Source organism: Budorcas taxicolor, chromosome 5 (assembly GCF_023091745.1).
Source record: "Budorcas taxicolor isolate Tak-1 chromosome 5, Takin1.1, whole genome shotgun sequence".
NCBI lineage: Eukaryota > Metazoa > Chordata > Mammalia > Artiodactyla > Bovidae > Budorcas > Budorcas taxicolor.
In genome coordinates, this window is record NC_068914.1 from 131790781 (window position 1) to 132079138 (window position 288358).

Sequence of the window (288358 nt, forward strand, 5' to 3'; positions counted from 1 at the left end):
CATTGCCTAACTCAACTGATGATTGCTCATAACTTTATTCTTCTTTGTTTAAATATTGCATGTTTGACCCAAATGTACCAAAATATGTTGCTCGTAGGGAGAATCCGACCCATTTTAGCATCCAAACTTGCTTTTACTCTTCCCTTTCAGTGTGAGAAGCAATGATAATCAAGACAGAGGCTTAATTGGGTATTTCAGTTTATCATCTTATTCAAGAAGAGCTATGCTCCAGGCAGGATATCACTGGTTCGTGGTTCTCTCCTGTATCCTCTACTTAAACCCTCTTCACAAAACCTAAACTTTCCATTGATGGTTCCTGCATGTGAAGGATAAAGAGGGAACATTTTCAAGTTAAGATAGTGTAGTGATGTGGAAGCCTAAAACCTCACTCCCCTAATACCCACATGCGAGTAGGCAAAAATAAAAATGATAAGCAAAGCTAAGGATTCACCAGAAGAAACCAACTAAAGGACAAGATTGGGGCAAACATTTCCACCTTTCAAACAGTTTATTTTCTAATAAGAGAAGCCAAAGAATCTAAGGTGGCCAGGCTTCTTTCTGAGCAGCCTCAACCAAGAAGCAAAAGGGGAACCAACAAGATCCTGAGAAAAACCTCTTAGATTCTTCAACTTGGAAAGAGGTTGACTAAGGGGCTGAGAAGACAGTGCAAGGCAAGAACCCATGCACAGGTCAAGCGAAGTCTCTCAAGAGTAGTGACCTTGAATGCCATCAGAAGACCTCAGTATAAGCTCCACGTCACTGAGTTGAGCAGAGGAAATGAGTCACAGCCCAAAGGGATCACCTCCTGTGTGGACAGAGCAGTCTCTGATATAGAATAATTAAGGAGGATCTTAGAATATTAAACAGAATCCTTTCATTCAGTTCTTTCATTCAGTCTCAACTGGGTTTTGCCACTTCCTTCCTCCACACACCAAGACTATAGCCAGTGTATAGACTATTGAGCACTTTAAGTATAAAATATAAGGAGGTGGAGGGAATAGCCTGGAATAACTGGGAAGAATACTTTTCTATCCCTTTCTAGAAAAATTTCGAATTTATGAAAATGTCTTTCTAGTGCAGAAAGTTCTGGGATTGGCTTACAAGTTAGTTTCACGTGGACAAACAACCAACGGGAGAATTTTGATACTAGCTTTTTAAGTTTGGATGTTAATTCTCCAAGTAACTCATAGTTATTTTTTTTTTCTAACCCCAAAGTGTATTAACACGCTTTCCCACAGTCATTTTGACTTTTCTGACGTTTCCTTTTAATCAAATTGTCATTAACATCTGTTTCAGGCAGCAAGACTTTCCCACGGTAGCAAAGCTATGATGATTTTTTCATATGGAGAATGTAATGGAAATGCGTGAATTGAGGAAAACAAACTAACAACTGAAAAAATCATGGGATGAAGGAAAAAATTTGATTGAAATATAAGTTGAATATAAATTTTATTCTGTGGGGAAGATTATGAGAAGGATACATTACTCACAGTAGGTTTTTTTTTTTTTTCTTCTTAAAAGCTTGCAGAGGACCAATCAGTAGTAGCAGCATTTTGGTTTTCCTGGGACAAGACTCAACTAACTCTTCTCTCTTACTGCCCTTCCTGAGGACTTTCCCAAGATGAAAGAAGCCTTTCAAACTTAGTCTCTGTTGTCATTAGTGGGTCTTTATTGTCATGAGCAATGAGGCAAGTCGAAAACTTTTTCATTAATAGTACAAGGTAAACCAATGTGTCAAAAACTGTTGGATAAGGAAATTCCCTGGTGGTCCAGGGGTTAGGATTCCATGCTTTGAAGCTGGGGTATGATCCTTGGGCTGGGAACAGATCTTGCAGGACTTGCAGCATAGCCAGAAACAAAAACAAAACCATCAAATAACTAGTGGGGCACTTGTCTTTGTTATTATAGCCATTCAATGGCTAAAACTGTCTCTAACTCTCATCCCCACTGGCATAAACTTTTACCCATTTACCCATTTCCATCACCAAGAGAAGTACTGAAAGAGGGCAGGTATCCCAGAACTAACTTTGTTCATTTGTTCTTTTTAGAACAAGTTCTTGATTACTTTCCACGAACAACAGTCTTCTTAAGCTCATCAAAATTTACTGCAAGGCTCCTGGCTTGTTTTAAACACCATACTTGAGTATTGTATCCAAAACAAGTTTGCTTCAAAAAAGGCAAAGGAAGAATTGTTTAGCAAAAGCACTCTACATAAGTGCCCAGAGAGGTTGACTAAAATTCTAGAAAATTCTTTGTAGAATCAAAATTAAACAGATTAGAATCTTAGGGCTGGAAAAAATATCCGAGATATCTAGTTTCTCTCTCTCTCTAGTATACTCTTGTTTGGTATGTAATTTTTCTTAATAATCTTTCTTCATTTATCTGTTCTACAGGTATTTATTGGTGGTGGTGATTTAGTTGCTAGTTGGTGTCTGACTCATAGTGAAGTAGCCCCCCAGGCGCCTCTGTCCATGGGATTTCCCAGGCAAGAACACTGGAGTGGGTTGCCACTTCCTTCCCCAGGGGATCTTCCTGACCCAGGGGTTGGACCCGTGTCTCCTGCATTGCAGGTGGATTCTCTACCCCTGAGTCACCAGGGAAGGCATAGGTATTGATTAATCTTTGTCAAGCTCTGCTAGGTACTGGGTATAGAGGGCTGAGCCAAACATAGTCTCTGATCTTATGGAGTTTCAATTCTTCTGAGAAAGACAAAATCAAATCATTATGCAAATAACTCTATAATCCCAATTTGACAAGTTTTGGTTGCTCCAGCTGTACAGGATTTATTATTTTTATAGGTATCTGTTCTATTTACATAGTACTGACTGAGAAAGTTATTTTAAATATATTTCTATATCCTGTAACTCAGGCCATCATTTTTACATGCTTTGAGGAACCTGCGTAACATCATGTTTGCACCATCTTCTTCAGTCTTTGCCAGGGTTTTAAATCAGGAGGGTATTTCTTAGTTGAGTTCATGTCCTACCCTTGTTGACTGAGCACACTCAGAATCCAGCTCCAAATAGAAAACTTGGTCCGAAAGAATACGCACTCTCCAGTGTTCATTGCAGCACTGTTTACAATATGCAAGGCATGGAAGCAATCTAAATGTCCACTGACAGGGGAATGGATCAAGCAGATGTGGTACATATGGATGATGGAATATGATCCAGCCATTAAAAAGAATGAAATAATTCCATTTGTATTAACATGGATGGGCCTAGAGATTGCCATACTGAGTAAAGATACATCAGACAGAGAAGGAAAAATGTCATATGACTTCCCTTAAACTGGGAATCTAAAAAGAAATGGTATAAATGAAGTTATTTACAAAACAAAAACAGACTCACAGACTTAGAGAGCAAACTTAAGGTTGCCTGGGGGAAGGATGGGGAGAAGGGATAGTTAGGGAGTTTGGGACTGATATGTACAAGCTGCTATATTAAGAACAGATATGGGCTTCCTTGGTGGCTCAGTGGTAAATGTGGGAGACGTGGGTTTGGTCCCTGGTTCAAGAAGATCCCACATGCTGCTAAGAAACTAAGCCCATGCACCGCACCTGTTGAGCTTGTACTCTAGAGCCCAGGAACCACAGCTACTGAGCCGCTGCACCCCAGCTACTGAAGCCTACTCGCCCTAGAGCCTGTGCTCTGAAATAAGAGAAACCACCTCAGTGAGAAACCCGTGAACCGCAACTAGAGAGTAGTTCCTGCTCACCACAACTAGAGAAAAGTCTGTGCAGCAACAGAGACCCAGCACAGCCACAAATAAGCAAATAAATTAAAAAAAAAAAAAGAATGGATACTCAACAAGGTCCTACTGTATAGCCCAGGGAACTCTGCTCACTATTATGCGGCAGCCTGGAGGGAAGGGGAGTTTCAGGGAGAATGGAGACATGTATATGTATGGCTGAGTCACTCTGCTGTGCCCCTGAAACTACCACCACACTGGTAATCAGCTATTGTTGTTGTTCAACCGCTAGGTCATATCTGACTCTGCAACCCCACGGACTGCGGCATGCCAGACTTCTCTGTCCTCTGCTCTCTCCTGGAGTTTACTCATGTTCATGTCCATTGAGTCAGTGATGCTATCTAACCATCTCATCTGGCTGTATATAATCGGCTATCCCCCAATACAAAATAAAAAGTTAAAGGATCCAGCTCCCTGGGAATTCTCCCAACTTCTGCTAGTACATGTTGGCTGGATGCTACAGCTCTGTCAGAGTGGAGTCTCTTTTCTTCCTTATCAGGTCTAACACATTCCAGCTGGGTTATTGTTGTCTTTGTGGCCAGTGGGGGAAGTGGGGGCAGATCCTGACTATGATTTAGACTATTTCGCAGGAGGACTCCTGCAAAAGTAAAGGGGGAAGTTCAGTCCCTTAATGGGAAGGAGTAGGCCATTCTGGGCTCACAAGGCAGGGGAATCTAGAGATTCAAGAATTTCAGATGACCTCATCCATATGTCAGCATCTCATTCTTTGTCACATAAAGCCTGATCTTGGCCCAGCAGACTGAGAAGAATTTTGAGTTCTTCTCCTCTTAATCAGTGCTGGGCCTGGTCCTCTGCTTTCATTGCCCACTAGCTATAGAACATTATAATCTGTCATATGTTATTGATACAGAGGACGCCCTCAGGTTACACACTCAACTTTTCATTGCCAATTAATAGCTTTCTGCCTTTGATCTTTTCCAATTTGTCAATCAAGCTTAGTGCTCAACTTTTCCATCTTTATAGTTATGTTTACCTCTATTTCTCAAATGCCAGAAACATCACTCATGCATGTGAAGTTTCTTTCACCAGAATCCCATTTCAGGTCACCATCAGTGAAAGTTTTAGCCGTAGCCCAGTGAACTTCTGCAGGGACTGTGTTTCAACTTCTGTCAGTGCTAGAGTCCTCATTACCAGTTGGGTGGCACATAATCTAATCCCCAAATCCCATTTTAGTGTCTGCCTTCTTAGACTCTGTTTGGTACTGATTGTTGCACCATTGGGTTTCCCAGGTGGTGCCAGAGGTAAAGAATCTGCCTGCCTATGCAGGAGGCATGAGAGACATGGGTTCAATGCCTGGGTCAGGAAGATTTCCTGGAGGAAGGCATGGCAACCCACTTCAGTATTCTTGCCTGGAGAATCCCATGGACAGAGGAGCCTGGTGGGCTACAGTCCATGGGGGTGCAAAGAGCTGGACACGACTGAAGCAACTTAACGCACACACTGCAATATTAGTCCCCTAGGAAGCAGACTTCTAGACAGAAATGAGAGAGAGAGGAGTTTATTAAGGTGTGCTCTTAGTATGGTGACTGCAGCCATGAAATTAGAAGACACTTGCTCCTTGAAGGAAAGCTATGATGAACCTAGACAGCATATTAAAAATCAGAGACATTACTTTGCCAACAAAGGTCTGTCTAGTCAAAACTATGGTTTTTCCAGTAGTCATGTATGGATATAAGAGTTGGACTATAAAAAAGCTGAGTGCTGAAGAACTGATGCTTTTGGACTGTGGTGTTGGAGAAGACTCTTGAGAGTTCCGTGGACTGCAAGGAGATCCAACCAGTCCATCTTAAAGGAAATCAGTCCTGAGTATTCATTGGAAGGACTGATGCTGAAGCTGAAACTCCAGTACTTTGGCCACCTGATGCGAAGAATTGACTCACTAGACAAGACCCTGGTGCTGGGAAAGATTGAAGGCAGGAGGAGAGGGGGAGGACAGAAGATGAGATGGTTGAATGGCATCACTGACTCAATGGATGGGAGTTTGAGTAAACTCCTGGAGTTGGTGATGGACAGGGAAACCTCACATGCTGCCGTCCATGGGGTCGCAAAGAGTTGGACACGACTGAGTGACTGAATTGAACTGAATTTAGGATGTACTTATGTGAAACAGAAGAGGAAGAAGGGAGACGGGACTGCGCAAAGATATACTGGCCTTGCCATAGTCTCAACAAAGGCCTCAACTCATCCTGAGGGAAGTTCTGAAACGGGGATATTCTTTAGGGTTGTTCAAACTTGGGACAAGGTGGCTAGACTTTTATACTCCTAAGTCAACCCATCAGTAAATACAGACCACCCTAGGAAGGCACCATGACCTTCGGTGAGATGGTAGAAACACTCACCAAAGAGAGAGCTGAGGCTGTCTGCTGGGCATTCCTCCAGCAGCTTGAGAAATAAATCTTTCATTTGTGAAGGTGGTGCATCGTATCTATCTGGCTTCCCAGGTGGCACTAGTGGTAAAGAATCCACCTGCCAATGCAGGAGATGTGGGTTCGATTCCTGGGTCAGGAAGATCCCTTGGAGGAAGAAATGGCAACCCATTCCAGTATTCTTGCCTGGAGAATCCCACGGACAGAGGAGCTTGGCAGGCTACAGTCCATGGGGTCACAAAGAGTCAGACACAACTGAGCCACTGAAGAGGCATACATCATGTCTATTAAGGAGAAAATGAGAGAACTTCTGAATTTCAAAGTCAGTAAAGTGGCTGGGGCTCTCTCTAGTATTTTCTGTTTAAATATGCTTCACCCCCATTCTGGGCTTCCCTGCTGTCTCAGGTGGTAAAGAATCCGCCTGCAATGTGGGAGACCTGGGTTCTTTCCTTGGGTTGGGACGATCCCCTGGAGGGGGGCGTGGCAACCCACTCCTATATCGCTGCCTGAAGAATCCGCATGGAGAGAGAAGCCTAGTGGGCTACAGTTCATGGGATCACAAAAAGTCACGATTTAGCAACTAAACACAGCAGCACCCCCATTCTCCTCTGCACTAATTGACTCATGATACAAAAGTGCATCTGTATCCACGAAATAGTCTCTTTTCAAAATATCAAAGAGAACCTGTTTTATTTCTCTTATTAACCTATCTGAGCTTTATAGCATCTTAAGAAAACAGATTTTTTTTTAAGTACTGAGAAAGGGTGTAGGAATCTTTGAATCCGAATGTTTTCCCTTTCCCCACTCTGGTTTTTCTAGTTGATAGTATTCCTTATGCTGCATTCTCTAAATAATCTTTACTGTGAGTTATAGATATACTGTAAAAATCATTCCACTGTCTGTCAGCCAGACTTGCATTGTGATTTATAAATGCAGTTTTGGAAATCAGGAATTCCTTTTCTCTTTATCAATTCTGGCTTTCAAATTAAACTCTCTACAGAGTAGAAATTTAAAAATTAATTTGGGGGACTTCCCTGGCTGTCCAGTGACTAAGGCTCTGTACTTTCAATGCAGAGGTTGGAGTAGGAGCATGGGTTCAATTCCCGGCCAGGGAACTAAGATCCCATATGCCATGTGGCCAAAAAAAGAAAAGCAAAACAAGTAAACAAAATAAATTCCATGATGACCAAAGAAACTTCATAGCAGCTCTGAATGCAGATCTTCAGTCCTCTTCCATATAAGAAAAAAATAAATTTAAAAATAAATAAATAATAAAAATTTGTTTGGCAATAATAGTTGACTAGGGAATTTATGGTTCTCCTAAAGTCAATGTTTCAAAGGATGGAGAGTTTTAAAGAATCACTAATTGAAATGAATATAGCTGTGTTTAAAGTTTTCCCAAACTCTAGTTATTATACAGTAGTGTTCATACGCTACATATATATTGGCATAATACATTTAAAATGTAAACATTATTTGCATCTCATCCCTGTTTTTGTATTCATTGGTAAACTCCATTCAAGTGGTAGAAAGAACTTTCTATATGTACTTTCCTGAAGATTGGGCTGATACAACAAATAAACCAATTAAATGCTTAATAGGATTTGTAAATCTACAGCAGAAACAAATAATCTTGAAAACAAAGCTAAAATTGGCAACAGCAAGGCTCTATTGAAAAAAAAAAAAGGATAAGTGAATTTTGACTTCTCTGAGCCAGTATAACCTGGATAAGTGAATTCTGACTTCTCTGAGCCAGTATAACTTGAAGCAGATTCAAAGGATACAAGATGTGACCTGTGTGCTCAGTCATTCAGTTATGTCTGACTCTGAACTCCATGAACTGTAGCCTGTCACACTCCTCTAACCATGGGATTTTCCAGGTAAGAACACTGGAGTGGGTTATCTTGATTCAGTTCAGTTCAGTTCAGTTGCTCAGTCGTGTTTGACTCTTTGCAAACCCATGGACTGCAGCATGCCAGGCCTCCCTGTCCATCACCAACTCCCAGAGCTTACTCAAACTCATGTCCATTGAGTCACTGATGCCATCCAACCTTCTCATCTTCTGTCATCCCCTTCTCCTCCCGCCTTCAATCTTTCCCAGCATCAAAGTCTTTTCAAATGAGTCAGTTCTTAGCATCAGGTGGCCAAAGTATTGGAGTTTCAGCTTTAGCATCAGTCCTTCCAACGAATATTCGGGACTGATTTCCTTTAGAATGAACTGGTTGGATCTCCTTGCAGTCCAAGGACTCTCAAGAGTCTTCTACAACACCACAGTTCAAAAGCATCAATTCTTCAGCGCTCATCCTTCTTTATGGTCCAACTTTCACATCCATACATGACCACTGGAAAAACCATGGCTTTGACTAGATGGACCTTTGTTGGCAAAGTAATGTCTCTGCTTTTTAATATGCTGTCTAGGTTTGTCATAGATTTTCTTTCAAAGAGCAAGTGTCTTTTATTTTTATGGCTGCAGTCACCATCTGCAGTGATTTGGGAGTGAAAAAAAAAAATAGAGTCTGCCACTGTTTCCATTTTTCCCCCATCTATTTGCCATGAAGTGATGAGACCAGATGCCATGATCTTAGTTTTCTGAATGTTGAGCTTTAAGTCAGCTTTTTCATTCTCCTCTTTTACTTTCAGCAAGAGGCTCTTTAGTTCTTCGCTTTCTGCCATTTGGGTGCTGTCATCTGTGTATCTGAGGTTATTTATATTTCTCCCAGCAATCTTGATTCCAGCTTGTGCTTCATCCAGCCTGGCATTTCACATGATGTACACTGCATATAAGTTACATAAGCAGGGTGATAATATACAGCCTTGACATACTCCTTTCCCAATTTGTTGGAACCAGTCTGTTGTTTCATGTCCAGTTCCAACTGTTGCTTCCTGACCTGCATAGAGATTTCTCAAGAAGCAGGTCAGGTGGTCTGGTATTTACATCTCTTTCAGAATTTTCCACAGTTTCTTGTGATCCACACAGTCAAAGGCTTTGGCATAGTCAATAAAGCAGAAATAGATGTTTTTCTGGAACTCTCTTGCTTTTTCAATGATCCAACAGATGTTGGGTTATCTTGATACCAAAGTATAAATTAAACTACCCCCAGGAAAGATATAGGAACTTAATAAGATGAAAGAAGGAAATAGAGGTGATGCATTATTGACAAGAGCTTAGAAAAGTTGATTTTTAAGAAAAAGTTATTTCCTACCTGTTTTTTGTGTAGGAGAACTGAAATTCTAGGTGGGTTTAGAAGTATTGGGAAACATATAGTCACTATCTTCTGGACTCCTGAAAGTGACATATGAGACCACAAACTTCACAGAGAAGTTTCATGTGTAACTTTACTGTACCTTAGGGATAGATCAGCGGTGACTGAGGGGGATGACTAGGCTGATGGGCTTGGGGTGGTCTTAGAAAGCCACTTGTAGCTCAAGAAGCGGATATCATACTTTTATCCAATACCCTTTCTCCTTCTCTGTCTCCCTGCTTGCATGTGAAAGGAACGTTTCCCAGTCCTCTTGCAGTCAGATGGGACCATGATCTTAATTTGGCCAATAAAATGTAATTAGAAGTGATATGTCAAGTTACAAGCTGAGTTACTGAAAAATCCCAAGTTGATTCTCTAGTTCCTCTCTTACCTATCACAGTGACAGAGAATCATGTTGTCTAGATAATATGGCTACAACCTGGTTAGTGAAATCTTCAGCATGGTCTCTGAGAGACTCTATGGAGCAGAGTCCTCCAGAAAACCTCACCAGGCATGCAGCATTAGTTAGAAACAAACTCTTGCATGCTCAGTCACTGATATTTGGGATTAGTTTTCTTTCTTCCTCTCCTTCTTTCTTTTGTATCCTATCAATAGGTAAACAGATGAAAATTCCCAAAGTCCCAAATGGAGAGAATTCAGAGGGCCTTAACAACAAACTCAGGGCTTCCTTGGTGGCTCAGAGGTTAAAGCGTCTGCCTGGAATGCGGGAGACCTGGGTTTGATCCCTGGGTCAGGAAGATCCCTTGGAGAAGGAAATGGCAACCCACTCCAGTACTCTTGCCTGGAGGAACCCATGGAGGGAAGAGCCTGGTGGGCTACAGTCCATGGGGTCTCAAAGAGTCGGACACAACTGAGCAACAAACTACTACTACTAACAAACTCAAGGTTAGAATGTAGAGGATTAGCGTATGTGGATTTGGGCAGTAATTCCTGTCTTCAATGGCAACAAAAAGCCTACATGTGATATGCATAAGTGTTAAGTTACTTCAGTCGTGTCCGACTCTGTGCAACACTATAGACTGTATCCCACTGGTCTCCTCTGCCCATGGGGTTCTTCAGGCAGGGGTTGCCATGCCCTCCTCCAGGGGATCTTCCTGACCCACGGATCAAACCCACATCTTACGTTTCCTGCATTGGCAGGCAGGTTCTTTTACTCCTAGCACCACCTGGGATATGTGATATAGCCAAGCCCACAGACCCTATTCTTGTTGCAGAATAATGTGTAAGTATCATGTAAGTAATAATTATATAAGTAATATGTATGTAATACGTAAAGTGTTCTCTGGAAATATGTTTGCACTAAAGGAAAGGAAGAAGAAAAAAGGTCAGAGGGAAAATTTTGAGCAACTGATTTTAAATACTGAATGGTTCACTTTATAAAGCATATATAATTGCATTACTTTAAGTGCAGAATTAATTTTTTTCCTATCGTCCACAAAAAGTGAGAGTTCATAATGTATGTTGAGTAGACCAAGCAGAACCAAAGATAGCACCGAAAATCAATAAAAGGCAGAGCTGGCTCTATAGAAAACTGGGCCCGTGGAAAATACTTTAGAAACCTGAGAATGAGTGAGGCACAATAATTAAAAAGAAGAGACAACATTAATTTTTTTTCCAGGTGATGAAATGACTTTTTTAATATTTATTTTTAATTGGAGGATAATTGCTTTACAATGTTCTATTTGTTTCTGTCACACAACAACGTGAATCAGCCATAAGTACAAATAGGGAGTGTCCCTATTATAACTATGATTGAACCTCCTGTTGAACCTCCCTCCCACCCTCCAACCCATCCCACTCCTCGAGATTGTCACAGAGCCCTGGGTTGAGCTCCTAGTTTATACAACAATTTCCAGCTAGCTATTTTACGAGTGGTAATGTATGTGTCTCAATGTTACTCGTCCCACCCTCTCCTTCCCTCGCTGGGTCCATACATGTGTTCTTTATGTCTGTGTCTCTATTCCTGCCCTGCAAATATGTTCCTCGGAACCATTTTCCTAGATTCCATATATATGCGTCAATATACGATATTTGTTTTTCTCTTTCTGACTTACTTCACTCTGTATAACAGGCTCTAAGCTCATCCACCTCATTCATTCCTTTTTTACGACTGAGTAATATTTCATTTTATATATGTACCACAGCTTCTCTATCCATTTAGGTTGATGGATATCTAGGTTTTGTCTATGTCCTGGTGATCGCAAAGTGCCACAGGGCACACCTAGGTACATGTGTTTTCTTTTGAATTATGGCTTTCTCAGGGTATATGCCCAGAGGTGGGATTCCTGAGTCAGATGGCAGTTTTATTTTTAGTTTTCTAAGGAATAAGATGACTAACTTTAAAAAGTCCAATGATTCAGCAGCAAAACTATTAGAACAACAATAATCTCAGTAACTTACCAAGGTGTTCTCTTTTTTGTAATGCAATGGGGCCAGTATCATGGTCTGATTAGAATTAAGTCTCCAAATAATTATTAACTAAACTATTACTGTGTAATTATTATCTAAACTATGTTTAGTTAAAAATTACTGTGTAATTATTGACTAAACTATGTTTAGTTAAAAATTACTGTGTAATTCTGATTAGAATTAAGTTTCCAAATAATTATTTAACTAAACATAGTTTAGTTAAAAATTACTGTGTACCCTTTTAACAAGAAGAATAAAAGAAAAAAAACAAGAACTTTGGAAATTTTTTTTTCTTTTTGGACTCTGTACCATCAAGAAAATTTTAAGATATTAAAATATCAATAAAATATGTTTAAGTAAACAAAAAAAATTTCAATACAAATAAACATTGATTCAGTACAAATGAAGCCATCAATTTCCCAAATTTAAAAAGCAGAAGTTATAAAATACAATGTTAAGACATTCTAGTCATACCAATATATCAATTATGTATTTCTGTTGCATTTTGTTGCTAATTACAGAATGTGGTAAGATGTCTAGCATTTAAATAACTAAAATAATTTTTCTATATAAAAGAATCACAAGCTATAATACACAACTTTAAGAAATTCCATTTACAATAGTGTATCAGTTTATGAAATGCACTTTGCTGCTTGGGATGGGGACTGAAATATAAAAGCTGTGTAAACAAAATGGAAGTCCCTTTGCTTTTCATTAAAAAGTCTAGAGATAGATAGTCCAGGGCTAGCATGGCTCTAAAATTTCAGGCTTCTTATCTCTTTCTGTTTTGTCATCCTTGGAAAATGACTTTCTATCATTAAGTTTGCCCCATGTTTATAATGACTGCTGGAACTCCAGCCAGCATGTCCATAGTCCCAACAGCAGGAAGGTGAAGGTTAAATTGTACACTTACTCTAGTTGTCTGTTCTCATTTGAATAAATCTTTCTAGGAGTGTCATCTGAAAACATTCACTTATCTCCCATTGGCCAGAAATTAGCCACAGGCTAGGTATAAGGGAGAAAGTGAAAGTGAAAGTCACTCAGTTGTGTTGGACTCTTTGTGACCCCATGGACTATACAGTCCACGAAATTCTCCAGGCCAGAATACTGGAGTGGGTAGCCTTTCCCTTCTCCAGGTGATCTTCCCAACCCAGGGATAGAACCCAGGTCTACCCCATTGCAGGCAGATTCTTTACCAGGTAAGCCACAAATCCATAAGGGAGATGGGGGAATGTAATCTTTGTGAAAATTTTTTCAAGAGATGGGAATACCAGACCACCTTACCTGCCTCCTAATAACCCTATGTGCAAATCAAGAAGCAACAGTTAGAATTGGACATGAAACAACAGACTGATTCCAAATTGGGAAAGGAGTACGCCAAGGCTATATATTGTCACCCTGCTGATTTCACTTATATGCAGAGTACATCATGCGAAATGCCAGGCTGGATGAAGTACAAGCTGGAATCAAGATTGCCTGGAGAAATATCAATAACCTCAGATATGCAGACGACACCACCCTTATGGCAGAAAGCGAAGAAGAACTAAAGAGCCTCTTGAAGGTGAAAGAGGATAGTGAAAAAAGATGGCTTTAAATTCAACATTCAAAAAATGAAGATCATGGCATCTGGTCCCATCACTTCATGGTAAATGGAAGGGGAAACAATGGAAACAGTGACAGACTTTATTTTCTTGGGCTTCAAGATCACTGCAGATGATGACCGCAGCCATAAAATTAAAAGACACTTGCTCCTTGAAAGAAAATCTATGACAAACCTAGGCAGCATGTTAAAAAGCAGAGATGTTACTTTGCAAACCAAAACTATGTTTTTTCCAGTAGTCATGTATGGATGTGAAAGTTGGACCATAAAGGAGGATGAGTGCTGAAGAATTGACACTTTTAGACTGTGGTGTTGGAGAAGACTCTTAAGAGTCCCTTGGATTGCAAGGAGATCAAACCAGTCAATCCTAAAGGAAATCAATCCTGAATATTCATTAGAGGGATTGATGCTAAAGCTGAAGTCCAATACTTTGGCCACCTGTTGCTAAGAGCTGATTCATTAGAGAAGACCCTGATGCTGGGAAAGGTTGAAAACAGGAGGAGAATGGGAACAACAGAGGATGAGATGGTTGGATGGCGTCACTGACTCAGTGGACACAAATTTGAGCAAGCTCCAGGAGATAGTGAAGGACAGCGAAGCTTGGAATGCTGCAGTCCATGGGGTCACAAAGAGTTGGACAACACTGAGCTACTGAACAGTAACAATCTTTTAACTGAGCACTTTACCACTTCAAATCAAACCAAGATAATTCTATTAAAGGAGAAAAGGAAAATGGACATTAGTTTTGGCAAGTAGCCATCTCTGCCATAAGAACCATTTGAAAGTGCATAATGTTTAGAATTATGGAGGATCTGTTCTTGGGCATGTAAAATAAGATTTGAATAAACCAAATTTCAGCGAAGTTGAAAAATATCTGAGTGTAATTAGAAGTGCAAGGGCGGCTTTGGGTGGGAAAGACCTGAGGATGGAATGGCTTACTGTCAAGGTTCTAGCTTTTGTTCAGGGTGGCATTTGCAAGTGCTTATTTCATTATTAAAAATTACTGGGCTTCCCTGGCCATCGAGTGGTTAAGAATCCACCTGTCAATGCAGAGGACACAGTTTCAATCCCTGGTCGAGGAAGATTCCACATGCCCCGGGACAACTAAGCCCATGCCCCACAACTACCAAGCTCACATGCTGCAACTGCTGAGGCCCTGCGTGCCCTGGCGCCTGCGCTCCACCACGAGAGAAGCCCCTGTAATGAGAAACATGTGCACTGCAAGTGGGGAGCAGCCTCTGCTTGCCGCAACTAGAGAAAGCCCATACATAGCAATTAAGGCCCAGCGCAGCCAAAAGTAACAAAATAGATTAAAATAGAAAAATAAAGCCAGCTTTATTACCAAAAAAAAAAAAACCTAAGAAAAAAACTACTAGTAACAATAAATAGAAGCAGACCCCACATGAGTGAACAATAAGAGTGTGTCATGACCCAAGGTTTTTTATTCATACATTTCAAAAAAAGGTGCAATTTTCAAATTTGAATTTTTTTAATTTGAAAATAACTTTAGAGTACACATGGATGAGAAAGCCAAGAAAACAATGGGAAAAGAGAAGAAAGAAAAAAAAATGCGCACTGTCAAAATTTTAATACTCCAAGCACATTATTTTAGCTAAGCACTTTGCTTCTTGGAAGAAGGAACCAGATCCTAGTCATAGACCCACACTGTCATAAATTCATGGGTGACATCTTGTGTGTATTTTATTGGGAGTAATGGAAAGGAATTCATTGTTCATCTTTCTGCACCAAAGAAAGGTGCTCCTTGCTGTAGTCATTCTACTTCATTCTGCCATGACTCATCTAAGTATTTCAAGGTCTTTTTTGTTTTTTAAATGCTGTATCATGAACACCTTCTGCAAAGATTCTTAGTTACTTAACCCAAAATTCATCCTCTCTTTCTGCCTTGATCTTATTCAGAACCACCAGTGGTATGGAAGTGAAAGCATGTAGCTTCTAGGAAATTTTCTGAAAAACATGTTCTTTTTGGCTTTTCTGTTTCTTCTCTCCTCCTGCCTAAAATGCAGAAATGATGCATTTGTGAGCTCCATGCGTGACTGAAGCATGAAGTCTGTGATTCCACAGAACCCCTGTATCAGGCTCCAGCTGCACTCACTGAACTTCCTCCAACACCAGAGCAAAAAGTCATGCTTTTCAATTTCCTTAGTCGGATCTCTGTTATACGCAACTGAATCCAATCCTAACTGACACAGTTATCTTCTCTTGGTTATTTGCTTGCATGCTCAGTTGCTCAGTCATGTCAGACTCTTTGTGACCCTAGGGACTGTAGCCCACCAGGCTCCTCTGCCTATGGGATTCTCCAGGCAAGAATACTGGAGTGGGTTGCCATGCCCTCCTCCAGGGGATCTTCCCAACCCTCAGATCAAATCTGAGTTTCCTGTGGCTCCTGCATTGCAGGTGGATTCTTTACCCACTGAGCCACCTGGGAAACCCCTTTCTTGGTTACATGTCAAGCAATTTTAAGAATCACAGGAAGCCAGCAGTATAATGCTAAGCAGAATCTATATTGTGAAGCAGGATCTTAAAGACAGTGATCGAAAAGATTCTTTCTCCTGTGCATTGGAGAAGACATCCTCTAAGATACACATATATTATATTTTACTGTTCAGTTCAGTTCAGTTCAGTTACTCAGTCATATCCGACTCTTTGCGACCCCATGCACTGCAGCACACCAGGCTTCCCTGTCCATCACCAACTCCCAAAGCTTACTCAAACTCATGTCCATTGACTGGGCGATGCCATCCAACCATGTCATCTTCTGTCGTCCCCTTCTCCTCCCACCTTCAATCTTTCCCAGCCTTCAATCTTTCCCAGCATCAGGGTCTTTTCCAATGAGTCATTTCTTTGCATCAGGTGGCCAAAGTATTGGAGTTTCAGCTTCAGCATCAGTCCTTCCAATGAATATTCAGGACTGATTTCCTTTAGGATGGACTGGTTGGATCTCCTTGCTGTCCAAGGGACTCTCAAGAGTCCCACAGTTCAAAAGAATCAATTCTTCAGCACTCAGCTTCCTTTATAGTCCAACTCTCACATCCATATATGACTACTGGAAAAACCATAGCTTTGACTAGACAGGCCTTTGTTGGCGAAGTAATGTCTCTGCTTTTTAATATGCTGTCTAAGTCAGGCATAGCTTTCCTTCCAAGGAGCAAGTGTCTTTGAATTTCATGGCTGCAGTCACCATCTGCAATGATTTTGGAACCCAAAAAAATAAAGTCTGCCACTATTTCCATTGTTTCCCCATCTATTTGCCATGAAGTGATGAGACCAGATGCCATGATCTTTGTTTTCTGAATGTTGAGCTTTATGCCAATTTTTTCACACTCTTCTTTCACTTTCATCAAGAGGCTCTTTAGTTCCTCTTCAATTTCTGCCATAAGGGTGGTGTCATCTGCATATCTGAGGTTACTGATATTTCTCCCAGCAATCTTGATTCCAGCTTGTGCTTCATCCAGCCCAGCGTTTCACATGATGTACTCTGCATATAAGTTAATTAAGCAGGGTGACAATATACAGCCTTGAGATACTCCTCTCCCTATTTGGAGCCAGTCTGTTGTTCTACATCCAGTTCTAAATGTTGCTTCTTGACCTGCACACAGATTTCTCAGGAGGCAGGTAAGGTGGTCTGGTATTCACATCTCTTTCAGAATTTTCCACAGTTTGTTGTGATCCACACAGTCAATGGCTTTGGTACAGTCGATAAAGCAGAAGTAGATGTTTTTCTGAAACTCTCTTGCTTTTTCAATGATCCAAAAGGTATTGGCAATTTGATCTCTGGTTCCTCTGCCTTTTCTAAATCCAGCTTGAACATCTGGAATTTCATGGTTCATGTACTGTTGAAGCCTGGATTGGAGAATTTTGAGCATTACTTTGCTAGCGTGTGAGATGAGTGCAATTGTGCGGTAGTTTGAGCATTCTTTGGCATTGCCTTTTTTGAGATTGGAATTTTTACTGTTATAGTCTTACAAACAGGAAAATTACCTCTTCCAAAGCAGTCTCTTCCATCTTAAGAGCTCCTTATACTTTCAATGTGGAGACAAGATTTGTATTTACAAATATAAAATGGAATATTAGTAAACAAAAATTCTCTGGGATTAACTAATATTCATTAATCAAAATTAAATCTGCAGGCTAGAAAGCATGTTTGAGGAAGTGTAAATTATCTATATAATACTCAGTCCCAGGGAAGTATGCCATTCCTAAATGTCTGCACTTCAGCAATATTTTTAAATGTTTGCTGATTAACACAAGAAATAATCTTGTCCAACAACCAAAAAAAGAGAAATAGGCTTATCCAGTTCTTTTTGGTTGACTACTAATCTGAAAGGTAGAAACCTTCAGTATAGTGCCACCTTGCTTTTTTGTATACTCTTGTGACTAACCTGATATAATATTACCTGACTTGAAACCAGTAGGCCATGCAAGCCAGTTCTGCCAGAGCGGAGGCTTGCTGTCAAATGAGGGTTTGTAAATATTGAAGGGAAAGCTAAGAATTAGCTATTACTTCCATAGTTTAAAAGAGGCATTGAGAGTGACTTTAAACCATATGTAAACATTCAGAGAATGGGCCGAGTAGAAATTACCAGAGATATTTTGTTCCCTCAGGGTTGTAAGAGGCTAAAATATTTTTATACAATTTCTGTTCTCCAAACCTAATAAAAACATTGATGACATGAATTAAAACAATTTAAATACATGTATGTTCTTAACCTCTCTTTTACTTGTACCCACTTCAGTGGCACTAACTTCTTCTACCACATTGCCTGTCCTCCTCTATTTCTGAGGAAAGTTTTACCTTTCCTAGCTGGGTTACCCTCAGAAATAAGGAAGAAAATGATAGGCACAGGACAAATACTATGAAAGATTATAGAATTAAGCAAAGATGGAAAAAATAGAGGGGCCAGGTATACAGTGTTTACCTTATAGTGTTTGTGGAAAAAAAGCAAAAACATGGAGTTATTTTGAGATTACTATTTTTGTATATGGATTGTGTAATTTTGAACTATTGCTCTGAGACTTTTATAAGGTAATGGACTTTAAGTCCTAATCTAGAGCCATATTTGTCAACTGTTGAAAACCCATGCTTTTTTAGATACATGTGAAACTTACACTGCTACCTTACTGCAGGTATGCTGACATGACCCCCCTAAGGCATAGTTGAAAGTCACCAGGTATCTACCAAGGCAAACTTGTCAAGATTTATTTTCTGTAGATTGAATTATGAAAACAATAGATGCTTTCTAAAGAATATAAGTATCCTGTTAATATGTCAAGCGATGTATGACCTCTCATGCCAAAACTGGATATATCCCTTATGATCAAGACCATCCCCAAGAAAAAGAAATGTAAAAAGGCAAAATGGCTGTCTGAGGAGGCCTTATAAATAGCTGAGAAAAGAAGAGAAGCTAAAGGCAAAGGAGAAAAGGAAAGATAAACTCATTTGAATGCACAGTTCCAAAGAATAGCAAGGAGAGATAAGTGATCAGTGCAAAGAAGTAGTGGAAAACAATAGAAAGGTAAAATCTAGAGATCTCTTCAAGAAAATTAGAGATACCAAGGGAACATTTCATGCAAAGATGGCCTCAATAAAGGACAGAAATGGTATGGACCTAACAGAAGCAAGAGATATTAAGAAGAGGTGACAAGAATAAACAGAAGAATACACAAAAAAGATCTTGACCCAGATAACCACAATGGTGTGATCACTCATCTAGAAACAGACATCTTGGAAAGCAAAGTCAAGTGGGCCTTAGGAAGCATCATTATGAAAAAAGCTAGTGGAGGTGATGGAATTCCAGTTGAGCTGTTTCAAATCCTAAAAGATGATGCTGTGAAAGTGCTTCACTCAAGTGCCAGCAAATTTGGAAAACTCAACAGTGGCCACAGGACTAGAAAAGATCAGTTTTCATTTCACTCCCAAAGAAGGGCAACGCCAAAGAATGTTCAAACTACTGCACAATTGCACTCATCTCACACGCTAGCAAAGTAATGCTCAAAATTCTCCAAGGCAGGCTTCAACAGTATGTGAACTGTGAACTTCCTAATGTTCAAACTGGGTTTGAAAAAGGCAGAGGAACCAGAGATCAAATTGCCACTATCCATTGGATCATCAATAAAGCAAAGAGAGTTTCAGAAAAACATCTACTTCTGTTTTATTGTGTAAACCAAAGTCTTTGACTGTGTGGATCACAACAAACTGTGGAAAATTCTTCATGAGATGGGAATACCAAACCACCATACCTGCCTCCTGAGAAATCTGTATGCAGGTGAAGAAGCAACAGTTAGAACTGGACATTGAACAACAGACTGGTTCCAAATAGCGAAAGGAGTACGCAAGGCTGTATATTTTCACTCTGTTTATTTAACTTATATGCAGAGTACATTATGTGAAATGCCAGGCTGAGTGAAACACAAGCTGGAATCAAGATTGCCTGGGGAAATATCAATAATCTCAGACACACAGATGACATCACCCTTATGGCAGAAATTGAGAGGAACTAAAGAGCCTGTTGATGAAAGTGAGAGAGGAGAGTGAAAAAGCTGGCTTAAAACTTAACATTCAGAAAACTAAGATCATGGTATCCAATCCCATCACTTCATGGCAAATAGCTGGAGAAGGAATGGAAACAGTGACAGACTTTATTTTCTTCAGCTTCAAAATCACTGCAGATGGTGACTGCAGCCATGAAATTAAAAGACACTTGCTCCTTGGAAGGAAAGCTGTGACCAACCTAGACAACATATTAAAAAGCAGAGACATTACTTTGCCGACAAAGGTCCGTCTAGTCAAAGCTATGGTTTTTCCAGTAGTCACGTATGGATATGAGAGTTGGACTATAGAGAAAGCTGAGCACTGGAGTACTGATTCTTTTGAACCGTGGTGTTGTAGAAGACTCTTGAGAGCCCTTTGGACTGCAATGAGCTCCAACTAGTCCATTCCAATGGAGATCAGTCCTGAATATTCATTGGAAGGACTAATGCTGAATCTGAAACTCCAATACTTTGGCCATCTGATGCAAAGAACTGACTCACTGGAAAAGATCCTGATTGATGCTGGGAAAGATTGAAGGTAGGAGGAGAAGGGGATGACAGAGAATGAGATGGTTGGATGGCATCGCTGACTCGATGGACATGAGTTTGAGCAGACTCTGGGAGGTGGTATTGCACAAGGAGGCCTGGAGTGCTGCAGTCCATGGGGTCTCAAAGAGCCAGGCAGGACTGTGTGATTGAACTGAGCTTACTGTCGCCATTACTTCAATGGAAAGGACTTGCTCCCAGTCTGAAGTGAGAGATGCATGGATCCCAGCTAACAACCCAAAAGTCAAAGAGTGAAGTATGGTTGACTGGGGGATGGAGCTGCATAGATGTAGGAAAGCTAGGGAGGAGAGTGAAAAGTAAAGACTGGAAACATATGTACTGGAGTACAGAGTGCAGGAAAGCTCTTACAGGGCTTTGTTAGAAGCTACCCCCAGCTCTAAAGGACCATGTGATTCCTGACTATTCCATAGCTCTTAGCCTATTACAGGCGAACAGATTCCTCAGAAGTCTGGGGACTCCCTTGGCAGTACAGTGGTTAAGACTTCACTTCTAGCGCAAGAGAAAGGGGTTCCATCCCTGGTTGGGAAACTAGAATCACAGATATCTCTTGGCCAAAATAAAATAAAAAATCTGTGGGCACAATATCCAATGGTCAAAGTCACTTCGAGGTTGAAAACTGCTACGTTGCTTCTTTCCAAATGTATCTGAATCCTGTTTCTCATCCTTTGAAAATATAAAACAATTTTTAAAGAATTAATTATTCTTTTTTTCATAGCTAGTTAGATAATGTCATTTTATGATAAGATGTTTCTAAAAATGTGCCACCATAAAAGACATATCTTAAATTTAAGGTGAAAATAAAAATTTAAGATAGAGGCGGTCTTCATATTTTTCTATTTTGTGAATATGTTCTCTCTGGAGTTTGGTTCAAAGGCTACCTGTTCAAAGGCTATATTGTATTCATTGCTAGAGTTACAGTGATGAATAGGACCATACCCCTGCCTTGTAGAAATACTTTCAGTGTGTAAATACTATCATTCTTTCTGCAATTATCTTTTTTATTCATTACTGATGCTAAGCTGCTAAGTTGGGTCTGATTCTTATCAATCCCGTGAACTACAGCATGCCAGACTTCCCTATCCTTCACTATCTCCTTGAGTTTGCTCAAATTCATGTCTACTGAGTCAGCAATGCTATCTAACCAGCTCATTCTCTGTTGCTTCTGTCTCCTTTTGCCTTCAATCGTTCCTAGCATCAGGGTCTTTTCCAATGAGTTGGTTTTTTTGTATCAGGTGGTCAAAGATAGGAGCTTCAGCTTCAGCATCAGTCTTTCTAATGAATATTCAGGAGTGATTTCCTTTAGAATTGACTGGCTTGATCTCCTTGCAGTCCAAGGGACTCTCAAGAGTCTTCTCCAATACCACAGTTCAAAAGCATCAATTCTTCAACACTCAGCCTTCTTTATGGTCCAACTCTCATTTCGATTCTTTAAATAAGCAAAATGCTTACGTTGTCTCAGGAATACTCAGTCCTTTAACTCAGCACTAGAGGGAGCAACACTGCAGAAGAAAAACTACAAATCTTTGAGCTTTCTAATCCCAATTCTGCTGCTAAGTCGCTTCAGTCGTGTCTGACTCTGTGTGACCCCACAGACGGCAGCCCACCAGGCTCCCCCGTCCCTGGGATTCTCCAGGCAAGAACACTGGAGTGGGTTGCCATTTCCTTCTCCAATGCATGAACATGAAAAGTGAAAGTGAAGTCGCTCAGTCGTGTCCGACTGTTCACAACCTGGTGAACTGCAGCCTATGAGGCTCCTCCGTCCATGGGATTCTCCCGGCAAGAGTACTGGAGTGGGTTGCCATTGCCTTCTCCTTCCAATCACTACAGGACTACAAAAATTTACCAAGTTTCAGAAACAAATGGCTGAGAAGTGGTAGAAAGTCTAACAGTCTGTGTGGTGAGCAAATTCTGTAACCAGACAGGAAGGCACTTTCTAAGTGAAGTTAGGTAGTGAAAATTGGGGTTCCTGCTCTGGATATTTAAAATCTTTTTCAGGAAATTTTTTCCCAAAGACTGAGACTTTTCAAGTCCATACGTCAAATAGTATCCAGGAAACGAGGACACCACTCTTAAAGATTCTGCTGTCCAGTTTTGCTAGTTCACAGGGATAAGGCAAGAATAATTAGGTAGAAAAGTGTTTGGTTGAGAGCAATACAAATATATTGTTGTTGTCGTTGTTCAATTGCCCAGTTGTGTCTGACTCTTTGCAACCCCATGGACTACAGCATACCAGGCCTCCCTGTCCCTCACCATCTCCCGAAGTTTGCTTAAGTTCATATCCATTGCATCAGTGATGCCATCCAGCCATCTCATCCTCTGATCCTTCTTCTTCTGCCCTCAATCTTTCCCAGCAGTAGGGACTTTTTTTAATGAGTCGGCTGTTCGCATCAGATAATCAAAATACTGGAGCTTCAGCTTCAGCATCAGTCCTTCTAATGAGTATGCAGGATTGATTTTCCTTAAGACTGACTGGTTTGATCTCCTTGTTGTCCAAGGGACTTTCAGGAGTCTTCTCCAGCACTACATTTCAAAGCATCAAGTCTTCGGCATTTGCCTTCTTTATGGTCCAGCTCTCACAACTATAGATGACCACTGGGAAGACCATAGCTTTGACTATACGGATCTTTGCCCACAGGGTAATGTCTCTGCTTTTCAACACACTGTCTAGGTTTGTCATAGCTTTCCTGCCAAGTAGCAATCGTCTCCTGATTTCATGGCTGCTGTCACCATCTACAGTGATTTTAGAGCCCAAGAAGAGGAAATCTGTCACTACTTTCACCTGTTCCCCTTCTATTTGACATGAAGTAATGGGGCAGGATGCCATGATCTTATTTTTTTTTTTAATATTTAGTTTTAAGCTGGCTCTTTTACTCTCCACCCTCACCCTCATTAAGAGGCTCTTTCATTCCTCTTCACCTTCTGACATTAGAGTGGTATCATCCACATATCTGAGGTTGTTTATGTTTCTCCTGCCTGTCTTGATTCCTGCTTGTAACTCATCCAGCCCAGCATTTCTCATGATGTGCTCAGTGCACAGGTTAAACAAACAGGGTGACAGCAGACAGCCCTGTCGTACTCCTTTCTCAATCTTGAACAAATCAGTTGTTCCATACAGGCGTCTAACTGTTGCTTTTTGACCTGCAAAGTGGTTTCTCAGGATAGGTAAAATGGTCTGGTAGTCCCATCTCTTTAAGAACTTTCAACAGTTTGTTATGGTCCATACAGTCAAAGGCTTTAGTGCAGTCGATGAAACAGAGGTAGATGTTTTTCTGGAATTCCCTTGCTTTCTCTATGATTCAGAGAATCTTGGCAATTTGATCTCTGGTTCCTCTTCCTTTTCTAAACTGAGCTTGGACATCTAGATGTTCTTGGTTCACATAATGCTTAAGCTTAGCGTGCAAGATTTTAAATATGACTTTACTAGCATGGGAGATGAGTGTAATTGTCTGATGGTTAGCACATTCTTTAGTATTACCCTTCTTGGGAATTGGGATGAGGATTGACCTTTTCCAGTCCTGTGGCCACTACTGAGTCTTCTAGATTTGCTGACATATGGAATGCAACACCTGATGGCATCCTCCTTGAGGGTTTTGAATAGCTCTACTGGAAGTCCCATCGTATCCACTAGCTTTATTAGCAGCAGTAAGGCCCACTTGACTTCATACTCCAGAATGTCTGGCTCTGTGTGACTGACCACACCATCCTAGAGCGTGCGTGCATGCTAAGTCGCTTCAGTCATGTCTGACTGTGACCCTGTAGACTGTAGCCCACCAGGCTTCTCTGTCCATGGGATTCTCATGGCAAGGATTCTAGACTGGGCTTCCATTTCCTTCTCCAGGGGCTCTTTCTGACCTAGGACTCGAATCTGTGCCTCTTATGTCTCCTCCATTGGCGGGCGGGTTCTTTACCACTAATGCCACCTGGGATGCTCCGTCGTAGTAATCTGGTTCATTAATACAAATATGACTTGGTCATAATAAGTAGGCCCCTGAACGCTAAGAATTTTTAAAATGAGTGATAATTCTACTTATATTACACAGAAAACATACTATGTTGCTCTTGATTTACAACATTTTTTTAAAAAACTGAAAGTGTTTGAATCAAGGACAAAGAATTATGGGTAAAATATTGCAATATTGAAGACAAAATAGTAACTATCATGTCCTAAGTGTCTGTCTTGTGTTTTATATGTTATTCTTTAGGTTTCTCTATGATTCTAATGGGGGCTTCCCAGGGGGCTCAGTGGTAAAGAATCTGACTACGAAGCAGAAGACACTGGTTTGATCCCTGGGTCAGGAAGATTTGGGGAGGAAATGGCAATCCACTCCAGTATTCTTGCCTGGAGAATCCCATGGACAGAGAAGCCTCGGGGGCTACAGTCCATGGGTCATAAAGAGTTGGATGCAACACAGCATGCATGCACATGCGTGACCCTGATGAGACAGGCAGTGCCAACCATGTTTTTCAAATTAGAAAAATGCTAATTTGAAATGCTTTGTATAATGCTTCACACAAACCAAGCATTATGTTTATACTTAATTATGTGATCATCACACTATATTTACATAATAAATATGATCAGAATCGATATAAAACATGGTTAACTTTATTTTGAAATTCTGTAAAAACACTAAAACTGTATACTGTCTAAGAAAAGCTAATTGTTGGTGTTTGACATTTGGTAGAAAAATTAATCCTTCAAAAGTAAACTGTACAATTTATTACAAAAAGAAAAAGCTCAACTCATATTGTTCTTGACTTTTAAATGTGGTGGTTTTAATGCTAACTTATTTGATCTGAGCGTGTAATGGGATGTGTTTATAATCAGCAGTCACTAATACCCTGTAAAGTCTCTGTAATTCCTTATGACCATTCCAGTGGTGTTGATGTCACTTTCTTTTGGTGCTTTTGTATTATGAATGTGCTAACACGGACATGAGGATATGATGTACTAACTTAGATCCTTCCCAGTAATCCTGTGGCATTACTGACTGGTATGTGGGGCTTCCTAAACTCATAATGGAGATCAAAAGATATTATGAGCTCACATCTAGAGCACAAAGAATGTCCCCTACTCCATAATCCCATATTATTCTACCATTGGGTTTGCAAAGTGGTGGGTTCTCACAGAACCTTGGGTGAGGGGATAGAAAAGTGACCACCCTCCTGAAGAACATAGTTCCTGAAGCATAAAGCTAATCCCAATCCCCAAACTGGAAGAGGCACTAGACTTGCATATTCTGAAAGTTGAAAAAAGTGAAAGTGTCAGTTAGTTATGTCCAACTCGTTGTGCCCTCACGGGCTGTAGCCCGCCAGGTTCCTCTGTCCTTGGAATTCTCCAGGCCATAATACTGGAGTGGATTGTCATGCCCTTCTTCAGAGGATCTTCCTGACCCAGGGATCAAACCCAGGTCTCCTGCATTGCAGGTGGATTCTTTACCATCTGAGCCACCAGGGAAGGCCAAATGCCTCATTGCAGAGGAAACAGGTAGTACACATGGAGATGCCGAGGCCCGCATTACCAAACCCAACCTCAAGAACAGGCACGGACAGGGTTGAAACCCACAGTCGCTGGTTTACCGGACCAACGCTTTACCAACTGGCCACTGCACCTGGCAGCCAAAAGGTGAAGCACCCGGCAGTTAAAGCTGTATTTGGAGACTTCTAAAAACTGGGGGATGTTGTTCACTTTTCATCTGGAGATTTCTGAAGACAGGAAACACACTGATGAAGGGTTCACTGGAGTAGGAGGCTGGCAGGGCAGGAGAGTGTCGAGTGTCATAAGGTGCCATGAAAGGGAGGCGTGAGGGCCACCTTATCCCTGTGCCCAGACAGCATGGAAGCCAGTGCTCAGGGTTCCACCTGCAGGAGCCCAAACCTGAGCAGAGGGACAGGAGCCACTTAGACTGTGGTTCAGCAGAAGAGCTTGTGCACCACTGGTGAGGGCCTTGGAGAGATGCACATTGGCTAAGAAAATCCCAGATGCCACTTCTATGGAGGCCCCATATCAGTGGAGACAACTGACATCTGACCTAATCTGACTGACTGTCTCTGCTTCCTCTGAAATGACCTCACTGTGACTTTGTCTTTGCTCAGGAGCTCCAATTCCTGGGGCCAAACCAGAGTATGACATCAGCAGCCGAAGTCCAAGGAGAGAAACAGGATGGGAGATGGGGAGAGAAAATCAGGGAGGTAGAGAAGGCAGTCATGAGAAGGTGATGTATAGCCCTACGGGACACGTTTCCTAACATCGGAAGACGAAGCTCAGTGGGCAGAGCTGAATTCATCAGGAAGGACAGAGTCAGCATGGAGCAGTGGTTCATGGGCTTCAAACAAGTTCACACCCAGACACAAGTGGGCTCATGAAGTTGACCCCAGTCAGGAGAAAATAAATTCTAAGTTTGTACATAATTGAGTTATCAGTGCTTGATGTACACCTCTTTTAATGTTTATGTTTAAATAAAACATGCTTTAAAGTTGTTGCTAATAAAATGCTCTTTTAGCAATTATATAGTTATGCAGTCGTAAAACATTATGTTAATTAAAGTCTAGTTCATAAAAATAAATTGTAACCAAAGAGCTTGTTTGTTTAAACAAAAGAGAAACATTCTTTACTTTCTATAATCAAATCTCAAAGCATGGATTTAAAATTACCATCTTGTGTTGAAACAAATGGCCAATCACACACAAGATTTACAAGATGAAATGTTAATTCCTTTGTGTGGCACACAGACTAGCTCTGATCCCGGCCTGCCTGTCTAACCACTTATTCTTCTACCATAAAATCCATTCTCTTATCTTTATATGTTTTTTTTTTTTCCTGTTTACAGACACAAACACAGACAGATACACACACACACACACACCTTTGCTGTAGACAACTTCTTTTGTTCCTTCAAATATAACTGTAACCATCAATGAATTCATTTCTTCATCATTCATTTTTTACTGTGGGGTATAGTCACTTTACTATGTTGTGTCAGTTTCTCCTCTTTAGCCAAGTGAATCAGCTATACACATACATACATCGCCTGCCTCTTGGACTCCGCCCCACCCGACCCCCATCCCATCCATCCAGGTCACCCCAGGGCACCAAGCTGAGCTCGCTGTGCTACACAGCGGGCTCTCACCAGCCATCTGTTTTACACATGGCAGAGCATGAATGTGACTCCACTCTCCCAATTCATCCCACCCAACTGCTGTGTCCACGCATCCATTTTCATTCAACATTCATTTTCACTCTTTACATTCATTCTTTTAACAACTATTTCCTCAACACATAATTGCTTCAGGCAGCATTCTGCCCTTGAAGTAGAGTGATGAACAAGACAGACAAGGTCCCTCATCTCAAAAAGTGGCACATACGTGGGAAGAGACAATAAATAGGAAGACAAAACACTGAATAACATTGAACTTTAGATTGGCGATCAGAAGAGACTTCCTGAAAGATCAAAGATGCCAGCTGCTGGGACAAACACTCAGTGGCAGCAAAGACTTTTGCCTCCTCTGCCCACTGCTGTATCCCCAGTGCCTAGGACAGTTCCAGAAGCATAACTGAGTCTCAGTAAACATTTGTTTGATGCAAACATGTATGTAATGGACACTTTGGGGATGCAAGGGCAAAGTGTTCCAGACAGAGGAAAGAGGGAGTGCAAAAGTCCTCCAGGAAGAAGGAGCTTAGCATGTTTCAGGGAGACAAAGAAGCCCAGGGAGCCAGAGGAAGAACAGTAGGAAGTGGGGTCAGACAGGGAGACAAGGCTTTGGAGATCCTGGTCTGGAGTACACTTAGAAGAACTTGCAGTCGTTGGCTGAAATGTCTTTATTTTCTCCTTCTTTAGTGATAATTCAACTCGGTTTAGTTTAGTTTCCACTTTGAAGGCATTCTACTGCTGTCTTCTGGCCTCTCTCACAGCTGTGGATTATATGCTCTGGTGGTCTAATTATTGTTTATCTTTGGATAATCTGTCTTTCCCATCTGGTTACTTTTAAGATGTTCTCTCTGCTCTTGTGTTGTGAAATGTCTCTTTGAGGCCCATTGACTTTTTATTCATCCTACGGAAGAATTGGGTTGTTTCCGATCTCCCATGACTTCTGTAAGCCACTCTGAATATTTCTTTCAATAGATCCTGCCCCTCCACAGCCCTCTCTTCTTGTCTGAGGAGCTGCTACTATCCCTGTGGCAAACATTCTCATCATTCCTCTGTCTTTCTTAAACTCTGTCATCCTTTCCATTTTTAGTTCTCTCCATCTGTATCCTGGATAATTTATATAGTCTGTCAACTTGTTTTTCTGTTACACAAAGTCCTGAGTAGCACTAATACTTCTGTTATGTTTTTGCAGACTGTCTCAGAGTTTTTGCCTTGCATATTTTATCATTCTTTTTCTAGAGTGCTTGTCTTTAGAGGTGCTTGTTTGTTTTTTTGACAGAATTCCACGGGAGTCACATTCTCTCAAACCAGACACTTGAGATGAGAATCCAGTGGCCATGCTTATTAAGGAAGTGTTCCAGGGAAACTGGCAAGGGCATGCGGGGGAAAACAGGACAGAGAAGAGGAGGAATGGGAACAAGGGTGTGATCTCAGGATGATCCTGCAAGGGACTCTGGAGTTTAAAGCTTACACCACAGATTTGTACCAACTGAGGTGAGATACTGTGAAAAACATAGGGTGGGGATATGTATTGGAGGGCAGGTCTCTGAAAAAGGAAATCCAGAAGGGGCTGGATGGGAAAGCACACCAAAGAGGGAGTTCCCCACCCCAAGGAACAGTCAAAATTGGGTCTGGGGGATCTGGGTGAAGCACACACATTGACGTAGTCCACTGTGGTGTCTCCATGGGGTAATTTTGCATTAGATTCTGCCAGACACTTGAGAGCATGACTAGCTGAAGACCAATATTTATGTTCGCTTCTCAGCTTGGGGATACCATGTAGGTTTCTATTCTGAAAAGTGAAGGCTCAGGAAACTGAATTATCATTGAAGTCTTGTTTTCGCCCTGAGTACCAGCCAAGCTGAGTTTGCAAAGTCAGTTCCCTGGGCAGCTGAGCCATTTTTTCCTTCCTTCTTTACATTAAGGGCACATCTGCAGGAAAGGCTTTTAAGTAAGATTTCAGTTTCAAACCCTAATCTTCTACCCTCTGCAAGGATTACAATTCAATCCAGGTGTTAGCTGGTCTAACCACACTCTTTCCAACATTCCTCCCATATCACTCTTAGGTATAAACTCAATATAAACTGTCAACTCCTACACCACTTCTAACAAAATTACATCTGGACACCTGAATTACTGGTTTACATATTTATTTTTATTTATCTACTTGACTGTACCAGGTCTTAGTTGTGGCACACGGAATCTCTAATGGCGACATGCAAACTATTAGTTGTTGCAATGGGATCAGTCCCCTAACCAGGGATTGAACCTCCAAGAGCCCCACGTTGGCAGCATGGAGTCTTAGCCACTGGACCACCAGGGAAGTCTGTACACTTTCAAGTCTTTGATTCTGACATTCAGATACTTCCTTTTCTTTGGGGAGAGCTTAGCTATGCATCAATCTTTTAAGTCTAGAGTTTCTAGCAGACTGTGGTGTGGAATATTTTTCATGTAAGATTTGTCTACCACCTTATAGAACTGTGAAGTCTCCCTGCAACTTTTGCCTCTTATCATTATAAGAATAAAATGTAGGGAACTATACTCAATATTTTGTAATAATCTATAAGGGAAATAAAATACACACATATAAAGCTGAATCACTTTGCTGTACACTTGGAACTAACACAACACTGTAGATCAATTACATTTCAATTTAAATAAATAAATAAAAGAATATATTATACCCTCCTTGAGGGTCTATACTGCATTTTTTTATCTCTATAACCTGGGCCAATAAACAGTCTTTGATAAATATTTTCCCAAAAATGACTAAGTGGCTCAGAAAACATCTACTTTAAGGAAACAAACACTATTTGGTTAATAGTCCACATTTGAGGCCACAAGAAACATTTAAATATGTATCTGTGAAAGGATAGGGCTTCTCAGGTGGCTCATTGGTAAAAAATTTGCCTGCCAATGCAGGGGAAACAAATTTAATCCCTGGGTGGGGAAGATCCCTAGAGCAGAAAATGGCAACCCACTCCAGTATTCTTGCCTGAGAAATCCCATGGACACAGGAGCCTGGCAGGTTGTAGTCCATGGGGTCACAAAGAGCTGGACACAACTGAACGACTGAGCAGGCACGCACACACGTGAAAGGATAACACCAGGTATGTACTAGCAGTAAAGGCATAGATCCTTGCACAGAAAGAGAGCTCAGCGCTATTATTTTCCAGTCGCTAGGTTAAAAATGAGTTGAAGATAAAAGTGTCTCGGTACTTTCCTCTCTACATCTGTTACTAAATAGCTTCACTTTCTCATTAACTCAGAGTGATTGGATTCTTTGAAATACACATTGTTCTGTTAATAGCTCTATCTCAGAAATTTAGGTCTAAAACCTGAGACGGCTTTTACTTTTTTCTCACTTAGCTCCCAAGTATGTCAAGTCTACCCTTCTGAGTCCTTCCCTCTCAGCCCATCTTATTCTTATTTCTGGTCCATGAAAACCAAGCCAGTCTCACAGCTGATTGATGTCTCTGCCTCTAACAGGTATCTTTTCCATCGTCTAACATGCAGATCGGGGAAAGCAATGGCAACCAACTCCAGTACTATTGCCCAGAAAATCCCGTGAACGGAGAAGCCTGGTAGGCTGCAGTCCATGAGATCGCTGAGTCGGACAAAACTGAGCGACTTCACTTTGACTTTTCATTTTCATGCATTGGAGAAGGAAATGGCAACCCACTCCAGTGTTCTTGCCTGGAGAATCCCAGGGACGGGGGAGCCTGGTGGGCTGCCGTCTCTGGGGTCGCACAGAGTCGGACACGACTGAAGCGACTTAGCAGCAGCAGCAGCAACATGCTGATAGTATCTGTTTAATCTACCTAAAAAACCATTTTAATCATGTCTTTTAATTGTTTAAGAATCTCTTTTATCTAAAGAATACAGAAACATCACAGTCCCTAGAATGTAAGTCAGTATCATGATTTTTTTTATGAAACACTGACTCCTAAATAAAGAACATGATAAACTAAAAAAAAGAAAAAAAATCTCTAATCATTTCATGATGAAACAATGTATTTTCTAATCTGCCATTGAAAATTCTCCTGGATTTGGATCTAACTCATTTATTTTTCATCTTTTCTTCCTCTTTTCATTCCCCACACCATCCCCAACCTGCACTCTGATCAAACTGAATCTGTTACTGTTTTGATTACAGATCCTTTCTCTTTTCTGAGTTTAGTCCTTTTACTTGAATGTTCTTGGCTTAACCAAAAGTTTCAGTTATGCTCAGCTTTTTAATGAACACATACTTGTGGCATTAACTGTTCTTTGAATTAAGTGCCAAGTCCTGAACTGTGTATGATCCTTTGGCTAATTTGCCCTGTATTTAAATGATAGTGGATGTCACTGGAGCTCCAAGGGTTTTTTAATATTCATTTGGCTGGGAGTCACTGTAACCAAAGAACATTAAATGCCATTAGCACCATAGTAATGAGCTCCTGTTTTTCACTCTATGGAGTAAAGGAAATTGAGTGTCGATGGCCAAACATGTTTGCTCTGTAGTCTGGATAGAGACTTGGGGCTGTGTCCATGAAAGGGCTCTTTTCAGGTCTCCTTTGGTTTTTCAGCTTATTTAATCCTTCAATTTTGGATCTTCTGTCTCTTTTCTTTCAGACAAGTTTTATTTGGAAAGAACTTCAAATTCAAACTGGCAGTAAGATTCTTGCTCTGCTAGTCTCAGTATGGACGCTAGGAGTCCTGAACGAACCCTAAATGGGTCCTAACTGTTAAGTTCAGTGATGGAGAAAAGCTGGAGAGAGGAAATAGAGACCAAAGAGTTCCAGGAACTGAAATGTGGAAAAGTTGATATTCTTGAGAAGGATAAACAGGAAGGACACGTCACCGCTACAACCAGAAGGGGAGGTGAATGCATTTGTGTGCTCTATGGCCTATTTCTGTAGCATGAAAACAATTGGTTTTAAAAGTCTCTCTTTTATACTCTTTTTTCCTAAAAAATAATATGTTTCCAAGCTGGCTGGAGAAACAACTGAAATGCAGCTTTTCTTAACTTTCGTTTTATCTCAAAGAAACTGAAAACTCCCCATTTGTTGACTGTATGACAGGAAATGAGACTGAAGTCTTGAATTCTGATTTTTTTTCCTTTAGCACTTTCTTAAAAGTACTGACATAATATTATCTCTTCTAGTTTTGCCCCTCCTAACATTGTCTTATAAGGTAACAGTCCAGGGAAAGCTGTGTGAGAAGCGTTTAGGTTTCCAGAAAGAAAATATTTTAACAAATGATTCAAGTGCACCTGACCTCTTCAGCTATGGTTTCAAAGTATTAAGCATTATTTTGATTTCCTCAAATGCAAGTAGTTGGGCTGAAAACATTCCAGCTTGTATTAGTGTAACACATAGAAAAGTCAAATAGAAGCTTAAGACTATTTATGAGGAGGGTTACTCATGATTCTGCCCAGCTTGGCAAACAGACTTGTCACTATCCTGGCTGTATGGACCTACCATTCTGGCTGGAAGAGTTTTTTTGACTTTTTATAAAGACTGAAAAAGGATTTGTTGAGAGTAATTCTGTTTGCGCCATAGATGATAGTTGTCTTCAATTTCTTACAGCGATTGCATGCATGTTCTGCCCCGTCCAGCTCTTTTGCAACCCCATGGACTGTAGCCCGCCAGGCTCCTCTCTCCACGGGATTCTCCAGGCAAAATTACTGGCGTGGGTTGCCATGCCCTCCTCCAGGGGATCTTCCTGACCCGGGGACAAATCTGTGTCTCCTGGATTGCAGGCATATTCTTTACTGTCTGAACCACCAGGGAAACCCCCTTACAGAAATTCAGTTCAGTTCAGTCACACAGTTGTGTCTGACTCTTTGCAACCCCATGAACCACAGCACGCCAGGCCTCCCTGTCCATCACCAACTCCCAGAGTCCACCCAAACCTATGTCCATCGAGTCAGTGACGCCATCCAACCATCTCATCTTCTGTCGTTCCCTGCTCCTCCTGCCCTCAATCTTTCCCAACATCAGGGTCTTTTCAAATGAGTCAGGTCTTCGCATGAGGTGACCAAAGTATTGGAGTTTCAGCTTCAGCATCATTCCTTCCAAAGAACACCTCCTTTAGGATGGACTGGTTGGATCTCCTTGCAGTCCAAGGGACTCTCAAGAGTCTTCTCCAACACCACAGTTCAAAAGCATCAATTCTTGAGTGCTCAGCTTTCTTTATAGTCCAACTCTCATATCCATACATGACCACTGGAAAAACCATAGCCTTGACTAGACGGACCTTTGTTGGCAAAGTATGCTTTAGCAATTTTTCATTCTCTAATAACTAGAGAAAACTCTTAAGCAAATGCCCTGAGAATCTCAGCTTGCATCCTAATGTGTAAGAATAGCTGCATAAGGCTGGGAGATTAGGTGTGCACCGCATAACCAGGAGTTGTTTTTCGTACTAAGGAAAAAAAAAAAAAAACAAAACACAAAAACCTCCTAAGATAAGAGTGAAAATGAACACAGACTCTGGTCAAAATCTAATGTCACTATCAGAAGGGAGTGTGTTTGCATTTGGCACTTAGATGATCAATCAGCCCAGTCTTCCTCAGCCTCAGAGCAAGGGAGCTGCAATGAAAAAGGAAGCAAGGTCTCAAAAAGCTGTACTGAAAGTGGAGACGCTGGTGGCACCGTGATAGAATGTTAGCAGTGTTAGCAATGACTGCAGTGATGATATGGATGATGGTGAAGGGCTGGTTTTAGTGCCCTCTGTTCCTGCATATAGCTTCTGGTGACTCAGCATAAAGGACCTGCCTGCAATGCAGGAGCCGCAGGAGACACAGGTTTGATCCCTGGGTCAGGAAAATCCCCTGGAGGAGGGCATGGCAACCCACTCCAGTATTCTTGCTGGGAGAATCCCATGGACAGAGGAACCTGGTGGGCTACAGTCCATGGAGTTGCAAGAGTCAGACACGACTGAAGGAACTTAGCACGCACACACTCCTGCACATCAGACATCAGAATCCCTGGCTCGAGATCAGAATTTTTGGTCTTGGGCAACTTGGCATCATCAGGGGTACTTCCTGTGGAGCAGTATCTGGATAGTCATGCTGTCCATGGGTAAAAATGGCATAGCTGCCCTTCTTAACTTAGGTGTAATTAGACACATTCTCTTGGACCTGTACTGGGAGTTAAGAAAAACAGTAGGTTCCAGCATGGCAGTCAACAGAATGTCATTAGAATGACATCATGTCATCAGGTTCACTTTCATGCATTGGAGAAGGAAATGGCAACCCACTCCAGTGTTCTTGCCTGGAGAATCTCAGGGATGGGGGAGCCTGGTGGGCTGCCGTCTATGGGGTTACACAGAGTTGGACATGACTGAAGCGACTTAGCAGCAGCTTAGCACCAAGACACCACTGGATATTCTTAGATTTATTTAGGAAGATCTTCTGGAGAATGGATTTCTTAAAGGGTAGTAGGGTTACAGACGGGCTTCCCAGCTGGTGCTAGTGGTAAAGAACCCACCTGCCAATGCAGGAGATGTAAGAGATGAGGGTTCGATCCTTGTCTGGCGAAGACCCCCTGGAGGAGGAAATGGCCACCCACTCCAGTATTCTTGCCTGGAGAATCCCATGGACAGAGGAGCCTAACAGGGTACAGTCCATGGGGTCACAAAGAGTCGGACATGAGTGTCTGAGCGTCATCAATGCTGAGTAGGATTACAGACAGCTTTTTCTTTAAAAAGAAGTTTGCTTTTGTAATCTTGTTCTTGGATCCAGACTGCTGTGATTCAGGAAATACAGGTGATGATCTTAAGAATGATCTCTGCTTTCTCTTTGCTAGTCTTCCAAGCTCTGTTGCTCTTCTGTGTATCTGTGTAGACACTGAAGTGTGCTGCTCAAGTCTCCCTTCCGAATGGTCTGCTGCCTAGCCACAAGGAGTGTAGGAGCTGATGGTCTCCAGCAATTGGCTCCCTTGGGATGTACCTTAGTGTTTGAACAGAGGTCAGGTTCTCAGAGTGCCCCTCCAGCCAGTGATGGAGCAAAGTGATGCTACAAGGTGGTATAAGGGCTTAGCTTTGGACAGTCATTGCTCCAGAGAGCCTCAATGGTCGGGCAGAGTTTTGCCATATCTGCGACAGGACCTGACAGTACCCCAGGGCAAAATCCTACTTCCTTCTGTTTCCTTTTAAGGTATTATACTTGTTAATAAATCATTCACACACACAATTCATCTCAGTATCAGCTTTATAGAAAGCTGGAAGGGTAGCTCTCACTGTCCTCCTATCCTTTGACTAAGTTATTGTTTTGTTTTCCAATGTAGAGAGGAATTAGCTCTTAGTCTTCATAATTAATAGGCTGGATTTCAGATGTGAATTTTGCCCTTTGGGTTATTTATTGCATTTCAAAAGAAAGCTCTAACTCCACTTAGCTTCTTCTTTGTCTTTTAAAATAATTAATTGAAATATTTTCCCTGATGTTTTTCCATAGAAACAAAAAATTGAGAGAGAGATAGAGAGAGGAGAAATATGGGAAATGTTTCAAGTGAAGTTAGTTTTTCTTTTTTGCTTTTCACTTTCCTTACCAAGTTTAAAACCATGAAGTCTTGACTAGATACTAAATACAGAAAAGTCCCAAACAAACTGAACCTGGTTTAAGTATGTTTACGTATTCCTATATTATGTTTTGAGAAGGGATCTTTTCAATGTAATGAATATTTATAATAAATAAACACTAAATAATACTAACATGATTTTATGGTGTTTTACACTTTGCCAAGGACTTTTACTTTATCTTATTTTAATCTTGCGTAAAAATACCCCAAAAGGTTGAACTGTTCCTTCTAGACTTTCCAGTCTTCTTTATACAACACTAAGAAGACGGAAAATGTATAATAGAACATTAAAATGAAAGTCTTGCTTAAGATCTAAGTCCACTGAGCCTACAGACTCCAGACATACTTGGGACAGTTCTCCCCCAAAGATATATATATATATATATATATATATATATAACTTCCGTGATGGCTCAGTGGTAAAGAACGCACCTGCCAATGCAGGAGACATGAGTTCGATCTCTGAGAAAATACCCTGGAGAAGGAAATGGCAATTCACTCCAGTATTCTTGCCTGGAAAAGCCCATGGACAGAGGAGCCTCAGTTCAGTTCAGCCCAGTCGCTCAGTCGTGTCTGACTCTTTGCGACCCCATGAACTACAGCATGCCAGGTCTCCCTGTCCATCACCTACTCCTGGAGTCCACCCAAACCCATGTCCATTGAATTGGTGATGCCATCCAACCATTTCATCCTCTGTCGTCCGCTTCTCCTCCTGCCCTCAATCTTTCCCAGCATCAGGGTCTTTCCAAATGAGTCAGCTCTCCACATCAGGTGGCCAACGTATTGGAGTTTCAGCTTCAACATCAGTCCTTCCAATGAACACCCAGGACTGATCTCCTTTAGGATGGATTGGTTGGATCTCCTTGCAGTCCAAGGGACCATCGTGGACTACAATTCATGGAGTCACAAAGAGCTGGACATGACTAAACAACAACAACTACATATATATTAAATATATATGCTATATTAAATATATGAAAATATAGCATAAGAAATGAAGATATTTCTACCACTTAAATCAGTAAGCTTATTCTTAGTAATGTATAGAAAAAATAATTCAACACAAGAAAGTAGATGAGCACAAAAGATCTCTATATGGGTTTATATAAAAATAGGAAAAAAAAGAAGAAATCATTTAAATGTTCATCTGCTGGTTGATTTCCTACGGAGATTAGAATAAAATTCAAGATCTTTCTTATGACCTTCCCAGGCCTTGCCCTTCTGTCATCTCTGACCCTTCTTTGCCCTTACCACACTTTAGCCACTGGCCTTCTGTTAGTGCCTCAAAGGCATGCAGTCCCTTCCACCACAGGGACTTTGTACATATTCTCCAGGTTTGTTTTTGTTTTTTTTTTAATTATTTTATATTGGAGTATATTTGATTGACAATGTTGTGTTAGCTTCAGGTATACAACAAAGTGGTTCAACTATACATATACATCTATTCTGTTTTTAAATTCTTTCCCTGTTTAAGTTTTTACAGAATATTGAGCAGAATTCCCACTGCTATAAAGTAGGTCCTTGTTGGTTATCCATTTTAAATATAGCAGTTGCACATATTCTCCTGACTTACAACATGATTATCCTCCCTGACCTCTCTTCCTCTCTTACACTGTGCCTGACTTACTCCTTCTCATTTTCCACGCTACAGCTGAAATGTCGTTTCCATGGGAAAACTCCCCTGGCTAGGTCTGGTCTGGCAATAACAAGCTGTCATCATACTTTGTATGTTGCGTTTGCAGCACTTATGACAATTTTATCTTTAACAATGTTTCTTCTTATTTAATGGCTTTCTTCCTTGCTGCTGCTGCTGCTGCTGCTAAGTCTCTTCAGTCGTGTCCAACTCTGTGCGACCCCATAGATGGCAGCTCACCAGGCTCCCCCGTCCCTGGGATTCTTCAGGCAAGAACACTGGAGTGGGTTGCCATTTCCTTTTCCAATGCATGAAAGTGAAAAGTGAAAGTGAAATCGCTCAGTTGTGTCCGACTCTGAGCGACCCCATGGACTGCAGCCTACCAGGCTCTTCCATCCATGGGATTTTTCAGGCAAGAGTACTGAAGTGGGGTGCCATTGCCTTCTCCATTCTTCCTTGCTAGACTTAAACTTCCAGAAAGACAAAAGGCATGTCTATCTTATGTAGTGACATTTTCTCCTGCCACATGTGAGACACATAGTAGACCATCAGTAAATATTTATTGACAGAATAAATTAATCTAAGTCTTAATTCTCTTCATTCCAAGAAGTGAATGGTCTGAGTGCTGGTGGAACCAAGCACATCAACTGTGGATTTTCAGAACTTCATTTTCATCAAGCTCTAATGAATTGGACTGTTCTTTTGGCTTAAGACAGATATCTTTTTTGCTCCCCCTAAATGAATCATTTAAAAAGGGAAATGCACTCTCTAAATGATTCACGTTTGCAAAAGAATACAAAATCTTTATTACGTGACTGGGCCAACGTAATTTTAGTGCTTATCTGACTTTATTAAATGCCCTCAGGATCTGTTTCCCAGATTAGCCTCTGTGATCTGCTATTCCAGGAACAACATTTGATTTTTTTTTTTTTTTTTTTTTGGGCTCTAACCTTGTATCCTTTTATAGTATTTCCTAAGGAAGTTCATCTGTATTCGCATCCTCAGTAGGAGTTTGTGAATAGTCAGTATTACATGCACGCATCTGAGTCTGTATTTCCAGATTTGCAAGACACAGTTATGGAGATATAGGTCTTACTCATGCTTTTACTTTTGTATAAACGTTATGAATAGCCTTTATTCCTACAAACCATCTCTGGGAAGATGGTTCTCTGGTTTCTACTGCTCAACTCTTACAACTATAGCATGATTCAGAACAAAGCTCATCATTTTATAAACAACACACTGGGTTCAAAATTCTGTTGGGCTCTTACCTGCAAGAGTCCTCACTGATAACTCTCTGAGAACACAGCTCTTAACCTCTGTAATTCTTCCCTCTTAAATCTCTGCTCTCATTTTAAAAAGACTTTAGGACAAGAGAGTATCAAGCTGTCCATGAAGCTTGCTATGAGGTAGTGGGAGGAAAAAAAAAAAAAGGTACAAATTAACTTATTTACAAAACATAAATGGAGTCACAGACATAGAAAATAAGCTTATGGTTACCAAAGGAGAAAGGATAAATTAGGAGGTTGCAATTGACATGTACAAACTATCTATAAGACAGATAACCAACAAGGACCTGCTGTATAGTATAGGGAACTAGACTCATGGGGTCACAAAGAATCAGACACAACTGAGTGACTGAGCATAAATGCACATAAGGGAAAAGAATCTGAGAAAGTGTATATATATATATATATTCACACACATGCACACACACGTATACACACATACACATATGTATATACATATATGTATACACACATGTGTGTATACATGTGTATACACATATATATGTATACACAGACGATATACACTTGTTGATAGCACAACATTGTAAATAAACTATACTTCAAAAAAATTTTAAAGATACTTTATTGTTAAAAAATGCTAACCATCCAAATTAACACATTAAAAAGCTGACTTACTAGAATCTGAGGATTCTAGATTGAGACCCAAGTAAGAGCAATGTTTCCTTCTGTGAATCAGCACGTTCTTTTGTAAACAAAAGTTTGTTTCCCATTAAATTAATCATGTACAGTTGACTGCTTTTGGTACCTATAGATGTGATGGGAATAGGGAAAAATAAAATATGGATTAAAATGGGGGAAAAAAATGCTAACCATCATCCTACAGTGCAGGGTTGCCACAAACCGTCAATTCGTCAAAAAACATAACACCTGCGAAGTGCAATAAGGCAAAACACAATAAAACCAGGTGTGCCTATAAAAAACAAATGTTTGATTAGAGTCCATTGGCCTTTTCTCATTTGTCTTCTGGATCATTTACACTTTGCAATTGAAGGGAGAAGGGAAGTAGCAGGGAACACAAAGACTGCTGCCTTGAGGCCACCTTGATCTGGGGAGGAGTGATCTAACTGATAGCAGAGCCCGTGCTGTGTGTGTGTGGAGGGGGTTGGGGGGACACTGCAAAAGCCACATTGAAGTGGTGTCATGACTGCAGTTATAGAGAGAAAGGACTGTAGCAATCAATTTCACATCTACTATCTTCACGATCCAGATAATCACGATGGTGTGATGACTCACCTAGAGCCAGACATCCTGGAAAGTGAAGTCAAGTGGGCCTTAGAAAGCATCACTACGAACAAAGCTAGTGGAGGTGATGGAATTCCAGTGGAGCTGTTTCAAATCCTGAAAGATGATGCTGTGAAAGTGCTGCACTCAATATGCCAGCAAATTTGGAAAACTTAGCAGTGGCCACAGGACTGGAAAAGGTCAGTTTTCATTCCAATCCCTAAGAAAGGCAATGCCAAAGAATGCTCAAACTACCGCACAATTGCACTCATCTCACATGCTAGTAAAGCAATGCTCAAAATTCTCCATGCCAGGCTTCAGCAATACGTGAACCATGAACTTCCTGATGTTCAAGCTGGTTTTAGAAAAGGCAGAGGAACCAGAGATCAAATTGCCAACATTCGTTGGATCATGGAAAAAGCAAGAGAGTTCCAGAAAAACATCTATTTCTGCTTTATTGACTATCCAAAGCCTTTGACTGTGTGGATCACAAGAAACTGTGGAAAATTCTGAAAGAGATGGGAATACCAGACTACCCGACCTGACTCTTGAGAAATCTGTATGCAGGTCAGGAAGCGACAGTTAGAACTGGACATGGAACAACAGACTGGTTCCAAATAAGAAAAGGAGTACATCAAGGCTGTATACTGTCACCCTGCTTATTTAACTTCTATGCAGAGTTCCTCATGAGAAATGCTGGACTGGAAGAAACACAAGCTGGAACCAAGATTGCCGGGAGAAATATCAATCACCTCAGATATGCAGATGACACCACCCTTATGGCAGAAAGTGAAGAGGAACTAAAAAGCCTGTAGATGAAAGTGAAAGTGGAGAGTTTAAAAGTTGGCCTAAAGCTCAACATTCAGAAAACGAAGATCATGGCATCCAGTCCCATCACTTCATGGGAAATAGACAGGGAAACAGTGGAAATAGTGTCAGACTTTATTTTTTGGGGCTCCAAAATCACTGCAGAAGGTGACTGCAGCCATGAAATTAAAAGACGCTTACTCCTTGGAAGAGAAGTTATGACCAACCTAGATAGCATATTCAAAACCAGAGACATTACTTTGCCGACTAAGGTCCATTTAGTCAAGGCTATGGTTTTTCCTGTGGTCATATATGGATGTGAGAGTTGGACTGTGAAGAAGGCTGAGCACCGAAGAATTGATGCGTTTGAACTGTGGTGTTGGAGAAGACTCTTGAGAGTCCCTTGGACTGCAAGGTGATCCAACCAGTCCATTCTGAAGGAGATCATCCCTGGGTGTTCTTTGTAAGGAATGATGCTAAAGCTGAAACTCCAGTACTTTGGCCACCTCATGGGAAGAGTTGACTCATTGGAAAAGGCTTTGATGCTGGGAGGGATTGGGGGAAGGAGAAGAAAGGGACGACCGAGGATGAGATGGCTGGATGGCATCACTGACTCAATGGACATGAGTCTGAGTGAACTCCGGGAGTTGGTGATGGACAGGGAGGCCTGGCGTGCTGCGATTCATGGGGTCGCAAAGAGTCGGACATGACTGAGCAACTGAACTGAACTGAACTGATGCGGCAGTCACTGTGCTTGATCCACAGTGGAGTGATCCAAAATATAAAGGCGTTTGGAAAACAGGTTAGAATTCAAAGAGGGAAAAGGATCAAAGAGATCATCTGGCAGTTGGATAAGCAAAAGTAAGGGTATTGAGGTGGTCAGAGCAGGCGGTGTACTGGAGCTACGTGTAGTAGAGTTTGGTTGGAAAACAAGGGGTCAGGGAGGATGAGGCAAGCTTTGTAAGGACCTTAAATGACAGAGCGAGTCATGAGAGATTTGGGAGTGTGGTTATTCTATAATTGAAGATGCCCTGTAGGAAGATTAATATACAATGCATGTGTAAAATGCTTCAGGGTGAGAGAGACCATAATTAAATCTTAAGCCTTGAGTGGTTGATATAGTAACTAATGAAACTCTAAGATACAAAGGAGGCAGAAAGAAAGGGAAAAAGTCAGGAAAGTCATTGCTAAGCATAACTTAAGTGATTTAATAACTTTATGAGGATGCAAGATCCCACCAGTGCTTTAAATCTGAGTTATTGGAGGAATTTGAGAGAGAATTGGGAGGTGGGGCAAGTTTGGGGAAAGAGAAGGAATATACTACAGGAAGTTTACGTTTGATTGTGCCTACTGTGCTTAGTCACTCAGTCATGTCTGACTCTTTGCGACCTCATGGACTATAGGCCACCAGCCTCCTCTGTCCATGAGATTTTCCAGGCAAGAATCCTGGAGTGGGTTGCCATGCCCTCCTCCAAGGGATCTTCCCAACCCAGGGACTGAACCCAGGTCTCCCACATTGCAGGTGGATTCTTTCCTGCCTGAGCCACCAGAGTTCACATTTTGATTATGCCTGTAGTTGACTCTAATAGAAAAAAGTTTAGATTTTATCAAGTCCTAAAGATATGGAGACAAGTTTTCTGTCTAGTATCTTGGTTTCCCCTACAGCCCTCCAAAATTAAGTCTTACCCTTATGGAATTGTGACGTGAGCATGTTACATTTGCTTATTTACTTATTTCTACTCTGCAGTGTTCTCTGTGCTAGTCAAATCCTAGCTATATTCCTAGTACCAATAAGTTGCTGTGGGAGTGGCAAGAAATACATTTATTATCTTTTCATTCATTTCTTCAATAGAGAAGGGATTGTGAAATACTCAGCTGATACAATAGTAGTGAGGTTGCTTACTACTCAACCTCAAGCTAAGAATAAGATGCTTAGCATTTTGCCTGACACATAGCAATTGCTCAAATTACCTGTACTGTTGTTACTTCTCATGAATAAAGGAGTGAATTTTTGTGCCTTCCAAGGCAGCTCAGAGAGATTTTCTATTGTCCCCCTCAGGCTCCTTCTCTAGTCAAATTATCTGTATAATTTTATTATTTCCCAATACTTTCTACTCTTCTCTAAGTTATGAAGATGATTTTTTTCAGCTTTCTACTTCAAAAAGACTGGACAGGGAAAGCATTGACAATTGGCAGAAAAAAGAGAGGCACTAACAAACCACCTGGGCAATGGAAAGTGTGGATTTGACCATTTAAATAGTAATTTCATTATTCCCTGGTGAACTGAATAAGGAAATGAAAATGAAAGTTAAATTGTAATTACTATAGCCTAAAAGTGGTATTTTGGTACGATGACTCAGCATTGTTATGTTTTTAGAAGTATTTTCTGGGGACGTCCTGGGCGATCTACTGGTTAAAACTCTGAACTTCCCCTATAGGGCGCATGGGTTTCATCCCTGGTTGGGGGAGCTAATATCCTACATGCACCACGCAGCATGGCCAAAAAAAAAAATTACTAGAAATACTTTCTGGAAGTTATCCTGGTAAACAATTAGCTGTGAGGCCATTTTACCACCTTGTTTCTGAAATGGGGATGTGCGTGTTCAACACTTGACACCACAGAGGAAACATGGAACATATTCTTAAGGCATGGATTTTGCTTGAAGATACACTTACTCCCCCCTACCCACCACCCCGTTAACGTCAATTTGGATATATTACTTAGTCATTCAACAAGTATTTGCATTCAGGCAGATTGTTGTTTGCTGGGCAATACTGATTTAGAAAGCAGAGACATCAGCTTGTATACAAAGTTCTTTGGTTTTTCCAGTAGTCATGCACGGATGTGAGAGTTGGACCATAAAGAAGGCTGTGTCAAAGAACTGATGCCTTTGAATTGTGGTACTGGAGAAGACTCTTCAGAGTCCCTTGGACTACAAGGAAATCAAACCAGTCAATCCTAAAGGAAATCAGAATATTCTGAAGGACTAATCCTGAAGCTAAAGCTCCAGTAGTTTGGCCACCTGATGAGAAGAGCTGACTCTGGAAAAGACCCTGATGCTGGGAAAGACTGAAGGCAGGAGGAGAAGGGGGAGACAGAGGATTAGATGGTCGGATAGCATCATTGTCTCAATGGACATAAGTTTGAGCAAACTCTGGGAGATAGTGTAGGACAGAGGAGCCTGCTGTGCTGCACTCCATGGGACTGCAAAGAATTGGACAATGCTTTGTGACTGAACAATAACAACTGATTTAGAAAATGGATATGGCTTTTGGTGGTGGTGGGGATTACAGGATAAAATGCAAAATTTGTATACATTTTTAAGTTGCAATATAAGACGACAAGAAATTTTGACTTTGTGGGGGACCTCTTTGGATTAAACTGCCAGGTCTATGAAGGTATACATTCACTTCCCTTAAATTTTGAGGATGACTCTAAGGAAAAGCTTGGCGAGTAAGTATGGAAAGCTGGAAAAGCATAAGAAACAAGCCCTGGTAAGTGTTACTGAAGCAGACACAGCAGTATAAGTTCCCTACTGAGTTGTAGGCTTCCAAAACTGTGAGAGGCCAGCAGCCTTCTGAATATAATATTTTCGCTGAAACTAGTGATTAGTTTCTGACCCAAAGAATTCACTTTTCTTATGGCTTTTGATTTAGAAACCTAGACAGAGTATTAAAAAACAGAGACATCACTTTGGAGACAAAGGCCTGTATAGTCAAAGCTATGGGTTTTCCACTAGTCATGTATGGATGTGAGAGCTGGACCATAAAGAAGCCTGAGCACCAAAGAACTCATGCTTTTGACTTCTGGTGCAAGTCATTAGTGGACCACACTTTGAGAGATTGGGAAGGAAGGCCATGTTTAGACCTTTACAAAGATAAGTCTGGAAAATGTGGTAGAAAGGGGGAGGAGGACAGTTCAGCCACAGAACCACCAGTTTGCAGTATCAAAATAGTCTTAGAGAGACATGAAGATCATGAATTAAGGTGGCAGCAGCAGTGAGATGGGGAAGAGCTTCCCAGGTGGCACTCAGTTTAGTTCAGTTCAGTCGCTCAGTTGTGTCCGACTCTGCGACCCCATGAATCACAGCACACCAGGCCTTCCTGTCCATCACCAACTCCTGGAGTTCACTCACGCTCACATCCATTGAGCCGGTGATGCCATCTAGCCATCTCATCCTCTGTCGTCCACTTTTCCCCCTGTCCCCAATCCCTCCCAGCCTCAGAGTCTTTTCCAATGAGTCAACTCTTCTCATGAGGTGGCCAAAGTACTGGAGTTTCAGCTTTAGCATCATTCCTTCCAAAGAACACCCAGGGCTGATCTCTTTTAGAATGGACTGGTTGGATCTCCTTGCAGTCCAAGAGACTCTCAAGAGTCTTCTCCAACACCACAGTTCAAAAGCATCAATTCTTCGGTGCTCAGCCTTCTTCACAGTTCAGTAAAGAAAGAAAGAAAGTGAAGTCGCTTAGTCGTGTCCAACTCTTTGAGACCCCATGGATTGTAGCCTACCAGGCTCCTCTGTCCATGGGATTTTCCAGGCAAGAATACTGGAGTGGGTTGCTATTTCCTTCTCCAAAGAACTTACCTGCTAATACAGGAGACATAAGAGATGTGGGTTCGATCCCTGGGTGGGGAAAATCCCCTGAAGGAGGGCATGGCAACCCACTCCAATATTCTTACTGGGAGAATCCCATGGACAGAGGAACCTGGTGGTCTACAGCCCATGGAGTCCCAAAAGAGTTGGACATGACTGAAGTATCTTAGTGTTAGCATGCATATATATATATATATATATATATATATATATATATATATTTGTTGTTTAGTCCCTAAGTCGTGTCCGAAACTTTGCAATCCCACTGGACTACAGCACGCCAGACCTCCCTGTCCTTCACTAACTTCTGAAATTTGTCCATATTCATGTGCATTGAATCAGTAATGTTATCCAACAACTCATTCTCCATCTCCCTCTTCTTTGGCCTTCAATCTTTCCCAGCATCAGATCTTTTCTAATCGGTTGGCTCTTTGCTTCAAGTGGCCAAAGTACTGGAGCTTCAGCATCAGTCCCTTCAATGACTATTCAGGGTTGATTTCCTTTAGGATTGACTTGTTTGATCTCCTTGCTATCTCTCTCTCTATATATATAGTCAACTTGATTTTGTGTGGTCACACTCAGAGTCTGTCTCTTGGGACTATCTGCACCCCATCAATTCCAATTCGCTCTCCCTAGATGCGCTGGGAGCCTCTGGTTCCCCTACCGGCTTGTTCACCGGATCCCTGGGTTCCAGCCACACTCCCCGGATCCCATCCTGGAATCACGCTCTCTCCCTGCGCCTGCGTCTGGGCTAACAGCTTCAGGCTGTGCTAGCCGAGCTTTCAAAGTCCGCGGGCCCGGAGTCTCTGGAACCCTCCCGGGCGCGCCGCCCCTCGAGTCCTCGCAGACCCATAGCGGCCGCGGCTTCCAGATTCAATCTCTGGCGGAGGCCAGGCCTCACTAGGGGACGCAAGGACCTTCCGAGCGGGAGGCGCCCGGGGGGAAAGCCCGAGGCTGGCAGGAAAGAGGACGCTCTGCTCCTGAGTCGGAGCGGTCGCCAGGTTTTGGGGTTCGGGTCTGGGGACCAGCTCCGGCTGCCCGCAGCCCTGGAGCTGTGCCCCTCAGGGGTCGCGCACCAAGCCCTGGAGGCCTCAGCTCCCTCCTCCGCACCCGATCCCCCTTCCCCCGCCACCTCCCACCCCGGGCTGACCATCCTTTATCAGATCGAAACAGTTGACAGAAACAATGGTTATTTTAAGTTGATAGCGCGATGACCCCTGATAAGAGCAAGTGTTAATTACAACGGTTGCCTGGGAGGAAGTTTACCGCTTGCATCAAGAAGGGTGGGGGGGAGGTGTTAGATCTTGTGGGGTGAGTGTATTTTAAACACGTGATCGCCTTGAGACTTTGCAATCTCTCTGAGTGTGGGGGGGCGGCAAGAGTGAGAGTGACTGTTTGTAAAACAGTAGTAGGAAGAAAAAGCCCCAGTTTCGGGGGGCAAGTGTTAAGGGTTCCCTTTTGGGAGCGCGATGCCGGGCACAGAACACTGTTTGCCTAATTATTCAGCCGGAGCCCGCTTCGCAAGGTGAGACATTCGCACAGCACGAATCCAGCCTGGCAGCCGGCTGCTCCGGGTGAAGTGAGCCCTTCATTGTCCCGATCAGCTCAGGAGGCGAAATAGTGAAACCCCCAAATCCGCTTCCTTACGTGGTTGCTAAAAGGGCACAAGCAGAGCCTAGGGGGTGGGGAAATTACAAGTGCAAATGACTTTGGGTATACTAAGGTTAGTCATTCCCCCCACCCCCGTTATCTGGGGATAACGGAATCGTAGATTGTAAGTTTCGGTGTCTAATGAGTTGCAGAGGGGCGCACATCACTCTTAAAGTCCTTGTCAGGCGCGCCCCAAGTTTGTGGCTCGGGCGCGGACGGCTGGGCCGAGCGGGGGTGGGGAGGGTCTCCAGGCCCAGGCATTGCGCTCGGGGCTTCTGCTCAGTTTCCTGCCTCGGAGTGGCCGCGTCCGCCCCAGCCCAGAGCAGTGTGTGCAATCCAGAAACTCGATAGGAGGCAGCAGCTGATCACCCACCGCCCTAAAAATAATCTGCTCGGCGCCCGGCGCGCTTCGGCCAGGGGAAGGAAAGCGCTGGCTTCGGGGTGAGTGAGTCCGTGTCTTTTTCATAACTCTCATTTCAAGAGTTTCAAGGATAACCCTCAGTCGATTTTGATCTAACAGCAAGCGGAAGGCTCCCGCGCGCTCTCACAGCGCTTCGCCTTCTCTATTTCTAGATTGAAGGGACCCGGCCCCAGCCCTGGGGAAGAGAGGGCGTGGGGATCAGGTTTCCAGCTGTACTTTGAAAACTCTGGCCGGCTCCTGCTTAAACCAAGTGGATAAAGTGCAAAGAGTTAATACAATTGTGTTTTGTTTTGTTTTCCCTTTTAGATATTTCCCGTCTTGTTCACGAAGTAACTTTCTGCTTAATTTCTGTCCCTCTTTGCTTTGTAGGAGTTCTGCGTCCGGCTTTGAAATTTATACTTAAAGACAGAGTAGGAAGCTGGTATTTTGAAGGTAAAGCAAGTGCACCAGTGGGGGTTTGAAGCAGCGTCAAGCGATTACCCAAGGTATCTATTTGTTGCTTTATTTCTACAGATTGGGATTTTTTTTTTAATAAAGGCCACTGGAGTGTCTGTGTAAGGAATCTTATCTGCTTAAGTAGTTCCAACATTTCCTTTGCTGTGCAACAGAACTTTGATGGGTGCGTTGAGATCAGACACTAAATCAGATGTCTGTCCTTTTTTGCTGATGATTTCCTGCTTGGTTCTGTAGTTCATAGATAAATAGACCAGTATCTTTTAATTCATGTTTTATAAACCATGGACTGAATAACTTCAAATAACTTATTATTAAATACATTGGTTTTCCTGAGTGATCCGATCCTGAGCATACCCGAGATGATGATATAGCCCTGAATAAGTTCTTTAAAATATCGAGTTTCTGTCTCACAGTGTAATTTGGTTAATCTCTGAATAAGTAAAGGATGAGTTATTTTGTGTGAGAGAATGAAAGCTTTTATATTGCATTCAGTGTGCTTTCTTCAGGGGTCACTAGCTTGTTAAATTCTCTGTGATTACTCTTCCATCAGAGCTGATACTGTTTGCTGGGTGAACAGTGAAGAGTGCTAGTTTTCACTTTATTTTATACTCATCGACTGAATCCAAATGTTTTCAGTCCTGAGGGTGTGGAACTTTATAAGGTGCATTTCAAGGCACAAGAACCCTGAGGGTAGTCTCCATGAAATCATGAGTTTGGTCACCAAGATGTGTAGAAAGATCTGTTCTACAGACCATTCCTATAACCAGAGTTTCACTTTTGGTGTTTGTGTTTCAAGTTTGCTGGGTCAAATTCTCCAACCCTATCGACTGTCATAAACACTTGAACGTCTTTCTGTGGATTTATGTTTATGGGGAGAAAAATGGCCTGTCTTCTTCTCTGGCCTGCTTCCCTCTCTCTCCTCTTTGATGCTGGGGCCTGTCAGTGTTGGCTGAACTAGAAAGCTGGAAGGGGTGGGGCTGTAGAGTGTCACGTCAGGGCATTTATCTGGGGAGAGCAGCAATTTATACCTTCCCAAAGTATCCCCAACTTAACCTGGGTTCCAGGAGGGAAACCCTGAATGATAGTTTGAGATATAAAGATTAGTTTAAAAATCCTGATTTAATAAAATGCCTCAGGTGAACACAAATAACGTCAACAGGTCTACAATAAGTTTACTTTTCCCCTGTCTTTATTCATGTTGAGTTGTAAGAAGAGTTGTCTGTTAAAAGTGTGCCACATGCAGGCTAGGTGTCTGGAGGAGAGGACTAAGGGGCAAGGGGAAGAGGATGAAAGAAGAGGCAGAAGAAAAAGCAAAAGGAGAGATGCAGTGAGAGACAGTGAGCAGATTGGGAGCCCAGGGGAAATGTGAGGTTTAAGATTGTGGCAGAAGCAAAACAGCATTCTAAAGTTTTTACTCTACCCATATGCACTTTAGTGAGATTACGTCATTATGTATTTCCCAGTTTTTTTGAATCATAACTTTTACATTATACCAAGACCTTTTGGGTTTTGTCTAGTCTGATTTATACAGCCTAAGACCATAGGGACTGTTTCTGCCATGTGCACTGTTGAATTCCTGGTGCCCAAGTTGCATGGTCAGCATCAATAAATATTTTTATACTTAATTAATGCCTGAAGTCCCAGACATCAAGTGCATGGCTAAAAATGTTCTTGGACTTTTTCAGGTTATTGTGCTTCTCTGATATTTTCTTTCCACAGTTACACAGATTTATCCAAAGGTCACTTAATTGGTAGGTTTTGGGATTGATTAGATAACCGGCAGGCAGTACTTATAGCTAATTAAGTATATATATATGTATACATATATGTATGTTTTTTGCAAATTCAAATTATATTTTAGCAGCTGCCTTAATGATCATGATGAAATATCAGGTTTTAGCATTGAATATAGCACTGAAATGCTATAACTTTCAATAACATTTTAAAACTAGTTTAAGAAAACTGGGAAACCCCAATGGCTCAAGCGGTAAAGAATCCACTGGCAGTGCAGGAGATGCAGGAGATTCAGTTCTTGGGTTAGGAAGATACCCTGGAGAAGGAAATGGCAACCTATTCTGGTATTCTCGCCTGGGAAATCCCATGAATAGAGGAGCCTGGCGGGCTACAGTTCATGGGGCCACAAGAGTCAGACAAGACAGAGCACGCACATGCAATGAGAAAAAAATAAAAAGCAAGCAAAGAGAAAAAAGGCAAAAAGAATTTCCCAGTTAGTTCTAGGAAACAGTTTATGCGCGCCTTTCAATTAAGTGAGCTTAAAGTTTCCTTTTATCATTTCTATTAAGTAAAGGAAATAGTCTTAAAAATTCCATTACAAGCCATATTTTTTTCAGTTTCTGTTCCCTCTGTTTTTATCAGAAATATCTAACATATAATTATAAAACTCAGAATTTCCATTTTATTGATAGTTTAAAAAGCTCAAGTCCTTTTGATTCTCTTATTAAGCTTAGAATCTTAACAGTTGGTAAGGATTTGGCAAGTGTATAAGCTGATCTTGAGGTTTTTTTAAAATATAACATTTTTTTTTAAAAGATGATAAAAGGTCTTAACTAGAGAGCATATAAAAAAGTATTACCAGAAATAATGTATGAGAAGAATTCCATATGACCATTGACAGATTGTCAACACACAGACTTTCTAACTAGTCCTTCTATTCATATGTTTTATAAAAGTTTTGTTTAAAATTTGGTTTCTCCAGTAGTTTGCCTACTGCTGTCTATCTTTTCTGTATAACATACTTTGTTTCTTTCTGGGAAACTATATGACTCGTGACCATTGCTAAATCGATTATGAATGAAAGGGAAGAGAGAACGAGGTACCACTTTAGTTATCCAAATCGTTGCCAACCTTGAATAATCTAATTCAGAATCCAGGGTGACATAAATATGGAAGAGAAGCAAAGTCCAGGGGGGTTGAAATCATAAAATACTGCTTATTTTAATATGATAGATAAGAAATTTCTTTAAAAAATAAAAGTCGGGAGCTATATGATGAAGTGGAATGAACAGGGTTTATAGTCAGACCCATGTGGGTGTGGATTCCAGCTACTCTACTGGTTGGGAAGTTACTGAACCCATCTGAACACCCAGATCATCATCTGTAAAATTTGAAGAGCTCCACAGATATTGCTTCATTGTTCTGACAGCTTAAATGGTATATGCAAAGTTCGCAGAGTTTAGTAGGTGCTAAATAAATAGTGCTGAAGTCCATGAGGGGGACTGCTCAGTCCATGGTGTGCTGCAGTGCATGGGGTCGCAGAGTCAGAACTGACTGAGCGACTAAATGGTAGGCATTATAAAGTTTTCCGAACTCTAAAACTCTTGGTGGCATTTCACGGTAGTAAGAATTCATTTAAAATGTAAGTCAGAGCTTGTCACTCCTTTCATCTCCACCCTCTCAGTGGCTCCACTGCATTCAGAGTAGAAGCCAGAGCAGAAGCTCCGTCTCCCACAGTGGCTAAGAAGACCGTGTGTAATCTTGTCCTCTGTCTCTTCTCCCAGCTTGTCCATGTCTCCTCTGATAGAATGCAGCTCTCCAATAAAAAGGCATCCTTTGTTCCAAAACTCGAGTAGAGTGCATTTCATGTAAAAATATTGTCTGATTCTGGGACCTGTGTAATTTCATTATCTTGTCACTTGAATTATATTTAATTGGTCTTTAACACTTGATTTTACTGTTGTTCAGCGAAAGGCTGTATGCTGGTGGACTCCACATTGCTGTCTTGGTATTACTATTTCCTGCAGTGAATGAAATGCTACAGTAAATTGTGTTCAGCTGAAGTTGTTTGTGAAACCATTTTCAATGAATTACCACGGGAAAGGATTTGATATTACAGCATTTTGACTTTTCAGTCAGTTTCATCTTCCCCCTCCTTTTTCTGGATAAACAGCCATTTTTGGTTTTTGATAATTTATTTAGACAAACACTTCTTGAAGGTAGCGCTATTGGTAGATATCAATTATAATGTATTTTCCAAATTAAAATGGAATATTTTAATCAGGAAAAAACTACTGACAAGTGGACCTTATAGGATGTATAAGGCCTTTCTAAGTAACTCTCAAATAACTTTGACCATAAAGATTTCCTATTTCTTCAGCTACAAAGAGAGAGGGGGTTAATTTTATGAAATAATACCTCTTTAAGGCTATATCCCTCATAGCTCAGTTGGTAAAGAATCTGCCTGCAATGCAGGAGTCTGCCCGGGTTTGATTCCTGGATCCAGAAGATCCTCTGGAGAAGGAAATGGCAACCCATTTCAGTATTCTTGCCTGGAAAATCCCATGGACAGAGGAGTCTGGCGGGCCACAGTCCACGGCGTCATAAGAGTCTGACACGACTTAGCAACTAAACCACCACCACCAAGGCTATAATTTAATGAAGGAGAATTTTGTAGTAAGAGGCTTTTCTTCCTTTCTCTCCTTTTTAGAGTGAACTATATAAGAAGAAATGAGCCTTTCATTCTGCGGTAACAACATTTCTTCCTATAATATCTATGATGGTGTGTTACAAAATCCCTGCTTTGTGGATGCCCTTAACCTGGTTCCTCATGTCTTCCTGCTGTTTATCACTTTCCCAATATTGTTCATTGGTAAGTAACCTACTTCCCAAAGTAGAACATTCTTTTTTATTGTATTTCTATGGTTAATAATTCCTTTCTGACATCCAGTTAACTTATTGAGAGCAATTGTTATGGCAGTGTTGTTTGCATCTCTGCAATGGGACACAGAAGCTGGCAAAAGGGTATTTGAATCAAGTGGAATTGAAATTAACATTGTCAAAGAGAAATGGCTAACAATGCAGACTATTCATAATGTTGGCTATTTGGGTTAGTGAGAAATCACAAATAAATCTCAAAGAAGTATCAGGTATAAGGAAAATTATAGTGATGCAAAGAAAGCCAGAACCTGCCTGGAAGAGTTTAATAACATAAATTATAGTAGAATATGTTAAATGTAACGAATTTTCAAATAATGAAGTTCTTTTGGGAACAATTTAGAGATGAATCAGTATTCTTTTCAAAGAATGCTTCAGGGGTCTGTTTTGTCCAGAAACAGAAATTTCTTCCTTCAGTACTTTTAGCACTCATACCCCTCCCAACCCTGTTCATTCTTGAAGTTTATGGGACTTCTCTATAGTTGAAAAATTGAGAGGAAGAAAAAAAAAAAACAGCGGAGACAAGAGACAGAAGTAGGGTCTTAGCATGTCATGTATGAGTTGGCATTGCACTGTTTTTGAGGGGAAACCATCAAAATTTTCTAACATATAATCTGGTAACTTAATTTTTTTCTTCAATGAAGAGCTAAGAGTGAACCGGTAATGTTCTTGAGCCTCCTTAAAATCTCATCAATGAACAAAGCTTTAGCTTTCTTTCAGAAAATGTCAGTAGCATTATTGAATGGTGCTGGCTGAGTCATGGGTTATCATTTTTACTCCATGACATGCATGTGAGTAAGAGTTGACACAGCCAGTGAGCCCTGAATCTTGTCACCAAGTGTGGCCATTTAATTTTTTTGGTTAGGCCTCCCACAGATCCCATCTTTTCAAAGATTTGAGACTTTGAATTGCTTTTATTAACATCCTCATTAATTTATTTTTCTTTTGAATGAATGAGATCTGTCAGTAAGAACTGTGATAAGCATGAAATAACCAGGTTGTCACCCAGAGTTTGCTATTCCTGAGCTAGACAGCAAAGTTGATGTGTTAGCTTAGGCAAGCTTGGAAAAATCCTTTGAAATTATTCCTTTTTTTTAAAAAACATAATGAAAATAGAGAAAAATTTCTGTTGCTACTCTAGAAAGGAATAAGGTTTTAGGACCCCCTCTTCCCGATCTGCAAAGCATATCACAATGTAAATTATTTCCATGATTATAATTAATTCTTTATTTCTTTACCTTTTCCTCCTTTTTTCAGGGTGGGGGAGTCAAAGCTCGAAGGTACAAATTCATCACAACACATGGCTTCATTTTCCTGGACACAACCTGAGATGGATCCTGACATTTGCCCTCCTGTTTGTGCATGTTTGTGAAATAGCGGAAGGCATTGTTTCAGATTCGTAAGTGACTCCATTTAGTTAATGGGATTACGCTATCCTAGTGGACATGTTGATATGGATAGTAACTAAGAGCATACCAAGTCAGCCTTAACTTTTTGGTTATAACTTATCAGGCGCCACAGCAGTCACCCATTTTACAGGATAAACATGCATATTGTCCCGTGTTTTCTGTACTGTATTCTTTCTCTGCTAACACAAATTCAGATCTCTGGGGTTTGTGCTCATTGCTATGCTTTCTGTTTTTTATCTACATAGCGCTAGCAGAAAGTTTTCTCCATTTAAACACCTCAATGATAATCTTATTTTTCAAAACAAATATAAATGGTAAGAATGACTGTCTGTATACTGGCATATTTGTTGTTGATGTTCAGTCGCTAAGTTGTGTCCTACTCCTTGCGACCCCGTGGACTGCAGCATGCCAGGCTCCCCTGTCCTTCATTATCTGTCAGAATCATATCCAATGAGTTAGTGATGTTATCTAACCTTCTCATCCTCTGTTGCCCCTTTCTCCTCCTGCCCTTAATCTTTAAGAGCATCAGGGTCCTTTCCAATGAGTTGGCTCTTTGCATCAGGTGGCCAAAGTATTGGAGCTTCAGCTTCAGCATCAGTCCTTCCAATGAATGTTCAAGGTTGATTTTCTTTAGGACTGACTGTTTTGATCTCCTTGCCATCCAAGTCTAATGTATTTATGTATAAATATATAACCAGTTCTCAGATATTTCTGTTTATTTTGTAAAACTGCAGAGATAGATGAGGCAGGCATTAAAAGAATCTGAGAATCAATGAAGGTACAACTACAAATTGAGGCAGAGTACATAATTATTTCAAAATCATGATTTGTTATAAAACCCTTATTTTTAAAGGAATTTTGTGTTTTTTATAAAAGATGTTTATATCAAGCAGAATGTAATGAATTCTATTTATAAAGCTGAACATAATGCATGATAATATTTTTACTACATAATAATAGAAAATAAACTCAAGCAATAGGAAAACTTCAATTATGAAATTATGCTAAATGGTGTATATTTCATTGAAGAATTGACAGGAAAAGATCTCTAAAGTCTATGAAATGAAAGCTTCAAAACTCGTTTTCTTCTAATCTAATAAGAACCTCACCTGACATCTGTTTATGTTTTTCTGTTGCAATTAACAAGGGGTGAAACTTGGAGACTTTTGTCATGGAGCCATCTATTTTGTAATGTTTTATGACAGTTCTTTGCATTTATGTGCACATCTTGGTTTCTGATGAAAAGGAAAATTAAAGACCCTAAGTCTCCTCTCCAAGCATTTAGAAGCTTATCAGCCATTATTTTATTGAGAATTGCTTACAACTCTTTGGCATATTTATATTATGCTGTATTAGCATAGCCAATTTTAGTCTTCATTTTTTAATTCCCTTACCATATGGGCTGACTCTCCATGTGGTTATGTGTTTGTATAAAGTGGAAGATAGTAGAAGTCCCATGAGTCCTAAAAACTTGACATCAAGTAGGGAGAGATGGCTCCTCCTTTCCAGACTCATGGTTGATGTGTAGGTTCAGAGACTTTAGGACAGAGGCCGTGCTAATAATGAGGTTATGGGGGAAACCTGTTTCATAGTGGTAGTGATGCAAGAGACCCGTGCTTAAAACAAGTAGAAATACGCTCTTAATCTTGTGTACCCTCTCCCATTCTTTAGCTACAGACTCTTATCCTTGCCCTTTTCATCCAGAACTCCTAAAAAGACATCTTTCAGGGACTCCTCTGGCGGTCCAGTGGTTAAGACTTCACATTCCAATGCCGGGGGCATGGGTTCGATCCCTGGTCAGGGAACTAAGAACCCTGCAAGCTATAAGGCAAGACAAGGGGAAAAAAAAGACATCTTCCAGTATTTCTGAATAACTGGAAGATTTGGTTTGGTTTCTCTCTTACCTTGTCCTAAGTCTGGAAGCTTCTTCTGCAAAAATGCCAAAAAACATTAATGACACTTTCATGGGTATCTTTCCTCTTTAACACACTTATTATATTAAGACCCTGCTGATTATGCCTTCCTTCTTTCCTTCTTTCTTTTTTTTAAAACAAAACTTTATGAACTATTTTTTACTTAAAATACCACAGATGTTCACTGTAGTTTCACTATGAGTGAAATAATGCAAAGACTTTCCTAATTGAATATTGGATTTTTAAAATTAATAGTAATACAACTATTAAAGCTATTGATTTTTCTTTTGAAACATCCTGTTTTACACAGGTTTTCATAAGAAGTGTTCTCTTTTTTACTTCTGTCTAAATAATTTGTGATTCTGGTGGAGAAACCCTTCTAGGCCTAGGAATCATTTTTGGTTTGCTCTTCAGTATAATTTGATTAGTTTATAACTAAAGCATGTCATTCATTAAATGGATGCCTTTGGGAATTTATCAGCATTTTTCAAGATAGTCAAATATTTGGTTAATTAATATAATTAATAAGCATTAAGAATTTACTGATTGGATTACTCAAGTCCTTGTGTTGATTATTTTTTACTTTTCTTCAAATTATAAAAATGTGCATTAACATCACTATTACTGTGTTTTCATTTTGATTTTTATTTTCCATCATTTTCTCTTTTTTGAAATTGTTTGTTTTCTGTGATATATAGTTTTTGGTTTTCTCTTGAACTTTCCTGACTAAAGATTTTCTACCATAATGGGATGTATATGCTTCAATACTATGTATCTACCATTTGATTATATATACCAGAATAGTGAAGTCTGCAAATTATTCTCTAAAAATAGTAGTGTAGTGTAGCATTAGTCATTCAGTTGTGTCTGACCCTCTGCAACCCCAAAGACTGTGGCCCCCCAGACTCCTCTGTCCATGAGATTCTCCAAGCAAGAACACTGGACTGGATTGCCATTCCCTTCTCCAAAAAATAGTAGAAGTTAAAGGAAAGAATAGAGTTTGGGGCACCCTCAAAACCTATAGTATTTTGTAAGGAGAGCAGTAACACTATGAAAGGAATCTTAATAAAAGTACTAGTATGGTTAAAAATCACTAAAAAAGAAATACTATAAACATAAACCTTACTGTAGCTTCTGCTGTCTTTACTAATCCTTCATTACTGCCTTCCTTACTGATGATATTCTTTTTCAAGATAACTTGAATTGACCACTTAATTTATTTATTATAATAATTTCTTATTGAATTTGTTTAAGACTACAAACTTTCTTCTGGGTATGGTTTTAAACTGCATTATATAGGCCATCACAAGTAATATACTTATTTTAAAATTTTCTAAATATTATTTTTTTATTCTTTCTTTTCTTTAATAATTAAAGAGTATTAGAATCCCGGGGATGGGGGAGCCTGGTGGGCTGCCATCTATGGGGTCACACAGAGTCGGACATGACTAAAGCGACTTAGCAGCAGCAGCAGCAGCAGAAGCATTTAAAATTTTTTACTGATGAAATATTTATTTCCTATTTTTTCTCTTTGATTATTTGAACTACTTCTGGGAGGTGGTTGGTGTTTTGTAAGCCAACTCTTACATGATCATAATATTATCACATATTCATTATCCTCTCAGTATTCGTGACTTCAAATCTCTGCATACACTTGCCTGTTAGACAGCTTCTTTTGCAGATTTATTAGAAACCTTCACAATCCACACATTCCTGTTGAAACATATTAGTTTCCTCTCTCCATGGGCTTTTCCTCTCAAAATCTTATTTGGTCGTACCATCATCGACTCAAGCACCCTGGGGATTATTCTCCCCATTGCCATCACCATCACACGCATACTCCAACACTGTGAAAAGTACTATCCATGTTGACAGTCTTTTCTGAAGGTATTATTTCCTCCATGTTACTGCTGGCAAAGCTTAACTTGGGCTTTCATCATCTCTCATCAGGCCTCTCCCCATAGTTTCCTAACTACTTTCCTTCCTTTGTGTCTCTCCTGTCACCTCAGACACATGTTACCTGTCAACTCCGTTATCCGAACTACTACCAGATTGATCTGTTTCTAAAACCCTAATCTGATGGTACCACTTCCTTGTTAAAGTATTTGTGTTTTCTGCAAGATTAGATTTCAGCTCCTTACCATACCTTTCATAATATATCCAAACTCAGACTTTCTATTTAAGGGACATTAAACTGCTTGGAATTTTGCCCATTCTGTTCCCTGCTTATTAAGTGCTCTTCCACCAGTTTCCTGATGAGTGGCTCCCTTTTTATATTTCAGTTCCCATTGTCAGCTGTACCTCTTCTGATATGACCTTCCTAAATTGTTTCTCTTTCCCGCATTCTCAGACTACTTACTTGCTTCTTGATACCACTTGTGTACTAATACATTTAAATCATTTGAGAAAATGTAAATGTTTAGCTGTATGGCATTTTTAATACAAATGGAATTGAGGGCTATCTGCACATTGGCCTGGCATATTTCTGATCTAACTGAAGCTCTCTGTTGCCCTCAGAATGAAGTGGCATGTCCTTGCAGTCACACGGAATTGCTCCAAGTACCCTTGAATGTATGGGCTTCCCAGGTGGCTCAGTGGTGAAGAATCTGCCTACCAATGTAGGAGACGTGGGTTCAATCCCTGGGTCGGGAAGATCCAGTGGAGGAGGAAATGGCAACCCCACTCCTGTATTCTTGTCTGGAGAGTCCCATGGACAGAGGAGTCTGGTGGGCTACAGTCCCTGTGGCTGCAAAGGAGATGAACACAACTGAGCAACTAAACAACAGCGCCACAGCCCTTGAACATATCTAGACTCTCCACTTGGAGCAGTCTTCCCATCCTTCCTCTGAGTAGCAGTTCCTCATTCTTTAAGTCTCAGCATAGAAGTCACTTCTTTCAGGGCTTTCTCTGTCTCAGGCACTAGTTCTTCATGAATTCCCAGTCCCTTCACCTATGTTATAATTTCTTGTTTCTAGTTGTTCTTCTTAGAGCACTCTAGACTTTGTGACCCCAGACACTGTATCTTATCTTGTTCATTGTTGTATCCCACAATCTAATGCAGTGTCTGGACCAACAAACATATACATGTGTTGAATGCATTAGTGAACATGGAGACATCATTGAAGACCATGCAGGAGTGAGTGAGTGAGTGAAAGTCGGTCAGTCGTGTCCAACTCTTTGCGACCCCATGGACTAATACAGTCCTTAGAATTCTCCAGGCCAGAATATTGGAGTGGGTAGCCTTTCCCTTCTCCAGGGGTTCTTCCCAACCCAGGGATCAAACCCAGGTCTCCCACATTGCAGGCAGATTCTTTACCAGCTGAGCCATAAGGGAAACCCATTGAAGACCATAACATTTGGGAAAACTATCAAAAGAATAAATGTACTTTCACATACAGTAGAGTTCATATTCAGTTTATTGTTTTTACTCGCTTTAGGTTAAATTATTTCAGCAGTTCTGTCCTTCAATATAGGAATAGCTATCTATTCGCTTTTGTTGTAAGCATTGTAATGTTTTGTTTAGCTGTATTTATCTAACCCTCCATGATAGGATAAACCCTTTCAGCAGAATTATATTTCCTTGGGCTTCCCTGGTAGCTCATTGGTAAAAAGTCTGCCTTCCAATGCAGGAGGCATAGGTTCGATCCCTAAGTCAGGTAGATCCCTTGGAAATGGCAAACCATTTTCCAGTGCCTGGGAAATCCCACGGACAGAGGAGCCTGGCGGGCAACGGTCCATGGGGCCACAAAGAGTTAGATACAACTTAGTGACTGAGCATTCAAGGTAGTCTTCCTTATTTGTGCTCTTAGCATTCTGTATATAAAATACCTCATTCTGCATTTTAAATATTGGTAAGGGAGCATTTTAATGAAAAAACTGGAAGCAAAAATGAGAAACTGTCTGGAACCTTCAGCTGTAGACACTGACGCTGTACCACTCTCTGTAGACGGCGGGAGTCGAGGCATCTCCACCTCTTCATGCCTGCGGTGATGGGATTTGTTGCTACCACCACATCCATAGTATATTATCATAATATTGAAACATCAAATTTTCCTAAGTTACTTTTAGGTGAGTATGATCAAGTGCTGTTGTTGTTTTTTCCCAAACAACTATTTGGTTTTCTTTTTCCTTAGAGTAAATGCTCTCATCACCAGTTGGACTGGAAGGCATGGGAAAACCATAATAATAAATTCTCTTTGGTCTCCCATTCAATGTGGAGATGAAGTCAGTTGTTTATTGCTCTAGGCTGTGAAAACTCCATCCCCTCAGGACACCTAAAGAGCAAGTCACCTCGGCTATTTCTGCGTATTTCTGACTCTGGCTTGGGAGTCTTGAGGCATTTCCAAAGACCCAAATCTTTCATAATGGATACTGTGGGCATGTCACCCTCTTCTTGGGATTTCTGTCGAGACAGATATAGGGGCACAGGGGGAGGCTCTTTGCAGCAGAGCGTGCTCCATTGTATGCTAACAACAATACTGCCCTGAGCAACAGCTGCCCCCAGAGCACAGCCCCTCACCTTGGCATCCTGCTTTGCATTATTTTTTCTAAGCCTCTCTTGCCTTCTTGTCCTGTGGAAATCAGAGACTTTCATATTGCTTTATGCTGGAATGATTGAACTTATCCCCAATAGTTATAAATACAATACTCTGATCCATCCTTGCATTCCTTAATGGACACTTTCATACAGAAAGCTGAGATGAAGATTATAGAACATGGATTATGCAAGGGCTGCAGGGGCCTCTGTGTCCTCTAAAATGGTAGGCAAGATTGTATGTGTTTGTGTGAATGTTTAGTTTTCTAAGGTTTATGGATTTGGTTTGATTGCTATTTGATGACAATGACATTGACTACTGCAATTAGGAAAAGGAATAATTAAACCGTGCAAATATTTTATTTGCATATCCAGCAGGCATCAAAATTTGATGTGAATAAGTGATAAGTGCTGTTTATTTAATTCTGTGTTGCATCACGTTATATGATTTGGTAAAGGTAATCAAACAAAGACAAGTTGTCAGAATTAAATATTAATTTAAAAGGCTTGTCCAAATCCTAATTATCTTAATAGAAAGCTGTTTGGTTCAACATGGTAAGCAGACATTATCAGAGAAATCTTTTGATGTGGATGCCCAGAAAGGCAACAGCAAAAATAAATGTAACATTGAGATTTCAATACTCGGGACAATGTTTCTGAAAAACTGATGAGGATATAAGAGTTTTAAGATGTGATTAGAACGGAGATGTGCATTTTAACAAAATTTTGAGAGAAATGCAGTTAGAATCCTGCTCTAAATTTTTATGTAGATACAAGGCAGAGGGCATAATCTGATCATATTTATGAAAGGACTTATAGAATTAAAAGCTCATCTAACTTTTTCCTTACTTTCAGTTCAGTTCAGTCACTTAGTCGTGCCTGACTCTTTGCGACCCCATGAATCACAGCACGCCAAGTCCTCCCTGTCCATCACCAACTCCCAGAGTTCACTCAAACTCATGTCCATCTAGTCGGTGATGCCATCCAGCCATCTCATCCTCTGTTGTCCCCTTCTCCTCCTGCCCCCAATCCCTCCCAGCATCAGGGTCTTTTCCAATGAGTCAACTCTTTGCATGAGGGAGGAATATTTGGATCTAGAAGAGTCACACATTTTTAGAACACAGAACTAGTAATTTTGTCCCAACATTACATTATAAACATCACCAAACATACAGAAAATTGAAAGAATTCTATGAATACTCATTTTCCTACCACCTAAATTCTGTTATTTTCTTCTATTTATTTTATCAAATATCTGCTTTCTTCTATCCATCTATCAATTCATCCTAATTTTTTGATGCATTTTAAAGTATGTTGCAGGAATTGATATTCATCACCTCCTAATTATTTCAGCATGCATATTATTAGCTAAATATTTGCGGTTCTTTTTGTGAGATAAAATTCATATACCAACGTATAGAAATCTCAAACTACTAAATGCACACACCTGAATAACTCTGTAATGATCTAAAGTGTTGCCATCATTCTTGAAAATTCTCTTGTGCCCCTTACTAATCAGTCCTTTTTTCATCTCTGTAGCGGAACATCTAATCTGATTTTTCCTCACTGTAGATTAGATTCGCCTGTTGTTGAACTTCACATAGATTGAATCATACAGTATAAACTCTTCTAAGATTGCTTTCTCTCAGCAGAATTTTTGGAGGTTCATCCATAACGTAGTTTCAGTTGTATTTTGTTCTTGTGATTTTGGGGTCATATTCCATTATATACCACAAATATTCCATAAATATACTACAGTTTTTCCATTCTCTTGTTAATAGTCTCCTGGACTGTCTCCAGATTTTGCCTATCATGAAAAAAAAACAAGCTGCTATAAACATTATGTGCAAGGGGTTTTTTTTGTTTGTGTTTGTATGTGAATATATGTTTTATTTCTCTTGGGTAAATACCTAGGAGTGGAATTGCCGGGTCAGAGGGTAAATACATAAATGTTTATATTTGTGAGAAACTACTAGATCATTTCTCAGTGGTTTATTTTACACACACTAACAGCGTACGGGAATTCCAGTGGTTTCACATCCATTTGAAGATCTTGACTTTCTAATTTAGCCATGCTGGTGTTTACTAATAACACATTGTGGTTTTAATCTGCATTTCCCTGCTGACTAATGATCTTGAGCACTTTTGATGAGTTTATTGGCCATTTGTTATCTTTGTGAAGTGCCTGTTCATATCTCCTGCCGCTTTTTATGGGATTGCATTTTTATTATTCAGCTGTAGCAGTATTTTGTGTCATTAGACACATGTTTTAAGAATATTTCCCTCCCAGTCTGTGGCTTGCAAGCTCATTTACTTAATAGGGTCTTTTGATGAGCAGAAGATTTTAATTTTAATGTGGTATAATTTATTATCTTTTCATGTAAAATTACTGCTCTGTCTCTTAAGAAATCTTTGCCTTCCCTCAAAATATATTTCCCACATATATTCTTGTTTGTTTTTTTTTAAAGACTCTTTATAGTTTCAGTTTTTATTTTTAGGACTGTGACCCATTTGAAGTTATTTGTATGGATGGTATATAAGGTTGGTGGCAAGTTACTTTTTTTCCAAATGTACCTCTATGTGTTTGAGCACCATCTGCATACTAGACTTTCCATTTCTCATTGGATTGCTTTGGGACCTTGGTAAAAGATTAAAGCAAGTGCCTGATTAAATATAATCTATTTCTTGCCTTTATATTTTCCATTCCTTCAATCCATTAATGGGCTCTTATGTCATCACTATTCTGTCTTGATTACCATAACTTTGGAGGTCTTGAAGTCATGTGTTATGATTATATAGCTTGTTTTCTTTGTTTTTCTCCCAAGACTACTTTAGATAGTTTAATTCTTTTTCATTACCATGTGCAGGTTAGAATCAGGGTATCAGTTTCTACTGAAAAAAAAAAAAAATCCCTGGTGGGATTGCACTGAATGAACAGAACAATTTGGGGGACAAAAAGACATCTTAAAAATGTCGAGTCTTGCAGTGTATTATCTACTTTTATAGATCTTTCATTTCTTGTAGCAATACTGTTTAAATTTTAATGTAAAGGTCTTTTATGTCTTGCTAAGAATTATTACTAGGTTTTTTGTTTTACCATTGCTATTATAAATGGAATTGTATTAAAATTTTTATTTTCCAATTGTTCTGCCATTGTATAAATGCAATTGGGTTTGAATATTGACCTTGCATCTTGCTACCTTGGAAATTCAATTAAAATTACTTTAACTTATTTCTCTGTAAGTTTTTTGGGATTTTCTACATAAAGAAACATGCCATCTGAAAATAGAGGCAGTTATATTTGTTTCTTTTCAAACTTTATGCTTTCTTTTTTATTTTTCTTGCTGTATTGCACTAGGGAGAATCTCTAGTAAAATGCAGAATAAATGTGGTGAGAGGAAATCCTTATCTAGCTCCTGATTTTAGGGGAAAAGTAATCTTTTGTACTTAATTACAGAATTGATATAGACTTTTTATATAAGACTTTATCAAGTGAGTAAGTTTGCTGCTATGCAAAGCTTTGCTTTCTCAGAGGTTTCTTTTTTTAAAAATCATGAGTAGCTATTGTATTTTATTGACAGACTTTTTTCTGCATCAGTTGTAACTGTTATATTTCTGTTAAGGTGCTTCTGCTGGTGTTCACTGATTGATTTTTCAAATGATTAAGTAGCCATGCACACTGGGCTAAGCCACACATGGTCATGGTTTGTTCTCCATGCTATCTGTTGCTGGAGTTTATTTGTTAGGGTTTTCACATCGATCATGAGGGATATTGTTTTTTTTTTTTTTCTCAAAATAGTTTTGCCAGGTTTTTATATGTTGGGATACATAAATGAATTGGAAAATACTTGCTATTTCTCTTTAATGAAGGGCATTGTGTGAGATTAATTTTATTTCTTAAAAATTCAGTAAAATTCATCAGTGAAGTTATCTGGGCCTGGAGTTTTAACTAAGGAGGGATTTTAAATTATAAATTTATTTCTTTATTATATACTCTTCAGAGTATCTGTTTCTATTTACGTCAGTTTTGATAATTACAGTTTTTGAGAAAATTTCTGTTTCATCTAAATTTTTTTGATTTATTGTCATAAAGTTGTTCAAGATACTCCCTGATTATCCATTTTAAGTACATAGGAGATATAGGGATAATTTTTCCTATATTCCTAATATTGGTCATTTGTGTTGTTTTCTTGATCAGTCTAGCTGGGGACTTATCAGTTTTCTTGATCTTTTAAAAAAGTCAGCCTCATTGGTTTATTTTCTCAATTATTCTTTTTCTGTTTTATTGCTTTTTACTATTATCTCTCATTTTTTCATTTTATTCATTGTTCTTTCCCTACCTTTTCAAGGTGGAAACTTTAGGTCATTGATTTTGGATCTGTCTTTTTTTTTTTTTTCCTAAAATAAATACCTAAAGCTATAAATTTTCATCTCAGTATTGTTTAAGTTACAATTCCTAAAATTTTAATCTGCAGTATTTTCATTATAATTTAGTTAAAATATTTTCTAACTTCCTCGGTAATTTCTTTTTTAACATATGGTTAATTAGAAATGTATTGTTTAGTTTCCAAATGTTTGGAGATGTCTAGACATCTTAGGGTGTGAAAATACCCCTTCCATTATCTCTGCCTGGTGTTCATAGTATATAATCCTCTCTCCTTGAGTGTGAGTGGACCTGTGACTTCCCTCTAGCCAATAAGGTTTGGCAATGATTAAGATATCACATCTGTTGGGATTGCAGCCTTTGTTCATATCTGGATTAATTCAAACAAAATTATCTGAAAAGAGAATATCTTAAATTGTCTTTGTTATTAAAAAGTATTGTATTTATACTGAGAGTTCAGTAAAATCTTTAAAAATAGCAGTGACGGGTTGTATCTTTTCTTTTTCTGTTTAATTTTCTAGCCTTATTCCTGTACTGGGTAATGGCCTTTATCACAAAAACCATAAAGCTGGTCAAATATTGGCAGTCTGGTTGGGGAATATCAAACCTGCGTTTCTGCATCACAGGCATAATGGTCATTTTGAATGGACTCTTGATGGCTGTGGAGATCAATGTCATTCGGGTCAGAGTGGGTATCTAATAATTTTTGTTTAGTTACTGGAGTTCAGAAGCAAGTATTAAAGATCATGGTCAGCTTGGCATCACTAGTATTCAAGAGCCTATACAATGATATATCAGTTATGTGCACAAATATAAAGTTGAGCAATTATTAAGTTCAGACCATTAATTTTCCAGAAATCTCAATATAACCCTGGAACCTATCGATTCATTTGCAAATATTGATTGAGTGCCTAGAATGTGCCAAACAATTATGCTTAGTCCATATTATAGATTAAACTGTTTTCATCAGGAAGTTCCACCACCTGTAATTGGTCCAAAGCAAACCTGGCTCAATCAAACTAGTGTATTCTCAGAAATGTCAAGCTGATAAGAAGATAACTTAATCCACTTTCTTCATTGCATTGATGAAGAAACGTCTGTAGATAGAACTCTAGCTTTATAAACAAAGTAACATGATCAAATCTCATACCCGGTCTGTGATTACAAACCTGTTCAGGTAACACTGCCTGTTACATTGTGTGACATACCAGTGACCTGTTTTTCAATGTTCATTTTCTGTCAGAGCACTCTGAATTTGCTATGAATAGCAAGATACATGTTGCAATGGATAGTGGAAACAGCAAACATCAGCCAGACCACAAATTAATAGAGAGTGACTCAACAATGTTGTTGATAAAACATTTAAGCAATCTGCACAGTGTAAAAATCTTCATTTAGTTGACTAAATATCATGAAATATCAGGAAAGGATATCATGAAAGGCTGATTTTTAGTGATAACTCTTTTAAAGAAATAATTGATATTTTAACATTCACCTAAGTGTATTCAATAGGAAATTCTGGAATTTAACTAGAATCTAGTCACAATAAAAGGGAATTTTTTTCTCAAAAGAATATTTCAGAAAGGGATGGAAAGAAGTATGAAAATATAAAGATTAGCCTCATGAAATGAAATTTGTAAAAATGGTTAAAAATTTATTTTTAATGTGTGGAAAAAGAATTAGGTTAATTGTTACTCGGGAATTTTTCTTATCACAGAGATATGTGTTCTTCGTGAATCCGCAGAAAGTAAAGCCCCCTGAAGACCTCCAGGATCTAGGTGTGAGGTTTCTCCAACCGTTCGTGAATTTATTGTCAAAAGCAACGTACTGGTGGATGAACACGCTCATCATATCTGCTCATAAAAAGCCTATTGATCTGAAGGCAATTGGAAAATTACCAATAGCAATGAGAGCAGTAACAAACTATGTTTGTTTGAAAGATGCATATGAAGAACAAAAGGTAAGTCAGTAACCATTTTTCATGGCCTTGATTGTAGAGAATGGGCTTCTTAATACAAAGGCACTAAGCTTAAATAATGTTAAGCTTTTGTTGTTTAGTTGCTCAATCATGTCTGACTTTGTGATCCCATGGGCTGTAGCCTGCCAGGCTCCTCTCTCCATGGGATCTCCCAGGCAGAGAATACTAGAGTGGGTTGCCATTTCTTTTCTCCAGGGGATCTTCCTGACCCAAGGATCAAAGCCCTCTCCTTCATTGCCGGTGGATTCTCTTAATAGTAAATAATATTTAGGGAGAACAGATTTTCTCCATCTGTCTTTCCCAGTAGTTTTGAGTCATGTTAACTGGGCTGCTGGAAATAACTGGAAAAGCCAATGAAATATGTTACGTTAGTTGCCCAGTCACTACATGAGGAGGGACAGAGAGTGCTTAATATTAATAATCCACGGATTTTTCATTGTTTTGTTTCAAGTATCTTGACAATTTTATTATTTAAAGGGAAAATAGATCATATCCAGGAATAACTTTTGAGAAATGAAAATCCTTAAATTAAATATTAATTAAAACTTGGACTCTGCATTTCAAAATTGGGAAACTAAATTAAATAAAGGGGCATCGTCTGCCTATTCCATGTATCACTCTGTATGTCTGGCAAAATTGATTTCTGCTGGTATTTTCTGTGGGTATTTATAACTGCCTTCAAAGATTTAAATATGAGACTCTTTGGATATTTTCAATTTGTCTTTTTATCATTCTCAGTAGTCTTGTGTGCTATTCACAGTGGAGGATGTATTTTATATTGCTGTCACCTACAAATATTATTGTAATTAAAATATGAATATTTATACCAACATTGGAAGGAAATACTGTATGGTGGATCAGTTAAAGAGTTTTTGGCTGTTCTAAATCTAGATCAACAAAGCATTTATGGTAAATGATGAAAATGACCTCTGTTTTGTGTCAAAATGTGTGTTATGAAATTATTAATCCAGGAAATGGTTACTACAGATCAACCTGAGTCATCTCTCTGGTTTCACCTCTGGGAAAAGTATTGCATAGTTTTTTAACAACTTCTAAATAAAGATTAATAATATAGTCTAAGCATAGCTTTAGTTTTCTGAATGCTCTTTATAACACAGATTTGCTTAAATATCAGTAAGCTTTAAAATTATTCATCTCACAAGGAGTTGAATATGAAACACAACTGAACTCCACTGCATTGAGTTAGCTTCTTTGCCAAAACGTAATTATGATTGTTCAGGTCTTGGAATCTTTTCAACAAATGATTATAGAAGTGTGAAGCCACAAGTTGGCAGAAGTATTACCATTCTTCATTTTGCATCTCTTTAAGTAATAACTAGGAGGCACAAGTCTAATGTAACTTTAAAAAGTATTGACCCCATTTAATGGAGACAGGAAATACCTGGAGAAGAAACAGTTTGAAGCTAGGATTGATCTCAGAGGGAGAGCCTGAAGAGACATGAGCGGTCCTGAAGGGTGGGGTTCCCTGCCTGGTTTAAACCTGGCTAACCTGGATGAAAACCAAGAGTCCTAGCCACTAGACCACCAGGAGCTAGAGGCAGAAGCATAGTGGCCCTGGCTCTTGCCCCTGTTTGAAAGCAAGAATGTTTCAAGGAGGGAAAAACTGTAATAACAGGTACAAAGTTTACTGTTAGAGACATAGCACAATGCGTGGGAAAGCATACAAGAAAACAGTTTGTTTATCTAACTCAGAACCAGGGCAGAGATACACACCCAGAGGAGAAGGGTATGGGCATCCTCTCTAGTGAGGAGGAGGGCAGTATGTCAGAAGCAAGGCAGAGAGACACACGCGGAGAGGAGCTGGAGCATCCTGAGTGAGGAGGAGCTCAGTACAGAGGTGATGTAAATCACTTATCTAAGACAGTCTCTCTGGGACTTTGTTTACCTTTGGCCAATTACTTTGTTTCTTTCTTCACCCTTGACTGGTCCACGGACCCTCCTCAAGATGTGTGAGCAACTTTTCTCTAAGGTGGATCCCACCTCAGAGGTCTATGGTGCATGTCCACACTTAGGGGGTGGGTTCCCCTCCCGGTGGGTTCCCCTCCCGTTTCAACCCCCAAGAAGCCTTTTGGCACATGTGCAAACAGGAAGTCTTCCTTGACCTCAAGAGCGAGTACTTTTGTCTCTTTGCTTTAGCAGAGCTCAGCTTTTGCCACTAGCTTTGTCTTTGGAGGGTCTGGGTTAGAACAGAAGCTCAGTTTTACTCCACCTGACAAACACCAGGTGTCCAGAGGCACATTGTCTCCTACCTCAGGATGACCTCTTTTGTTTAGCTTGTAATAATTTGATAAGTTAATCTCTTGTGACCTAATATCTTAGATCTTAAGTAAACTTCAGAAATCTTAACTAGACTGTCAGTAACCTGTACTTTGTATTTCACTATTTTCCATACAGTATCATTTGATAATATTCATAACTGATATCTTCATTTTCTAAATCAAAGGGAATTAAGCTTAATTTGGACTTTGGAAATTTGGGGTCATCCTTTGACAACTAAAAATAATACAAAATGTTTGAAAAATGTGCCTGGTTACTCTTCATTCTCTTTCTTTCATTAAAATGCATTCAGTCATGCATATATATGGAATCTAGAAAAATGGTGATGAACCTGTTTGCAAGAGCAAGAATAGAGATGCAGACGTAGAGAATGGATTTGTGGACAGAGTGGAGAAAGGAGAGGGTGGGATGAATTGAGAAAGTAACATTAACATATATACATTACCATGTGGGAAATAGAAAGCTAGTGGGAAGTTGCTGTGTAACACAGGGAGTTCAGTCTGGTGCTCTGTGATAACTTAGGGGGTGGGATGGGGGTGGATGAGAGGCAGGCTGAAGACGCAGGGGATGTATGTATACTTACATACATTCTGCTGACGTTGTACAGCAGAAACCAACACATTGTTAAGCCACTAAGAACTAAATATATATATTACATACATATAAAGTTTTGGAATGTGTTCAAAATTAAAATAATTAGCTAAATAAATGGAAATATATACTTAAAAATTAATCATCTATTGGTTGCAAGAATACAGGAATACCAAACTATATGTAGTATATTGAAAGTGACTCAGTAACATTTATTTTTATCTTTTAAAATATCAGAAATACTAGAAGAGATTTCCATAGTGGCTAAGATTAATTGCCACTTTATCATTTTATTTTGGTTCATCAAATTTTTTTTTTATTTCAGAAAAAAGTGGCAGATGACCCAAATCGGACTCCATCTATATGGCTGGCAATGTACAGAGCTTTCGGGCGACCAATTCTACTTAGTAGCACATTTCGTTATCTTGCTGACTTACTGGGTTTTGCCGGACCTCTCTGTATTTCTGGAATAGTTCAGCGTGTAAATGAAACCCAGAATGAAACAAATAACCCAACAAGAGTAAGTTTGTGGTGCCTTTGAATGGAAATATATTATTGACAAATTTCTTTTAATCGTTAACTTTTTTAAAATGCAGTTTTATGAGCAGTGCAGACAGTCTTCTTAACAGAGAATTGAATGCTTTTTAAAAGAATGAAAACTGTAATTTTCCTTGTAGAGAAAAACATTATGTATTCATTGAATGGATTTGGCCAACAAAATTATTTCTCAGATTCAGAAGTTATAAACATTTAATAGCATTTACTGTGTTCTGTAAATGATGCTCAGAAATTTCACATTGGTTATTTTATTAGATCTTTTTAGCAATCCTGTAAAGAATTTTCATGCATGAGTCCTTGGGGCTAAGTCACTTTTTCCCCCTGATGGCTCAGATGGTAAAGAGTCTGTCTGCAATGTGGGAGACCTGGGTTCGATCCCTGGGTTAGGAAGATCCCCTGGAGAAGGAAATAGCACCCCACTCCAGTACCCTTGCCTGGAAAATCCCATGGACAGAGGAGCCTGGTAGGCTACAGTCCATGGGGTTGCAAAGAGTCGGACATGACTGAGCGACTTCACTTTCAGTGACCAGTGAAGTGGGCAATGTGACTTGATTTGGTTTCCTATATAGTGAAAGCCATCGCCTTGTTTCATAATGATCAGGTCAAGTCACATTATATTTTTATTAGACATTATGTTACTACTGGGGACTATATAGTGTAAAATATTTGCTGTTATAAATTTACAACCTTATATTTTCTGTTCTTAAGAAAGTCTGCATCATGAGCTTCCCAATTTCCTTCTAAAATAAGAATTGATTTCCCTAGTTTCACGTGTAGAAACTCTAGTCCTGATGAGTCAGTTTTCCTTTTTTATTGTCTCAATCTGATTTCCAGTCCTCTTTTTTTACCTATTGGAATTGTACGTGTTTCTAAAGCCTTCAGTAAATGTTGCCTTCTCCTTGAAGCTTTTTCTGATTGTCCTTGTTGGTGGAATTTGATTCTCGCTTCACATTGGCACTTGCCATAAATGCTATTTATAATGAGCATATGGTATCTATGGATATGCTTATCTTTCTAGATTGCGAGCTCTCTAAACAGAATGACTATGAAGTTCCCATTTTTGCCCTCAAAACCCAGTTCCTTGCATATATTAGTGCTCAATTGTTACTAATGTGAACCAGCTACATTACCATTGAATACATGTTTGTGATGTTTTATCCCTACTAGCCTGATCATATACAGATATTGAAATTCCACTTAGTATCCAATCATCCCTGTACTTACATGTATTAACCATGTATTTTTCTGAGAAAGAAGAAAATTTACACATTTGTGTGTATCCCCCAGAAAGACAAGGAAGGGACCAGAAATATTTAGAATTTAACTGTTCGAAACCATAAAAAAACAGTGGCTCAATTGACATGTTGTGTTTATCTGAGTGTTACTTTTCCCTCATTTCTAACAAATAAGTGACCATATGCTACTGTTACAAACAAAAAGCTATCAATTTGTATATTCTTATGATGTCTTCAGTTGTAATCGGAATGAAATAGTTTTTAAAGTTATGTTTTGTCACTGAAATTGTCTTTTGGGCAAAATAGCCAATTTATGTTTTTTACCATTTATAATTATGTTTTCACTATATGAATTAAGATGAAGATCAGAAAAAGTCAACTGTGTAGACTTTATTATTTTAAATTAATAAGGTTATGGAAATTGTATATTTGTCCCACTGGTCTTGCTGATGTTGTAGGTTCTACTTCTAAATTACATACAATCTAAACTAACTTCTGTCTTGGTTTACTACTAATATTTTCCAGTTAACCAAGGTAGACTGTATCTTTGTAGAAAATGTATTAACTTTAAAAAATTTAAATGTACCTTTTTTTCTACAATCAGGCATTTCCAACAATCTTAATGATCCATTTGAAATTTTTTATGTTCAACTGGTTTGTGTTTGTATCTGTTGACATTATGAGGAAAAGCCAAAATCGCCTTGCTCTGACTCATTCTACTGCTATATTATAAAGACATTGAATTTTTATATTAAGCAACCATACATTATTTGATAAATGCAAACTATATGCTGGTATATGAATAGTTTTAATTTACATCTTTTTTTTGTTTGTTTCGGGATAAGGCTTTAGAAACCCTCTCATCAAAGGAATTTCTTGAAAATGCTTATGTTCTAGCAGTTCTTCTGTTCTTGGCTCTTATTCTGCAAAGGACATTTTTGCAGGCTTCCTACTATGTGACCATTGAGACTGGCATTAACCTGCGTGGAGCCTTGCTGGTACGTACAAGCTCTGAAAGATCCTGACCACAAACCATTCAGTGATAGAAATAGTTGAGAATTCAGTTTTGTTTTTCTCCTTCCATTTTCAGTTTGATATTATGACATCAATACTTTCAGGATCTACCTAATTAAAAAAAACCCATAAACTTAATTAATAAACCCACTGAATTAAAAATACTTCTAATAATATATTAACATATTTTGAAATCTTGCATTTATTTACTTCTGTTACTGTTTGTTCCAGAGATTATGTTTAAATTTGAATATATGTTGAGATTATAGCATCAGGAAAAATAAGTTTGTATTTAGTTGAGGATTAAAAGTAACAATGCTGAAATAAAAATAATAGCTGACTTAAGATGGCATTATAGGGTTTTCTCCTTTTTTTCAGAAAATTTAAAAATCTTAGATTTTTAATGCGAATAAATCAGCATAGTCTTGATTTTTAAAATTTGAACTTCAAATATGTTTTTTTCCCTTTTTTGCAGGCCATGATATATAATAAAATCCTTCGGCTTTCTACATCTAATTTATCCATGGGTGAGATGACCCTGGGTCAGATCAATAACTTGGTCGCCATTGAAACCAATCAGCTCATGTGGTTCTTGTTCCTGTGTCCCAATCTATGGGCCATGCCTGTTCAGGTAGATCAATATGAGTATGATTCTTATTTGCTGAGGAAATAATAAGAAATTATCAGTTTTTAAATTCGTTTGCTTTTTCATTTGAAAAGCTAATGTAATTCCAAAAAATATGGAATGCTGATTTATGGTGGATGACAACATTTTCCAGAAAAAGTTTGTGTCCTTTTAAAAGTTTGATGACTGTTTCTGGTCAAAAGCGTCTTGGGACCCCTCTGCAACTTCATGTAGTAAATTGGTTCGACACCAGTTGTACACATCATGTTGCTAAAAATAAATTCCTACTACTTAGCCTTCCCCAGATAAATCATCGTGAAATCCTACAGTCACAGCTGAGTTGACTTCCAAACAAACTTAATAGTTGTTCAGTTGCTGAGTCGTGTCCAACTCTTTGCGACCCCGTGGATGGCAGCACACCAGGCTCCCCTGTCCTTCACTGTCTCCCAGAGCGTGCTCAAATTTTTAAACTTAATAATTAAGAACTACTACAATTTCACTAAAACATATGTCCTTTTATGCAGGGGTCCCCACATGCCTGCTCTTTCAGCCCTCGCCTTGTGTTTCCCTTTAGATCATCATGGGAGTGATCCTGCTCTATAATTTGCTTGGGTCCAGCGCTTTGGTTGGTGCTGCAGTCATTGTGCTCCTCGCGCCAATTCAATACTTCATTGCTACAAAGTTGGCAGAAGCTCAGAAGAGCACTCTTGTAAGTAACATCTCTTGGAAACCTTATTAGGAAAATCTAGTAATGTGGTTTCATTTTTAAATATATAGGAAATTAATACCACTCAGGGTTCTTTGGAAATCATTATATTGAAATGAAATACCAATATTTCTTTTTCGTTCTTGGGCAGTGAATGTGCATTTTGTGGGTTGCACAACAGTTTTTAAAAGTGGATTTGACATCTAAGATTTAATGACCTTAAACGCTAAATACCACCACAAAGCCTGATGTTTTTACAAGTCGTGATGTGATGATGAGGCTTCAGCTCTTGCAGATCACTTACTTACACTTAGCATATACTACAGAATACACTTACTTGTGCATTTGATTACATATATATTGGATGTCAATTACTGACGTGGGACAAATGCATCAAGGAGTAAATAAAGGGTCAGACTTAGTGCTTCTGAGATTAAATGTTCTGAGGGTTGAGTCAGACCACGTGATGAGCTATGGAGTTACACTGAAATGTTTCAGTAGCAGCTGCTCTGCCTGAGTATGTTTATGGTCAACTTGGCAAGTAGGAAAAAGCTCAGTTATTGACCCTTTCTGGCTTCAGTTGGGCTTCCCAGGTGGCACAGTGGTAAAGAATCTGCCTGCCAATGCAGGAGATGCAAAAGATGATCCCTGGGTCAGGAAGATCCCCTGGAGTAGGAAATGGCAACCCACTCCAGTGTTCTTGCCTGGAAAATTCCATGGACAGAGGAGCCTGGTGGGCTGCAGTCCATGAGGTCGCAAAGAGCTGGACACAACTGAGCACACACACACACACACACACACACACACACACACACACACACACATACTCTGGCTTCAGTTTGCCATGAAATCATTTTATTTGAGCAAGAATTGGCTTCTTTTAAAGAAGTATTTGCAAATAATAAAATTATTGACATCATGTTTAGAAATAAAGTTTGATTAAATATGAGCCAGTTTGTCTACAAATCAGGCATGAAATGTAGAGATGCTGCCACTGGTGGACCGTTTTCCAACCTGGTGTTTCCACTGTGACAAGTAAGTCCCTTGTCATGCAAATGGTTTTTATCACTTGTTTTTTCTGCTGCTTCTGGTGAGGTTCCTCATTACTGTAGGACATGAATACAGAAAGGTGTGGAAGAGAGACTCAAAGAGGGGACATGACAATCTAACATCTGATTCTCATTTTGCCATTCATACTATAGTCATTCACTCACCAGCAATCATGGATAGGCAGTTAAGAACCTCAAGAGACAAAAAGATGAATAAAATCAGATCATTTGCTAATGCCATTTGCAGCAAGAAGGATGTGACGAGATTATCATCATACGAAATGAAGTAAGTCAAAAAGAGAAAGAGAAATATTATATGACAACATTAATGTGTGGAATCCGAAATATGACACAAATGAACCTATCTATGAAACAGAAACAGAATCAGGGACACAGAGAACACAGGTGGTTCGCAAAGGGAAGGGCTTGGGAAAGAGATGGAGTGGGAGGATGCGGTTAGCAGAAACAAGGTTTTATATACAAAACGGATAAGCAACAAGGTCCTCCTGTATCGCACAGGGAACTGTATTCAATATCCTATGATAAACCATAATGGAGAAGAACATTTAAAAAATAATGTGTATGTATGTATATGTGTGTGTATATAATTGAGTCACTTTGTTGTATGGCAGTAATTAACACAATACTAAAACTCAACTGTACTTCAAAAAACTCAGATCGTTTGCTGCTTTTGCTTCTTCCTATCTACCTTTTGCCACTCTGCAGCTCCTTTTAAGAGTTCACAGATGATACTGTACTTTCCTAGTAAATCTAATAGAATTTGGAGGAAGCTGATAGAATTGACTAAAGAGAGGCTTTTGTATCAGCCATGTCTCTACAGTTAATCCAGGTTGTTCAGTTCAGTTCAGTCGCTCAGTCGTGTCCGACTCTGCAACCCCATGAATCGCAGCACGCCAGGCCTCCCTGTCCATCACCAACTCCCGGAGTTCATTCAGATTCACGTCCATCGAGTCAGTAATACCATCCAACCATCTCATCCTCTGTCGGCCCCTTCTCCTCCTGCCCCCAATCCCTCCCAGCATCACAGTCTTTTCCAATGAGTCAACTCTTCCCATGAGGTGGCCAAAGTACTGGAGTTTCAGCTTTAGCATCATTCCTTCCAAAGAAATCCCAGGGCTGATCTCCTTCAGAATGGACTGGTTGGATCTCCTTGCAGTCCAAGGGACTCTCAAGAGTCTTCTCCAACACCACAGTTCAAAAGCATCAATTCTTCGGCACTCAGCCTTCTTCACAGTCCAACTCTCACAGCCATACATGACTGCTGGAAAAACCATAGCCTTGACTAGACGGACCTTAGTTGGCAAAGTAATGTCTCTGCTTTTGAATATGCTATCTAGGTTGGTCATAAGTTTTCTTCTAAGGAGTAAGCGTCTTTTAATTTCATGGCTGCAGTCACCATCTGCAGTGATTTTGGAGCCCCCCAAAATAAAGTCTGACACTGTTTCCACTGTTTCCCCATCTATTTCCCATGAAGTGATGGGACCAGATGCCATGATCTTCGTTTTCTGAATGTTGAGCTTTAAGCCAAGTTTTTCACTCTCCTCTTTCACTTTCATCAAGAGGCTCTTTAGTTCCTCTTCACTTTCTGCCATAAGGGTGGTGTCGTTAGCAATCAGTAAATCCAATTTAGCAATATGTGAGACCAGGTTTGATCCCTGGGTCAGGAAGATCCCCTGCAAAAGGGAATGGCAACCCATTCCAGTAGTCTTGCTCGGAGAATCCCTTGGACAGAGGAGCCTAGTGGGCTACAGTCCATGGGGTTGCAAAGAATTGGACACAACTGAGCAACTAACAGAACACAATAACAACAAAATCTAATTTAGGCTCTGTGACAGAGCTTATGAAGAAGGAGATAGGAATCTCTTGAAGTTCAAGATTATAGGCTTGGTTTCACTAAGTGTCTTATGAAGATTCACTTCGAATACACGCAACAGTGTACACTCACATTCCCAAATCAATAGTGACGTAACTTTTTTTACATTCATTGTTTCTCATCTCCTAAGCATGAGTAATGGAGCTGAGGAGAGAATTAAATGATTTAGGTATCAGAAGGCACCCTTGGAAGTCTCTTTATCAACTCCTTACATGTCTGTATGTGTTTTCTGCAGACATCATTCAAGGAAATCGTATGAAACTTAAGACACTGCTTTTATTTAAACCAAAGCAAAAGAGGCATGAACAGTTTTTAGGTGGAAAGAAATTGGAGGCTGTCTCACTCAACTCTTCATTTTCACATTGGAGGCAGAGCACGGAGAGTTTCACTATTTCTCCTAGGAATCTCACAGCCATCATTAGAGGCCAAGCCAGGCAGAAATCAAGTTCTTCTCAGTCCGTATCCAGTAATGGCCTTGCCTCTCTGATCCACTTGGATGCAGCTTGCATTGTTTTTTATTCCTTCCTTTTATAGGATTATTCCACTGAGAGACTGAAGAAAACAAATGAAATACTGAAAGGCATCAAACTTCTAAAGCTGTACGCCTGGGAGCACATCTTTTGCAAGAGTGTGGAAGAGACAAGAATGAAAGAACTCTCCAGTCTCAAAACTTTTGCTCTTTATACATCACTCTCCAGTAAGTTGCTATCGCTCTGAGGATCACCAAAAACATGTGGTCTATTCGGTGTAACTTACAATCATTGAGACATTTTAGACATCAGAGGAAGTACATTTATTTTCTCTATTTGTGAGGTCCTGTAGCCAGTAGCTAAACAAGTTTATTTAAATTTAATTTTTTTTTTTTTGATGTGGACCATTTTTAAAGTCTTTTTGAATTTGTTACAGTATAGCTTCTGTTTTACATTTTGATTTTTTGGCTGTGAGACGTGGGATTTTAGCTCCCAGACCAGGGATCAAACCCACATCTTCTGCATTGAAAGGCGAAGTCTTAGTGACTGGACAGCCAGGGAAGTTCCTATTTAAATTTAAATTAAAGAGCAAAGTCAGAATAAGCTTAAAGTCAAGTAGAACTGAATTTGACTCCTTGCAAGTTTGTATCTTTGCCATGTTACTTGACATCTGAAATCCTTGGTTTCTTCATCTGTAAACTGGGGATGGTCTGATCGTTGAAACCCTCATTTCAGTTGCAGTTGGGATGCATAGTGGGTTTTCAGTAAAAATTTGCTTATGGGGAATAGACTTGTGGACCCAGGAGGAGGAAGGAGAGGGTGGAACGAATTGAGAGGATAGCATTGAAACATACGCATTACCATATGTAAACTTAGGTGGCAGTGGAAATTTGCCGTATGACACAAGGAGCTCAAATCCAGTACTTTGTGACAATCTAGAGGAGTGAGATCGTCACTCTATAGGAAGGTGGAAGGTGGGAGGGTGGTTCAAGAGGGAGGGGACATATGTATACATATGGACGATTCATGTTGCTATATGGCAGAAACCAACAGAGTATTGTAAAGCAATTATCCTCCAATTTTTAAAAAATGTAAATTAAAAAATATCCATTGTAAAAATATAAATAAATAAATTGGTTTGGCTATATTACTATTGATCTTATCCCCTAACCTCCTTAAAAATTATCTGCGGTTGTCTCCCCTGTCTCTTCGGGAGCTTATGATATTATATTTCCTTGAAGATTGCACTTGAAATGCCAGTTTTGGAAACTGAGGAGGAAAAAAGTCAACATTTCCAGGTGAAAAAAAAGCCAAACTACATTTATATAAAACCCTCTTTTTCCAGTACATGCTGAAGACTTTTTAAATACAAAGCTTTTCCTCCACAACTCTAATTTTAAAAACATGATTATTTCAAAAATATTGTTGTTGTTTTCCTCAAAGGGTGACACTGAGTACTTGTAAGAAGAATGAGTTCATATTAGCAGAATTCTTATGAACTTAGCCAAACTACTCCCACCAATGTTTGATTTAGTTTGTATGTCAGTTTTGCTCCTTTCTATTGTTCTCAAGATTTTCAACAACTTTAAGTTTGGAGATTTATAGATGGTTTCCTCTTGAATTCTGAACTACTTGAGTCCTTAGATATTATAAACACTTCTTTTGTGAAATGGATGTAAGGAAAGTGTTTGGTTTATATAGCTCATGTATTTTAGCCCTAGTGCTGGATACATTAGAAAGGAAACGAGAAGAAGATTTATATTCCAGCTCTGCACCACGACTCATACAGTGTCAAAATGCTAGAAGATGAAATGATTGATATCTACTTGCTTATATGATAGAACTGTAAGCTGCTGGCTCCTAAAATCTGTTTCTGTCTGCAGTATACTAAAGTTCTCATGGGGTAGATGGATGTGGCCAGAAATGGTGATGATGATAGTAATAGTAACTATGATAATAATAACAAAAACATTTTGAGATACTCAGCCAATTTTGCCATAAGTGACTTTACATATTTCATCCTATTTAGTCCTCACAGCAGCCCAGTAATCTTGATTCCATTATTAACTTCATTTTGCAAATTAGAAGATTGAGGTTAGAGCTTAAATAACGAATTTCCCCAGATCATCCAGCGGCTAAATAATAGAGGTGGGTTGTTGAACTCAACCCAGTTACATAAGATTTGGGTTAGCTCTTGAAAGGCAGAGACAAAGGAGGAGAGGACAGAGGAGACCATTCTAGAAACAGAAAGCAAAGAAATCATGAAGATCAAAGAGCATAGTCACATTTTTATGATTATACGCAGCAGGAATTCTTGATGCAATGATGTGAAGTTCCACTTACACCATGTCCAAGTTTTATCATTTGATTACTTAAGAGTGTTGATGGGAGTGAAGCGCTTCCACTATGTGAGTTGAACACAACTGGTTGTAAATCTCAGCTCTGCCACTTCATAGCAGGTTGGCTTTGACCAAATCACTACTTCTGTTCTCCAAGCCTCAATTTTTTCATCTGTAATATTGGATGATAAAAATCTCTATCATGTAGCATTGTGGTAAAGATGATAATAGATTAAAGAATGCTGCAGATGTTGACTGACTTGTTGGTTGACTGTATTCCAGGCGGTATGTCAAGGGATTTGTACTCATTGTGTATAAAGCACCTGGCAAGTGGGCTAGTGTTCAGTAACCTCACTCCCTCAGGTTCCTCCTCCAAAAATTGGTATAATAAAAATAATGCCTTTCTCGGGACTTTCCTGATGGTCCAGTGTTTTAAGACTTCACCTTCCAGTGCAGAGGGTGCAGGTTCAACCCCTGGTCAGGGAGCTAAGATCCTACATGCCTCGCAGCCAAAACACCAAAACATAAAACAGAAGCAGTGTTCTAACAAATTCCGTAAAATTCTTCAAAGATGGTTCACATCAAAAAATCTTTTTTAAAAAAAAGAGAGAGAGGATACCTCCTCACAGGTCTAGTGTAAGAATCAAATGAAACAGTGAATGTGGCACTGTTCTGTAACTGTTAAAAATATTTTGTAAGTGGTATTTGCAGAAAACCATAAGAAAAAAAATGAAAGGAAAACGTCAGGCATACAACATAGTGGTTATTGTTGGGTCTTGAAGTGCAGGATGACCTGAAATGAAATCCTGCCTCAGTGCCTTATCCACTCTGCAACCTTGGTCAGCGTTTGGTGGCATCTTGGTTTCCTCATCAGGAAGTTGGGCTGTATTAAGCATACCTGGGGGAATTAAGTAAGATAATGTACATAAAAATGCTCAATCCATGGTATTGGAAAATACTGAAAAATAAAGTTAAACGAGACAAATGCTAATAGAACAGAAGATCCATCTCTATGAGTCAATGTTCTTGCCACTGGAGATGATATCTGGGGGCAAAAGAAATTCTGTTGAATCATTTCCTAATCTCCACTTCCAAATGGATATGTGCTGTTTATGGATTTAATTTATTGGCAGAAAAAAGAATGAACGACACTTTTATTTTTTCTCTCTTCACTTTGATAGTTTTACATGAAGAAGTGGGAAGAACATGAAGCTTTTGACCAGAAAAGTGTGGGTTTTAATCCAAGCTGTGTCATCTCTTAGTTTAGAACCTTGCCTGTTACTCATCCTTGCTGTTTTCTTTATTGCACGGGGGTAGTTGTAATCATTAAATAGGAGAATGCACATGAAGGTGCTCCTATCATGTGTGAGTAATGTGAGTTGCTGGGTAGTGGCAGAGCGAAGTGGTGGTGAGCACGGTCTGAGAAGCCCAGCTGTGTGACCTCGTGCATCTCATTCTCATCTTTATGCTGAGGTAGAAATGGTCCCGCTTCCTGCATTGGGTGCAGAGTGCCAGATATGTAGTTTTTAATAAAATAGCAGCTGTTCTTGCTCTTCCTTATCAAGAGATTACTTATTTAAAGATATTTAGAATGAGTTATTGGAGAAGGAAATGGCCACCCTCTCCAGTATTCTTGCCTGGAGAATCCCAGGGATGGAGGAGCCTGGTAGGCTGCCGTCTATGGGGTCGCGCAGAGTCAGACACGACTGAAGCAACTTAGCAGCAGCAGCAGAATGAGCTACAAATAATGATATGGAGGAAAAGAAAGAAATACACTTAGAAAAAAATAAGGTAACACTAGCCAGAGAAAGATGATGGAAACACGGCTCTTCGTCTGGACTATTATGACTCTCAGAGCTGTGTTTGGATTGCTGGTACCATACAATAATTCAGATTTGGTAGCTAAGCCTCTTCTGGACCTTGAAAAACACAGGCTGAGTCTGTACGTGGTGGTAAGGACAGTTCGTGAAAGCAGACCATGAGAGCTGGTGGTGACTTTGGATGGATTCTCTTTTTTATTAATTAATTTTCGTTGGAGTGTAGTTGCTTTACAGTGCTGTGTTAGTTTCCACTGTACAGCAAACAGTGAGTCAGCCATGTATACATACCTATGTCCCCTCCTTTTTGGGTTTCCCTCCTGTTTAGGACACCAAGGTACGTGAAGTCAAGTTCCCTGTGCTATACCATAGGTTCTTGTTAATTATCTATTTTACACACAGTATCAGTAGCGTATATGTATCAATCCCAATTTCCCAGTTCCTCCCACCCCACACCTTTCCCCCTTGGTTTCTATACATTTGTTCTCTACATCTGTGTCTCTTTTCCTGGTTTGCAAATTAAGTCTTCTACACCATTTTTCTAGATTCCGCATATCTGCATTAATATACTATATTTGTTTTTCTTTTTCTGACTTTACTCTGTATAGATGGACTCTTCTGAGTGTTGAGAAAATTAGATTCAAGTTCTTACTCTGCTGTTGCCTGGCTCTGTTACCAACAATGCAGTTGCTTTTTGGTCCTCTGTCCCTAAAACTCTATGTTTTATGACAAAATAACCACAAATCATCAACTTGGCTTTTGATTTTTTCCCCCTATTACTTCCAAATACAAGTATTTTAGCCTAAATCTGAGTTTTTCTTATTTCAGTTCTGTGTATTGTACTTATCAAATGATAATGCACTATAGTCCTGGAGAGAGATTTAAACAAGCAGAGGGCCTAGGATATGGAGTTATTTTATCAAACAAAAGGTCTCTAAGTGAAAATTAATATCACTTCAGGAAGGAGATTTTTCACATAATGTCAAATTCTTGCTTTTTTGTGTGAAAATGAAAGTGTTAACTGCTCAGTTGTGTCTCTTTGCAAACTCATGGACTGCAGCCCACCAGGCTTCTCTGTCCATGGGATTCTCCAGACAAGAATACTGGAGTGGATTGCCATTCCCTTCTTCAAGGGATCTTCCTGACCCAGGAATCAAACCCAGGTCTCCTGCATTAGAGGCCGATTCTTCACCATCTGAGCCACCAGGGAAGCCCCCTTTATTTGTGTAATATCCCAGTTTTCATATTTTCAAGTTAGTTTAGTGGGGAAAAAATGTAGACTGTAAATACTCTGAAGAATGTGTATTTGTTAAGTTCTAATAACTTAAGTCATTAAAGGATTACTTTATTTAAATTTTGCTGTTTGTAATGTTTCATAAAAATATAATTTGGGGGGACTTCCCTGGTGGTCCAGTGCTTAAGACTCCACACTTGCAATGCATTCCAATGCAGGGGGTTCCTTGCTGGGGAACTAAGATCCAGCTTGCTGTGTGGCTCAGCCAAAAACAGAAATCGATGCTCAAAAATAATTTTTCAATAAACTAGAACATTTTCTGGTTAAGACTCATGTGTGGGAGTTCACAACTGTGAACCAAGAAACACCAACTGGGAAATGTTTGTGGACTCAAAGACAAAATGTTATTTAATGCACTCAGTCCTTGATGTCTTCAAGGAAAATTAAAATAATAATGAATAATTAAAGTTCCCGAAGAGGTTTCACAGTTCAATGACACTAATGTCTTTGTTTTCTTTCCACAGTCTTCATGAACGCGGCAATTCCCATAGCAGCTGTTCTTGCTGTAAGACGTGTTTTCTTACCTTTAGAAATGGAACCAAATAAGTGTTTAGAAATGACTTAGGAATAAGCATGTGTGGGTGGTAACATGTATTACCACCTTTTGGCTGTCTCCAGTTTTCTCTTTGCTGTCTCCACTATGATGGTTCTAATCTGGGGTTTCTCATCCATGGCACTGTGGAACTTTGGGCTCAATAATTAATTCTTTGTGTGCTCTGCATTAGGATGTCTAGCAGCATCTCTGGCTTCCATTTATTAAATGTCATTAGTACCATTTAAAATATCCCCAGATACTGCCAAATGTGCCCAGAGAGCAAAATTAACAGAGGCTGAGAACTTACTGTTCTAACATCCATGACCTGGTTCCCGGACACTCTTACAACAGGATAGTACTAGATCAACAACCCAAAAATGTTAAATGTTTACATTTCAAAAGAAAAGGACAAACCCAGGAACTGGTATCACATTTAGAAATGTAAGTTTGCCTTGGATACCAGTGTTGACGATTTTAAGAAAGAGCCGCAATAGGGACCCCCAAACAATGGAATTTTCTTTTTTCTTTCTCAAAAAATTTAGTACCAGTTGGAAAGAGCCTGACTAGGTGTTAAGAACTCTGGATTCTCTCATAGTTATTCCCCCTTTTCAGTAATTTGACAGAAGTCAGTTTTCAGATCTTTAGAATCTGTTTTGCCCTTTTCGCAAGTTTACTGCTAGAACTAATGTAGACCATTAAGTTCTCTAGTATTTTAGTACTTAAGTACTCATGTGTTGTTTTTCTTAGAGAGTAATTTGGATGAAGTAATAGTATTTTTCAGAGTTGCAGTGGGCATGCTGGCATAGAAGATGGTGTTCGCTTTGTAAAATTTAATGTAAGTATTTGTGAAACTTTCTCCAGCTTTCTCTAAAACCCTTTCTTTGCACAGACGTTTGTGACCCACGCATATGCCAGCGGGAACAACCTCAAACCTGCAGAGGCCTTTGCTTCGCTGTCACTCTTCCACATCCTGGTCACCCCTCTCTTCCTGCTCTCCACCGTGGTCAGGTTTGCAGTCAAAGCTATCGTCAGGTATGTGCTGGAATGTCTGGTGTTTTTTGCTTGATTATAGAAATACTACTTGCTCATGTTGGGACTGGTTTAGGCATTTCTGTTGTGTCCAACTCTTTGCGACCCCACAGACTGTAGCCCAGCAGGCTCCTTTGACCATAGGATTCTCTGGGCAAGAATACTGAAGTGGGTTGCCATGCTTTCCTCCAGGGAATCTTCCCGATCCAGGGATTGAACCTGCATCTCTTACGTCTCCTGCATTAGTAGGCAGGTTCTTTACCACTAGCAACACCTTGAAAGCCCACATGCTCATGATAGTAAGTTAGAAAATGTATAAAAAGAACATCTTAATCAGTGCCCAGAGATCACTTGGTATCAGAGATAACTTGTTAAAACTTTGCTATGAGACCTTTCAGTCCCTTATTTCATGTAAAAATAATTATTCTAAAATAAAAATTTTGAATTTTTTGGTTATTTTTTCCCTCATTAAGACCATATGCATGATATTTACTGGCTACATGATATTCCATTGTTTGGAAGTATTTGAATTTACTTAACGGTTACCACTTTATTGGACATTTAGAATATTTCTGTTTTCACCCTAACATAAATAATGTCTGAGAGAAGCATCTCTTTATCTTCAAACTTTTCTCCGATTATTTTCTAAAGTCAGATTTCTGGAAGTGTCAACATTCATTCTGATAAGTGTGCATCTTCTTAAGGCCCTTAATGAGTATGGCCATGTGGTTTTCCATTAAAGGAGATAAAGGTCAAAAGGTGTAACAAGTTTTTAAGATTTTTTTAATGAGGATAGCCATAATGTTTTCCAGCAAAGCTGGGCCAGTTTATATTTTTACCGACAGTGATAATGTTCATATCAACACATATTTTCTGTTTTATTTTAGTTTAGTTTGGCAAAGAAAAAATAAATAAAATTCCAGACTCAGTCTCTGCAAATGGGAAGACTTTGCAGAACTGGGTGCAGTGTTTTGTTCACTTTAAGTATATTTTTATAGTGTTTCTAATCAGTGTGGACCTCACCTTCGACTCACAATGTCCCATAGTACACAGCTATAAAAAGATGTGATCTGATAGTAATCATTTCCCCACTATTTTGACTTGTATTATATAATACATATGTTAGAAAACTGTATTATACTGCACCATATGTGCTTTAGTCTACTATCTTTGATAGGTATTCTTAAGATAGTATTTTGCTTTTTGCTATGAAGTTTTATAAACCTTATAAAACCTCAGCATGTTTCGTAAACAGTATTTATCATATTTATATCTGGCCTTTGGAAAAAAAAAAAAAACCAAGATGTTGCAATACAGAAAGAAAACTGGAAAATTGAAGCCTTAACTCTACTAAGCATAGTGTTGCCATTGCTAGTAACGTGGAGCATCTATCATAAGATCTTTAAAAATGAGGTAACTTTCCCAATGTTTATGTATCATTGAAAAAACTGGTATTTAATATTCAAAATAACAGAAGCTCCAGTTTTAGGCAATAGTATATGGTGACTTCATGACTTAATACAAAATATCATTATGCTGTGTATAACTTGTGTTAGTTGCTCGGCCATGTCCGACTCTTTGTGACCCCATGGACTGTAACCTGCCAGACTCCTCTGTCCATACTGTTCATGGAATGCTCCAGGTAAGAATACTGGAGTAGATAGCCATTCCCTTCTCCAGGGAATCTTCCTGACCCAGGGATCGACCCAGGTCTCCTGTATTGCAGACAGATTCTTTTACCATCTGAGCTGCTAGGAAGCCCCAAAGGTTAGCTCACTGCATTGTCCAGGAAATGAACCCAGGTCAACTGCTTGGGTAGATGGGTGAATTTAACTAAGATGACCATGATATCTACTACTGTGAGCAAGAATCCCTTAGAAAATGGAGTAGCCATCGTAGTCAACAAAAGAGTCCAAAATGCAGTCCTTAGCAATCTCAAAAATGACAGAACGATCTCTGTTTCCAAGGCAAGCCATTCAATATCACAGCAATCAAAGTCTATGCCCCAACCAGTAATGCTGAAGAAACTGAAGTTGAACGGTTCTATGAAGACCTACAAGACCTTCTAGAACTAAACACAGAAAAGATGTCCTTTTCATTATAGGGGACTAGACTGCAAAAGTAGGAAGTCAAGAAATACCTGGAGTAACAGGCAAATTTGGCCTTGGAGTAAAGAATGAAGCAGGGCAAAGGCTAACAGAGTTTTGCCAAGAAAACGCACTGGTCATAGCAAACACCTTCTTCCAACAACACAAGAGAAGACTACACTTGGACATCACCAGATGGACAATACCAAAATCAGATTGATTATATTCTTTGCAGCCAAAGATGGAGAAGCTCTATACAGTCAGCAAAAGCAAGCCTGGGAGCTGACTGTGGCTCAGATCATGAACTCCTTATTGCCAAATCCAGACTTTAATTGAAGAAAGTAGGGGAAACCACTAGACCATTCAGGTATGATCTAAATCAAATCCCTTGCAATTATACAGTGGAAGTGAAAAAAAGATTCAAGGAATTAGATCTGATAGACAGAGTGTCTGAAGAACTATGGATGGAGGTTCGTGACACTGTAGAGGAGGCAGTAATCAAGACCGTCTCCAAGAAAATGAAATGCAAAAGGGTTGTCTGAGGAGGCCTTACAAATAGCTGAGAGAAGAAGAGAAGCAAAAAGCAAGGGAGAAAGGAAAGATATACCCATTTGAATGGAGAGTTCCAAAGAATAGCAAGGAGAGATAAGAAAGCCTTCTTCAGTGATCAGTGCAAAGAAATAGAGGAAAATAATAGAATGGGAAAGACTAGAGATCTCTTCAAGAAAATTAGAGATACCAAGGGAACATTTCATGCAAAGATGGGCACAATAAAGGACAGAAATGGTATGGATGTAACAGAAGCAGAAGATATTAAGAAGAGCTGGCAAGAATACACAGAACTATACAAAGAAGATCTTCACAACTCAGATAAACACGATGGTATGATCACTCACCTAGAGCCAGACATCTGGAATGCGAAGTCAAGTGGGCCTTAGGAAACATCACTACAAACAAAGCAAGTGGAGGTGATGGAATTCCAGTTGAGCTATTTCAAATCCTAAAAGATGATGCTGTAACAGTGCTGCACTCAATATGCCAACAAATTTGGAAAACTCAGCAGTGGCCACAGGACTGGCAAAGGTCAGTTTTCATTCCAATCCCTAAGAAAGGCAATGCCAAAGAATGCTCAAACTACCGCACAATTGTACTCATCTCACACACTATCAAAGTAATGCTCAAAATTCTCCAAGCCAGGTTTCAAAAGTACATGAACCATGAACTTCCAGATATTCAAGCTGGATTTAGAAAAGGCAGAGGAACCAGAGATCAAATTGCCAACATCCCCTGGATCATCGGAAAAGCAAGAGAGTTCCAGAAAAACATCTATTTCTGCTTTGTTGTTGACTATGCTGAAGCCTTTGACTGTGTGGATCACAATAAACTGTGGAAAATTCTGAAAGAGATGGGAATACCAGACCACCTGACCTGCCTCTTGAGAAATTTGTATGCAGGTTGGGAAGCAGTTAGAACTGGACACAGAACAACAGACTGGTTCTAAATAGGGAAAGGAGTACATCACAACTGTATATTGTCACCCTGCTTATTTAACTTATATGCAGAATACATCTTGAGAAACTCTGGGCTGGAGGAAACACAAGTTGGAATCAAGATTGCTGGGAGAAATATCAATAACCTCAGATACACAGATGACATCACCCTTATGGCAGAAAACGAAGAAAAACTAAAGAGCCTCTTGATGAAAGTGAAAGAGGAGAGTGAAAAAGTTGGCTTAAAACTCAACATTTAGAAAACTAAGATCATGGCATCTGGTCCCATCACTTCATGGAAATATACGGGAAAACTGTGGAAACAGTGTCAGACTTTATTTTTTGGGGCTCCAAAATCACTGCAGATGGTGACTGCAGCCATGAAATTAAAAGATGCTTGCTCCTTGAAAGATAAGTTATGACCAACCTAGACAGCAGAAAGCAGAGACATTACTTTGCCAACAACGGTCTGCCTAGTGAAGGCTACGTTTTTTCCTGTGGTCATGTATGGATGGGAGAGTTGCACTATAAAGAAAGCTGAGTGCTGAAGAATTGATGCTTTTGAACTGTGGTGTTGAAGTCCCTTGGGCTGCAAGGAGATCCAACCAGTCCACTGTAAAGGAAATTAGTCCTGAATATTCACTGGAAGGACTGATGCTAAAGCTGAAACTCCCACACTTTGTTTGGCCACCTCATGTGAAGAACTGACTCATTGGAAAAGATCTGGATGCTGGGAAAGATTGAAGGAAGGAGAAAGGGATGACAGAGGATGAGATGGTTGGATGGCATCACCAACTTGATTGACATGAGTTTGAGTAAAGTCCAGGAGTTGGTATTGGACAACGAGGCCTGGTGTGCTGCAGTCCATGGGGTTGCAAGGAATTGGACATGACGGAGTGACTGAACTGAACTAGACATCTGCTTGGATACAGCTATGCTCACCACTATACTGCCACACCTTATCTTATTATAAATCAAATTGTGCTTGCTTACACTAATTCATATCATGATCATTACAATCCTATTCTGTAAGATATGTCATTAGTAACAGACTCTGGAGCTGTTCAGCATTTAAAGCTCAGGCCGTCTGGACTCATCTGCCCTCATTTCGTTTGTTCATTGTTCTGCCTTCTGAAACACTCATACGGATCACTGACCGGTTTCTGTAGCACCACTTCCAAATTAGGCAGTGCCCTGGAAGAGAAGCCACTTCAAACAATAAAACTGATAAATGGCCAGAGTCTGCTATTTTAGTTCTTATTTTCATTTTCTCCATTTAATAGTTGCCCCTCTCATTGCTGCCTTCTTAATCGAATTTGACTTTGTGCTACAAGTAGAGATAGAAAACAGTTGATAACTAATAATAGATCACTCCTCTGAAATCAGGAGGCTGCCAAGCAGTGAAAGGACTTTAACTATGTTACTATGAAAAAAAAAAAAACTAATTAATCTAGGGATATGTGTTTCCCCAAGTCCACAGTATATAATCCTGCTGTAGTGCATCCTAGTGAAACTGAGAGTGGATCATACTCCCTGTGTATTTGTGCATTGCACTCTCTCTTCTGTATGTTCCAGGGAACAGGCATTTGCCAGTTTGATAAAGACCAGTCCGTTTTCAGGGCTCAGCTCCAGATTTCCCAAGCCATAGGCCAAATGGAATCAGCTTATAAAAGCTTGCTTCTCTAAAGTGAATTTCAGTGGTTGATTTGTGGGTCCTAGGGAAATGACCAGTCAACAGAAGAGGCCAGTGCTTTTTCCCACTGTGTGCTGGTTCTTGGAAACTAAATGAGCATTTTTCCCAGTGTGGACTGGGCTCGGCATTTTCCTCTGCGCCTGAGATCCCATGACCAGTCTTGAATGCCAGTTGGCCTCAGCGAGTTGAAGCAGCCTGTTTATAATTGGAGACTTTGGTTAGCTGATTTTGAAACTGCTTCTCAGGACTGTAGAAGTCCAAGTTGTTTGCTACATTCAGATGCATTCTAAAATTTGGTGGGTTAGAATGGGGTGCAACATATACTCCCACGTGTGCTTCATGTGCATGCGAGAGACGTGTGAACTTCTCTGCTATAGGGAAATTCTGTGCCATGAGAAATGTGTTGCCTCAAGAAAATTCTATGCTTTCTTTTAAAAATGTTTAGCTTGTTAGATACAATTGTTTGTGGTGCTCAGTGGGTGGGACCTTATACATACATAATAAAATGGGAGAAAGAGTCAATTGAAGATTCAGGTTATTCCTTCTTAACTCCAGCATTCCACACCATTTGAGTTCTTTCGACCTTTTACGATGACATGTTCCAGTCTGCATTTGCAAAACAGAAGGAAAGAAGTGAGGAAAAAGTAGGAAAGTTACTAATTTCTTAAATATTAAAATACTTGAATAAGAGTAGTCTTTTTCTGGATGCTTGCTTTTCTTGTCCTCTTTAGTTTCTTTGTAAGAAAATAGTTAATGTAAATTGCTTTTCTGGAGGAAAATGTCAGTTGCTATGTTGTATCCTTTATAAATAATTTGAGTTTAGGTTTCTGGTATTTGAAGTATAATGCAGTATCTATGTCCAAAGATGTCATTTGCCAAGGAAAAAATGTGTAAAACGAATCCCTTGCTTTGTTGGAAGATACTTTTGTGTCCTTTCTCTCATGTACCTCCCAGAGGAAAGTATATTTGGCCAGTCTACTCTGATTACCTTCAATCAAATAAATTATTACTGATATTTATCATAGAGCCTGCTCACAGGTTGACCTGGTCTGCATTTTCAAAACTTTCAAATGCCCCAAAACATAGTACTTGTCTGAGATACTCATGTGTGTGTGTATGCTCAGTCATGTCTGACTCTGTGACCTCACAGACTGTAGTCCACCATCCTCTGTCCATGGGATTTCCCAGACAAGAATACTGGAGTGGGTTGCCATTTTCTCCTCCAGGGGATTGAACCCACATCTCTTGAGTTTCTTGCATTGGCAGGTGGATTCTTTACCAGGAGTGCCACCTGGGAAGCCCCAAGGTACTCAAACTGTAGCTAACCACTCAAACTTGGAAAGTGAAAAAATACCATGGGTAAAAAGTTGGCTTAAAGCTCAACATTCAGAAAACAAAGATCATGGCATCTGGTCCCATCACTTCATGGGAAATAGATGGGGAAACAGTAGACTTTATTTTTGGGGGCTCCAAAATCACTGCAGATGGTGACTGCAGCCATGAAATTAAAAGACGCTTACTCCTTGGAAGAAAAGTTATGACCAACCTAGATAGCATATTCAAAAGCAGAGACATTACTTTGCCGACTAAGGTCCGTCTAGTCAAGGCTCTGGTTTTTCCAGTGATCATGTATGGATGTGAGAGTTGGACTGTGAAGAAGTCTGAGCACCGAAGAATTGATGCTTTTAAACTGTGGTGTTGGAGAAGACTCTTGAGAGTCCCTTGGACTGCAAGGAGATCCAACCAGTCCATTCTGAAGGAGATCAACCCTGGGATTTCTTTGGAAGGCATGATGCTAAAGCTGAAGCTCCAGTACTTTGGCCACCTCATGGGAAGAGTTGACTCATTGGAAAAGACTCTGATGCTGGGAGGGATTGAGGGCAGGAGGAGAAGGGGACGACAGAGGATGAGATGGCTGGATGGCATCATGGACTCGATGGACGTGAGTTTGAGTGAACTCCGGGAGTTGGTGATGGACAGGGAGGCCTGGCGTGCTGCAATTCATGGGGTTGCAAAGAGTCGGACACGACTGAGCAACTGAACTGAACATAAATTTAAATACTGGGACTTCCCTGGTGGTCCAGTGATTAAGACTTCACCTTCCAATGTAACAGTTGGAAATTAAATCTGTGGTTGGAGAGCTAAGATCCCACATGCCAAGTGGCCAAAAAACCAGAGCATAAACAACAGAAGCAATATTGTAGCAAATTCAGTAAAGACTTTAGAAATGATTCATATCAAAAAAGTTTTAAAAATATGAAATACGTTTATGAATTACCTTGTCAAATAAGAAATTAGTAAAACGCTGAACAATAAAGGTGATGGAGGCAGGATAGGAAATTGGTTGGGATCAAATGTACCTGCTTGCAATGCCTGCACAGCAACTATTCAACCACAAGCACTGTTCAACTACAGGCATGTTATTTGGTGCCTCTATGGGTCAGCTTCCTCACTTATCAGATGAGCATCATAAGGCCTCCTGCTTATGGAAGTTGGGAGAATTACATGGAAAATGTCCAGCACATTGCCTAAATATATTAAATATTGAACAAATCTCCATTTTATTAATGTGCCTCTATTTTACTAAATTCCATTCCATGCTTCAGAGAAGTGTCTTTCTGTGGGTCCACATTCAATTATTAAGTGGTTTAGGTATCTTGCTAAACACTGGGGATGGCAGCAATGAAAGATGGGGTGAGGTCCACAGGAGTCCACAGTCTAGCTGGAGAAACTGGGCAGGGAAGCTAGTTATACCATGGTGCACAATGCTGTGATAGAGCACTACACAGAATGCCATGGGCCTTATATAAGGCTCATTGAAGCTTATCGAGAAAGGAGGGAGACAGTCTAGTCGGTACCTTCTAGGGACTAAATTGCATGAAGTGGGAGAAAGGTCCTGATGTGGCAATAGGGGATAAAGCTGGAGAGTGAGCAGATAGAGGATGCCAACGATGCTGAAAAGTGCAGGGTGGCCATTTGTTATTTTAAGGCGAGGAATGTTTGAACAGATTTGCATTGTAAAAATAGGACCCTGGCAGCATGGTGGCAGTTACTTCACCCTTGGTCAGGATTCATGCATTTTCCATAATTGTTTTGCCTCTGTGAGTTCTAAAAGGCCCTTGTATGAACAGGAAATGCTTTTTGTATTACCTATTTATTCATTCAGCAGACATTTCTTGAGGAATTGCTATGTTATATTTTTGGCACTGGGCTAGATTCTGAAGATGAAAATCTTGTTTTAAAGACCTCACAGTCTAGTGGGAGAGATAGACAGTAACAAAACAAATAAAATAGCAGTTCAGGGGACCCTTAGCCAGAGAGCCTGGAATAATGGGGACAAGGGAGGGGAAATGGAGGGGGAGGTTCAGAGAAGTGCTAGTATTGGGTCCTCTGAGGTTCACTAATTGGAGATTCAAAGTGGGACCTTATGAAAAGGAAAGAAAGTTCCACCCATGCTCCAGTCACACTGGAGCATTGCTTCCTTATGTTCAGCAAGAATTGTTGTTGTTTAGTCTCTAAGTCGTGCCCGACACTTTCACTGCCCCGTGGACTGTAGCCTGCCAGGTTCTTCTGTCCATGGGATTTCCCAGGCAAGAATACTGGAGTGGATTGTCATTTCCTTCTCCAGGGGATCTTCCCAATCCAGAGATCCAACCCCTGTCTCCTGCATTGGAGGCAGACTACCACTGAGCCACCTGCAAAGACCTTCAGCCAGAATGGGGATCGTTAATTTCATATAAGCTTCAGTGAGATTTGTATGTGTGCTAGAAATGGAAAATTGAGTCAGCTGAGCTTACTTGAATGTCTGAATCATTGGTTTATACCTCTTTGACTGATTCAACAAGCATTCCTTGAGTAATGTGTGCCAGGGGCTCCTGGACTTAGAATTCCAAAGACACACGAACCCGGCCATGTACTTTGTACACAGAGACATAGTGTGAGGTTGTTTAAAAGGTATTCCTCTGATCGATAAAGCTGTGCTCCTTAAAATCCAGTCTCTTCAAGACATTAGAACAGAATGACAATGTCTACAAAAGTAAAGAAAGGAACGCCATTTCATAAGGCATTTCTACACCGTCTTTCAAGTCTGTATGATCAGGCTTTGCTGTCAAAGACTTAAAGAGAGTGCAAAACCCAAAACTCTCTTTTTTTTCTTTTGGTTCTGAAATTATTTTTTGAATATCAGTAATATATATACAACATACAGTTTATCATTTAAACCGCTTTAAGTGTACAGTTCAGTGGCTTTCAGTACTGTCCTGTAAACATTACCAGAGTCCATCTCCAGAACTTTTTCATTTTCTTAAATTGAAACTCGATAATCACTAAACAGTAACTCCCCTTGTACCTCTCTTCCCAGGCCCTGGTGACCACCACTGACTTTCTGCCTCTATGAATCTGTGTATTCTGGCTACCTCATATAAGTGGAATTAAGCAATTTTTGTTTTTTTTTGTGTGTGTGTGTGTGTGCCTGGCTTATCTTATTTAGCATAATGTTTTCAAGGTTTATTATCCATGTTGTCATAATTCAAATATATTAGAGTCAGGAATTCCAGAACCATGGAAAAAAAGTATGGCAGATGCTCAAAAAATTAAACATAGAATTACCATATGATCTAGCAATTCCAGTTTTGGGTGTATACCCAAAAGAATTGAAAGCAGGGACTTGAATAGATGTCTGTACACTCATCTTCATAGCAGCATTAATCACAATAACCAAAAAGTGAAACAACCCAAATGTCCATCAACAGATGAATAAACTAAATACAGCATATACATACAATGGAATATTATTCAGCCAAAGCTTTCCTTAAACATTTCTTTTTAGTGAAATCTAAAAAATATTGGGTTGGCCAAAACATTAGTTCAAGTTTTTCCTCAAGATGTTCTGAAAAAGCCTGAACAAATGTTTTGGACAACCCAATACAACAAACTCATGAATATAACAAAAAAGAAATTCACAGAGATATAGAGAACTAGTGGTTCTCTATAGTATTGAAATTACCATTGGGGAAAGGGAAGGAGGGAGGCGTTACAAAGGCATAGGGCATTAAGAGGTCTAAACTCTTGTGTATAAGACAAGCTACAAAAGATACATTGTATAACACAGGTAATATAGCCAGTGTTTTATAACTATAAATGGAGTATAACCTTTAAAAACTGTGAGCCACTTTACTGTACACCTATAACTTATATAATATTGTATCAACTAAACTTCCATTAAAAATTATTTCTCATATGAAATTAACATATGCACACCACTACTGGTATATATAAAATAGATAACCAATAAGGACCTACTGTATAGCACAGGGAACTATACATAATATTTTGTAGTGAACTACAAGGGAAAAGAATCTAAAAAGAAGTGTATGTGTATATATAGATAGATAGAGAGATGCAGATATATGTATCTCGATTCCTGTGCTGTACACCTGACACTAACACGATGTTGTAAATCAACTATTGTTGTTGTTGTTTAGTTGCTAAGTTGTGTCCCACTCTGCAACCCCATGGACTATAGCCTGCCAGGCTCCTCTGTCCTGGGATTTCCCAGGCAAGAATACGGGAGTGGGCTGTCGTTTCCTTCTCCAGGGGATCTTCCTGACCCCGGGATCAAATCCCGGTCTCCCACATTGCAGGTGGATTCTTTACTGTCTGAGCCACCGGGGAAGCCCAAGAATACTGGAGTGGGTAGCCTATCCCTTCTCCAGGGGATCTTCCCGACCCAGGAATTGAACCAAGGTCTCCTGCATTGCAAGCAGATTCTTAACCAGCTGAGCTACCAGGGAAGCCCCTACTTCAGTTAAAAAAAAAAAAACCTCACAAAATTTAATGATTTGTTTTCTGTAAATGAAATTTGCAAGGTAATAGATAAGACTGCCCTAGTGGGTTTTATTTACCTTCATGTTTCAGAAGAAAGTAAGCAGTTTCTATGGAATACAAGGCTATAGGGCTTAAAGTTCATGGGCAACAAACTGAATTAAATTTACTTTTCTTCTCTTTTTTATTATCTGTCTTTTTAAATTTTGTATTATATTGTCTTTTTAAATTTTGTATTGTCTCTTGCGTCTCCTGCATCGCAGGCAGATTCTTTATCATCTGAGCCACCAGGGCATCACCCTTTATTAATAACTGCTGTACAGCAAAGTAATTCAGTTATATGTACAGATACTTTTCCTTATTTTATTAGTCTGTCACAAGAACAAACTTCTGAGACCTACCTGGGGGCACTTGACTACCAGCTCAAATGAAAAATAGAAAAGAAATCTTTCGTTTCAAGTATATATTTTCTACTTTCCTACCAATGGTAGTTTTTCCTCTATAGGTGATGCTGCCTGTACCAAGCCAGTTTGTCTACTATTAGCATCCTAGTGTGTTAAAAGGAGCATTTCTCGTCTTTCAAGTTCACCGACTTTTCTTTAGTGTATCATTTTATTGATGGAGGGGTGTTTTCAAATTATGTTATTGTTTTCTTTGATTCTTTCTTTTTACTCTGATGCTGTGTTGCTGGTTTGAGAAATGTAGAGTGGGTGGGGTCGATGGGGCAAGGGGTCTTGTGTCCAGCCTTTGGAGAACACAGTAAAGGATGTTTGTGAACTCCTCTTCTAGAGCAAGGCTTCTTAAACTGTATCATGCTTATGAAGCATCTCTGGATCCAATTAAAATACAAATTTTGCTTCAGGAGGTCTTGAGGGGTGGGGGGCTGAGATTCTCTGTTTTGAGGAAGCTCCCAGATGATGTTGACACCACTGATCTTGGCTGACATTTTGAGGAGAGGGCCCTCTCTATGCAGGTTGTTGGAATATGGGCAACATATAAGTAGTGCTTATGCAAGGCTGTATAGTGGGTGTGGACCCTTGATCTCTGTGTTATATGCTACATGCTATTATTTACTTCTCTGCACCTTTTTTACCCTCACTTTTAAAATTAGAATAATGATATTTCCTTTGTTAGTATTATTATTTTTAACCACCTTGTTTCACGTTCCTCTGGAATTCTGTTGTCTTTGACAAGAGATACAGTTGCAAAAAAAAAAAAAAAAGTGCAAGAGTGATTTGGTTGAATTTAGGTTCTGGTTTTTCTAAGATTCTTCCATTTTAAGCACTGAAAGGCTCAAGTCCCACGAGGCCATCAGTCCCTGGCATTCCCTAGCTGAATTCCCAGTTGGTCTTGAAAAATGATTCTTAGAGCTGACTTGATTACCATGGAAATGGTTGGGGGGAAAGTTTGTTTACTTAGGTAGAACTTCTTTGGTGGTGGCTTTATTTTTAACCCTTATCCTGTGCTTGTTTGCCTTTTGCAGTGTTCAAAAGCTGAATGAATTTCTCCTGAGTGATGAGATTGGTGAGGACAGCTGGCGAACTGGTGAAAACTCTCTTCCATTTGAATCCTGTAAGAAGCACACTGGAGTTGTAAGTGTTTCGCTTGTTATGGGAGCTGTGAAGAAGGGGCCATCCTGAGGATGGATAATTTAAAATGGGTGCAATTAGAAGAAACTGTCCGCTTTATTTGTAACCTATGTGAAGAAAAGAGGCTTTCCAGGTGGCGCTGTGGTAAAGAACACACCCGTCAGTACAGGAGACTTGAGACGTGGGTGCAATCCCAGGATTGGGAAGATTCCCTGGAGGAGGGCATGGCAACCCACTCCAGTATTCTTGCCTGGGTAATCCCATGCACAGAAGAGCCTGGTGGGCTACAGTCCGGGGGGTCGCCAAGGGTCAGACATGACTGAGTGAGCACACACGCGAAGAAAAATTACTACCTGCTTCTACAACAAACCTTATAGGTTTAGATTCAATAAAGAAATGTATAAGGCTTATCTTTATAAATCATCAAAAGATTATCCCAAGAAGGACAGCTCATGTTCAATTCAAAAGGAAACAGAGAGGTTGTCTACCCCAATATAAAATAAAACTCATGTATCATATTCTTATAAGACCTTTAACTGTATTATACGTTTTAGTTTAAAACTTGCTTTTTGATGCATTATGTCTTTTGATTTATTTAATATATTACATTACATTACCTGCATTATTTTCTGGATGAATAGTTTTATTTGCATGTTGTTTTAGAGTCATAAGATTGGTGAGTGACAGGGTCAGAATTGGGTCTTCCCTGGTGCCTCAGTGGTAAAGGATCCGCCTGCAATGCAGGAGATGTGGGTTCGATCCCTGGGTCTGACTGATCCCCTGGAAAAGGAAATGGCAACCCACTCTTATATTCTTGCCTAGGAAATTCTATGGTCAGAGGAGCCTGGTGTGCTCCAGTCCATGGGGTTGCAAAAGAGTTGGACACAACTTAGTGATTAAACAACAATAGTCAGAATTAAAACCTGAGTCTGTGACTCCTGAACCAGTTTGTTCATCCATTACACAAATATTTACTCATATCTCTGTAAAGCCTGGAAACACTGTTGATATTATTTTTCATGTTTTACATGGAATGTTACAAGTATTATATATTAGCTTGTGTTTCCAGACTTAGAAACTGCCCTATGCACTTTGTCAAGACCTGTCGATGTAGCTCTGAGCAAGGCAGGCAGGGTCTTTCTTGTCACAGAGTTTGCTTTTTTGAGGCAGGAGTCAGATGATAAAAAGTAAAAAGGTGAGATCATTTCCTGTGGGAAGAAAATTAAAGAAGGTGTTAGAGAGTGACTGGTGTCCTCAGAGCAGGATAGTCATTCTCCAGAAGGTCCCTCTGAAGAACTGGCATTGGAGCTGAGACCTAATTGAAGAGTTGGTGCCTCTTCTGCAGAGGCCTAGGAAAGGGACCAGATCATTTCTGGGGGAGAACTAGGAGATGGTGTGACACTGACGTGGGAATTAATTTGGTATGTTCAAAGAACAGAAGGGCACTATGGCTGATGCCTGGTAAGGAAGAGAGAGATAAAATGAACTAGGAGCAAGGATTAAGTGCTAAAAGTTGCTTTGGTTGTGTCTGACTCCCTGCAACCGTATGGATTGTAACCTGCCGGTCTCCTCTATCCATCGGATTCTCCAGGCAAGAATACCAGAGGGGGTTGCCATTTCCTCCTCCAGGGAATCTTCCCAATCCAAGGACCGAACCTGCATCTCGTACAACCCCTGCATTGGCAGATGGGTAAAGAACAAGGATTGCAGGCCCTTGAAACCAGGGAGAGAGTTTGGATTCTATTGGCAAGCAATAGGAAACCTTTGGAGCGTTTAAAGTAGGGACACATATTATTTTGTTTATATGTTTAAAGGCTCACTCTAACTACTGAGCCGAGGGTTGTCACTGGGGACAAGAGTAGAACAGATGGGTCAGTAAAGAGGCATTATAACGGCACAGCAAGAAATGGGCATGGTTAGAATGTGTTTTGGTTGCGGTGGACCTTGTGAGAAGTTATCAAATTCAGCGTACAGTTTTTTGGGTGGAGCTGATGGATGCTTGCTGATGGATTGAATGGAGATGAGGAGGGAGAAAGAAGACTCAAGGATGAATCCTAGGTTATTGGCTTGACTACTGAGTAGATGGCAGAGTCAATAACTGAAACAGGGAAGCTGAGAAACAAGTAGGTTGCTGCTAAGGTGGAATCAAGAGGTATATTTTGCACATGATAATTTTGAGATATTTATTGACATCCAAGAGGAGAAGTCACCCTTGGAGATGTAAATTTAAGAGCCATTGGTCATTAAATAATACTTAAAATAATGGGACTAGATTATACCACTTTCTTGAAATCTGTGTCTGAAAAATTCTGAAGAAAGTCTTTAAAATTAATATGCCTATTTCATAAGAGTAATGTAGAAAGAAGTTTGTCTAAAATTAGTTACAAGTTAATAATTATTCATTTACTATTAGAGAATATATGAATATATCTACCATTTGTGTAACCCAACAAAAATGGACATGCAGTCTCCTGACAGGAAGGAGTTGAGGCTTGGAAAGCCTTCACAGGAAGTCATTCTGCATTAAATTTTTCTTCACAGTGTGTTTAAAACTGCTAAAAATACTTAAGACAAGCACTGGGCTGTCTTAGACTTGTCGATTTCTTCTGCTTTCCTGGAGTTATTTTTTTACTCTCTGTTGAGTTATTTTGTTAAGCAGGTGTGATTTTTTTTTTTTTTTTTTTGTCTGAGAAGGAACTACCACTCATGCTTGTAGATACTGGAGTGACAAAGTCTGAGATGCTTGTGTGCTCTTGTGTGGACATGGACACCAAGATGGGAACACGTCATAGAGCGTCTACACTTTGAGGCAATAGGAAACTCAGGCAGTTGATGAGAACCAACCTTGTCACCTTTTGGGTGATAGGTTCCCAAAGAAATTATTAGATCATCTTTCAGAGACATGGGGATGAGTGCAGGGAGATGACCTCAGGAGAAGGGACAGAGGAGGTCAAGTGTGTACAGTGAGGGAATTCTGAAGAATCTTTTGCATGAGAGGAGGGATGCATGAAAAGTTGAACTGAGTGAAGGTTGGATGGAAAAAAGGATCCCCGTTAGATGCCTCCAATATCTTTGGGGTTATTGAAACCAGACCGGACTTCTGATGTCTTTTGGGGTCATTCATCAACTGCCGATGCGCCAAACCACAAATGACAAACTTTTAGAAATGGAGAGAAAAAAAACTATGTGTTTGAAAAGAACACGAATGGAAACTCCTTCTTGAGAGTGCTTAAGAAGCTATGTATTCTGTAAAAGCTTAGAGCTAAGTGGTTTTGGCTGCCGAATCTCCATGGAGAATTAGTGACTTTCTAGTGCCAGAGCCTCTTCAAATTACATCTGTGAGATTCCGACTCAAATCTCTGTCAACACGTCTCTTCCTCCCACCCCTCTCCTTAGGTTTGTGAAGAACATGAAGTCATCCCTTTGGACCTCTGGGGGTGATACTACTATAGAAGTTAAGACTCTAGAAGACAGTGAATTTATGTACAGATGTAGACAGGTCTAGTGTGGGGAAAATACTCAGCTGAAAGGATAGTTAGTGACTCTCTACCCCATCCCCTGTGAGGTTATCTGAGAGGACTCTGAGAAGAAAAACAAAACTAAAAATGTCGTGAACATTCTCTTTTTTTCTCTCTTTCTTTTTTAAGTTTAAAATGCATTAAACAGTTTCTGTGTGACAGAACCATTGCTAGTTCTTCTCAGTGGCTTTTTAATCTGTATATTGATTGGCAGGTAGCCTAACATGTGCTATTTAATTAGTTTGATTATGGTCTGAGCCACCAGTGACACCCTAAAGTGAAACTGTTAACCACTCAGTCATGTCCAACTCTTTGCAATCCTGTGGACTGTAGCCCTCCAGGCTCCTCTGTCCATAGGATTCTCCAGGCAAAAATACTGGAGTGAGTAGCCATCCCCTTCTCCAGGGGATCTTCCTGACCCAGAGACTGAACCCAGGCCTCCTGCATTGCAGTCAGATTCTTTACCATCTGAGCTACCAGGGTAATGCAGTTGATACATTAATGGATGTAAACTGGACAGCATTATCTTGTTGGGATTAAACTGCTGATTATTTGAGGTCATGCGTGATTCTCATAATAGAACTTGACAGATTTATCAAAGAAGCTAAACTTAATGTTCCAAAGCCAAAAAAAGTTTTTCAATTATAGAATCTTTTGTTTTATAGGTTGATAGTTTTGAAGTGTGTTACTATTTAGCTTTGATAGTCTCCATAAGTACTACAGATAGTTATTTATGTTAAAATAGTTGCTTATAAGATTTCTGGGACAAATTTTGAGCTTATATAATTTATGACTTAGAGGTTAACAGAGCTGAATTTCCTACCTTCTCTTCAACCATTTGCCTCTATCTGTGTGAAATTAAATTCAAAATGAGAGAATAACGAAAGCTTCTAGTCATGACCTAATTCGAGTTTAAGTATAGGAAGGTTGTCTAGCCTTAGCTGACATCCTCCGTATTGTGGGTGCTTTAGTACTTTGGCTCAGAACAATAATGCTATAATATTTGAGAAAGACTAGATCATTCTATCGGAGAAGGCAATGGCACCCCACTCCAGTACTCTTGCCTGGAAAATCCCGTGGACGGAGGAGCCTGGCAGACTGCAGTCCATGGGGTCCGCTAAGAGTCAGACACGACTCAGCGACTTCACTTTCACTTTTCACTTTCACGCATTGGAGAAGGCAATGGCACCCCGCTCCAGCGTTCTTGCCTGGAGAATCCCAGGGATGGGGGAGCCTGGTGGGCTGCCGTCTATGGGGTCGCACAGAGTCGGACACGACTGAAGCGACTTAGCAGCAGTAGCAGCAGATCATTCTATAGTGCTTATAGATCTCCTTATGAAGTAATATGGGCTTCCCAGGTGGTGCAGTGGTAAAGAATCTGCCTGCCAGTGCAAGGGGGTGTAGCTCAGAGGTAGAGCTCATACTTCACATGTACAAGGCCCTGGGTTCATCCCCAGCTGCTCCATCTGTGTCTTTCGGGCTTCCCTGGTGGCTCATATGGGAAATAATCTGGAATGTGGGAGACCTGGGTTCAGTCCCTGGGTTGGAAAGATACCCTGGAGGAGGGCATGGCAACCCACTCCAGTATTCTTTCCTGGAGAATCCCCATGGACAGAGGAGCCTGGTGGACTACAGTCCATGAGGTCCCAAAGAGTCAGTCATGACTGTGCAACTAAGCATAGCACAACCAGTGCAAGAGATGAAGGTGATGTGGGTGCAGTCCCTGGATCGGGGAGGTCCCCTGGAGGAGGAAATGGCACCCCACTCCAGTATTCTTGCCTGGAAAACCCCATGGACAGAGGAGTCTGGTGGGTAACAGCCCATGGGGTCGCAAAGAGTGGGACATGACTGAGTGGCTGAGCACACATGAAATAATATACATGTCTGAGCAAAGAAATCCTAGATCTTTATGCTGCTTCTCATTCCACCAAGGATCTTCGGGTGACATGTAGACTTGTCTGATTTATGTGAGTGTATCAGACTCAAAATCCTCGTAATTCAGAGGGTGACCAAAAATGTACTGTTGGAACATTTACAAGCCTGATGGCCTAACAAGTAGACTCTGGTTTAACCTAAATTAGCCTGCTTGTCTTTTGCCGTGACACACACTTTTTTTAATCGCCTGGGTCTATTCATCCAGAAAAGTAGAGAATGACTAACCAGAGCTTAGTTTGGTGCTCAGCACTTTAACTTCCATCATTTACAAACATCACATCTTCGTTTTTCATTTTTCTTAAAAAAGTTTTTGAATTAGGTTTAAAATGAATGCATAACACTTTTTGATTATTGTTTGCTTTGGGGGGGAGTGGGGGGATGCCATAGAAATAATAAAAATATGACATTTACTTTACTTCTTTTTCTTACACTCTAAATGCTGCAGCAACCTTGTGAGTTAATGTTCAGTAAAACCTCAGTTTTTTTTCTTAGCGCTTCAACTTGTGTTCTTTTCCATTTGGAATGCAGCAGCCAAAAACTATAAACAGGAAGCAGCCTGGAAGATATCACCTGGACAACTACGAGCAATCAACACGACGTCTGCGTCCCATGGAGACGGAAGATGTTGCAATAAAGGTTATTTTATTTCCTGAATTTTTATATGAATAGAAACGTTGGGGTTACCATTTTATGGTGAAGTTCTGCCAAGTGTCCCACGTTGTGTCTTTAAAGTCTCTCTAGAGTGGTCACTCATCCTCATAACATTTTCAGAAAATATTCTGCTGAGTTTATGATTCCCAATGCTGCCTAGCCTCCCAACCACAGCTTTGCTCCAGGAGTATGTTTAAATAACTAGAAGACGAATCTTTCTTCTGAATCTGTGGAACACAGGGTACAGCTAGTATCCAGTGTATTTCTTCTCATAGTCTTACTTCATCGATTCTACGTTCATCTTCATAAGTTAATTTATAAAGAATGCTGATATTATAGGTCCAATTTTTAAGGAAGTAGATCACATACCAATGATCTTCAACCAGGAAAGCCTTAGACCAGGGCTGTGTGTGTCCACCCAGCTTCCCAATATGGCCTTTGACTCATCTCAAACTTTTAAAAAATTTTTATTTTATTGAGATATAGTTAATTTAGGCTTCCCAGGTGGATCTGGTGGTAAAGAACTCACCTGCCAATGCAGGATGTGGGTTCGATCCCTGGGTTGGGAAGATCCCCTGGAGGAGGGCTTGGCAACCCACTCCAGTATTCTTGCCTGGAGAATCCCATGGACAGAGAAACCTGGTAGGCTACTGTCCATAGGGTCACACAGAGTCGGACATGACTGAAGCCATTTAGCATGCACGCACACCCATGGTAGATTTATAAAGTTGTATTGATTTTTGCTGTGCAGCAAAATGATTCAGTTTTATACAAACACACACATATATTCACATTCTTTTTCACATTCTTTTCCATTATAGTTCGTTACAGAATATTGAATTCAGGTCCCTGTGCTATATGGCTCTATATTGCCCAGCGCAGGTAGAGTGAGAGATGCTCAGGGAGGTGTACAGTGAAGCCAAGAGCTGCATAGAATTCTTCTGTCTCTCCTCATTGCCTGATGCCATACCTGTCCCACAATAGGCACTTAACAATTGGAGTAAATGTGTTATTGGATGGAATAAGCTAATGCTGGCTTCCACTTGGTCATTAATTTGATGTGACTTTTGGGCAAAGTGCTTGTCTAAGCCATGGTTTGCCCCATTGAGGTGGGGATGCCATAACTACCTCAAGTATGATTACTTTGAGGACAAAATATATCACCTGTGAATTTCAAAGAGCTGTAGTGATTCTTAACCTTGGCTGTATGTTAAAATCACCTAGAAGTCTTTATATATGTAAAACCTGGGCATCATTTTTGAAAACAGCTCTAGTCGTTCCCTAGACAATTATAATTTACCAATAGGATTTGAACTAAACTATGAAAAAGTAAGTAATGAGAGACTAGAAAGGATCCTCTATGCTGCCAATTCACAAATATGCCCAGAAAACAACTTATATTAGTAACTAAAAAATCATTTTTTAATTGACATTTTCTATGCAATATTGTGGGAACCTAAAATATACATATTTTTCCATGTGCCTTATTCGGTTTATTTTTGTTTTGAATGGGAAAAAAGGAGGCTATCGTGATTTTTTTCCTACAGAATTAACCCTCAATGCACCAACTCCCCCCCTCCAAAAAACCAAAAAAAAAAAAAACAAAAACCCTGCATATCAATGGGCACGATAATTTCAACCTTGAATTCATTGTTTATTCATGGTAGAAATAGCTAAATGGTAATTAACTCATTTGTCTTTTTGAATCTTTTTGTTGCAAAATACAAAAGTAAATATAACATATATGTACTGTTAAATGAAAAAGTAAACATTTGTGCAACCATCACCCAGTAAAGAACATCACCAACTTCCTCCAAAGACCCTCCAACACAACTTGAACTTCACTCTCTTTATTCCTCAAAATATAATTACCACTTTGACTTTTATGGTCATCATTTCCTTGAACATTTTTGCTATGTATGCCTCCAGTATTCTTGGGCTTCCCTGGTGGCTCTGACAGTAAAGAATCCACCTGCAATGCTGGAGACCTGGGTTCCATCCCTGGATTGGGAAGATCCCCTGGAGGAAGGCATGGCGACCCACTCAAGTATTGTGTCTCGAGAGTCCCCATGGACAGAGGAGCCTGGAGGGCTACAGTCCATGTGGTCAAAAAGAGCCGGACAAGACTGAGCGACTAATCACAGCACAAGCATAGCGCATGCCTCCCTAAAGACGTACTTCAGCTTTTTTCAAGTTTGAATATGTGCATGTGTATGTGTGTGTGTTTCTTCTGCTGCTCAGCATTATGTGGATATAATTCATCCATTTTACTGTGTGAAGCTGTAATTTATTTATTCTCATCATTGTGTAGTGTTTCATTGTATGACTATCCCAGAATTTATTGATCCATTCTACTTTTGATGGGCTTTTGGTTAATTTTTATTTTGAAGCCATTGTGAAGAATTGCTGAGTCGTAGGATCTGTACATCCTCAACTTTCCTTCATAATGGCCAACTTGTCTCCAAAGTGATTGTGCCAGTTTACACTTCCATTAACAGTGACTGAGAATTCCAGCTGGTCTCCATCTTCCCCAGTGCTTCCAATATTTTGCAAAAATGCATGTTTTGTATTGGGAGATAGTGCTGTTGTATCTTGCTGTGGTTTTTATATGCATTTTTCTGATTTCTAATGAGGTTGAGCACCTTTTCCAATGTATACATTGGCCATTTGTGTTTGGAGCTCCTTTTGTGAATTGCCAGGTTATTTGTTCCTCTTTTTTAAAAAATTTCTGAGTACTATTAAAACTTCTTTGGCAGTTGTATATGTTGCAAAATTCTTTTCCCACTTTGCAACTTGGCTTTCCACTCTATGGTATTAGAAATTCTTGATTTTAATGTAGACTAGTTTATAGAGCTTTTCCTTTATGGCTAATGCTTTGCTTTTTGCCTCTTTTAAGAAAACTTTCTCTACCAAAAGTTATAAAGATGTTCTATATTGGTTCTTAAAAAATCTTTGAAGCTCTACCTTTTGCTTGTGTTACTTTAACTGATTTAGAATTGAGTTTTGTGTTGGTAAGAAGTCAGGTTGAGATTTAGCATGGAAATCAGTGATAAATAATTTTAGCCATAAGTTTAGCAGTAGTAAACTTCCTGGTAGTAATTTTACTATACTCAGTAGTAAGTCAGGAAGGTCAGACTTCATTTTTTATGTGATATTGGGTTGTCCTGTATCAATGTACCATATATCAATGATACCATGTATCAATTACTGTCCCCACTGACTTTTAGTACCTTCTTGTCACATACATTTCCTTGTTTATTTTTCTCTGATTTATTTGTCTGTTCAATATTCCACTGCTGTGATTATTACAGCTTTCTAATAAATATTGACATTTTTTTAGGGCAAGTTCTTACACCTTTTTTCTTCTAAAATGTCTTAGCTATTCTTGGCCCTTTTGAGGGGAAAGAAACTTAGATCCTCCAGAGCTTACATTTCTTTTTGTACTTCTCTTAATACTTTCCCTAGACATTTCCTTACTCCTTGATTTAATGAGATTTTTTTTACAAACCATTTTATTCAGCAGTTTTGCTTCTTTTCAGTGGGAGGAAATGGAAATGGTGTATGTAAGGTCCCACCTTTAAATTTTTAAACAATTATTTCATATTCAATATCCTGTAAATAAAACCATAAGAATATTGAAAGGAATATCAGAAAGAATGTGCATATGAATATATGTATGAATATATATAACTGAATCATTTTGCTAATACACCAGAAACTAGCACAACATTGTAAATCAATTATACTTCAAAAAGAAAACAATTATTTCAACTGAGGTGAAATTCACATAGCATTTAATTAACCATTTTCAAGTTAACAATTCAGTTGCATTTAGATTTACAGTGCTGTGCAACCATCCCCTCTATCTGGTTACAAAATATTTTATCACCTCAAGAGGAAACCTCATACCTATTAATCAGTCATTCCCCACATCCCCCTCTCTTGTGCCCCTACCAACCTCCAATCTGCTTTCTGTCTCTGCAGAGTTACCCATTCTTGATATTTCATATAAATGGAATCAAAGAGTAGGTGACTTGGTGACTTTTTGTGTCGTGTTTGTTTCTGTCTTTACATTTTTTTCTTTTTTTTAAATTTTGGCTGTATGTGAGCTCTTTGTTGTGGTGCCTGCACTTTCCCTAGTTATGATGAGCAGGCTTCTCTTGCAGCACACAGGTTTAGTTGCCCTGGGGCATGTGAGATCTTACTTCCCCTACTTGGGATCAAACCCATGTCCCCTGCCTTGGAAGGTGGATTCTTAACACTGGACCACCGGGGGGTTCCTGCCTTTACATTTTAATTCATTCTTTCCCTTTATCCTGTTCCTCATGCCTGTATCCCTTCATCCCTCCTAACACTATGGTGCCAGCATAATGTGCTCCATATATGCACTTAACTATACTTAGATCTTTGTAAAATATGTAGTATTGTCATGAGCATTTATACTTTCAATTTCCAGAAATTGCTCCTTCTAGCTCCACCACTGCATTCTGCTGTACACATTCCTGCCATTCGTTTCCTAGTGATGGCTGCTGGGTTGGCCTCCATCCCCCCTCCATCACAGACCATGCTGTGATGACCATCTTTGCACCTATCCTTTTAGGAAACTTTGTGGTAATTTATATATTAGCTGATTTTCCAAGGTCAAACAGCTAGCTGGGGAAACCAGAATTTTAACCCTGCTGGTAGAGAAGTGAGAATGATTTTGTAAAAGGCAAGAGAGGATGGAACAGCCAGTCACAGCCAGACAAATTCCCTTTGACCCTCCTCCTTCTTCTTGAGTGAATGCTGTTCTACCTTATACTTCTGCTGGGGACCAAAGCAGGAGATGACACTGTATTCTTCTGATTCTTCCCTGCTGTTTTCCAACCACGTCTTTCCTCTTTCACATTCTGCCTTTCTCATGTCTATGAGTAGAGGACTTAATCACTCCCCCACCTTCACTGAAGATTTGGTGCTTGTTTCTGAGTCCAGCTTTCTGCCCTAATAAATGCCACAGCTGGATGTGATTTAAACTTCCAGATTCACAACCCATCTATTAATAGTATGTGTGTGTGTGCTCAGTCATGTCCAACTGTTTGCCACCCTGTGGGCTGTAGCCTGCCAGGCTCCCCTGCCCCTCACTATCTCCCAGAGTTTGCTCAAATTGCTGTTGTTGTAGTCGCTCAGTGGTGTCCGATTCTGTGCTCACATGGACAGTAGCCCATCAGGCTCCTCTGTCCATGGAATTTTCCACGCAAGAATACTAGAGTGGGTTGCCGTTTCCTTCTCCAGAAGATCTTCCTGACCCAGGGGTCAAACCTACGTCTCCTGCGCTGGCAGGCAGGAGCTTTACCCCCGAGCCACCTGGGAAGCTCGCTGCATTTAGTATCCCAGCCCCCAAATCCCTTAATCAACCATCACTTCTTTTCCACAACCTCACCTGTGTTCACACTTGGCCACCACTTGGACGTGCAGCCCCTGTGGGATCTTTTAACCTTTGTTATACCAGCAGTCACTGGCAGCACAATCCTATCCTCCAGCTCTCCCAGACCTTCCCCTTCACTGGCGTTGGCTTTTAAGCTCTTTGAAACCTACAGTAATTTGAGCCCCGCCTTCTCTCCCAGCACTTTTACATCCTCCTGGAACTATCCAACTTTGGGTCTTCTGTGCTCCTATACCCAGGCTGCTGTGCTCTGTGGAGGAAATGACTCAGTGGTACAAGTTGGCACGGCCACAGCCTCATTGCCTCCACCCTCGACTGACCCTCTGTGGTCCTTGGCAATCCTTCCCCATGCCTTCCCTCAGTGATTCTTCATCCGCTACTGTAGCTCTTCGTCTGTCACCAGTCTCCTCTCATCTCCTTCTCTCTCCTTCCGCCTCCTCTTTCTGAAGATAACTTCCCTCCCAATCCACTGAAGACATAAAAGCTGTCATGGAGGGTCTCTCAGTCCCATGCTGGCCCTCTCACCAGCTAGTCTGTATTTGCACCATGTTTAGGCCACTTTTGACTCTCCCCAAGAAAGAGGGATTCTCAGCTTTGGAGACCAGATTTTCTTTAAGCATCCTTTGTCACTTATTCACTCACACCTGATGGGCTACAGTCCCTAGGTTTGCAAAGAGTCAGACATGACTGAAGCAACGTACTATACGTGCACACTGTATCTTAAACCTCTGCCCCAGCCAGATCTATTCATTATTTCCCACAACATATTTTATGGTTTTCTGATCATGGGCCTGTTCTCATTGAGCTCTTCACCTGTGTTGAATTTCAGCAGGTTTTCTAAAACTAGCTAAGTGACCTTCTTTTCCAAAATGTTTCCTTTTTTTTTTTTATCTCTGATGTCAGTGATTTTCCTTATGAACTGCTATTACACTTTTGGCTGTTCATTCATGTTAATTGCTCAGTCGTGTCCAACTCTTTGCAACCCCATGGACTGTAGCCTGCCAGATTCCTTTGTCCGTGGATGTCTTCCAGGCAAAAATGCTGGAGTGGGTAACCATTCCTTTCTCCAGGGGGTCTTAAAGACCCAGAGATCAAACCTGTTTCTCCTGTATTGCAGGCAGATTCTTTACTGTCTGAGTCATGAAAGAATCCCCAAGGAACCTGTTCTTAGAGAGGATGATTATGATCCACTGACCCCTGAGTTATGGCCCCAGCATGCTCCCACGGCATGCCTCTCTATTCGTTACTTAGCGCATATTCTCATGTCTTGGTTTAACTACACAATTGACTATAAGCTCCAGGAAAGCAGGGAAAATACATTATACCTTCTTTGTAGCCCACATCAGTCCTAATGCAGAGCTTCACATAGACTGAGTGCTCAGCAGATATTTATAAAGTGATCACTAATTCAGTCCTTCCAGGCTATGCTCCTTCCAGAACTAATTTCATGTGTATTTATGTAGGTATTAATTAATTTAATATTACTAACATTATTATTAAGAGATAGATTATATATTATTAAATGCCATACATTTTCCAAGCTAAAGAAAACAATCATGGAAAAACATGGCCTAATCTTTTCAGGTAACTTTTGCATTCTTAGGTTATTCACTTTAAGAGCTTTTAAAGGATTTTTTAGTTATAATTTAGACATTACCAATTTATTCTGCAAAATTCCTAAACAAAAATGTGCTTAGAAATTTCATTCCTTGGGGCTTGGAGACAAAATATTAATTTATGAGCAAAGTGTAGCCTTACTGTAGTTTCCTCTAATTTTTCAGGCACTCTCTCTCCTCTCATCTGTCACTATTAACCTTTCCAGTTCTTGGGTTCTGTTATACTTCTTTTGTTTCCCATTTTTGTAACTAATAAAACTGTCAAGTTTTCTTGATGCTTATTAAAACAATTGACTGCTTCAGTTCAGTTCAGTAACTCAGTCGTGTCCGACTCTTTGCAACCCCATAAATCGCAGCACACCAGGCCTCCCTGTCCATCACCAACTCCCAGAGTTCACTCAAACTCATGTCCATCAAGTCGGTGATGCCATCCAGCTATCTCATCCTCTGTTGTCCTCTTTTCCTCCTGCCTCCAATTCCTCCCAGAATCAGAAACTTTTCCAATGAGTCAACTCTTCACATGAGGTGGCCAAAGTACTGGAGTTTCAGCTTTAGTATCAGTCCTTCCAAAGAACACCCAGGACTGATCTCCTTTAGAATAGACTGGTTGGATCTCCTTGCAGTCCAAGGGACTCACAAGAGTCTTCTCCAACATCACAGTTCAAAAGCATCATTCTTCGGCGCTCAGCCTTCTTCACAGTCCAACTCTCACATCCATACATGACCACTGGAAAAACCATAGCCTTGACTAGACGGACCTTTGTTGGTAAAGTAATGTCTCTGCTTTTCAATATGCTATCTAGGTTGGTCATAAGTTTTCTTCCAAGGAGTAAGCATCTTTTAATTTCATGGCTGCAATCACCATCTGCAGTGATTTTGGAGCCAAAAAAAATAAAGTCAGCCACTGTTTCCACTGTTTCCCCATCTCTTTCCCATGAACTGATGGGACCAGATGCCATGATCTTTGTTTTCTGAATATTGAGCTTTAAGCCAAGTTTTTGACTCTCCTCTTTCACTTTCATCAAGAGGGTCTTTAGTTCCTCTTCACTTTCTGCCATAAGGGTGGTGTCATCTGCATATCTGAGGTTATTGATATTTCTCCCAGAAATCTTGATTCCAGCCTGTGCTTCTTTCAGCCCAGCATTTCTCATGATGTACTCTGCATATAAGTTCAACAAGCAAGGTGACAGTATACAGCCTTGACATACTCCTTTTCCTATTTGGAACCAGTCTGTTGTTCCATGTCCAGTTCTAACTGTTGCTTCCTGACCTGCCTATAGGTTTCTCAAGAAGCGAGTCAGGTGGTCTGGTATTCCCATCTCTTTCAGAATTTTCCACAGTTTATTGTGATCCACACAGTCAAAGGCTTTGGCATAGTCAATAAAGCAGAAATAGATGTTTTTCTGGAACTCTCTTGCTTTTTCCATGATCCAGCGGATGTTGGCAATTTGATCTCTGGTTCCTCTTCCTTTTCTAAAACCAGCTTGAACATCTGGAAGTTCACGGTTCACGTATTGCTGAAGCCTGGCTTGGAGAATTTTGACTGCTTAGGATGACTCTAAGATCTTTTTCTTTGCTGTCTTACTGATCGTTGAGGTGTACTCCTAAGTGCTAAATTCAAACTTAAATTGAAGAAAGTAGGGAAAACCACTAGACCATTCAGGTATGATCTAAATCAAATCCCTTGCAATTATACAGTGGAAGTGTCAAAAAGATTCAAGGAATTAGATCTGATAGACAGTGTCTGAAGAACTATGGATGGAGGTTCATGACATTGTACAGGAGGCAGTAATCAAGACCATCTTCAAGAAAATGAAATGCCAAAGGGTTGTCTGAGGAGGCCTTACAAATAGCTGAGAAAAGAAGAGAAGCTAAAGGCAAAGGAGGAAAGGAAAGATAACTCCATCTGAATGGAGCGTTCCAAAGAATAGCAAGGAGAGATAAGAAAGCCTTCTTCAGTGATCAGTGCGAAGAAACAGAGGGAAACAATAGAATGGAAAAGACTAGAGATCTCAAGAAAATAAGAGATATCAAGGGAATATTTCATGTAAAAATGGGCACAATAAAGGACAAAAATTGTATGGCCTTAACAGAAGCAGAAGATATTAAGAAGAGGCAGCAAGAATACACAGAAGAACTGTACAAAAAAGATCTTCATGACCCAGATAACCATGATGGTGTGACCACTCACCCACAGCCAGACATCCTGGAATGCAAAGTCAAGTGGGCCTTAGGAAGCGTCACTACGAACAAAGCAAGTGGAGGCGATGGAATTCCAGTTGAGCTATTTCAAATCCTGAAAGATGATGCTGCGACAGTGCTGTACTCAATATGCCAGAAAGTTTGGAAAACTCAGCAGTGGCCACGGGACTGGAAAAGGTCAGTTTTCATTCCAGTACCAAAGAAGGGCAAAGCCAAAGAATGCTCAAACTACCACACAATTGCATTCATCTCAAATACTTCCCCAGTGGCTCAGAGGGTAGAGCATCTGCCTGCAGTGTGGGAGACCTGGGTTCAATCCCTGGATTGGGAAGATCCCCCGGAGAAGGAAGCGGCAACCCACTCCAGTACTCTTGCCTGGAAAATCCCACAGATGGAGAAGCCTGATAGGATACAGTCCATGGGATCACAAAGAGTTGGATATGACTGAATGCTTCACTTTCACGGGCTAGCAAAGTAATGCTCAAAATTCTCCAATTCAGGCTTCAAATGTACATGAACTATGAACTTCCAGATGTTCAAACTGAATTTAGAAAAGGCAGAGGAACCAAAGATCAAACTGCCAACACCTGTTGGACCATAGAAAAAACAAGAGAATTTCAGGAAAAAATATCTACTTCTGCTTTATTGATTATACCAAAGCCTTTGACTGTGTAGATCACAACAAACTGTGGAAAGTTCTTCAAGAGATGGGAATACCAAACCACCCTACCTGCCTCTTAAGAAATCTGTATGCAGGTCAGGAGGCAATAGTTAGATCTGGATATGGAACAACAAACTGGTTCGAAATATGGAAAGGATTACGTCAAGGCTGTATATTGTCATCCTGCTTATTTAACTTATATGCAGAGTATATCACGAGAAACGCTGGGCTGGATGAAGCACAAGTTGGAATCAAGATTGCCGGGAGAAATATCAATAACCTCAGATATGCAGATGACACCACCTTTATGGCAGAAAGTGAAGAGGAACTAAAGAGCCTCTTGATGAAGGTGAAAGAAGAGAGTGAAAAAGCTGGCTTAAAACTCAACATTCAAAAAACTAAGATCATGTCATCAGGTCCCATCATTTCATGGCAAATAGATGGGGAAACAGTGGAAACAGTGCCTGACTTTATTTTCATGGGCTCCAAAATCACTGTAGATAGTGACTGCAGCCATGAAATTAAAAGACGCTTGCTCCTTGGGAAAAAAGCTATGACCAACTTAGACAGCATATTGAAAAGCAGAGACATTACTTTGCCAACAAAGGTCCATTTAGTCAAAGCCATGGTTTTTCAGTAGTCATGTATGAATGTGAGAGTTGTACTATAAAGAAAGTTGAATGCCAAAGAATTGATTCTTTTGAACTGTGGTGTGGGAGAAGACTCTTGAGCGTCCCTTGGACTTCAAGGAGATCCAACCAGTCCTTTGTAAAGGAAATCAATCCTGAATATTCATTGGAAGGACTGATGCTGAAGCTGAAACTCCAATTCTTTGGCCACCTGATGGGAAGAACTGACTCATTTGAAAAGACCCTGATGCTGGGAAAGATTGAAGCTGGGAGGAAAAGAGGACAACAGAGATTGAGATGGTTGGATGGCATCAGTGACTCAATGGACATGAGTCTGAGCTAGTTCTGGGAGTTGGTGATGGACAAGGAGGCCTGGTGTGCAGCAGTGCATGGGGTCGCAAAGAGTCGGACGTGACTGAGGGACTGAACTAACTGAACCACCAAGTACTATTGTTTCATTTCTGTACTTTTTTCCTTCCTCTCCTCTCCTCTTTCAAGATCAATGAATAGCAGTAAGTCCACACAGTTCAGGAAATTCATTCGTTACAAAGCCTTTGTCCTTAGCTAACAAGTCATTTGTTGCAATAATTTGTAGTTATTTCTCTTCTTGACTTTACATCACCAGGTTTCCGGCAATTGCAGCAGTGAGAGAATAATCCATATCAGAGTTACATTGGATAATGTTAGAATGATTGCTTTTTAAAGAATGTTCACATATAAACGATCCAGTTATCGCACACTTTCAGGGAAAATTATTGTAATTTTTAGCATTCTTCATAATACCACTGATTTAAAGACCTTCTCCCTTCCATTCTTTTTGTTTTTCATCTATGTCTCTAAATAGTCGTAACTCTAAATTAGAATTTTACCACTGTGTATTCTACTGTGTTGAAAGTCTTCCAGTGCTTTATAAAGAAAATTTATTTTAATTGGACTTATCCTGTGACACCACATATTTACGCAGTGTTATAATTAAATTTCTGTACTCTTAATTTTCTAGGTCACAAATGGGTACTTTTCATGGGGCAGTGGTTTAGCAACCTTATCCAATATCGATATTCGAATTCCAACAGGTAAGAATCATTTATTACTAGTTTGTAACTGTTTTTTTTAAGGAACAAATTTATTTTTGTGAATTCAGGGGGAAAACATTTGTCACCTCCAAAGCATTAATTCTTTCATTTGAATAATTCATCATGAAATAATATAAAGCCACATTGTGAACTAGCATCAAGTTTGTAGCTGTTCATTATCATGACCGTGGTTTTCCAAGATAACTGAGCCTAACAAAAGGAAAGACTTTTTAAAGACAAACATTACTGATAGTTATCTGTTTGCACTATGGAGCTCATGAATCCCTGTATCTCTGAGAGAATGACTGGGAGTTATAAGACCTGCCTATCACTACAGAGTGGGGACCTTGAACAAATTATTTATCATCCAAATGAACTGCTCTTAGTTCATTTGCTGATTTGTGGCATTTAAATAGTGGAGTAGTTGATTTCTCATTTTGTTCAAGAAAGATTTTAAAGAAATAGTGTTTGAGAAAATAGTTTTCTATCCCCAAAGAAAACTGATGAAGTTTTCAAATATTTAAGACTCAAATACCCTATAGTTTTTACTAAAATATTTGGATAATTGAATATAAATATTTTTTGACCTGGCCTCATGGTCAATAACTTGTAATTTTTCTATTAAACATGCAAATCAAAGTAAGAACTGATTAAAGTGATTAATCACTTAATTATCTGTTATTATCTGTTATTATCACTTAATTATCTTAATTATCTGTTTTAGTCAAAATTACTTTTTCTCCAGAATGAATTGAATAATAAAGATAATACTAATCTAGGTGACTTAGGCAAGTATTTCACTGCTGCTTTTACTAGAGTCAGTTATTCTCATAATTTAAAAATAGTACATCAAGGGACTTCCCTGGTGGTCCAATGGCTAAGACTTCAAGGGCTGAGTTTGATCACTGGTCAGGGAACTAAATCCCCCATACCACAGCTAAGACCTGGAACAGCCAAATAAATATTTTTTAAAATAGCATATCAAGACCTATAGATTTTAATTTTCCTTCCCTTTTCCAGAAACCTTATGTATCAGGAAAAGGAGCTGTTTAGAATACTATTACTGGGGACCAAAACTGGGCCATAGATTATGAAACATCAGCCTTTTCTAAATGTGTTTTGATTTTATTTTATAAGTGAATTCCTTCTCATCCTGTTATTATCCTTTGTTTCTTTTCTCTAGGTCAGTTAACCATGATTGTGGGCCAAGTGGGATGTGGGAAGTCGTCTCTTCTCCTTGCCATCCTCGGAGAGATGCAGACCTTGGAAGGGAAAGTTCACTGGAGCAAGTATGTGTATTTTTAATCAGTTTCTGTTGGTGTCACACATCCAATGATCTCCCAAGGGAAGGAATGAGAACAGTAGATTCCCATGTTCGAGGTCTGAGGGGCCCTTGGAAAAAGCACAGCTTTTAAAAAACAAATTAGTGGAAACTTTAAATGTTATAAATTAAAAAACATAAAACAATTCATGATAGAGGTTTATATTATTTATAAACTGATATATTGCTTTCAGCAAGATTGGGATTGTAAAGGTAAATTTTGAAAGTTAAATGGACAACACAGATAAATAAAGTTTAAAAATTTATCCTATAGTCAAAGAAAATTTGCATTATTTATAAAGTTTAAATGCACACAGAGCTTTAGTGCTCCAGTGTTCAGAGAAGAAATATCAAATAATCTTTTTGAAACTCTTCCTAAGAGACTGAGAAATCATCCATTTCTCTTCACATCCAACTTAAACTAGACACTTGAAGTGTCTAGTTAGGGATGTGGCTAGGTCAGACTAGTGTGCTGTGCATCCACAAAGATGTTGTGCTTCTTCTGAATGTTTCAATGGTTGTTTTGGGTTCTTAAAAAATACTGTAGTAATAAGGTGACTCAGGAACATACAATTATATAATTGTGTAATAATGAAAAAGTCATATTTATTTATTTAGTTTGATCTACCTGGTAGACAGGCTTCCCAGGTGGTACTAAAATGTACTTAAAGGACCCGCCTGCCAGTGCAAGAGACAAAAGAGACTTGGGTTCGATCCCTGGGTCGGGAAGTTCCCTGGAGGAGGGCATGGCAACCGACTCTAGTATTGTTGCCTAGAGAATCCCATGGACAGAGGAGCCTGGTGGGCCACGGTCCATGGGGTCACAAAGGGAAGGACGTGACTGAGCGACTTAACATGCACACACACACCTAGTAAACCACCCCAACTCCCACAGTCATTATGGAGAAATTGCTAACAGCTCATTGATGATATTGGACTGTAGACTTTCAGTCCAATCACTGCAGTGATTTTCATCCAGGTTATCCCCAGAGAACACTGGACAATGTCTAGAAAGATTTTTTGGTTGTCATACTAAGGGAATTGTTCTGCTTACTGATCTAGTTGGTGGTGGCCAATTCAGTTCAGTTCAGTCGCTCAGTCATGTCTGACTCTTTGCAACCCCACGAACCACAGCACCCCAGGCCTCTCTGTCTATCACCAACTCCTGGAGTCCACCCAAACCCATGTCCATTGAGTCAGTGATGCCATCCAACCATCTTATCCTCTGTCATCCCCTTCTCCTCCTGCCCTCAATCTTTCCCAGCATCAGGATCTTTTCCAATGAGTCAGCTCTTTGCACGAGGTGGCCAAAGTATGGGAGTTTCAGCTTCAACATCAGTCCTTCCAATGAACACCCAGGACTGATCTCCTTTAGGATGGACTGGTTGGATCTCCTTGTAGTCCAAGGGACTCTCAAGAGTCTTCTCCAACACCAAGTTCAAAAACATCAATTCTTTGGCACTCAGCTTTCTTTATAGTGGCCAGAAATGCTACTATATATCCTTCAACACAGGACAGCCCTCCATAAGAATCCGCCTGCAATGCAGGATACCTGGGTTCTATCCCTGGTTAGGAAGATTCCCTGGAGAAGGAATTGGCAATCCACTCCAGTATTCTTGTCTGGAGAATTCCATAGACAGAGGAACCTGGCAAGCTACACTCCATGGGGTCCCAAAGAGTTAGGCACAACTGAGCAACTAACACACACATCCTCCAACACACAGGACAGCCCTCCAAATCAGGGAATTATCTGGCTCCAAATGTTAGTTGTGCTGGGGAGACCTTGCCCTAGACTTGCTCAAGTCCATTTACTTCTTATTGTAAGTTCCGTTGTGGCTTAATCTACTGTTAACCTACACAGACATCTCTTCAGAATGAGTCAAAACTATTTACAGGCATTTTGAGAATAGGTTCTATTTTAAACTCCAATTAAGAGACGGAAATGCTTGGATGTGAAATTTGAGCTGGAAACAGCTGAACTGTAAATCCTATTTTTGGTATCGTTGGTGAAAGAAGAAAGCTGAGAAATGTGGAGGGTACAGTTTATTCCTGTTGCAGTTGTAGACATGAAACTGTTTAGCGTGTATCCAGCAGTGAGCTCGGTGAATAACTGTCCCTTGCACTTTCATTCACGAGGGGGTCCTGTTGATCGCTAAAGCCAGAGGCTATGTGACGTGTGCCCTATGACCATCACCTTCCATCTTGGATGGATGCAGGTTTGAGGAGCAGGTTTTACTGAATTAAATTATGTCATGTGTCATGTATGGCCATAATGAAGTTATTTGGGTTTTGTTTTTACCCGGTTTCATTAGCATTAAACCAGAAAGAATTAGAGACCATGACAGAAAAAGCTTGAGATTTTATTTTCATACCTCTAGAATGTTCTTACGGTCTAGTCTGCTCTAGTATTACTCCTCTGGGCCAAATTCACTCCCAGTATTATCATTAAGAATTATTATCATTTTGTTAATAGATAAATAAATGATTTGGGAATTAAGAAAGCATTTTACACAGTCTGTTTATTGAGTTTTCTAAACAAGCTACATACATGTATATAAGTATACATATATATATTTTAGACAAATTTATACCATTTATAGCCTGATTTCTTAAAGGTTGTATTTTATTTAATAAAATGTATATAATAAAGCTTGAAAAACAAAGACATCAAGAAAGAAAATAAGGTTTAAATAATAATCTGAGCAATTAATAGGTAAAAATGCATGTATTGGAGTCCTGCATATTTATAAAACATAGGCCACAAATTCTACTCTGAGTTCCATGGAAGCTAGTCAAAGAGAGAAGTATGAGATAAAAACAGACATATACTTAATAAAAGTTAAGTTTCTTTTTAAGAAATAGAAAAGAAATATCTCCCATAAATCCTAATTTTAAAAAAGGTAAGAAAAGGTTATGTCTTAAAGTCAGAGTCAATAAAATGAAAATATGAGAAAGGATTTAAGAAAATTCTAAGTATTTATAAAATCACTATAATTTAAAAATCATCTCTTTATGAATTCTTGCCTTAAGAATATCCCATCTCTTCATAGCAGAAAGGGCTAAACTTTTCTTCAAAAAATATTTGGGTTGGCTCTGACACACACATAATAAAAACTAACTCCTAAAAGATTGGATAAGCTAATAAAAAAATTCTATTTTTCTTTATTTACAAGAACTACTTAATTTTTTTCCATGAAATCCATGATTATCTGATAAAATATATTTTCAAATCAAGAATGCTTAGAGGATGCTGACCTTTTTTAAAGAGTTATTTGCAATAACTCTTTATTTTGGGAAAAATAACTGTTGCACCTATTCCAATAAGGAAAGTTATATAAATGTTATTAGAATAAAGCTAATTTAGAGATTATCCATATTGATAGGTTGATTTTGTGTAAATGCTGAGAAGTACTTTACCTTGGACTGAATTGTTTGCTGTGTTTTAAAGCTCAAGACAAAATGAAGTGAAACAGTAAATGGTATGGTAAAGTACCAAGCACCTTGCTGTCATTCTTTCATCATTGCCTGTATCTCTGGTTGCATGAATTTTATTTTTAAATGTGCCCTCATGGTTGGCAGGAACAAAGTGCTGTTAAGTACTCTGTCCTGTTGCAGGAAGAAATATTTACTTTGGACGGGAGAGAAGGCACTGGTCCTCATGCAAGACAGACCTACATGGGTAGAACTTGGTACACGAAATTCATCTAAATATAGATGCTTCCTCGGCAATTGCTACCTTTAGTGTAGTCTGACATGCAGTAGCCCCAGAAGAGAAAGAAGAGAGAGATGAGGGAGGGACTGAAAAATTCTCCAAGCTTGTCAGAAGGCCAGGGTTCTTGCTCCTGCATCTGGTGTGCTCTGTATTTGTTGAAAAGCAAATGTTCTGCCTGATTGAAGTTGTCCTTTCCTAGTTGTCATGATAAATAATAATTCCTACTGATATCCCAGGAACTAGAACTAAATAAAACGCTTCACCTGTTGAATGGTCCAGGGAGGGAGTCCAGAATATGTAATAATCCCAGTAATTATATAAGACATAACCATCATTTATCTCTGGCTTCCCTTACCTTTTCCTCCACCTTGCCCGTGCCATCAGCCATCCTGTCAGACCCCATCTGTTGTGATGTTCTATTTTCTGATGTCTTAGTGTAACTGCCTTTATAGCAGTGGCTCAATTACTCTAAGACTTTGCCAGGCATGAAGGGATAATAACACAATGAGTCAGCTTTCCTGGATCAGACATAACAGCATGTTTGTGCCCACATCTAGCTTCCCTTCTTCCAAATATTGTTCCGGATTTCAGCCTGCAGAAGTCACTCGTTCCCATTCCATAAGATACCAACCATGAACTTGGAAGATGGTAGAATACCAAGTTTTAACTTTTACTGTTGAAGGAAAATACACACAAATCCTGCATGCAAAAGTGAAATTGGATGCTATTTTCCAGGAGGGGATTTTCCACCTGACGTGTTTTAAATTCAGGTGTTTCAGAAATGATGGAATTCACCTAATATATTAAAATTTAGAATAATAAAATCAGCAAGTCCTTAGGTGTATTTTTCCCCTTGGTATAGGTATAACTAAATTTAATTAGTCAAATGCCTTATTTTACGTTAATCATATAAATCAGTAATTAATTATACCCAAATGTTACAATGTGATGCAGGTCTTTCTTTCCAGTTCCTTAAGGGCCAGGCTGTGTCTCAACCCTTCAAGTTTAGAGTATAAAAAGTATTTCTTCCTCTCATTGCCTTAGGGTAACTAATAAGGAATTTAAATAGATTAAATTTGAATTTTAATGGTAGGGAGTGCCTGGAGATATCAAATTCTAATATAGACTAGGAAAATATTCCATAAAGGTATTCTAAATTTATACAGCTAGTTGGAGCAAAGTTGGGGCTAGAATATGGCTATTGTGTGAACCCACATTTTGTATGAAGGAGAACAGTGCTATCTTTTGGAAGCTTAATTATTTCCTAGTTGATGAGGATATAAAAGAAGACTGTCATTTATCTGGTTTGTCTTTGGGATTAGTATCAACAACCATTTGTGAGTGTAGCTATTTAATATATACAATGTTTATCTCTTACCTGATATGTACACGCATTCATCCTATATTTATATTTCATAATTAATGAACATTGTTTGCCATACTTGCAGTGTAAATGAATCTGAACCTTCTTTTGAAGCGACCAGAAGGTATTATTTCTATTTTAATCTGTGTTTAATAAGAATAACTACCTTCCTCAGACTTTTCCTGATATTCCATTTCTTACTCCTAATCATTTTATTCATTCTGATAATGTACAAAGTTGTTTATTAATATGGACTAGTAGATTTCTGATCGCAGTAGTTCCCAACATCTGGAAGCTGTTAAAAGAATTAATTTGCTGAACTAAATGGCCCAACATGTCAATTGCTGTCTTCTCCATGAGTCACACAGATCTCAACTTTGACTAAAACTCCACAGCTCTTAGCAAATTGGATTTGGGATTTCATGAAATAAAGATGAAAGAATTATTATGTATATTATTTATGAATTAAACAGTGATGAAATCTGCCTGTAAGCTAGAACTGGGGAACGAAGTACTTCATCTATTTAAAAAAGAAAAGAAACCCTTAAAGAATGGGGGTGGGGGCAGGAGGGGAGCAGACATGCCAGAGGTTGGGAACCACTGTCTTAATGCACAGATGGATATCTAAGAGCCTACTAGCGTACTGTATATTATCACGTCCTCTAAAGTCCCAGGGCGTCATGTTTCAGGATGATCACTGGTTACTTCTAACTACCTTTTTTCTACACTTTACTCCCTTTTAACCTTAATTCCTAAATTAGTACTTACAGACCATAACTAACTATGAAAGTGTGAATTTTAAGCTGACCCCTTCCCTACCCCAAGCTCATCATCCTCTTTATCTTCAACTCACATGCATTTTCCTAATTACTGCAAATTACAATATGATGTATGGACATCTGGTAGAGTTTGCAAGCCAAAAAGTGGGGCACAGGGAGGAGGCTATCATTTTTTAAAAATAAACTGTTTCAATAGGTATTGAAATACATGGTTTTTAAATGTGTAGTTATTTCATTGTTGAAATGGACTCCTCAAAATGATTCTTTGCTTTGAAATAGTTACATTATCTATTACCTTAAAATGTGTTCATGTGAGTAAGCCACAAACACATAATTACAGTATCAGTTCACATCATTTTAAAAGGTATTCCTGTAAAATTCATAATTAATGTAAAGTGCTTTTAATATGAAGTAAAATATCTGTGGTTATTAGAGTTAACTGTTATTTAAATTATTGTAAAAATTGTCATTTTAAAAAATAAAATTTTAATTAAGAGTTCATACCTCAAAATATTTCTTTAGCATAGCAAATCAAATTTGCACGTTGTGTGTTGTTTTAATTAAGTTCCAATCCCTTTAATTTAGTGGGATATTTAACTACCAATCAATAAGGTTGATGGTCGTTAAAATATTCTTTTAGAGATTCTTCATTTCTGTCTTTGAGTTATTTTATCAACTTTCATTTTTCTTAGTTATACAAAAGCACAGGCACAGCACAGCACTCTTGGGTAATTTTGGTATTTTGTTTTTCTTTTCCATTTTCCAGTAGGAACAGGTATTCTGTGGCTTATGCAGCTCAAAAGCCTTGGCTATTAAATGCTACGGTAGAAGAAAATATTACCTTTGGAAGTCCTTTCAACAAGCAGAGGTAATTTTGAATGTAAAATTTAGAACTAAAAAGAACAACTATTTCTAATCCCTATGTTTGGTTCGCAGTTTCTGGAGTCTTTTCTAAAAAAAATTTATTGGAGTATAGCTGATTTACAGTGTTATGTTAGTTTCAGGTGCACAGCAAAGTGAACCAGTTTCAGTATACATATAGCCACTTTCTTAAAGATTCCTTTCCCATATAGGCCATTACAGGGTATTGAGTAGAGCTCACTGTGCTATCCAGCAGATGCTTGGTATCCATTTTATGTATAGTAGCACATAGATATCAATCCCAATATCCCAGTGTATCCCTCCCACCCATCCCCTGGCTCTGAAGTCTTTATATCAGGACTTCCTTTCTTCTCTGTTTGCCCTGCTTCTTTCCTCATCACCAGGTCTATTAAGTCAACTTTTGTAAGAGAAGCCTCACTGGGATTCAGCCCATCATACGCACTTACTGAGAACAATTTGTACAGCAAAGATAAACAGCCGAAACAGAAGTTGTGTGTGTATGGGGGGCGGGGCGTGCAGGGTGAGGGTGGTGCTGAGGTTGCTGGTAAACAGAGGAAAAATCCCAGTACGTTGCAGAAGAAGGGTCAACCACGGAAAAAGAAGAGAAGGAATATGGTACCCGTCTGTGGTACCTAACAGGATACATTTGTATTATATATTGCTGTGTCAATTTTCTGCCACATTTAATAAGCTGTTTTTTAACTTTTAACCATTTTCCATTGAAGTATAATTAATGAACAATGTCATGTTAGTTTCAGGTGTACAGCAAAGTGATTTGGTTGTGCATATATCTGTTCTTTTTCAGATTATTTTCCATTATAGCTTATTACAAGAAACTGGATATAGTTCCCTGTGCTAGACAATAATTCTACAAGAGTAGGAACCAACATCTATTTGTCTTTGTATCTACAAGCCTAATGTAGAGGCCAGAATATACTAAACTGTTCAATAAGTGTTTTATTTCAGCTTCTGAGACATTGAACCTGGGACTTGGTTTATGGGCAGTATATTAATTGTGATTTAAGAACTCAAACCCGTCTCTCCCGCAGGTACAAAGCAGTCACAGACGCCTGTTCTCTTCAACCAGACATTGACTTACTACCGTTTGGAGACCAAACTGAGATTGGCGAGAGGGTGAGCTGTGTGTAGTGTGATTACACAGTGAACACACATCCAGAGAAGTCTTCCAATTATCTTTAACCTTTAATGGGAAATTGTAAAAATCCGAGAGCACTGGAATTATGTTTTCCTAGTGACAAGTTCTAGAAACAGAAGCATAGAAGTTCTTGATGCCACTCTCGTAAGGATGCATTGAGTAACTATCATGAACTTCACATTTTGCTAGCCACTCAGGAGTTCTCAAGGGAAAGGAACCAGTCCCTGCCTTTGGTCAAATGTATTTTTACTTAACTTGGCGTTTACTTTAAATTGGTTTGGAAACCGAGATTGCTTCTGACAACTTTTTCCACTCTTGTCAACATCCATTTATTCTTGTTATAGTGTTCTTTTTGCTTTGTATAAACAGGTTTTACATTGGCGTCATACTGTTCCAACTAGCCGAAAAATATTTATACATGTATATAATCTTTATAACAATGTTGGCTAAAGTGTTTGACTCTTACGGGGTCAAGTACTAAGCAAAAGACTGTATATGCATTATTTGCTTTTACAACAAATCTGTTACATAGGTGTTTTGTTATCTGCATATTGCAGCTGAGAAAACCAGGGCAGAGAAAGGTTAAAGAACTTGCCTGGTCAGAGCCACTGGAACAGTTGAGATTGACTCTGTCATCTGTGTTATTCACTGCTGTTTTTTATTGCAGCATGGTATAGTGTTTAAGAACATGACCTGAACTTCTCTAAGCCTTAGTTTCCATGTGGAGAGCAATACATTGAAATTGCTCTGATAAGAGAAATAAGGAATGGAAAGCCATACACAGCAGCCTGACATATTTTACTAAAGTGTTAGTTGCTCAATCATGTCTGACTCTGCAACTCCATGGCTGTAGCTCATCTGTGCAAGGAATTTTCCAGTCAATACTGGAGTGGGTAGCCATTGCCTTTTCTAGGGAATCGTCCCGACCCAGGATTGAACCCGGGTCTCCTACATTGCAGGCAGATTCTTTACCATCTGAGCCACCAGGGAAGCTCGTCACATACTAAGTGCTCAGTAAATAGCAGTTTTTCACATTTGTATAATTAACACTTGATTATAAAAGCATACTGCTGTATAGTTCACTTGAACACAACTTGTAATATTGAATTTAGGAGACATGTATTAAGCATACTACAGACACAATTCATGAAACTAGAAACAATTCCGAGGTTACTTCCAGTCTTCAGCACTCATTTTGGTTTTTCTTTATTAATGTTTTTGCACAGCGGAGCCCTCTATCAGAGTGAAAAGAAGATTAATGTTATCAGTCAAAGGTGATCTTAATATAATTCAAATGTTGACCACTAGAAAGCTTGCGTTTTTATCTTCCCGATGTTATCACCATTTAATTAATACACTACCATTAATTTAAGGGTTTTAAAGATAAGTCTGTATTTTTAGGAAATTTTTTTTTTTTACCAGCAGATTATTTACTACTGTAAAAATGGTGGATGTTACTAGGTATTTCTTCTCTAGGGCATCAACCTGAGTGGAGGTCAGAGGCAAAGAATCTGTGTGGCCCGAGCTCTCTATCAAAATACCAACATTGTCTTCTTGGTAAGAATATATGGTCTTCCCTTCCTTTCTACTTCATCTTTCTCTCGACAAATGAGTCTTTAAGGAGATAAGTAACTCAAAGAAAGATTGTTTAACTTGTGAAATCACAGAGAATTAAGGCAAAACAAATCCTCAGAGTACACGTCAGATCAACATGTAAGATGTGAGTGAAGGTCCCCAAGGGACTGAGGTTTCCAAATGATTGCTTATATGAGTTCTTGAACCATGAGGATCACTGATGAAAGGGTATGGATGGTGCTGGATGAACTGGACAGGATTATAAGTCTTCTCATTTATATTTGCTGGTAGGAAGAGGGGCTAGAAAATATACTCTTGGTGGGCATAAGGGTTAGTAAGGATGCAACTCAGGCTGTGGTTAAGGTTTATCTGTAAAGTTTCCTGAATTATTCTTAGAAAAATTGATACCAGCCTAGATCTACTAAATCATAATCTATAAAGGCAGAGTCTAGAATCTGTGTCTTAAAAAAGCTCTGTAGATGATTTTCTAGTATATCCTTGGTTGATAACCTATGGATATACAAACAAAAACGGATGATTACATTGATTATGAATTCACTCTAGTTTTATTCCTCCAGCAGATTGTAGCAAAAATCACTTAGCGTACAAACTGGACAATGCCTAGAGACAAGCAGGCTATGCAAACCTATCCTCCCCTGCCTTCTCCTTCTGGACATGTATTCAGTTCAGTTCACTCACTCAGTCATGTCCGACTCTTGCAATCCCACGAATCGCACAAACCAGGCCTCCCTGTCCATCACCAACTCGTGGAACTCACTCAGATTCACGTCCATCGAGTCAGTGATGCCATCCAACCATCTCATCCTCTGTCTTCCCCTTCTCCTGCCCCCAATACTTCCCAGAATCACAGTCTTTTCCAATGAGTCAACTCTTCGCATGAGGTGACCAAAGTACTGGAGTTTCAGCTTTAGCATCATTCCTTCCAAAGAAATCCCAGGCTGATCTCCTTCAGAATGGACTGGGTGGATATCCTTGCGGTCCAAGGGACTCTCAAGAGTCTTCTCCACCACCACAGTTCAAAAGCATCAATTCTTCGGCACTCAGCTTTCTTCACAGCCCAACTCTCACATCCATACATGACCACTGGAAAAACCATAGCCTTGACTAGATGGACCTTTGTTGGCAAAGTAATGTCCCTGCTTTTTAATATGCTATCTAGGTTGATCATAACTTTTCTTCCAAGGAGTAAGCATCTTTTAATTTCATGGCTGCAGTCATCATCCGCAGTGATTTTGGAGTCCCCAAAAATAAAGTCTGACACTGTTTCCACTGTTTCCCCATCTATTTCCCATGAAGTGATGGGACCAGATGCCATGATCTTAGTTTTCTGAATGCTGAGCTTTAAGCCAAGTTTTTCACTCTCCACTTTCACTTTCATCAAGAGGCTTTTTAGTTCCTCTTCACTTTCTGCCATAAGGGTGGTGTCATCTGCATATCTGACGTTATTGATATTTATCCCGGCAATCTTGATTCCAGCTTGTGCTTCACCCAGACCAGCGTTTCTCATGATGTACTCTGCATAGAAGTTAAATCAGCAGGGTGACAATATATAGCCTTGATGTACTCCTTTTCCTATTTGGAACCAGTCTGTTGTTCCACGTCCAGTTCTAACTGTTGCTTCCTGACCTGCATACAGATTTCTCAAGAGGCAGGTTAGGTGGTCTGGTATTCTGATCTCTCTCAGATTCTTCCACAGTTTATTGTGATCCACACAGTCAAAGGCTTTGGCACAGTCAATAAAGCAGAAATAGATGTTTTTCTGGAACTCTCTTGCTTTTTTGATGATCCAGCGGATGGTGGCAATTTGATCTCTGGTTCCTCTGCCTTTTCTAAAACCAGCTTGAACACCTGGAACTTCACAGTTCATGTATTGCTGAAGCCTGGCTTGGAGAATTTTGAGCATTACTTCACTAGCATGTGAGATGAGTGCAATTGTGTGGTAGTTTGAGCATTCTTTGGCATTGCCTTTCTTAGGGATTGGAATGAAAACTGACCTTTCCCAGTCCTGTGGCCACTGCTGAGTTTTCCAAATTTGCTGGCATATTGAGTGCAGCCCTTTCACAGCATCATCTTTCAGGATTTGAAACAGATCAACTGGAATTCCATCACCTCCACTAGCTTTGTTCGTAGTGATGCTTTCTAAGGCCCACTTGACTTCACATTCCAGGATGTCTGTCTCTAGATGAGTGATTACACCATTGTGACTATCTGGGTCATGAAGATCTTTTTTGTACCGTTCATCCGTGTATTCTTGCCACCTCTTCTTAATATCTTCTGCTTCTGTTAGGTCCAGACCATTTCTGTCCTTTATTGAGCCCATCTTTGCATTAAATGTTCCCTTGGTGTCTTTAATTTTCTTGAAGAGATCTCTAGTCTTTCCCATTCTGTTCTTTTCCTCTATTTCTTTGCATTGATCACTGAAGAAGGCTTTCTTATCTCTCCTTGCTATTCTTTGGAACTCTGCATTCAGATGCTTATGTCTTTCCTTTTCTCCTTTGCTTTCCGCCTCTCTTCTTTTCACAGCTATTTGTAAGGCCTCACCAGACAGCCATTTTGCTTTTTTGCATTTCTTTTCCTTGGGGATGGTCTTGATCCCTGTCTCCTGTACAATGTCACGAACCTCATTCCATAGTTCATCAGGCACTCTATCTATCAGATCTAGTCCCTTAAATCTATTTCTCACTTCCACTGTATAATCATAAGGGATTTGATTTAGGTCATACCTGAATGGTCTAGCGGTTTTCCCTACTTTCAATTTGAGTCTGACTTTGGTAATAAGGAGTTCATAATCTGAGCCACAGTCAGCTCCTGGTCTTGTTTTTGTTGACTGTATAAAGCTTCTCCATCTTTGGCTGCAAAGAATATAATCAATCTGATTTCGCTGTTGACCGTCTGGTGATGTCCATATGTAGAGTCTTCTCTTGTGTTGTTGGAAGAGGGTGTTTGCTATGACCAGTGCATTTTCTTGGCAAAACTCTATTAGTTTTTGCCCTGCTTCATTCCACATTCCGAGGCCAAATTTGCCAGTTACTCCAGGTGTTTCTTAACTTCCTACTTTTGCATTCCAGTCCCCTGTAATGAAAAGGACATCTTTTTTGGGTGTTAGTTCTAAAAGGTCTTGTAGGTCTTCATAGAACCGTTCAACTTCAGCTTCTTCAGTGTTACTGGTTGGGGCATAGACTTGGATTACCATGATATTGAATGGTTTGCCTTGGAGATAAACAGAGATCATTCTGTCATTTTTGAGATTGCATCCAAGTACTGCATTTCAGACTCTTTTGTTGACCATGATGGGTACGCCATTTCTTCTGAGGGATTCCTGCCCGCAGTAGTAGATATAATGGTCATCTGAATTAAATTCACCCATTCCAGTATAAATCTGGTTCTCAGACCTTTAAACTTTTCACTCCATCTAATGAACATCTTCAGAAAGTGGCTTGATTTTACAGTTTCCCACTCCAAAATTTTGGATACATTACAGGGTATGAAAGTAGAATTTGGGCATAGTACTGGACATGCACTTCAGGTTAATGTCTCTAAGAATTCCTGCCCCAAATATTCCAGAAAACAACACTATAAAAGACATAACAGGATCTAGCAGTAACCTGTTAAAACTCAGCATTATAAAGACTAAGATCATCACATCCAGTCACATCACTTCATGGCAAATAAATGGGGAAACAATGGAAACAGTGGCAGATTTTATTTTCTTGGGCTCCCAAAATCACTGTGAATGGTGACTGCATCCATGAAATTAAAAGGCACTTGCTCCTTGGGGGAAAGAAAAAGCTATGATAAACCTAGACATCATATTAAAAAGCAGACACCTTACTTTGCCAACAAAGGTCTGTCTAATCAAAGATATGGTTTTTCCAGTAGTCATGTATGGATGTGAGCGTTGGACTATAAAGAAGGCTGGATGCCGAAGAAGTGATGCTTTGAACTGTGGTGTTGGAGAAGACTCTTGAGAGTCCCTTAGACTGCAAGGAGATTAAACCAGTCGATCCTGAAGAAAATCAACTCTGAATATGCATTGGAAGGACTGATGCTAAAACTGAAGCTCCAATACTTGGGCCACCTGATGCAAAGAACCAACTCGTTGGAAGAAAACCTTGATACTGGGAAAGATTGAAGGCAGGAGGAGAAGGGGACAACAGAGGATGAGACGGCTGGATGGCATCATTGACTCAATGGACATCAGTTTGAGCAAACTCTGGGAGATAGTGAAGGACAGAGAAGCCTGACATGCTGTAGTCCGTGGGGTTGCAAAGAGCTGAACACAACTTAGCGACTGAACAGCATCAACAACCGAAATATGACACAGAGACATGAAGTGAGCAAATGTTGGAGAAATGGCGCAACAGAATTGCTGGACACAGGGTTGCCACAAACCTTCAATTTGAAAAAAAAATGCAATTTCTGGGAAGCACAATAAAATGAATTGCAATAAAATGAGATATGCCTGTATCTGCAGAATCTCATCTGCCATTCAGATATCATTGTCACAGGTTCTGGTAATTAGAACATCGGCATCTTTGGGGACCATTATTCTGCCTGCCTCAGATAGCTTTTATTATTGGAAAGTTATTATGGGATTAAAATCTGCTTCTGTGTATTTTCCATTAATTGGCTTCCATTCTGCTTCTGCAACAGCAAATATATTTCTTTTATAAGGCCATAACTCAATATTTTAATATTATTGTTGTAACTTGCCATAATTTACTTTTCTGTAGACTGAGAAAGTTAATATTTTTAATTCTTCAACAGTAATGTTATCCTTATAACTTCTCTTAATTCTGGATATAATAGTGTTTGTTAGGGTCCCTTTGAAAAAACATGTTCTAGATGCACTCTGATCAACTCAGATAGTCTTAAAACTAATGGAGCTTATGATCTGAATACTATACTTTCTTCATAGCACCCTAAAATTGAATAATGTTTTAGCAGCAACAGAATACTGTTGATCAATCAGTTCAGTTCAGTCGCTCAGTCGTGTCCGACCCTTTGCAACCCCATGGACTGCAGCACGCCAGGCCTCCCTGTCCATCACCAACTCCCAGAGTTTACTCAGATTCATGTGTTTGAATAATTTCTCTTAGATAAAAATATGTTACCCTTCGATTGTTTAAAAATTCACAAAGCACTTTGAATCGCAGTATTATCTCATTTGATTCTTATGACTATGCTGCTAGGGTAGGTGGTTTCCTCATGGGAAGAAAGGAAACTTATACATAGGTGGAATGCCTTACCTAAGAACTAAAGGCTAGTAAGTGATAGAGTATGAGCTGGAACTTTGTATCTTTTGAGTACTTTTCCTTTTTTTTCTGTTTTTGTGATCAGCTGAGCTTCTTTTTTTTCTTCTTTTAATTATTACTCTCAAGTTACTGTGTTGTCTTTTGCCTTCTTTTTTTCTCCCTTCCTCCTTTCCTTCCTACCTTCCTCCTTCCCTCCCTTCCTTCCTTTCCATCCATCAGTGTTTAATGAGTGTCTTCAGAGCCATCTTCTGCGCTGGGTACAAAGGGAACAAAGGAGAAAGAGACATTATTATTATCTATAAAGATCTTACATTTATCTTAAAAAGATCTATCTATAAAGATCATATAAATAATTAGTTGAAAGGTTTTAGATTTTGCTGTAAACTGTAATTAAACTTTATCAAATTAGCCTTTACACCTCCATACTTTTTTCCATGGTGGCTGCAACAATTTATATTTGCAACTACAATGCAAAAATTCCTTTTTCTCCACATTCTCACCAACATTAGTTATTTCTTGTCTTTTTGATAATAGCCAATCTAACAGGTATGAAGTGATATCTCATTGTGGTTTTGATTTGTATTTTCCAGATAATTAATAATATTAATATTAATGATAATTAATGATGTTGAGTACTATTTATGTAACTTTTGGCCATTTTTTCACTTTTTGGGAAAAAATATCTATTCAGATCCTTTGACCATTTTTTAATTGGATTGTTTGGATATTTTGTTATTGATTTGTATGAGGTTTTTATATTTGGGGGGCATTACTACTTATAAGATACATGATTTGCAAACATTTCATCCCATTCCATAAGTTGCCCTTTCATTTTGTTGATGATTTTCTTTAATGGACAGAAATGTTTTAGTTTGATGTAGTTCTGTTTATTTATTTTTGCTCTTGTTGCCTTTGTTTTTGGTATTAAAATTTTAAAAGCATTGCCAAGACCAACATCAAAGAGCTTATCCACTATGTTTTCTTCTAAGAGTTTTATGGTTTCAGATCTTAGGTTCGTATCTTTAATCCACTTGAGTTCATTTTTGTGTATGATGTAAGATAGTGGCCCAGGGTTTTTTTTTTTTGTTTTTTTTTTTTGCATACTGCTGTCTACTTTCCCCAATATCATTTATTGAAGAGACTATTCTTTCCATATTATATCTGTACATAGAGATAGTTTAACTTCTTCCTTTCCTATTTGGATGCCATTTCTTTTTCTTGACTAATTGATCTGACATAGTACTTCCAGTGTATGTGTGCCCAGTCACTTCAGCCCAGTCATTTCAGCTCAGTTCAGTCTCTTAGTCATGTCTGACTCTTTGTGAACCCATGGACTGCAGCATGCCAGGCTTCCCTGTGCATCACAAGCTCCCAAAGTTTGCTCAAACTCATGTCCGTCGAGTCAGTGATGTCATCCAACCATCTCATCCTCTGTCATCCCCTTCTCCTCCTGCCTTCGATCTTTCCCAGCATCAGGGTCTTTTCAAATGAGTCAGTTCTTCCCATCAGGTGGCCAAAGTATTGGAGTTTCAGCTTCAACATCAGTCCTTCCAATGAACATTCAGGACTGGTTTCCTTTAGGATGGACTGGTTGGATCTCCTTGCAGTCCAAGGGACTCTCAAGAGTCTTCTCCAACACCACAGTTCAAAAACATCAATTCTTCAGTACTGGAAAAACGATAGCTTTGACAGATGGACCTTTGTTGGCAAAGTAATGTCTCTTTTTAATATGCTGTCTAGGTTGGTCATAGCTTTCCTTCCAAGGAGCAAGTGTCTTTTAATTTCATGGCTGCAGTCACCATCTGCAGTGATTTTGGAGCCCCAAAAATAAAGTCTGTCACTGTTTGCGTTGTTTCCCCATCTATTTGCATGAAGTGATGGGACCAGATGCCATGATCTTCGTTTTCTGAATGTTGAGCTTTAAGCCAACTTTTTCACTCTCTTTCACTTTCATCAAGAGGCTCTTTAGTTCTTCTTCACTTTCCACCTTAAGGGTGGCATCATCTGCATTTCTGAGGTTATTGATATTTCTCCCGGCAATCTTGATTCCAGTTTGTGTTTCATCCAGCCTGGCATTTTGCATGATATACTCTGTACATAAGTTAAATAAGCATAGTGACAGTATACAAACTTGACATACTCCTTTCCCTATCTGAAACCAGTCTGTTGTTCCATGTTCAGTTCTAACTGTTGTTTCTTGACCTGCATACAGATTTCTCCGGAGGCAGGTAAGGTGGTCGGATATTCCCATCTCTTTACAAATTTTTCACAGTTTGTTGTGATCCAGTCACTCAGTGGTGTCCAGTTCTTCGGACCCTGTGGACTGTAGCCCACCAGGCTGCTTTGTCCACAGGATTTCCCAGGCAAGAATACTGGAGTGGGTTGCCATTTCTTCCTCCAGGGGATCTTTTTGACCCAGGAATCAAACCCACATCTCCTGCACTGGCAGGCGATTCTTTATCACTAAGCCACGTGGTAAGCCCCATAGTATTTTTTTTTCAGTACTGTGTTGAATAAAAGTGGTGAGACTGGGTATCCTTGTCTTATTTCTGATCCTAGGGGGAAAGGTTTCAACTTTTCACCATTGAGTATGGTGTCAGCTGTGGGCTTGTCATATATGATCTTTATTATGTTGAGGTATGTTTTCTCTATACCCATTCTATTATGGGTATATTATTTATTCAAAGTTTTTTATCATGATTGAATGTTGAATTTGGCAAATGTATTTTGTGCTTCTATTGAGTTGATCATATGATTTTTATCCTTTATTTTATTATTGTGGTGTGTCATATTGATTGATTTGCAGATGTTGAACTATCCCTGCACCCCTGGAATAAATCCAACTTATTCATGGTGTATGAATCTCTAATGACTGTTGAATATGGCTTGTTAATATTTCATCAAGGATGTTTGCATCTGTGTTCATCAGAAACACTGGTCTGTAATTTTCTTTTTGTGTGTGTGTGGTGTCTTTGATATCAGGGAATCATTGGTTTTAATATCAGGGTAATATTAGCTTTGTAAAATGTTTGGAAGTATACTTTCTTCTTCTATTTTTTGAAAAAGTTTGAGAAGGATTGGTTTAAATCCCAGTTTAAATGTTTGATTGAATTCACCAGTGAAACCATGTGGTCTGGGCTTTTGTTTGTTGGGGTGTTTTTGATTACTAATTCAATCCCCTTACCAGTAGTTGGTCTATTCAGATTTTCTATTTTTTCATGGTTCAGTTTTTGTAGATTGTTTTTTTCTAGGAATTTATCCATGTCTTTTAGGTGTCCAGTTTGTTGGTGTTCATAATATTCTCATGAGACTTTGTATTTGTGTGGTCACAACTGTAATGTTGCCCCTTTCATTTATAGTTTTATTTGAATCCTCCCACTTTCTTTGGTGAGTCTTATTAGTGAAAGTGGAAGTGTTAATTGCTCAGTTGTGTCTGACTCTTTGTGACCCCATGGACTGTAGCCTTCTAGGCTCCTCTATCCATGGAATTCTCCAGGCAAGAATACTGGAGTGGGTTGCCATTCCCTTCTCCAGGGGATCTTCCCAACCCAAGGATTGAACCCAGGTCTCCTGCTTTGCAAGCAGATTGTTTACCATCTGAGCCACCCTGTACCTAATGAGTCTTGTTAAGTGTTTGTATATTTTACTAATTTAGTTTCATCAATCTTCCCTATTGTCTCCTTAGTCTGTATTTTATATATTTCTTTTCTGGTCTTTGTTATTTTCTTCCTTCCATGAACTATGGGCTTAATTTATTCTTTGTTTTTCTAGTTTCCTGAGATGTAAAGTTAGGTTGTTTATTTGAGGTCTTTCTTTTTTCTTAATGTAGGAATTCATTGCTATAAAATTCTCTTAGAACTGGTTTTGCTGCATCCCATAAGTTTTGATGCATTGTGTCTCATTTTCATTTGTTTCAAAATATTATTTGATTTGCTCTTTCAGTTTCTCCATTGGTTGTTCAGAGCATCTTGTTTTATCTCCATGTATTTGTGAATTTTCCAGAGGTGGGGTTTATGATGAGAATGTGTCTCAAACTTTCCTACCTGTTTTGATGTATTTTTCTGTCACTTAAAATGTAGAAATCGCTCAGTTTCTGGATCTCTTCCAAAGGGAATTGCTCCGTGTGCAGCTGTATATTCAGTGTGTCCATGGCAGGAGGAAAATTCAGGAGCCTCCAATGTTGTAATCTTGGTCCAGAGTCTGTGCCTATTTTTGTTCATGTCTAAAGTGAATCGATGTCAATTTTAACTGCTATCGTATTCTTTGTTTTGGTTTATCGTTATAGGTTGTCAAGTAATGTTGGCTTTTGAACTTGGAGATTCTATATATAAGAATTCAACCCACTCCAAATATTGTTATTTACTTTTAACATGAAAGAGAAAATGAAGTCTTCATTTTTAATTTAGTAACTTTTTGTCACTTAAAACTATTCAGAGTCTGTTTATTATAAATCAAATTTTGTGGGATAATTTGCCTTTAGTTATTTGTATTTCTGTTTTCTGGAGGAATTGCATTACAAAGAAAATATGAAAATTTTTCATTATCTCTCCATTTTACTTGTTGTAGGATGATCCATTTTCTGCCTTGGATATTCACTTGAGTGATCACCTAATGCAGGAAGGAATTTTGAAATTTCTCCAAGATGACAAGAGGACACTTGTTCTTGTGACTCACAAATTACAATATCTAACACATGCTGACTGGGTAAGAGTTTAAAAGACATTAAAAGAATTTTTATACTACAGCTATATAAATGCTTCCGGAGATAAATAGAATTCACTTGACCAATTATGGATTTTTGTCATAATTCTAATATATACTTTCCTCAGATCATAGCCATGAAAGATGGAAGTGTTCTAAGAGAAGGGACTTTGAAGGATATTCAGACCAAAGATGTAGAGCTTTATGAACATTGGAAAACACTAATGAATCGGCAGGATCAAGAACTAGAAAAGGTAATTGCTCAGATTAGAAGAGTTCAGAGTTCAGTTAAGAAGAGTCAAAATACAGTGCAAAATTACTAAAAATACTTTTAAAGAAGTATTACATTTAATTTTTGATTACATAATAATCTCATCTGAAATATGAAATAATTGTATGTTTATATACCATTAATTGATAAACTACTTTGAAACTAATAAAATTCTAATGATATCTTTTATTATTTTTACTTGAATTGGAGGCATATTATAATTATATGTGTGTTTAAAACAGTCATATATGCATTTAAAAGCATGCTCTTTCCTCATTTTATCTTGTTTTCCCTTATGTATGTCCTATTTTACCCACCTTCAATATGAATTTTTCATTCATCACTTACAAATGGAGGGTTGTGGGCAAAGCAAAATCTGAGATGATTTTGAAAGAAAGAAGAGCTGTTAGCTCTGGGTATAGTGCAAAGTAGGCCTAGAATAGAGTTGGGGGAGGTGAAGGAAGGTAATCAGAAAGAAATAATAATAAAACTTTATATTTAGATAGTTTTTAAAGTCCACAAAACCTTTTTACATGATCTCTTTTAATTGTCACAAAATAAGCAAAAAATAGGAGAAATAAGCAAAGAAAATATGATATCACTTTTACAGATGGGAAAATTGAGGCTCAGAGAGGCTACGTAACTTGCCTAAACTTGTACAGTATATATAATATTTTGTACCAATTGGATTTAAACCCAGATTCATACCAATGTAATGTATTTATATGATGTAAATATAATATTGAATGAAATGATAACAGACTTGTAAACCAATTGAGTGTGATGAAAGAAAAACCACTCACGAATGAGAGGTAAATTGTAAATTGAACTAGTAAATTTTCAAAATGTTTTCTCTTGAGCTGTGGGACTAGAAAGGGTCCAGAATTCAATAGTCCTGGTCAGGAATGAGCATTATAAAATGAAGATGTTTATATCACCAAATTTCTGAAAATGTCAAGAAGTTAAAATGTATTATTTCTTAAAGAAAAAAAAAATCTTGTTTCAATAGCAGAAGAAAGATGAAAAGTCAGACAAACCATTGGATTGCTCTGCCTTCTGTGAGCTTGCCAAAGATATCAAAAGCCAATTACAAATGTCTCAAAATAAGGAAGAAAAGCCGTATGTCAATGTCTTAGTAGAGTAGGACAAATCATAGAACCTTTGAAAGGGGGATATTCATCAAAACATTACAGTGTACACTTGGCAAGAGCTCACTTAGAAATTATGCAGTGAGATGCTTGATAATAAACTTACTGGGATGACTCCAAATGACATTTTTTTCAGTGGTCTGGGTGCCAGGGACAAAAGAATATGATGTAAGCTTAAGGAGTGAACCATTTATGGTTTACTTTGAAAAGAAAATCTGGAAAAACCACAAGAAAGAAAGGGGGGTGCTTTTGGCTTGATTTTTAAGTAATACTGACTACTGAGCAAGCCAAGAAGAAAGTCTGTTACATTGTGTTTAGAAATGGAAGTGATCTCTCAAGATACCATAGCTCTATAATTAAAGACACGTCACAGGGTCATAGGGCTTCCCTGGTGGCTCAGACAGTAAAGAATCTGCCTGCCATGTGGGAGACCAGGGTTTGATCCCTGGGTCTGGAAGATCCCTTGGAGAAGGGAATGGCTACCCACAACAGGGGAGCAAGGGCTACTGGCATCTAGTGGGTAGAGGACAGGGATGCTGTTAAACATACTACAATGTACAGAACAGCCCCCACAACAGAGGATTTTCTGACCCGAAATGTCAATAGTGCCGAGGTTGAGAAAAGCTGGCTTAGCACCAGAGCAGATCAAGCAAGTGGAGAAGGAGGTGAAACTACAGGATTCACAAAACATCCCATCTTTGGTCTTTAGACAGATCTGTCAGTTTAAAGGTTCAGAAATAATGGTAAAGTATGGTAAAGAGGATAGTAATGACAAGTTACAAGTTAGAGAAGAAGTTGATGATACTTTTAGCTGATTTAAATGTTGTTAAAAATTCTGTCTTGGATGGCATCACCCATTATCTTCATAGTATTATTAAGAAAAATAAAGTAGCATTTTTGGATGTTTCTTCCCTCAGCCTTCAACCCTCACTTTGATTCAACTCTTCTCAGGCATTCAGTAAATAGGTATTTGATTGTTGTTGTTGTCATTTAGTCGCTTAGTTGTGTCTGATTCTTTTGCAACTCCATGGACTGTAGCCTGCCAGGCTCCTCTGTCCATGGGATTCTCCAGGCAAGAATACTGGAGTGAGCTGCCATTTCTTCTCCAGAGGATCTTCTCCTCCCCGGGATCAAACCCACATTTCCTGCTTGGCAAACAGCTTCCTTACCACTGAGCCACCTGGGAAGCCTTATGTATTAGATAAGTGAAACTAAATTTGTGTTTACTTAATCCATATATCAAAACAATTTAAAATATTTAATATCAGAGCTTAGTATGAGCATTTTACTCATAAGGAAAATGACTAAGATTGAAGTCCCCAAGATGATAACTCTTTGGCTCACACAGATTGGCAATTTGAAAAAGAACCAAATCTTCTGTTTTCCCATGTACAGGTTTATTTCATTTCATTACACTATCCACAAAAGATCAGTTTTTTTTATTTTTATTTATTTTTATTTATTTTTTTAGATCAGTTCTTTTTAAATGTTGTTTTGTTTACTCTCAAAAAATACTTTACAGTGTACAAATATTGCTTTTCATATCATTAGGCACAATTAAAAGCTAATGTGAAATTATCTCCGAAAAATGCTATTCTAGAGACACTTTTGCTTTTACTTTTTTTTGTAAAGCAAGAACTTGGAAGCAACAGAGCTTTCTAGAATAGCAAGTCTCCTAAATCATACATTGTATGAGGCCAAACAAACAAAAACAAAACAGGACCACTATCTAGAGACTGATCGTCAAAGAATTATTGGTTTATCCCTGTAACAAGCAGATTTATATATATGTATTAGCATGTAGAGGAAGCCCTTAAATTACTCTCAGTTCCAGAAGTCAGTGGGTCAGTTATTTGGAACTCAGAATGCAGAGATTTCCCCACAGAAGCAGAGATACGGGTAGTTTCCCAGACTGTCCTGCGGAAGCTGATTTAACCCACAGTGTAAGTGAACTGATGCTACTTGTGAAGTTCCAAAGCCAAGACGGAGGAGTGTTGGAAGCAGAGAACTGGAGAAAACAAAACGCTTTTCCATTTCTTAGCACAGGATGAGTCTGGAGCAACCCTTAAAATTTTGCAGTTTGTATTTGACATCTCCCCTTCTCGCCTTTCCCATTTACTTCAAAATAACCCGCCTTCCTTTTGTTTCTATTGAAGTCTCTTTCTTGAATCCCCTGAGTGAGATCCTCCATCAGAAATACATTTTGATTTGATGATTCATAATATTGTATGACCGATAGTGCTTTAACCAATCCAGAACTACATGCAGTTTTAAAAGAAGATGTTTGTTAACATTGATGAATCGCTAAGCAATTCAGACACTTCAGTTCAGTTCAGTTGCTCAATTGTGTCCGACTCTTTTAGACCCCATAAACCACAACATGCCAGGCCTCCCTGTCTATCACCAACTCCCAGAGTTTACCCAAACTCATGTCCATCGAGTCAGTGATGCCATCCAGCCATCTCATCCTTGGTCGTCCCCTTCTCCTCCTGCCCCCAATCCCTCCCAGCATCAGAGTCTTTTCCAATGAGTCAACTCTTCGCATGAGGTGGCCAAAGTATTGGAGTTTCAGCTTTAGCATCAGTCCTTCCAATGAATATTCAGGACTGATCTCCTTTAGGATGGACTGGTTGGATCTCCTTGCAGTCCAAGGGACTCTCAAGAGTCTTCTCCAACAACACAGTTCAAAAGCATCAATTTTTTGGCACTCAGCTTTCTTTACAGTCCAACTCTCACAGACATACATGGCTACTGGAAAAATCACAGCTTTGACTAAATGGACTTTTGCTGGCAAAGGAAGGTCTCTGCTTTTTAATATGCTGCCTAGTTGGTCATAACTTTTCTTCAAAGGAGCAAATGTCTTTTAGTTTCATGGCTGCAGTCATCATCTGCAGGGATTTTGGAGCCCCCCAAAATAAACTCTGTCACTGTTTCCATTGCTTCCCCGTCTATTTGCCATGAAGTGATAGGACCAGATGCCATGATCTTAGTTTTCTAAATGTTGAGTTTTAAGCCAACTTTTTAATTCTTCTCTTTCACTTTCATCAAGAGGCTCTTTAGCTCCTTTTCAATTTCTGCCATACAGATGGTGTCATCTGAATTTCTGAGGTTATTGTTATTTCTCCCAGCAATCTTGATTCCAGCTTGTGCTTCATCTAGCTCAGTGTTTCTCATGATGTACTCTGCATATAAGTTAAATAAGCAGGGTGACAATATACAGCCTTGATGTATTCCCTTCCCTATTTGGAACCAGTCTGTTTTTCCATATCCAGTTCTAACAGTTGCTTCCTGGCCTGCATACAGATTTCTCAAGAAGCATGTCAGGTGGTCTGATAGTCCCATCTCTTTCAGAATTTCACAGTTTGTTGTGATCTACACAGTCAAAGGCTTTGGTATAGTCAATAAAGCAAAAGTAGATGTTTTTCTGGAACTTTCTTGCTTTTTCAATGATCCAACGGATGTTGGCAATTTGACCTCTGGTTCCTCTGCCTTTTCTAAATCCAGCTTGAACATATGGAAGTTCATGGTTCACATACTGTTGAAGTCTGGCTTGGAGAATTTTGAGCATTACTTTGCTAGCGTGTGAGATGAGTATAATTGTGCAGTAGTTTGAACATTCTTTGGCATTGCCTTTCTTTGGGATTGGAATGAAAACTGACCCTTTCCAGTCCTGTGGCTACTGCTGAGTTTTCCAAATTTGCTGGCATATTGAGTGAAGCACCGTCACAGCATCATCTTTCAGGATTTGAAATAGCTCAACTGGAATTCCATCACCTCCACTAGCTTTGTTCGTAGTGATGCTTTCTAAGGCCCACTTGACTTCACATTCTAGGATGTCTGGCTCTAGGTGAGTGATCACACCATCATGATTATCTGGGTCGTGAAGATCTTTTTTGTATAGTTCTTCTGTGTATTCTTGCCAGTTCTTAATATCTTCTGCTTCCATTGCTGCTGCTCCTGCTGCTGCTAAGTTACTTCAGTCGTGTCCAACTCTGTGTGACCCCATAGACAGCATCCCACCAGGCTCCCCCGTCCCTGGGATTCTCCAAGCAAGAACACTGGAGTGGGTTGCCATTTCCTTCTCTAATACATGAAAGTGAAAAGTGAAAGTGAAGTCTCTCAGTCGTGTCCAACCCTCAGCGACTCCATGGACTGCAGCTTACCAGGCTCCTCCACCCATGGGATTTTCCAGGCAAGAGTACTGGAGTGGGGTGCCATCGCCTTCTCCACTGCTTCTGTTAGGTCCATACCATTTCTGTCCTTTATTGTGCCCATCTTTGCATGGAATGTTCCCTTGGTGCCTCTAAATTTTCTTGAAGAGATCTCTAGTCTTTCCTATTCTATTTTCTTCCTCTATTTCTTTGCACTGATCACTGAGCAAGGCTTTCTTATCTCTCCTTGCTATTCTTTGGAACTCTCCATTCAAATGGGTATATCTTTCCTTTTCTCCTTTGCTTTTAGCTTCTCTTCTTTTTAAAGCTATTTATAAGGCCTCCTCTGACAACCATTTTGTCCTTTTGCATTTTTTTTCCTTGGGGATGATCTTGATCCCTGCTTCCTGTACAGTGTCACAAACCTCTGTCCATAGTTCATCAGGCACTCCGTCTATCAGATCTAGTCCCTTGAATCTGTTTCTCACTTCCACTGTATAGTTGTAAGGGATCTGATTTACGTCATACCTGAATGGTCTACTGATTTTCCCTACTTTCTGCAATTAAAGTCTGAATTTGAAAATAAGGAGTCCATGATCTGAGCCACAGTCAGCTCCCAGTCTTGTTTTTACTGACTGTATAGAGATTCTCCATCTTTGGGTGCAAATAATATAATCAATCTAATTTCAGTGTTGACCATCTGGTGATAACCTTGTGTAGTCTTCTCTTGTGTGTTGGAAGAGGGTGTTTTCTATGACCAGTGTGTTTTCTTGGCAAAACTCTATTAGCCTTTGCCTGGCTTCATTCTTTACTCCAAGCTCAAATTTGCCTGTTACTCCAGGTGTTTCTTGACTTCCTACTTTTGCATTCCAGTCCCATATAATGAAAAGGACATCTTTTTGGGTATCAGTTCTAGAAGGTCTTATAGGTCTTCATAGAACCATTCAACTTCAGCTTCTTCGGCATTATTGGTCTGGGTATAGACTTGGCAAAGACTAATAGAGTTTTGCCAAGAAAATGCACTGGTCATAGCAAACACCCTCTTCCAACAACACAAGAGAAGACTCTACACGTGGACATCACCAGATGGTCAACACTGATATCAGATTGATTATGTTCTTTGCAGCCAAAGATGGAGAAGCTCTATACAGTCAACAAAAACAAGACCAGGAGCTGACTGTGGCTCAGATCTTGAACTCCTTATTGACAAATTCAGACTCAAATTGAAGAAAGTAGGGAAAACTGCTAGACCATTCAGCTACAACCTAAATCAAATCCCTTATGATTATACAGTGGAAGTGAGAAATAGATTTAAGGGCCTAGATCTGATACATAGAGTGCCTGATGAACTATGGAAGGAGGTTCGTGACATTGTACAGGAGACAGGGATCAAGACCACACCCAAGGAAAAGAAATGCAAAAAAGCAAAATGGCTGTCTGGGGAGGCCTTACAAAAAGCTGTGAAAAGAAGAGAGGCGAAAAGCAAAGGAGAAAAGGAAAGATATAAGCATCTGAATGCAGAGTTCCAAAGAATAGCAAGGAGAGATAAGAAAGCCTTCTTCAGAAATCAATGCAAAGAAATAGAGGAAAAGAACAGAATGGGAAAGACTAGAGATCTCTTCAAGAGAATTAGAGATACCAAGGGAATATTTCATGCAAAGATGGGCTCGATAAAGGACAGAAACGGTCTGGACCTAACAGAAGCAGAAGATATCACGAAAAGGTGGCAAGAATACACAGAAGAACTGTACAAAAAAGATCTTCATGACCAAGATAATCATGATGATGTGATCACTCATCTAGAGCCAGACATCCTGAATGTGAAGTCAAGTGGGCCTTAGAAAGCATCACTACGAACAAAGCTAGTGGAGGTGATGGAATTCCAGTTGAGCTATTTCAAATCCTGAAAGATGATGCTGTGAAATTGCTGCATTCAATATGCCAGCAAATTTGGAAAACTCAGCAGTGGCCACAGGACTGGAAAAGGTCAGTTTTCATTCCAATTCCAAATAAAGGCAATGCAAAAGAATGCTCAAACTACCGCACAATTGCAGTCATCTCACATGCTAGTGAAGTAATGCTCAAAATTTTCCAAGCCAGGCTTCAGCGATATGTAAACTGCGAACTCCCTGATGTTCAAGCTGGTTTTAGAAAAGGCAGAGGAACCAGAGATCAAATTGCCAACATCCACTGGATCATGGAAAAAGCAAGAGACTTCCAGAAAAACATCTATTTCTGCTTTATTGACTATGCCAAAGCCTTTGACTGTGTGGATCACAACAAATTGTGGAAAATTCTTCAAGAGATTGGAATACCAGACCACCTAACCTGCCTCTTGAGAAATCTGTATACAGGTCAGGAAGCAACAGTTAGAACTGGACGTGGAACAACAGACTGGTTCCAAATAGGAAAAGAAGTACGTCAAGGCTGTATATTGTCACCCTGCTTATTTAACTTCTATGCAGAGTACATCATGAGAAATGCTGGACTGGAGGAAACACAAGCTGGAATCAAGATTGCCAGGAGAAATATCAATAACGTCAGATATGCAGATGACACCACCCTTGTGGCAGAACGTGAAGAGGAACTAAAGAGCCTCTTGATGAAAGTGAAAGAGGAGAGTGAAAAAGTTGGCTTAAAGCTCAACATTCAGAAAACGAAGATCATGGCATTTGGTCCCATCACTTCATGAGAAATAGATGGGGAAACAGTAGAAACAGTGTCAGACTTTATTTTTGGGGGCTCCAAAATCACTGCAGATGATGACTGCAGCCATGAAATTAAAAGACGCTTACTCCTTGGAAGAAAAGTTATGACCAATCTAGACAGTATATTCAAAAGCAGAGACATTACTTTGCTGACTAATGTCCGTCTAATCAAGGCTATGGTTTTTCCTATGGTCATGTATGGATGTGAGAGTTGGACTGTGAAGAAGGCTGAGCGCCAAAGAATTGATGCTTTTGAACTGTGGTGTTGGAGAAGACTCTTGAGAGTCCCTTGGACTGCAAGGAGATCCAACCAGTCCATTCTGAAGGAGATCAACCCTGGGATTTCTTTGGAAGGAATGATGCTAAAGCTGAAGCTCCAGTACTTTGGCCACCTCATGTGAAGAATTGACTCATTGGAAAAGACTCTGATGCTGGGAGGGATTGGGGGCAGGAGGAGAAGGGGACGACTGAGGATGAGATGGCTGGATGGCATCACGGACTCGATGGACGTGAATCTGAGTGAACTCCGGGAGATGGTGATGGACAGGGAGGCCTGGCGTGCTGCGATTCATGGGGTTGCAAAGAGTTGGACACGACTGAGCGACTGAACTCAACTGATAGACTTAGATTACTGTAATATTGAATGATTTGCCTTGGAAACGAACAGAGATCATTCTGTTGTTTTTGAGATTGCCTCCAAGTACTGCATTTCAGACTCTTTTGTTGACCATGATGGCTACTCCATTTCTTCTAAGGGATTCCTGCCCACAGTAGTAGATATAATGGTCATCTGAGTTAAATTCACCCATTTCAGTCCTTAGTTCACTGATTCCTAAAATGTTGATGTTCACTCTTGCCACCTCCAACTGTTTGACCACTTCCAATTTGCCTTGATTCATGGACCTAACATTCCAGGTTCCTATGCAATATTGCTCTTTACAGCATCAGACCTTGCTTCCATCACTGGTCACATCCACAACTGGGTGTTGTTTTTGGTTTGGCTCCATCTCTTGATTCTTTCTGGAGTTATTTTTTCCACTGATCTCCAGTAGCATATTGGGCACCTACCGACCTGGGCAGTTCATCTTTCAGTGTCCTATCTTTTTTCCTTTTCATACTATTCATGGAGTTGTCAAGGCAAGAATACTGAAGTGATTTACCATTCCCTTCTCCAGTGGACCATGTTTTGTCTACAGAAAAATTATAAGAGTATATGAAGATGATATAAAAACAGAATAAGGAGCAATGGTGGGACCAGGCTTAAGGCTAGAAGAGGTGTCCCCCTGACCCTGGGGTCAGCTCTATAACATTGTTACTACTTTTCCTGGCTTACTGCCCTAATGCCTCTGAGTGCTGATACGTTTCCCACAGCCTCAAGTGTTACTTCACACCTTCTATGATAGTTGTCCCTGTGTCTGCAGTTGTCCATCCATCTTGAGCAGAGAGCTCCAGACCCAGAAAGGTAGCTAACGGTTGGTATTTGCTACATGTGGGTCACTGACTGTAAGTAGAACTTGCCTGTGGCTGTGTGCTCCTTGCATGACAGCTCCATGTTTCCTGTAGGATATGGAAGCTGACCAAACAACCTTAGAGAGGAAAACACTCCGAAGAGCCATGTATTCAAGAGAGGCCAAAGCCCAACTGGAGGATGAAGACGAAGGTAGGTCTTTTTAAAAAAATATTCACATGGATAATAGGATATGGAAGTCTTCTTTGGCAATTGATGTGTGTCTATGTCAGTGCAGAATGACTAGCCACTTTGCAGAGCGGTGAAGGCAAGATCAAATACGTAAAACTGAAAATGGACAGAATAAGAGTGAAATCAATATGTGTATATAGATGTATGTAAATAGGTGTGTGTTGTCAAATGAGGCATCTTGAGGGGTTCCCCACAGTGTGTATGAGTTCTTCTGTGCTGTGTGTGAGAGAGCTGACAGGACAATGGGTGTAGACCCTTGTTCAGATAAACTGGAAAGGTCTTCTCCAAATAAAATGTCAGTCCTGGGAAATAAACAATACATGGGGAATACAGCAAAAATACTGCTTTGAAAGATTTATACTTGAGTCTGTAAGTTTTTACAGGGGTCTCGTGATAATATAGCAATGAAGAATAAGAGAGTTAGAAAGCTATTCATTGTGTTTCAATTTTCTGGGTCTAATAAAATAGAGTGGGTGAAAAAAGGTTTCCTGGAAATTTGAGGAATAAAATTAAATAGTTATATTGCTTTGACATTTGTTGCCACGACATTTGTAAGATAAACCATAAAAGTCCATAGAGTAAGTGTACTGTATTTCAGTCTTCCTACATGGATATTGGTCTAGGACCACATTTCCATGGGCCAGTTAAGAGAAGATTATCATTTCGAGCAGAAGGACACCAAAATGGGCTATCTTTACATTTCAGATGATAATTATTCAGTGTTTCAGTAAATACTCATTGAGTAAAGGAATGAATGAATGAATGAATTTTTCACTCCCATTTCTTAGATTTTAAATGTCTTAAAAGAATATTTGGGGACTTCCCTGGTGGTCCAGTAGTTAGTGTTTTCACTGCTGTGGCCCCAGGTTCAATCTCTGGTCAGGGACCTAAGATCCTGTAAGCCCCACGGGGCAGCCAAAAAAGGAGACTGTTTGGTACTGTAAACAGATAGCCTTTAGGACTGCAGTTACTGTCTCCAGTATGTCAGTGGCAAACGCAGCATTTGCAGAGCTGACTCTGTCCTGGGCTTGCTGTGTTTATTCAATTGTTCATGTGTCAAATAAGATAAGTGATACTTTTGTTTCAGAGTAAAAGAGGAAATGTGTAAGATCCCAGCACAGTACATATTACCTGCTAGGTTGCTGGTATTATCCTATGTCTGTTGAATCCACCAGGAAGGGAAAGAAAAGTAGTTACCCATATTGTTTCTGCTACTAACCATTGGCTAGATCATCATGTGGACAGACTAAGTTCTGAGGAAGTGAAGAAATGCTGACTTTTAGCCATAGGCAAGGTAAAATTTCAATTAATTTGGAAACAGAAAATGGATATTGAGGAGAAAGGTAGCAATCTGCAAGTGTCTACCTCTTTGATCATGCAAATTTCTAACTGTTTCACTCACAGACCCACCCTCACCAAAGGGTAGATTATCTGACACCTGATTTGTGGGTTTGTTTTTTTCCCTTGAATATTTGAAAATGTCTTTATTTGGTACAGAATTCTAGGTAAAAACTGTTTTCCCTCAGACATTTGAAGGCTCTGCTGCCTTCCAGTGTTGATTGATATCTCCTATCTGAGAATAGTGATTGCATGACTCTTTGTTGATGACATGTCTTTTCTCTCTGGAAGTGTTTACAGTCTTCTCTTTGTCCTTTATGCTCTGAAATCGCAAAAGGATGTGCAGCTGTGGATCTTTTTCATTTCCCCTTTTCAATTCTGGTCTTCCCTGGTGGCTCAGATGGTAAAGAACCTGCCAGCAATGCGGGAGACCTGGGTTTGATCCCTGCATTGGGAAGATATCCTGGAGAAGGGCATGGCAACCCACTCCAGTATTCTTGCCTGGAGAATCCCCATGGACAGAGGAGCCTGGCAGGCTACCGTCCGTGGGATCCCAAAGAGTCGGACATGACTGAGCATCTAAGCACAGCATTTCTCAGTTCTAATGCTGAGATTTGTTCCTCTTTTGTATCTAGCTCAAATATGAAGATCTTTGATGACAAATCAGTCTTCCTATCATATCCATACTTAGATCTCTATTGTCTGATAATTTATAATCCAAATTATCTATCTTTCCTACTCACAGCCTGCTAATTCTACAGTAGTGAAGTACATACAAGATGACTACAGTGAAAACTGTCTTTGGGAAAAGAAAGGGTGGGAAATACCACAGTCACTAAACCATTTGTTGTTGTTTAGTTGCTAAGTTGTGTCCAGCGCTTTGCAACCCCATGGACTGTAGCTCACCAGACTCCTCTGTCCATGGGATTCTCCAGGCAAGAATACTAGAGTGGGTTGCCGTTTCCTTCTCCAAGGGATCTTCTGATCCAGGGATTAAACTCATGTGTCCTGCATTGCAGACAGATTCTTCACCACTGAGCCACCAGGGACGCCCTCACTAAACCATACAAATGATCAAATTTTACTGCTCAGGAAATACCATAGTTCCCTGTCCTTGCAATGGAATATGTTCTTAAAATAGCTGTCTAGAAGTTTCCAGGTGGTTTAAACAGCTGAGAGGAGCTCCCTATCCATTGCCCTCTGACCCCTGGCTTTGCCTTCAGAAAGGTTCCATTTTGCTCATGCACCTCCATGACCACATTTAAAATGAGCCACAGAGATTATGGATTATGCCCTCTTGAGCTATGCACAAATTTCAAAACCTATTTCCTCCTGGTGCAGTCTTACAGATTCAGAAATATAAAGTTCAAAATATTATAAATGTTTGCAAGTCTGGCATGTGGTTTTATTGGCACACATTTCCTTCAATAACATAATAAACTTCTAGTCCGTAATTCTAGTTAGTTTATTGTAATAAATTAACAAGTTTTCTCATCCAAACATATACTTTATTTCTTCATTTACTCATTCATTTATTCATTTTCACATATTTTTACATTTCTTTTGTATTGAGGTGACATTGGTTTATAACATTATGTAAGTTTCATGTGCACAGCATTGTATTTCTACTTCTGTAGAACCAACAGTATGCTCATCACCAAAAATGTATTTCCAGTCTGCCACTATACAGTTCAGTTCAGTTCAGTCGCTCAGTCGTGTCCGACTCTTTGTGACCCCATGAATCGCAACACGCCAGGCCTCCCTGTCCATCACCAGCTCCCGGAGTTCACTCAGACTCACGTCCATTGAGTCGGTGATGCCATCCAGCCATGTCATCCTCTGTCTTCCCCTTCTCCTCCTGCCCCCCATCGCTCCCAGCATCAGAGCATCCACTATACAGTAGATCCCCTTAATCCATTTCATCTTCCCCTCCACCTTTTTCCTTTTGGTAACCACTACTCTGTTCTTTGTATATCCATGTGTGTTTTTATGTGGTTTGAACTGTTCACTTACTTTGTTTCTTTTTCTTTGGTTGTTTTTTAAATTACACATATGAGTGAAATGGGACAGTATTTTGTGTTTGTTCGTCTGACTTGTTTCACTTAGCATAATGCCCTTATTGAGATCCATCCCTATTGTCGCATATGGCAAGATTTTGGTCTTTTTTATGGCGGAGTATTATTTCATTGCATATATATACCACAGCCTCTTTGTCCATTCATCTGTTAATGGGCACTCACCTATTTTTTTAAATGTTTATTTATTTGTTTGACTGTGTCATCTTAGTGGTGTCACATGGGATCTTCGCTGAAGCATGCAGGGTGTTTAGATACAGCACACGCGGGCTGCTCTGTAGTCATGGCGCATGTGCTCTGGAGCATGTGGGCTTAGTAGTGGTGGTGCATGGGCTTAATTGCCCCATGGCATGTGTGATCTTAGTTCCTTGACCAGGGATTGAACCTGCATCCCCTGCATTGAAAGGCAGATCCTTAACTACTGGACCACCAGGGAGGTCCCTCACCTGTTTTTTTTTTAATGATGCTTTTCTCTGCTGAAAACATTTAAATTTCTAAGACTTGTATTTCTAAAATTTGATGAAGGTTTGTTGGTAGGTGGGAATAATACAAATTCTATATCTACCTGTTGCCTGTCAGAAGATTAAACAAGTGCTTCTTATGCAGAGGAAGAAGAGGAGGAAGATGAGGATGATAACATGTCCACGGTGATGAGGCTGAGGACTAAAATGCCATGGAAGACCTGTTGGCGGTACCTCACTTCTGGAGGATTCTTCTTGCTCTTCCTGATGATTTTCTCTAAGCTTCTGAAACATTCCGTCATTGTAGCGATAGACTACTGGCTGGCCACATGGACCTCAGAGTATAGTATAAACAGTACTGGAAAAGCTGACCAGGTACAGTGGGTTTTGTTTTTACATTATCTAAGAAATGCTGAGATTTTACTCTTATCTAGTTAGATACAAACAGTCCAGATGTCACAGGAATTTTGTGAGATTTTTGTTTGTTTGTTTTTAGTTTATTTTATTGGAGTATAGTTGATTTACAATATTGTCTTCATTTCAGCTGTACAGTGAAAGTGTATTCAGGTATATATACCATGCATTCTTTTTCATATTCTTTTCCATTGTGGCTTATTATAAGATACTGAATATAGTTTCCTGTGTGATAGAGTAGACCTTGTTGTTCATCCATTCTATGTATAACACTTTACAGCTGCTAATCCCGAAGTCCCAATCCATCCCTACCCTACCTGGCTGTCCCTTGGCAGCCACAGGTCTGTTCTCTGTGACTTGTCACAGTACTTTTATAGTGATTCAATAGGTTAATTAGGGCAAGACCTGAAATATCATAAGAAATATTTAATGATAATGCTTGGGTTTGGATTCAAGGGAGTTATATACATGATATGTGTGTGTGTGTGTGTATAATATACACACAGGACTTTTGTTCTTGTTCTGATGGTATCTGATTTTAACTGCTATACCAATGAATTAGCTGGTCATTCTGAGATTATAGAGATAGAAAAAATGAACTTTATGATATAAAAAGTCAAGAATATTTCAAACCATAAAACTAACTCTAATGTTTCATCTACCCTTTGGCAAACCCTGAAAGAGAGTGAAGGGAGCAACTGGGGACTCGGCCATGGGATTATGGTGGGGATACTGCCGTGAGTATCTCCAGGAGTATCCCCAGGAGAACTGCCCTCCTTCCATTGTGTAAATTAATGTGAGATAATAGAAACTGACAATATTGCCAGACTTTGACATTTGGTGCCCTAGCAAGAAAAAACTCAGTTGATAATGTCATCTCTGCTTTTTTGTATTGGTTGCTTTTTAGACCTACTATGTCGCTGGATTTAGCATACTTTGTGGAGCAGGTATTTTCCTCTGCCTTGTTACATCTCTCACTGTGGAATGGATGGGTCTCACAGCTGCTAAAAATCTTCACCATAATCTCCTTAATAAGATAATTCTTGGACCAATAAGGTAAAAAACGTAGTTATTTATTTTACAATATGATAAAACTATGCATTTTGTGAAGTGTGAAATTTTAAATAATTTATTCAGTCTTCCAGCAGATGAATAGGGATCTTCTCATTTTTATGACACCAAGATGTCTATTGGCAGTGTTTAGGCTCCAGATCATTTAGAATTATCATACATCCAATCTGTTTATTGCCTAGATTCTTTGATACCACACCACTGGGACTGATTCTCAATCGCTTTTCAGCTGATACAAATATCATTGATCAGGTGAGTGCCTGAATTACTTCCAAGTTCAAAAATGAATTTCTCAGTATACGCTAAACAACATTTTAAGATAAATCATGGATGGAATGGGGAGGGATGATGGAGAGGAGGGTTCAGAATGGGGAACACATGTACCCCCGTGGCAGATTCATGTCAATATATGGCAAAACCAATACAGTATTGTAAAGTAAAAATAAATAAATAAATAAAAAGGAATTTTAAAAATAAGATAAATCATGATTCCTGTTAACAGTAGAGGATTTCTAAAACCTAAATAAAAGCCTATTTGCATTCATATCAATATTACATATATACATAAATTTCTAGACTATGCAATATATGAAATATGCATAGATTTTTAGAATGAAATCTTAAAGGAAATAAATCAATTCAAAATAACTTATTCACATGGAAGAGGATACTTAGAGAATCAGCATGAAATAAAGAGAAATAGAAAAGAATGAACATTAAACTTTTTATTGTAAAAAGAAGTGATTTTAATGTGTTGTATCTCCATTCATAGTAACGATCTTGAAGTTTAGAATTAATGCAGAGTGTCTCCCAGAAGTAAAGAATGGAATACCAAGTTGTCTTAGATGTTTTTTACTTTTATTATGTTGAAGTGATATTAGATGGTGTGATAATTTAGGAAGAGCAATATTGCATAGGAACCTGGAATGTTAGGCCCATGATACAAGGCAAATTGGAAGTGGTCAAACAGGAGATAGCAAGAGTGAACATTGACATTCTAGGAATCAGGGAACTAAAATGGACTGGAGTGGGTGAATTTAACTCATATGACCCTTATATCTACTACTAACAGCAGGAATCCCTTAGAAGAAATGGAGTAGCCATCATGGTCAACAAAAGAGTCCTAAATGCAGTATTTGGATGCAATCTCAAAAATGACAGAATGAAAAAGCGAGAGAGTTCCAGCAAAACATCTATTTCTGCTTTATTGACTATGCCAAAGCCTTTGACTGTGTGGATCACAACAAACTGTGGAAAATTCTGAAAGAGATGGGAATAGCAGACCACCTGACCTGCCTCTTGAGAAACCTATATGCAGGTCAGGAAGCACCAGTTAGAACTTGACATGGAACAACAGACTGGTTCCAAATAGGAAAAGGAGTACATCAAGGCTGTATATTGTCACCCTGCTTATTAACTTGTATGCAGAGTATATCATGAGAAACACTGGGTTGGAGGAAACAGAAGCTGAAGTCAAGATTGCTGGGAGAAATATCAATAACCTCAGATATGCAGATGACACCACCCTTGTGGCAGAAAGTGAGGAGGAACTAAAAAGCCTCTTGATGAAAGTGAAAGAGGAGAGTGAAAAAGTTGGCTCCAAGCTCAACATTCAGAAAACGAAGATCACGGCATCTGGTCCCATCACTTCATGAGAAATAGATGGGGAAACAGTGGAAACAGTGTCAGACCTTTTTTGGGGGGGCTCCAAAGTCACTGCAGATGGTGACTGTAGCCATGAAATTAAAAGACGCTTACTCCTTGGAAGAAAAGTTATGACCAGCCTAGATAGCATATTCAAAAGTAGAGACATTACTTTGCCAACAAAGGTCTGTCTAGTCAAGGCTATGGCTTTTCCAGTGAATGTGAGAGTTGGACTGAGAAGAAAGCTGAGCACTGAAGAACTGATGCTTTTGAACTGTGTTGTTGGAGAAGACTCTTGAGAGTCCCTTGGACTGCAAGGAGATCCAACCAGTCCATTCTGAAGGAGATCAGCCCTGTGATTTCTTTGGAAGGAATGATGCTAAAGCTGAAGCTCCAGTACTTTGGCCACCTCATTCGAAGAGCTGACTCATTGGAAAAGACCCTGATCCTGGGAGGGATTTGTGGCAGGAGGAGGAGGGAATGACCGAGGATGAGATGGCTGGATGGCATCACCGACTCGATGAACATGAGTTTGAGTGAACTCTGGGAGTTGATGATGGACAGGGAGGCCTGGCGTGCTGCAATTCATGGGGTCGCAAAGAGTTGGACACAACTGAGTGACTGAACTGAATTGAACTGATATTTTAGGTAATATTTCAAGGATGCCCGGTTTAGTCTTAGGTACTTAGGCCTCCAGAAGTTTGTCCTGAAATTAAAGACCTCAGAGTCTGAAACTGGATCTCTCTATGAACAGACTCTTTAGGGTGATTGAGTGAAGATTTAGCAAATTCAGTCCTTTCCTTTTTTGATTTTCCAAAATGGCCTCAAGAACACCTAAATTACTATCAATTAAGGTAAAGAATGATGCATGCAGCTGACTAAAATATATGTTGGAAAATTTTTATGTTTTCACAGTATGGGTGTCAGATTATGCTGCACCTAAAACACTTCCTAAGGAGCACATATCGGAAAAGAAGAGGCAGAACACTCCTTATTTGGAAGATGACACTATTGCTATCTAGAGAGTTCAGGCAGTTGATATGAAAGAATCAACTAGGAAGTTCAGCAGAGCATTTACATTAGACATGTGATACAAAAGCCAACTTTCTCTCCACCAATTAAAAAATTATGTTAAAAATACATTTAACCTATAATAACAGCAAAAACTATGAAGATAGAAATAAACCTAGTATGAAGAAAAGTGATTCAACTATCCTGGAAATCATAAAAATCCTGTGTGTGTGTCTGTGTGTCTGTATACTTTCCTTATCAGATACCTAAGAAATACTATGAAATTAAAACACTCAAAAAAAAAAAAAAAACACTCTAATGATTACAGAAAACAAGTTGATGAAAAGAATGAAACTGAGAACTCAAAAACACTAGTTTATCTTGACTCAGTAATAATGGGAATGTTTTTTCAGTAAAGGGCATTGGGGCAATTAACTATTTATAAAATACACAGCAAATTCACTTGTAATAAAGGAGGCCATCTAATAACATAAAACTATAAAATAAAATGTAGAAGAGTAATTTTAGAAACCATGGGGAGTGTCTTTATAAGACATAGAACTCAAAAACAATAAGAAAAAAAGCCAACAGAAATGGCTTTAAAATTTTAAATTTCTATTGAGGTAAAAGCATCATATTTAAAATATATTCTTTGGGAGAAAAACTGGCAACTCATGTAAAGAAAGAGGATAAACATCGATGATATGTAAAGAGCATCTAAAAATCAATAAGGAAGATAAACAATCCAGTTGAAAAGCATGCAAAAATATAAGGAAGCAATTAAAATTATTAGAGGGATAGCTAAAGAGTTTTTAAATACTATTCAGCCTTTAAAAAGAAATAGATTTGTATAGAGTAGCATGGGAAGATTTACAATCCATCTTATTCAGTAAAACAAAGCAAGCAAATGGACAAATGAGGTTTAGAGTTTATGTTTATGCTATTTGTATAAAATAGTTTGTGCTATTTGTTTAAAAACCCCATAAGATATTAATAAATAGGTAGATAGGTAAATAACTGACCACTGGTTAAGCAGATAGGTAGAAAGATGGATAAATATGCTAAACAATTGGAAGTGAGTGAAATTGAAGGAGTGATGAATTGCTTACAATGAAAATGTTTATATATTAATTTTGGAACTAATTATGTAACAATATAAAATTAATGTGTTGTTGCCTTATTACCAATGTTGTATTTGAGCTAAAACATTTTCCTTTCAAACTATCTTCTTAACAGCATATTCCTCCAACTTTGGAATCTCTAACTCGGTCAACACTGCTCTGCGTGTCTGCAATTGGCATGATTTCTTATGCTACCCCTGTGTTCCTGGTTGCACTTGTGCCTCTTGGGGTCGCCTTTTATTTTATCCAGAAATACTTCCGAGTGGCCTCTAAGTAAGTAAAGCACTGCTCTGTTCATCTTCAAAAGCCTGTATATTTGATTGACTGTGATTCAGATTTGCTATAATGTTTTGGTGGCTCAGATGGTAAAGAATCTGCCTGCAATGCAGGAGACCTGGGTTCGATCCCTAGGTCAGGAAGATCCCCTGGAGAAGGGCATGGCTACCCACTCCAGTATTCTTGCCTGGAGACTCCCACGGACAGAGGAGCCTGGCAGACTACAGTCCATGGGATCGCAGAGTTGGGCATGGCTGAGTGACTAACACTTTCACTTTTCTCCAGATAAGGTATGGAATTTGGAAAAGAAACAATTTAACTTAATGAAACCTATCCTGATATTATGTTTCATTTAGCGAGATATTTTGTTTCCATGGCTTCCCTTGTGGCTCAGCTGGTAAAGAATCCGCCTGCAATGTGGGAAACCTGGGTTCAATCCCTGGGTTGGGAAGATCCCCTGGAGAAGGGAAAAGGCTACCCACTCCAGTATTCTAGCCTAGAGAGTTCCATGGACTGTATAGTCCATGGGGTCACAAAGAGTCAAACACGACTGAGCAACTGTCCCTTTCATTTTGCTTCTGTAATTGGTTGTCTGAGCCTTTACATAGTACTAGACTCCTGTGAACAAGTTGATTGATCTGGTTGAGTTTTAAGTCCATAGACTATTTTTCATTCCATGGCCCTTTCTCTGAACGTGGCTATGACAGAAAATTTATGAAACCAAAGATAGTCCCAAAGGATAAGTAATTTAATATTATATTCTGCAAGTGGGGAAATACAAATATTTTCAAATGAGTAAAATGAACTCTGTAAAAGATTAGTAGAAGTAAAAAAAAGTTAAAGGGATAAATCAGAGTGATAACTATAAAAGCAGAGAATCTTGAATGTCTGGTAAGAGTACTGTAACTTTAAGAGGAAAATTTCCAACTTTAATTGGAAATTTCCAGATTGGGTTATTTAACATGCCCTTGAATATCCAGCCAAATGAAAGATAGCCGTGAATTTTAAATTCTTCTGCTAATATAAGATTTATTATTTGCTGAGATGTTGAATAATTAAGTGAAATATAGTACTAGCTGTTTTGAAATTTCCAGTTTAACTTTGAAGTTCTGCCTTGATAGTACTGTAAATTTTATATCATTGCAGCAATCTCTTTATTTCAACAAACACTTATTAGGCATTTAGTGTGCTGTAAATAACTGCACAAGCCATGTGGCAAAGGAAGAGATCAACATGGCAAGAAGCAGTTCCCAAGAAATTACAGTTTCTTGGGAAGATAAAACATAAATAAGGTAACCCTTATATGTGGATTAAGTGCTGGAATAGGAAGCCAGACATAGAGTTTATTCAGTAAATTGAAAAGATTTAATAGGACTTGAGGGCAGGGAGGATGAAAAAATTATATATATATCAGTTAACGGGAAAAAGCAGGATTAAGATTGGGAATCTCTGGATTATACCTCCAAAATTTTTTTTTCTTGCTACATTTCATTATTCATTCAATTTAGAGACAGGCTGATTTACCATTAATCTCTGTAGTCTTGTCTTTTCCAGAATGTTGCATGATTGGAATCATATAGTATGTGGTCAGATTAGCTACTTTCTCTTAGAAATAAGCACTTAAGATTCATCTGTGTCTTTTCATGGCTTCAAAGCACATTCATGAAATAGAATATTATAAACATAATTTATCATTGAATAATATTCTATTTTATGAATTGCCATATTTTGTTTATCCATTTACCTGTTGAAGGACATCTTAGTTGCTTCTAGTTTGGGGTTATAAATATTATGAATGTGTGTGTGCATACATGCTCAGTTGTGTCTGACTCTTTGCAACCCCTTGGATTGTAGCCCTCCAGGCTTTCTGCCCATTGAATTTTCCAGGCAGGAATGCTGGAGTGGGTTGCCATTTCCACCTCGAGGTTATTTTCTCCACCCAGGGATCAAACCCACATCTCCAGAGTCTCCTGCATTGGCAGGTGGATTCTTTAGCACTGAGCTACCAGGGAAGCCATTACTATTATGAGTAAAACTACTGTAAATATTTGTATGGAGATTTTTGTGTGGACATAGGTTTTAAAATTAGTTGGGTAAATACATGGGAGCATGATTACTTGATAGTATGGTAAAACTGTTTAGTTTTATGAAAAACTGAAAAATTGTCTTCCAAAATATTTGTTTATTTGCAATATTTCTGAAAAAAAAAATGTTGTTTCTCCCTTGGGGCTATGAATTAGGATCCCTCAAATGTTAGGAACATATGTTAAACCTAAAGTGCTTTTTGATCTCTAGCCTCTTCTCTTTGCTCATAGAAAATTCAGACCAGAAGGAAGAGGCTAGCCATTATATTTGCTCTGTCATTTCTTCTGGTATTACTGTTGATGTTGCTTGCTGGAGGGGCAGAAAAGTTCAGTCACTTCCTTTCTGCAGGCTGTTTCCAAATCTCTTCTTGCCTTCTCACCACTGATATTCAACAGTCATGTTTTACTTCAGACTCATGCTCATGTGGGCCTGTTTTCATCCCTGAGCAATAGAAATTGAGTACAGAGGCCAAGCAAATAATCCTAGTTCTTTACAGATTTTAATTGCTAAGTCTTTTCATTATTGTAGATTATTAATATATGGAAGGGATGGTCATTTTTAAAGAATGAACTTTGATAATGGATTATAAACCATTTTTATTTGAAATTCTCTGGTCATTTGCAAATAGGACCACATCATATTAAATCTCATCCATAAAAAGAAACCTCTAGATTGAGGTTCTAAAGAAAACACTCATATTGAAAATCTTGAGCAATTTAACACACTATTTTGTAAACACCGAAGGGAATTAAAGTGGGGCACTTATTGTTGTTCAGTCACTCAGTCATGTCTGACTCTTTGCCACCCCATGGACTGCTGCAGGCCAGTCTTCCCTGTCCTTCACTGTCTCCCGGAGTTTGCTCAGATTCATGTGCATTGAGTCGATGATGCCATCTAACCATCTCATACTCTGCCACCCCACTCTTCTCCTGCCCTCAATCTTTCCTAGCATCAGACAGGAAATGCCATTGAATTTCGAATATCTAACATCAAAGGCCCATGTGTAGCTAGCTCTGTAAATAAGCTTTCCTATTTATAGGAGAATAAGGTCAAACTGTACCCTCACCTTTCTGGTTTCATAAAACACAGTCCTGTAAAAAGAGGTTCCTCTTTCCTCATCTTTTCCCCTTCATGTCAGACCTCAATGTAGTGACCACCTGTTGCTTGTGTCAAATTTACAAATAGCCACTGAGTTTTCTGTTTAACAATCACAGACTCTACATTCCTTCATATTCATCCTCCTCTTCACCCCTCTCCTTCCCTCCCCTCACTGAGTTTCTGAAGTGAGAAATTCATTTTAGAAACTCACAAAAGGACTTTGCCTTTGGTCATGGGAGAACCCAGGCAGTCCCCAAAGATCGAAGATTATTTAACAGTTGAAGATTATGTAACAAAGTAATCAGTTCCATTGACTGACAGGTGAATATCAGCGCTGCTACTCTTGATTCCCTCCACCTCAAAAACCTAAGAAAGACAGAAAAGAAAGCTGAAAAGAAAAATAAAATCATGTTTTGAAACGTGTGATAGAACTGTTAGCCTTCTAGAAAGGCTAGCTTGTGTGATTTACAAAGTTGTCTAGAGTGTGCATCTTTATAGAAAGGGTCTGATTCAGGCATTTGCCCACCAGCCATTCACTGAGCACTTTATTTACCTAAAAATATATATTGACACTTGGAGGACCAGTGAATGCCAGTTCTATTTAGGGAGGAACTCAATCTCATTGTGGCTGAAGCCAAACTCATTATCTGTCTCTTCTGGTATCTTTATTCTCTGTCTCCCATCTTCCAAGTCTGCTAAGTAACAAACAAACAAACAAAGCATACTTGACTCCCCTCTCTTTTAAAATTTATTTTATTTTTAATTGAAGTATAATTTACAATATTGTGGTGGTTTCAAGTGTACAGCAAAGTCGTGTCAGACTCTTTGTGGCCCTATGGACCGAAGCCTACCAGGCTTCTCTGTCCATGGGATTCTCCAGGAAAGAACTCTGGAGTAGGTTGCCATGCCCTCCTCCAAGGGATCTTCCTCACCCAGGGACAGAACCCACGTCTCTTATGTCTCCTCCATTGGCAGGCAGATTCTTTAGCTAGTACCACCTGGGAAGCCCATGCATGTCCATGTATATACATATACTTTTCCAGATTCTTTTCCACGATAGGTTATTATGACACAGCATAGTTCCCTGTGCTATACAGTAGGTCCTTGCTGTTTACCAATCTATATAGTAATGTGTATATGCTAATCCCAGATTCCTAACTTCTCTCTTCCCAATCACCTTTGGTAGCCATAGTTTGTTTTCTGTGTCTGTGTGGCTCTTCTCTCTTATTCATTCTGCTACAATGAGTTGATTGTAGCAGTTTAGAAGGCTGCTTCTAATAAGCTATCTCACAATCTCCCCCTATATTAAACTGTACCAGCATCACACCTAATTCAGAATGTTTGAAAAGTTCTGATAAACTGTCCTTACTCATTCTCTTCCATCCTTTACTCTGTCTCCAAATTATGTAGCTTTCAGCAACCTCGGGGCATTTTATTTCTAGTCCTCAGTGATTTTTCCCAGCCCATTCAGGATCTTCTACCATCTAGCCCCTCCCCCCATTGCTTGTCCAGCCTTTTCCCATGACAACATCCCCAAAGGACTCTGGTCACCAGCCAGATTGAATTCGCCAGTTCTTTAGTCCTCTGTACTTGCTCTGGTTTGTTCCCTTAGCTGGAATGCACTTCTTGTCTGTTTGGTTGAAGCACACTGCTCGTGCTTGAGGTTTGGCCTAAGTAACACCTGCTCAAAGAAAACATTTCCCATCTCCTATGTTAATTGCTCCTTCCTATGTGTTCCCATAAAAGTTTACTTTAACTGTGATACAAAATTGATATTTTTTGTACAACACATCACATTCAGCCTGGACCCATGTTTATTATGTAATATTTATTTTTCTCTTCCTCTTTAGATTATCAGCTGTTGGATTTTTTTGTTGCATGTTGGAGGAAAATATGTGGGTTGGCCAAAAAGTTTGTTCAGATTTTTCTAAAAGATGTGATGGGAAAATCCAAATGAACCTTTTGGCCCACCCAGTAGTTACTCTGGCAAGTAATAACCTTAATTTAGAATGAACAAATCCCCCAGATCAGACAGTAAAGAATCTGCCTGCAGTGCAGGATACCCGCGTTCAATCCTTGGGTTGGAAAGATCCCCTGGAGAAGGGAATAGCAACCCACTCCAGTATTCTTGCCTGGAGAATTCCAGGGACAGAGGAACCTGGCAAGCTACAGTCCTTGGTGTCTCAGAGTTGGAAACGACTGAGTGACTGACACACACACAGTATTCTTTGAGTCTGAATGAGTGTAAAGTTTATTTTTGTACTTGTCTCTGTCCTAGGGACCTCCAGGAACTTGATGACAGTACCCAGCTCCCTCTGCTTTGCCACTTCTCAGAAACTGCTGAAGGACTCACCACCATTCGGGCATTTAGGTAAGTAAACATATTTTCATTTTGTTGATTCGGCAGTTACATCATCAACGAATACTTACCTACAAATAACAGATCATTGCTCCCATTTTCCGAGGCCCACTGTGTGTATGCCTCTGTTCTAAACTAATAGTAAGAAAAACATGACAATAAATGATCACAGAGGGCTTCCCACATGGCTCACTGGTAAAGAATCTGCCTGCCAGTGCAGGAGATTCGGGTTCAACCCCTGGGTCAGGAAGATCCCCTGGAGAAGGAAATGACAACCTGCTTCAGTATTGTTGCCTGGGAAATCCCATGGACAGAAGAGTCTGGCAGACTGCAGTCTATGGAGTTGCAAGAAGAGTTGGACATGATTTAGTGACTCAACAACAACAACAACAACAAATGATCATAGACTTTAGTTATTTGAAATTTTAACAAGAATAAAGAAATAATTCAGCATCATGTTGGGTAGATACTACCTGTGTGATCTAGACTAGGCTTTTGAATTCCCTAACCTCATCTGTGGAATAGGGAAAACCATTTTGCTTTTTAGGGTTTTTGGATTAATTGATATAATGCATGTAAAGCATTAGGGCTTCCCTGGTAGCTCAGCTGGAGTGAATGTACCTGCATTGCAGGGGAATCTGGTTCAATTCATGGGTCCAGAAGATCCCCTGGAGAAAGGATAGGCTACCCACTCCAGTATTCTTGGGCTTCCCTGGTGGCTCAGATGGTAAAGAATCCATCTGTAATGCAGGAGACCTGGCTTCGATCCCTGGATTGGGAAGATCCCCTGGAGAAGGAAACGGCAACACACTCCAGTATTCTTGCCTGGAGAATCCCATGGACAGAGGAGCCTAGTGGGCGATAGTCCATGGGGTTGCAAAGAGTTGGACAGGACTGAGCGACTTTCCCTTTTCATATAAAGCATTGGCTTCCCTTGTGGATCAGTGGTAAAAACTCTGCCTGCAGTGCAGGAGATGATGGTTCAATCCCTGGATTGAGAAGATCCCCTGGAGGAGGCAATGGCTACCCACTCCAGAGCCCTTTCTGGACAATCCCATGGACAGAGGAGCCTGGCAGGCTACAGTCTGTGGGGTCACAAAGAGTTGGATGCAACTGAGCACACACCTAAAGCATTAACCACAGTGATTAGCAAAGAAGTAATATAGAAGCTAAAATATATGCATTAATAATAATGATAAAAGAATGTTATTACACCAAAGTTACTTCAGACTTTAAATAGTTTTCTTCAATGTTGGTAAACATTGAAGTACTATCCCAAGATTTTCATCAAAAGAGTTTGCTTAATACTCAAAAAATTACCTGACTCTATTAAAGGAGATCAGTCCTGGGTGTTCTTTGGAAGGACTGATGCTAAAGCTGAAACTCCAATACTTTGGCCACCTCATGCAAAGAGTTGATTCATTGGAAAAGACTCTGATGCTGGGAGGGATTGGGGGCAGGAGGAGAAGGGGACGACAGAGGATGAGATGGCTGGATGGCATCACAGACTCGATGGACGTGAGTTTGAGTGAACTCTGGGAGTTGGTGATGGACAGGGAGGCCTGGCGTGCTGCAATTCATGGGGTTGCAGAAGTCGGACATGACTGAGCGACTGAACTGAACTGAATTGATTTTCCCTTTTCAGGTAAAATCAGAAAAGGAGTTGGCATCTTTGAATGTTATATTTAATCTAGAAAATCAACTTCTTCAAGTGTTATATCTTTCTGCAGTGCTAAATGCAAACCTGTAGTGATTTCAATCAGAGATTTTTCTAACCTAAAAAATATTTAAATCACATAAATATATATATATATATATATAATTGAGTCAAAAGTGGAATATAAAGATACAGATTTCATAGTGGAGCATTTATACTTTTCACAGTGATGTGTTTTCCCATCAGAGTGTGCAATACCTTTTATTGGAGATGGCAGAATCATTGATTGACTCTGAGTGTAGGAATTAAGACATAAAAGACCCTGATTCTGGGAAAGATTGAGGGCAGGAGGAGAATGGGATGACAGAGAATGAGACGGTTGGATGGCATCACCGACTCAATGGACATGGATTTGGGTGGACTCCAGGAGTTGGTGATGGACAGGGAGGCCTGGTGTGCTGAAGTTCATGGGGTCGCAAAAAGTCAGACACAACTGAGTGACTGAACTGAACTGATTAAGACGTAATTTGTGTTCTAATAGTAGCCAGCACTGCCCAGTGGTAATCATAAGCACACCATGTTAAGAATTTCATTTTTTCACCAAAGTTCTTTTGAGTTAATTTATTTGAGTTTTGAACACATGCCAAGTGCTAGTCTTGGAATGGATATAGAAAGACTCCAAAGATACGGCCTTTTATTTCTACCCCAGATAAATACCACAGGGAATATAGCTGGGATAACATGGCAGGTGGGGAAGAAGCAGTGACCTGATTCAGGCAAGCTGGCAGGTGGAACAGAAAACAACCTCTGTCTTCTCCCTGAAGAACAAGTGAGGTCATTTACTGAGAATGATGAGGACTGGACCATGTAAAACATCTTGAAGAAAATGAGCCTGGTCTCAAATGAAAGAGAAACTTGACTGAAAGTCAAGGCTTAGATTTTTCATTTAATCATCTATTCTTCACTAGACACATGAGCAGAATTTGGCTTGACTGTTCCTAATTTTACATCAGGAAAATTCTAGGGAGCTCAAAGAAGGACAAACTATTACATGTCACCTACGACTGGAATGAGGCTTCCCAGGTGGCTCAGTGGTGAGGAATCCACCTGCCAAGGCAGGAAATGCAGGTTTGATCCCTCGATCAGGAAGATTCCCTGGAGAAGGAAATGGCAACCCACTCTAGTATTCTTGCCCAGAAAATCCCATGGACAGAGGAGGCCAGTGGACCTCCTCCACGGGTCGCAAAGGGGCAGACACAACTTAGCGACTGTTAAGAATCAAACACATTCTTTTTAATCTACTTCTTCCTCTCTTTCAGGCTAGTAAGAGTCCCCAGAGTCGTCAGCTCTCTGGAAAGTTTGTATTTACTGATTAGGCTGCTTTCCTCCCCTGCATTCAGGGTTCATGGTGTACTCAGAGGCAGCATGAACTAACCTCAAGTAGTTTACCACCAGAGGATCACAGTTAAATTAGACTGAGATTTCAGTGACCTTTCCTACTTTTTTTTTGGTCTGACAGAATAAAGGTCTAAGAATGTTCAGAGGATGAGCTGGATGTGGATGAAAAGATACAGACTGAGTGTGTCAAAGTTTCCATTAGGAAAACAGAAGGGTTCTTGCCAAATAGAAACACACAGAAAGAATGTTCGCTGCATTTCCACCCCTCCCCTTTCACTGCTGCTTCAGACTGTTGCCAGCTCCATTTACAAACTCTTTAAGAGTGTATCTGCAACAATATCCCCAAACTAGAGGGAGAGGAAGAAGAGCCCCAGACAAAACACTTTGTCACAACGAAGTGTTGGATGTTCGTCTCAACTGGAGTCCATAGGCTTCGGTCCAAGTTTCCCCCTCCCCACATCTCTCCATCACCACAGCCCTCTAGGAAGAGGGACCCTGACTCCAGCTCCTGAACTTGTTTTCTCATTTCTGTCCCTTATCTCATGTTGTTCCCAATACTTCCAATGCTTTTGTCCCTTCTTGTCCACCTGAAAAATTCTGTGAACCAGTGAAGTTCCTCAGTCGTGCCGGACTCTTTGGAATCCCATGGACTGTAGCCTACCAGACTCATCCATCCATGGTTTTTCAGGCAAGAGTGCTGGAGTGGGTTGCCATTTCCTTCCTCAGGGTATCTTCCCAACCCAGCGATCGAACCCAGATCTTCCACATTGCAGGCAGATGCTTTACCGTCTGACTCACCAGGGAAGCCTCCCCGCCAAAAAAAATTCAGCCCATTTCTTAAAACCTCATTCAGTCCATCCCAGAGATGGCTTTATCCATCCCTCCCCACCTTCCACCCTATTCCCTGCCATTCTGGTCTTCTAGCCAGTGCAAACTTTCATCTTCCTTTATATTCACGTAGCATTTTTCACATAGGGCCGTTATGATTGGCTTCTGGGTTGAGCCATCTTTACTTGTTCATACTACAACACCACCACACTTACCTCTTTCACTACACAATGCGCTTCTCTAGGGCAGAGGTTGTGTCTTGTTCATACATATATGTTGTAATGTCTCACTTTGAGTTCATGCTTGCTAAATGTTCCTGAATGAGTGGGTGAAAATCCACCCAATAATGCAAATGCAGAATTGGATATATCTGTTCACAGTTGAAATCCACTATCTCAGTAAATCCTATACTCTGTGAGTCATCCTATGTTAATTATTCACTCTGTCCCTGATGGCTCAGCTGGGAAAGGATTGGCCTGCAATGTGGGAGACCTGGGTTTGATCCCTGGGTTGAGAAGGTCCCCTAGAGGAGGGCATGGCAACCCTCTTCAGTATTCTTGCCTGGAGAATCCCCATGAACAGAGGAGCCTGGTGGGCTACAGTCCATGGACATGACTGAGTGACTAGGCACACACGTCTGTATGAGGGTCATGATGAGGGCAGTCCTGTTTCTCTGTCTGGTCATCCCGCCCAATGTATTGCTGTTCAGTGCAGGTCCTCCTGTGCATGGCATTTGGGTCAAGGCCACATAACTCAAAGTGAGGTAATTATTTGGCTCTGATTGTCGAACCCTTTGATTATCGTAGATCAGATGTTGCTGTCTGACTCAATTATCTGATTTTTCTGGTTTGGCATGTTGGAGTGATCAGATTGACTGGATAAATCTCAACTATCTGCTTTATATTGGCCTGTATGGATGGCTTCACTGGCCAAGTGAACACCCCACCCCGGACTTCTTCATTTCTGACATAGTGATAGTTTATTGTAAACTTTTGCAAATTGATTGAAGATTTGGGGGTGGGGGTGGGGGGGTGGTACTTGGAGCAGTCTTTTATCTACTAGGAATCACCATCAGGCTGTCAGATGAAATTTGGTTATTCTCTGCAAACATAACACATAGACAGGAGGTCTCTGTAAGATAAGTCGAAGCCGCAGAAAGTTGAATTTGGCACTTGGTCCAACCTTCCAATCAGTTATTTTGTTTATATCATCCAGCTTTCCATTGTTTCTGTTACCCAGGGAAAATAATTGAAAAATAAAAAGAGACTATTTTTGTGATGTAGAAAAGATTTATCAACATGGAACGTGAGTTTCTACAAGAAGTAGCTCCCATGTTCAAATGGATGAAGTTTCTTTTTAAAAAATATTTATTTATTTTTCTGCATCAGGTTTTAGTTGCAACATTTGGGCTTAGTTACTCTGCAGCATGCAGAGTCTTAGTTCACCGCCTAGGGGGTTAAACCAGCATCCCCTGCACTCCCAGGCAGGTTCTTAACCACCGGACCACCAAGGAAATCCCTGGATGAGGTTTTTGTTAGAAGTTTCCTTTATAACAAAGGTTACACAGAATTTGGTCTGATTATGTTGATTACCAAGAATGAACTTAATTTGACCCAGCATCAGTATCTAAACTGTATGAGTCAAGTTGTCGTTTAATTGCTAAGTCATGTCCGACTCTTTGCAACCCCATGGATCTTCTCGTAGTTCCAGGGATCGAAATAGGAGTCTTCTGCGTTACAGGCAGATCCTTTACCATTGAGTCACCAGGGAGCGTGTATGCATTCTGCTGCTGCTGCAAAGTCGCTTCAGTCATGTCTGACTCTGTGCGACCCCATAGATGGAAGCCCACCAGGCTCCGTCCCTGGGATTCTCCGGGCAAGAACACTGGAGTCAATTGCCATTTCCTTCTTCAATGTAGGAAAGTGAAAAGTGAAAGTGAAGTCGCTCAGTCGTGCCCAACTCCTAGCGACCCCATGGATCGCAGCCCACCAGGCTCCTCCATCCATGGGAAAAGTACTGGAGTGGGGTGCCATTGCCTTCTCCAGTATGTGCCCTAGATCCCCATGAATACTACACACCAAGAGTTTCTTTCATGCAATGACCTTTCTTACAAATAGTTTGTAACTTTGAGGTGTAAGATATCTTGCTTAACAAGGACATCTGCCATTCCCAAGGACCCTCATCCTCTACCTCTTGCCACGTTGTCCTTCTTTGATTTCCAGAAACTGAGCAAAAAGAACATTTTTAAGGTATATATTTGCCTGTTACAAACCCATAGTTTCCTGCCTTTCATGAGTCTCTTCTAGTTCCTGCTACCCAACTCTGACCATGCCTTGTGGAAAAGTAAGATATATGCAGTAAACTCTAGGTCAAGTATGTTGCATTTCTGTACAACTTCTTCTGGGTTTTGTAGGGCCCTTGAGACATAGGCCGTGCCTTGTTTTCACGGTTACCATCCTTGTGTAGAAAGTTATGAAATGATCTTTAATAGGACTTTGTCATCGGAAACATTCCTTTCTGTAGCAGAGGTTGAGAAAGGAACTACTGCTCATGCCATCTCTCAGGAAGGGTGCAGGAGGGCAGTAGCAGCTGACCTTTATTTGCAAGTAGTCCGTTTACTAGTCATTCCATCCCACCAGTTCATCACCGTGTTGAGTACATAATGTAGTAGGAAGTGTGACTGCCTTTTATTATTTCTCCTGTTGTGTGGCTAACATCATAATATTTTTGTTTTTTGCAGGCATGAGACCAGATTTAAGCAACGAATGCTGGAACTGACAGACACTAACAACATTGCCTACTTATTCCTCTCAGCTGCCAACAGATGGCTGGAGGTCAGAACGGTACGTTCATTTCATGATTTCGAAATGGAAACCACACAGAAGAGGCCTGATGCAAAGAGGGAGACAGTTGTAAAAACTAGGCTTCCACTGAGATTCAGCACTCACTCCACATTTTCTGGACTTTAGCTCAGGTTTGTTTATGGTACGGATGAAATTTGTCATGATGTTTTTAGCTAATGGCAAGACAGATAGCCCCCAAAGCAAAAATTCGTTTTGTGTTCATTAGTGGCCAGATGACATAAGTTAATGGAATAGCAAATATTTGTATAACTTCAGGTTGGTTTTTTTTTTTTTTTTTTTTTTCAAAATTTGACAAGTGAATAGATGTACTCACTTCTACTGAACTGGACCAGCCTGGAAGAGATGGCAACTTTCTATTTTAAGCCAGTGGAGGGTCATGTTAACCCAAATGTAAAACATTGCAATTATTCTCTGTTGCCTTCTTCTGTCCTATATAAAGGAGGAGAATGGGTATAAGCTTCAGCATTGTACAGACTTGGTCTAGCAAGTTAACTAATTTATTTGGGTCCCAGTTTGCCATTTGTAAACTAGGAATATGACCTCATGGGTGTGTTAGGTTTAAAAATAGTAATATAAGTCCTGTAGCTCACTTTTTGGCAGGTACACTCAATAAATGTCTTTTGAATGGATGGATGCATGGATGAATGAATAAATGAATGAAAATGGTACCTGCCTTGGTAAATGGTTAATAAGTCAACCACTCCTAATAAATGAAAGAGGGAATAGGTTAGACCCAAGTTTGAGAGGGAAGGAGATGTTGTTTGCAGACTGGGCTGTGTAATCTGCAGTATGAAGAAGCAACTTTGGTAGAAATGATGAGTTGATTGTCATCTTTTCCTAAGAAAAAATTATTAGTTTGTGAAAAGGAAAAGGAAGTTTATCTGCATTATTGTTAAGAACCTCACTTCCACTGATTAAGCATCCCTGTCATATGAACGCTCTTTTTCAAAACTCAGTGAGGGCATCAGAGAGGGCATCTGGGAATGGGGATTTGATAAAGTGAAAGGATGGAGCCCAAATTAAAATCTGAGTTGTTGATGGATGGAAAACATGTTGATAGAGAATCTTGGGTCCCCCTGTAAGCTGTAGTTGTCATAATTTGTCACTAATAACAGAGATTCTCTACCACTATATTGTTTTGTGTTGTGTTATTGTGTAGAAATTATCCAGCAACATAACACAATTATATTTCACAAATTTTAAATAGATAAGAAATTTCTTCCAGATCACTGTGGGGGGTGGGAGGGGCAGGGCAGAGATTTTCCAATTACCTGTAAGTAACAGAAAGGCAGGCGAAGTGTTTAGGATTTATAACAGAAACAAACTACTATTCCTAGATCTTACCCAGACCCTAAATCCTTGCTTTAAGCTTCTGTTTGTTTGCTCAAATCTGTTTTCTCTGAGGAAAAGAAATCATAGCTGAATAACAAAACTAGTGATGAACTAGCTTAATCAGAGAATGTCCTAAAATCACAGGGGTGAAATGTCAGTAGTTTCCTTTATGTTTGATTTTCCTAATGTTGAAGATCAAGTGTGTTTCTTAGGGGCGAGTGTGTTTGCTCTGGACTTGAGGTGAGTCTGGCTTGGCTTCTGCTTCTCCTCTTTAGCACTTCCCACTGTCAGGCTAATGGACAAATGTTTAACAAGAATCTGCAAGCAAACCATATGTTCTGCTCTTGTAGCCAGAAGACAAGATATTAGAGCGTTCAGACTGCCAAGAAAGGGGAGGTCAGGAAAAATTAGAGAGAAACAGCAGCCAGATTCAGAGTGGGTTAGTTTAGCTTGCCTCATACCCCGCTACTTAACTCCCACATTAAAGGCAGCTGGACCTACTTGAATATAAATGAATTCTAGTTCCACTTGTAGAAACCTAAAAAAAAAAATGTGTATATATATATATATATATATGATATTTGAAAAAGGAAGGGCAGAATCTGCCATTCATTCTATTACCTTGTAACACATCTGTTTTTGTGTCTTTTTTTATTTTCTGTGTATTATAATCTTTCCACAACTTGCTATTTGGTCTCATTACCAGATCTGTCCCTTAAAAACCAACACAAAAAAGTTATAGAGTCCTTTGCTCTATTTCTGATGAATAAATATAAAATTTGGTAAGAAACTTGTTGATTTATTGCAACACTCCAGGCATATCTGCTGATAGAATTCAAGGTCCAGAGTCTTTTTTGGATGATTTTATCTCTTTTATCTCTCATATTTGTTTATCAATAAGTTTATGTGGGTATAAAGAATCTGCCTGCAATGCAAGAGACATAAGAGACCCTGGTACGATCCGTGGGTTGGGAAGATCCTCTGGAGGAGGGCATTGCAACCCACTCCAGTGTTTTTGCCTGGAGACTCCCATAGACAGAGGAGCCTGGTGGGATACCGTCCATGCATCGCAAAGAGCTGGACATGGCTGAGGCAACTTAGCACACACACACATACACAAACACTCACACACACACATACACAAACACTCACATACACACATACCCTTCTAGACAATCCCAGAAATCCAATTTGAAACCAGTCAGATTTATTCTCTTATTCTGTACACTGAAAATACAGAGTTTTCATTAGAACTAGAATATTTAGAATATTAGAACATTAGAATGTTTATTTGAATATAAATGCTATAATCCAAGAACATATGTGCCACAATAGGAGTGTTGAATAAATAGAACAGATAACTCTAATTAGGAAATAACCTTTCTCCCAATTGTACACATGTAAATGACCTCATTACTACTGTGCATCACTGGAGACACAATTTCAGTTTGAAATAAATGGATCTTGTTTCAGAAATATGAGAAATATAAGTGTTCAGATATAGGACCTTGGAGACTGGGGTGTGAGCTGCTCTCTGAACCCCACAGCTGAATATTTTCTGTCTCGTAAGTCATTTACAACAAGATAAGTAATGAAAACCTCTATCTGGCCCACTGATGCTGCATTGATCTTATCTACGGTATCAACACAGCTGCCTCCATTCCCTGTTCTTTGATATGCTAACTAGCAAATTAACAAAAATATCTGCTTATTGCAAATAATCTGGGAACTCCCATAGCAGAAGCACAGCCAATCAGTACCAGGACGGGAGCAGCCTTGGGCAGAGCTCAGAAGAGGCCAGCAGGTCTCCTGATGCGGATCTGAGGAGCTCACCAACTCAGCATATTCAAAAGCAAAGACATCAGTTTGCTGACAAAAGTCCATCTAGTCAAAGCTATGGTTTTTCCAGCAGTCATGTATGGATGTGGAAGTTCCTGGGCACTGAAGAATTGTGGTGCTTTTGAACTGTGCTGCTGGAGAAAATTCTTGAGAGTCCCTTGGACAGCAAGGAGATCACGCCAGTCAATCCTAAAGGAAGTAATTCCTAAATATTCATTGGAAGGACTGATGTTGAAGCTGAAGCTCTAATACTTTGGCCACTTAATGCAAAGAGTCAGCTCTTTGGAAAAGACCCTCATGCTAGGAAAGATTGAGGACAGGAGTAGAAGGGAGCCACAGAAGTTGAGATGGTTGGATGGCATCACTGACTCAATGGCCATGAGTTTGAGCAGCCTCTGAGAGAGAGTGAGGAACAGGGAAGCCTGCCATGCTACAGTCCATGGGATCGCAAAGGGTGGGACGCAACTGATGACTGAACAACAAAATGACCTCCATAGAGAGAAAGAGGAGAAAGCTTATCATAGTTTCCCGTGACTGTTTTTCCCTTTTTCTTCATTCTCAATTTTAGTTTTCTGGAGCAGTGCCACTGAATTCTGTGGACAGATGATCTCCAAGAGAAGTAAGGGATAAAAGGATAAAAATACCTTTTTTGAATTTGGGAAGATTCCCGAGCCCCATCCAGATTTTATCTTTTTTTTTTTTTTTTAAATATATGGCTTTCATTCCTTTTTCTGGTCATGCTAGATAAGTGTTAAGGCAATTACAGAGGCTTCTCTGGTGGCTCAGTGGGTAAAGAATCTGCCTGCAATGCAGGAGACCTTGGTTTGATCCCTGGGTTAGGAAGATCCCCTGAAGGAGGGCATGGCAATCCACTCCAGTATTCTTGAGACTCCCCATAGATAGAGGAGCCTGGTGGGCTACAGCCCATAGGGTCTCTAGGAATCAGACACGACTGAGTGACTAACACACATAAGACAATTACAAAGTATTCCCTTTTTTGGGGTGAAGATTGTTAGCCATGGAAGATGTAGCCTGCCCACCATGTTCATTTCATACTTATTCTGAATTGGGTGGGGTGGGGGTGGGTGGTGGGGAATAAAGGTCACAGCACACAGCACTCAGAAAAGGACAAGAACCTAAAATAATAATTTGGCTGGTAGAAAAGTAGCCAGACTGTGACCACCCAGGTTGCTTTGGCAGGAGAGGGGAGTTTCTCCTCTGGGTGCCAAGTGAAGTGGACCACAGTCATGTGCAGTGTGTCACTGCAGCCTAACCTTTGAATGATGCTTACGTTCTTTTGTTCAGCACAGCATTTTCTGTTCATCCCTCTGCACTAAACAGTTCCAGTTCTTTGGCATTGGTGTTTCCATTTGCAAAAATTGTGTAACTCTATCTAAAGGGTGTCTTTCCAAGGCTTTGTCTTGCTGTGTGGTGGAAGGATAAAAGAAAAATCATGTCAAGAAGCCAAAAAAAAAAAAAAAAGTCTTTAGAATCAACAGGCTAAAGTGAAAATAATCTTCAGGGTGAACTTGTATGAGAGTCTGTTTTGTGAAACAGTACAGAGCTGTTTTGAGTGTTTGCAACCCCATTATAGACAGGTGTGTGTTGATCTTGTCATGTGAAGACCCAGACACTCCATGGAACCATAAACATTGACTTCTTGTTTTTAGACATGGATTTCTGAAGACTATGAAAAAAAGGGAGAGATGGTATTCCTATTAATTACTTATGAGGTTGTTTTATGGAAAATTATTGTTTTCACTATAATCCCACATAGAGATAGAGGTCATTAAATCACTGGAAATCTAACCAGAGGCCTTTCTTTTGACCTGGGGATCAAAGGCTTCCCTTCTGGAGGGGAGTGTTGAATTCCCAAACTCAGTGAAAGTTATAATTTATCACTAATACAAATGTCTTGTGGTTGGGCCCTCTTTAAGAATGGAAATTCACATGTGTAGTAGCTTCTGTTTCCTAAGCAGAATCTCTCTTTCCATTGTATCGTTTTGACTGAAAGTGTTTTCTTCAATGAATGGATCGGGTAGGACGTAGAAAGCCTTAATGGGAGGACATGTGCTGCTGGCATGTGAGTTAATTCAGGTGATCTGCTTGTCCTTTCTTACTGCTTTTAAGCCATTTTGTTGTTCACATATTTGCAATGGAAAGGAAAGGAGGTGTGGAAAGGTAGAATCACTGTATAATTCATTAAACTAGTTAAGTTTAATGGTAAAGGAAGTGGAATTGGGGAACTAACATAAACTCATATTACCTAGCAATTTCACATGCCTGTTACTCTTACAGTACTATTGGAAGGAAAGTGATTGGAATTTAGTTATTTTGCTATGAGATTTCTTGATAAACATGCACAAACAGGCTTCCTCTCTTATTCAGATCTGGTAAAATTCTGATCAAATGCCTCCAAAACATCTCCAATTCTTTGGAAAAAAAAATATTATTAAGCAGGGGTGGTAATCCAGGAATGAGCTGGAAAGTATCTTATTGGTATAACTGAAAGACAACACAAACAGCACTTTAAAAAAAAAGAAAATGATAAAAAATATTTTTATGAAAAATAAAGTAACTTTGTTTTAGATACTAAACTGCAGACCTGTGCCTGTGCACTAAGTTGCTTCAGTCGTGTCCAATTCTTCATGACCCTGTGGACCGTAGCTCACCAGACTCCTCTGTTCAAGGATTCTCCAAGCAAGAATACTGGAGTGGGTTGCCAGGCCCTCCTCCCAGGGGATCTTCCTGACCTACGAATTGAACCTGAGTTTCTAATGTCTCCTGCATTGGCAGGCAGGTGCTTTACCACTAGTGCCACAAACTGCAGACATACTGGATTTTAAACTCTTATTTCTATTTGGATTTACTAGATTGTGGAATTTGGCAATGGATTCATCCCCTGAAAAATCTGCTCTAATTGTACTTCAAAAAGCTATGCCTTGGGCACTTACCTGGCAGTCCAATGGTTTAACACTTCACCTTAACATTTCAGGGAATACTGGTTCCTTAAGTAGGTTGAATGTAGGGGTGAATTGGTGGGTTGAGGAGGAAGAGTAGCTTAAGTGGTCTGCCTACCCCTTTGATGGTGCTGTGTGCAGGGATCAAACACAGTACCATGCTTCTGTTCCTGGTACCTTAGAAATGGCAGTTGATTTACAGCCTTTTTGTATCTTATTGTAAGTGATGACCCCAATGGCCCATGTGTGCCATTATTTTTAGTCCCTTTCAGTTTCTTTGTACTCTCTTGCTGAAGGATCTGTTTGTTCAGGTTCAGGCACTGCAGTAAAGGGTCCCAGGTCCCAGTTTATCTGACCGAAGACAGGAAGACCAGCATGATTGGAGCACGGTGAAGGAGTAGAAAAGGAATCTCAGATAAGGTCAAAGGAGGCAAGGTCTAGAACCCAGACTTTGCATCATCTGCGGCTTTGTAATTCATCAGAATTTGAATTTATTGTAAGTGTAATAAGAAGGCGTTGATATTCTAAACAGGGAAGGTATATATACCTTTAAAAGACCATTGAATGAATGGAAAGATGGATGAATGAATGAGGCCTTTCTGAGGTCATCTGGGAGGAAGTGGAGAATAGAAACTAATAAAAACATATATTGTTTCAAGCCCTTAAAGCAGGGGTCCCCAACCTTTCTGACACCAGGGACCAGTTTCATGGAAAGCAGTTTTTCCATGAACCAGGGAATGGGGGGTGGTTTAGGGATGATTCAAGCACATTGCATTTACTGTGCACTCTATTTCTATTACTATTATATCAGCTCCACCTCAGATTATCAAGCTTAAAATACTGGGGATTGGGGGCCCCAGTCTTAAATTGTATGGTGCCCACAGAAATTTCTCAGACACAGACAGGAATATTTCTTTGTATCATGCTGGGAGCATCTTGCTGGAAGTATCTCCTAGTGCTAACTTGCTTTCTGAGACTTATCACATAAACTATGAGTCTCTTTAGAAAAGCTAAAATTGGGAATAACAAATTTATAGCATAGTGTTAAAAGTATTAACTTTAACGAGAGAGTGGGAAGGAAAAATTCATATTGTCGTAAATATTTTAGAAGTATTTAGGGGAACACATTGGTGTTTAAAAAATATAAAAAAGCAGCCCAGGCTGGTTAGAGTCTACATTCATATAGTTGTTGCTTCAAATAAAGGGGGGTCTGATTGGGAAGTGACAAGCTGTTAATAAATGAATACACTGGATACAACGGAAGGAGCTATCAAAGGAGTATTTACTAACTGTAAGGAATTTACTGCCTCGAGGGATTAAATCTCATGATTTCTTTCTTTATTATTTGTAAAGACCATGGGAATCATGACAGAATTAAATTTTAGTGCCTGTTTTAACCTTTGATGTTTTATGATGCACATAAGCTTTTAAGCTTGCTTCAAACATTTGAAAATCATCCAGGAGGGAAAAGGACATCCTGTTACATGGAGGTGGGAAAATCTAACTGATTTTTTTTTAATTCCTTTCAAAATCCCTGTAAATTAGGTACTATTTCTATTTTCCAAAGAAGAAACTGAGTTTTAAAGAAGAAACTGACTCATCTAAATATATTAGCTGGTAATCAAAGGCATCATTTGAACCCAAACCTGTGATTCCAAGGCTGGGATCATTGATTGCTCCCCAACAAGCTGATCTTTGGTGCTAATTTAAAAATTGCAGAGGGACTTGCCTGGCTGTCCTGTGGTTAAGACCTCATCTTCCAGTGCAGGAGGTGTGGGTTCGATCCCTGTTCAGGGAACTAAGATCCCACGTGACTCATAGTTTAAAAACGAAAACACAAAAGGCAAGCGATATTGTGAAAAGTTTAATAAAGACTTTTAAAATGGTCCACATCAAAAAAGAAATCTTTAAAGAAAATAGAAATAAATAAATAAAAGAAAATAGATGCTGGGATGCACACATGTAAGCTGATTTGAGAAACCATTCTTGATATCAGCATGTTAACCACTCTCTTATGGTCATTAAAGTCTTCTCATCTAATTACTAGTGTTTTTTTAAGGTATCAGAGGTGTATCTTGCTAGAGAAGATCATCACCAGTAAGATGAGACTTGAGATAATTCTAGAAAGTGTTCATGCCTGAAATTTGACCTGCTTCTGGCATGTGTGACACATCAGCCTGACAAATTTTAATGATTCTATTGACTATGGGAAATTCCATTAACATTTTGTTAACATTTATATTATCGCTAAGAAATAAATAAAAAGTAAACACATAAAATTTACATAATGTTTTATAATTTAAAAATCCTGCTGCGTGTTTTATGCCTGGCATTTTTTATTCGATGTAAAATGATGACCATTTCTCATTGTTAAAATGTTTAAAACATTATTTTTAACCGCAGCAAAATATACAATACCATCACATGTCTGTATGATGATTTATTTATTCATTCTGTGCTTCTCTGGTATAGGTATTCTAGGGCTTCCCTGTGGCTCATCTGGTGAAGAATCTGCCTGCAATTCAGGAGACCTGGGTTTGATCCCTGGGTTGGGAAGATCCCCTGGAGAAGGGAAAGTCTACCCACTCCAGTATTCTGGCCCAAGGAATTCCATGGGCTGTATAGTACATGGGATCGAAAAGAGTCAGACACAACTGAGCAACTTTCACGTAGTAGGAAAATTTCCTTTTTTTTTTTCAATTTTTTTCCAATATAACAGCACTGAAATAAATCCCCTGATATACAAATCTAAAAAAAAATGAAATTTCTTTTTCAAAAGATAAGACATAACAATGCCTAAGAATGTTGGGAAATGGAGGAGGAAGAGGGTGTAGAAAATGGACAGGTGCCCCCATCTCTCCTTTGAGTTTAAGGTTGACCTTAATTAATTTTTAAGTTTTCTGGGAAGAGTTTATCATTGAGTCATAATCAATTCAGATATGCTAAGACATGTTCATATTTCTAATTTAGGGACAAAATTACACTTACTCCTATTTCTATACAACCTGTAGATTTAATGTCCCAGACTCTGAGTCCATATTGACAAAAAGTTCAGATATTGATACAAATCCCAACAAGCTAACTAGATACAAATTTCTGCAAAGGCCTTGAATTAGCATGCTGCTGCTAAGTCGCTTCAGTTGTGTCCAACTCTGTGCGACCCCATAGATGGCAGCCCACCAGGCTCCGCCGTCCCTGGGATTCTCCAGGCAAGAACACTGGAGTGGGTTGCCATTTCCTTCTCCAATGCATGAAAGTGAAAAGTGAAAGTGAAGTTGCTCTGTCGTGTCTGACTCTTAGTGACCCCATGGACTGCAGCCTACCAGGTTCCTCTGTCCATGGGATTTTCCAGGCAAGAGTACTAGAGTGGGTTGCCATTTGCCTTCTCGCATATAAGAGAGCTAATCCCAACCCTGGTATAAGTGCACATGAAATTCAAGGTAGAAAGTTAAGTTAAAAATAATTGCTTATTTGGTAAAATGCAGTAGATAAGAAAAAAAAGAAAGAAAGAAAGAAAATCTTTCATCTGATCCTGGTCGTGCCAAAAATTGCAGCTTAATTTCTGACCAGGTAGTTACCATCTCTGAAAGAATTATCTGCTTTCAGATATAATCAGAGCCTTGCATCACTTCCCTTCCAGCCCTAAGACTGTGAGTTATTATTCTTCCCTACCTTCTGTAACCTTGTTCTGAAACCTCACAGGACATGCCATGAGTAACGTCTGTTCTCTTAGTGATCACCTGGGTTGATCAAGATCCTTGGCTTTAAGAACTTAGGGAAAATCTTTCAACATTTTTTCTCACTCTCTTTTAGGATTATCTGGGCGCTTGCATTGTCCTCACTGCATCTATTGCATCCATTAGTGGGTCTTCCAATTCCGGCTTGGTGGGCTTAGGTCTTCTGTATGCACTTACGGTAAGTATGGATGAAAACCTCTCTCTCTCTTTGTACCGCACTTGAGGTTCTTTCTGTAGTTATCATCAACTCTTATTCATGGATGTTAGAGGACTAGTTAGAAATTCATAACAAGATGATAGCCTGCAGATAATAGTAGATTTGGGCCTAAACCCGGTGTTTTAGGATGGCATGGATTCATTTCTGACATTTTGAATCAATTTTTAGAAACTCCTCAAACACTGTGGTCAGAGTTCTCCCAAGGTTGTTTGGGATTCTTGTCCTGAGTTGCTCACCACCCATTTAGGAACACTAACTCCCATGTGAGCTTCCCTGATAGCTCAGTTGGTAAAGAGTCTGCCTGCAATGCAGGAGACTCCGGTTCAATTCCTGGGTCGGGGAGATCCGCTGGAGAAGGGATAGCTACCCACTCCAGTATTCTTGGGCTTCCCTTGTGGCTCAGCTGGTAAAGAATCCGCCTGCAATGCAGGAGACCTGGGTTCGATCCCTGGGTTGGGAAGAGCCCCTGGAGAAGGGAAAGGCTACCCACTCCAGTATTTTGGCCTAGAGAACCCTATGGACTGTATAGTCCATGGGGTCGCAAAGAGTCAGACACGACTGAGTGACTTTCACTTCACTTTCACTTCAACTCCCATGTGAATATATATGAGGTAAGTGGAACCATACAACTATCCACTGGGTAAGGAAGTCAGGATAGTCCACAAATCAATGACATTAGAGGACCACTGAAGAAGAGCCTCCTTTGCCAGCGTTAGCCCATGACATCCTCTCTGATCTCTGATAATCTATAGCGTTTATGAACTGTACCCGCATGAACAGTCCAAGTCATCCTATCCCCTGATATCCAGTGTTCACAAAAACTGTTACTTTACTTGCTATGTGCTCATTGTTTTTGTCACCTGACACAGATAACCAATTATTTGAATTGGGTCGTGAGGAACTTGGCTGATGTGGAGGTCCAGATGGGCGCAGTGAAGAAAGTGAACAGTTTCCTGACTATGGAGTCTGAGAATTATGAAGGCACCATGGGTATTGTTCTGAATATTATGGTGTTTCACCTAAATAGTTATTTAAGAATATTAGTTGTGTGTCAGGCACATTGTCAGTTTTGATTTTGTTTTCCATTTCAATAGCCAGAGAATCCCCTTTCATCTTGACTTTGCCTGATAGGGTACAACTGCATCTGAAAAGATGTGATTATTTAGGCCTGAAAAAATCTTAGATACAACCAGAGTCCAGACAGAGTTACCTAGTAATATTTAGAGAGAATTATAAAAATACCTGCTTCCCAGGTGGCATAGTGGTAAAGAATCCCCCTGCCAATGCAGAAGCCTCTGGAGGCTTGGGTTCAATCCCTGAGTCTGAGGATCCCCTTGAGGAGGAACTGGCAACCACTCCAGTACTCTTGCCTGGAAAATCCCATGGACAGAGGAGCCTGACGGGCTGCAGTCCATGAGGTCACAAAGAGTCAGGCACGACTGAGCACACAGGCAATGGCATAAAGATATTTGGGCTTTATTATATTAATTACCAACCTCAGCTATGAACTACTGTATTCTTTTCCTCAAGAGCGTATTGATTTAGATGCCAAGGAGCTTAGATCTTAAAACAACCAAGATTCTTAGCCTTGCTGGAATCAAACTGGCAGGAAATTCAATACTGAGGACAGAATAATCTTCCTTAACTGCAAATCTCATGCTTAATGTGCATTCTGTTGCCTAAATCTTTCAATACCTCTTCAGCTCTTTAGGGACATGCAGCCATTCATTAGCCAATCTTTCCTCACCTATCTAGTCTCATCCTTCATCATCCACCTACATACCTTTCACTCTGGCCATACCAACATGCTATGCTTTCTTTTTATCTTTGTTCTTCTCTCTCTCTCTTTCTTACATGAAACAAATTCCCCCACCTCTTATCCTTTAAGATCCATCTCAGGCACCGTCTCCTCTTGAAACCCTGCTGGAACTCCTGGGCTGCCACCATCTCTGCTCCCAGAGCACCTTGGGTCAGCCTCCATCATGTGATTCTGCGTGCAGTCCTATAGGGGCTAAATCACTTGCATGCGGTCCCCTGGGATACACTGAGCACCTTGAGGCATGTCTTCCCTCTCAGTTCCCTGCATAACACCTCTCACATCTGAATCACTCAAATGGTTGAGGACCAGCTGGCTGAACAAATGAATTCACTGACAGATGAACCACCAGGCATAGAATTGAGCAATAGAGTGCTGAGAGACGTGATGCCCGTTAATGCTCCAAAACAAACACACAAAAACTATTTTTAAAGTTCTTCATCAAGAGACTTTTACTCTGAATGTAATGTTAATTAAAAGAAAAAAAAACCCATATGGGAATTCCCTAGTGGGCCAGTGGTTAGAGCTCCATGCTCTCACTGCCAAAGGCCAGGGTTCAATCCCTGTTTGGGGAACTAAGATCTTGCAAGCCACTCAATGCAGCCAAAATCCAAATAAATAAATATAATCTTTAAATTAAAGAAATTTTAAACCCAGAAGTAGGCTTAGTGTGACCTTAAATTTAGAAACCAGTGATTATGTGTGTATGTGTGAATGTATATAAGTATGTGTGCTTTTCTTTCTACCTCTTTCTGTGTCTCTCTGTCTCTGTCTCTCTTCCTCTACCCCATCTCCACCCTCCAGATCCTTCTCAAGTTCCAGAACATTGGCCTCAGGAAGGGGAGATCAAGATTCATGATCTGTGTGTCAGATATGAAAATAACCTAAAGCCTGTTCTTAAGCACGTGAAGGCTTACATCAAACCTGGGCAGAAGGTATGGAGTTTACTGTCATTTGATTTAATTCATACGGAACCTCAGATGGAACCACCCCATTGCCACTTGAGCTCCTTGGACATGTCAGCCAAGGATCTTCTCACTGGGCTCCCATTATATTCCTTACACTTTACAGGTCAAATTATGTACATAAAAGAGAAAAGGGAGAGAGTGGATCCAGATAAAGTATGCGTTCTCTAAACTGTATTGCCATTCATTCATCTCCCATGAAGATCAGAAAAATGAAAAATAGGCATGTTTTTCAAAACTTCTAGCTTTTGGCTCATGACCATTCCAGATGTCCCCTTGAGAACCTTTGTGTTTGTACTAGCTCTGGCCCCACAATTATTTATTTTAGTTATTGTAAAAAGAGCAAGTGTGCAGAAAAATGGACTCGTTTTACTTTTTGTTATATAATAAAATCATCACTTCTGAGACAAAATGGAGTACTTGTTTATTAGGTCACGATATACTGATTGGAAAAATGAAGCCACAGAGGTAAAAAACACAACCACATAGAAGTAAAAAAGAGTCCAAGTGGAATCGTTGAAGATTTGATGAAGATCCTGTTATCTTAATGTTAACTCAGAAAGGAGACCTGAGATGAGAATGACAATTTCAGTGTAACTGTTTAAATAGAGTTGCAGTTTTATCATGGTGTCTTATCTAAGTTAAAAATGCTTTGCCTACTTTTTTCTTTTATCTGAGTCCTCTTCTCTCTGAGTGATAGTTGCTTTCTTAGGTGGGCATATGTGGTCGCACTGGCAGTGGGAAGTCATCATTATCTCTGGCTTTCTTCAGAATGGTGGATATATTTGATGGTGAGTTACTAACTAAACTTTTTCATTAGCCATGTGATACTCTTCCTTTAAAAAAAAAAGCAACATCTACTTATCTCAGTTCAGTTCAGTTCAGTCGCTCAGTCATGTCTGACTCTTTGCGACCCCATGAATTGCAGCATGCCAGGCCTCCCTGTCCATCACCAACTCCCGGAGTTCACCCAAACTCATGTCCATCGAGTTGATGATGCCATCCAGCCATCTCATCCTCTGTCGTCCCCTTCTCCTCCTGCCCCAAATCCCTCCCAGCATCAGACTCTTTTCCAATGAGTCAACTCTTTGCATGAGGTGGCCAAAGTATTGGAGTTTCAGCTTTAGCATCACTCCTTCCAAAGAACACCCAGGACTGATCTTCAGAATGGACTGGTTGGATCTCCTTGCAGTCCAAGGGACTCTCAAGAGTCTTCTCCAAAACCATAGTTCAAAAGCATTAATTCTTCGGCACTCATCTTTCTTCACAGTCCAACTCTCACATCCATACGTGACCACTGGAAAAACCATAGCCTTGACTAGATGGACCTTTGTTGGCAAAGTAATGTCTCTGCTTTTAAATATGCTATCTACTTACCTAGTCTTGCAATAATAAAATATATTTAGAATGACTTCAGTGTTCTTGCCTGGAAAATCCCATGGACAGAGGAGCCTGGTGGGCTACAATCCATGGGGTTGCAAAGAGTCTGTCACGACTGAGCACGCATTACTACTACTACAACTACTATTGTGTCCTACAGACCATGGTTTGAGGCAGGTATTCCAGATAAATGGGCTTCCTGGGTGGCTCAGTGGTAAAGAATCTTCCTGCCAATGTAAGGAGATGCAGGAGACATGGGTTTGATCCCTGATCCCCTGGAGGAGGAAATGGCAGCCCACTCCAGTATTTTTGCCTGGAGAATCCCATGGACAGAGGAGCTTGGCAGGCTATAGTCTAAGGGGTCACAAAGAGTTAGACACAACTGAGCATGCACACATCCCAGATAAACAGTTTAGGAATAAAGAAAAAGAGGAACTGGAGAAATAAAATTATTAGCCCTAAACTCAGCTCTAGAAATCATTGTTAAAGAATTTTATTAAATTAGTACAATGAAAACAAGGCCACTCATTATGAAGAACAGCAGATGGAAGTGGCATTTCAAGAAGGAAGAGAGAAAAAGACTGTCTAGTGTCCTGCAAACTAAAAGCACATTTCTTTCCATTAAAGGAAAAAAAGGAGATAAATAAACTACATTTTAATTTTAGTGCATGACTCTTATTATCATCTTCTTAATAACATGGTTTAATGATGTTGGATGTTTTGGGAGGAGGTGACCATTGCTAATAAAGTGCCAAGGACATGCTGACAATATACAAAAATATTTATTCATCCGCAAAATTATTAATAGTATAATACATGGAAGTAATCTAATATTTGTTTTAGAAAAAGTGTGTCACATTATTTAGTCTGTTAAGTGACCTATAAATAGGCCAGCACATACACCATCTTGAATGAAAGGGGAGCCATCAGCTGAAGAATTACTTAAATATTAGTATCTCTAATCATTGTGATCATAGTGATAGTACTTCACCTTTTTATTATACTTGACAGGTTACATTATTTAATCTACACAACAACTCAGTGAAATAAAGAGGTCAGTTTATGAACAACAAAGCTGAACTGTGGTCACTGAAGAGTCTGGGACTTAGATTTAGCAAAGAGATAGCTATCCACCTCTAGATGAGCAGCTCGCTCTTTCCATGGCTGGTAATAATACGCAGACCCTTCAAGGATTTTCTGTGGGATTTGCATTATAATCCAATTACAGGATCCAAGACAATTGATTGAAACGTTTCATTAAAAACCTGTCACTATGATGGAACATATTAGATTAGCCATAGTCTCATGAGTTCAGAAACATCATTTCAGCTCCCATGAGGGCTATGATGACGGATTATCTTTTTAATACCATTAGGCAATTGAGATTTTAGTAGATAATATATTATACCCAGAAGAAAGTTTAAGCTAACCACCTTACCTGCTCTTGAATCTAAATCCAGCAAAGGGACTCTAACTGCCATCCTTCTCTTAGCATGCTTATCTCATAGAGCAATATTATCTTTGCACAAAACAAGATCATAAAATAAATCTATGAAGGTAAGGAAGAGTCGTCAAGATTGCACAAGTTCATGTACAGTGAAATTTATTAAGAGTTGACACCTATGTCACAGAATTTTCTTTCCTCAATCAATAAATGAGCAAAGAGACTTCTCTGATGGTGGTCCAGTGGTTAGAAATAGATGCCCTCACCGCTGTGGCCCAGGTTTGTTTCCTGGTCAGGGAAGCCTTTCCTCTTGGGGCTTTCCTGGTGGCTCAGATGGTAAAGAATCTGCCTGCAGTACAGGAGACCCGGGTTCGATTCTGGATCAGGAAGATCCCCTGGAGAAGGGAATAGCAACCCACTCCAGTATTCTTGCCTGGAGAATCCCATGGACAGAGGAGGCTGGTGGGCTACAGTTGCAAAGAGTTGGACACGACTGAGCGAGCAACATGGGCAGTCCAGTGGTTAAGCATCTGAGCTTCCATTACAGACGCACAGATTCTGTCCCTGGTCAGGGAACTGAGAGCCTCAATGTCACTTGGGGTGCCCAAAAAATAAATGAAAACAAACATTAGAAATAAATATAACACAATATTGTTAATCAGCTATACCCCACTACAAAGTAAAAAGATTTTTGAAATATATAAGTAAATAAATAAATGAGTGAATGAGACAGACAAAAATGCCTGTCTTCAATAACCTGATATTCTAGTTTGGGGAGAGTGCTATGCTTAGTCACTCAGTTGTGTCCAACACTTTCTGACCCCATGGACTATAGCCTGCCAGGCTCCTCTGTCCATGGGGATTTTCCAGGCAAGAATACTGTAGTGGGTTGCCATGCCCTTCTCCAGAGGATCTTCCCAGCCCAGGGATCGAACCCAGGTCTCCAGCATTACAGGCGGATTCTTTACTGTCTGAACCATGCAATTAAAAAGATCTATGGTGGTGGTTTAGTGGCTAAGTCATGTCTGACTCTTTGCAACCCCATGGACTGTAGCCTGCCAGGCTCCTCTGTCCATGGGATTTTCCAGACAAGAATACTGGAGTGGGTTGCCATTTCCTTCTCCAGGGGATCTTCCCCACCCAGAGACAACCTGGGTCTCCTGCATTGCAGGTGAATTCTTTACCAACTGAGCTACCAGGGAAGCCCCCAAAAGATCCATAAATGTGTATACTAGAACGTCCTATGAAGGAAAATAGAGCTGGGAACAGCATAAAGGAATACTGTAAAGAAGACCACTGAGGGAAAAGAGTACCTATGAACCACATAAACAGTAAAAAGTGGAAATCCCTTTAGGAGGAAATATAATACATAAGAAAGAAAATATCGCCAAAATGCCTATTTTTCTTAGAGGCATATCATGATGTTTTTAATACTTACATGGAAAGCATCTTCTTCTGAATTTCAATCCTAAACTAGGAAAGCACTTCCAATTGGTAAACGAATATTATTTTACTTGTGGTTTTATTACAGGCTTGCCATTTTTGTTTTTCTTTAACAGGAAAGATTGTCATTGACGGGATAGACATTTCCAAACTGCCACTGCACACACTACGTTCTAGGCTTTCAATCATTCTGCAGGATCCCATACTCTTCAGCGGTTCTATTCGGTAGGTGATGTCTTCAACAGAAACTCATGTACATCAGTATTTATCCTTTGGCTCATAGGAGGGTTTTACTCAGAGCTGCTTTTCAGGTAGGTGTGAAAGGTGGTCACCGGGATGATGAGGTCAAATCAAAGTTTGGATTGAGACAATTAGAATGGCTGAATTAACCTAAAGAAGCCCATCCTTTGTTGTTGTTGTTGCTCAGCTGTTCTGCTGCTGCTGCTAAGTCACTTCAGTCATGTCCGACTTTGTGCGACCCCATAGACGGCAGCCCACCAGGCTTCCCTGTCCCTGGGATTCTCCAGGCAAGAACACTGGAGTGGGTTGTCATTTCTTTCTCCAATGCATGAAAGTGAAAAGTGAAAGTGAAGTCGCTCAGTCATGTCCGACTCTTCGCGACCCCATGGGCTGCAGCCCACCAGGCTCCTCCATCCATGGGATTTTCCAGGCAAGAGTACTGGAGTGGGGTGCCATTGTTCATTCATGTCTAACTCTGTGACCTCATGGACTGCAGCATGCTAGGCTTCCCTGTCCTTCACCATCTCCTGGAGTTTGCTCAAACTCATGCCCATCTTTTGTGTCCCCCCAAAAGTTCATCTCTTCTGTTCAACTCCACAAACACCACCCTCCCCTCTGTACTTGGGAACAGTGATTCTTGGCAGACATTTCTGAGGTATCCACCTTACAGATGTCCTGCCTGTCTCTTGTGCGTCTGGCTTGGGCTCAACAGATACTAAGTTTGGTAAATACCTTGATTCTCTTCCACCCCTCACAATTTTTCTTTCCTACCAAATTGCTCTGAAGAAGCTACCTCATTCTTCTCCATGCCTGGTTTGCAGTTTCTCATGAAAGAAAAGAGAGAAAGAGAATGGAGGTATCTATTCTTTACTGAGTCCTCATAGCACTGCTCTAGTGTTTATATTATTGTCCCCATTTTACAGATGAGGATTTTGAATCTCAGAGAAGCTGTGGCTTAGCCAAGTGCATACACTTAGTTGGTGGTAGAACTGCCATTCCAAATAAAGTTTGTCTGACTCTAGAGTCCACTGTTACTGTCCATCAGATCATGTCTATCAATCTATCCAGTCTCTTTTCTCTCTTGTTCCCCTAATCCATCTACTTCATTGCAAAGTATCTGTCACCTTTTACTAAATATTCCTTGTCTCAAAGAGAAAATGTATGTAAGATTGTTCAATATTTAATTGTAAAATTGTTGTAATTTAGTTGCTAAATTCTGTCCGACTCTTTGTGACCTCATGGACTGTAACACTCCAGGCTCCTTTGTCCTCCACTATCTCCCAGAGTTTTCTCAAATTCTAGTCCATTGAGTTGGTGATGCCATCCAACTATTTCATCCTCTGCTGCCCTCTTCTCCTTTTGCCTGCAATCTTTCCAGCATCAGGGTCTTTTCCGCTGAGTCAGCTCTTCACATCAGGTGACCAAAGTATTGAAGCTTCAGCTTCAGTCCTTCCAATGAATATTCAGGGTTGATTTCTTTTAGGATTGACTGGTTTGAGCTCCTTGCAGTCCAAGGGAGTCTTCTCCAACACCATAGTTCAAAAGCATCAATTCTTCAGTGCTCAGCCTTCTTCATAGTCCAACTCTCACATCCATACATGACCACTGGAAAAACCATAGCCTTGACTAGACGGACCTTTGTTGGCAAAGCAATGTCTCTGCTTTTCAATGTGCTATCTAGGTTGGTCATAACTTTTCTTCCAAGGAGTAAGCATCTTTTAAATTCATGGCTACAGTCACCATCTGCAGTGATTTTGGAGCCCCCCAAAATAGTCTGACACTGTTTCCACTGTTTCCCCGTGAAGTGATGGAACCAGATGCCATGATCTTCTTTTTCTGAATGTTGAGCTTGGCGCCAACTTTTTCACTCTCCTCTTTCACTTTCATCAAGAGGCTTTTTGGTTCCTCTTCACTTTCTGCCATAAGGGTGGTATCATCTGCATGTCTGAGGTTATTGATATTTCTCCCAGCAATCTTAATTCCAGCTTGTGCTTCTTCCAGCCCAGCGTTTCTCATGATGTACTCGGCAAATGTCCAGTTCTAACTGTTACTTCCTGACCTGCATATAGATTTCTCAAGAGGCTGGTCAGGTGCTCTGGTATTCCCATTTCTTTCAGAATTTTCCACAGTTTATTGTGATCCACACAGTCAAAGGCTTTGTAATTGTCAATAAAACAGAAATAGATGTTTTTCTGGAACTCTTTTGCTTTTTCCATGATCCAGCGGATGTTGGCAATTTGATCTCTGGTTCCTCTGCCTTTTCTAAAACCAGCTTGAACATATGGAAGTTCATGGTTCACATATTGCTGAAACCTGGCTTGGAGAATTTGGAGCATTACTTGACTAGCATGTCAGATGAGTGCAATTGTGTGGTAGTTTGAGCATTCTTTGGCATTGCCTTTCTTTGGGATTGGAATGAAAACTGACCTTTTCCAGTCCTGTGGCCCCTGCTGAGTTTTCCAAATTTACTGGCATATTGAATGCAGCACTTTCACAGCATCATCTTTCAGGATTTGAAATAGCTCAACTGGAATTCCATCACCTCCACTAGCTTTGTTCGTAGTGATGCTTTCTAAGGCCCACTTGACTTCACATTCCAGGATGTCTGGCTCTAGGTGAGTGATCACACCATCATGATTATCTGGGTCGTGAAGCTGTTTTTTGTACAGTTCTTCCATGTATTCTTGCCACCTCTTCTTCATATCTTCTGCTTCTGTTAGGTCCATACCATTTCTGTCCTTTATCGAGCCTATCTTTGTATGAAATGTTTCCTTGGTGTCTTTAATTTTCTTGAAGAGATCTCTAGTCTTTCCCATTCTGTTCTTTTCCTCTATTTCTTTGCACTGATCACTGAGGAAGGCTTTCTTATCTCTTCTTGCTATTCTTTGGAACTCTGCATTCAGACGCTTATATCTTTCCTTTTCTCCTTTGCTTTTGGCTTCTCTTCTTTTCTCAGCTATTTGTAAGGCCTCCTCAGACAGCCATTTTGCTTTTTTTCATTTCTTTTCCATCGGGATGGTCTTGATCCCTTTCTCCTGTACAATGTCATGAACCTCATTCCATAGTTCGTCAGGCACTCTATCAGATCTAGTCCTTTAAATCTATTTCTCACTTCCACTGTATAATCATAAGGGATATGATTTAGGTCATACCTGAATGGTCTAGTGGTTTTCCCTACTTTCTTCAATTTAAGTCTGAATTTGGTAATAAGGAGTTCATGATCTGAGCCACAGTCAGCTCCCGGTCTTGTTTTTGTTGACTGTATACAGCTTCTCCATCTTTGGCTGCATAGAATATAATCAATCTGATTTCGGCAGAAGAAGATGTTATTCTTGAATTCCCTTGCTTTCTCTATAATCCAGCGGATGTTTACAATTTGATCTCTGATTCCTCTGCTTTTTCTAAATCCAGCTTGTACATCTGGAAGTTCTCAGTTCATGTACTGTCAAAGCCTAGCTTGAAGGATTTTGAACATTACCTTGCTGGCATATGAAATGAGCACAATTGTATAGAAGTGTGAACATTCTTTTGCATTGTTTTTCTTTGGGATTGGACTGAAAACTGACCTTTTCCAGTCCTGTGGTCATCACTGAGTTTTCCAAATTTGCTGGCATATTGAGTGTAGCACTTTCACAGCATCATCTTCTAGGATTTGAAATAGCTCAGCTGGAATTCAATCACCTCCACTAGCTTTGTTCATAGTAATGCTTCCTAAGGCCCACTTAATTTCACACTCCAGGATGTCTGGCTCCAGGTGAATGACCACACCTTAGTGGTTATCTGAGTCAGTAAGAATTTTTTTATAAAGTTCTTCTGTATATTCTTGCCACCTTTTCTTAATTTCTTCTGCTTCTGTTGGGTCCATGCCATTTCTGTCCTTTATTGTTTCCCCCTTTGCATGAAATGTTCCCTTGGTATCTCTAATTTTCTTGAAGAGATCTCCAGTCTTTCCCATTCTATCGTTTTCCTTTATTTGCATTATTCACTTAAAAATGCTTGTTTATCTCTGCTTGCTGTTCTTTGGAACTCAGCATTCAGTTAAGTATATCTTCCCCTTTCTCATTTTCCTTTCATTTCTCTTCATTTCTCAGCTATTTGTAAGGCCTCCTCAGACAACCATTTTGCCTTGCATTTTTATCTTGGGGATGATTTGGTCACTGCCTCCTGTACAGTGTTACAAACCTCTGTTCCGTAGTTCTTCAGGCACTCTGTCTACCAGATCTAATCTCTTGAATCTCTTTGTCACCTCCACTATAAAATCATAAGGGATTTGATTTAGGTCATACCTAAATGGAAAAGGCAATGGCACCCCACTCCAGTACTCCTGCCTGGAAAATCCCATGGATGGAGGAGCCTGGTAGGCTGCAGTCCATGAGGTAGCTAAGAATCGGACACGACTGACCGACTTCACTTTGACTTTTCACTTTCATGCATTGGAGAAGGAAATGGCAACCCACTCCAGTATTCTTGCCTGGAGAACCCCAGGGATGGGGGAGCCTGGTGGGCTGCCGTCTATGGGGTCGCACAGAGTCAGACACGACTGAAGTGACTTAGCAGTAGCAGCAGCATACCTAAATGGTCTAGCATTTTTCCCTGAAGAAGTGAGTGAAGTGAGTGAAAGTCACTCAGTTGTGTCCGACTCTTTGCAATGCCATGGACTACACAGTCTGTGGGATTCTCCAGGCCAGAATACTGGAGTGGTAGCCTTTCCCTTCTCCAGGGGATCTTCCCAACCCAGGAATCGAACCGGGGTCTCCTGCATTACAGGCAGATTCTTTACCAACTGAGCTATCAGGAAGACTTTCTTCAATTTAAGCCTGAATTTTGCAATAAGGAGTTCATGATCTGAGCCACATTGTAAAATTACTTCAGTTAAAACTTCTAGGTGTACCAGATTATTTAGCAATATGATAGAAATCTCTATCTCTGAATATATTTATTATGAATACTGTTACTGTGGTTGATACTGCATAACTCATCTGAAATAGCACTGTATATTTCCATATAGATTTACATATTTAACATTAGTTCTGTGGGGATAATTAGCTAGATACTATTCAAGTTACATTGAACGTAATATGACTTACTTTACTCTGTCCAAGTCTCTAGGTCCATCAGTGTCTCTGGAAGTGACACAATTTCGCTCCTTTTTATGACTGAGTAATATTCCATTGAGTATATGTGCCACATGTTCTTTATCTATTTCTTTGTTGATGGACCTTTAGATTGCTTCCACGTTCTGGATATTGTAAATAGTCCTGCAGTGAACATTGGGGTGCATGTATCTTTGGGAATTATGATTTTTCTCTACTCAGTTCTCTGTGGTGACCTAACTGGGAAGTTAATCTGAAAAAGAAGGAATATATACATATACATATAGTTAATTCACTTTGTAGAATCTAACAACATTGTAAAGCAACTATACTCCAATAAAATTTTTTTAAATAAATTTAAGAATATTAAGGCATAAAGTGAATACCTGTTCTATCCTAAGCACTGTTGTAGATCCTGAGCATACAGCAATAACCAAAACAAATAGGATTTCCATCTTTAGGGAAGAACAGCAATAAGCAAGCATACATTAAACAGTCATTTTTAAAATTTATTCATTAACTGATTTTTTTTCCCTACAGATTTAATTTAGATCCAGAATGCAAATGCACGGATGACAGACTCTGGGAAGCTCTTGAAATTGCTCAGCTGAAGAACATGGTCAAATCCCTACCAGGAGGTCTAGGTATATTTTCTAAATGATGCATGAATATCTTTTATATCAGCAATGAATTCTACATATCTACATTTTATTCTAGAATCGCATAGTTCTAGCACTAAATCCTTATATTTATTTTTGTTTATTTTTGGCTGTGCTGAGTTTCTGTTTCTGCACAGACTTTTCTCTAGTTGTGGCAAGTGGGTGCTATTCGCTAGTTGTGGTTCTCCAGCTTCTCATTGCAGTGGCTTCTCTTGTGGAGTACAGACCTTAGAGTGCGAGGACTTTGGTAGCCACAGCTCCCAGGCTCTAGAGCACAGACTCAGTAGTTGTGCACATGGGCTTAGTTGCTCCATGGCATATGGAATCTTTCTAGATCCCTGATATGAATTCAATCCCAGAGATAGCATCAGTTCAGTTCAGTCACCCAGATGTGTCTGACTCTTTGTGACCCCATTGACCACAGTACGCCAGTCCTCCCTGTCCATCACCAACTCCCAAAGTCTACTCAAACTCATGTCTATTGAGTCGGTGATGCCATCCAACCATCTCATCCTCTGTCATCCCCTTCTCCTCCTACCTTCAATCTTTCCCAGCAGCCAGATCTTTTCCAGTGAGTCAGCTCTTCACATGAGGTGGCCAAAGTATTGGAGTTTCAGCTTCAGCATCAGTCCTTCCAATGAACACCCAGGACTGATCTCCTTTAGGATGGACTGGTTGGATCTCCTTGCAGTCCAAGGGACTCACAAGAGTCTTCTCCAACACCACAGTTCAAAAGCATCAATTCTTCAGCGCTCAGTTTTCTTCACAGTCCAACTCTCACATCCATACATGACTACTGGAAAAACCATAGCGTTGACTAGACGGACCTTTGTTGGCAAAGTAACGTTTCTGCTTTTTAATATACTGTCTAGGATGGTCATAACTTTCCTTCCAAGGAGTAAGCATCTTTTAATTTCATGGCGCAGTCACCATCTGCAATGATTTTAGAGCCCCCCAAAATAAAGTCAGCCACAGTTTCCACTGTTTCCCCATCTATTTACCATGTAGTGTAATTTCTGGTAAATAATTGATAACAAAAACAAAAGAACAACATGAATAATGAAAGAAAAACATGATTAATGAAACAGGGGAGAGTTCATGATATAGTCTTTCATTCATTAAAGTTAACATCTGTAGTTTTGGACTTCTTTTTCCTTAAAGTCTAAACTCATTTAAGAAAGCATCAGAAAGATAATGGTTGATATTCTAATTTTAATGCTTAATGTGCATTGCCAAATTGATTGTATTGTTGCCATCTAATTTATCAACCTACAGAATAAATTATATATATTTATTAGCTTATTTGGGAAGTGGGGCCTACTCAAAAACAATACCTTTTATGATTATAACTCAGTCCGAGGGAAAAGACGTCCCACAAACAAAGTGGAGACAGCATGTCTTCAAGGATAGTTTTACTGACCTTGCCAGTGTCAGACAACGGGAATAATTCCAGAGGTCTGGATGAACTTTCCCATAATAATTTTTGATGTCTCCTCTGGAAAATCCAGCAAGCACTTGAAAAATTGAAAAGTCTACTTGAGATAATGCTTGTAGACCTTTTTCCCCTGGTGATTTTCAGACTCCGCCCTTCCCCCATTAGTACTTGAAAAGATGATTATATCTATATAGTTTTTCTCACCAATATGAGACCTGCATGTACCTGTTTTGAATTGTGAGCACAGTATTTGGGAATTATGGGACAGTGTAAGCAACAAGGAATTATATTTATACTCTGCATGTTGTTTATGCTCATTGTTTTAATAAAGATTTCATCAATGGTTTAATAATGATCTGGTTCAGACCAGCTCTAGTGAAGAACAGTCATCATTTCCTGCTTCCTTTTTATTTATTATATACATTAAAATTTGGAGGATAGATGCATAGCCCCAAGCATGAGAAATTATAGGAATTTGAAGCAGTGAGACAATAATCAATAGAAATTGCCCCTCAGAGCCCTACTACAGTGTGTTTGAATCCTAATAAAATAGATCATTTTGGAAATAGAATTAAAGCTAAACTCACAGAAGTAGTTTATAAAATGTGGTTGAAAACCAAAAAAAGGAAACTATAATGAGGACATAACCCACTTATCCATGCAACAAGGTTTTCTTTTCAGCTACTATGTCAGATGCTCAGTGATAAGTACTGGGGATTCATTAATAAGTCACTTCCCTGGTGGCTCAGACGGTAAAGCATCTGCCTACAACGTGGGAGACCTGGGTTCGATCCCTGGTTGGGAAGATACTCTGGAGAAGGAAATGGCGACCCATTCCAGTATTCTTGCCTGGAAAATCCCATGGACAGAGGAGCCTGGTAGGCTACAGTCCGTGGGGTTGCAAAGAGTCGGACATGACTGAGCGACTAAACTGAACTAAAACTACTGACTTGGAGCTTTAGAGTCCAGCGGGACAATATAATGGAAAGAGAATAGGTATTGGAATTGAGAATATTCTGTTTCTCACTAAGCTCTAGTACCAGTTAGCTGTGTCATCCTGGGCAAATCACTTCATTTCTCCAGGCCTTGGATAATTACATCAGATAATTAAATCATCTTGAAGGTCTTCCAGTCTTTAAAATGTTTAACAGTATTTTATGTCCTACTATAAGGAGACAATTTACCACCTATTGTCAAACATAAGATGGCCCAGGATCATCTTCATTTTCCCCAAGTTCCTCTTTGCTTTTTCCAAAATGAAATCCTTGCACCAGTACAAAGTGATATCAATAGGTTTTTATAGGACATAATGTGTTTTCCACTATGTTGCCTAAGGAAAATGTTAATATCATTTCTTTAGTGAAGTCTTTGCTTTTTTTTAATTTAGATGCAGTTGTCACTGAAGGTGGGGAGAATTTTAGTGTTGGACAGAGACAGCTGTTCTGCCTTGCCAGGGCCTTTGTCCGCAAAAGCAGTATTCTCATCATGGATGAAGCAACGGCTTCCATCGACATGGCCACAGTGAGTGCATCATCTAAGCTGCTTTCAATTGATGAGTCGAAGAAATGCGTGCAAAAATTACAATTTATTTTTCCTGACTGGGTTCTGAATATCCTTGGGACTATTGTTTTCAGTGTCTTCTCAGCTCCCTCATTGATCAACCAGTGGTATATAGCACATTGAGAATTTCCATAAAGGAGACTTAACTCTTGTTTTAAAGAAGCTCCTGTTGTCCAATAAGCATCATATAAATTTGCCATCACTTTTTGATTAATCCTCACGATAGTAAAATTCCAGGGCTCAGCTGATGAGACTGTACTGTATTCAGGTATTCAGGTGTGTTGCCATGGAAGTTCTAAAATGAAGTATGCAAATCACTGTTTAATAGAATCTATTGATAATCAAAACCAATCATCTTCTAAAGCAATTTGAAGAGGGATTCACTAAAATTAATACTGGCTAGAATTAATAATGGCCCTCTCAATGTATTGATGGTAATAAGGCAGAAACTTTGCCTTTTGAAAGAGAGCATTTAAAAGTGTCAAATAAGGGGAGGGATAAATTAGGAGTTTAGGGTTAACATATACACACTACTACATATAAAACAGATAATCAAAAAGGACCTACTGTATAGCACAGGGAACTCTACTTAGTATTCTGTAATAACCTAAAAAGGGGAAAAATCTGAAAAAGAATGGATATATGTATATGCATAACTGAATCACTTAGCTGTACACTTGAAACTAACACAACATTACAAATCAATTGTACTCTAATATAAAATTAAAATTAAAAATTTTTAAAGTATCGAATATGTCCAAGAAGGATCTGTTTGGAAGGTTGTGACTGAGTGGGGAAAATGTCACATTGAACTGCAAATGTTATGAGCTATCTATTAATGTTCTTATAAAATGAACTTGATATTAAAAGTTTGGCATCAGAAAGGACAAAAAAAAATCTTATTTCTTTTCTTGCTGTATACTTTAGATTGAATAAAACTATCCAAAAAGGTGAAACAGCTTCAAGATTATTAAGAACCAGTTATATATGGAGATGTTAATTTGATATAATTTCTTTGTATTCCTGTTGTTTTTGTTCAGTCACTAAGTTGTGTCCGACTCTTTGTGATCCCAGGAACTGCAGCACACCAGGCTTCCCTGTCCTTCTTTGTATTAAGTAAGACTAATTAGTTAAACTGGGCTTCCCCCGGTGGCTCAGTGGTAAAGAATCCGCCTGCAATGAAGAAACAAAAGACATGCGGGTTTGATCCCTGGGTAGAGAAGATCCCCTGGAGGAGGAAATGGCAACCCACTCCAGTATTCTTGCCTGGAAAACCGCATGGATAGAAGGAGATTGGTGGGCTACAGCCCATAGAGTTGCAAAGAATCAGACTGAGCAACCGAGCATAGAGTGCAATCAGTTAAAATATCTGTACGAAGTTATATATCTTCTCCAAGTTAAGATAATTTAAAGCAATGAAGTTGTTTCTAATGAAGCCATTTCACTAAATGTAACTACATTAAAATTAGTATTAATTACTAAGTTCTTACAATATTGGGAGTTATTATAAGGATAGTACTACCTCAATAGAAATGAGAGAGAGAGAAAAGGGGAGAATAAGAATGAATTAATTGGCAATAAGCCATGTGATTGGAAGAAATAACAACTGCACATAAAGATTTAGGTAATTGAGATTAATTACTTTTATTGAGGAGAGGGGAAGAATCTTTACCCCTGATATCTTTTAAAATATAACAATTTGGACCGTAAAGAAGGCTGAGCACTGAAGAATTAATGTTTTCAAACTGTGGTGCTGGAGAAAACTCTTGAGAGTCCCTTGGACAACAAGGACATCAAATCAGTCAATCCTAAAGGAAATCACCCCTGAATATTCACTGGAAGGACTGATGCTGAAGCTCAATATTTTGGCCACCTGATGCGAAGAGCCAAGTCACTGGAAAAGACCCCAATGCTGGGAAAGATGGAGGGCAAGAGGAGAAGGGGACGACAGAATATGAGATAGTTGAATGGCATCACTGACTCAATAGACATGAGTTTGAGCAAACTCAGGGAGATAGTGAAGGACAGGAAGCCTGGCATGCTGCAGTTCATGGGGTCGCAGAGTCAGATGTCACTTGGCAACTGAACAACAACAATGGTTTGTGGTGGGAATAAAAATAGTTCCTGCCAGGAATGTACTTTTATGGGTCAGAATCCAAATTTTTGGCATGTATTTTATTTTCTCCTTTTCTGACCCTAAACTTAACACTGTTTTAGGGTTATATTGGTTTTGAACACATCTTTTTTGTGGCATAACCTTAAGTGAGCATTTCCCCACCCATTTGGTTTCATTTTCCTGGCAATAGATCTATCAGTCATTCCTAGTTGATCAACCGAGTTTTCTTTGCATTTTGAAGACACTACAGAACCCAGCCTGAGTTCCCTGATGGGCACTGTTCCCTGTTAGTCCCTCTGCAGAAGACAGGAGTGAGAATTCTCAGAAGAGACTGGGCATGTTGAAGCATTGTTCTTGGGGACAAAATACTTTGGCAACAGAAAGGAGTCCAGAGAAAATTCAGACTCTATTTATTTTTTGGCAGGAAAACATTTTGCAGAAAGTGGTCATGACAGCTTTTGCAGATCGCACCGTTGTTACAATAGCTGTAAGTATAGGAGACAGTGTTGATTTACTCCTCTTTGGTTGCTGTTTGAAGATTCAGTATTATTTATTTGGGGGCAATTAAAAGTATACTTATGTTGAATCATATATTTCTCTGCTAATATTTCTGTATCTGTGCAAAAAAAAAAAAAAATGTTATGCTTTGAATGCCATTACAACTGTTTTTTTTCCCAAGCTGTCTGCTCTACCTTCCTCTCCTAGTTTACAATGAAAGAGCATTATAAATTTCAGAATTCCAGCAGGTCATGGCCTGTACTGTTTCACCAGATACAGACGGTAGTTCATATGGGATGATTCATTTTTGAATAATTGAATTGTCTGATGATCAATTTCAGAAGCAAAATTCATCGTTTTGATTGCTGATACTATTTACACTTAATTTCTGTGTTCCTGTTTACTCAGCTGTTTGCAAAAAGAAGGCTGTGAGATACCAGCAGATACTTTCTCTGATTTTTATATAGCTCCAATCAAACTGAAAACTTGCTTAAGTGTTCGTAATGCCCGTTACAAGTTACTGCAAACAGGCCATGGTTTTATCTCTGCCTCTTTGCAGATGGATGGGTTCTTACTGATAGGCTTACAATTTAACAAAACTCTTTTTAAAATGAGTTGCTTGGACATTTCCCTCTTGCTGATTCTCTTCTCTCTTTTCCATTTTTCTTTTCTCTCCAGCACCGTGTCTCTTCTATTTTGGATGCAGGCCTTGTTTTAGTCTTATCTGAGGGTATATTAGTAGAGTGTGATACTGTTCCAAACTTGCTTGCTCTCAAGAATGGCCTCTTTTCCACTTTGGTGATGACCAACAAGTAAAGATCAGGAGCTACCCTGCCAAGTATCCCATTCTCTGGTAGTTATCTTAGCCACCTCCCCCTCAGTAAGGCAAGAAGAATGCAGATTAAAGGGGAGGGATGGGGGGAGGGAACTAACTACAAGGTGTTATTATACAAATCAGTTCAACTGGGTTCTTCTGTTGTGCTCAATACAAATGAGGCATTTGCATATATTCTCAAATGTATCAATGCACCAGAGAGAGTGGTCTGGCAGAAAGTGGCCTTGACAGCTTTTGCAGACCACACCATTGTTACAATAGCTGTAAGTATGATAGAAAACCTGTACCCAGATTTAACTCTGTCCTAAAGACCAATTTCACTGTCCCCTGGAGTTGTTCTGTAACTGTCCTTAAAGTACTGAACACATGTCCCCTACCTGCCCTGAAGAAAGCATCGCTCAATAATTACTTAAGTTTTTAACAGTTGAGTCATAGGAGTTATGTGTGAAGTGCTTGCTTGTGCTTCTGGTTTTGTGAATGATGCATGGGAGAAAGTATATCCTTGGGACTTCCCTGGTGGTCCAGTGGCTAAGACTCCATGCTCTGAATGCAGGGGACCCAGGTTCAATCTCCAGTCTGGGAACTTGATCCCATATTCTGCAACTAACAGTTTGCATGCCACAGCTAAAGACTTTGTGTTCTGCAATGAAGGTCAAAGATCTTGCCTGCTGCATCACAGACCCAGCGCAGCCAAACAAATAAATAAAAAAGAATATATTAAAAAAGAAAGAGCACCCTTTGAAGCGCAGCTTTCTCAAGGTAGCTGGAAACGATTCCCCATCAAGGCTCTGCTTCTGTAAACTGGGCCTAAGTAAAGAGATAGCATTTTCTTTCACTTTCCCAGTGAACTCTGTGATTCCTTCTGCCCTGGAGTTGCCTACAGGGAGACTTGAGAAAATCGGCTAACTTGAAAAACGATTTTATAACATTTTCAAGAATTTTCTCACTGGAAAGATGGGGAGAAAGAGCTTCTTGCTCCCTTTAAAAGGACAAGTTAAAAGGGGGAAAAGTAGACCCTTGCCTACTCTGAAGACTATTTTTCTCTGCTCTGCATGGAGCATGGTACTGATGGGTGGTCACATTTAGTTGACAGCTGGAAGATTTATTGAGCATAATTTTATATTTTCACCAAAAAATTATGTTATCTCACCTGATTTCTTCTTTTTTACATTCATTGAATACTTTTCTGTTTACTTGTATGTCTTTTACCCATTGTTCATGTCAAGATCACCCAGGGTGGAGGTGGCCACCAGGATACCAAGAGCTCTTTCCCCAGACACAGAAAATTGTGGCAAAGGACCACATACTGTGGGACCAACTCCTTTTACCAGACTCATAAGAGGGAGAGCCAACTTGTGGTACATCCCTTGTATAATACTCCTCAACTCTGTTAAAATCTTCATCAGCTCTGTTGGGCTTTCCAGGTGGCTCAGTGGAAAAGAATCCACCTGCCAATGCAAGAGATGAGGGTTTGATTCCTGGGTTGGGAAGATCCCCTAGAGAAGGAAATGAGAACCCACTCCAGTATTCTTATGTGGGAAATCCTATGGACAGAGGAGCCTGGTGGGCACAGTCAATGGGGTTGCAAAATAGTCATCACGACTTAGCAGCTAAACAACAACAACTATTAAGAGTAATTGGAGCTTTGCTGGTGGTCCGTCGGTTAAAACACTGACTCTAAGGTAGGGAGCACAGGTTTGATCCCTGGTCAGGGAGCTGTGATCCCACACACTGTGTGGTGCAGCCAATAAATAAATACATGAATTTATTAAGAGTAACTATTTTTCCTTCCCTGATAAAAATTGTTCTGTTATTTTTGTTAACTGCCACTGAAAATTGTGGAATAACTTTAAAAGATAACTTTCTCGGGTTTCTAAAAAGAAGCCCTCATGCCCCAAAATAGTGAGTGGCATTTTTTAATGAAAGTAATCTATACTTCACTCTTGTTGAGGTTTATTTCTCTGGAGCATTTTGAACATTTCATCAACGCTATGGCAGTTGACACTTCGTCAAGCAGAAATTAATTTGGAGTAATGGAATAAACACCAGATATATTTACTTCTATAGGCCAAGTTTTTCAACATTTTTTAAAACAAGCATCATTTTAGAATATCAAGGCAATATTTATAATATCCTATTTATGGGTTTAGAAGCCAGATTTTAAAAATATCTATGATATGGTTCTTGAAGAACTAATTTTTTGAAGGAAATGAACAGCGGATATGAAACAGCTCATTAAGTTTATTTTTTTCTAAATGCATGGAGATGCAAGGGGCTGTGGCCCTTTCTTAAAGATAAAAATTGTCCTTTAAAGTGTGATATTCCTAAATATATACCATTGTCCATCACTCAGTCGTGTTCAACCCTTTGCAACCCAATGGATTATACCAGGCTCCTCTGTCCATGAAATTCTCCAGGCAAGAATACTGGAGTGGGTAGCCTTCTCTGGGGGATCCTCCCCACTCAAGAATCAAACTCAGGTCTCCTGCATTATAGGAAATTTCTTTACCATCTGAGCCACCAGGGAAGTCCATTAATTACCAGTATTTAGTGAATGATATACATTTGTCTATGGATGTGGAAACTAGTGGTACATGTTCTAAGCTGGCATCTTTATCACAGTCCATATATGTGCTACTTTGTCCATTAGTTATGAGTTCCAACCAGGACTGCTTGCTTTTCTGAAAGCATGAACACTGAGAATACCCCGTCTGCAGGTCCAGGGCAAGGGATAAGCTTTTGCTTTGGGGACGGCCCTAGGTTGAACTTTGGGTTGTTACTAACATACATTACTAAAACAAATTCCACCTGTTTATTTGTGCTTGTAAAATATGGCTCCTAAGAGATTTGAAACTACATGTGCCGCATATTTGTGGCTCACATTATATTTCTATTGGACAGCACTTAGCAAGAGTAGCAAAAATGTTCACTGCAAAGACAAAGTGCTGAATTATTTTTACATGCATTATCTCATTTGATCCTCACCACCATTCCCCAGCCATCATTTTACTGATGTGAAAGGTAAGGCATACAAAAGTTAAGTTTGTTGCTCAAGATTGCACAGCTAACAGGTGGGAAAGCCAAAACATGAATCCATTCTGACTGACAGGTGAACAACCCTCTGAAGGACCAGATCCTCCCAACAAAACATCCTATGGCAGAGTGGAAGTAGCTCAGAAGCGAATAAGCCTGGTTTGGATGTTGATTCTGCTACTTACTATCTGTGTGATCTGATTTTGCTTTATTTATTATGAACTCCAGTGGTCTCCCCCATAAAGTGGAGAGATTAACACCCACATTTGTGGAATGTTCTGATGATTAACAAGTATGTGTGTGGAGTAGCTAATGTATAATATACATTCAGGAAGTGGTAATTTTTATTATGATTAATTACTAACACTAGAGCTTCTCTCCAAAAGGTACCATGTGGGAAGAGAAAATGACTGAGTGGGTAGCAGGGATCTCTAAAGACAAAAAGATAGCATGCCGACCTAAAGTCTTGGATAATACCTTCTAACACTGCATGCCAGAATGGACTTCCCCATATGGTTTTCTCAAAATTAAACCACCTTCCAGGGTTCTTCAGATTGTGTGTTATCCCAGAGAATGAGTTGACTCTACTAAAAAACTAATTTTAGTCTAGACTAAACTATAACCAAAATGGTTCACAGTGACTCTTCTAATCATTTAATTATTTGACAAACATTTGTTATCCTATTCACAATTTCATGAAAATGATGAAACTACTATATTAGGTACACTCAATTTAATACAGCCTATATAAGACCCAGCCATACTGGCTGGTGTTTAAAAGTATGTAAATAAATCATACTTTACATAAGAAAGAAAAAGAAGGCCTGTGCCCAAGATAAAGAAATGCCCTTGTATAAACAGTGAAATATGCATTTTCCATTGCTTTGGCTGGTTCCCTGAAATTTATAATGAATACATTTATTCTTTTCTCACTCACAGCATCGGGTTCACACTATTCTGACGGCAGACCTAGTTATTGTGATGAAGCGAGGAAATATTTTAGAATATGACACTCCAGAAAGCCTCTTGGCCCGGGAAGATGGAGTATTCGCTTCTTTTGTTCGAGCAGACATGTGACGGAATGTCTTAACACCATGCTTGTATTTAAAATAATGCTCTCATAACCTACTTAATGGATCATCAGCTTGGCCTTTGGAAAGTGGCATCTTAAACTTTTACACACTTTTGTGAAGTTTAATTGTTATGTTGTGGACTTTGTAATTAGTAACAATATCACCGTACCAGTGAATATTGCATTTTCTATATTGACATTTCTTCTTCCTTTGTTTTGTTTGTTTTGCTTTGTTTCCCAATCTGTGGCTGCTTTTTATGTTCATTACTGATATTTTTCTAAAGATTAAGCCACATTACCTTTAAGAATAACCTTTAAGGTTGTATTAAAACAAGTAAGCTACTTTAAGTGGTAAATCAACCACTCTGCTTAAGTCTGGAAAATATCTCTCAAGCATAGAAGTTACAGTTAGTATTCAGTATTATTTTACTTTTATTTGTAAGACTATATTTCCTTTTTGTTGATGTTTCTAGATATTATTGGAAGAAATTAAAAGGAGGACAGGTTTTCTAATCAGTTAGAAAATGAAACACTCAAATTCATTATTTACTGTCTGAGAATATGTTCTGTATTCATTAACAATAACACTGACGTTTCTTATAAAAGTCTCTTTTTTTTCATCTAAATTGTTTCTGGTTACCAAGACTAGAAGTTATTATTACCTTTATAAATAACTCTGTTAAATCTGAAACCTTCATTAGAATGATCATGATAATAAGAGTTTGAAAATTTGACAAATTATACCCAAGGTTCCATTTTTCCTTGTCTAGTAAGAGGAGAGTTCTTAAGATATCAAGCATAATGGGCTTTTCCAGACAGAAGTTCAAAAATAATAAGGCTCAACCCTTCAGTAACAGATCACTACAGCTTTCCATGGTTTAATTAATCATTAGATTTGTTCTTCCCTGGTGGCTCAGATGGTAACGTGTCTGCCTACAGTGCGGGAGACCCGGGTTCGATCCCTGGGTCGGGAAGATCCCCTGGAGAAGGAAATGGCAACCCACTCCAGTACTCTTGCCTGGAAAACCCCATGGACGGAGGACCCTGGTAGGCTACAGACCATGAGGTCGCAAAGAGTCAAACAGGACTGAGCGACTTTACTTTCTCTTTCACTTTAGATGTGTTTATTATCCTCAAGACCTAAAATTCCACATTATTCAAGACTGGAGAGCATAACCAAGTGGCCTTATTTTCACAGGATTTATCTATACAAATATACATACATACACACATACATAAACATAGGTAGACATACATGTATATGTAAAACATGTGTCTATTTCTAGGTGGAAGAATGTATATTTCTTAACATTTATGCCCAGTGGTGTCACACAGGTACATATTTGTTCCTGCTCTAATTTTAATGTACATGTAAAGAGTGTATCAAAATTTTATTCTGAGTTTAATGTGCATATTCAAGGTGCATCAAAATTTATTGGATATTAGTGTCATCCTTTCTTAAATGTAAATTAATAAATTGAAAAAATACTAAAAGTTACTTTCACTGTCATGCTAGCACCCGAAGATTTATACTGTAATTTTGTACCCATTTGTATCAATATTGATTTTCATGTCAAGGTCCATGTGCATTATAAGATTTTGAAGAATTATAACTGATGGAAAAAGAGAATGTAAGTTCCCTTTCTATAGTTCCTGTGTTGTTTATTGTGTATTCATGCTTGGAAAATTTGTATACTTACTCATGCAGAACTTATACCTGGGCCTTCCCCTGAATTTAGTCTTGATGTTTACCTAAAATAAGTTTCACAAGGATGGACAAAAGTGTTCTATGTTACTTAGTGCAAACTGTCAACTCATCATATATATAAAACTTCATTAGGAGAAAAATCCTCTTATTCTTCCCTGAAAGTTAAACAGAACAGAATCAAGAACTGTTGATTTGATCTTGAAAATATTTTCTAAATGTTCCACCAATTTACTCAAAGTGTTTCTGGCATGCAAATGCTTTGTAAGGTTGAATTCACACCATGTTTTTTACCAACTTATATATTTCAGTGTCACAGAGAAAGGGCTTCCCAGGTGGCAATAGTGGTAAAGAATCCACCTGCCTAAGCAGGAGACTTAAGAGATGTGGGTTTGATCCCTGGGTTGGGAAGACCCCCTGGAGGAGGGCATGGCAACCCACTCCAGTATTCTTACCTGGAGAATCCCATGGATAGAGGATCCTGGTGAGCCACGATCCATCAGGTCACAAAGAGTCGGACACGACTGAAGCTTCTTAGTACCCACACTCATCAAGAGAAATGAGGATTTACCCACTGAAATAATCCCTAAGATATCTGTAAATATTCTACTGCTATCCAGGCAGTGTCAGCAGAAGCGTATCTAATTACACTAAACAGAAAATCACATTTACCAATTTTACAACCAAGTGGTCACTGGTTTCCTCATAACTTGCAGTCACTTGAGTGTTCAATTGTTTACAAAACTAAATTGACTGAATAAAGTCAAGAATGATCTCTTAAATTGTTTAATCATATATTGTGTTATATGTATGACCTATTGAATATGGAAATAACTAATCTTGAGATAATTTTTTTTATTAAATAGGTATATATCTATAAAAGAAGACCAGCCTTTACTTAATCAAATTTCATATCACAGATTTTACATTTAATTAACCAAATCATTTTTACCAATTTTAATTCCTTAATATTTGTGAAAAGCAGTAAATACTTAAAGCTTTATATGCAAAAAGGTTACTGATATTGTTAAAAGAGAAAAAAAAACTTCTCTTAAAGGACTGTGCACCCTCTACTTTTAAGTGCTCCTTTCGGTCAATTTAAAAGTCAACTTCACTCTAGATTAGATAGATAAGAGAAGATCCTTCTAAGTAACTGATACTTGAGGTCTGGGACCATGTATGTGTGTCTTTGTGCCCTTGGCATATAATACAAGTACCTGAACCACAGCAGGCCCTAATCAGTATATTTGATTGGTCCATTGATTAATTTTACCACTAGCCATGTGCCTATAACTTTTCACTGTCTGTGTTGCGTTTCTTCTACTATAAACATATGCTGCTTTGGTATTATATAATAAATTACTTTTTTTGCATACTTATTTAAAAAGGACAATTATTCTTTTACTTATAATACCATTGGGCATCAACCAGGACTGATCAATAGATGTAAATTAACACAGTTGACAAGACAGTACCTGATAATGCTTTGACAGTTTTGTTTCACACTTGTCACAGAGTCAGTTTTATATATAGGCTTTTGGGAAGTTTTCATCAAGTAGAACAACTATATCAATAAATTTTATTACATTGCTAATTAAATAGTTGGATGTCTGGACTTTTCTCCAAGGTTTATTGATTAGTTTTTATGGTTGTTTGCCAATATATGTTAAATGACTATTTTGTACTCCATTCTTTGGAGATCTGTGATTTATAATATTTTAATAATTCCCTAATTAACCCCTTATCCAAAGTTAAATGCAGTCTTCTAATCCTAGGCTTTGATAATAAAAAACTGTAGCCAAAAGGCTATATTCTGTAACTTGAGTTTAATTTTTTTCTTAAGTAACTACACATCATTTTCAAGATTTGCTCAGGCATTAGTAAGACTCCTCTATCTCAAACTCCCCAGTGAAAGGATTTATATCTGTATTTACAGCAAATGCTTTCAGATGAGATTCATAATTAGCCAGGTTTGGGAATTGTCAGTCTACCTCAGTCACCACTCCCATTTCTTTTTGTTATGCACAACGTGGAGCCATAAGATGCTGGAGGTGATAGCCACACGCTTCCTAGCTCTGCTGACATTAACCTATCCTGGATTGCCAGAGCAAACCTCTTGGTTTCATTGAATCAACTGCCTTAGCTCCATCATAAAGGAAAACGCGAAATGAACTGAATCTCAGCTGAGAAGATATAAACAGGGATTCTGAACACTATTTTACTTTGTGTTGTAGTTTAATCAACAATTTGTGATCTAAAGGGAAATTTTTTTGAAAAGAGGCAAGCTTTTCTTACCCACATTTGAATTCCCTGTTGAATTATTTGCATGTTACCCTATTGAGTTTGAATTCATATTTTCAGATGTTTCTAGTGTGTAAATGTGAGTAGTTTTGAGTAGGTTTCACTATTGATTTTCACAATGTGGAAGGATGGCAAGTTACCTGTGATGATTATTCCCCTTGCCACCTTCACATTTTTTCTGTTGATATCATCATCATTGACATATGAAAGTTGATATATTAATTCTACATATTCACTACATGGGATTTATTTTTTTTCTTTTTCTGTGGGCTGGAGCTCATTTCCCGGAGTCATTTACACTACGGTCACCAATGCCCTTTCTTAATTGACAAAGATCAAGGGAGCCATACCTGGCTAAATAAGTTAATTGGCTCCAAGAAGAAAGCCTTCTGTGATCAAGGTGCCATCAACCGTCACAGACCATCTCAAATATATGCTACACATTAATGGCAAAAAGCATTGCTTTCAGACACTGATTTCTATCACTTAATCTGCCTTTGGCATAAAATAAGTAGCTTGCCCATAAAACAACAGTACAACACTGGCTAATGCTGCTTTGTTTGCGTTTTTCCCCTAGACAGGGCTACAGTATGTGCTATTTATACATGGTATCAGTTTTCATTAAGTGAAAGACTATTGACCTTTAGTGTTATCAGGGCCACGTGGATTTAGGCCAACAGTTTCATATCTAAATATTTGCACTTTGACTAATAGTAGTTGGAGCTTTGTTCCAACGCTACTTAAGCAAAGAGCATGCTTCCTTGATAGCTCAGCTGGTAAAAAATCCGCCTGCAATGCAGGAGACCCCAGTTTGATTCCTGGGTCAGGAAGATCCCCTGGAGAAGGGATAGGCTACCCATTGCAATATTCTTGGGCTTCCCTGGTGGCTCAGATGGTAAAGAATCTGCCTGCAGTGTGGGAGACCTGGGTTTGATCCCTGGGTTGGGAAGGTCGCCTGGAGAAGGGAATGGCAACTCACTCTAGTATTCTTGCCTGGAGAATTCCCCAGACATGGGGTCACAAACAGTTGGACACAACTGAGTGACTTTCATAATTTTTTTTAATTCCTAATCTCTTTCTTTCAGATACCTGAAATATTCATCAATCCTTTGAAAGCAGGCATAAATAGAATCCACCAACGAAGTTTACTGTTAACCCTATTTGAGAGGTTACAATCTAGCTCCTGACCTCTCAATATATGTGGGTACTCCCTTTCACAAACACACATCTGAGTATGTACATTCACATCTATCTTAACTGCCTTAAAGAAGTGTATAGTTGCTATAAATTTTTACAACACATACTAACACAATGCATAGATAAGTCAAATACAAGTGTTTAGAATGGATGGTAGAAAGATGTTTACAATTATAATATTCTATAAGTGTTTCTTCTAGACAAAAGAGTCACCTTTAAGAATAAGTTTTTGATAAATTGTGAGATGTATTTCCAGACTTGGTCTTAGCCAAAAGGCCAAGAAGAAGTGATAATAAAATGTATTTTCAGTGGTAAGAAGTTCAACCCACCTTTTCTACCAGTTTTTAAGATAACAGTGGCAATGCATTGCTGAGTTATGGTGGGCAGGTTCTTTTTAGTTCAACAAAGGGATGATAATAATTGTTATGGGGACCTCTCTGGCAGTCCAGTGGTTAAGCCTTCAGGCTTCCACTGCAGAAGGTCATGGGCTTAATCTCTGTTTGGGGAACTAAGATCCCACATGCCACATGATGTGGTCAAAAATTTTTTCTAAATAAAAAAAATAATTTTTATGAGAGCTAGTGAACTGGGCATTTTTGAAAGATGGTTGTCCCCCTACTAAAGGAGGTTGCATGAAAATAAACTTCAGTTATTTCATCTTGATTGATGGCATTTGTTTAGTATCTGCTAAGTGTCACTTCTGAGTGATAAAATGTGATTCAGAGAGATTATTTATCAGAGTAATACAAAGCTTTCTAGTATATTAAAACAAGTATAACATCTTCTGAAATAACTATTTTCCTAAGTTTTTTTCTGAAAAAGATTTTTCTGAAAAAACTATCTTTTTTTTTTCATTATACTTAAGTTACAGATGAGAAAACTGAGGCTAGAAGGTAAATGAATTACTCCCAAATAGTTAATTTAATCATTGATCTCGGTCTGACTCCAGAGATGGCACTTCTGTTTTTGGAAGTATATATTTTTATTAAGAAAATATTTTTTACTAAGAAAAACTAGTGTATTATATCCTATTTAATAAAGCATAATTATCCTCTAAATTTTATATTTAAAGTGGCAAATTAAATAAAAAATTAAAATTGAGCTTAAAAAAAAAAAATTGAGTTCAGAGATGGTACTTCCAAACACCAGAGAAGGGAGGAGTAGTAAGATCAGAGTGTATTGAAGAGAGATTCATGCATTAGAATCTAGGAAATGCAGAATTATTGGGCATCAGTAAGAGTGAGGACAGGGTCAGGTCTAGAGACTCTCTGCTCTCTAATACTATTTCTGTCAAGCTTCTCGGCTTCATCCTTCCCTTCAGAGCTGTCATCTCCACCTTTCTCTCCACTCCTTCCTCATCTTGCATGTAGACTTTCTGACCATTCTTATCTCAGGTGAAATCTCGGAGCACCTGCACCCGCAGTCACTTTCTTCACTTCTCAGATTGTCTATTTCCAAGTATCAAGCCAGAAATTTCCTATGTCCAGCTCGTCGTTTCATCTTACATATGACTGGACAAATTTACACGACTTCAGTTTGGGTCAAGGATCAACCTTTGGCTTAAAAAGCTCTGGCCAGAAGGTCTGAGCCAGTTGAAAGTAGTATCTTCTGCTGAGGGGAGTTTCACAGTCTGGAGAGTGACATGAAAATCAGGATACAAATTCAAATCACAACCAGTAGTTCCAGAAGAAAAAGAGTGATGGGACTGGGCTGGCTACTGATTCTTTGTGGGGAAAAAAAGGAAAATTGGAAAAAAGGAGGGAGAGCCATTCTTCAATTACTTGAGTGAAACTCAAGCAAACTCTTGGGCATTCCTTCTATGTTTGAATCCCCTACCTTTGCTCCAGAAAGAAGGGAAGTCCAAAGAAAGATATTTAAAAAAAAAAAAAAAAAACACAAGAAAACAAGACAAAATCTCCTGCCATAAGTAATCACTTCCAAATATTGACTTTTTAAGCCCAAGTTTTATTTCCCTGTGGAATGACTGCATAACACACAGCTTAGGAGACATTTCCTCCCACTACCCATTCAAAATGAGCAGTAACACTCATCTAGAATTGCACCATCCTGCTCATTTCAGGATCCCCAACACATATGACAATCACAAGCATACTTTAGATAGAGGCACCCGTTTCTCCCAGTGACCTATCACTTCCAGTGCCAAGGACTTGGCCCAGGCACAGAGTTTGCTGTGTCCTTGACAAAGAGGAGAGAGAAAGTGGCAGAAGCAGATTTAGGAGTAACAAAATTTCACCTGAAAATAGGAGCTTCTTTTCTTTGTTCCCACTTGACAACTTCCAGCCTATATTAAATGCAGTATAACATTATATTGGAAACACAAGGCATCTAGGCTTTTGGCCAAAAATGTAGGGAAAAAATTAGCAAGCCTAATATTTCATGGAAAATTCTTGGCTTATATAATATTTTAATAAAGCTTAGTTACATGTGCCAATAAGGCATAGAGATGACAGAATGATTTATGATTTAAATATCATATAATCACTGTAGCATCTAGTACTGTCTTGTATCAGACAACATGAGAGAAGAAAATTCCTGGGGGCAAAGGAGAGCGAAGAAATGCAAAATCAGTGCAGATGTCAGTAGAGTGCATATGGCATAAACCATCTCATTAAAAATCTGATGAAAGATAATAATAGCTAACACATACTAAGAAGATATGAGCTTTATAAGTATGCTCTCATTTAATCTTGACAAAAATTCTATGAGGTAAGCATTATTACCTCCATTTTACAATTGAGATCCAGATTGGTTAATGCGCCAAAGGTTTAGTTGAATTGAGATGCAAACTCAGGCAATCTGATTTCCAAGCTCATGCTCATGCTCATAGCCATGTGCTATACCAGACTACTGATGTAATTAGTGAATGAGTTAACTTCTCTTGGGATTAAATGATTTCAATGATATGTGATCTATAATAACAAGGAATTATGTCAGTCTGCATAGAATATATTGAAAAAAAGGAACTGGGCCAAGAATTAAAAGACTCGAGTTCTAGTCTTGGTCTGATCACACATTGAATGTATGGCCTTGGACTTATCATTGAAAGCCTGAGTTTCCATTTCCTCATTTGCAAAAAGGAAAAAAAAAAAAAAAAAAACAAGAAAGCATGGTAACAACTGCCTGCTCACATCACTGAGTTTTTGTGAAGCTCAAATTAAATGATTTTGAAAAAAGTGTATAATTTGAAAAGCACGTTCTGATATGAAATATTAACATTGAGGACTCACTACATATATCACATCTTAACAGTATTATAGGGATTCCCTGGAGGCTCAGACAGTAAAGAATTCACCTACAATATGGGAAACCTGAGTTTGATCCCTGGATTGGGAAGATCTTCTGGAGGAGGGCATAGCAACCCAGTCCAGTATTCTTGCCTGGAGAATCCCCATGGACAGAGGAGCCTGGCAGGCTGCAGTCCATGGGGTTGCAAAGAGTTGGACATGACCGAACAACTAAGCACAATAATATTATAAGGGATTTTTTAAGTCAGAAAATAAACTTTTTCTGAAAGTTTAAAATTTGATACGATTTTTAAAATTTTGATATGATTCCAACTTTACAATGTTCAGATCATATATTCAAGCTGAAATATTATATCAAAATGGCTCCAGAATATTGAAACCCTTGGAATTCTGGAAAGGGCAAATGCAAAATCAGTCTGCTGAGATACAACCTAGATCTTCTGGGAAGGATGAATAAAATCAGATTAACTCCCATTCAAAATTAAAATCACCAGGATAGGAATCAAGAAACACAAAAAATAATGATATTAGCACAAAAACTAGAAAAAATAAAATGATCTATAAGGTATTAAAAATATGTATGTTTTTCCAAAAAAGATGTGAAAATGTGCTCAATATAATTTTTCATCAGAAATGCAAATAAAAGAACAGCTACCTACCCACTACAATGATTAAAACCACGAAGACTAACAATATGAAGTGTTGGTGAAGGTGGAACTGTCACACGCTGTTATTAGAGTATAAATGGCACAACCAATATGGAAAACTGGCTGTTTCTACTAAGGCTAAAAATATGCGCCTCTGCCAGGACTCAACATTTCCACTTCTGGGCACATATCCAAGAGAAATGAGTGCTTATGTCCACAAAAAGACTTGTACAGAAATGTTAAGAGCAGCTTTATTCCTAAGAGTGAAAAGAAAACAAAAACAGCCCAAACCCCTGACAACAGGAAGATGGATGAATAAATGGTGGCTAATCCACACCAGGAAATAACTATTCCTGGTATATGGAACAACATGGCCAAAACTCGCAAATATAATGCTGACTGAAAGGACGCAGGCACAGAAGAGTATCTTTATATGTGATTCCACAAGAGTATCCTTATACATGATTCCATGTATACCAAGCTAAGCAACAAGCAAAACAAACCGATGATAAAATAAGCCATAACACAGTGAGCTCTGGTGGGGATCAATTACAATCTGGAAAGGGGCAGAAGGAAATTTTCTAGAGTGATGAATATGTTTTATGGTTGGTCTGTAATCTGTATGGCAGTTACATAGTTGTATACATAGGTGTTTTGGTTTTTAATATTACATTTTTTATTATATTCTATAGATTCCTGAGGCCGTGCTCATTTTTTTCAGTCTCTTTTCTCATTTTTTATATAATGTTATTTATTTATTTCTGGCTGTGCTGGGTCTTCGTTGCTGCTCAGGGTTTTTCCCTAGCTGTGGCAAGTGGGGTCTACTCTTTAGTTGCTGCATGGGTTTCTCACTATAGTGACTTCTCTTGTTGCGGAGCACAGGTTCAGGTGTGTTGGCCTCAGCAGCACGTAGACTCAGTAGTTGCAGCTCTGGGCTCGTGAGCTCAGGCTCAGTAGTTGTGGTGCAGGGGCTCTGTTGCTCTGTGGCATGTGGGATTTTCCCTGATCAGGGATCGAACCCAGGCCTCCTGCATGGGCAGACAGATTTCTTAACACTAAGCTACCAAGGAAACCCTACAAAGGTTTTTTAAAGGTAAGAAAAAGAGCAAATTAATTTAAAATAATCAAATAGGGACCTTCTAGAAAAGAAAAAAGCCATTAAAATTAGCAATTCAATGGAGAGGTTAAACAGCAATTAAGTTTAAGCTATGAGAGACTTCTTTGCACTGGAGACAGATTTAGAATGTAGCACAGAAAAAACTGATAGAAAATAAAAACATTGAAATGTAGAAAACTAGTTACCAGTAGGAAGAGGGAAGGGGGTAGGGGATGAAGAGATACAACTATTATGTATAAAATAAGCTACAGTATATTGTACAATACAGAGAACATAGCAAATACAATAACTATAAATAGGGTATAACCTTCAAAAATTGTGAATCAACATATTATATGTGCATGCGTGCTAAGTCACTCCAATCGCGTTCAACTCTGCAACCCCATGGACTGTAGCCCACCAGGCTTCTCTGTCCATGGGATTCTCCAGGCAACAATACTGGAGTGGGTTGCCATGCCCTCCTCCAGGGGATCTTCCCCCAGGGATCAAATCCATGTCTCTTATGTCTCCTGCTTTGGCAGGTGGGTTCTTTACCACTAGCACCACCTGGAAAGCCCATTATATTGTACACCTGTAACATATAATATTGTACAGCAAATATATGTCAATAAAAAAAAAAACACTGAAATGATATGGAGGATAGATTTAGAAGGTCTGAAAGAAAGATTCCAGAGGGAAAAACTGAGCATGAAGAGGACTCAGAGAGCCAAGAACTATTGCTAAAAAATTTGGACTCAGATGATTTCAGGAAGTACCTAATCCCTATTCTATTTAAACTATTACCATTCATAGAGAAGGGATATGCATCAATTCTTTCTACACTCATAACATGTATCCAAAATCAGGCAGAGATAACACAGAAAGAATAATACTAACTCACTTAAAGCTATCAATGCAATTATCCTAAGTATATATCAGGAAAACACCCCAGTATTATATTAAAATAATAACTTACCATGAAAAAGTGAAGTTTATCACAGGAATGTAAAAATAATATGACTTTTTTAACCTGGTAACTTAACTCATCCTATCAACTGGCCAAGGAAGAAAAAAAAAAGGTCACTTTGGTATATGCTATAAAGGCCTCTTATGTAATTCTTCATTCCTTTTTTATTTTAAAAATATAGAAAAGCTAGACTCCTCTGATGCCACAGTGGATAAGAATCCTCCTGCCAATGCAGGGGACAGGGGTTCGATCCCTGGTCCAGGAAGACTCCACATGCCACAGAGCAACTGAGCCCGTTCACGACAACTACGGAAGTCCGCACGCCTGGAGCCTGTGCTCCACGACAAGAGAAACCACTGCAAATGAGAAGGTCATGCACTGCAATGAAGAGTAGCCCTCACTCACCACAACTCAAGAAAGCTAGCACACAGTAATGAAAACCCAGTGTGGCCAAAGAAAGCCTTAAAAGAAACACAGAAAAAGCACACTACCTCAAAATAATAACCATGTGAACTATATATTCTGGAAGCATTTTCTCAAAATCATTAAAAAGAAAAGCATGCCTATTAGCATCATTATTATTTACTATTGATCTGAAAATACCAACAAATGCAGGTTAAGAAAAAATACACAAATTAAAAATTAAATACTAATTAAAGAAGTAGCATGAAAGTTATATTTTAGAAAATATTATGTTTTAAGTGTAATTATCCTGTGCTAAATCCTTTTACACACTTGCCTCATTTAATATAAAACTCTTGAGAGGCAGATATTAGTGTCTTCACTGTACACATGTATATTACATGTGTCTTCCACAATTTCTCAATTTAAAGAAAAAGAGACGACTCAACTGCATAATAAATTTCTGTAGATTTACAGAAAGGAGAGCATTTTATTATCCCATTTATTCTAACAATAAAAGAGGGAATTTGACATTTTAAATTAGCAACAAATACCAAATATTTCATTCTAATTTGAACCTGTTTAGAAAAACAACCTCGTGAAAGCTTTTCTGGCATAGGTCATTTTTATTTAAAGGAAAATTCAGGTTATTTAACAGCAGAAAAAATCCTGGTAAATGATCACTGGGACCAATGAGTCTACATGTCACTTTAAAACATTCAACTTCTAAAAAGCCCTTCTGCAGCAGGCATTTTTGAAAGGTGGCAGTAAGGAGTACCCTCCTGAGAGAGTTCTGGAAAATATCAGGTTCCCCTTTCCAAGAACTGCATGAGTCACTGATTTTTCAAAACATACTGACGTGAAAGCTTAGCAATGGATCAAGACATTGTTGGGAACTGCTGTCTCCCTAAGAGCTTCGGAAAAGCCTATAGCAAGACAGGCCTGAGGCTTCTGCAAACTTGCCTGTCTTTGGCATGAGAATATCACAGCAAAATTTCACAGCTTGCAGTAACAAAGACAGCGTCTATTCTCCATCTTCTCTTAGAAATGCTAGTACCAGCTTCATTTAGTACTAGCATTTTTTACCCTACCAGTAGAAAATAATTACCATGGGGAAGCTCTACTTAACTGATGAAACCACTTTTCTTTTGGAGACACTATTACAGTAAACCAGACATGCTGATTTCTTGGGTCTCTATTTTATTACCAGTATCTTGGCTGACTCCCTTTCAGTCCTGTGTCTTGATTAAATTCAAGAGTTGAGGACATGCCAGTATAAGTGCTGGGTAGTTGGGATTCCGAAGGTTGGTGGGAGTCTCAAAAATAATACTCGAACTGACCTTTATTCAGTGCTTACAACAGATTGGTCACTAAGTGCGTTGTATGGATTGTGTCATCTCGTTCTCATAATCATTCTATGAGTTTCTTAAACCTAAGTGGGCAAGAGATTATTCCCGGGGCATTCTTAAATGTGCCTCATTAGAAGTGTTTATACCATCTCATGAAAGATATTTCAATCTAGGAGCCAAAAATTATCTTATTCTATCTTTCCTTCATAAAAGCTTGGAGGAGCCTAAAGTAAGGTAACCATGTGTCTCTCGTGTAGTTGGATCACGGATTAACAATCCTCACTTTGAGATATTGTTCACGAAAAAGGGTTTAGGATTATGGAGCAGATGTTTTAGGGCTTCCGTGGTGGCTCAGATGGTAAAGAATCTGCCTGCAATGTGGGAGACCCAGGTTCGATCCCTGGGTCAGGAAGATCCCTGGAGAAGGAAGTGACAACCCACTCCGGTATTCTTGCCTGGAGAATCCCATGGACAGAGGAGCCTGGCAAGCTACAGTGGTAAAGAACCCACCTGCCAATGCAGGTGACATAAGGGACATGGGTTCGATTCCTGGGTCAGGAAGATCTCCTGGAGGAAGGAATGCCTACCCACTCCAGTATTCTTGCCTGGGAAATCCCATAGACAGAGGAGACGGGAGGGCTACAGTCCATAGGATGGCAAAAGAGTTGGACACGACTGACGTGACTTAGCACGCACACACACAAAGAGGTCTTTTCTGAACTCTATGTAAAATTGCCCATCTCTGGCCCCAGTTACTCTCGTTCCTTTTCCTGCTTTACTCTCTTTATAAATTTCAACACCACTGATAATTATAGAATGTATTACTTGTCTACTTGTTTGCTAACACCTTCCTCTCAAAGAATGCATTGGAGCGGAGCCAGGGCTTTGTTTTGTTCACCTGGTTGTATATTAAAAGATAGTCATTGTTATGAATGCCCCCTTCCTGGTTCACAGATTCACACCTGTGAGCTGGCAGAAGTTTGAGGTGTTGCACATACAAGCCGCATGGAAATTTTTTTTTCACTGATGACTCTAATTGATATCATTGAAGAAACGGGTAATCTAATTTGGAGAGTGAGGTTCTTTTGCACATAAGTGATATCTATCTCACGAAGAAATGTTCTCTGAAATCATTGGAACAGATAAGTACCAAGGGTTATATTGTCATTCCCATTTCATGATAACTCTAAAAAAGTGAGTGTATAACATGTTGTTTTGATTACTAGTTTATGTAACAGTTTTTACTAAGTTGATTCCAAAGCAATATGTTCCAAAATGGTTTATATGAGGACACTAATAAGCAGCAGATCAAGCAAATAGACGAACTGTTATTTGGGCTGCTAACATGAATCGTTTCCATTGTCATTTTGAAGACTCTCCAAATTCTAAAATCTAATAAGGCTCAGACAAACCAAGAGTTCTAAATTCACAAGTCAAATCAAAGGCAAAGTCATCAAATGCAAGGCCTTTACCCTTTACCTGAGATAAGAGGGAGGTTCAAGAGGGAGGGGACATATGTATATCTATGGCTGATTCTGGAGAAGGCAGTGGCACCCCAATGGCTGATTCATGCTAAGGTTTGACAGAAAACAAAATTCTGTAAAGCAATTATCCTTCAATTAAAAAATAAATAAATTTTTTTAAAAGGATCCTTTCAAGGACTTCACTGATTTGCATTTGATAATCAAAACAGCAGACAAATGGGGAAAACATCAGCCTTTCTTGTTTGAAGTCACCGAACCAACTCTGTTTCTTAGGAGAATGAGAACTGCAGAAATCTTTTTATCTTCAGATAAAATGCACATAAAGTCTAAAAGGAATCTAACAGATGTTTACTTGTAAGTGAATAGATATCCTTAAATTGTTTCCCGATTACTCTGGGATGTAACATGAGCAGATTCTTACTAGATTCCTAAAGTCAAGAAAATCATAAAATTTAAAGTTAGCTCTGTTCATTAGAGGTCTCCTCTGGGAGTAATGCACAAATCAGTCTTCACTCTTAAAAAATCAATTAAGACAGTATAGAACAGTTAAGAAGATTTTAAGTGGATGACGGCAAGAGTGATTAAATAAACAGACCCATAAAATAAGCCTGAAGTAGTAAATATGTTCTTGAAAAATTGATTTCCTTCACAAATTTCTCAGAAGTAAATTTAAATGTTCATTATTTGGCCTATAATATGAGAAAAAGGGGATCATAGAGGGAAGAACTAGAATCAATTAATAATAGATATTTATTTAGCAGCTACTTGTGTCCACAAAGATCTCTGGGGATACAGATATATCTCCATTAGGTTCAAAAGTTGTCAAGAGAAACATAGTCGGCAAATGCCAAGTTTAAACAAGTTTCATATGTAAACAAATGTAAGTGCTGGGGACCTGGAGTAGTGAGGAGAGTTGCTGAGAAAAGGAGGGGTTTGAAGGGAAGAGAAGGAAAAAATTAAGAAAGAAGGGAGAGATGATAAGTAATGAAATCTTTGCAGACAGATATGGCCCCAAACTTCAAGGAGGGCTTCCCAGGTGGCTCAGTTGTAAAGAATAAGCCTGTCAATGCAGGAGACACAGGTTTGATTCCTGGGTGGGATAAATTCCCTAGAGAGGGATATGGCAACCCACTCCAAAATCCTTGCCTGGAGAATCCCATGCACAGAAGAGCCTGGCGGGCTATAGTCCATGGGGTTGAAAAAGAGTCAGACTCAACTTAGTGACTGAACAACGACAACAATAAAGACTTCAAGGAGACCCCCAAACTTCAGATTACCTATATGGGCTATGAGAAATGGTTGTAAATATACAAAGAAAGAAAGATGAGAGTTAGAGTAAGTGTAAGACAGAGAGAAACACAGTGTTGCGAGTTGTTCTGCATTCCTTCTTTCCTTCATTTGACGAGTATTTGTTGAGTACCCATTTCCAGGAGCTAGGAACAATTCCAGACACTGGGTCTGTGGTATTAACAACAAACTGTGTGTCCTCATGCAGCTTCCATTCAGTGCAGAAAAATTAGTTAAAGGAAAAAAACATAAAGCTTTGGTTTAAAAAATGTCAGAAAGGAAAAAGAAAAGAAAAAGAAAGCCTGTGATGCTTTTATAGTACACATTCTCCATCTGGATGGCTGCTATTTGTTTTTAGGCATATTATTGCCAAAACTTTACTTATCAATTTCTTAAAATTAATCTTTATTATGTATATTCTCAGTGCTCTTATATTGAATTAATTTGAAGCACTGACTACTAAGAAGTAGGGTACAGAGTTTATCATTCCAAAACAAGTCAAAACTTGAAACTGCATATTTGGAAGAATTACATCTCACTAGGAAAAAAAAAAAAACTGAATTCTAAATATGATTATTATCACAAAAGACCAGAATTTCAATAACATTCCAATATGGATTTGTGGCCAAGCTTGTAATTCTCCTCAACAGTTCATCATTTCCCATTCAATTTCCCTACTATTTCTCTCTCATCACAATGTCACAGTCCTCTGTGACTTTACCCTCCAAATATTGACTCTGTAGCTTTCCTTTTGTATACATTTGTATATTGTCTACTAACATTACTTATTAGCCCTAGACCTCACTCCTTCTCTAATTAACACAAGAGTTTCCAGTGTCCCCTCCTGCCGATGACAGAATGTTGGAGCCTGAAAGCACTCTACCTAGAAATGCAGCCTTCAAAGCCATCTTGGCCTCTTGTTCCTGATCAACCCTCCTAAAGCAGGCACTTCTGGTGTTCTCTAATTAGATTCCTTCCATGGCTTACCACAACCTCCTAAAGACTGTCCAGACTTCTTTTTTTGAGCATTGAAGGCTGTCTGGTTTTTTGGTTTTTGTGGGGCGTTTTTTTAGGTATCGACATGGTTTTCAACCTTACCTTTCCCATTCATTGACTCAAAATTATTCTTTGAGCCCCTCTGACGTTTAAGCTGTGCTTGAAGGTTGGGTCACAGCCCTGCTCTCTAGCAGCCCTCAGTTTCATGGACTGCAGGGAAGAGTGGAGAGGGCATGGGACAAGGGCAGGGAGAACTCCTTAAGTGTTCAGAGTGGTGGTGAGAGAGGTTGTTCAGGGAGCACTGGACCCACGCATCCAACCCCCTCTTTTGCCTACCTTGCTGCATCAATGCTGATTAGTTTGTTACTAAAACATGGCTCTTCCAATGAGTCAACTCTGAGTGAACTCCTGGAGTTGGTGATGGACAGGGAGGCCTGGCGTGCTGCGATTCATGGGGTCGCAAAGAGTCGGACACGACTGAGCGACTGAACTGAACTGAACTGAACCGAAAACCTGGCTCACTCTTGTCAATGCTCCCTCACACTCTTCCTTCCTGAGAAAAGTGGAATATCTTTTCTCAGTTTTGCTCCAAACCCAAATATATCTTGGTCTTTCAAAGACTAGTGATCATGTCCTACTCTTTTCGACCCCATGGACTGTAGCTCGCCAGGCTCCCTGTCCATTGGGATTCTCCAGGCAATAATACTGGAGTGAGTTGCCATGCCCTTCTCCAGGGTATCTTCCCAACCCAGGGATCAAACCAGTGTTTCCTGCACTGCTGGCAGATTCTTTACTGCTGAGTCACTGAGGAAGCCCCTCAGACTAGATCAGATGCCAAATAATCTATGCTGATTTATTTCCTTAGTCTTCTAGTCTTAATATAGCTTGATTAGTTCTATTTCCACTCGCATTCTAATTTCATCCTTACTAGTATTAGAGTTTATTATCAAACCCATGTCTCTTACTACAACTGTATGTCTTAAGAACAGCAACTGGGATTATATCATATATATATATATATCCCTTGCCCAAATAGGTATTTGATGAATGTTATCCCAGCTAAAATAACAGGGAATAAATTGTACACCAAACAATTACAAAATGCAATAATGAGGGGATTAACTGTACAGTTGGATCCCCACATTTGTAGTAAAACTACTACACAAATTACTGTAAAAATTCACAACAGTGGAGAACAGAGCTACCACTAATAGACTAGGATCCCCAGGCTTGAAGGGGTTAAGCAGGTCTATCCAGGAGAAGGAAAAAACAATTCTTCATTTGCCTTCATTAAAGACTAATTTTAGGTCTCTTGGTAATTAAATGAACACATTGTTTATGCTCCATACTGCTTTCTGCTCTGAGTCTTGGAAAATGCATGAAATTTCCAAGAATTAAAGTTTCCATTAACACAAGTGCCAAATCAGGAGGCCTGACCTGTGGGAGAAAGCACATTTGTCTTTGCTGGCTCCTTTTCAAAAAGCTATAGAAAGATATTTACTATATAACCTTTCTTGTGCACAGTTGCTCTGTTCTATCATCCAGGGCATCTACACAAGAGGGAGAAGCTGCAACATTTCAGAAAGCCACCAATTACTAGCCACGGTTTGAGTTCTAAAGTGTTGACAGCAGTCCCCTGTTCGGGATAAAAATTTTTTTATCGGAAGAGACTTTGAGTGGGTTTTTTTTCTTCTACTTTTTTTTTTTTTGCTCGCAGTTGTGTGTGTGTGTGTGTGTGTGTGATTCCCTGAGAACCAGCTTTGGCTGGTGAAGAAATATACAAAGTGGGTTTCAGAACATCTTCTACTTCAGAACGTCTTCTACCAGACGGAAATTTAATGTAAATAATCACATGTACACATAGCCTGGACGCCTCTGAAGAATATTTGCTGATCTCTTTTTTAAAAATTTATTTATTTTTACTTTACAATTTTGTATTGGTTTTGCCATACATCAACATGAATCTGCCAGATGTATAGAACAGTATTTGCTGATCTCTATCTCTGGGTTTACTTGATCTGAAGTAGCACAGTTACCCACTCAGGTTAAAAAAAAAAAAATCTCTTTACGTCAATGCACTCGAACTCTAAGTTCTCTCCTCTGAGCTGGGAGCCTTTCAAATTCATGCTGGCGGCAGGGGGTCTCGGCTACTGGGGAAAGAGCCCGTTCTACAGGCCCCGCCCACCGCCGCCGCCCCTCCCCCCAGGCTGGTTCCCTAACTCCCCCGGACTCGCCTCCCCCCGTCACCCCCTCCCGGCCCCATCTCGGAATTTCGGCTGCCTCAGAGGGCTGGCGCGCGTCAAAGCCCGAACTGGGAGACTGATTTGTGGAGCATCACCCTCAGCTCCTCTCCCCGCAACCCCTTCTCCGCCCCCGGCAGCAGCCCAGGGCTAGAGCCGAGCAGGGGGAGGGGAAGAGCTACAACCATCCCCCTTCCTCCAGCCCGCCCCAGTGGGTGCAGATTCAATTGCACCTTTTATTACTTTAACTCTTCTCCCTAGGACACGCGGCCCCGGATCGGTCCCTCCGGCAGTCGCAGTTACCGCTCCCGTGCGCGGAGATGGGACAGCAAGGGACCTGTCCGCGGCCGGCCGGCGAGTGCGGGGACTTGCGGCCGCCCAGCCAGCGGCCCCGAGTCTGTAAGTTTCAACACTCCTCCGGGGGAGGGGAGGGGGAGGCTGAGCGCGTACCCGCAAAAGATTTAAAAGGTTGACAGCGTCGGAGGGATTTTCGGGGCACATTCTTTTAATGAACTCTTTACGCAGTCGGCAGGCTGTTATCCGGGTTTTTCTTGCAGCTTGTATGGTTGATCCCATTGTATTAAAGAAGTTCAAGTTATTACATTACGAGTTCAAATGGGAATTTTTTAAAAAACTGCAACTCATACTTCCTTCAAATGTAAAATACCTCTTCGTAAAATTACATAGCACACCGCTTATTAATTTGTCGAGTTGTTATTTGTACTGTGCAGGAGTGTCCACGGCCTTTTCTTTGCCTACTTCTAAAAATAACAGAAAAAGAATTCCCCCTCTCTACTTTTAATATTGCTACATCACGTGCATAGTTTACTGAAGAGATCGTGATACCAAGCTGGCCTCAGCTGTCCTCGCTGTCGTGGTACGCTTGGGTTTTTGCAGTAATCTACAGACGCGGGTAATATCAGAATTATCATTAAAGCTGCTGTTTACAGGAAGGCTCCTGACTTTAACTAAGGTTGTGCCCTTAAGTGTTCAAAACGATAAGGACTATTAAAACAGTTCTGGTTCAGACCAAGTAATTTTCCCGAGATCTAAGAACTCAATCACTGTAAGATCATACCTTTAGCTTTGCACGCCACCCGTAAGATACAGACACACCCCTCCATGCAAGGACGGAAGAGTCGAGAAATGGTCGCGGGGGGGGAGGGGTAGTTCTTAATCTTGGTTTCCCTCCCGCAGGACGAGTCTCGAGGGAAGCAGAGGCAGGTCGCAGACAGGTGCCTAGGCTGGCTATGGTGACGGGACGATGCTGGCCAGGAAGAGCATCATCCCCGAGGAGTATGTGCTGGCGCGCATCGCCGCGGAGAACCTTCGCAAACCGCGCATCCGGGACCGCCTCCCCAAGGCCCGCTTCATCGCCAAGAGCGGGGCTTGCAACCTGGCGCACAAGAACATCCGGGAGCAAGGACGGTTTCTCCAGGACATCTTCACCACCTTGGTGGACCTGAAGTGGCGCCACACCCTGGTCATCTTTACCATGTCGTTCCTCTGCAGCTGGCTGCTCTTCGCCATCATGTGGTGGCTGGTGGCCTTTGCTCACGGGGACATCTATGCTTACATGGAGAAAAGCGGGATGGAGAAAAGTGGCTTGGAGTCCACCGTGTGTGTGACTAACGTCAGGTAAGAAGGCGTTGGGCTGAGGCGGGGTGGAAGACAGTACAGAAAAATAGATGAAATTGCCCTTTCTGTCTTCTCTCTGTTACTTTGCTTACAGTGAACTAAAGACTTAATATTAGTATGTTCAGAAGCAAAAAAATAAAAACATAACAAAACAAAAAAGCGAATCTGATGTATTAAAATTTTGGGGGGGGGTGCAGCCTTGGATGAGGAGGCTTTGAAAATGTAGTTTCAATCCCGTGAGCTAGCCTTGAAAATATTATACTGGTTATTTAAAAAGGATTTCACTGAGTGCCTTCCTCAAAAAAAAAAAAAAAAAAGCACACATTTAGTTGTCAGTCTGAAAAGCTGCTGTCCATAGTTCCAGTATCCAAAAGGAAATATCTCTGATCAACAAAAAATGTTGTGCAAATGCTAGTAATGTTCCATGACTTCTCTTCCCGTGACATTTTCAGAAATAATGAAAAAAAAAATAGAAAAACACTGGTGAAGAGGGGATCTAAATTAAAAAAAAAAAATCCAGCAGAAATGAAGTAAATATTAAGCCCTTCTTTATCAAGATGATCTTGAATAGCTGATTGCTTGCTTTAATTCCAAAATTAAAAGTTATGTTAACATTCAGAACTAGAAAAAAGCTAATCTTTGATAGAAATTGGTCTAAATGTTTGACGGAAGAGATTATATAGAAGTGATTTAACATTGTGGTTTTCTCTAAAAGTTTTAGTAGGATAGGAAGGCAGTTCTTAGATTGCCCTAATTTTTTTTCTTATATCATAAATATTTCAAAGATAAGTGAATTTGGTTTCAGTGATTCTCTTCTCATATTTTCACATTGCCTAAGAACATTTACTTGGGGGTGATTTGTCTCTTAATTTTTTTGTTTAAAGATGGAAAAAGATGCAAAAGATTCAAAAGATGCAAAAATATTCACCCTGAAGAGAAATATTTGTAATAATACTAGCAATTTTTCCAGGACATTTTCTGAATAATATCCCAAATTCACAGAATTCATAAAACAAAGCAACTTGAACAGGAACCATTCTGTCAGGAAACTGGAAAGAATAAAACCTTTACTGATCCTGAAATGTGAAATTAGCATACCACTGCAAGAAGCAAAAACCCAGACTGTAAACTTGCCCATTCTTCCCTTCTCTGACTAGTTGCGATGCCAGCTTATCAAAATGGGCATGTAATATTTGTCACAGAGATCACATACCACAGGTTTCAGCTCAAATTTTGAGGAGAGAAAGCCAAATTGAATTGATCCATTGCCTTTACCATCGAGTTAGATATTATTTTCTTGTCTTAAACTTGTCACACACTATTGTCTCAAAGAAAATACAGGTAAAAAAATGTACGTGATCATCAGTACACCAAATATAAAGGAAACAAAATACTATGTTTAACAGATATGTATAGGTCAGATATGATTATAATATTCCTCTTTAAGAAATTTATTGGCACTGCTATTGGTGAATCATTTTCCTATAGAGGTACACTTATAATAAACTTGAAGTAGACTCACATAAAATGAGATAAAAGAAACAGACATAATAAACCTTGAAAAATAAATGACTGATTTTATTCACAAGATGAATATATTGGTTTTCCTTGTGGAAAAAGTCACTAGGCAATTGATTAAAGATACGTCATTACAAGGGAGATAGTTTCAGTGATTTTGTAAAATAACTTGACAGAGTGCTCTGGTTATTAAAAGCTGTTTTACTGCCAGCTTTTATTGTTCAACAGGAGGTGTTTTGAGGTATGTTCATTCCTCTGATGGATTCCTGCTGGTGTGAACATTCAATTCACTGTGAAAAATAGTGTTGCAGATACAATGAAACAAACTTGATTTTAGCAGTGTGACAATTTTAGCATTTTATTTATTCATTTCTCATTAGATGATTATCTAAACATTTTAAACTTTTTATTGAAATACAGTTGATTTAACTTTAGCATTTTAAATTTTACTTCTTACCTAAAAAATATTATTGAACATCTTTTAATGTTAAAAATCTTACTGGTTTTATTTTAACATTGTGGTACTATGTATACTTCAGTGCAATATAAATTTTAATCGTAACCAACTGTACATAATACTTTTTCACCAAAAAAAAGTAGAAACAGAAAATTTTCTATTTTTTTCCCAAAGGATATTTAAAACATGACTAATAATATGTCTATTTTTTTTGCATTTCCTTTCCTTTCATAAGTTCAATGTCCCACCTTGTCATCAAAACTGAAAATAACTTATTATAATGAAGATTTTCTAGTGTATCCAAATAATATTTAACATTCTCCTTCTAGGCTGGTTCACCTTCCCTTTCACGTAGATGACTTTCTAACATGAGTCAGAAAGTAAACCAACATATTTCTTCTTATTATTCAGCCTAACTCCCTCTGTAGCAGAACAAACCAGAAGCTAAAAACACTCATCTCTTGAGGTTGTTTAGCACAACACGTGTTCATTAAAAGGCTGAGTCTTGCACCATATAATGTTTGGAAGCAAGTTCTTTCATAAATAAATAACATACACAAATCACATATGAATAGTCTCTTAAGCCAATAAAATGAAACATCTGGGCATATTCATCATTACACTGCTCCCTGAAGCATGTATGTTGTTTAGTTGCTAAGTCGTGTCTGACTCTTGTGACCCACATGGATTACAGCCTGTCAGGCTCCCCTGTTCATGGGATTTCCAGGCAAGAATACTGGAATGGCTTGCTGTTTCCTACTTCAGGTTGTTATTTCCTACTTCGTGACCCAGGGATCGAACCTGCATCTCCTGCATTGGCAGACAGATTCTTTACCACTGAGCCACTGGGAAAGCCTGAAGTATGTATACATTATCAGAAATCAGTATTGTATCCGTGCCCCTTCTCTGGGGTCTCTTCTTATTCTTTGCCATAGTTTTGATTTATACAGTATATCTTATGTGTAGCTAGTGCAAAAAGCAATCGTGGTTTTCCATGAGTCTTTTTAGCAACAGAAAGGATAAGAAAGGCAGTTTTTCATTTAAAAGTTAAAGGAATCATCTGCGACATCCATTATGCTTCAATTAAATAAAAAATACAAATCCCTGATTATGAGCCTAGTAGAAAAAAAAAATCATCTTATGTGTGCTTGCTTACCATTCATGGTGCCCCACCAAAATATAGTGTGTATATTCAGAATCCAAATATTTAAACATTTTGCTCACTCATTGTGTGTGGCATTAAGAAACAGCTAATACTTTGACAGGTGACCTATCATCTATGAAATTAGAGAAGTTTGAAATTGGAGTGGAGGGCAGATGTGACTAAAACTGTTTCTATTAAGAAGCCACAGCAGTAAGGGTTATGTACTTAAGTGAATAAATTAAAGAGAAAGATGACCAAATGTGGTGCTTCTCAATTAGGGAGATAAATCAGAATTATCTGCAAGCTTTTTGAAAGTCTTGCACAGGTCCACCCTAAACTACCAAATCAGTGTTTACACTGTGATCAGGAAGAGACGCACAGTTTGAAAAATCTTCCCAAGAAAATCCCGACACATGTTGGCCCCTTCCTTGTGTCTCTTTCAGAAACTAGGCCAGAAATGAGAGGATTTGTGCCCTTATTATGATCTTGACACAGTCACTTAATAATCTTTACCTCAAATCCTTCCTGTAAAAGCATCAGTATTCTCTAGATCACTTAGAGAACAAAGTGAAACAATCAATAGGAAAACGTTTGGTTCCAAATAGCACAACATTCTTTTTTTATTTTAAAATACTAGTATTTTGAAGGACATGTTTTGTACCACTCTTTAGCACTGTGCTTTCTCTATATAAGGTACATAGTGTTCACTAATGAATATGATTTTAAAGGTTGTAAATAATAAAAAGTTCACTCAGGACTCAGTATGTTCCACGTAACTTGAGTCACTTAAACACAGCTTGGCAATAAATAATAGACATCGGCTTGAAGGAGTTTAACAAAATAAACTATGCCTTTGTGAAAGTGAAGGGCTTCCCTGATAGCTCAGTTGGTAAAGAATGTGCCTGCAATGCAGGAGACCTGGGTTCAACTCCTCAGTCAGGAAGATCCCCTGGAGAAGGGATGGACTACCCACTCCGTATGCTTGGGCTTCCCTTGTGGCTCAGCTGGTAAAGAATCCACCTGCAATGTGGGAGACCTGGGTTCGATTCCTGGGTTGAGAAGATCCCCTGGAGGAGGGAAAGGCTACCCTTTCTAGTATTCTGGCCTGGAGAATTCCATGGTCTGTATAGTCTATGGGGTTGCAAAGAGTCGGACACGACTGAGTAACTTGTGCTTTCACTTTTCACTTGTGAAAGTGAAGTATTTCACAATGATACATGCAGATAAGAGAGAAAATGAACAAGTGCTTGTGTTTAGAATAGGGCATTTGATACATTAAGTTGGCTAGTGTTTCCAAAAGTACTTAATAGCCTTTGGACATGAACAGGTGAATGGATAAAGAAGATGTAGTACACACACACACACACACACACACACACACACACACACAATGGAATATTACTCGGCCATTAAAAAGAATGAAATAATGCCATTTGCAGCAATGTGGATGGACCTAGAGATTCTCATATTAAGTGAGCCAGACAGAGAAAGACAAATATCGTGATATAGCTTATATGTGGAATCTAAAAGTATGATACAAATGAACTTCTTTACAAAAGAGAACTAGTTTCACAGATGTAGAAAATCAGGTTATGGTTACCAAAGGGGAAAGGAGGGGAGAGGAATAAATTAGGAGTTTGGGATCAAAATATACATATTACTATATACAAAACAGATAACCAACAAGGACCTACTGTATAACATGAACTATACTCAATATCATATAGCCATCTATAAAGGAAAAGAATCTGAAAAAGAACATATATAACTGAATCACTTTGTACCAGAAAGTAACACAAAATTGTTAATCCACATTACTTATGAAAAAAATTAGCCTTTGAAAAAGAACATGAAAAATTCAGCTTCAGTGTTATTTCTTGATTCAAAAATCTGAACTGATGGCACTCTTTTCTGATCTCATTCCTTACAGATCTTTTACCTCTGCCTTCCTCTTCTCCATTGAAGTTCAAGTGACAATTGGATTTGGAGGGAGAATGATGACTGAGGAATGCCCTCTGGCTATCACAGTCCTGATTCTACAGAACATTGTGGGTTTGATCATCAATGCAGTCATGTTGGGCTGCATTTTCATGAAAACAGCCCAAGCTCACCGAAGGGCGGAAACCTTGATTTTCAGCCGCCATGCGGTAATCGCCGTCCGAAATGGCAAACTGTGTTTCATGTTCCGCGTGGGGGACCTAAGGAAAAGCATGATCATCAGTGCCTCTGTGCGCATCCAAGTGGTCAAGAAAACCACGACCCCAGAAGGCGAGGTGGTACCTATTCACCAACTGGACATTCCTGTTGACAACCCACTTGAGAGTAATAACATTTTCCTGGTGGCCCCTCTGATCATCTGCCATGTGATTGACAAGCGCAGCCCCTTGTACGATATCTCGGCCACTGACCTGGCCAACCAAGACCTGGAGGTCATCGTGATTCTAGAAGGAGTGGTCGAAACTACTGGCATTACTACACAAGCTAGAACCTCCTACATCGCTGAGGAGATACAGTGGGGCCATCGCTTCGTGTCCATCGTGACCGAAGAGGAAGGTGTGTATTCTGTGGATTACTCCAAATTCGGCAACACCGTGAAAGTAGCTGCTCCAAGGTGCAGTGCCCGAGAGCTGGATGAGAAGCCTTCCATCCTTATCCAGACCCTCCAGAAGAGTGAATTGTCCCACCAAAATTCTCTAAGGAAGCGCAATTCCATGAGAAGAAACAATTCCATGAGGAGGAACAATTCCATCCGCCGGAACAATTCTTCCCTCATGGTGCCCAAGGTGCAGTTTATGACTCCCGAGGGAAATCAGAACACTTCTGAATCCTGACAGCAAGACAACCCCCAGAAAGTCTTTGATCCGCTGTTGAAGAGTTTCTGCAGGGCATGGACAGATTGCACTGGAGCTGAAACACAATAATTTGTCCTTGTTTATCTTATTACACTAAATGATATGCATATTCCAACAGCAGCACTTTCTGTGTCAATAAATGGTAACTCACAAGGTGGAGGGTTCCTGTCTTACACTTGCTTCACCCTTGCAATATCACCCTATCACCCTAAGTGATAGGCTTAGGTTATACAGAGGAAATGCTCTCATTTCTGTCCATTTGAAACACAGGAATTACAAGAATAGAAATAGACCTTGAATACAAAAGTGGGTCAAGAAATGATACTGCTTGAAATGCTTAATGGGTGACATCACACATGTCTGTTTCTATGGTTCATCCTGGAAAAGAGATAGAATGGGCAAGAGGACCCCAAACTCTGTTTTTCCTATCTCCCTTTCCCTCTCTTTTTAAAACTGCACCAGGTACAAAGCTTGAGGCAAAAACTGCTTGGTTCCTTTTTTGTTTTTTTGTTTATTTTGTTGATTAATTTTTAAATATTGGATTTTATTTGTTCCGCAAATTGTATATTATGAGGATAAATAGTATTGGGAAAATTGCACTAAAATGTTAGGCAGGAACATCTGTGAAATTGGAAAATAACAACTGAGTTCAGTTCTAATCATGAACATAATTCCTACATGAACATAATGGAATCTAACTAGAAACCAAAATTCCTATTCTGTTAAATCAGCTTATTGCAGTGTAAGGCTTAATGTTTCAAAGCTAGAAATCACCCCACAATATGACTGATGAATGAAAGTTCCTGTTAACTTCTCATTCAGGGTCTTGAAAACATGAACAGAAACTTGCTGATTTATTTTTGGATTTCCCACAGAAAAACTGCTTAGTTCTAATCATTTCTAAGTGGATTCTGTTCACTCACTTGGTTCTTCACAGTGACCTCCAGAGGTTTCTTTGCCCGCTTCATGGCCACCTGTTGGCAGAACCAGGCAGAGAGCTTTGGAGAACAGCTAAGAACATTCCTGTCTCACTTAGGACTGAATTCCCCAAAGGGACATCTTCTTTTGGCTTCTCACTTCTTAAGAGCCTCCATTATAGTGAATATTTTATTAAAATATTTTCTTTGAATTCACTGTAGTTTTGCAGCTTCTCTTTCACAAAATTATCCCTAATGAAAGCTCAAGGAAAAAAACACTCATTTTTAGAGTCATATGAAAGAGACATCACACAGTGTTGATACTCACCTCTGAGGGTCCTCTCTTTATGACCTGTTATTCCAAAGGAACTATGTTTTTAAAATTTCATGTTGATTTCATTTCATTCCAAGTTTTAGAATGTTCTATGGGCTTCCCTGGTGGCTCAGATGGCAAAGAATCTTCCTATAATGTAGGAAACCTGGATTCGATCCCTGGGTTGGGAAGATTCCCCTGGAGAAAGAAATGGCGACCCACTTTATTCTTGCTTGAAAAATCCCATGGACAGAAGTCCATGGGGGTTGCAAAAGTGTCAGACACAACTTAGCACCTAAACAACAACAAATCTTTAACAAAAGACTCATGCATCTAACCAGATGAATGGAAATTGTTTCTCAGGTTACCAAGTTCATCATTTCTAAAAAAATTTTAACTACTCCTTTGAATTCCAGACTTGCATATCAAACAGGTACTTGAAGCTCCACTTGGATACCTAATACACATTTAAAAGTTACCATTTCTAAAACTAAAGGTTTCATTCCTACTAGCAACCTGCCCCCCTCCACAGCCTTTCTTCCAGTCACTCAGGCCGAGACTGGGAGTCCTACTTTACACCTCTCTTTTACATCTCACATATTCTCCATTAGCAAAATCTCATCCAGAGTATGACAAGTTTCCTATATCTCTATTGCCTCCTACAATCCAGCCTGGGTACTCATCACTTGGTATATAGGGATCAGTGTACCAGTTGCTAGTATATTGAAACACCTCTATATAGTTTGCTAAAGAAAAATCCACCTTAATAAGACTTAGCCCACCAATGATTATGGAGTTGAATATCAGACCTCCTGGCAGTTCTAAGTTAGATACGGGTCCCCCATTCCCACCCCAGGGCATTTGAACAGACCCGGGAGGCAACCGCCGTACCAGCAAGAACATGCCAAGTACTTGCCTGTTGCTCCATGCGGTGGCAGCTCCACATTTGTAAAGGTGACACAGTGGAGCAGGTAATGTCCTGACTGAGGCTAAGAGGCGGATTCCTGAGGCCAGGTGAGCCCTGGCACCCAGAGGCAAATCAAGCAATGGAGTAGGAATGCTTTCCCCAGCCACCTTCCAGCTGCAACCAAAGACTGGGGCCAAGGACCTCATGGCCATCAGTTTCATGGGGAAGTCAATGGAATAGTCTGGAGGGGCCCAGACAGCAAGTCATGGCTCAGACGGGGACATCATTTAGCTAGTGATAGCCACATCAAACAAAAGGTCACATCAATTTCTAAAAACCCGCAAATGTTTTAGAACATTGCAGTGATTCCAGAAGCTATTTTTGTTGAAATATATTTAACGGGCTATGCAGTTTCAAAACTACTTTGTTTTAGAAAATAAGATTCTTTATGTGTATAAAAGTCATTCCATCGTGTCCAACTCTTTGTGACCCCATGGACAGTCCATGGAATTCTCCAGGCCAGAAAACTGGAGTGGGTAGCCTTTCCCTTCTCCAGGGGATCTTCCCAACCCAGGGATCAAACCCAGGTCTCCCACAGAGCAAGCGGATTCTTTACCAGCTGAGCCATAAGGGAAGCCCAAGCATACTGGAGTGAGTAGCCTATCCCTTCTCCAGGGGATCTTCCTGACCCAGGAATCGAACTGGGTTCTCTCACATTGCAGGTGGATTCTTTATCAGCTGAGCTACCAGGGAAGCCCCCTTTGTGTGTATGTGTGTGTATAATCTTGAATTAGGTATTGAATTTAGACACTATTTGATATTAAATATTTAGATTCTTTGCTTGCATCCTAGTCATCCTACAGCAGCCACAATATTCTGTTACATCATATTACATCATGCCTCTGCTTCACACCCACCTATGGCTCTCCATTTTTCTAAAAATGAAAATAGAAACTCTTCCCGGCACCCATAAGCCACTACATCTTATTGCTACCTCTTCCCCTGGAGCATTTCCACTCCACTGCAGTGGTCTTGCTGTTCTGGGAAACAGAGCTATACATACTTTCATATCACGAGTTTACTTCTCTGGAACATTTCTCTAGAAAGCATTCTGGATCTCCCTCTGTGATTATTTTGGATCTCTGCTCTAGTACCATCTCATGAGACAGTGCAGTATAGTGGTTAAGAAAAATAGACTTTGCAGCCAGACTCTCTTGGTTTAAATTTCAACACTTATCATCTATGAGGTCTTGACAAAATTAATTTTTTGCACCTCATTTTCCCCATTATATAAAATCAGAATGATCATAATACCTACTGCATACATTGTTGTAAGAACTAAGGGAGCTACTGTGCATAAAGGATTTAAAATAGTTTAATTCATTCACAAAAGACAAAAACTTGAATGAAGGACTGCCTTGAGATTATCTGGATTCTTAGTAAATGAGTAATTGAAGGCATTATATTTTCTCAGGACAGAGGAAAAAAATCTTTGCAACATGAATCTGACCTCTTAAAAATTTTGCAGCAGAGACTTTATACCTGCCCAATTCAGTTGCTTTTCCTGATTCTTGGATACTTACCAACTACCTGTCATCAAACAGTGTATGTGAAGAATACTACAATGTGTAAAGACAAACATTTTACATACAGAAGATATTTCTGGTTTTTTGTATCTATCATTCATTTGTTCATTCACTAATATATATTGAACTTCTACCACGTCTGACATTCATCATCTGGCAAAAATGACTAATTGTCTTTCTTTCCTTTATGGAGGAGTAGAGATATATATTCAGGGTAGATGCTGATTCTGCACCCAAGTACTCTGAAATGGAAAGTATCAGGAGAGAAAAACTGGCTTTGGTGTCAGAATTGGAAAAACCAAACCTGAGGCCTACCCTTGGTTACTGGGCAGGCGTGGAAAGACAATGGAAGATACAAAGCTTTCCACAGATAGCTTTGCACACAGCTGGGTAAGAAAAGAGAACACTGCTCAGTCTTAGGACTATCATTTTTTCCTGCTCTAACTTACCCCAGTCCCACAATTTTATTCAATTTCATCACTTTCCACGTGACTCAAGACTTTCTCTAAGTAAAAAATCCTCTTCCCCTAGATAGATTTCTAACTATCTTGCCAAGTGTTCTGACACTCAAGTGTCTCAGAACCAGCAGTGACTTAAAGAAATGACCAGTTCCCAAAGTCTAACTCCCAGAGAAGTTGTTATGCGTGTGTGCTAAGTTGCTTCAGCTGTGTCCGACTCTTTGCGACCCTGTGAACTGTAGCCTGCCAGGCTCCTCTGTCTATGGAATTCTCCAGATTTGAATCTGGAGTGGGTTGCCATGCCCTCCTCCAGGGAATCTTCCCAACCCAAGGATTGAACCCGCCTCTCTTATGTCTCCTCCTGCATTGGCAAGTGGGTTCTTTACCACAAGCACCACCTGGGAAGGCCAGATGTTATCCACTTAGTAAACATGGGCACAGCTTTTCCCTCTCCATTAGTTAGAATCATTTTTTTATTGTTGCTCAAAGATTTGGCATTTATGGAACAAAAAATTTCCTCACTGATAATAAAATAATTACAGATAAAGAAGAAAGAATGAAAAGATATCTCCTGGGATTCCCACCCTCAACTTTTGTCATCTTCACCATGTCACAAGTAGAGGCAGAACTGAAAATCGTGTCTCCAAGGACCAATGCATTAAAATAACCATAACAAATCCTACAGGCTGTTTAAGAGGAAACCCAAGGGCCGCGCTCTTCCCATGATCTTTATGCATAGTTCTCATCAATGGTGATGGGAATTCCCCATGGACCTAGGAAGGAAGTGACTCTAATTACAACTCCTTGATAATTTCCTGCACAGATTCAAGTTCATGAAAAATCTTAATCAGCCTTCAACTTCAGATCAAAATACTACCTCAGAACCTGATTTCATTTTAGGGTATTTACATCTTCATTAATACTCACTTTCAACTATGTTCCCAGTTCTCATGGAGATTCTGTTGGTTGTACTGTATGATACCCCTCCCCCAACTCTAATGCTCTCAGGTTATTTAATTGAAACTCTTATTTTTCATAGTGTTTATTTTAATCACTTGAGAAAACAAAAATGTTAAGGCTGGATTTCCACATACTATTGGACTACTTCAGTTTGTTTTGAATAAATATTGAAAAAGTGGAAAATAAAATAGTTACCTGTAAAGCTGAAGTTAAAATATACTTTTTACTGAAACTCTACATATTAGCAGATTTTCTGGAAGTTTTCAATTACTCACCATTGACTATTGAAACAAGTCTAGATTTTTTAAGCATAATAATCCAGGGTCTTTGCAGTTTGATGCCAACATACTTTACAATCTTGTTCCCTAAACACTTCAAATAGTGTGGTGTGTAAAATGTTACAAGGTATAACATAAGTGCTTCAAGTTCACTATTTCATTCATATTCTGTCTCCCATTCAAGTCTGAAAGTCTCTGAGGTTGAAGCTCTGCTTTATCTACCAAAATTATTGCTTTTACAAAGCCTTCCCAAATCCTCCATCTAAATTACTTCTTCATCTCTGTAATTTGTACCTTTGTTGATTGGTTATTTCATAGTAACTGGCTGTATATCATATATAACTTTTTGATATCATATACACCTCTCCTCAGATTGTCTTTTCCCCAGACTATTTATCACAGTGCTTGCCTGAAATAGATGGTGACAGCCTGATCGTTATCTACTCTAAATCCTCTCTTCCTTTCTTTCACAGCAATAGAGTTGTTCAGTTAGAGATACCACATTTTCCTGCCTCTAACGCTGTTAGCTGTGGCCAAGGGCCTGATTTGGGGCCAATGGCCTGTGAATGGAAGTCAAATGGACCACTTTCCTTTCTTGATTTTAGAAACCCCATCTCTGTACCTTCTTTCCTTTCCCATGGACCAGACACACATGTGGTAGAGACCAGAAGGGACCAGACTGATGATGTAAGAAACTATGGTATATGTGAGTCTGTGTATGGGTGTGTGTGTGTAGGAATATTATTTTGCTATAACAAAAATGAAAAAATAAGCAGAGTGGATGGACCTAGAGAGTATTATCCTTAGTGAAATAAATTAGAGAAAGACACATACTGTATGATATTACTTACATGTGGATTTGAAAGAAATACAGATGAATTATATGCAAAACAGAAACAGGCTCACAGATAACAGAAAACACACCAGGGGTTGCTGGTGAGGGAGGAGGGTGCAAATTAGGGGTAGAGGATTAAGAAATACAAATTACACAGGATTTCTTGACAGTCCAGTGGATAGGACTAAATGTTTTCACTGCGAGGGCCTGAGTTTGATTCCCTGGTTGGGGAACTAAAATCCCACAAGGTGTGTAGTGAGGCCAAAGAGAAAAAAGAAATACAAACTACTATGTGTAACATAAGGCTTCCTTGGTGGCTCAGTGGTAAAGAACCTACTTGCCAATGCAAGAGGTGTGGCTTTGATCCCTGGGTCAGGAAGATCACCTGAAGAAGGAAATGGCAACCTACTCCAGTATTCTTGCCTGGGAAATCCCATGGACAGAGGAACCTGGCGGGCTACAGTCCATGGGGTCTTAAAGAGTTGCACATAACTAACACTAAAAAACAACAACAAAATAGATAACACAGATAAGCAACAAAGATTTATTGTACAGCACAGGGAATTATAGCCATTAGTTTGTAATAACTTTTAATGGTGTATAATCTATAAAAATAGTGAATCATTATGCTGTACACATGAAAATAATACAACATTGTTAATCAACTATGCATGCGTGCTAAGGCACGTCAGTCATGTCTGACTCTTTGCAACCCTATGGATTGTAGCCTGACAGGCTCCTCTGTCCATGGCATTCTTCAGGCAAGAATACTAGAGTGGGTTGTCATTTCCTTCTCCAGGGGGTCTTCTTGACCCAGAGATCGAAACCACGTCTCCTGTGGCTCCTGCACTGCAGGAAGATTCTTTACCACTGAGCTACCAGGGAAGCCCCAAATCAACTATTCTTCAATTTTAAAAAGAAGAAGAAAATATGGAAATAAATAACCTAGGACACTAAATGGCTTTGTGGGATAGAGATATATCAGTGTGGACTGTCTAGCTTTTAGGCACTTACATAAGAAAGAAATATGTATTTTATGTTACTGTCATGTCAGTTTTTTAAGCTGTTTGTACCTCTTGTTGCTAGATTACAGCTTAGCTTTAGATCAAATGGGAAGGCAACACACAGAATGGCTGACGACACTTGTCATTCTCGTGTTCTACAAAAGATGCATATCCATAATCCAAAAGGAACTCTAGCAAATTCATGAGAAAAATACAGATAACCAAATAGAAATAATTGACAAATAGCATTAAAAAGTATGTCTTAAGAGTCCAAAATCCCAAAACACGTATCAAAAAGTGCTCAATGTCACTAATGCAAATGCAAATTAAAACCGTGCTGCAATACCATTTAATAACATCAGAATGGTTAATCCAAAAAGGATAAAAGCAAGTGTTGGGGAGCTTGAGAAACTCATATGTACTACTAGTGAAAGGGTATATTGCCTCAATCATCTGGAAAGACTGTTCGACGCGGTCTTTAAAACTAAATATGACAGATTCTATGAGCCAGCAACTCTACTTTCAGTTCAATTCAGTCGCTCAGCCGTGTCCGACTCTTTGCGACCCCATGAATCGCAGCACTCCAGGCCTCCCTGTCCATCACCAACTCCCAGAGTTCACTCAGACTCACGTCCATTGAGTCAGTGATGCCATCCAGCCATCTCATCCTCTGTCATCCCCTTCTCCTCCTGTCCCCAATCCCTCCCAGCAAGAGTCTTTTCCATTGAGTCAACTCTTCGCATGAGGTGGCCAAAGTACTGGAGTTTCAGCTTTAGCATCAGTCCTTCCAAAGAAATCCCAGGGCTGATCTCCTTTAGAATGGACTGGTTGGATCGCCTCACAGTCCAGGGGACTCTCAAGAGTCTTCTCCAACACCACACTTCAAAAGCATCAATTCTTCGGCGCTCAGCCTTCTTCACAGTCCAACTCTCACATCCATAAATGACTACTGGAAAAACCATAGCCTTGACTAGACGGACCTTAGTCAGCAAAGTAATGTCTCTGCTTTTGAATATGCTATGTAGGTTTGTCATAACTTTCCTTCCAAGGAGTAAGTGTCTTTTAATTTCATGGCTGCAGTCACCATCTGCAGTGATTTTGGAGCCCAAAAAAGTAAAGTCTGACACTGTTTCCACTGTTTCCTCATCTATTCCCCATGAAGTGATGGGAGGGGGGGTTAGCAAACATTCTGTGTGAGGCATTGTGTTAAATTCTGGGAACACAAATTATAAACCAAGTCATCATAAGGTGCCTAGAGATGAACAGATTAGGCTCAGTTGTATTATTGTACATGCAACATTTATTTTGATAGCTATATTACATATATAACATGCATATATACTTAATATAAAATGTATATAATTATATATAATAGATATTTAGTGTATATATTATAACAATATAACATATTACATATTCATTTATATGTGTTATACACAGTGTTTAGTATACACATATTACTATATGTCATATGGGGAAACAGTGGAAACAGTGTCAGACTTTATTTTGGGGGGCTCCAAAATCACTGCAGATTGTGATTGGAGCCATGAAATTAAAAGACACTTACTCCTTGGAAGGAAAGTTATGACCAACCTAGATAGCATATTCAAAAGCAGGGACATTACTTTGCAAACAAAGGTCCGTCTAGTCAAGGCTATGGCTTTTCCTGTGGTCATGTATGGATGTGAGAGTTGGACTGTGAAGAAAGCTGAGCACCGAAGAATTGATGTTTTTGAACTGTGGTGTTGGAGAAGACTCTTGAGAGTCCCTTGGACTGCAAGGAGATCCAACCAGTCCATTCTAAAGGAGATCAGCCTTGGGTGTTCATTGGAAGGACTGATGCTAAAGCTGAAGCTCCAATACTTTGGCTACCTCATGTGAAGAGTTGACTCACTGGAAAAGACCCTGATGCTGGGAGAGATTAGGGGCAGGAGGAGAAGGGGATGACAGAGGATGACATGGCTGGATGGCATCACTGACTCAATGGACATGAGTCTAAGTAAACTCCAGGAGTTGGTAATGGACACGGATGCCTGACGTGCTACGATTCATGGGATCGCAAAGAGTCAGACACGACTGAGCAACTGAATTGAACTGAACATTTTATACCATGTATTATATATACACAATTATATATAATTATAATATAACAACTGCTTATTTTACTTAACATATACTCCTAATAGAGGGTGTATGTGTGTATACTCAGTCGTATGTAACTCTTTGCAACCCCATGAACTGCAGCACGCCAGGTTCCCTGACTTTCACCATCTCCTGGAGCTTACTCAAACTCATGTCCATTGAGTTGGTGATGCCATGCAACCAATCTCATTCTTTGTTGTCCCCTTCACCTCCTGCCTTCAATCTTTCCCAACATCAGGGTCTTTTCCAATGAGTTGGCTCTTTGCATCAGGTGGCCAAAGTATTGGAACTTCAGCATCAGTCGTTCCAATGAATAATCAGAACTGATTTTCTATAGGATTAACTGGTTTGATCTCTGTGCTGTCCAAGGGACTCTCAAGTCTTCTCTAGCACCACAGTTCGAAAGTATCAATTCTTTGGTGTTCAGCTTTCTTTATGGTCCAACTCTCACATCCATACATGACTATTGGAAAAACCATAGCTTTGACTAGATGGAACTTTGCCAGCAAAGTAATGTCTCTGCTTTTTAATACGCTGTTTAGGTTTGTCATAGCTTTTCTTCCAAGGAGTAAGTGTCTTTTAATTTCATGGCTGCAGTCACCATCTGCAATAATTTTGGAGCCCAAAAAAATAAAGTCTGTCACTGTTTCCATTGTTTCCCCATCTATTTGCTGTGAAGTGATGGGACTAGATGCCATGATCTTAGTTTTTTGAATGTTGAGTTTTAAGCCAGCTTTTTCACTCTCCCCTTTCACATTCATCAAGAGGCTTTTTAGTACCTCTCCACTTTCTGCCATGAGGGTGGTGTCATCTGCATATCTGAGGTTATTGATATTTCTCCCAGCAATCTCGATTTCAGCTTGAACTTTATCTAGCCCGGCATTTCACATGATGTACTCTGCATAATGGCATCACCAACTCAATGGACATGGGTTTGGGTAGACTCAGGGAGTTGGTGATGGACAGGGAGGCCTGGCGTGCTGCGGTTCATGGGGTCACAAAGAGTCGGACATGACTGAGTGACTGAACTGAAACTGGAACCCTGCATATAAGTTAAATATATAGGGTGACCATATACAGCCCTGACACATTCCTTTCCCAATTTTGAACCACTCTGTTACTCCAGCCTATGCTATACAGTAGGCCTTTGTTGGTTATCTATTATATATATATATATATATATATATATATATATCAGTTCAGTTCAGCTCAGTTGCTCAGTCGTGTCTGACTCTTTGTGACCCCATGAATCACAGCACACCAGGCCTCCCTGTCCATCACCAACTCCCAGAGTTCACCCAAATTCATGTCCATCGAGTCAGTGATGCCATCCAGCCATCTCATCCTCTGTCGTCCCCTTCTCCTCCTGCCCCCAATTCCTCCCAGCATGAGAGTCTTTTCCAATGAGTCAGCTCTTCGCATGAGGTGGCCAAAGTACTGGAGTTTCAGCTTTAGCATCATTCCTTCCAAGGAACACCCAAGGCTGATCTCCTTTAGAATGGACTGGTTGGATTGCCTCGCAGTCCAAGGGACTCTCAAGAGTCTTCTCCAACACTCTCCAAGAGTTCAAAAGCATCAATTCTTTAGTGCTCAGCTTTCTTCACAGTCCAGCTCTCACATCCATACATGACCACTGGAAAAACCATAGTCTATATACACATATATTTATTTAATATTGGAGAAGGCAATGGCAACCCACTCCAGTACTCTTGCCTGGAAAATCCCATGGACGGAGGAGCCTGGTAGGCTGCAGTCCGTGGGGTCACTACGAGTCAGATACGACTGAGCAACTTCACTCTCATTTTTCACTTTCATGCACTGGAGAAGGAAATGGCAACCCACTCCAGTGTTCTTATCTGGAGAGTCCCAGGGACGGGGGAACTTGGGGGGCTGCCACCTATGGGGTCGCACAGAATGGGACATGACTAAAGTGACTTACCAGCAGCATATTTATTTAATATTAGCATATGTTTGTTAATCCTAAACTCCAATTTCAGCTGAGACCTGACAGATAAGAAGTTGCCAGAGGAAAGAAAATGAGAAGGACACAAGCCTGAGACAGGGCTTGTTCAGAGGAATAAGACAAAGTTCATATGCTTGAGGGGTGAGCATTTGAAGAGTCAGAATACTAAAGGTCTCCACTTTTACTCTAGAAACAATGGAGAGATATTGAAATGATCTTGGCAGGGAACATTATGTAATATATTATATATATATATATATATACATACACACACACACACACACACACACAGAGTTTATTGTGGTAGCTGCTAGTAAAATGGAAAAGAAAGGGACCTGCTAGAGAACAGCAAGAAGGAGTAAGATGAAGTGTTGATGGAGGAAATGAATGAGAAAAAGGTCAGAAATTAAATTCAGAGATTAGGGTCATATTCTGTAAAACTTTCTATACACTTCATTAGGTTCTCACGGCAAGTATACTGGGGTGGTTTGCCATTCCCTCCTCTGGTGGATCACATTTTGTCAGAACTCTACACTATGACCTGTTTGCCTTGGGTGGCCCTACACAGCATGGTTCACAGCTTCACTGAGTAATGCACCAGTGCCTTCACCACGACAAGGCAGACATGCAAATGATACCACTTTCATGGCAGAAAGCAAAAAGGAACTTAAGAACATCTTGATGAGGGACAAGGAAGAGTGAAAAAGCCAGCTTAAAGCTAAATATTAAAAAATAAGAATAAAACTAAGATCCTGGCATCTGGTCCCATTATTTCAGAAGGGGAAAGGTGGAAGCTGAACAGATTTCTTCTTCTTGGGCTCTAAAATCACCGCAGATGGTGACTGCAGCCACGAAATCAGAAGACAATTTCTCTTTTGGCAAGAAAGTTATGACAGTGTGTTGAAAAGCAGAGACGTCACTCTGCCAACAAAGGTCTGTATAGTCAAGGCTATGGTCTTCCCGGTGATCACATACAGAGTTGGAGTGTAAAGGAGGCAGAGCGCCAAAGACTTGATGTCTTTGAACTGTGGTGCTGGAGAAGACTCCTGAGAGTCCCCTGGACACTGAAGAGATCAAACCAGTCTTAAAGAAAATCAGCCCTGAATACTCATTGGAAGGACTGATGCTGAAGCCGAAACTCCAGTATGTTTGTCACCTGATGCGAAGAGCTAGTCCCTAAAGCTGGGGAAGATTGAGGGCAGAAGGAGAAGAGGGCAGCAGAGAATGAGATGGCTGAGTGGCATCACTGATGCAATGGACATGAATGTGGGCAAACTCTGGGAGATGGTGAGGGACGGAAAGGCCTGGCATGCTGCAGTCCATGGGGTCCCAAAGAGTCGGACACAACTAGCTGACTGAACAATAACAACATGAAGACGTTAGTGTTGGGGTGGGGAGTATGGATTTAATTTAGAAGGAAAGAAAAAGTTTAAATCAAGGATGTGATTGTGGTTTTACTTCATGAAAATGATTTTATTAACGATATGTTGGACAGTCCTGAGAACAGAGAGGCATAAAGATCAAATTGGAGGTAACTGTGTGAAGTGAAAAGTGAAAGCTACACAGGTAATGAGGGCTTTGACTAGGATGAGAGTAAGGAGAGTGCAAAAAAACAGACATGCATGCACAAGACACTGTCGGAGAGGAAATTTTTAAAATTTGGAAATTTATTGACGAGAAAACAATCCCCTATTGATGAGTAGGGGATCAAAGAACAGTAATTATGCTTTCTTTATGTTGGGTTTTTCATCAATCAAAAAGTGGATGATAAGGGACAAACGTGTGTGTGTGTATGTGTGTGTGCTATCTGTACAGACAGCTCAGATGACACCTCAGAAATGTATGGTCCTGCCAGAGGAGAGAAGAAAGAATGCCTAAGTAAAGAGAGAAAGAAAATATGCTAAACTTCAGAGAGACAAGAAGAGGGAAAATTCTGTGGGAAAAAAAAAAATATACAAGAAAGAGAAGAGAAAAACCTGGAAACTTTATCACAGAATCTCCAAAATAAGAGAACTCTCCAAAGGAAAGGAAATATCAATAGTATTAAAGTGACAGATAAAACATATCTTTTGTGAGGGCCAGTTTTCAAATCTTATTTTCACTTCAGTCGCTCAGTCGTGTCCAACTCTTTGCAACCCCATGAACCACAGCAAACCAGGCCTCCCTGTCCATCACCAACTGCAGGAGTTTACCCAAACCCATGTCCATTGAGTCGATGATGCCATCCAACCATCTCATCCTCTGTTGTCCCCTTCTCTTTAAGACGATTTAATATCCTGACTTGATTCAGCTGTATATGAGTCAAGAAATATCCTAGTCATGCTTCATCAGAGGTTACATATAGGTGCTGACAAACTGTATGCAAACATGTGGGAATTCCACATTTTATCACTTAGTTGCACATCAGTGGACAAGGATAGTTCTTGGTACTTCTCAGCCACTGAAGCATTTTGTTACAGTTCAGACCCTAAAAGTCCTGTTCCAAGGTATCCTCCAGTTCCCAGAGCCTCAGACTCCTTGGCTTTGGTCATGCATTACTCATTTAACAAAGAGTCTAACCTTGATGAAGATATACAGGATGTACATGAAACAGATTAATTATCCTGTCCTATGTTTTTGTTGTTCAGTATCTACTTGCTAAGTCAGTTCAGTCTTGTCCAACTCTTTGCCACGCTATGGATTGTAGCCTGCCCAGGCACCTCAGATTCTCCAGGCAAGAATACTGGACTGGGTTGTCATGCATCTCCTCCAGGTGACCCTATGTCAGTTCAGTCTTGTCCAACTCTTTGCGACCCTATGGACTGTAGCCTGCCAGGCACCTCTGTCCATGGGATTCTCCAGGCAAGAATACTGGGCTGGGTTGCCATGCACCTCCTCCAGGTGATCCTCCAGATCCAGGGATCAAACCTGCATCTCTTCTTTCTCTTGCATTGGCAGGAGGGTTCTTTACCACTAGCACCACCTGGGAAGCCTAAGAAGAGTATTAAGTGGGCATTTTTCTAAATTCTTCTCCTCACCATCAACCTAGATTGGTAATCCAGGACTCTTTTTTTCATTTTTTAAAAATTCACTTTCAATTGGGTTATAATCGCTTTGCCATGTCGTGATCCAGGACTCTTGTAGCTGATCCAAGTACTGGTCCCATTAGCACCCTACCCTATTCCATCTTCAGTTCACTTTTTTTTTAAATTTTCACATTTTTTTAAAGGTAATCACTTGGCCCAGGGTCCTACTGAGATGTAGGCTTTGCACTTTTGGTCATGCCCTCTCTAGTCTGAGTCTATTCATTCCCCTAAAGCAAAGGAATCTTTATCCACTTCCAAATCCTCAGTTATTTTATGACTCGGGAATCTGAGCCTGGATCACATCATTTTCACATCCTTATATTTAAACACTTTAAGTGCTTTCTAGTAGGGCAGGCATAGGAGAGCTTAGAAATGTTGTTATTTCTCATATGCCACAGAAGAATGAAGAATTATAGATTCTTAAGTAGTGCCCATTCACCGCAACTAGAGAAAGCCCGAGAGCAGCAACAAAGACCCTGTGCAGCCAAAATAAATACATAAATTTTCTCAAAAAGAAGAATTATAGCTTCTTAGGATGTTAAGATTACAAGAAAAAAAAGATTACAAGGAAATTCTGAGGTTACGTAAGGCAACACTCTTCATTTTGTGAGTGAGCGTCTGAAAGGCAGTGTTGCTTAAAAGAAAGTTGAATCAATTTACCTGCTTCTCAGTATCCTTCCACTGTACAATATAGTTGTTTGGGGGAAAAGGGGCAGAAATATTAAATCCACACCATATCTATTACAATTACATGTATCATATATATTACACAATTTAAACCATGTCATATATATGAAGTGATTTTAACTGTTAGTTGCTGTATTTTTAAACTGGCTTGAAAGGCTTTCCCAATTTTCAGTCTGATAAGTGAATGGTGCTACTTTGTTTCAGTGAGCATTGAAATCAGACCACTCAAACAATGCTTACAGAAAGTACTTGCTTCTCCTGTTTCGATGCTTGGTGACCCAAGTTGAAGGTGAGAGGGCAATTGAGTCACCCAGAATCTGGGAAAAGAAGCTTCTCTATTGCATCTGCCAAAAGGGAGACTCCAGTTTAGTTAATAAGAAGTCTGCATTAATTCAACATTTGGATGAGGTCCAAAGTCAGTTGCAGTAAATCTCGATAACTACTGCTCATTTCAAGCCAGAACCAGGCAGTTTGTTTATTTTAAACGCTTGCTCTATGGGTTACTCCCCTGGGAAAATGACCTTATTTTCATCTCAGGCCCAAGAGAAGCTTCTTACACTGTGGAATCTTCTTCTAGAACATGTCTGGAAAGATGAAAGTTATAGCTTATACTCAGCATCATAGGGTTCACTTCATTAACAAAGTTTCTTTATTTTTAAAAATAAAAATAGGAAGGCTGATAATATTGAAACCCTTCCTACTCCCTGCCCCCATCTCCAGTCTGAAATCAGACTAAAGAACTGCTAAATGGGCTTCCCAGGTAGTGCTAGTGGTAAAGAACTAGCCTGCCAATGCAGGAGACTAAGACATGTGGGTTCCATACTTGGGTCGGGAAGATCTCCTGGAGGAGGGCATTGCAACCCACTCCAGGATTCTTCCCTGTAGCATCCCATGGACAGAGGAACCTGGCTGGCTACAGTCCATGCAGTCGCAAAGAGTCAGACATGACTGAAGTAACTTATCACATTTGCACTCAAATACCATCTACACTAGGGCATTCTCTTTACTTTCAGTGCCTGAGAGGGACTAGGATCAGCTTTAAGAGTCCTCTTATGGGTAGTCAAAGGAAACCTTTATTTTCAGCCCCAGATGTGACAGAGGTAACAATCCTGTAAAGCAAAAGCAAACTCAAAGATTTCTATGGACCGTGGGTGGGTGTGAAGCAATGTGACAGGTAAACTAACTGCAAAAGACACCAGCGACCAGAATGGGCAGGAAATGAGTTTGGAGTGATCTTGTGTAATGTTAGACCTGTTACTCTGGAATTCTCCCTCCTCCCCATCTTCTCCCTCCTTCTTCCCCCTCCCACGCCTCCTTCCCTTTCCCACTTTCTTACCCTCCCCCACCTCTTTTTCTTCATCTCTCTCTACAAAATTACCAGCTAAGCAGGTGTTTGTTGCACTTGCCTTTGGTTAGGAACCAGGTCTCTCTTGCATATTCATCTAAGTTGTAAATGCCCCTTGGAAGATAACAGCTTATATCAGTACTAACACAACTCTGTGCCTTGGTTAATTTTTTGACTTTTCTCAAACACCCAGCTGTGGAAAGAAAACTGCAGAAAAGGAGCTTTGTACTTGGAAGTAAAACGCCATAAGCACGATTCTGGAGCATCTGTCTTCACCTTCTTAAAAGGTTGAATAGGAAAGCTATACAAACATAGATGTAAGCCATGATCTCACCATCCTCATAAATCCTTGGGCCTGGAGAGCGAGGGTGATGGGGCAGGGGAGGGAGGGGAAAAACAAGATGACAAAAGAAAAAGGGAAAAGAGTAAATAAGAACATAGTGGTGAATAGGCTGGATCACCATCTCGCTTAGAACACCAAGCTGTCAAGTTTACACCTTGTCAAAGATCGCTCCATTTCTGGAGCCAGACTTCCATTGCATGCTCAGTCACTCAGTTGTGTCTGACTCTCTGCAGTGCTTTGAACTGTAGCCCACCAAGCTCCTCTGTCCATCGGATTTTCCAGGCAAGAATACTGGAGTGGATTGTCATTTCCTCCTCCCAGGGGAATCTTCCCAACTCAGGGATCGAACCCAGTTCTCCTGTGTCTCCTGTAGTCTCTTCAATACAGCCTCTGCACATACATACAGTCACTGCAAATACAGCCTCTGCACATACACACAGCCTCCGCACATACATATAATCTCTGCACATACACACAGCCTTTGCATGTACATACAGCCTCTACACATTCAGCCTCTGCACACACAGTCTTGTCCTCAATCTGAGGTCACAAAAAAATCATTTTGACCAGGATGCTTACCAAAGATACATTGAGACTAGATACCTTGTCCAGAAACATGGTGAAAAGAGGCTCCTAGTGACAATTTCAAGATGCCTCAGTGTGTCAGGTAAAGCAATGTAGGCTGGTGAACGGCAACCTGTGCAAGATAAAATCTGTCAATACGCCAGGCCAACCCTGCTTCTTCTGGTGGTGTCTATTACAAGCCAGAAGCAGAAAAGGAGAATGGAAAATGAGAGGTGACCCCATAAAGCTCTGTGTCTATATTCATAGACTAACCTTCCTAATCACTCTTCAGATACCCTAGACACAAAGTCTATACAAACAAACAAACCCCCCAGATATAAACATTAATAGGAATTGTTTTTCGAGTACTCCATTCTCTCAGAACATTTACTCAAGACATCTTGGTTAGAATAATAATCAGGAATAAAAAACAAGTATAAGTCCCTTCTTCGCATAATCAAAAATTTTCCCATACAAAAAATGCACTACCTCTCCAGCAATATTGGGATGTGCTGAAAAAGAGATAGTATTTTCTTGGTGGAAAAGATTTTCAAAAGCAAGCATTGTCCTCCTTCATGTTCTATATTCACAGCATTCAGTGTAAACCTTAGTAAGTTCAAGGCATTAATAAAAAATAGTGCATTATAAAAATAGCTTCTTCAGTAAGCTACCCATATTTTTTCAGGGTCTAGGCAAACCACTTAATGACCTATGATTTTCCCACTAGTAACTGAGATACCAAATAAATGTTGGCAAGGACCTAACCAGGAATCTATTGCTGAAGCCATAATTGTTTCCATGTTTAAAGTAATAGTAGAAGACAGCCTATCTTGGTTTTAAATTTCATGATGCTTGAAAAATAGAAAATTTGCATTCAAGCAGTTATTTAAAAACACTTTACAGCTTAAATTTTATGCAAGAGAGGTTTTTCCAAATGGGTAGAAAGTATAGCTTGATATAGAAAATACTGGCTAGCAACTTCACTTGTGGTTTCCAATATGTAAAGAGAACAGATAAACGTGCTGGGAAGACAGCATGTTAAGACTCCAGTGTTAACAATGTCGGTTTAGGTTCCTCGGAGAGACACCAACAGCAGGAGGCAATGAAACTCCCATGGTAGTATATTCAATCTTAAGAAAAATCAACTTGTAATATCAGGGATTTAAAAAACAAATTAATTTGAGATGACCATTCGTTATACAAAAGACGAGCCCATATAGTGACCTAAGCAAGATGAGAAACTAAAAAGATCCAGGCCCTCCTTCCTTCACAGAAACACTGAGTTCACAATGATAGCAGACCAGCATACTTATGTGAGAACTCTAGAGACCAGCTGAGAAGCTACACCATTCAAACAAGTGTAAAACCAAGAAGGAATTTCAGGGAAATGGGTAGGTTGAGAAGTCTGGCAGTTTTGCATGTCAGTCCATGCCTCTCCCACTATGTGGCATACTGCTACTGAAGTGCAACTGTGAGAAAGCCTCCCATCATGGGACTTCTCTCCTTTCTCTGGACAGTAACGAAAGAGTAGGCCAAGCATGCAATGTTCCAGCTTGTCTGGGGGCTACCTGAGAGACTGGTTTCTGTCTCTCCTGACTCCAAATGCTAACTGGACTGGTGGCATAATTTGGAAGATGCTGAAAACAGGCCAGAAACTAGTCACATTAGAACTACAGTTCCACATGCAAATACCAAGAAGAATAAGAGATCAGAAAATGTTTGAAAGGTCCTGGATCCTCTAGCCAGGGTGATTGGTGAAGGTTTTCTGCTCTAGAAAGCCACTATGCAAATATTAGGTGAATCAGGTTTTGGTTTTTTTTTTTTTCCCCAAATGCCCAAATCTCAGCAAAAGATTAAGAGGAACACAAATAAACAGGAAACCCTGGCTTCATGAATGGAACAAAATAAAACTCTACAAACTAAATCTAAAAAGATGCAGATCTTTGAGCTGCCTGTAAATGAATTTAAAATAATTGTCAAAGTAATGTTCAATAAACTAAAAGGGAATATAGATACACAGTGGGAAAAAAAATCAGGAAAATTATGTATAAACAAAATAAGAATATCAATAAAGAGATAGAAATTATATAAAAAAAATCAAATGGAAATTTTGTAGCAGAAAAAAAAAAACGAAAACACACAATTGGCGTGGAATGTTCACCAGAAAGTTTTAATATCAAACTTACCAACCAGAAGAAAGAATAGTGAACTTGAAGAAAAGTTATTGAAATCATTAAGTCAGGAGCAAAAAGAAAAAAAAAGAAGAAGAAAAGGGAAGAGCACCTACAGGACTCATGAGACACTATCAAGTGGCCAGTGTATGAATTATAGGAATCCTAGAAGGATAAGATGGAAAGTGGCAGAGAACTTACCTGAAGAAATAGTGACTGAAAACTTCACAAATCTAAGGGGAAAAACTAAACATAGAAATTTAAGAAACTTAGGAAAAAGCAGAATCTTAAAAACAGCAACATAAGCAACTTGTCATAGAAAAGGGAATGTCCATATAATTACCACTGGATTTGTTAGCAGTATTTTTGCAGGCCAGAGGTAGTGGGATAATGTGTTCAAAGTGCTGAATTAAAAATGATCTGTCAACCAAGAATACTGTATCTAGGAAAACTATACTTCAAAAATAAACAAGCTAAGATTTTCCCAGATAAGCAAAAGCTGAAGAGATTCCTTAACACTAGACCTGCTCTACAAGAAAAGCTAAAGGGAGTCCTTCTAGTTGAAACAAAAGATAGGTAGACAGCTACATAAAGCCACAGGAAAATATAAAGTTTTCAAGTAAATTAAATATACATTCTGGTGCATAGAATTTAAATGACAAAAGCACAAAAATTAGCTCTAACTACAAAAAATCAACTATGTCAATTGGTATACAATAAATAAAGATGTAATTTGTGACACCAATAACACTGTCAGGGAGTGGAGAAAAACATTCTAAACCCCAAAATAACACCCTGGAAAAATTAAAAAGATTATAGCAGAGATAATAGAAAATAGAAAAAAATCAATGAAGCTAATAAAAATTTTTTGTCTGTTAAATTCATAAACCCTCAGCTAGATTAATGTCAGAGAATAAGACAGAGAGAGGAGACTAAACAGTTAAAATCAGGACTAAAAGAGAGGACATTATACACATGCAGGGAAACCACAACTCTTCTGCTTTTCGGTAATCACAGAGTAAATAGTTCAGAACTGCCTTCTTGATGAGACCAAGAAATAATTGGGAAAGTATTTTAAAAACTGTTTGAAAGCAATAGAGAGTTAATACGCTAGTAAAGAATGATGAGACAAAATCCATAGAAAGATAAAGGCTTAAAAACATGAGCTAGGACCACTTTTCTTCTGCAGGAACTCTTAAATTCTATGCAGGTGATGATAGCACAATGACACACCAGGAAATTAGATAATATGAGTTAACCAGCAGAAACAACAGACAGTAGAAACAGACCAACAAAAGCTCCAGATATTGGAGTTATCAGAGAGGTGCTTTAAAACAACACTCACTAGATTCAAGGAAATGGTGAGATTAAAAATTTTAGCAGTGAACTGAAACTAGGCATATTTATATAATAGATTAGGGCTTCCCAGGTACTACTAGTGGTAAAGAACCCACCTGCCAATGCAAGAGGCATAGGAGACATGGGTTCGATCCCTGGATGGGGAAGCCCCCGGAGGAGGGCACGGCAACCCACTCTAGAATCTTGCCTGGACAATCCCATAGACAGAGGAGTCTGGCAGGCTACAGTCCATAGGGTCACACAGAGTCAGACACAACTCAAGCAACTTAGAATTCAAAGAGTATAGCAGCAGGTGTGGAAAGAGTGAGATAATTAGTGAACTGAGAGATCAAAATCCACAAATCCATAACGAAACGTGAAGAGACAAATGGGAGGAAAACCTGAAAGGGAAACTGCAAGACAGAGGAAAGAGTAAGAGTCAAACAAGTGATAATACTTGTGCTTGGAGTTCCAGAGAGAAGAAAATGGTCAAAGGCAATGTTTGAGGAGATAGTGGCTAGGAGCATCTCAAAATTAATAAAACCACAGATTCTAGAATCCCTTACATAGTCAACCATAGAAGTAATTAATTGACCTTCCAAGGACAAATTTGTGAAATGTAAGCATACTTTTGGAAATATTATCTGTAGAATGAAATAATACCACTTCACAGGATTGTTGTATGGTCAAATGTGGTAACATATATGCACATCATAAATAAGTTAACTGTTATTTCGACTATTTTAATAGTCTGAACTCTTCCATTTACTGAGCTAAAAAATCTTGTAAAGGCCTTTATTTCATACATCTTGAAAATACTAGGTTACATACCCACCTAACTTATAGATTCGACTCATATAACAACACCCATTACAATACATGAGTTTAACATTAACTATTCTCCCTCCTGGGGTTCCAGGTGGCTCAGAGGTAAAGGATCTGCCTGCCAATGCAGGAGACACTAGAGACACACATTCGATTCCAGGTCAGGAAGATCCCCTGGAGGAGGAAATGGCAACCCACTGCAGTATTCTTGCCTGGATAACTCCATGGACAGAGGAGCCTGGCAGGCCTGCAGTCCATGGGGTGGCAAAGAGTTGGACACGACTGAGCACACACACACACATTCTCCCTCCTGGCCTCTGTAATTTTTGAGCGTAATATTTATCAGTCTTAAAAAGTTGCTGGAATGATTTGGAATTACTAGAGCCAAGTGTGGTTTTTCTGGCATCGAGGATGGAATGTGGAAGAAAACCAGCAAACTAAACCAAAACCTGAAATTCAATAGTCCTTCAATGACTGTGGTATGGGATCAATATTGGTTTGTATGCTTGTGAAGATAAAGATCATGAAAACTCCATGGTTCATGTGATGCCCAAATAAATCTTTTTTAAAAATCCATATCCTATTCCTAAAAACCACAGTAAGATAATTACTGAACATTTATAATGCCAGGGAGTTGGGAAAGCAGAAAACTTGAAACTCATAAACGTTTTAATGACCTAATAAGAGTTATTTTCACCTACAGCTGTTGATCAAACTCCAGGAGAAGAGAGATTATTCAGCCAAGTTTACTATCCTCACATGACCTATGTTGGCTGTTTATCTTTTTTGCCCTCTGTTGAAATTCAAATCAAGACTTTCATGTTAAAATAGGAGGATAATTTACTGAGTTAATTAAAGGAATTGACTTGCAGAGCCAAACGAAGAAGAAAGCATCACAAACATTTTGTTTTTTTCTGGGATGTTTACTTTCAAAATCATAGATATATGTACTTTAATAAGAGATTATTTAACCGATAGCAAATCATCTACCCAGAGTTTCACTGTCATAGCAGCTTGCACTCACTGCAGAAAGATAGAATTTTCTCTCCACATCAGATGTCATGACAATGTTTTCAGCTGGGGCCAAGTTTTCAAAAACAAAGTACGACAACCAGGAAAGTAAACAACTATTAATATAACTATAGAAAATTAATAAACTTTAATTGGAGTCAAATAAATTTTGAATTAATTTGCTTAGCAAATATGTGTTTGGGCATCAACTACAGAAAGACAAGGACCAGAGGAAAAGATGAGACGATACAGAGCAAACTGGAAGGATTGTACTCGAGAGGTCAGCACCCATGCAACGCACAATTACAGGGTTGTTCAATAGCTAAGATGCACAGTTTTTGCATAAGATATTATGGAACCATAGATACAGGTATTTCTAAGTATTCTTGGCAAAATCCACAGAGAGTTCAGAGAGGTCCACCAAAAAATTGAGAGTGAGGAAAAGGGGGCAGCATTCTAGTCTGTAAGAATAGTTTGTGCAAGTGAATTACATAAAATGCTTAAGCATAAAAACAACAAGGGGAAAGTAGTAAATGAGATTAATTAGGTAATTGGGGGGCTTCCCTGATAGTTCAGCTAGTAAAGAATCCGCCTGCAATTCAGGAGACCTGGGTCAGGTAGATCCCATGGAGAAGGGATAAACTACCCATTCAAGTATTCTCGGTCTTGCCTGATGGCTCAGACCACAAAGAGTCTGCCTGCAATGCAGGAGACCTGAGTTCAATCCATCGACTGGGAAGATCCCCTGGAGGAGGGCATGGCAACCCACTCCAGTATTCTTGCCTGAAGAATCCCTATGGATCGAGGGGCCTGACAGTCTACAGCCCATGGGGTCACAAAGAGTCAGACACAACTGAGCAACTAAGCACAACACAACACAGATATTCAGGGACTGGATATTGAAAGAGTTGAGACTTCAACCAAGGGGCCAGCTGTTTTCAAAAGAAACCAGTGGTTCCCCAAACCACTCCACTCTGTGGAGTCCAAGAGGAGACCTAGTAGATGGCCCTGCAGGCCAGGCCTCTTTGAGTAAAATGATGTCATTTATATATTGAGGATTCCAGCCACATCTTAATTGAAAATCACTGCTGAAAGTGATAGGAGCTACAGAGGACTGTTACCCAGGTTTTCTCAAGAACTGAACTAATTAAAATATATTTCACAGAATTAGTTTCAAATTGTTTCAATATATTCCTGTTTTAAAAGCCACATAATTCAATTTAAAAAGACAAGGAAAAATGACAAGAAATGAGGCAGGGACCCAGAAGATGACTGAGAACACCAGCTGAATTCTAATAATCTGCATTTTGCTGTGTTCGATCATCTTTAAGCGGGTTGGCAACACACTTAATATGACACACATCATCTGTTCCATTGAAAGTTGCCATGTCTGACAATCACAGATATACATGATAGCTCAGTTTAGTGATGATACCTTTATATCCTATAGTTCTTAAATATCCTTCAACATATAGGAAGAATAAAGAAGTTATTAACAGCAGACTATCCTAGCGTTACGTATAATAATTCTAAATTCCAAATATTGTGTGAAATTGATCAACAGGACCTTTAACGAAACTAGATTCTCACTTAAACAACAGAAGTTCCAATACTTGAGGGTATCCCAGGCATGAATCATTAAACAAAATCAATAGGGAGAGATAGCAACTGCTTATTCCCTGATAATTATACAATGAAGACACTCTTTGTTAAAAGGTAGTTGATGTGAAATTGACTTTCAAAACCCTTAAACCAAGTAGAGTATTTCTAAAATATTCTTTTTTATAAAATATGATTCCCAGAATGGTTCCCATTTGGTTATTTTGAGAAGCTGTGATTTTAAACAAAAATATCCATATAAATCTCAAAATTAATTCTGCTATTATTGATGAAAATATAGAAACTATAACAACCACATGGAAGACTGTCTAGACAAGAATGCTGGGGCTTACGACTGAAATAATTTATTATTTGCTCAGAGTCAGCAGTATGCTTAGCATGAGGCAAGACAGCCAGAGAACAAGATCCTAGCCATTGGTCTCACAACTTAAGCCAGACACACAAACAATCAAATCATAAATCACAACAGCTAAAAAATGGTGTAAATTTCACAGGCATGAATTCTGGTGTTGATACACTTTCTTGGCAATAAAAAATTAAGAGATAGCAGAAATAATCATCATAAAAATTGTCAATGCATGTTATTAATCCAGTCCCATAATCAGCTACCTGACTGAATTATAAAAGCAGATTTTTGACATTTACACGCAAGCATGGGGATGCATATTTTTAGCAGCAGCACTTGTAAAACATTTTATTACATGATGATATGAAAACAAATTATACTTCAGGTCCTTAACTTCTTCTTGTGTGTACATCCATTAGTTTCCACTTTCTGTTCTTTCTTGCCTTCATGATCAGTGGTCTTTTTTAATAAATAGAAGGGAGCAGTAAGCAAATAAGGTTAATTTTGTCCCTGCTTTATTTTTTCTCTTAGGGTAAATTTTCATATCCAGTCATATGGATATTAATATCACTGTGGCTCAAGACATCAGAAAAGCAAGAACCAGGGACTTCCCTGGTGGTCCAATGATTAAAAGTCCAGCTTGCAAGGTAGAGGATGCGGTTCAAGCACTAGTCCAGAAACTAAGATCCCACATGCCTTAGAGCAACTAAGCCCACATGTCACAGCTACTGAGCCTGCACACTCCAGAAGCTGAGTGCCACAACCAGAGAGTCTGCATGCTGCAACAAAAGATCTCACATGATGCAACTAAGGTCCTATGTGCCGTGGCCAAATAAATATACATTTTTAAAAAGAAAGAAAAGCAAGAACATCAGATATTTTCCCTGTTGTCACCTTTCCAAAGAGTGACAAAAATCTTGATAAACAGCTTTGAGATTATAAACCTACACTTGGATACAATTTGCAAATTTTCTGTCTTTATCCTTCTGTAGAAATTAGGTGATATTTAGGCTTTGACTATCATAGAACACCTTTGGACCCCTGTTTCCTCACCTGTAAAATGGGAGTTGGTATGCAATCGATGAAAGGGAAAAGGAGGTTGGGCTCATAAAGATGAGTTTGGGGGGATGATGTGGGAAGGAGAGTCATTTTTTTTTCCTCTTAGCAATGGAGACCCTCAACAAAGGACAAAAGAGCTCATAACTGCTGTGGTCATGATGCAGTTCCGCGGCACCTGGTGTCATCGTGGCCACCCAAGGCCACTGTGGCATGTACTTGAGATGGATCCCCTGAGTCCCATCCTGCCCACTCAACATGCTTTTATTTTGTGCTCTTTGGTACCCAACTCTGGGCCTCAGCGGTGAACTCTATTCCTTCCCTGACTCATCTTTCCTGCCAGTCGTTTCATTTCAGTCTGTTGTGGGTACTTCAGCTCTCATCACTTCACATGACTAGCTAGTCCACAGTAACCACACTGCCATCTTACCGTGGCCCTTGGCACAGATCAGTCTACATTACCAGACTACTACCAAGACACACACAGCATTTATTTTTTCATAACATCAAGCAAAATCATAACGTGGATTCTACTGTCCAGTAAGTGAGTTGAATCCGGAGGTTAAAGTTGTTGCTAATTACCTAGAAACTTGCCTTCTGTGTTTCACAAGGAAGAGAACACAATTCAGAGAAAGAAAAAAGCCAACAGTTCACAGTACACGCATTACAGTAGTGCGCTAAATCTCTTCTACTGTTACCCGAGTTATACAGTTCATTTTCATTGGCTCACATAAACACTCAGGTCTGTTAAAGTTAGCAGTGTGACCAGCACCAGGCTAAAAGTAGACTGGAAAGAATTTGCTTATAGACACAGCTAATGATTTGAGAAGCTGTAATGAGCTATACCTTAGCCTATCACTTACTCCCTCCATCCCACCATAATCTTTTTCTGCAGCCATTCTGAAGAGATTCATCCTTTTGCTTCCCTGGGACAGATCTCAGCAACTAAAGTTCCAAGTCTCTAAATTATTGAGCACTCACTGAAGGCTAGGCCCCAACAGAAGGGGGCTACGTAAAGTGCCTCATTTAAAATCACCAATACCCTGGGGAAGAAGGTGGGAAAAAATGTAAGCTCAGATCAGGCAAGTAACTTGTTCAAGGTCACACAGTTTACGAGTGCCTAAACCAGGAACCTGGTGGGCTCTAGTCCGTAGGGTCACAAAGAGGATGACATGACTGAGCATGCATGCACACAAGCACACAAGCCAGGATTAGACCATACAGCTGGAGGACGCTAGAGCTTGAGATTTTGACTATATTCTCCATGTTATCAAGTGTTAACCCTGATAGGAGAGCAGATCAGGCAGAGGAAGGCAGTGTCTTCCTGACAGTAATAAATGGCTTCCTTTCTGGGGCCAATATTTGTTATTTGTCTTTTTTCCCCTAGTCATAGAAGCCTGATATTGTTAGCTGTGGGGATGGAGCATACGTTCTCAGTTGTGTCTGACTCTTTGTGACCCCATGGACTGTAGTCTGCCAGGTTTCTCTGTCCATGGGATTCTCCAGGCAAGAATATTGGAGAGTGGGGTGCCATTTCCTTCTCCAGGGGATCTTCCCTACCTACCCAGGGATCGACCAGGCATCTCCTACATTGGAAGGCAGATTCCTTTATCACTGAGTCATCTGGGAAGCCCAAGGTGGGATAGGAATGTGCCTGAAGTGAAGTGAAGTCGTTCAGTCCTGTCCAACTCTTTGCGACCCCATAGACTGCAGCCTCCCAGGCTCCTCTGTCCATGGGATTTTCCAGGCAATAGTGCTGGAGTGGATTGCCATTTCCTCCTCCAGGGTATCTTCCCAACCCAGGGCTCGAACCCGGGTCTCCCGCATTGTAGACAGAGGCTTTACCCTCTGAGCCACCAGGGAATGTGCCTAGCTAAATACATTTTCATATTTCCTTGCAACTAGAGATGGCCACGTAACACATGGCTAAAAATATGTAAATTAAATTCTGCTAGGCTGTTCTGGGAAAGGTTGTGTTTTCAAGCTTTCCTAGAAGGAAACAAAGGACAAGCTTAATTAGAATCTTCCCTCCTCCTTTCTTCCAAACTCAAATGTGAAAAAAAGAGGCTGGAGGAGCTTGCATTTGCCATTTCAAAACTATAAGGGAAGATCTAAAACAAAGCAAAGACAAAAACTCATGGAGACCTTGGCAATGAGATTGGAACCCACATCAGACGACCTCCTCAAGATAGCTTGTAAAAAGATAGGACCTTCTTTATATGCTCTGTTGCTGGCTGGGTGTTCTGTTTCTTGTAGGTAGACACTGGCAGCCAACACAGGCTGTTAGAGACCAGCGTGCCCTAAGTCAGGGCTTCTCTACGTGGTTACTCTTCCATCCCAAACACACATTACCAACCAAACATTTAAATAATGTCCAAACTAGAGAATCAATGTTTAGTTATGTACCTTGAGGTCAGCTGTTTCCTTACTCCACATAGATGCAATGATTTTCCTTTCTGTCATTTATTTGTTCACTTCTCATTTATTTTCTGTGCATATGTTTGTTTCCTTCCCCTAAATATTATATTTCTTCTGGGACAACAGAGGGTTTTGCATGCATGAGGAACTGATAAATACTTGTCAAGTGAAATGCAATAAATCAAAGGGTCACTTGTTACACTTTTTGGTGAATTTTATCGTCTCTTTAATGTTCAAAACTTGCTTTCAGGCTGAGGTTTTATTTTTTTTCCTACTGCACGTAAGAGTTATGTGAAATACTTGTCAGTGTTATCAAGTAGCAGACTAATATTTAAAATCATGTAATGATCTCTAGTCTCTATCTTCCCTTGATTCTCATTTAACTAACTGAATCAAGGAATATGCTATAATTTAGTTTTGAGTTTCTTTGGTTCAACTCAATGGAGGACCATGCCCTGACAACATTTTCAGGATGGCCAAGGCAGAGGACAAATCCAGTCTAGTGAGAGATATTCTTTCCCAGAGTTACTGGCACTGTCTTTCTGAAACCATCCATCTATACCTGCGCTGGGACATCAATAGAGAAATGAAGTCACAAAAAGGTGAAAACAGTCTTCAGAAATGAGTTGTGTTATAACTTAAAGCCATAGTATTGGAGTGGGGTCACCAGACTGGCACCATCAGCATGCTCGGGAACTTGTTAAAATTTAAAATTCAGACCTTAAAAATATGTATTTTAACAAGTTCTCTAGGTGATTGCAGTAATGCTAAAGTTTGAGAACCACTACTTTTTTTTTAATGGATTAACAATAGAAGGGACTGACCTGGCAGTCCAGTGGTTAAGACTTTGCCTTCCAATGCAGGGGATGCGGATTCAGTCCCTGGTCAGGGAACTAAGATCCCACATGCCTTGTGGCCAAAAAAACAAAACATAAAACAAACAGTATTGTAACAAATTCAATAAAGTCTTAAACAATAAAAGAAGGAAATAATTAAAGTGCCTTTGAAGAATCGGAAAGAGAAAAGGAGATGTGAGAAGGAGAAAAATCTATGTATGTTGGCTGATCACTATGGGACATCTTTTCATGATTATCCCCCACACCACCTTAACAAAATGTTTTTGTAAAATCTGTAAAAGATAGATGGCTTTGGGGAAAACTGATGTGATAGAATGTGTGTGTACGTGTAGAATCTGGTCAGGGTGGGGACCGAGTTCTGGGCATAGGTTGATATGGCGGGAGGGGGAGGGAGAAATTGCATGATCCAACAGAAAGGACAGGAAAGGCCTCATTGACATCTAAGTTATACCGGGAGATTCCCTAAAGAAGTTCTCCCAGTGACATCTGACACAGAAGCTACATGTGTTGCAAACACTTCCCTTCCCATCCTTCTATCCTGGCACCCCTGCATAAGTGCACCGCCACCCTATATACATAAACACACAGAGACCTTCCTAGATGTAGGAAAACATCCATATTGCTTCAGCACTTCTTTAATTGGACATTTTAATCAACTTTTATAAACTCCCTGCTATCAAGTCCTGATGTAACATCCTGATATTGTTTTTCCTCCCTGATCACCCATCAGAGTCAAGGTTCTTCCTGAAAAGTGGATTTCCTGTTGTCTTTAGGGAATCTTGGGAGGAAAATATACTCTTGAAAACAGTTACAGAAATCCTCCTTCGGAAGTTTTGTCATTTATTTGGAATTTTAACCTTCCACCTAGATACAATTTTCACTTTTGCATTGATTTGTGATCCCCTCCATCTAGCCTGTGAGCTTCTTTCTATCTCAGACTTGGTGTTAATTCATCTTTAGGTTCTCAACAACTAACAGTGCCTGACACATACTAAATACTCAGTAAATGGTTTTTTAATTTTATTATTCATTTATTTATTTAGGCCACACTGTGAGGTGTGTGGGATCTTCAACCAGGGATCGAACTTGAGCCCTCTGCGATGGAAGCATGGATTCTTAACCACTGAGAAGTTCCTCAGTAAATCCTTGAGCAAGTGAACGATGTTATCAATAGATGCTAACCTTTCAAAGGCCTCAGCTTTTCCCACTGGACTCCTGCACTGGACACTTGCCCTTTGCCCCCTCCACTCTTTTGTACTTTGACCCTTTGATGGCTTTGGCCAATGGAGATCCATGACAAGAGATTTGGAGGGAAGAAAGAGGGTTAGGTTAGAGTGTGTATTCCCTTGCTGCCTTCTTACCAGGGGAGCCACCTTGAACTGGTTCTGTCCCTTGACCTAAGGTCACTGCTCCTTTCAAGGTAACATCCTCCATGCTCTTCTTCCTCATTCTAGTAACTTCTTCCTGCCATTCCTTTGGGATAAAGAATGGTAATAGCTCTCCTGACCCTAACCAGGTTGACTAGCCTTTGTGGTTGTTCTGCACCTTACCCACATCCCTGTAAATAGACCCATTATTAAGCCATCCTCAAATTACCCGGTTCTGAATGAGTCATCTGTTTATTGTTGGAACACTGACTTACATAACTGTCAAATATAAAAATATTGGAAAGTCTTCCATACCTTTAAATATTTTCCAACAACTGGCTTGTTCTCAATACATGTTATTTCTGCATAAATATGCTATTTTAGATATTTCATAAACATAACATTTTACACCAGGGGAGTTATGAAACTTACATCCTCTCTAGCCTCCTGGAGAGGCAGTGAAGAGGGGCTCTGAGCCAAGTTGAATCTGTCTATAAAATGCTCTAATAAAGCCAGGATTCCTGCAAATAACTTCACACAAGTAAAGGATTTCAGAGAATGCACAAATACACATGTAAAAGATATTTCATTTGGTATTCATATGCATAATACAATTTTTCCTGTGGGTATAATATCTTTGATGTATTCCTTTTGCTTTTTTGATTTCTTAGAATAGTTACATCTTAAACTTTTCTTTTTAGCAGTGAATCACTTATGAAACTTTTTTAAAATGTACTTTGAAATGTATATTTCAAAATACTAAAAACTTCTAAAAGCCCATCAGATGGTTCCAACTGGAACCCAGAGTGGCGCCCCATATATATTATAGTGGTACAGGGCTGGTATTAAATATTTCTCCCTCTTTGATTTTTTATATCCTTTTGAAAATGTCATACTGCAGTCCGGCACTGTAGATAACCCACATTCTTGTCTTTGTATACAAGAGAAATGGGGAAGGAAAGATCCTGAGAATCAGGAACCCTTACTTGTACTACTCCATGACTGTTGCACCTTGGTAAGAAAGTGAAAGTGTTAGTTGCTTAGTCGTGTCTGACTCTTTGTGACCCTATGGATTATAGCCTGCCAGGCTCCTCTGTCCAAGGAATTCTCCAGGCGAGAGAGTGGAGTGGGTAGCCATTCCTGTCTCCAGGGGATCTTCCCAACCCAGGGATCGAACTCAGGTCTCCTGCATGGCAGGCAGATTCTTTCTGAGCCACCAGGGAAGCCCTAACTTGCCTATAAATAAAAGTTGCAGTTAACGATCTCTAGAGTCATTCCCAAATCTGTAAAATTTTATCCTGGTATCTTTAGGGGAAAAAGGAATATGTTTCTTCTCAAAACTCAGGCTTGGGCTTCCCTGGTGGTACAGTGGACGAGAGTCCACCTGCCAATGCAGGGAACATGGGTTCGATCCCTAGTCTGGGAAGATTCCATATGCAACTAAGCCCATGCACCACAACTATTTGAGCCTGGGTGTTGCGACTACTGAAGCCCATGAACCTAGAGCCTGTGCTATGCAACAAGAGAAGCCACCACAATGAGAAGCTTATGCACCTCAACGAAGAGTAGTCCCACCTCGCTGCACCTAGAGAAGCCCACAGGTAGCAATGAAGACCCAGCACAACCAAAAAATAAATAAATATTAAAAAAATATGTACGTCCACCACTCAGGGCCTTAAGAAAAAACAACTCACTATTGGGACTTCTCTGGTGGCCCACTGGCTAAGACTCCATGATCCCAATGCAGGCGGCCTGGGTTTAATCCTTGGTCAGGGAGCTAGATCCCACATGCTGCAACTAAGAGTTCTCACGCCACAACTAAAGAAGCTGTGAGCTCCAAATAAGACTTGGAACAACCAAAAAGATAAATAAATATTTTTTTAAAGACTCAGTCTTCATAACTGTGTCCTAGCTGTATAGAACCTCAAGTGATTTGAAGCCCTATATTCATTATTTCCAATTACAAAAAAATTAACTATGCTGTTCAACAAATTCTCGAAATTCTTTCTGCCTATAATTTCTGCTTCATTAATTACCACAGCTAAGTTAATCTTTTCACATAATTATTGAAACAACCCCTTCCTCAAATCTCACCCTGCAGCACTCCTGACCTCATGCTATCATTATGGGGAAGGACTAGGACTGCCCATAACACCTTCTGTGTGCCTTACTGGGTCTATGATACCCAAATATATTCCTTAAAATCTTACGATCAATGTACTCCACCAGGTCACTCCCCATGGCTTCCCTTTTATGATTTGAATTTACAGAAGACCTTCTTCAGTCCAGTGGCTCAGACAGTAAAGAATCTGCCTGCAATGTGGGAGACCCAGGCTCAATCCCTGGGTTGGGAAAAATCTCCTGGAGAAGGGAAAGTCTACCCACTCCAGTATTTTTGCCAGGAGAGTTCCCGGGGACAGAGGAGCCTGGCAGTCCAGGGGGATGCAGAGTAGGACACAACTGAGCGACTAACAGTTTCCCTTTTCCTTGATCTATTCAATCTAGTCCTCTTGAAATGTTTCTGATTTTGAACTCCTTTGCCAAACCTGTATCTGAAAACATACCCAAGTTTGGCACTTTTTCCTGTGACTACTGCTTCCTCCATAAAGCCTCCTGAGGCCAGAAGACCAATTAACACCTCTGTGTCCCCTTCAATGACAGCAGGGTCTTAGCAATTCCCCCTTCTTACTCATCCAGCAGTCCTGTTGAGCACCTATACTAAGGGAGTACTCCATGCATCACTCACAAGTGCTTGATGTCCTTTTACACATGAATATGAAACCTTGTTATTCATTGATCAAATAGATAAATATCTACTTGTGCTCACTTGTATCAGCATAAACCTATGAGGATATGGAAATGACATCTGCTCACTGTAGTACAGTCACGGCATCAGTTGTCAAGGTCACACTGCTTGTTCCTTGAAGGCATACTAGGTTTTCAGAACCCTTCTGCTCAGGCACCAGTAAAAATCAAGATATGCTGCTCATATTCTCTTGCTATGATGAAGGCCTTTCTACACCTACTGCTAAGAGTACTGCCTGCACACAGCCCCTAGGGTGAGCCTGCTTCAAATATTGCCTTGACCGTGCAATTCTTGCCCAAGTCAATTTCTCTTTGAAGATGTCCTGTATCTAAAAACTGTTTGGCCTGGGACCAGAAAATTTCGTCTTTCTCCTTTCAATCTAAGGTAGCTGCGCAGTCCTTTAGAATTTCCCACAGAGCTGGCTGAGGCTTTTGCTGAAACTGTCTAGAAGTTTGACTTTTTCCTCCATCGAGTTCTGCTTCCTTACTCTCTCTTTCAAAAGTGTTGATCCTAAGAGCCTCCATAAAAGCCCTCCTGCATCCTGATCTCCATCTAAGATTTTGTTTCTCAGGGACCTCAACCTACAAGACACATAATGGTTGAGCAAAGGTTCCTACCACTGAAGGAGTAGGAATTTAGAGCGAGAGCCCACCTACAACAGATAAGATCTGTTTCCCAACTTCATTTTAGTTTTTTAAAAAAGAAAGAAAATGAAAACAACCTAACCGTCCACTGACAGATGAATAGGTACGGAAGATGAATGGAAACACACACACACACAAAATGGAATACTCCTCAGCCATAAAAAAGAATGAAATAATGCCATTTGCAGCAACATGAATGGACCTAGAGACTGTCATACTACATGAAGTTAGTGAGACAGAGAAAGACAGCTATCATATGATATCACTTATAGGTGGAATCTTAAAAAATGAGATAAATGACTTATTTGCAAAGCAGAAATAGACTCACAGACATAGAAAATGAACTTACAGTTACCAAAAGGGATGAAGTAGAGGGATAAATTAAGAATTAGAAGTTTGGAACTAACCTATACACACTACTGTATATAAAATAGATAACCAACAAGGACCTGCTGTATAGCACAAAGAACTATATTGGATATTCTGTAATAACTTATAATGGAAAAGAACCTGAAAAAGAATAGATTTATATATGTAGCTGAATCACTTTTCTGTACACCTGAAACTAACACAACATTGTAAATCAACTATAGTTCAATAAAAAGTAAATAAGAACAAAAAAAATAAGAATGAGATGCAGTGACTAAACAAACTGATTCCATGAAGTACTTGTACTTCTCAAATCACTAAATTTAGTGAGTAGAAATAAATGTTTAGTGAGATATGATTTTTTCCTTATGAAATATTTTATATTCATAGTAAGATTTTTGAAATATGAACACCTAAATATCACTATATCCCCAAAATAACAATAATTCCTTAAATATTCTAATAATCTATATTCAAATGTTTCCAATTGTCTCAGATTTTTCTCTTGCAGTTGATCTATTCAGATGACAAGAATCAAAAAATTTCATAAACTGCACGGTTGCTCCATCTCTTAACTTATTTTAGTCTACATAGTTTCCCTACCTCTCACACTACTGAATTTACTGGATAAGTCAGATTATTCATCCTTTATAGAATTGTATCTCTATTCTAGAATTGTATAATCAGTATTTTAACTGAACTATTGTTGATCGATAGTGTTGCATTAATTTCTTCTGTAGAGCAAAGTGATCATTATATATATACATTTTTTAATATTCTTTTCCATTATGGTTTACCATGTGAAAGTTAAAGTCATTCAGTCATGTCCGACTCTTTGTGAACCCATGAACTATGTGAATCTATGGAATTCTCCAAGCCAGAATACTAGGGTGGGTAGCCGTTCCCTTCTCCAGGGGATCTTCCCAACCCAGGGATTGAACCCAGGTCTTCCAGATTGCAGGCGGATTCTTTACCAGCTGTGCTACCAAGGAAGCCCAAGAATACAGAGTGGGTAGCCTATCCATTCTCCAGCAGATCTTTTCGACCCAGGAATTGAACCGGGGTCTTCAGCACTGCAGGAGGATTCTTTATCAACTGTGTTGCCAGGAAATCCCATGGTTTACCATAGTATACTGAATATAGTTCTCTGTGCTTTACTGTAGCACTTCAATGTTTATCCATTCTATATATAAAAGCTACATCAGCTAAGCCCCACCTCCCACTCCACCCCTCCCCTAAACCTCTCCCCCTTGGCAACCACCAACCTATTCTCTATGGTTATGAGTCTTTCTGTTTCATAGACAGGTTCATTTGTTTCATCTTTTAGATTCCAAATATAAGTGATATCATACAGTATTTGTCTTTCTGACTGGCTTCACTTACATGATAATCTCTAGTTGTATCTATGTTGTGACAAATGGCATTATTTTGTTCTTTTTTATGGCTGAGTAGTATTCTATTGAATATATGTACCACATCTGCTTTATCCATTCATCTGTTTATGGACATTTAGGACTTTTATGGACATTATTTCCATGTTTTAGCTATTGTAAATAGTGCCGCTATAAACATAGGAATACATATATCTTTTAATTACAGTTTTGTCTGTATATATGCCCAAGAGTGGGATTGTTGGATCATATGATAATTTTATTTTTCATTTTCTGAGGACCTCCATACTGTTTTCCATAGTGCCTGCACCAACTTGTATTCCCATCAACTGTGTAGAAGTGTTTCCTTTCCCTCACACCCTCTCCAGGACTTAATGCTTGTAGACTTTTTAGTGATGGCCATTCTGACTGGTGTGAGGTGGTACCTCATTGTAATTTTGATTTGCATTTCTGTGAGAAACTGTTATGTTTGGGGCATATTATCCACATTAGTTCATTCAGTCTTTATGGTTACTCCAAAAAGGCTAATACACTCAAAGAGTTAAGGTAATTTACCAAACATCACACCATTAATAAGTTAGTTAAAAACAATAGGATTTTTAATACTACAAAAGGTAAATGGATACAAGTTTTCAGCTCTTAAAAAAAGAAGCACTAACTAAAATATCTCCTTTCTGCATAACTCCTTAATACAAGGTTTTAAGAAGATTTATGCTCTCTGATTAAAGTGGAGACCATGTTGCTAAGTTTGCCTTTCGAAGCCACGTTGGAAGCTTCTGCCAGCGCTTGGTTAGATGTAGAGAGAAAAGAACTCTTCTTGCTCCTTGTCATCTACATACTTGACAGAATAAGACCTTTACAGTCAAACATAATCACTCTTTGAGGATGTCAATGCTTTTATCTACCAAGAATAAACTAGCGTTGGTACATGTCAAGTAATTTTGTGAAACACAAGGTTTTGGTAACTTGAAGATAAATGGTATTAAATTATACTTTCCCCCAGATCAACATATCCTTCTCTGGCTTTTTTTTTTTTTTTTTTTGGTCAAAGACCATCCCCTAAATGTGCTCTTTAAACTCCTGTGAGGGCTTATTTAATTTACGGCCCAGAGAAACGTGTTAAGTATTAGAGAATTGTGCCAAGAGACTGCTTAACGGGGTTTTTGTTAACTGACCTGAAATTTTCTGGGCTTTTACAAGACTTGACAATTTCAAACTGAATTTATTCTTGTTTGTAATAGCCAGAAAAATCAAAGTGAAAGGGACCAAAGAGACCTCTGGAGCTAAGGTCTCTGTCTCATGTAGACAGTTTAATAGCTGCGTGTGAAATAACAGCATGCCATTAAAGATACTTTGGGAGGGCCGATTTCACCCATAAAGCAGTAGATGTCCTGCGAGTATTGCAGAATGTTGCCATTGGCTCCTTACCGCTGGAAGGCTACTCTTGGAATCCTACAAAGCTGGCTCTCTGTGACTCCTCTTGAGCAAAGATCACATTCAGCAAATTGTAGGAAGGGACAATAGGTCACTGGCTCATAAAAAAAAAATAGGTCTCTATCCTAGTGGTGTTCATGTCTTAAATAACTTTGAGCCCTTAAGAAACAATCCCTCTTTTTTTTTTCCAACTTCCTGCCAGACTCTTTATCAGAGGAAATTAAATACCTATTCTTGCAATCTTTATGTCCTGAGTAAACAGTGTCCGGAAAATTGTCAAATTCATAAAATACCAATTTTTCCAATGTTAGGAATTTTTGTGCTTCTTCACACATGACTTTTTTTTTTGAAGTTCAGGTTTTTTTAAAAAAATTAAACTACAGTTGATTTATAATGTGCTCATTTCTGCTGTACATCAAAGTGATTAAATTATTCTTCTTCATATTATTTTCCATTATGGTTTATCACAGGATATTGAATATAGTTCCCTGTGCTATATACACTTCCCAAGTGGCGCAATGGTAAAGAATCTGCCAGCCCATGCCAGAGATGCAAGAGACACACGTTTGATCACTGGGATGGGAAGACCCCCTGGAGTAGGAAAAGGCAGTATTCTTTCCTGGAATTTTCCATTGACAGAGAGGCCTGGAGGGCTGCAATCTATGGGGTCGAGAAGAGTAGTACACGACTGAGCGCACATGCACTTGCACACTCATGCCATCCAGTATGACCGTGTTGTTTAACCATTCTATATAGAAGAGTTTGCAACTGCTAATCCCAAACTCTCAGCTCACTCCTCCCCAACCACCTTCCCTCTTGGCAACCCCAAGTTGGTTCTCTATGTCTTACATTCCTTTTAATTCTTCTAATAATAATATTGACTTCAGTTCAGTTCAGTCACTCAGTCGTGTCCGACTCTCTGTGACCCCATGAATCGCAGCACGCCAGGCCTCCCTGTCCATCACCAACTTCCGGAGTTCACTCAGATTCACGTCCATTGAGTCAGTGATGCCATCCAGCCATCTCATCCTCTGTCATCCCCTTCTCCTCCTGTCCCCAATCCCTCCCAGCATCAGAGTCTTTTCCAATGAGTCAACTCTTCGCATGAGGTGGCCAAAGTATTGGAGTTTCAGCTTTAGCATCATTCCTTCCAAAGAAATCCCAGGGTTGATCTCCTTTAGAATGGACTGGTTGGATCTCCTTGCAGTCCAAGGGACTCTCAAGAGTCTTCTCCAACACCACAGTTCAAAAGCATCAATTCTTCAGAGCTCAGCCTTCTTTATAGTCCAACTTTCACATCCATCCATGACCACAGGAAAAACCAAAACCTTGACTAGATGGACCTTAGTCGGCAAAGTAACGTCTCTGCTTTTTAATATGCTATCTAGGTTGGTCATAACTTTTCTTCCAAGGAGTAAGCGTCTTTTAATTTCATGGCTGCAGTCACCATCTGCAGTGATTTGGGAGCCCAAAAAAGTAAAGTCTGACACTGTTTCCACTGTTTCCTCATCTATTTCCCATGAAGTGATGGGACCGGATGCCATGATTTTCGTTTTCTGAATGTTGAGCTTTAAGCCAACTTTTTCACTCTCCTCTTTCACTTTCATCATTCAGGTATGACCTAAATCAAATTCCTTATGATTATACAGTGGAAGTGAGAAATAGATTTAAGGGCTTAGATCTGATAGATAGAGTGCCTGATGAACTATGGAATAAAGTTTGTGACATTGTACAGGAGACAGGAATCAAGACTATCCCCATGGAAAAAAAATGCAAAAAACCAAAATGGCTGTCTGGGGAGGCCTTACAGATAGCTGTGAAAAGAAGAGCAGAGAAAAGCAAAGGAGAAAAGGAAAGATATATCTGAATGCAGAGTTCCAAAGAATAGCAAGAAGACATAAGAAAGCCTTCTTCAGCGATCAATGCAAAGAAATAGAGGAAAAGAACAGAATGGGAAAGACTAGAGATCTCTTCAAGAAAATTAGAGATACCAAGGGAACATTTCATGAAAAGATGGGCTCGATAAAGGACAGAAATGGTATGGACCTAACAGAAGCAGAAGATATTAAGAAAAAATGGCAAGAATACACAGAAGAATACACAAAAAAGATCTTCACGACCCAGATCATCACAATGGTGTGATCACTCATCTAGAGCCAGACATCCTGGAATGTGAAGTCAAGTGGGCCTTAGAAAGCATCACTACGAACAAAGCTAGTGGAGGTGATGGCATTCCAGTAGAGCTATTTCAAATCCTAAAAAGTGATGCTGTGAAAGTGCTGCACTCAATATGCCAGCAAATTTGGAAAACTCAGCAGTGGCCACAGGACTGGAAAAGGTCAGTTTTCATTCCAATCCCAAAGAAATATTTACTTAGAAAACAGTAAATTGTCCTGGTTAAAGTGGCTATAAATTATGGATATTGATAGTGACTATTGTGTCAGTCACTCAGTCATGTCCAACTCTCAGAGACCCATGGACTGTAGCCTGTCAGGCTCCTCTGTCCATGGAATTCTCCAGGCAAGAATACTGGAGTGGGTAGCCATTTCCTTCTCCAGGGGATCTTCCCAACTCAGCATTGAACCTGGGTCTCCTGCATTGCAGGCAGATTCTTTACCATCTGAGCCATTTATTAAACACATACTAATCTTCACTATGGGCCAGGTACTAAATGTACAATTAGTGAACATATGACTTCAACCACCCTGAAAGATTTTAAAAGTTGGGGGAAAAGGAAATATAATAAAACTCAGCCCCATTTATGACTCACTCCAGATTGTGATTTTAAATCGTTGAACTGTTCAGCCTCCCCAAAATGAAGCTAGAAGACAAGGAGTGACCTCTTTTCTCCTTCCCTTCTCTAGAAATGCTATTTACAATCTTCTCACAATGCAAGAGTAGATGGGAGCTTAATACAGTCATTTTTTATCAAATAGTGACTTTGGAAGGAAAGTAATGAATGTAACATCAGCTCTTGGCAAAATTCTTACACATACCAAGCATATTGCTTATTCTCTTTTGCTCTTATCTGATAGAGAGTTAGATGGATAGATAAATAAATAAATACACACATATCTTATAAACTACATATAACATTTAAATTATTACACATATATGAAAACATATACCAAAAAATGCTATAATGAAGGAACATTACCTAAGCATTTATGGAGAAGTTACAAAAATGTTTTCAATGGAGGAATATATATTTATTAAGGGAACTCTGCCAAGGGCATGCATATTCTATTAGCAGTTGAAAGGAATGTATTTTGATTCCATTTTATAAATGAGTAGCCTGAGGATGAAGTCTCTGGCACAAGGTCCCATGGGTATTAGAGCTAATCATCTAAATTAAAGCACCTTCTCACATTCTCAAATTGTCAACTTTCTTATCGTAATAACCTCACCATTTCCGGCTGATTTCCAACAGCTGTTTTTGTTATTGTTCTCAATGTTGTTTTCATTTCCTGCTCTCCATTTATGTAGAGATATTTTCAGAATAAATCTGCCTTTTAGCCAAGATCAATTTGTCCTACTTTAATTCTCACCAAATGATATAATACGAGGTTGACTCTATTGTAATAGCTGTCAAACTCTGCTGTCATTGAAATCACCTAGGAATCTGGAAAGACACACTCATGTTGTGTGCCCATGTGCAGACATTCTAATTTAATTAGTATGATTTGTGATTGGGAAATCTGGGTGTTTTAAAGGACCTATTTTAAAGTTTTAATGTAAATTGACACAGTCACTATGGGAAACAGTATGGAAGTTCCTCAAATAACTAAAAAAAATAGAGCTGCCATATGATCCAGCAATCCCACTCCTGAGTATGTATTCATACAAAACTGTAATTTCGAAAGATTCATGCACCCCAGTGTTCACAGCAGCACTATGTACAATGGTCGAGACGTGGAAGCAACCTAAATATCTATCAACAGAAGAATGGATAAAGAAAGTGTGTGTACACACACACACACACACACACACACACACACACACACACACACTGGAATACTACTCAGCCATAAAAAGAACGAAATAATGCCATTTGCAGCAACATGAATGGACCTAGAAATTATCATACTAAATGAAGTAAGTCAGACAGAGAAAGACAAATACCATATGATATTATTTATATGTGAAATCTAAAATATGAAAGAAATGAACTTACCTACAAAACAAAAACAGACTCACAGACATCGAGAACAAATTTCCATCCTTGGCTAAATACCACTCCCTATCTAGTTACCATACACACCAAAAGAGGAAAACAGAGCTTTTTTTAAAAAAAAAAAAAAAAAAGCATCCTATCACGGTGATGGGGCTTACCTTAAAATAGGACCATCAGCCTTAAGTACATCCTTAGTGTGGCCAGTAGAAATCTACTCATTTCCTTAAAATTCATTTCCTCATCCATTTTCCTACTTTCTCACTTTGAACTGATGACTGACATACTTGTCCTGTAGAAAAATAAGTCAAATTGAGAGACGGCATCTACATGGGTCTACCACCAAACCTACCACACCATCTTTTTGTGTGTTCATATGCTTGATCTTCATTCGTGTGCCATTGATGAGGCTTCCACTCACATACTGAATTCTACCCCTCTCACTTAAGGCCCTCATTCAGGCAATGTTCTTCTTTTTTAAAGAGATTATTTCTATTAGCATACATATTATAATATTGATAGGTCCTATTTAAAGAAAAAGAAAATTCTCTCTTGACTCCATGTCTCCCTCTAGCAACTGCCTTGTTTCTCTGACTTCACTGGAAAACTTCTCAAGACTTACTTATTCTCACTCTCTTCATTTGCTCCGTAGTTACATTATTTCCCTGAATATCCAATTTTTCTCTTGAACCAACTCTAGTTGGGTTATTGTCTCTGTACTGAAACAGCCTTTTACCTGGTCCACAATGACCTGTCCATTTCCAAATCTGAAGTTCGAGTGTCAGTCCTCAATTTGACCTCAGCAGCATTTGAGACAATACATCTGTCCTTTCACTTTCAGTCAACTTCTCCACTCAGCTTCCAGAACTATACATTCTTTAGTTTCCCTACCTTTCCAGTTACACCTTCTTGGTATCACTGTTGGCTCCTCCTCACCATCTTAGACATGAAATTTCGAAATTCTTGGATTTCTACACTACTTTTTTTCTCTTTGTACATTTATTCACAGATCCTTTCAGTCAGTCTCAGCTTATAACCAATATGGCAAAATGATTTGCAAATTTTTGTCTCCAGCCTGGCTACTTCCCTGAACTCAACTCAGATCTCTCATTGCTGACTCGACACTATCCCTTGGACTCTCATGCTGCTGCTGCTGCTGCTGCTGCTGGGTCTCTTCAGTTGTATCCGACCCTGTGCCACCCCATAGACTGCAGCCCATCAGGCTCCCCCGTCCCTAGGATATGCTGCTGCTGCTGCTAAGTCGTTAGTTGGATAGTAATAGCCATCTCAGGCTATTTGTATGTTCAAAACAGTCTTGGCAGCTGTGGATATATGTCCATGAGGCCTACCTTCCTGCACCTGGACTCAGAGGGGAAGGGAGAGAAGAACTGGAAGCTTTAGGCTAAAATGAAGGAGAAAAAAGATGAACCAGAAATGCAAGTAAAGTGTGTTGAAACTGACTAGAAACCATAGAGTAACATATGAGTTAATTATCAGCTGCTGCTCTAGGAACTGCTTCTGTGTCTTCACCTATTCAAAGGGGTTTCCCCCCCCCCCTTTTTTTTGGTAAATATTCCTGATTTATTAAGCTAAAAATAAAAGCTATGAAAAGATATAAATAAATAAATCTTGATTCCTTCCAACACCACCTATTCTTCCTCTAGTTGCATCTCAGTAATCTGCATCTTGTTTCTTTACGTTGCTTGGAACCAAAACCTTGGCTATCTTTTTCTCCACACAGTACATCCAGTCAATCAGCAGATTCTGCTGGCTACTCTTTTACTATGCATCTTGAATTTAAGTACCACCACCCTGGTCTAAGCTACCATGGACTGCTGCCATTAACCTATCTGAATTTACCTTTCCCACCACTCTTACCCTTCAGTTTAACTTCCACCTGTGGCTGGAAAACTCTTATTAAAATAGAAGATATACCACGTCACTCCTCAGCTCTGTCCTTCCCGGGGATTCAGACTCACTTAGAGTAAAGGAAAAGTCACTATATGGATGGACAAGATCCTCCATTATCTGCCCCTTTGTGATCTCTGACACCTCCCTTACCACTCTCCCCACTCCCTCAACAGTCTTCAGCTTCCCTCCCTTTCCTGCTGTTTCTCACCCTCAGATGTGATAAGCATTCTCTCATTTAATTTCACTCCTCTTCGCTTTGTCTGGATTCTTTTCTTGCAAATCTACAGTTTTATTCCTCACAGTCTTCAGGACAATTCAGATGTTACTTCCTCAAAAGCATATCCCTGATCATTCTACATGAAAATTTACCCTGCTTTTTAAAAATCACTTATAGATACCAACACATGACACCAGTCAATTTTTCTGTAAGGGCCAGGTTGGAAATATTTTAGGCTTTGGAAACCAGAGGTTTTGTGTCTGCCATAACTACTTAACTTTACAGTTAAGGAATGGACATGTAGTGAGAAATGGGCATGACTGTATGCTAATGAAACTATAATTATACAAATAGGTGGTAGGCCAGGTTTGACCTATGAGCCATAATTTGTTAAGATGTGTCTTATATAGTACTTATTTCTTTCCTAAATTCATCTTTTAGAATGTAAACTCATTGGCAAAGACTTCTCCATTTAATAATGAAAAGTGTTAGTCACTCAGTTGTGTCTGACTCTTTGCAACCCCATGAACTGTAGCCCTCCAAGCTCTTCTGTCCATGGGATTTCCCAGGTAAGAATACTGGAGTGAGTTGTCATTTCCTTCTCCAGGGAATCTTCCCGACTGAGGGATCAAACCTAGATCTCCTGCATTGCAGGCAGGTTCTTTACCATTTGAGCCACCAGGGAGGCCCCCATTTAATACAAGATGGTCAATTAACATTTTAAAATAAATACCGAATGTGGCATAAAAATACTTTTTTTTAATTGTTGCATCTCTTTCTGTGATATTCTGCCATGAGTTGATCAATACCAAAGGGCAATATTTTCATCATTCAAGAGGTAACTATGAATTTTTGGGTAGAAATTCCGGCAGTTTCTATCATAGAAATGTATTGTTAAAAAAAAAAAATTAGTTAGTGGTCATTGATAGATTTTTAAAATAAAAGTATAAAATCAATTCTTTGCATGTTTTCTGGTTAGGCACACTATTTTTGTTTGGCATCTTCAAATTGCAATTTCTTAAAAAATAAAAATTGAATTAAATCTGAATCCAATTGGAAAATAAGCTGATCTATGTTTAATGTTTTAGAACAACATAAAATTATAATTAAATATTTGCAATAGCAATCCATTTTTCTGAGAAAAGTTGTTTTCCCTCTAAACAAGGAAAACAGTCATTATTTCTAATTTAATAAACCGTAGAAGATGCACATGAGCTCAGCCTGTCAAGTACACATCATGCCTGGAAATCAACCTCAGTCTTGATATAGATGTTTCCAGTGGAAGATTGCTCCAAACACCCTCAGAATCCCACTGCCATGAAATTCTAAATTGTTAGCTCAGAAACAGAGGAAACGCTTAGGAGACTTAGCAACCAATCCTACTAGTTGTTTGTATGGTGACTGTTTAAGTCAGGGTTGCTTCCAAAGATAGGCTCAGACTAAAGTCTATAATTTACTCAAGTTGAATTTTTCAGTAACATAAAAGTTTTCAATTTTGCAACTAGCCCTGAAACTAAAGCAAAATGTTTTCTTCCTGTGGTTACTTGATTTTATTTCCTATGTGTTCCTAAATTATGTTTTTTTTTAAAAAAGACCTTCCTGGTGATCCTGACAGAAGCTGTTCTGAGAAGATGTCAAGATAACTTATTTTCTTAAATTTCATAGAAAACATGAGAAATTTTCATAGACTGTGAGTTCCCAAGACACAAAAATACTTCAGCATTTCATACTTTCCAAGTATCATCAGTCATCAGTTAGATATTTTTTATTTGCTATTAGATCATTATTCATAAGAACATAAAATAAGAATTAAGAAAAAGATTTCCTTCTTGATAAAAAGCTGTCTTTGCTTCAAAATTGTTGCACAAAAGAAAAATAAATAAATACACAGAATTATCCAAAATAATTGAATTGTTTTCTCATCTCAAGGTGCTGTTCCCCATGGTCACTTTTGGAAAATTAAAGCTACTTCTCTTGCACTGTCTCTGAATGTAAAAATTCTCTATCTAGGCCTTGGATTATCATCTTATACCTTTCTAAAAACAAACATCCACTCTCTCAGTTTATAATACACATTTCTAAAGGAAAATAAACACATTTCATTCAGATGTTTGTGAAACCAACACAGACACTGTCATCCAAAGAGCAGAATTTATGGGAAAAAAAAAAGAGAAAAGATGGTTCTGGGATCTTTCAAATCCCAAAGGAAGAGAAAGACACATATCATTTAGCAAAAATTCCCACCAGAAATAAATACACATGTATTTGAGACAACGAAAAGCTGAATGAAGCCCAAAAACAATAGACAGATAAGGAGGTTTAGATGAGCGAAAACTATTTTTTGTTGTTTATATTATAATGTTACATCTAGATTCTGGGGGCAATTTTCCAGCGATAGATTTTTAAACTTTGGTCAAATATGAGAGTCATTTAAGATATTTACTATTTTAATAAATGTTGGCTTAATGAGGGCCACCAATGTGTTAAAATGCCTCAGAATTAAAATATGTGCTTCAGTTTCTGATTTTTGTTTGAGATTTATTGATGAGAAAAAGCTCATGTTAGTATTCTGAAGAAAGGTAGCACATATGTACAAGAAGAGCTGGTAAAGCCACTTTGGAAAGCCTCTTGTCAAAATGTTCTTTGCAGATGTAGGTCACCACCAGCTGGACAGCCCACTTGCACCCTTGGACTAGGGTACAGACTGGCAGTTAGCTATCTTTCAGCAAGTTTAGTCTAACTTGAAATAAAGAACATACAGAATGTTATAAACTTTTTCTTGGTGCATCTCAAATAATCCTAAAGGTGAATGCAATTCTACACAAGAAAGAAAGAAAGATAGCACTAAGTCATGTTGGACTCTTGCAATCCCATGAACTGTAGCCTGCCAGGCTTCTCTGTTTATGGGATTCTCCAGGCATGATACTAGAGTGGGTTACCATTTCCTTCTCCAGATGAACTTCCTGACCCAGAAATTGAACCCAAGTCTCCCACAATGCAGGCAGATGCTTTACCAACTGAGCTGTATGGGAAGCCCAATTCTATGCAAAATTCTGAACAAATCTTTTTAACTTGACAAATAATTCTAAACTTCCATAAAACTGAAATGGACACACACACAAAAGCTAATGAATTTTCATAAAGAAAAAATACTAACATGAGGAATTTATCTCAGCATGTCTGAAAATTTACTATAAATTTACTATATTTACTAAAATTCATTATAATAATCAAATCTGAGGAGTTAGAACAAGGATGGACAGATCAGTGAAACACAATAGAGAGCCCAAGAATACATAAGAAATTGGTGTATGATACACGTATGATGAGTAAGAAAATATGTCATCAGCAAAAAAAAACTGCAAAAAATTTTTAAAAAGTATGACTAGTAGGGAAAAAGATTTTTCATTATCTTTTTGATTCTTGCTTTTTAATTACCCATCATGAATATTCCCTTATGAATATTCACAAACATAAATAAATGGTTATGGAAATTGATCAATTATTTGGGAGAAAAAAGCAAATATTACTAATGATAACTCTAAGTGCATTATAAAGTTAAATATTAAAAATCCAAAGCAGAAATACCAAAGCTTTGAGAAAATGTAAATAAATATTTTAATGCTTTATATGGAAAAGCTCACAAAGAAAAAATTATTAAATTCAGTTATTTACAAATTCAGTACTGTCAAAAATTTACATGTATGGGTTCAAATAATATCCCTAATATATAATGAACTCTTATGAACTTGACAGCAACATATCACATGCCAAATGAAACTGGGGAAGAATTACAAATGGGCAGTTCAAAGAAAGAATTTAAATGTCTGTTAAGTAAAGAAATCAATATTCTCCCTAAAAAGCAGAGAATGAAATTAAAAATAAGAAAAATTTTGCTTATAAAAAATTAAAAATGTCTATGTACTCAATGACAATACTGAGAGCTGCAAAATGGAGTAAAAGAACACTGATAAGTTGTTAAAATTATAAATTGGTAAATAGTTTCCAGAAGAAAAATACACAGATAAAACATTTAAGAAAAATCACAACTGAAATAACTTAAAGGTCCAACAAAAAGTAAATGGTCATTTATTATTAAATACATAATCATTAGCAAGACTGTGCATTTGAATAATATTTCATAACAAAATATTCATGATGGGTTATTTAAAAACAAGTAGCAAAATCATATGCAATATGATCCCACTTTGTTAATACACACATTTTCACAGGGAAAAAAAAACATAAAAATAGATAAATATATTACTTACAATTTGTTTATCATTTCAGATTTGCCTTATTATCTTGGTATTTCCCAGAATACTCCAAAGGCTCTATGGGATCCATAGGGTCACAAAGAGTCAGACACAACTGAGTGACTAACACTTTCATAAGAGATGGTCCCTGTCTGTAAGGTGCTTACAATTTCACTCCACACAAGGTTATTCATAAAAGAAAATTCAAGTATAAATGAGAGGACATATTCAAATATCAAAATAGGGAATAGTTTGTATTTTGAAATTCAGAGGCTAGTGGATTAGAGCGAGCAAGGAAGAGTGTCAGGGCTGGGTCTTGAAGGAAGATAAGAATTTGTTGGATGAGAAAAGATAGGTGATAGAGACTTGAGAGGGGACACTCAGGGCAGGATGTGACTTTTCCAAGGGACGATGACAGCATGTGTCTGACAATATACTGTTGTTCATATTCTTTATATTTTCCATGGTCATTTAAAAGTTGTCCGATATCTAGAAAACTAACAGAAATATGTTACTAATTTTTCAAACAGAGTATTTGAAAACTTTCATTTTCTGACAAAGATTCTAGAGTAACCTTTTTGACAAAGAGTCGAAACTCACATTAAAAATTGACAATGACAGAAAGAGAAAGACAAACACGGTATGACATCACTTACAGGTGGAATCTAAAATATGACACAAATGAATTGATGTATGAAACACAGACTCACAGATACAGAGATAGAGTTGCCAAGGCGGGGGTCGGGGAGAGGTCGATGGGGAGGGATGGATTGGCAGTTTGGGATTAGCAGATGCAAACTGGTATATATAGAATGGATAAACAACAAGGTCCTACTGTATAGCACAGAGATCCTGGGAAACCCTGTAATGGAAAAGAATATAAAAAAGAGTAAAAAAAAAAAAAAAAGACTAATGAGGTATTTAAATACATGAGCATTCTAAAATTTTTTCACAATTATAGATAGACAACAATTTTGGCTTTGGGACTCTATCTAAATTCCTTAAAGACACATGGAACGATCTATTACTAAAAAGTAGCTGTGAAGAGCAAGACTCATATATGTGCTGTGCAGGAAAAGATAAAACTTTCCCACGACCTAAAGAGACTGCAGAATGACCACAGATGGTTTATACCAGAAAAGCTGGAAAAATTATATGAAGTCTTGTGAAAAATCTTAGCTTGGAAAAAAATAAAAGGGAGCAAATAAATAAGAGGTCATTGGCAACCTCCAAATTAAAGGAGGTCTCCAAGAATCAGCCTCTCTGAGATTTTAACATATGGACTTTAAATCACAACGATCTGGGAGAGATGAGATTCAAATAAGTTCCAAATCCCTGAGCTTTATTATCCCGTTGTTACACACTAGAGAGACTTAAGGGAGCCTCTCCCATAAATGTTTTGACTGTAGTAAAGAAATGACTTGTTCTCGCTAGACCTTATAATAAGGAAGTGATGCATTATGCCAGGAAGAGTGCTGAGTAAATGGTGGGTGACCAGGACGCTAGCTGTCCTGGTATCTATCATAGGGAAATGGCATCGAATACTTGACTTAACTGAGTTTTCACTTGCAGAACCTGTAGTTTAAAAGACAGTGATTGCAGCTAGAATAACACAATCAATTTTAAGCGGACTGTGAAAATCCTGTTCAGTAGTATAAATCTGATTGTTCAAAAATAGGAGATTCCAGTTGAATTTATAAAACTCTGAACAATGAAATACTCTATAGACTACCAGGAAAAGCCTAACGGTTCCTGGGGTCATAGATTCTGCCTTATTAGAGCCAAAAGTCTCCTGGCTTGCCCCCTTTTTTCTTTTCTTTCCCTTTTTGACTTCACAGATTTTTAATGTTAATATCAACCCCCTTGATTTGATAATAATACCATTCTCAGGTCAAATGCAATCTCACATAAGCCTTGAGGTGAAAAAATATTTTATTTATAGGACTTCCCAGGTGACTCAGTGATAAAGAATCCACCTGCACTGCAGGAGATGCAGGAGACAAGGGTTCGGTCCCTGGGTCAGGAAGATCCCATGGAGGAGGGCATGGCAACCCACTCCAGTATTCTTGCCTGGAAAATCCCATGGACAGAGGAGCCTGGTGGGCTACAGTCCATGGGGTTGCAAAGAGTCAGATGAGCAAATAGTAATTTGAAGTAAATGATAACTCTGTGAGATATATAGCATTTTACAGAAGAAATTTCATGTATGAAAGAAACTAAGTTACTTGTCAGAGATGAGACAACTACGTGTCAGAGCTGGAAACCGAACCCAGTCGCCCACGCTGGAGTCTGCCTCTTAAGAAGCTGTCCTCTGCCTCCTCCAATCTGAAGGAGCTAAAACCCAGTTGGGGCAGAGAACAAGTAAGCACCTTCTAAATAAGCACTCAGAAGGATCAATGTCATTAGGAAAAAAAAAAAAAAGAATAAGTATGTTGAATTCCCGTCAGAAATTATGGAAACTGAGGCACAACCAAATAACAACTTATTAGAAAAATCCACATTTTAAAAATCACTTTAAAATTTCAGAGATGTTTTGTGTAATTGAAGATGCAACCTCAAATTATCAATGCTTGCTCCTTTTATGGTAAATGATGTGGAAGCAATGGCACAATTTTCTTCACTCCCTGTTAATGAAAATGCAATTTTAAAAACACAAGTTTTGCATAGGGGAAGATTTTAAGAGATTGTGATTAAGACAGCACACACTGAAGTTAGCTGCGCTGAGCAGAATCATGGTCCCAAGACTTATTGGCTATGACATGTTATTTTAGTCATTGCTGTGTCCTGAATGCCCAGAAAAGGAGCTGACACCTAATAAATGGGTAATAAAAGTTTATTGAATTTTTAGCACTTAATTCATTTTTTTCCAGAAAATGGGAACTTGGTCTTTCTCGCACAGACACACACACACACACACACACAATCAAGACTTTTAAGTATAGTGCAGCACACCAACTTTGTTCTTTTTCTTTCTTAGTCATTTTTGAGAATAACTGATTCTCCTGGGATAGTAATATTTGTAGAACAGCATTAAAGCTATGTTGAGAATATTTTAACCATAGATTCGATGGGCATGAGTAAGAAATTCATATTTTGAAGTCTAAAGGAGCTGTTTTGCCTACTTTGATCACATTAAATGAAACACATATTTCACTCCACTCTATGGTCCTACGGACCTGTCTGATCAAAATGTCTTTAAGTAACATTTATTTTTCTGAAAAAGAAAAAAAAAAGTTGAGAAAGTGCTTGGATGCCATCTCAGAGTCCCAGTGAAGGTCACAGTCCCTGAGCCAAGCTCTGATATCTGCTTTTCTGAGCACTGGCAGCATTCAATACAAACTAAAAATCGTAAAAAGAAACTAAATATTTCAAAGCATTCATAACCACCATAATGAATAACTGACATAATGTCTAGCCCTGGGTCAGGAAGATCCCTTGGACAAGGGAATGGCAACTCCAGCATGCTTGCCTGGAGAATTCTGTAGACACAGGAGCCTGGCAGGCTACAGTCCATGGGGTCACTGCAGTTTTTTGTTTTTGTTTTTTTAAATATGGAAGACATGAAAATTGAAAGTTCTATTTAGTAGAACATACGTTAACTTTAAGGCTTTTTATGGAGCCCTACACCAAAGTTATAGGATAAAAATCTCTGGAACTGACCAAGACCCATAGTAACTGTTGCATGAGCTCCAGATCTAAACCCGGCAGTCCCCTGACCCCATACTATGTAAAATACCCACCATACTATCCACCCTACAGCATCCTAACCAATCACTTCATGTCACCATTCCAGTAGGAATTGTCTGTCTTGAGGCTATAAAAATTGGCTGCAAGCCTGTGAAAGCATTCAGCTCTGCGTTGAGCAGGCCTGCTGTTCTAACAGTGTCTCCCAATCTAATGAACTTCATTCTCCTCTCATTCTGCCTCAAGTCTGGAAATTCTTTTCCAGCCTAAGCATGGACCTTGACATTGTTGACTGCCTATTCAAATTTGCATTTTCTTTTTATTGCAATTCCAATCATAATTAGACTAGTCAATTCCTCTCAAACTACAAGACTAAGTGAGTTCCATTCTATCCTCACTTTATTACTAGCAAGCTGAACAATTTAGCACAAATAATTTGAACTTCTTCAACCTTACTTTCTTCATATTTAACTAAGACAGTTGGAATAGAAAATTCCTGAAAGCCTTTTTAGTTCTAAAATGCTTTGAGTTTTCAGGCTAATGACAAAAATGAGATCTAAAAGATGCACTGTGTTATAAACACTCATTAAATGTTTTGTTTATTCAATAATGATGGTCAATATGTATTGAGCCAGGCACTTCTTTAACACTTCATGTATATAAACACTTTTAATCCTTCCAGTATCTTCATAAGATAAGCACTGCTAGTATCCTGATTTTATAAATAAGAAAAGAAAAGCACAGTGATCGCAAAGCTAGTGGCCAGGCATTGTAGATGAGATTCAAACCCAGGCCATCTGGCTCAGACCCCATGTGTTGAAGCACTCTGTCTGTAATTCTCCTAGAGCAAATTCCAAAACACTCATCCTGTTCCAGACACGGGAAGACCCCACCCCTGGCCACCCCCGCTGTTGGTATGGATTCCATTAATGCAGAATGTCATGTTTTCTGAGAAATGCTTTTTCTAGTAGAGAAAAGTAGTTTGAAAGTTAAAGTTGATTTTTCCTCCAGAGCATGCATGCATGCTCAGTCATATCCAACTTCTTGTGACCCCATGGACTGTAGCCCACCAGGCTCCTCTGTGCATGGGATTCTCCAGGCAAGAATACTGGAGTAGGTTGCCATTTGCTCCACCAGGGGATCTTCCTGACCAGGGATCAAACTTGTGTCTCCTACACCTCCTGCATTGCAGGCAGATTCTTTACCACTGAGCCACCTGGGAAGCTCATTCCCCAGACAGCGATATATATATCCCCAAACTCTATCTTTTATGTATTTTCTCTGGCTTTTAAAGTATGTACCTGGTTGGGGATTTAAAAGCAATGCTGATATAAAAATAATTTGTTCTTTGTGTCAAGACATGCAGAAATGAATGCTGCATAATTACCTCAATCCTATAGAGACACCATTAGAAGATTCTTTGAAAATACGAGTACTGGTTTTTTAAAATGTAATTGCTATTTGTTCTGGCCAAGCCTATTATAAAATATGGACTAGGTGAAGGAGAAAAATTGTGCTGACAGCAAGTTGTGCATTCCTGTAAGTATATTAGTGTGTACATGTGTGTATTTATAAATATAAATTACTAAAAATAGTAGATGTCAGCTAAAGTGTTAGCCTATTATCAGCAAGTCCTAAGGAAAAAATAAATTAGTAAGATTTTAGCTAGCTATATATGTTTGAAAACATGTATGTGCTTACTGAGGCAAGTTCATAAGGTCTAATTCAGAGCAAGTCAAAACCATGTTGCATTTACTCTGTAACAGACGTGGGCTTCTTCCATTATGATACAGGACCAGAGGACTATGAAAGAACAGCGATGCTGGTCATTCTCTGGGGGTAAATTACAGGTGGAAATTAAAGAGCTGCCTAATCTCTTCACCACCTCCATTGTGGGCAGGCCATGATCCTGCTGCTGCTGAATGGAAGTATGAATGATAGAAGTAGGGGAAACTTCAGATGGTAATGATAGAAGCTATGTGCCTCACCCCACACTTCCCAAAGAAGGCAAATACATTTTCTACTGGGAAAAGCATGTAAAAAGAATAAATTATGAATCATAAACCAAGATCATATCATGCATAACTGCCAACTAAAGCATTTAGATTAAAAAGAAAACCTTGGCAATGACCTAGAGATTATCATACTGAGTGAAGTAAGTCAGACAAAGAGAAATATTGTATGACATTCCTTATATGTGGAATCTAAAAACAAATGATACAAATGAACTTATTTACAAAACAGAAACAGACTCTCAGCCTCAAAGAATGAACTTATGGTTCCCAAGAGGAAAGGAGTAGAGGGAGGGAGAGCTAGGGAGTTTGGGATGGACATGTACACACGGCTATATTTAAAATGGGTAACCAACAAGAACCAAAGTATAACACAGGGAACTCTGCTCAGTGTTATGTGGCAGTCTGGATGAGAGAGGAGTTTGGGGAGAACGGATACATGAATATGTAAGGCTGAGTCCCTTTCTTGTCCACCTGAAACTATTACAACATTGTTAGTTGGCTATATTCCAATATAAAATGAAAAGTTAAAAAATAAAAAAGAGAGAGAAACAAAGGAAAAAAAGAAAACCTTAGCAATATTGAGTCAAAATATGCTTCCTCTCTTGACATTTTAGTAACATAACATCTAATTATCTTTATTATCTTAATGAATGTATACAATATGAAAACAGTGTGGGTACTCAATAGCTTCTAATAAATATTTTAAATAATATAATATCAGTTATGATTTATTATAATGCTTTCACTCTTCTGGGTTATTTCCTTCTGACTAACATTTTATAAAGGGAAAAAAAAAAAACCAGAGGGCTCAAGACCATATACAGTATGATTCCATTTACATGATGTACAAGAAAGTAAAATTAATCTACACTATAGAGGCTAGATAAGAGCTTGGAAGGTTATCTTGTAAATGATGGATGCACAGAAGAGGTTTCTAGGGTTCTTGTAAAGTTCTGTTTCTTGAACTGGTTGCTGAATACCTGGATGTGTTTAATTCATCAGGCTTTCATGATAAATACACATTTGGTATATATGCCATACTTTGAAAGTTAAAAAAAATAAATTTTATTCCTAGGCACTAGTAACTATCAGAAATCATACTTTTTAAAAAACATTCTTTACACCTATTAGACAGGCTAATTTTAAAAATTGACCATACCAAGTGCTGATAAAGATATGGGACATTTGGAATTTTTATGCATTGCAGTTAGGAATGCAAAATAGTACAGTTTGGGAGTTTCTTATAAAGTACATGGCCCAGCAATCTCACTCCTAGGTATTTACACTAGGGAAATAAAAAATTTTATGTGGATGAAAAGCTATACACAAATGTTGATAGCAGCATTATTCACAATCACTCAAAACTAGAAGCAACCAAAATATCCCTCAAAGGGTGAGTGCATAAATAAGTGCTGGTGTATTTATACAATGAAACACTCCTCATTAATTTTTTTAAATCTACATGTGTAATGACACAGATAAATCCCCAATGCCTGACCCTGAGTAAAAGAAGTCAGCCTCAAAAGGGTACACACTATGATTAAATTTGTATGACATTCTGGAAAAGGCAAAACTACAGTGATGGAAAATAGATAGGTAAGAGTTAGAAGTAAATGGGTGTGACCAGAAAAAAGCAGCATGAGGGAAGCTGAACGGGTGATAGATTTACTTCTGAATTAGTATTATGGAGATGATTAAGCAAATTTAGACATTAAAACTCAGATAACAACCATGCACCACCCAAATTTTGAAATTTATTATATAAATATTTTAAAATAACTAGAAATAAAGTAACCTTACTAATGGTAACAAAAATATCAAGTGCCTAGGAATAAATCTAACAAAAGAGAAGCAAGCTTACTGGAGAAAATAATATATAATGTTTTTTGAAAGATATTAGAGAGTATGTAAATTAAGGGAAAGATGTATAAATGGTTCAGAAGACTCAGTATTATAAAGATGTGAAGTGTCACCAAATTGATCTGAAGAATTAGTACTTTCCTAATAAAAATACCAAACGCCAACCCAGTCCAGTACTCTTGCCTGGAAAATCCCATGGACAGAGGAGCCTGGTAGGCTTCAGTCCATGGGGTCACAAAGAGCCGAACACAACTGAGCGACTTCATTTTTTCATTTAAGGATTTTTTTTTTCTTATTTGACAAGATGGTTAAAATTTACATGGCAGAGAAATGGTTGAAAAATAAGCCAATTTGTTTTAAATAAAATAAAATTAATAAACTCATTTTATTTGTAAATAAAATAATATAAAGCTATGGTAACAAAGTCTGAATATTGATGCAGATCTATGAAGAGAATAGTAGAACAATATAATAAGTGTACAAAAGATCTCATGTATATAGATGAATTATAAGAGAATGAAATTGCATAATCAGAGGAAAAAGTATAGACCTTCAATAAAAGAGTTAAGGGCAATAAATTTGTCTCCTTACTGTCATGATAACAAAAGGATGGATAAAATCACTTTGTAAAAGAACAAAGTTAGAGGACTACACTATCTGACTTCAAGACTTATTACTTAAAGCTACAATAATTGAGAGAGTATTGTATTTGTGTCAAGATAGACAAATAGACCAATGGAACAAGACAGAGTCGACAAATGGATGCATAGATCTATATGTTAAATTGATTTATGACAAAGCTGCAAAGGCTTCTAATGAAGAAAGGACAATCTTTTCAACAAAGGGTGCAGAAACAATAGGACCTCTATATTAAAAAAAAAAAAAAAAAGAATGAACTTCAATCCTTAATTTTCAGCCATAAACAAAAAGTAACTCAAAATGGACCATCAGTTCAGTTCAGTTCAGTCGCTCAGTCGAGTCCAACTCTGTGTGACCCCATGAATCACAGCATGCCAGGCCTCCCTGTCCATCACCAACTCCCAGAGTTTACCCAAACTCATGTCCATCGAGTCGGTGAAGCCATCCAGCCATCTCATCCTCTGTCGTCCCCTTCTCCTCCCACCCTCAATCCTTCCCAGCATCAGGGTCTTTTCCAATGAGTCAACTCTTCACATGAGGTGGCCAAAGTACTGGAGTTTCAGCTTTAGCATCAGTCCTTCCAATAAACACAGGACTAGTCTCCTTTAGGATGGACTAGTTGGATCTCCTTGCAGTCCAAGGGACTCTCAAGAGTCTTCTCCAACACCACAGTTCAAAAGCATCAATTCTTCAGTGCTCAGCTTTCTTCACAGTCCAACTCTCACATCCATATATAACTACTGGAAAAACCATAGCTTTGACTAGATGGACCTTTGTTGGCAAAGTAATGTCCCTGCTTTTGAATATCTACCTAGGTTGGTCATAACTTTCCTTCCAAGGAGTAAGCGACTTTTAATTTCATGGCTGCAGTCACCATCTGCAGTGATTTTGGAGCCCCCCAAAATGAAGTCTGACACTGTTTCCATTGTTTCCCCATCTATTTCCCATGAAGTGATGGAACCAGATGCCATGATCTTCGTTTTCTGAATGTTGGGCGTTAAGCCAATTTTTTCATTCTTCTCTTTCACTTTCATCAAGAGGCTTTTTAGTTCCTCTTCACTTTCTGCCATAAGGGTGGTGTCATCTGCATATCTGAGGTTATTGATATTTCTCCCGGCAATCTTGATTCCAGCTTGTGCTTCTTCCAGCCCAGCATTTCTCAGGATGTCTATTTAAAGCCTAAATCTATAAATCTTCTAGAAAAAAAAATTGTAGGAAAGAAACTTTGGGACCCTAGATTAGGCTATAATTTATTAAATATGACTCCAAATACACAATACATAGAACAAACTGATAGACTGGACCTCATAAAAATTAAAAATATCTGAACTGTGGTGTTGGAGGAGACTCTTGAGAGTCCCTTGGACTGCAAGGAGATCCAACCAGTCCATTCTGAAGGAGATCAACCCTGGGATTTCTTTGGAAGGAATGATGCTAAAGCTGAAACTCCAGTACTTTGGCCACCTCATGTGAAGAGTTGACTCATTGGAAAAGACCCTGATGCTGGGAAGGATTGAGGGTGGGAGGAGAAGGGGACAACAGAGGATGAGATGGCTGGATGGCATCACCGACTCGATGGACATGAGTTTGGGTAAACTCTGGGAGTTGGTGATGGACAGGGAGGCCTGGCATGCTGCGATTCATGGGGTCACAAAGAGTCAGACACGACTGAGCAACTGAACTGAACTGAACTCACTCTTTGAAAGAAAGTAGAATAAAAATGTAAGCCAAAGACTTGTTTCCAGACATTTACAACTCTCAAAACTTGATAATAAGAATTTAAATGTCATTAAAAATGTGTAAATTTGAACAGACACTATAGAAAATAAGATATACAAATGATACATTAAAAGATGCTCAATATTGCTGTCCACTAGAGACATGGAAATTAGAGATACATAAAGATATCACTACACATCTATTAAAACATCAAAAAAAATCTTTAAACTGACCACGTCAAGTGTTGGCAAGGTTGTGAAGCCACTGGAATGCTCACATACTACTGCTGTGAATGCAAAATGACACAACCACTTTGGAAAATAATTTAACATTTTAAATTAAAAGACGCTTGCTCCTTGGAAGAAAAGCTATGACAAACCTAGACAGCATATTAAAAAGCAGAGACATTACTTTGCCAACAAAGGTCCATCTAGTCAAAGCTATGGTTTTTCCAATAGTCATGTATGGATGTGAGAGTTGAACTATGAAGAAAGCTGAGCACCAAAGAGTTTATGCTTTTGAACTGTGGTGTTGGAGAAGACTCTTGAGAGTCCCTTGGACTTCAAGGAGATCAAACCAGTCAATTCTAAAGGAAATCACTCCTGAATATTCATTGGAAAGACCGATGCTGAAGCTGAAACTCCAATACTTTGCCCACCTGATGCAAAGAACTGACACATTTGAAAAGACCCTGATGCTGGGAAAGATTGAAGGCAGGAGGAGAAGGGGACAACAGAGGATGAGATGGTTGGATGGCATCACTGACTTGATGGACATGAGTTTGAGTAACTGGAAGTTGGTGATGGACAGGGAAGCCTGGCATGCTGTGGTCCATGATGTCACAAAGAGTTGGACATGACTGAGTGATAACTGAATTCAATCAAATTAAACATGTATCTATCATATGATTAAGGCATTCCATTCCTATATATTTATCCAAGAGAAATAAAAGCATATATCAAAACAAAAACATATGCACAAATGTTCATAGCATCTTCATGTGTTATAGCTAAAAACTAGACACAACCCAAATGTGCATCAACAGTTGAATGAATCAATAATTTGTAGTAAATACATACAATTGAATTTTACTTAGCCAAAGAATAAAATGAACTCATTATATACCATAACAGTAGATAAATCTCAAAATAATTACGTTGAATGAAACAAACCAAACAAAAAAGAGTACATGGTGTACAATTCCATTTTTCTAAAAGCCTAGAAAATACAAACTAATCTACAGTATAGCAAGAAGTTCAGTGCTTGCCTGGGAATAGAGGAGGTTGGAACAGGATGCAAGGGATAGATTACAGAAGAGTATAAGGGAATTTAAGGTATATTTTAGTATATTTATTATCCTGATTTTGTTTATGACTTCCCACAGGTGCATATGTTAAAATTTGCCAAATCATACTCTGCATTCGTTTTCTTTTTGGCTGCGTGGAGTCTTGTTGCAATTCATGGGCTCTGTTTCTCCACAGCATGTGGGATCTTAGTTTCTGGACCAGGGATCAAACCCATGTCCTCCCCTGCAATGGCAGGCAGATTCTTAATCACTGGACCACTGAGGAGGTCCCCTGTATACATTTTCTATTGCTGCATAACAAATTGTCACAAACCTAGTGGCTTAACATGACGCTAATTTAATATTTCACCATTTCCATGGGTCAGAAGTCCTAGTCAAAGTATGGGTTAAATGGGTCAAGATCTCACCAGGCTTAAATGAAGGTGTCAGCTATAACTGTTATCTCATTGAAAAACTGGGGTCTAAGAATTCAGTGCCTTGTGGTTGTAGGATTAAGATCTCTGTTTTCTTACTGGATGTCAACCAGGGGTTCTCTTAGCTCCTAGAGACTGAGAGTTCTAGTCACATGGCCTTTTCACACATAGATACTTCTTCAAAGCAATCAGGAGAATCTCTCTACAGTCTGTCTTGATAGAGTCTTCTGTAGCATAATCTCAGCACGATGATCTCATTGTACTCACAGGTCCCGCCCAAACTCAAGGGAGGACTTTTAGTCAGCGGGGCTACCATACTAAATACCACAGCCTGGATGGCTTAAACCACAGAAATTATTTCTCACAGAACCAGAGACTGGGAAGTCCAAGATCAGGGCTGATTTGGTTCCTGATGAGAGCTTTCTTCCTGGCTTGCAGATGGTTGCTTTTTACTATGTCTTCACTTAGCTTTTCTCCTCTCTCTTTCTTCCTCTTCTCCTAAGGCCACTAATCCCACCAGGTGGTCCCCATTCTTAGGGCCTAATTGAATACTAATTACTCCCAAGGGGCCCATCTCCAGATACCATCACATTAGGGGTTAGAACTTCAACATATGAATTTTGTGGAGACACATTCAGCCCATAACAGAGGGTATTATATAGGGTTTTCACACTAAGAAGTAGAATCTTGGCACCATCAGAGAGGGCCATCTACTATGTATTCTCTAAATACATACAGTTTATGTCAACAAAAAACATCACTATAAAAAAAGAATAAATTATATAAGGGGAAGGAAATTAGATTAACCTCAGACTTTTCGAAGTAATGTTTTATTACTTAATACAAAATCATGCAATACAAAATACAGAGCAATATTTTAGATACTCAAAGAAAGAATATCTGAGCTACAGATTTTATACCTCATAAAACTCATATTCAAATATATAGGGCACAAGCAAATTTTTATCGACATGCACAACTCAGGGAATATTGTTTCTATTTGCTTCATTAGAAATCTACTACAGAATGTACTTTAGACAATCAAAATGAATAGAAAATTATCAGCATTAGAGCAGATGATGAGTATTAAACATATACAGTAGTTACTTGTAGAACTAACAGTGAGAAAAAAAAGAAGAGAGTATAATATGTAATGTCTTTACTTTTAAGTAAGACAGTGAAGTTATAAAAATTTGGGTTTAATGTATAAAACATTTTCAAAAAATCGTTTTTAAATCCTTAGCAATTTTTAATCGTAATGGTTTTAGTATGCTACTTTAAGACTATTCTCTTTGTAACATAGGATAAAGTAATAGGGTGATTATGCTAAATTCTCATTTTACTTTCTCTTGTATTCATAAGAACTGGGATACTTGATGTGGAAGAAAGTGGTTACAGTTAAGTAAAAACAAATAAACATAACCCA

At 39.3% G+C, this 288358-nt stretch overlaps 2 protein-coding genes across 2 annotated transcripts; both read left to right on the forward strand.

Moving 5' to 3' along the window:
* Window positions 1–47856: 47856 nt before the first annotated feature.
* On the forward strand, window positions 47857–201174 carry ABCC9 (ATP binding cassette subfamily C member 9). Its single transcript, XM_052641509.1, has 40 exons — window positions 47857–47891; window positions 48241–48356; window positions 52772–52933; window positions 54256–54397; window positions 60267–60388; window positions 65760–65926; window positions 66956–67198; window positions 70431–70625; window positions 72744–72896; window positions 73388–73543; window positions 74112–74246; window positions 77721–77883; window positions 83571–83611; window positions 84531–84673; window positions 97247–97355; window positions 103334–103441; window positions 114987–115059; window positions 116243–116348; window positions 123001–123102; window positions 124166–124250; window positions 125749–125829; window positions 135690–135827; window positions 135953–136078; window positions 145666–145762; window positions 149821–150050; window positions 150997–151145; window positions 151343–151412; window positions 155052–155209; window positions 160674–160766; window positions 167378–167480; window positions 177446–177547; window positions 178456–178576; window positions 180207–180337; window positions 181080–181158; window positions 184751–184859; window positions 190508–190611; window positions 193449–193582; window positions 196162–196224; window positions 196914–197088; window positions 201043–201174. Exons 3-39 carry the CDS (start codon window positions 52792–52794, stop codon window positions 197049–197051), a joined length of 4611 nt encoding a protein of 1536 aa, XP_052497469.1. The 5' UTR covers window positions 47857–47891; window positions 48241–48356; window positions 52772–52791; the 3' UTR covers window positions 197052–197088; window positions 201043–201174.
* A 19052-nt stretch (window positions 201175–220226) lies between these two features.
* Window positions 220227–227862, forward strand: KCNJ8 (potassium inwardly rectifying channel subfamily J member 8). Its single transcript, XM_052640445.1, has 3 exons — window positions 220227–220511; window positions 221310–221750; window positions 226800–227862. The coding sequence occupies exons 2-3, from the start codon at window positions 221377–221379 to the stop codon at window positions 227698–227700; spliced, it is 1275 nt and encodes a 424-aa protein (XP_052496405.1). The 5' UTR covers window positions 220227–220511; window positions 221310–221376; the 3' UTR covers window positions 227701–227862.
* Window positions 227863–288358: the final 60496 nt, after the last annotated feature.

What these genes read in the sequence shown, in the direction of transcription:
- ABCC9 (XM_052641509.1), top strand. Translation starts at nt 52,792, where the DNA reads ATGAGCCTTTCATTCTGCGGTAACAACATTTCTTCCTATAATATCTAT. An exon ending in AATGGTGGATATATTTGATG is followed by an intron (nt 181,159 to 184,750) that starts GTGAGTTACTAA and finishes TTTCTTTAACAG; the next exon opens with GAAAGATTGTCATTGACGGG. An exon ending in ATCCCTACCAGGAGGTCTAG is followed by an intron (nt 190,612 to 193,448) that starts GTATATTTTCTA and finishes TTTTTAATTTAG; the next exon opens with ATGCAGTTGTCACTGAAGGT.
- KCNJ8 (XM_052640445.1), top strand. Translation starts at nt 221,377, where the DNA reads ATGCTGGCCAGGAAGAGCATCATCCCCGAGGAGTATGTGCTGGCGCGC. An exon ending in GTGTGTGTGACTAACGTCAG is followed by an intron (nt 221,751 to 226,799) that starts GTAAGAAGGCGT and finishes CATTCCTTACAG; the next exon opens with ATCTTTTACCTCTGCCTTCC.